Source organism: Mytilus edulis, chromosome 2 (genome assembly GCF_963676685.1).
Source record: "Mytilus edulis chromosome 2, xbMytEdul2.2, whole genome shotgun sequence".
Classification (NCBI taxonomy): domain Eukaryota; kingdom Metazoa; phylum Mollusca; class Bivalvia; order Mytilida; family Mytilidae; genus Mytilus; species Mytilus edulis.
Genome location: NC_092345.1, coordinates 8,149,936 through 8,435,065, shown reverse-complemented (window position 1 = coordinate 8,435,065; position 285,130 = coordinate 8,149,936). Strand labels below are relative to the sequence as shown.

General features: G+C 32.6%; 10 protein-coding genes across 13 annotated transcripts; 6 read left to right on the top strand and 4 right to left on the bottom strand.

Annotated features, from left to right (window-relative positions):
• Nucleotides 1-2,762: 2,762 nt before the first annotated feature.
• Nucleotides 2,763-24,526, bottom strand: LOC139511371 (uncharacterized). Its single transcript, XM_071298037.1, has 12 exons — nucleotides 24,405-24,526; nucleotides 23,734-23,760; nucleotides 19,070-19,149; nucleotides 18,240-18,311; nucleotides 17,347-17,467; nucleotides 16,710-16,798; nucleotides 12,072-12,143; nucleotides 11,254-11,398; nucleotides 9,578-10,027; nucleotides 7,965-8,053; nucleotides 4,688-4,768; nucleotides 2,763-2,989 (listed from the first exon to the last, which is right to left on the bottom strand). The coding sequence occupies exons 1-12, from the start codon at nucleotides 24,430-24,432 to the stop codon at nucleotides 2,828-2,830; spliced, it is 1,416 nt and encodes a 471-aa protein (XP_071154138.1). The 5' UTR covers nucleotides 24,433-24,526; the 3' UTR covers nucleotides 2,763-2,827.
• Nucleotides 24,527-31,051: 6,525 nt separating this feature from the next.
• On the top strand, nucleotides 31,052-47,695 carry LOC139511385 (nose resistant to fluoxetine protein 6-like). Its single transcript, XM_071298077.1, has 15 exons — nucleotides 31,052-31,582; nucleotides 33,451-33,623; nucleotides 34,622-34,700; nucleotides 35,476-35,548; nucleotides 36,133-36,293; nucleotides 36,909-37,082; nucleotides 37,755-37,851; nucleotides 40,067-40,159; nucleotides 40,770-40,938; nucleotides 41,262-41,341; nucleotides 41,709-41,816; nucleotides 43,431-43,554; nucleotides 44,015-44,201; nucleotides 45,014-45,156; nucleotides 47,538-47,695. The coding sequence occupies exons 1-15, from the start codon at nucleotides 31,099-31,101 to the stop codon at nucleotides 47,661-47,663; spliced, it is 2,271 nt and encodes a 756-aa protein (XP_071154178.1). The 5' UTR covers nucleotides 31,052-31,098; the 3' UTR covers nucleotides 47,664-47,695.
• A 60,901-nt stretch (nucleotides 47,696-108,596) lies between these two features.
• Nucleotides 108,597-133,342, top strand: LOC139511370 (dentin sialophosphoprotein-like). 2 transcript variants are annotated; one of them, XM_071298035.1, is made up of 13 exons: nucleotides 108,597-108,726; nucleotides 110,572-112,191; nucleotides 117,871-118,012; nucleotides 120,795-121,042; nucleotides 121,773-121,931; nucleotides 122,388-122,474; nucleotides 123,445-123,584; nucleotides 124,195-124,255; nucleotides 125,126-125,203; nucleotides 126,286-126,417; nucleotides 126,797-126,917; nucleotides 127,602-127,735; nucleotides 131,510-133,342. In XM_071298035.1, the coding sequence occupies exons 1-13, from the start codon at nucleotides 108,613-108,615 to the stop codon at nucleotides 131,924-131,926; spliced, it is 3,453 nt and encodes a 1,150-aa protein (XP_071154136.1). In that variant the 5' UTR covers nucleotides 108,597-108,612; the 3' UTR covers nucleotides 131,927-133,342. The 2 variants fall into 2 exon arrangements, with proteins under 2 accessions (XP_071154136.1, XP_071154137.1); XM_071298036.1 differs by lacking the exon at nucleotides 125,126-125,203.
• A 4,619-nt stretch (nucleotides 133,343-137,961) lies between these two features.
• Nucleotides 137,962-146,721, bottom strand: LOC139511369 (DNA repair protein XRCC2-like). The gene is made up of 2 exons (XM_071298034.1): nucleotides 146,573-146,721; nucleotides 137,962-138,837 (listed from the first exon to the last, which is right to left on the bottom strand). The coding sequence occupies exons 1-2, from the start codon at nucleotides 146,603-146,605 to the stop codon at nucleotides 137,998-138,000; spliced, it is 873 nt and encodes a 290-aa protein (XP_071154135.1). The 5' UTR covers nucleotides 146,606-146,721; the 3' UTR covers nucleotides 137,962-137,997.
• A 106-nt stretch (nucleotides 146,722-146,827) lies between these two features.
• On the top strand, nucleotides 146,828-169,441 carry LOC139511368 (E3 ubiquitin-protein ligase COP1-like). Its single transcript, XM_071298033.1, has 21 exons — nucleotides 146,828-147,095; nucleotides 149,883-149,942; nucleotides 152,285-152,382; nucleotides 153,801-153,862; nucleotides 155,930-156,046; nucleotides 156,500-156,568; nucleotides 158,266-158,325; nucleotides 158,687-158,728; nucleotides 158,998-159,072; nucleotides 159,729-159,979; nucleotides 160,271-160,331; nucleotides 161,150-161,232; nucleotides 161,612-161,720; nucleotides 162,519-162,600; nucleotides 163,553-163,669; nucleotides 164,863-164,980; nucleotides 165,568-165,692; nucleotides 166,156-166,244; nucleotides 166,635-166,694; nucleotides 167,188-167,232; nucleotides 167,789-169,441. The coding sequence occupies exons 1-21, from the start codon at nucleotides 146,977-146,979 to the stop codon at nucleotides 167,804-167,806; spliced, it is 1,860 nt and encodes a 619-aa protein (XP_071154134.1). The 5' UTR covers nucleotides 146,828-146,976; the 3' UTR covers nucleotides 167,807-169,441.
• A 3,813-nt stretch (nucleotides 169,442-173,254) lies between these two features.
• On the bottom strand, nucleotides 173,255-201,488 carry LOC139511366 (tRNA (34-2'-O)-methyltransferase regulator WDR6-like). Of its 3 annotated transcripts, none has more exons than XM_071298028.1 (25): nucleotides 201,423-201,488; nucleotides 199,988-200,135; nucleotides 198,066-198,164; nucleotides 197,567-197,697; nucleotides 197,122-197,228; nucleotides 196,359-196,506; nucleotides 195,451-195,690; nucleotides 195,107-195,169; nucleotides 194,207-194,254; nucleotides 192,970-193,077; nucleotides 192,487-192,548; nucleotides 191,927-192,069; nucleotides 191,322-191,440; nucleotides 184,292-184,480; nucleotides 183,714-183,872; nucleotides 182,991-183,068; nucleotides 182,434-182,613; nucleotides 181,900-181,957; nucleotides 181,394-181,462; nucleotides 180,723-181,110; nucleotides 179,687-180,198; nucleotides 179,215-179,349; nucleotides 176,088-176,182; nucleotides 173,876-173,949; nucleotides 173,255-173,326 (listed from the first exon to the last, which is right to left on the bottom strand). In XM_071298028.1, the coding sequence occupies exons 2-25, from the start codon at nucleotides 200,061-200,063 to the stop codon at nucleotides 173,260-173,262; spliced, it is 3,348 nt and encodes a 1,115-aa protein (XP_071154129.1). In that variant the 5' UTR covers nucleotides 200,064-200,135; nucleotides 201,423-201,488; the 3' UTR covers nucleotides 173,255-173,259. The 3 variants fall into 3 exon arrangements, with proteins under 3 accessions (XP_071154129.1, XP_071154130.1, XP_071154131.1); XM_071298029.1 differs by having other exon boundaries at nucleotides 201,417-201,483; XM_071298030.1 differs by lacking the exon at nucleotides 201,423-201,488 and adding an exon at nucleotides 201,211-201,229.
• A 16-nt stretch (nucleotides 201,489-201,504) lies between these two features.
• LOC139511364 (superkiller complex protein 2-like) lies at nucleotides 201,505-228,833 on the top strand. Its single transcript, XM_071298027.1, has 24 exons — nucleotides 201,505-201,688; nucleotides 204,276-204,380; nucleotides 205,037-205,154; nucleotides 205,881-205,995; nucleotides 210,609-210,680; nucleotides 211,743-211,945; nucleotides 212,437-212,493; nucleotides 213,231-213,365; nucleotides 213,701-213,846; nucleotides 214,529-214,675; nucleotides 215,373-215,457; nucleotides 216,380-216,486; nucleotides 216,852-216,998; nucleotides 217,971-218,064; nucleotides 219,033-219,245; nucleotides 219,622-219,732; nucleotides 220,334-220,564; nucleotides 222,481-222,756; nucleotides 223,614-223,987; nucleotides 224,584-224,794; nucleotides 226,210-226,320; nucleotides 226,632-226,850; nucleotides 228,091-228,228; nucleotides 228,615-228,833. The coding sequence occupies exons 2-24, from the start codon at nucleotides 204,280-204,282 to the stop codon at nucleotides 228,813-228,815; spliced, it is 3,612 nt and encodes a 1,203-aa protein (XP_071154128.1). The 5' UTR covers nucleotides 201,505-201,688; nucleotides 204,276-204,279; the 3' UTR covers nucleotides 228,816-228,833.
• Nucleotides 228,834-229,580: 747 nt separating this feature from the next.
• LOC139511367 (adenylate kinase 8-like) lies at nucleotides 229,581-241,692 on the bottom strand. Its single transcript, XM_071298032.1, has 9 exons — nucleotides 241,520-241,692; nucleotides 239,024-239,108; nucleotides 237,252-237,415; nucleotides 236,540-236,690; nucleotides 235,141-235,413; nucleotides 233,145-233,276; nucleotides 232,732-232,821; nucleotides 230,855-230,996; nucleotides 229,581-230,302 (listed from the first exon to the last, which is right to left on the bottom strand). The coding sequence occupies exons 1-9, from the start codon at nucleotides 241,601-241,603 to the stop codon at nucleotides 229,984-229,986; spliced, it is 1,440 nt and encodes a 479-aa protein (XP_071154133.1). The 5' UTR covers nucleotides 241,604-241,692; the 3' UTR covers nucleotides 229,581-229,983.
• Nucleotides 241,693-243,002: 1,310 nt separating this feature from the next.
• LOC139511349 (uncharacterized) lies at nucleotides 243,003-256,287 on the top strand. The gene is made up of 9 exons (XM_071297995.1): nucleotides 243,003-243,070; nucleotides 244,129-244,152; nucleotides 244,562-244,638; nucleotides 248,093-248,164; nucleotides 250,172-250,286; nucleotides 253,269-253,354; nucleotides 253,511-253,582; nucleotides 254,694-254,793; nucleotides 255,947-256,287. The coding sequence occupies exons 1-9, from the start codon at nucleotides 243,040-243,042 to the stop codon at nucleotides 256,216-256,218; spliced, it is 849 nt and encodes a 282-aa protein (XP_071154096.1). The 5' UTR covers nucleotides 243,003-243,039; the 3' UTR covers nucleotides 256,219-256,287.
• A 9,258-nt stretch (nucleotides 256,288-265,545) lies between these two features.
• LOC139511348 (uncharacterized) lies at nucleotides 265,546-270,641 on the top strand. Its single transcript, XM_071297994.1, has 2 exons — nucleotides 265,546-265,793; nucleotides 267,778-270,641. The coding sequence occupies exons 1-2, from the start codon at nucleotides 265,712-265,714 to the stop codon at nucleotides 270,585-270,587; spliced, it is 2,892 nt and encodes a 963-aa protein (XP_071154095.1). The 5' UTR covers nucleotides 265,546-265,711; the 3' UTR covers nucleotides 270,588-270,641.
• Nucleotides 270,642-285,130: the final 14,489 nt, after the last annotated feature.

Genomic DNA, 285,130 nt, shown 5'->3' with positions numbered 1-285,130 from the left:
GTTTGGCATGCCACAAAACCAGGTTCAACCCACCACTTTTATTCCCCTTTAAAAGTGTCCTCTACCAGGTCAGGAAGATGGCCATTGTTATATTATTGTTCGTTTCTGTGTGTGTTGCATTTTAACGTTGAGTCGTTTGTGTTTTCTCTTATTTTTGAGATATTGAGATCAGACGTGGCACGGTACTTGTCTATCCCAAATTCATGGTTTTGGTTTTCTTGTTATATTTGTTATTCTCGTGGTGTTTTGTCTGATGCTTGGTCCGTTTCTGTGTGTGTTACGTTTCGGTGTTATGTCGTTGTTCTCCTCTTATATTTAATGCGTTTCCCTCGGTTTTAGTTTGTTACCCCGATTTTGTTTTTTGTCCCTGGATTTATGAGTTTTGAACAGCGGTATACTACTGTTGCCTTTATTTACTACTTTTTTCATGCTAATAATATGATGTTATAGAGATAGATGTACAGTTTGCTTTTAGTGTTTCCGATATGTTATTCCCCTTATCATACTTCGTCAAAAAATCTCCAGCTGCTTTATCTCGCGAGTGTCCTGTATGACGGATGTATAAGATTCCAAAGTAAATGATGAACATAAAACTACTACAAAAGTATAGCTTTGAAATTCAAAGGGTCATTAAACGAAACTTTAGGCAGCAGAAAGAAAAAGTGTTTTTAATATGTTTCATAAAAATCTTTCGGACGCACTTAATTTGCAGTCTATTGAGTATTCATTTGAGTAAATGAAGACTGTATTTTGGTAACCTTAAGTTAAAACGATTCCCTATAAGCAGGAATTCTCTATGAAGAAATTCATGATAGTAAATGTAAGCTCTGACATATCATATCAGCTGGGAGTTTAGCTAAATTCTGAATTGGGCAGCTGAAATCATCGTTTTTGTAGTAAACATTTTTTTCAATCGATCGTCTTTGTCAATTTCTAAACAGAATCCACTATTTGTCTGGATGATTAAGTTTGGTAAAATAAAACAAAAATGGAAGAAACTAGCATGTTTGAAGAAATAGAGGCTTATTTTGTTTTAACAGGGTTAGACAGTGATAAGGGAATCTGGTTATGTTAAAAGAGACTGGAATCGGGATAAAAGGGGGAGTTAAAAGAAGATGTTTAACAAGTTTCATTGATTGATTCTCATCTTGGAATAAAGAAGAAAATGGGAAGTAGGTTGAAGGATTCAAGGTTAATGGGAAGTAGGTTGAAGGATTCAAGGTTAATGGGAAGTAGGTTGAAGGATTCAAGGTTAATGGGAAGTAGGTTGAAGGATTCAAGGTTAATGGGAAGTAGGTTGAAGGATTCAAGGTTAATGGAAATCAGAGAACACCTGTTTCTACTCTACTTTGAAATATGGTTAAGTAATTACTTGTTTTTCTATCGTAATTTTAGTGCAGCACTGTTTGATATAAATATTACTGGTTGCTAGTATGTGTTTATGCATACACATTATCAATTGAATAACATAGGGTTGCGCCGAGCTTACACAACTAATAGAAATAACTTATGCTTCGTCAGATGTTTAGTGTATCAATGATGGTTAAATAAGGAAACAGAACTGTTTTGTCATTTCCCCAGCGGTAGACTCTTTGTGTCTATGACATTGTTGCATTTACGTGACCAATTAATGCTCTGTTCCATGGTTATAAATTAACAAATCATGACCATAAACACATTTTTCAAAAATTTCAATGCAAAGAGAATACCGAGACGAACAGCAAAACTTATCCAAGTTTTACATCTCCTAAGGGAATTGCAACTGACCAAAAACACACAGAAATTTGATATTGAGCAACACTTAACAAACCAAAAACCATTGGTTTAAAAAAGGGCCGAAAGATACCAGAGGGACAGCCAAACTCATAGATCAAAAGTAAACTGACAACGCCAAGGCTAAAAAAAGAAAAAGACAAACAGACAAATGCTAGTACACAAACGTATATGCTCCATAAGAGGATGTGGTTTCTTTTCCTCATATTACAAACAACAACTGTATAATATGAAGGGACCTGTATTTGAATACCGTGTCCAATGAGAGATATATTTTCTATATTCAAACGATTTTTAGATTGTTAAATTATCCAAATGGAAAGGTTAATAACGGAAATGAAAATCATATCGTTTGTCAAAATAATTCAGTTCTCAGCTGACTTTAATTGTCAATTTTTCGACGTTGAAACATAAAGCACATCTTATGCTTGCTTACGGAGAATAAATCTACCAGTTTAAACCATATTCTTGAGCTTTAAATTTTTCCTTGATGGAAGATTCTTACTAACAATGAAGTTTTTAAACCAATGGTTCCGAGTGGTGAAATCGAAGACATTCCGTTGAGTTGGTTGACAACTATAAAATATCTGTATCACATATGACGACGGATATGTTCCGATAGTCGTAACCACAATCCCTTCCTCTTTTCTTCGAATGTATCATTGTCGAATTTGGATTACCACTAAATGTTGTACTTACATAAGCAACACGACGGAGCACCTGTTCACATCCCTGTCTTGTTTTTATTATGTTTTTTGGGAAGGGGAGCTTGTGTTGCTCAGTTTTAGGTTTTCTATGTTTTGTAGACTGTACGGAGTTTGTCTTTTTGTATTTTTCCGAGGGTTGTATGTCATGGCTCTGTAGGTTTGTCTTCTACTTCGGAGTTCAAATATCCATTTGGTATCTTCCGCTTTCTTTTTAATATAAGAGAATTACTTGCGAAATGAAGAGCACAATTAAAGTACCTCTTTTGCTGTTTTGATTCAAACTTATTTTCAATCAATTATCAAATTGCTTTTATTACATTCTAATTTCAAACATTTCTAGACATTGTTTATGGTTTGATGGTAGTTAATGGATTGCATCGTTGTGGATGTTTATGTATAACATGGTTATTACAATTAGAATGTGCACAACACTGAAAAAATTCTATCGTATCCGTTCCCATCACTGCTGTTCCACTCTTAATGATGTTCGAACGGTAATGGTGACAGTCCTGAAAGAGAAGCAAAAACAGACATAATTTTATACTATTTATACATCATATAAAAGCGTATGTTAATAATAAATACAAAACTTTTGGTTTATATTCTTACTTTCAACACACTTACCAGAGGTAGTTGGTTTGACTGTCATTCTATATATCTTTTTCAACTTAACCAGTAGAATAGAATTTTATATAAACACATATAAATGTATATCATTCTATTCAGTCTACTATTCTAATAATAGTGCAATGCAAGTGCATGGTGGACACTTTTCTGTAAAAATTCGATTTTTCTAAAAGGTTGGATACGAGTAGGCATTCATATTTTCCCGCAAATCAATTACAGAGTTACCGGTCCTTGTCGGTATTGTCGCAAAAAGTTCTTCGACATATTCTTTCGCATGCTTTAACACAATTTTTCGGTACGTGTGCGTTGATATTATCAATGATTTTTTACTTATATATATATATATATATATATATATATATATATATATATATATATAACTCGTCTAAACATCAACCCAACAATGTTAGATCTGTAAATTTGCTTTCGCAAATTTTTGGTTCTTCCCTCGCCGGGATTCGAACCCATGCTACTGTGATATCGTGACACCAAATCGCCTGCACTGCAGCCGTCCCGCTAGACCACACGACCACCTGGGCTCTCAAAAAAAGAGCTTTCGGTGGGCATGTGTTACCTTTCCACGTCAGTTTTAATCTAGCGGCGTACTACAGTACATGATATAGAAGGCATGAAGATGTTATTGTTACAGATCAGCTAAATTATCTATAGTAAAGGATCCTACAAATTAATGTAAGAAACAGTCACAGAAAATAATTATATTCATAAGTACGTCTGAGTCAGTGACAACCCTACAACAGATGTATCCATCGGATCGCCATCAATGATGGTGATACATGGCTGTGTACATAATGTATATACAACTCGTCTAAACATCAACCCAACAATGTTAGATCTGTAAATTTGCTTTCGCAAATTTTTGGTATATATATATATATACCTAACTACAAAACATTTTGCAGTATATTAGACCTCTGTAGAAAGTATAGTAACAATTTTGGTTTCTTTATTACTTATTTTCTACAATATGATTTGATTCGTGGGATACTTTCAAACAACGTGCGCTTCGGGGTGCATAGGTCAGCTGTGCAGAAAGTGTATCCAAATGCAGAGCTTCAAGTTTTGATATCAATGATAAAAACAACTTTAACATACTTATTTCTATAACGCAACTTTAGCCACATATCAAGTAAATGCAGAAATCTTCTTTTATTGATACAACACCTCAGGCGGCGACAGGTGTACCAAATTATTTGAATGGGTATATGTGTATTTCTTCTTTTTTTCTTAGTCCGATTTATTAGAGATTTTTTGTATAGTTTTCTAATTATATGTTGATGTTGATGTTTTTTGGGGGGCTTTTTTATGGCCTTTTTTTTTAGGGTTGGGACAGGATAGGACTATTTTGTTCATTTTGTTGTTAACAAAAAACTCTTTGTTTGATTGATATATGTTTTTTGTTTTATTTTGTTTTTATTTTTGAATGAACCTTTTTTATGAAATGAAAGGGACCAATATCAAATATTTCCAAATTTTAAAGCTATTCATATTGTAAATCGATCTTGTAGTTGGACTTATAGTTTCAGAGTTTAAAAACAAATTGATTCATAAGAGGAACTTACGGTTCTTGGCATACAACCCATCTTGTAGAAACAGAGATTATCGTTATCAGTTCCGCCATCTACTCTACTTAAATAACATTGCTGAAGTGGAAATATTTATTCATTACATTTCTCATGTTTTCTTTATACCTACAATATCATAATACCAAAAACCTCATTTCAGGCATATTAAAAAAGAGAAAGTCCATAAACTGACCAAATCAAACGCTATCAAGCAAAAGAGCAAGTGAAAAACAACTGTCTTATTAATGACTCGAGACAGCAATTTTCCGAAGAAAATGTAACGTAAAAGTAGAAGTTACACTTTTGGTGTATTTGACTTATTTAATTCGACGATGTTGAATTCATTCGACTTATTTCAGTTGTAAAATTCGACGACTATGAAACAATTTTGAACACAGTTTAACCATCTGTATGATGGCTGTAAGAAAACGTAAAAATCAATATAAAACTAATGAAATTTGATATGGTTGTTAATGAGACAAATATTCAATGGAGACTAAAAGACAAGGATGTAAAAACGTTAGAACTATATACCACTATACTGTCTTCATCACTGAGCATACCCCTTACCTATAGACAGCTAGAAAAGGTCACGGGAAAGCACAAAAACAAGTGAAACAATTTTAAAAATCAAAGAGCTGATAGCTCTGAGGTGGAAGAAGGTGAATAAAAGGTAACTTGAATTACCATAAAAGCAACCCCACTAACCCAGCCTGCTTTGTTCCATTATTGTTATGACGTATTTTTTTCCTTCAAACAAGAATGTGTCATAAGTACATGGATTTCCGATCCGTACAATCATTTTCTATGTTCAGTGGACTGTGAAAATTAGGTAAAATCTTTAATTTGGCAGTAAAATTAGAAAGATCATATCATAAGGAACACATATGTACTAAGTTTCAAGTTGATTGGATTTCAACTTCATCAAAAACTACCTCGATCATAAACTTTAACCTGAAGCAGGACGGACGGACAGACCAGAAAACATTATTGTCCATAAATGGGGCATACAAATAGTAAGACTTGTTACATACCCGCCAACTTTTTAAAGTTCCCATGGGGGTTTTTAGTGCGAGACAACAATTTTAAAGGTTACAATTTTTAGCGAGGTATCTTTCACGATCTGGATTGTCTAGAAAAGGTGTCATATTTGTATGAATAACTTATATGCCTTTTTCTTAAGTCTGTTTGCATGATTGAAGTTACTAAATCGGTAGAAAAGATGAACATGTAGCTAGCAGACCAGGTTTTTTTTTTCTTGTGTAAGAATAGTAGATGCTTGTTGTTATTTCCAATTTTGAATTATGAACAAAGATGGACCTTTAACAGGTTGGGAACAACACTCCAAATGAGGGGTAACCCTCATTAGAAGAACATTACAACCCACTGTAAAAAATAAGTACCTTTATATTCATATTATTTTATGAAACTTTTCCCCAAGAACTATGCATCTGTCAAGTATTAAATGGTCAAAACATGCCAAAAGAATTGTGATATTTCTAAACTTGTATTTTCTTTATTAATTTGACCCCTCATTAAGAAAAGTTGTTCCAAATATAATGAATTTTCCCACTTTTGAGTTAAAAATCTTAAAAATGTTCTTTCCTTTTTTTTTCAACAGTAAAATGACCCCTTGTTGTAGGGACAGTCCCTCATTTATGGGACACCACTCATAATGGAGGGGAGGGGGAATCCCAACCTGTGTGTTGGTCTTTGTGAAAAAAGAATAGTACATTGTCCTTTAAATGATTTAATTGAATACAAAAATAAAATTTGTTACTATTTATTATCTTTATGGTAGTGCTGCATCATTGAATTTTGTCGATCAGCCATGCTTTTATCCTTAAGCTTTGTAAGAACCATTCAACCTGCTTGCAGATGAAAATTCACATGCCATGTTGACGATGAAAACAACACAAGTTCAAAATCTAGCATGTTAGAATAATCTTCAGAGTAAACGTTTTTGATTGGCTTATTAATTGATCATGAGAAACACAGAATTTGATTGGCTGAACACGATTGCCTTACCTGGGGAACAAAATAAGGAACAGATGATTTTCACTAAATCGTGTTTTAGAGTTTTTTAACGATACCGTTAATATTAATATGTTTCAATAAATGCAAGGACGTATTATAAAGCGTCCTTGATAAGAGTTAAGAGAATGATCATAGGGCGAACGTACTATACGGGCGAAAGAACTCAGGACGAACAGACCAAGGGCGAACGTGTAAACAGGGCGAGTTGTCCCGATACAAAATTCACGTATGCGTACTACAAATATCTACAGTAAAAGCAACCGGTTACAAGTAAACAAATAACGTTCATGTAGATGAGATGAAATCTACTAATTTACATAAATAAAAGGGTACATATTTACGATAGTGATTGTTTTTCAATCCTAATTTACAAATTAAATGATTCAGATGCTTAATCATGTGTAAAAATCGGTGTCAGGAATCAGAAGTTGTTATGAAATTGTAATACACAAAAACGAATGCGGCATCCGGAGTTTCAATGATTTAAAAGGTGTCATACCACCAATTAAAAGTTCTTATCTGTTCAACCAAATTTTACAATTTTCACAGCTTTCTAAATATTTTACCTTAAGTTTAACTTCATAGAAACCAGGCCAGTATATCCTGAATTGTACATGTATCAGCTTTCTACATGCCAATTTTCAACAGGTGTTTAAAATCATATAAAAAAGAAAAGGTCTTCCGAATAGAGGTACCACTAAAGATAACCCCTGGTTTTCTGGAAATCTTAAATTAGTATACTATGGGGTGCATTAATCCTCAATTTTGAATGCAAAGTTATAAACAAGTAAATTTTAGCTCAAAATGGTCTTAATACATTTCTCTTTCACCAAAAGTTTCATTTCTGCCAATTTGTTGGTTAGTTTAAGTAAACAGTGACATCAAATACACTATTTTTTGTCCGAGTACGTTCTAAATTTAAGGGTGTAATTGGTGGTATGACACCTAAAGTCGGCACCATAGGCCTTCAGAAGACTTGAAGTCTTCTTCCATCAAAAAGCTATGTGAAACTTTCTGAAGTAATTTAATCGTGTGATAATTCAAGGAGTGTCGTAAGGAAAATTAGAAAATGTTTGACTATTTGGCACAAACATTGCTTAAAGAATATCAGATTATCTCAAAATACACTTCCGGTGTGGTTTTGGTTCCCGTCGATAGTAATAGACGTATATATAATTTTGATCTAATCGGATTTTCAAATTGTATATTTTCCCAATCTAACTGTATATGTACTTACATCTTCACCCGGATTACACTTTGTAGTATGATTACATTCCTTCTCATGGCTGCTATATTCACAATAATAACAACTAAGCGCTGGGGGTTCTACAACACACAATGATATAGAACGAAGTTCATTATAAATATCTCCTTATGAGTTGGCGCTTTAGTTCTGTGATTTTTTTTCATACAGAGTTCGAAATCAAAATGCTTTTATATCTGAATATTAGGAGTTTAACTAAATCTGAAATTTGTTAGATGGATAAAGATTGTTATAAAAATGCTTTTATATCAATCCACAAAAGTATAAACATATAATCAAAAGAATTATAAATGTATCACTTTCCAAATAGAATTTTCCTAAGTTATAAGACAATGATATAATGTCTTTCAGGTATTTACTATATTTATATTAAAAGGATGCCGCGAACTAAGATGTAGTTGTTATAATCAGACATTTGCACCTCTGAGTTTATCAACCTAACATAATGTTCGTTGCACCTCTGAGTTTTTCATCCTGATATAATATGTTCGTTGCACCTCTGGGAGTAGCAACCTTATAAAGTGGTTGTTGCACCTCTGATGGTATCAATCTAATATAGTGTTCGTTGTAGTTCTGGGATTATAAAGCCCAAGCAAACACTATGAGTGTCTTTCTTTATTTGTTTTTGTTTGATTTTGTCTGATTAACTTTAACATGTAGAAAAACAAATACAAATTCAAACAAAATTAAATTCAAATTTTCAATATGTGCAAAAAATCTGTTTCCTGGTAACGCATTTTGTATAGTCTGTACTACACGTATAAGGAAAGAACTTACTTGAATAAGGATTCACATTCTAGTTTAAACTTAGAAATATAGTACACTCCATAATGTAAGAAGATATGCAAGACGTAACCGATAATACACATATAAGGGTACATAATAAAAAGAAACAATTATACAATACAATAATAAGCAAATGATAACAAAAAATTTCAAATAATTCAACAAAAACATTGCTATCTGTATTTTGTTATTGTTTCATTAATTGAGTTTGAATACGTGCATACAAAATTATCGTGTAAGGAATTTGCTGCAAATGTCGCTCATTTGAAAATGTTCTATTTAAGACGTCTTTACACTGAATCCGTTTGATCTTTACTTTTTGATATTTTAGTCTGAGAGAACATGGTTTATTTATTACAACGTAGCTGTAATTGGCTTTGAACTAGCCTCAATTGTTGCAGGCACTCTTATATCGGTGTGTTTTGTATATATTGTTACTGATTTGTACAGTTTGTTCTTTGTTGTGTTGTTACACCACAGTTCAAGGTTGTGGAGATTTAAGCGCTTGCAAGCATGGTTAACCCTGCCACTTTCTTTATGTCCTTGACCTAAGTAAGTAGCTTGTAGTTCAGTGAATTTATTTCTTAATGTCAATCATCTTTTCACGACGTGGCCTTTGATGCCGACTATCTTGTATGGATTTTCGATTGTTGAAGGCCGCACGGTGACCTATAATTGCGTATATCCATTTGTTCGAACTCTGGGGGGATATTTGACACATTGGCAATATTATCACATCTCTTTATTTTTATATAGTCGGTTGAATGCAAATGTATATCAAATAACTGAGAATGACATACTAGTTGGTGTTGGTGTTGTAGTTCTTCTAGTAGTTGTCGTTGTCGTCGGTGGAGGAGTTCTTTTGGTAGTCGTTGCTGTCGTCGGTGGAGGAGTCCTTTTTGTAGTCGTTGTTGTCGTCGGTGGAGGAGTCTTTTTGGTAGTCGTTGCTGTCGTCGGTGGAGGAGTCCTTTTTGTAGTCGTTGTTGTCGTCGGTGGAGGAGTCTTTTTGGTAGTCGTTGCTGTCGTCGGTGGAGGAGTCCTTTTGGTAGTCGTTGTTGTCGTCGGTGGAGGAGTCCTTTTGGTAGTCGTTGTTGTCGTCGGTGGAGGAGTTGGTTTAGTAGTCGTTGGTGTCGTCGGTGGAGGAGTCCTTTTAGTTGTTGTCGTTGTTGGTGGTGGTTGTGTCGCTTGTGTAGTTGTCACAGTAGTTGGTATAGTACTTGTCTGTATATTATGTTGAGTACTAGGATGTCCTGTTGGGAAAAATAATACACATCTTAAAACCATATCAAAATTGTCGAATCATCATTAAATACATGTACCCTTTACAAAATGAATTACCATGCCGTTATTTTGACACAAGATAAGTAAATTCCAGATTTAGTACGATTTAAAAAAAATGTGTTTTTTACAATTGCAGACCAAGAGGATTGTTTGAGCCGAATTATTTATCTAAACTAAAAAATATAAATGGATTAAAAGGAACTGAAAACATACAAGAGCAGTACTTTATACTAAATGAATTGACATACTTGAGACACTGGAACAAAGTATATTAAATATTAGACTAATTGAAAGTTGTTTGCATAACATGGTGAATATGTCATGATATAATGTATATTCAAGACACGAATAATAAAAAAAAAAGTCGGCCAGAATCATGGATTACGAATTAATAATGCGGCTGGAAAAGAGAGACGAAAGAAACCAAAGGGTCATTCAAACTCATTTAAAGTCGAAATTAAACTAACATCTTCATGGCGAAAGAAAGACAAAAAACAGAGACAACCAACTTGTAAATCATCATAATATACTGACCCTCAAACGTGTTGTATTATAAGTTAAATTAAAATAAAGGATAGATTATTATGGGCAAAATATAAAATAAACTATACAGAATAATGGAAAAAAATATACAAAAAACAGGGGGGAAATGGTAAACAAAAAATAGAGAATAAATAAATGAAGAAGCCGAATCAAGATCCTCATATTTCTATTCAAAGATTTAATAAATACATTTCTCTAATTCTTACACGATTTATCCCTTTCCTGACATGTTGATTATTTTTATCTAATCAACGTGTGGCTAGTTTGATCTCAGTTCTTCATTGGTCAAAATTCGATTATGAGGTCGAATTTTCTTGCTTTCTTCCGAATTTCCTATCTTGAACTGTTGTGACGGCACGAAAAAAGGCAACCATGCCTTATGACGTCACATAGAAAGAACACATCTTCTTGCAGATCATTTGAAAAGAAGTATTGAATTTGTCTGCATATTCTTTAAAAATCATTAGAGAAACAAATTCCACAACTAAATCTCGTGTAATACCATATTTATCCACTCTCGACAGTTAAATTTTAAATATTTTTAAAAAACGCTCGGCGAGCCTCGCGTTTTAAATTTGAAAAGTTAAATGCGTCGAGTGGATACATATTGTATCACACTCGATGCAGTGGTAGAATCTTTATGAAGCCTTACCTTTCTCACACTCTTTCTTGTTGCAGAAATCGTCATCACAACAATAATAACAGACATCAAAGTTATCAATCCCTCCTATAATTTGTTTCTTGGCCTTTGGGTGACCAGCTAGGAGTGACTCTTTTCCCATCATCTTTTTACACATCTATAATTTTAAAGTTTTCCGATTTCATATTTTAATTTTTTACAGTTATCATAGTTTGTACATCATCGTGCAATCTGTATAGTATATTTACAGTAATATGACTTAAAAGGCAACATCATACTTTGAGTAACAAGATTTTGATTTTTCAAATTTACATTCTTTAAATGTTTAAATATAGTAAACACCAAAAAAGTAAACAGAGATTTTACAATACCTGAATATAATGGTCTGAAATCGGTTCCAATTCTCCTGATGCGTGTTTGTTCATCAGATAAAATTTCATGCTCGACAAAAATTGTTTTGCAACTTACATTGGTTGTTAGCATGAACATCCAAAGGGTCATGAATGTTAATCGTTTAGATTTTGACCCTTACTCGTTGTAAAGTTAGCAATGACACGTGCAATGGGAAATAATACAAGGCCTAGGCCTATAGAGTAAACACTTTTTTTTTCAAATTGTACGCATAAACAGTAGACGACTGCGAATATGTAGTCAGTGTTTCCAAAGCCATGAAATTGAAAAGTAATTCTTAAAATCAGATTAATTTAGATATTTTAATTTAAGTAAGGTACTAGTAATTTCAGCCTTTACTATTAGTGGCGGTACCGAACCATATCTTTTAATGATAATATAAAAAAGCAAAACAAAATTTGTAAAATAAGATTTTATACCTCCTTGTGCTCACATCCCATCTCGTATCGTGTGTTAAACATATCATTGACGAATTCTTTGGTATAGCATTCCTAGAAAACATAGATTTTTATTTAAGATTGCTTGGAATGAGAGACAAATGAAAATCGTATCATTTCACATTACTGAGTACCCAAGCGTCTGTGAAAAAAAGTAAGCAAAATGAGCAATTAATGAGCAGGTGTAGATAGTTATGTTACTCATCAAGACTTATGACGTCTTTACACTAAATCCGTTGTGTGCAGCGTACTGATTGATAGGTCTGGAAAATATTTGTTTATTTTTTAATTTGTTTAATTGTCTTTGACTAGCTCTCAGTAGTTCTTTAGTTCTTATTGTTACACTGTTAGATGGTATTTTTTGAGTGTTTTTTTATGCATTGTGCTGATTTCATTCCATTCTAAATGATCTTTAAAGATTGTTCTTATGTCATTGGTTAGGGGTCAACAACTGGTTAAACCCCGCTTCATCCTGTATCTTTCTGTTCCAAGTCAAAGGAGCCTGTGATTCACTGGTTTTGTTTATAGTTTTTTGCTTAAATGAGGTTGTTGTTTTTGTCTCCTTATTGGTTTCATATTTTGTAATGTAGCGGGTTTATAGCTAAATATACGGAATGAACTTGACCGAAGGAAGAAGGACATACGATGACCTAAAGCTGTATACATCCTCTATGTAATAGACGCTAGCTTTTAATGAATACCTCAGCAATATAATAGACGCTAGCTTTTAATGAATACCTCATCTATGTAACAGACGCTACCTTATCTATGTAACAGATGCTAGATTTAAATGAATACCTTATCTGGCTTTACTAGATACCTTTATGTAATAGACGTAAGCTTTAATGAATACCTCATCTATGTAATAGACGCTAGCTTTATTGAATACTTTTTATATGAAATAAACGCTAGCTTTACTGAATACCTTATCTATGTAATAGACGCTAGCTTTAGATGAATACCTTTATCTATGTTGCAGACGCTAGCTTTAATGAATACCTCAGCTATGTAATAGACGCTAGCTTTTAATGAATATCTCATCTATGTAACACGCTAGCTTTAATGAAACCATTATCTATGAAACAGACGCTAGCTTTATGAATACCTTATCTATGTAATAGATGCTAACTCTTAATGAATACCTTATCTATGTAATAGATGCTAACTTTAATGAATACCTAATCTTTGTGATAGACGCTAACTTTAATGATTACCTATTCTATGTAATAGGTGCTAATTTTAATGAATACCTCAGCTATGTAATAGACGCTAGCTTTTAATGAATACCTCAGCTATGTAATAGACGCTAACTTTAATGAATACCTTATCTGTGTAACAGACGCTAACTTTTATGAATACATCAGCTATGTAATAGATTAAATTGTGAAAGGAAATGGGGAATGTGTCAAGCGACAATAACCCGACCATAGAGTAGACAACAGCCGAAGGCCACCAATGGGTTTTCAATGTAGCGAGAAACTCCCGCACCCGGAGGCGTCCTTCAGCTGGCCCCTTAAAAATATGTATACTAGTTCAGTGATAATGGACGTCATACTAAACTCCGAATTATACACAAGAAACTAAAATTAAAAATCATGCAAGACTTACAAAGGCCAGAGGCTCCTGCATTGGGACAGGCGCAAAATTGCGGCGGGGTTAAACATGTTTATTAGATCTCAACCCTCCCCTATACCTCTAGCCAATGTCACTAGCTTTTAATAAATACCTCAGCTATGCAATAGACGCTAGCTTTTAATGAATATCTCAACTATGTAATAGACGCTAGCTTTTAATGAATAGCTCAGCTATGTAATAGACGCTAGCTTTGAATGAATACCTCAGCAATGTAATAGACGCTAGCTTTTAATGAATACCTCAGCTATGTAATAGACGCTAGCTTTTAATGAATACCTCAGCGATGTTATAGACGCTAGCTTTTAATGAATACCTCAACTATGTAATAGACGCTAGCTTTAAATGAATACCTCAGCGATGTTATCGGACCACAGATGAATTATCACGTTGTGATTGGTTAAACGCCGTCACGTGGTGACCCCCTATGCGACCGTATGGGGTTCATGACGCCGTAATGGCGACGTCATCTATTAATGTTGTTGTGTTTCATTGTTTATTTTTCAACAAAACGCCGCAGAAAAAGTCCAGCGTCCGATAAATTCGTTATACGGTTAACTACCGACCCCTTACGGATCCATAGAGGGTGATTAAATTCATAGGGACTCGGCCTCCGGCCTCACCCCTATGGATTTTACTAACCCTTTATGGATCCCTATGGGGTCAGTAGCGAACCATATATATAACTTATATTATAGACGCTAGCTTTTAATGAATACATTATCTATCTAACAAACGTTTGATTTAATGAATACCTCAACTATGTAATAGACGCTAGCTTTTAATAAATATCTCATTTATGTAATAGACGCTAGCTTTGAATGAATACCTCAGCAATGTAATAGACGCTAGCTTTTAATGAATACCTCAGCTATGTAATAGACGCTAGCTTTTAATGAATACCTCAGCGATGTTATAGATAAAATTGAGAAAGGAAATGGTGAATATGTCAAAGCGACAACCACCCGACCATAGAGCAAACAACAGCCGAAGGCAACCAATGGGTCTTCAATGTAGCGAGAATTCCCGCACCCGTAGGTGTCCTTCAGCTGGCCCCTAAAATATGCATAATAGTACAGTGATAATGGACGTCATACTAAACTCCGAATTATACACAAGAAACTAAAATTTAAAATCATACAAGACTAACAAAGGCCAGAGGCTCCTGACTTGGGACAGGCGCAAAATTGCGGCGGGGTTAAACATGTTTATGAGATCTCAACCCTCCCCCTATACCTCTAGCCAATGTAGAAAAGTAAAAGAATAACAATACGCACATTAAAATTCAGTTCAAGGGAAGTCCGAGTCTGATGTCAAAAGATGTAACAAAAGAAAATAAATAAAATGACAATAATACATAAATAACAACAGACTACTAGCAGTTAACTGACATGCCAGCTCCAGACCTCAATTAAACTGATTGAAAGATTATGTCTTCATCATATGAATATCAGGTACAATCCCTCCCGTTAGGGGTTTAGTATCATACTATCATAAAATATATGAGAAGAACATAACCCGTGTCATGCCAACAACTGTTTTTTTAGAAGTAAATGTGTTTAGTTCCGATGCAAAGACCCTATCAGTGAATCAATGTTAAAGCCAAAATATGCAATCTTTAATGACCTGACAACAGTATCGTAACTATATCCCCTTTTAATAAGTCTATTTAAAGGTTTTGTTAGTTTCTGAGGAGAATACTGACATTTTTGTGCTTTATAAAGAATATTTCGATAAAATTTTGGATGTGAAATACCTGAACGTATAAGATGTCTGCATGTTGAGTTATATTTACGAATTATTTCCTTATACCGGTGATAAAATTTAGTAAATGTTTTGACCAGTTTGTGATATCGAAAACCCTGGTGTAATAATTTTTCAGTAATACATAAATTTCTCTCGCTAAAATCTAATACATTGTTACATACACGAGCGAATCGTACAAGTTGAGATATATAAACACCATAAGATGGTGACAAGGGAACGTCACCATCTAAAAATGGATAATTAACAATAGGAAATGAAAAATCATCTCTTTTATCATAAATTTTTGTATTAAGCTTCCCGTTTATGATATAGATATCAAGATCGAGGAAAGGGCAGTGGTCATTGTTATCATTAGCTTTATTTAAAGTAAGTTCTACAGGATAAATTTCTTTAGTATACATACTGAAGTCGTCATTATTTAGAGCCAATATATCATCCAAATATCTAAAAGTATTGTTAAATTTTTGTATCAAATGTTGTTTTGATGGGTCTTTGCTAATTTTAGTCATAAATTGTAACTCATAACAATACAATATATATATATATAGACGCTAGCTTTTAATGAATACCTCAACTATGTAATAGACGCTAGCTTTAAATGAATACCTCAGCGATGTTATCGGACCACAGATGAATTATCACGTTGTGATTAGTTAAACGCCGTCACGTGGTGACCCCCTATGAGACCGTATGGGGTTCATGACGCCGTAATGGCGACGTCATCTATTAATGTTGTTGTGTTTCATTGTTTATTTTTCAACAAAACGCCGCAGAAAAAGTCCAGCGTCCGATAAATTCGTTATACGGTTAACTACCGACCCCTTACGGATCCATAGAGGGTGATTAAATTCATAGGGACTCGGCCTCCGGCCTCACCCCTATGGATTTTACTAACCCTTTATGGATCCCTATGGGGTCAGTAGCGAACCATATATATAACTTATATTATAGACGCTAGCTTTTAATGAATACATTATCTATCTAACAAACGTTTGATTTAATGAATACCTCAGCTATGTAATAGACGCTAGCTTTTAATAAATATCTCATTTATGCAACAGACGCTAGCTTTAATGAATAACCTATCTATGGAAATAAACTCATCATAGATACCAGGAATAAATACAGACGCTAGCTTTTAATGAATCATCATCTATGTAATAGACACTAGCTTTTAATGAATACCTCATCCATGTTATAGACGCTAGCTCTAATGAATACCTTATCTATGTCGCAAACAGAAACTGTGTCACATTTACTTGGATGCACTACATCATTACAACTGTAACAAATCGTCCGATTCAACTTATCTGAGAATAAAGAAATGTTCATTTTTATAGTCTATTAAGTTATGAAAGCATTTCTTTCTTTCAACACTTTACATAAAAAAATAAGTTTTAGTCGTAATTGACATAATTAAAAATCTAATTTGAGGTCGTTAACCAGACAATACATGGAAGATAAGAATAATGTTCGGTTTAACTATGTTTTTACTCATGGCAAGTTCAACAGGAAAAAGAAATGTTTGTTAATTGCAACGTAATACCTATAAACCCCAAACACTTCAAAACTTTGAGACGACTTATATGATTTCAGTTTAATATTCGAGGCTAAGATATATCTTAAATGAAAAATTTCAATTATATTGAAATTTGTTTCTAAGAATATATTTATTTTACTTTTATTACATTCTGAGATTATGAGGATGTTTTGTATCATATTGGTTGCTAAATTGTTCAAGTTTTTTTGCAAGCTTTGTTAAATAACTAATGTGGTTACATTTTTTGCTGCTTTTACTGACTTTGATCCCATATCAACATTTATGAAACAGTATCTCTGACATATATTGGGTACTTACTCTGGTCCCCACATCCATATTCGTTACAACGGTTTGATGTACAGCATTGCTGGCAGATGTATAAATTGTCATCTTGCCGTTTAACTTCTCTCTTCCCAAACTTATTTAAAGCATCACACACCTTGCAATAAAATTGTTACGTATTAGAAATAAGTGGGCTACCATTTGATTTTTATGGGGGTGGGGGTAGGATGAAAAAATTTGTCCTGCATATTTTTTTTAGTTGCAATCTCTGTGCTGCTTTTTCATTTTTCACTCGAATCGGTCCTGTCTTCTTATTATTAGTTTATCCTGCCTTTTTTTTACTAAAAAATCATGTCCTGCCTTTTTTCAAATTTCACCCCCTCCCCCTCTCAAAAAAATCATATGGTAGCTCCCTAATTAGATAGAAATTCTTAACGTTGATGGATAAACTTGTCATTTTATATGACGATAACTTAAGTTGGTACAAGTTCCCTATATCGCGACGAGGAATATAAGTTATAACAATTAAAAATGTACATGCAAAAAAGAAATGATCTTTTTAATGAAACTATAATAATTATTGTGAAATTTCAATATTTGTATCTGTATAATTAAATCTGGCTTCTTCTTTAAAATATAAAAAAAAAAATGCTAGGAACAAATCTTACTTTTTTAAAACTTAGTATAGGTTTTCATCTTTTTTTAACTCTTGATTTTCTGTGATACATGTAAATGTCAAGCCGAATAAAAACAGACTTCAACAGAGTTGAAAAATTCTACTCAACAAAGAGTTTTGCATCCATCCAATCGGCAGTCCTCGGGTGCATCTGCTTTCTGATAGATTGAGGAACGGACTCAGCCGAGTTTAAAAGAATGGTCAGACATCATTCTTCCGAACATTTGTTTAAAAGTTAACCTAGATTACTTACCCTATTTGATGCACATTTAAGATCATAGAACACGTGACCTTGTGGAGTAATGTAGAAATCTGTGACACATTGCTGAAAGAGCATTATACATGATGTAGCGATTAGAGAAACTCAAGTATGGAATAACGTTACCCGAGTCTTAGATCATAACTTGGTGAATTAAGAGGGATATTTTCTGTCCTAGACACTTATTTTAAGAATATATTTGACAAAGGGAAACCAAGTTTTAAATCGTCATATATTACAGCATAAATATCAAAAGAAGTTTTTTTTTGTTAATTTCAAATAATTAAATTAGATGTATATTTCATTATAATACGTTATTCTGATTGGCTAACTGCACATCACGTGTTATTCCTTCAGCAATTGCATTACTCAATAAAACTTATCGTTCATGCTAACACGTGTTCCCCCAATAAATTGCAAAGGTGGATCCTAGCTTAAAAATGTAATTATAAGTATTGAATGCTTCTTTTTATTCACAGGGTTGTAAAAGCGTTGACCGTGCGCACATTTTTAGAATGAAGCGCTTTCGCGCTTCATACAAAATGTACTTCGGTCAACGCTTTTTATACATCCCAATGAAGCTACAAAAAGAAGCATTCAATTCTTAAATAAATTGCAAAAATGCATAATGACTGCTTTTCAACATAGTTTTAAAACTATTACAAGTAAATACATCTAAAGTCATTATGGTACTTCAAAAATGGCACTTTCTTAAAAGTTTTTGTTCAAGTCCTTATTAGTGTTATTTAACATAAGTTTTCATTAAAAATGAAATACGTGTATATACACAATCAAACACATCGTATACATAAACTAAAGGTTACCTCATGTTCCGCACATGTAACCACGTTTTCACAATCATGAGGTTCAGCTACACGGTCACATGACATGCATTCTACAGCACCTATGAAAAGTGGATAAATGTTCTGTATTTACCATATAAACAACTTATTTACATTTGCAGCAAACTCTAAGCGTATTGCGCATTGATTGCAAAGTTTTTTTTGGCTTTTTGCTAATCGTGTAAATTAACGAAAAAATATTTCGGATTCGGCCCAATATGTGCATGCATGTTTGGAGTGACGTCTCGGGTCGCCATGAGAGTAACATTTTAATGACTTAAAGTACCAAGGGGCCGTATGCATAAAACATCTTAACTTAAGTATTCCTTAAACTTAGATTTCACTAAGAATTTCCTTAGTTAAGTCAAATTCTTAAATTGTATGCATAAACTAACTTAAGTATTCACTTAACTAAGGAATACTTAAATCGGAACCTTTCTCTAGTTTATACCGTATGATAAATATTAGCTCATCACATGTACTCATCCGTGTAAAAGTTTGTTATGATTATTTTAATTTATTGATTAATGCATGCTTTTATTTTAAAGAGCTTGGGTTAAATTGATATAGGCATGTACAACAATTCAATAGAATGTAACATAGTTTAATGATGGACAATTGGCGCATATAAGACAACGCTTTTTATGGTTGATGCTTTGACGGATGAGCATTGGTAATCCAAAACTTTCTTCTACTTAATCTTTAATTATCTTTCATGGGTGTAATATTTTCTGGAGACAACAATATGTTTTAAACTCTAACAAAACATGATCAAGGTTAAATCAGTGGCGTAGCACAAGACTGAGTACAGGATTGTAAGCATGCATGTGCTAACAAATAATTTTACAAAACACTTTTTTTCAATAAAATGTTCACTTATCGTTGAGCTTATTATGCGCTGCCATCTCCCTGTCCATAACCCTTGCCAACAATTGCTTATAGTTTAAAAAAATCTATTTTGATGTGAAATTAACATTTTTATCACTTCCCTTTTACAACAAAAAAAGGGGGAGGGTAGATTGTTTTCCAGAAATCCATATACAAACTAGGGTATATTTCAAAAGTCCTACAATCTTTACTAAAACAAATTATTACAGTAAGTATATTCTCCACATCTTAACGAACTTAGAAATATTTTCGAACCGCAATATATCTCTCTGCAGTGAATATATAAGGTAATATGAAAAAATAATTTAAAACGAGTAAGGTATCACAAATACCTTATATAACCGACGAATTCCATGGGGACTTCTGACTGCCGTAACAGTGATTCCAAACAATCAACCTAATTGTTTCATACATGTACCCCCCCCCCCCCCCCTTTTTATGAAAGAAATCCACCTCTGGGTATAGGTCTTAAAACTTTTCGATTTTGTCCCGGTAAGTGAACAAAAAATTAGGGTATGCCCTACATCTTTAGAATAAAACTGAATTGAAAGTTCAAATGACGCACCACCCCCACCCAACCCCATCCACCCGGCAAAACAGAAACCATCCCCACACATATATAAAGTGTGTTTTTTCATGCTCTCTCGGTTTTTAACTAACGGTTAAAATTGATACCGCGCGGTGTATTTTAATAATTAAAAAAAAACGTGCACTTACAAAGTAAACAAAAGAAAAAAAGTACCATGAATTACATGTGTGTAACACTCAGTACTTGGTATACATAACATCGAGATTAGGAAATAGTATATATAACTACCCACTGTTATCTCTTGATTTGTTGATTATACGTGATTCGAAGAAAATAACGATGATCTTTAATATTTACTTATTATTTAGCAATAAATAAACGAATAATTAGTTTATTACTGATATATATATACATATTAATCAATCAAATTGTAGGTACATTTTGTAACATAATAATGTTCTACCAAAAACGCAAACTTTCGACTAATTTTTAACTATTTTTGAAAATTTAAGGTAGCTCTATAGGTACCTTAGACTTAAGTGTTATCTTAGGCGTTTCCTTAGTATAAGGAGTTTTATGCATACCACTTAAGTTTTGTGGGCGTGACTTAAAACAACTAAGATTTTACTTAGGAAATACTTAGTTTAAGATTTTTTATGCATACCACTTAGATAAAAAGGGCGGAGTTTTCTTAACTTAAGTGTTTACTAAGGAAAATCTTAACTTAAGTAGCTTTATGCATACGGGCCCTGCAGAGATACACAATTAACCGAAAAGACACTAATTGTCAAAATACGCATCTGGTGCATTAAAATTGAAACAGTTTATATTATTTATACCACATACGGTAATGTTATTAGATTACAAATAGGTATTTTACAGCCACATATATAAATTGTTCCACATTTTGTAATGCGATGACCTTTTTTTTTTTTAAAAGTTTAATATACAGTATCGGTTTTGCTCATTGTTGAATGCCGAACTCTGATTTATAATATTGCTTGCATCCACGTTCTTCGGTATCTGATAGTTTCGCAATTGCAATGAACTTGTATCTCATGTTTTTCCAAATTTCAGTAATGTTGTCGTAAACTTATTGAATTTTGTATTGATTTCTTTTTGAATAATGTCGATTCACTTTTTGACAGTTTCATACATGATCATGATGAGTCATTCAGAACCTGACACTTATTTTACTCGAAGCTATTTAGTACTTGACAATTGTCTCGACTCTATGCAATTTAGAAATAGTTACTTGTTAAGATTCGGAGCTATTCAGAGTTTGTCTAGAATTGGCGCATAATTAACACTTGTCTAGACTAGTTGACATTAAAAGTTTGCACTTGTCTACCTATATATATATATATACACTCGGGGCCATTTATGAGGGACACTTGTCCAGAATCGAGGCCATTAAGGACTTGACACTTGTTTAGACTAGGAGAATTTAGGAGTTTGATACATGTCTAGAATTAGGGTCCTATTTGTCACTCGTCTAGACTATGTAACATTCAGAGTTTTGCACATATCAAGACAAGGGTATTTATAAAGTTTGATACTTATCTAGACTCGCGGTCTTAATTTACACTTGTCAAGACTTTGGAACAGTCCAATTTGAACACTTGTTTGGACTCGGGGCGATCATTTAGAGCTTGATACTTAAAATTGAGAATGGAAATGGGGAATGTGTCAAAGAGACAACAACCCGACCAAATAAAAAACAACAACAGCAGAGGGTCACCAACAGGTCTTCAATGTAGCGAGAAATTCCCGCACCCGGAGGCGTCCTTCAGCTGGCCCCTAAACAAATATATACTAGTCCAGTGATAATGAACGCCATACTAATTTCCAAATTGTACACAAGAAACTAAAATTAAAATAATACAAGACTAACAAAGGCCAGAGGCTCCTGACTTGGGACAGGCGCAAAAATGCGGCGGGGTTAAACATGTTTGTGAGATCTCAACCCTCCCCCTATACCTCTAACCAATGTAGTAAAGAAAACGCATAACAATACGCACATTAAAATTCAGTTCAAGAGAAATCCGAGTCTGATGTCAGAAGATGTAACCAAAGAAAATAAACAAAATGACAATAATACATAAATAACAACAGACTACTAGCAGTTAACTGACATGCCAGCTCCAGACTTCAATTAAACTGACTGAAAGATTATGATTTCATCATATGAACATCAGGCACAATCCTTCCCGTTAGGGGTTTAGTATCATACCATCATAACATATATGAGAAGAACATAACCCGTGTCATGCCAACAACTGTATTTTAGAATAAATGTGTTTAGTTCCGATGCAAAGACCTTATCAGTGACTCAATATTAACGCCAAAATATGCAATCTTTAATGACTTGACAACAGTATCGTAATTATATCCCTTCTTAATAAGTCTATTCGAAGGTTTTGTAAGTTTCTGAGGTGAATACTGACACCTTTGTGCTTTATAAAGAATATTACCATAAACAATTGGATGTGAAATACCTGAACGTATTAGAAGTCTGCATGTTGAGCTATATTTACGAATGATGTCTTTATACCGATGATAAAATTTAGTAAATGTTTTGACTAGTTTGTGATATCGAAAACCCTGGTGTAATAATTTTTCAGTAATACATAAATTTCTCTCGTTAAAATCGAAAACATTGTTACATACACGAGCGAATCGTACAAGTTGAGATATATAAACACCGTAAGATGGTGACAAGGGAACGTCACCATCTAAAAACGGATAATTAACGATAGGAAATGAAAAATCATCCCTTTTATCATAAATTTTAGTATTCTTGTCTACATTTAGAGCTTGACACTTATCTACATTTAGAGCTTGACAGTTGTCTAGAATCCAGGTCATATATACCTGCGCACTTGTGTATACTTGGGAGTCATTACAAACTTGACACTGGCAAAGATTTTGTGCCATTTAGAGGTACAAACTTGTCTAGACTTGGGGTTCGTTTAGAACATAACATTGTCCATGCTATGGTCATTTAGAGCTTGGTACTTGTTGAGACTCAATGTCATTTTGAGTTTGACACTTATCCATGATTGGAGAAAGTACGTTGATCTCTTGTTGATTTAATGTACTTATTTCTACGTTCTCTTTGACGTGTACCCCAGATCACAGTGTGTTTTTTTTTGTACATATTTCTACTTTCTCTTTGACGTATACCCCAGATCACATCGGGTTTTTTTAATAATTAAACTATTCTTACCTTCTGTATACTGTACACAAATCAGCACTAAAAATAAATTTAATTTTTGATTTTTCAAATATAAATCTATTATATGCATGGCAAAATGTTTGAATACAGTCCTGTTTCATTATCATTTTTTTCCTTTATTTGCATATACATGTATTGATATGGAGGGGTTTGATTTTTTTTAAATGGTGCAAAATATCATTTCTGATCATAACAGATATTACCATATAGATTTGAATAGATTCTGTGAACTATTGACGGTCATTTGCATTTCTTAGATTAGGTATTGGTATTTCATGACACAAGGCATTTAGAGGGTGTTTTTATGATATTTTTTATGGTTGATAATTCCTGTCTACAAGTTCGAACCTTATTGATCGAGTTACAAGTAACAAGTCGTTCGATAACTAGATACATCTTATTTTCCCATACGTTGCAATGATCTTTGAATGATCCCCTATTTGCAGCACAAGAGCTATAAGACACATGTAGTTATTGTCATTTCAATGAACCGATTAACATACTGTGCCCTTCAAATCATTATGTCACTTTGTGTACAAATATCATATATCATGACTTGGATAATGTGCGTCTACATTTCGAACACAATTGAGGTAAACTCTTAGACTATATAAATTGGATCTTCTGAAAAAAAATATACATACAAAAGAAATAAAACTTACGCCAAAAGAAAATGTGCAGATTGGCCATAATATTATGCAGTCACCAGATAAGGCCCAAGTTGCATGTAAAGGAAGCGAACTAAGTTGTGACACTTTGACCTCATTCCATAAGATAACAATAATGGCACTATATTAAGTACAGAATATAGATAATATGTCGCATGCACTGGTTCCTGTACGGAATATACAAAAGAATCCAAATGTTGATCGCATAAATCTATAAACTATGATATAACATAAAAATAGATATATTTGTCAAGGTATAAGTGCATAAACTGTACTTGGATTATTTTTGTTTCTCACTTATCAATCAGACCATACATTGATGAATCGTGTGTCAGACATTGAGTGTCAATAAGTTAAATACAAGTCATGCATCTAACAAAAAAATGTTCCTCTTAAATATAAGCTGTATCCGCTATGTTATTATGAAAATCAGTTTGAGGAAAATATATATAACATGAATACATGTATGCCCCGTCGTAGGCGAAGGAGGCATCAAGTGGAACCCTTGACCGTCCGTCCCATTTTCGTATAACTTAAGTTTGCCTCATTCAATATTTATGAAATTCATACACAATGTTAAGAAGACAACGTTCGAATTTGGGCAGCGAATCACTCACATTTTTTGAGTTATGTGCCTCTTAACTTGGAGGATTGCATTTTTTTAAATTTCAGCACTCTTGCTTCAGTTATTTTAGTCCAAATTTTATTAAACCTATACACAATACGCATTTATAGTTCGAAATTGAACAGCGAGTCCATTACTGATCTAGAATACTGCTCTTTTTAAACTTGGGGAAAATGCAAAGCTTGAGCGGGGCTTATGTGCATATCCTTATGTGTCCTCAGATAAATTCTTCTTTCATTTGGTTTTAGGATATTATATCTTTTAAACAAATATTGATGGTATATTGATATTTAAAAAATGATTTAAGTGTACACTGCTTACTTTTCAGGGTATCCGAGTTTACATTCGTTTGTGTGTTGAGGTTTGTGAGTGCTAACACTCAGTAAAAATATACTGACAAATGAAATGTCTACCAATATTAAAATGAGGACAGAGCATAGCATGGTGAAATGATTTCTTAGTATGAAAAATCTGTTTAATCCTTAAAAAAAGAAATTGGGATTGAATATACGCTAAACTGATTGAGAGAAGATGCATTGACAGGAGTATGCATTCCCTGCTTTACGTGCACTAATAGGTGCACGCTTGAAAGTCATGACCAAAGTAATGCCAGATAACTGTACAATTTTGTTTGTATAGAATTACAAACGGCTCTAGTTAGGTAAGAAAATCAGGTCGTTTAAAGATCGACCAGTCCACGATTACAACCGTAGAACTTGAAACTTGCTTTGGTAAATTGTATAAGTTAAGATCTGTTTCAAACGTTATGTAGGATCGACCATTCAAGATTTAGAAGTAGAATCAAGAAAGAATAAAAACGTCACCTATAGTCATAAATCTTAGTGATAATTTATCTAATAAGACAAATGTAAAGAAAATGATCCAGAAATGGACCAGACCACCTTGTGTCTCTGGTAGCATAACTTTCAAGATTACTTTGATTAAATCAGCTTGATTTGCTGAAAAAATGATATGGACGTTGAGCAATGATCTACCATTTATTCTCCTGTCTTCCTCTGTTTGACTAGGCATATAAACAAACGTTTTACTAGTTGCTTTAATTTTATTGTATAGATCATTTGCTTTAGTGTCATTGCATTTGTTATAATATTTAGAAGAACAATCCACTTATCTTGTCAAAGTCGGAGAAGTGATAAAATAATCCCAGATAGATCCAATGTGTTTAAGTTCGTGTTGCTTATTCTTTAGTTTTCTATGTTGTGTCATGTGTTCTATCGTTTGTCTGTTTGTCTTCTTTCATTTTTAGCCAGGCGTTGTCAGTTTATAGCTGCTTTTGATTAAACACTTTACTTTATACTTTAAAGCTTCCATACATCGGAGTTTCTTGAACTTACTATTTTTCATTACTGTACTGTAAATATGACACTGAATTATATTTCGTTATTCCAACTGTTGTCAGACCAACTGTATTTGGCTTCGCAAGTAGCTTTATGTTCGTATTAACACTGCTCCGTATGTTATGTTTATACTCTGCAATATTAAAAGTATTAAAATTGGATTTACAGAAGAAAAAAACATATTTTAAGTTATATTATAGCTTTATTTCTTGTACGAAAAATATTGATAATATAAGTAAATATCCGTCCTGATGTTTACTGATGTTTACTGAGTTTTATGAAGTCAACTAATCTAATCAATGATGTGAAGATCTAGATTTTCCTGCTTCACCCAGAACCTTTCCGCTGTCCAAATCAACGATCTGTGAAACCATTCTAACTACAGGTACCTTAACATTCACCTTTTTCATTACAACTCTCGGAATCTTCTTAAATGTAACGATAGGTATCCTTCTTGTCTCAAAAACGGTTTTAGTTAATGGGACTTGAACAATTTTATCAAGACCTCCACTAATCTGATATGAATTCTCTGAACCAGGAATTCTGACTTTTCTGTTATTGTTCCTTGCAATAAATGGTAAATAATTGCTTAAATCGGGAGACCGCTTCGGAATCGGAGACCTGACTCTTGAGCCTGTATTTGTTAATTGGCCATATTGATAGAAATCAGCATTGTGATGTATTCTTGTGTTGCGGCCTAATCCATGTTTTCTGTCCATCACCATTGGTGGAGCAGGTAATACAGGGGCGGGACCATAGGGGTCAAAGTCTAATGGTCTACCTGTAACATCAGTAATACAAAAGGTCCAAACGAAAACAAAAAGTAACATTGTATAACATTAACCTGAAAGAGAAAAAACAATCAACAATTACACTTGTAACATATTTTATCGTGATCAGATTTTTCTTTACCGTTTGATAAAAAGTAAAATCACAATAATACTGATCTCCCAAGAAAAACGGAAAGTCCCTAATCAAATGGCCGAATCAAAAGCTCAAACACATTGATATGGGACGATTCCGCAGAAATCGAACAGTGTAGGTAGTTCGTGTACTGATATTTCAAAACTAAAACTTTGAATTTCGATGGAAAAGAACAACACGCTTTTAAAACTATCAATTAACGGAAAGATGAATGAGTATTATTTCTATTTATAAACTATGTTGATGTATATTAGTACATGAAATCTATCAATCAAAATCTATCAATCAATGTACTAGTACATATCAACCTAGTAACAGTTTATTTGCGTTGGGTCAAAGACCTTCGACTTCTTGCTTCTTACTGAAAATATTAATATACAAAAGAAACGCATCACAAATGTTTCTTTAAAAATTAGTTCAGAGTCAAAAAATATATCCTGTAGATGTAATACAACCATTGATTTTCCCTATTAGTCTTTGTTAAATTTACACTTTTCAAAAAAATGTGCAGAATTTATCTTTGTTTCAAATAAAGAAATACTTGACATTTTATTGCATATATATATGAAAATATCCATCACTGAAAATTAACTAGACAAATGTTCACCCTTTTTTCCCCTGTGTATAAGCTTTAGTAACCATTTAACCTCAAGTTTCAAATAAATTCTATGGAAATACCCAATAAAAAAATGGTGCTTTGAAACACCCAAGATTATATATCAAATTCAAGAGAATTTATTTTTCTACCTTATTTGTATGCAACCGGATGTGACGTACTATGATTTTTGCAACTGTGGTGAATAGACTATTATTATGTAAAGAACCTCTAAACGGTAAAAACCATTTTAGAAATCATTAATCTTTAAATTGTAAACAAAAATTAGTTAATGACATTAGAGTACAACGGCCTGTGTTTAATCGTGTTTGGAAAGTTTTAAAAATGTGCTTAGTTAACTATAAAAAAAAATGTTGTGGTATGATTGCAAATGAGACAACTCTCCACAAGAGACCGAATGACTCCGAAATAAGCAGCTATAGGTCACCGTTTGGCCTTCAACAATGCGCAAATCCCTACCGCATAGTCAGCCCCAAAGTCACAAATAAAAAAACAATCCAAACGAGAAAACTTACTGCATAATCAATGTACCAAAAAAATGAAAGAAAAAAAAATATGTAACATAACAACAAACGAAAACCACCGAATTACAGGCTGCTGCCTTGGGACAGACACGGCATACATATAAAATATGGCGGGGTTGAACATGTTAGTAGGATTCCAACCCCCTAACCTGGGACAGTTGTTTAACAGTACATCATAAGAACGAACTATAAAAATCAGTTGAAGATGGTTTGACTCATTTAGATGAATGAAATAGAAATGCATGTAACAATAACAAAGTGCGTACGTGACCGGGTAGTTTTACATCCCAACAACAAAAAGACTATTATTTCAAGGCCAATAACAACTAACGAAAAAAAAATATGCATCTTGACTAGATTTTGAAATAAAAGTTGCAGTTAAGGAGGCTCGAGGGTATAAAAATTTCAGAAAAAAATCAAACATTTGTTTTTCATTACAAGTTTCATTTATTTCCTTTTGTAGTTGTTACTTTATCATATGGTACAAAAATCATTCAAAACAATCAATTCGTGTTGGCCCCAGATGACTTTCAAAATGTATACATCATTGAAAAAGTTCCAAATTATCTCCCTTTGGTGGAAAAATGCCATTTTTTGGCTCTAAAATTGAAATATCTTTTTCAACTCAACGGTGACCTATCTTTTTTAATATAATTTCCATATAAGCTGTACTTAAACTAAATTATTGTAAAATTTTAGCGATTTCTGTAATAAATTTCTTTTTTTTATTTCGATATTACCTTTATTTCTCCTATTACTTCAACAGAAAAAAACCCACCTTCATAAAAATGTATGCTTCTTTTGAAGGCAGATTGTGAGCGCAAATGAACGGTGACCCCACTTTTTTATTTAATTTTTCTATTAACTATAAGATAAAGTTCATTTATAGAAAAATATAGAGAAATCCTATATAAATGATTTAGACCCGCGAACCCCCTTAAAATGAAATGCGATATATGCCTGAAATTGTTTAAATTTTTATTTGGTTGGTATTCAAAATTTTATCTTGTTTGAATTTATAGGGAAAAAAATGAAATTGATGATACATTGTATTATATTTCTTCTTTCTTTCTTGCTTTCTACAGGGATTTATTATATTTGAAAATCATAGGCGTACTACATATACAAATTATGCAGAAACTACAAAAGTATTCAGTTGTTTTGAAATAGCTACATTTTTTAATAAATCTAAATAATTACTATTTTGGATCGTTTAAACTTTCGAAATAATCGATTCATGATTAATAAAAAATATCAAAAACCTACCGCACCGTTAAGTGGACACTGCAACTTGTTATGACCGGATATACAGATTGAATATTTTAAAGATATCCTGACAAAATAGATCGGTACAACACTATAATCTGTCAAACTAATTGTGCATTTCCAATAGTTGACCTTAAAATTGATCAGTTTGGTTTAGTTTATATAAAGATACAAAAACGTGACCTGATGATTTTACAAATCGGTATGTTGAGGTTTTAAGAAGCTTTTTTTTCAAGTAAATTCATTGACCTTATAGTTGGAATATTCGGTGGTTTTATTCGCATGACAGGTCAACTGAAGCATTGTAATTCGTTTTCAGACATTGTAGTTTCTTAAAATATATTTAATGGCGAGAAAAGTTTTAAGACAATTTTGTTTTCGAGGTGATATTTCAAAAGGGCTTTATAATTAAATAATTTACGTGGGTATATATAAAAGTGATTATCGCGTACTTTTTTTCCATTGCTGATATGGCATAAACGGAACTGGCATCGAGTACACTACAAAAAGTTTAAGGTTACAATACACCATTACATTTTATGGGCGCAGCCATTTTATGAGCATATTCCGTAGCCCTAAAGGCACTGAGATGACTTGTTAACGCTAGGACAAGACACGTATTTTTAAGGGCAAAATTGATAGGCATGGGAGATAAGTACAAAATACGCTAAGAAAAGCAACGCGAACCTATATTTTTGGGACCAAAAAATACTGTCCTAATAACTTTTCTTTGATTCTAGCAAGATTTCGTTAAAAAAATCAACTTTCTAAAGTCTGTATCTCGAAAAAGGCTACCATTGTCGCCTATGGGGAAATTAATTGTTTATTTCAATCTTAATGTTAACGTTCTTTTAATATGTACTGTTGTCAGAAACAGCAATTACTATCATCCTGTTTCCAAATCATAGGTAATAGAATCATATACACTATTCCCAAGTTTTAGGTGCTCACATGAAATTGTATGGAAAATTTGTACTATCAAACCAGCAGAAATTTCAAAAAAGTAAACTTTTTCACACTGTAGATGTTTTTTGGCTTATGAATTTTTTTATAAAGGATTATCGCCTTAACACATAAAGATTTAACAAAATATATCATATATAAGTGAGTTAACAGGTGAAACTTTTTTTAGAAGATGACAAAAAGAGTACATTTGCAATTGTTATCCGTACTTATTTAAACAATTTTAAATCTATGATCACACTTTTTCACACTGTGACTCCTGATAAACAAATAAAGGTAAATAACTGGAGAAAAATAAGAGATAATGTAATAATATTTGTGACACATCGTATAATTATTAGAAATATCATGTAAATTAATTTATAATCAGCTTGACGTGTGTTTTACAGTGCATGTGAAATTTTATCCAAAAATGTTTCTGAAATTTGTTTGTATTCTAATTATTGCAACTAGTGTTGTCACGTCCGAAAAACGAATCGATTATAAGAAGATGATGGAGACTATAGAGCGTCCGAAATTTTCAATAACTCCAAAAGAAGCAGACGATTTTATAGCAGGAGCTAACGATATTCTAAGCGGTATAAATTTCAAAAACTTATTTTTGCAAGCTTTTATTGAAAGTGGATTTGATCAATGGGATAGTAATCTACAAGACAATACAACAACTAATGCTAACGGACCATCAACCCCTGGTACAGATCTGAACTCTCCCATGTCGACTGGGGCATCTTTTACTACTGAAAAGACAAACAGCACGATACAAAAAACAACAGTGTCTCAAACAACTGTAAATACACAAACAACCAACCAACCACTAGTTGTATCTGAACTCTGTCGTAATCAAATAAACGCAACAGGAGAAGCTATTTCACGAAGAGAGCTATGGGCATTAGCGAGTAAGTTCTTATTACGGTAATTAAATATGAAAAAACTTTGAAATGTTAAAAGATATTTGCCATTTTGATTGCAGATAGAATTTTTTTTATAGATGAGGACTTGTTGCTGATAAAGAATAAGAATTTGGTCAAAGCAACCTTTTTTCCAATCACTTTTAAATCACCACGAAAATTCTAAAAGTGTCTTTTTTTTTGTTTGTTGCAAAACTCCAATTATACAACGACTCTTTGTGTTTTATGATTTAAGAAAATTTTAGGAAAATCTGAATGAAGAATAGATTCGGAATATTTTTTGACGTTAAATCAAATCAACATATATGGTGGTATACTCTAACAACTTTGACAAACAAGATGTGAAATTTTAGGATTTGCTGCGACTACAGAAACAAGATACAGGACAAGTTAACAATATGATCCACAATTGGCCATATTTCCATAAAGTTTTGATATTTTGTAGCAATAAAATTTCAAATGATATGTTTTTAATATTCAAGATGGAATATATGTTAAGTTGATGGCTTATTTTAACCATTAATACTTTGATATGTTGATGCATTGGACCATTGACCGACTCGTTTTTCTCATAGTGGGAAAATATATTTTAAAACTGAATCAATTGAACATAGTAGATTATGTGTACCATAACTTATATATAACGTTTTCGTTTTCTAGTCCGTGTTATCATTACATATATAATTCTATGAAATCTATGTTTAAAAGGAAAAGAATTATTGATCTTCCAATATGGTTTCCCACTGATGATGGGCTTTACTAAAGATAAATTCATTGTCAAATAACAAGAACCTTTCATGTCCTGGCAGTTGATCTCTATGCTTTTTGCGTTTTATATTAACCTTGATAGATTGATATTGACCTTGATCGACGAATATAGTATCATGATTGAAGTATACATACATTTATGATACTATTCTGTGAATGAATAAAACGTTCTACTTGTGTCGATTATTTGAACCAGAGATATAATTGTGTTGTTTGTAGTTTTAACATCATAATGATTATCAATTAGATATTGAAAAACAGGAGCGTTGACCTGACCGTCAGTGTTGAATCGGGTGCAGACATACTTTCTGTATCTTCGTTTTTGGGATTAAACATGAATGATATCTATTGAAGTGCGTAGAAACCCAGCCACAGACAATTATTTCTCTAAATAAACTTTATTTTAAGGACTTTCTCTTTTGTCTTTGCAGCCTATCTTTGTAAAAACTGAAAATGACCTCCAAATATTTGTTGTCCAAATTTTAAGTAAAAATCAAGTACTGTTAAATACATGTACCTAAATATTACAATAATTTTAAAGTAACAAAATAGTACTGAATATTAAAAGTAGATTTCCAGTGCAACAGATTTTTGGTAAAGAAATAGTACCTGTGCAAAAGTAGCTGTGTAGATGAGGTATAGGGATGCCAAATGAGACAAAAATCCACGAATTTGCTAAATCGAAAAATAAAAACCAGTGTTCCGCATACAGTTTTTAGATATAAAGTAAGACCTTATCGTTGATGTTCGCGTTCACTGCACGTTAGGGCTTATTCTGCCAAAGACTGATAACTGCTTTGTGACATGGGATAAATAAATGGGTCAAACCCATCAATAATACATGCATGGTTTTTCGCTCTGTTGAAGACCTATTGGTGGCCTTCGCCTGTTTTTTTTTTTGCTTTTTGGTCGGATTGTTGTTTCTTTGAAACATTCCCCATTTTCATTTTCAATTTTAATTCATTATATCAGCAGTACCTCCCATGTAAAGGGAACTTTTCCAACATTTTATAAATGAATCATATGTAACGCTTTTGTATATATCTTTAGAACACATTCATGCTGGTTTTTGTTTTCTTCTTTTGTAGTGGTGGATGCGTTTGGAAAACCACAATCAAATATCCTTGGATCGATCGGCAGTCCGATCATGTGGATTGGAGATTACGACGAATGTATGTCTATACAAGCTAATACAGAACGGGACCAAAAGAAGTACACATTCAAGGGACAATTCTGTGTGGCTTCTTCTAATGTTAATAATGTAAGTACAGATCCAAAAGCCAATACTGTGTTGCTTCTAATAATGTCACTGAATAAAATTTGTACATTTACAAGACATTTTGTCTACTCAATTTGTGTAATTTGCTTTTACCGTGTATTGTAACATCGTTTTTGTCAAGCTTGCATTAGCTTACTTCACGGCTCATTGCTCAATGGTAAGTGTTTGTGTTTCGGTCTGTTTTTCTTAAATTATAAGCAATAGGTCAACTATATGTAATGCAAAGATTGATTGTAAGGTGCACATGACTGTCTGGCATGGTTCATGTGACCGTGACATCATTTTCATGGTTAATTGGTCAATGTTTAGTTTTCCTGTATAAGTCTGTTTCTTAGAAACTATTTTTAACAATAAGTAGATCAACTGTATTGATTGGTTGTAAGGTGCACATGTGTTTCCTGTTTAATTTATCTGACCTTGACCTCATTTTCATGGATCATGTTAAACTTACGAAGTCTTAATTAATCACTTTTCTTATTTCATTATTGGCTTCGTGTTTAGTTTGTCTACTGTTTTTTTCCTTTTCTATATTTAGATTCTATCATAATCTCTATTTTGTATTATAGGGTTATTGCATGAATATTGGGGAATATTGTCCCGAGTAGAATTTTATATTGCACGAGCTTGCGAGTGCAATATATGTTCTTCGAGGGACAATATTCCCCAATATTCATACAATAACCCCTTTTATTGTATAGCAATATAATATTTGAAAGTAAAAATTGGTTTAAACTAAGATTTTGTCGTTGATGACGTCATGAATTTTGAAGATTTATTGCACTAGTGCAATATTTATTTCAAGCTAACTTTTGATTACTTTCTGTGGGAAGTATTATATTGCTATGCAATAATACCTTTTACAAAAGAACTGGATTATAAAAGTATTAGATCTGTATGAATAGTTTTTACCATAGAAGAATAACATACGTCCTACTTCTTGTACTTTAAAAAATTTAGAATACAATGTTTTATCCTTCCAGATTGCAGTACTAAACCTTGGTGTGTGTGTACCAAACAGTTGTAGTAAAACCGATGTTATGATTTTATTAAAAACAACAGGTACTATCATTACTGTATAATATCCATCATATCCTCGAATAAGTATGTGCTTGTCGATTTCCTCAAGTTTAGTCATTGGTGACAGATCAGGGAAATCTGTAATGTTTTGAACTGTATTTCCTCATTGTTATTTGATACAGTATGTATTCGCTTGATCAACATTTTTATTTATAAAGAGCAATGACTACGCCTCCAGATGATTTAGCATTTATATCAAGGACTTGCCTTAATTTTGAAGCTTTACAGTACATTTTTTTACAGTGATAAGTACGGAATGTGGATCATTAAAAAGCTAACGTCAAAAACTGTTTTGTTCTCTGCTTTTTATTTTTAATTATTTCTGTGATTTGTAAGGATCTTTTAACGATACAATATTAACTTAAAGTTACAATTGTTTTTTATTGTTACCAAACGTAATGAACAACAAAAGGTATGAAAATTGATGCTATTGAAATGGCTAGTTCAAACCAAGAACTAGAAGTAAAAACTATATATGCTTAATGGGGTTTAGTATATGGTATTTTAACATACTCAATTCATCGTTTACGCAGCCTGTTGATGATCAACACTTCATCAGGAGTGTTCATTAAACAGCTTTGATAGCCAAAGAAAAGATATAATAAGGGCACCACAATTCAAAGAGGGTCGAAGGAAGTAGTCAAACAACCTTATGTTTTAGCCCTGCATATGGAAATTGTAGCCTTGATATGCCCCAAATCAATACAAGTATAAAAGGACAGTTTGGAGAAACTAGAATAATGATTTTTATTTACAGTATTACCAACTGTGTATAGTGTATCATGTCCAGAACATGACCGACCCCTTGATACTAGGGCTACCATTGTATTGTGAGTATATGATTCTCAACATATTATGTATCTCTTAAGTCAGCAATACAAGAGATATCAATATGTTCTGTACATATATATACGGTATTGTTTTGTTTGTTTGTCAAACCGAAAGTTCCTAATCAAATGGCAAAATCAAAAGCTCAAACACACCAAACGAATGGATTACAACCGTCATATTCCTGACTTGTACAGGAATTTTCTGATGTAGAAAATGGTGGACTGAACCTAGTTTAACAGCTAGCTAAACCTCACACTTGTATGAACGTAGCATCAAGTTCCATTATATTGACAATGACACGTGGTCAAAACAAACAGACATAATAGGCAAAAATATCAAAAATACCGCAGTCAACATTGTGTTTTAATCTTAATCACCAAAAAACCATACAAATATGTAACAAATAAACAAAAAATATCATTATAGACCAAGCATATTAGCAAAAATTAAAGACAAGAATACACAAATGACCATAGTACAAAAACAACGGGATGTATTAGTACGTTGTCAGTTAATTTCCGACTGTCCCTCTTTTAACCTCTCTTTTATCCAATTATAAAACTATTATGTATTCTTTTTGTAGGGTAGTATGTTCAATTTTTATTGCCTTTCTGGTAATAGGAACATGTTATGACGTCATAGTGATTCAATGGCCAAGCTGGAGTAAAGACGAGGATGATTTAAACGCTTCCGAAATTGATGAAAATACCCATTTAATAAATGGACAGGCACACAATACACCAGGTATACAAAAACACTTATTTTTAAATCTTTTTCCTAAATTAAGTGAGGTGAGAGTTTTTTACTCCGTGTTGAAGGCCTCATTGTGATGATTTTGAAATAAAGAACTGCAATACAACTGGTATCCGACTAAACTGTTGGTTGCAAATTGCTTTTCAGCAGAACAAACAAATCGAAAACTCACTGTAATAATCAACATAATTATGGTCATTAAACAATAAACTCATCATAGATTTTGAATTGAAATTCTATATATACGCCAGACGTGTGTTCGTCTACAAGAGGGGCCAAAGATACCAGAGGGACAGCCAAACTAAATAGATTGAAAAAACACTGACAACGCCTTGGCTTAAAAATAAAAAGACAAACAGACAAATAATAGTACAGCAGACACAACATAGAAAACTAAAGAACAAGCAACAAAAGACTCATCAATGACGCTCGAATAAAAAAATGTTAAAAAGACCAAATAAAGAATGAAGTTGAAGAACATGAGGATCAAAAGTTATAGGTTGTTTCTATAATATATTATCCCAACGACTTTTAAATAACAAATAACAAAAACAAACATATAAATTTAACGTCTAAAACGTTACGTTTTCTTTATCATAATTATAGGTTTATTGGGAAAGATTATTTTATCCTTTTCTGTATATACTAATATTACCAAGATACTTAGTACTACACAAGGAGCTGGGAGTTTAACAGCAATAAATGGGATACGGTTTATTACCATGACTTGGGTTATACTCGGACACACCATGATATTTGCTCTACAGTTCGGTGTTGTCGGTAAGTGATAACTATATACATATAAAAGTAATAAAAAGTAAAATACCGAACCACTGGGAAAATTAATACGGAAAGTCCCAAAGCAAATGTCAAAATCAAATGCTCAAACACATTATGCAAATGTATGATGTCGTACTATGATGCTGATTTTAGTATTTACCACTTATTGAAAAAAAAATCTTGTGTTGAATAAAGGCAACAGTAGTACACCGGGTTACAAACTGAAACCGCGGGAAGCACCTCAACTATAACATGAAAATAAAGCACCATTGAAGTGAACAAAACAAACGACAAAACGTTTTTGACAACAATACACGTTTGGGAATGCAAAATATGTGATAACTCAAATTAGACATAAACATCCAAGTACAGCACTTCTAAAAAGACATTTTTATACCTGCTATGATAGTTCAGTGTTTAGTTTATATTCTGTAAATGTTCAATAACACGATAGTATTCAAATGATCTCAGGATTTTTAACAGATGAAATGCAACATAACTGGTTAAATTAACCTCAACACATCTAATGAAACCAGTTGTATATGATTATTTTTATAAAAATTAGTTCTGTTTTTGTTTATATCTTTTCTTTCAGTAATTTAACTTCAAGATTCCAAAACCGACATTATATATCTATTTATGTATGAATCTGGTTCACAAGTATATTTTTAGATAACACTTCACAGTGGTTACCGGATCATCTCAACAGAATTTCATTTGGTCCAATTTACAATGCGTTTCCTGCAGTAGACACTTTCTTCGCATTAAGGTACATCTATTTCTAATGTGTAAACAGACACAATTAATGTATGCAACATAACATAAGTTTCAGAATAGTAAATCAATCGTTTCACAGTGATGAGAACCAGCAAGTGAAATACTCTATTTAAAACCATGTTAGTAAGACAAGTTTTCCCTTGATATCCTTTCTTGTTCACGCATATGCATCATTTCTTGTTGTCCCACATGCGCATTATTTCTTGTTCCCGTACGAACTTCAATTATTGTTCCCGTTCGAGCATCATTTCTTGTTCCCGCACGAGCATAATTTCTTTTTCTCGCACGAGTATCACGTCCGGTTCTGGCATTGGCATCATTTCTTGTTCCCGTACGAGCTCATTTTTGTTCCAATTTGAGCATCATTTCTTATTTCGCATGGGCATCATTTCTTGTTCTAACATGGGTATAATGTCTTGTTTCCTAGAGAAGATGGAATAGGGAAAGCTTTAATTTTTATGCCATTTATTTGCTGTATATATGTCCTTATTTTCAGTCCTGTCAACTATGTTTGTATTACCTATAATCCGTCCCATTCATCCAAACTTTAGTATATATGTCCTTATTTTCAGTCCTGTCAACTATGTTTGTATTACCTATAATCCGTCCCATTCATCTAAACTTTAGTATATATGTCCTTATTTTCAGTCCTGTCAACTATGTTTGTATTACCTATAATCCGTCCCATTCATCCAAACTTTAGTATATATGTCCTTATTTTCAGTCCTGTCAACTATGTTTGTATTACCTATAATCCGTCCCATTCATCCACACTTTAGTATATATGTCCTTATTTTCAGTCCTGTCAACTATGTTTGTATTACCTATAATCCGTCCCATTCATCCAAACTTTAGTATATATGTCCTTATTTTCAGTCCTGTCAACTATGTTTGTATTACCTATAATCCGTCCCATTCATCCAAACTTTAGTATATATGTCCTTATTTTCAGTCCTGTCAACTATGTTTGTATTACCTATAATCCGTCCCATTCATCCACACTTTAGTATATATGTCCTTATTTTCAGTCCTGTCAACTATGTTTGTATTACCTATAATCCGTCCCATTCATCCAAACTTTAGTATATATGTCCTTATTTTCAGTCCTGTCAACTATGTTTGTATTACCTATAATCCGTCCCATTCATCCAAACTTTAGTATATATGTCCTTATTTTCAGTCCTGTCAACTATGTTTGTATTACCTATAATCCGTCCCATTCATCCACACTTTAGTATATATGTCCTTATTTTCAGTCCTGTCAACTATGTTTGTATTACCTATAATCCGTCCCATTCATCCACACTTTAGTATATATGTCCTTATTTTCAGTCCTGTCAACTATGTTTGTATTACCTATAATCCGTCCCATTCATCCACACTTTAGTATACTACCATGGAATATTTAAGTATAGTACATCGGTTGACTATGAATGTATGCGTTAGTAAGAATGAGTCCATGTGGATAAATATTTGTGTATATAAGGAAAAGATATCTGGTTCAGCATAGCCTATGATAGGGCCTACAACTCTATCCTGTAAAAAGATTTAAGTTAAGAAAAGAACCAAAAAATATCTGTTTTGTGTTTAAAAACAAAAATCTCCAAAATTCGTATAAAACGTCATTAGGAAGATGTGGTGTGAGTGCCAATGAGACAACTCTCCATACAAATAACAATTTAAAAAGTAAACCATTATAGGTTAAAGTACGGCCTTCAACACGGAGCCTTGGCTCACACCGAACAACAAGCTATAAAGGGCCCCAAAATTACTAGTGTAAAACCATTCAAACGGGAAAACCAACGGTCTAATCTTTATAAACAAAACGAGAAACGAGAAACACGTATATATTACATAAACAAACGACAACTACTGTACATCAGATTCCTGACTTAGGACAGGTGCAAACATTTGCAGCGGGATTAACCGTTTTAATGGATCCAAACCTTCTCCCTTTTTCTGAAACAATAGCATAACATCACAACAAAGAAAAACATACGATAAAATATCAATTGGCAGACTTAACTCAATCAAAAAACGTATGATTAAACAATGAACAAATAAATTTGATCTGCGATATCTGAATACAAATGCATGTTAATTTCTATTACAGTAAGTCTGTTTATTCCTGTTTGAAAAAAAAAATGATATACAACTATGTTTCCTTCGTATTTTTTTCATCACATCTTTTTTTTCTATTGTTGTAGTGGTCTATTACTGACATACTTGATGATGAAGGAATTAAAGACAAATAATGGGAAGTTAAATTGGCCGATGTTTTATTTCCATCGATTCTGGAGGTAGGAAAATTGTGTTGTACAAACACAACACAAACACGATATTTCCATCCATATAAAATGAATATGTCTTGTCATATTTTTTCTAAAAATGACAAGAGAAAAATAACACAAATAACAAAAGAAGACTATTTAAACGACATTCATACTTTCATTTATTTCCACAAATTTATGAAAATACTGATTGTTTATTATTTTATATTTCGGGATGAAAAAAATAAAGTATATGATTAAATGATAAGCGAAAGGATTGTAACGATTGCGTTAAGTTTCAAAATGAAAACGAAAGGAGAAGTTAATATACTGTCTTGAGATAGCAACAAGTCAAAAAAGCATTAAAAACTTCAATTCAATTTGTCATATTATTCCGAGTCCACTCTTGCTCTGATTTGATAAAAGTTCAGAACTATCACAAACTCGTGTGCTCGAATCATATTAACATGTGAGGATAAAAAAAGTCAGAGACCCGTATTTATATAAGATTGCTCTTTAAATTTTCTTCTTAATAAAACCAACAAAACAATGGCAAATGAAATGAATTTGACAGATGGAATTCTGACTTTTCTTGTTTTCACCAAGTAGAAGGCTTATACGTAATATTTTTCCCCTTTAGATTGACGCCTCCCTACATGTTAATATTGATGGTGTATGTATCTCTCTTCCCTTACATTGGAGAAGGTCCGGGCTGGCCTAGAGATGGACCTGAAGTCAATTACTGTGAACACTCATGGCACAGAAATTTTCTATACGTTAACAATTTATTCGTGAATGGTTACGATATGGTAAATTTCGTTTGGAAATCACATTGTTATTAGAGATGATGTTTGTTTTAAGTTTTAAATAGTATTAAATATAGTATTTGTATAAAATAACTTCTCGGTTAAATAATATTAATATTCTGTTTGTAAACTCCAAAACAGACGTCACTGGAATAAGTTATTAAAAACAGTTAAACCATTAAATATCGGGAAAATTTTGTACAATTACAACTGATTGTTTCATCAAAGCAATAAAATCTTCAGTTTTCTTATCAGTCCTGTTATTGACAAATGTTTTCAATTCGAGTAGCACACATTTAAAAAGCACTTTTCCTTTATATTAACAGTGTATGGGATGGTCTTGGTATCTTGCTAATGATATGCAATTTTATGTGATCAGTCCACTTATTCTACTTCCGTTGTTTCAGTAAGTAATACGTGTATTTTTAAAAGATCGGCAGTCGATTAGTTTTGATCATTATTATACAAAGATATTGAATTTTATTGGTCCCTTATTTCCAACACATGACTACAACACGTTTGTGAAATTTCACTTTTAAGCTTTAAGACAAATGCAAAACAATAAATATAATTCTTCTTTCGTCATTTCTAACTCTTAGTTGCAGGAACTCTTATCTCTGTCGTATGTAAATGCCTTTAACCAACAAGTTGGAGATCCTTATCAATACTTCAGTATTCCCTGACTTATAAAAGATAATTAGCTACATTCAATGTGTTAATAAAATAGTGTATGTCTTAACGAATGTGTGTGTGTGTTACCTTTTCTTTTTCAGTTACCATTTGGTTGGTGTGGGAATTTTATTGGCATTTTTAGTGGGTTCTACAATAGCATGCGGTGTACTCTCAGCACATGATGACTTACCAGCCAGTATATTTGATGGGTAAGGTTAAGACGAATACAAGCAATAAAGGGGCATTTGTCTTTGTTTCCTATGTAGTTGAATAGTTGTATTCTAGTAAAATGTTATGCTTCTTGTAGTTACATTGGTGTGTAAATGCGTTTTCCGAAGCTTATTTTAAAAGAACCGAAGCTTTACATACTTAACATGTGCACATCATTAACGCATTTCCAACTCAAAAACACTAATAAAAAAGCGTTCATTCCTTTAAAATACAGTTATCTGTTTATTGAGATATTAACATTGTGAAAAAATGAAAAATCACAAAAATACTGAACTCCAAGGAAAATTAAAAAGGAAAGTCCCTAATCAATGGCAAAATCAAACGCTCAAACAGATCAAACAAATGGATAACAACTGTCATATTCCTGACTTGGTACAGCATTTTCTTATGTAGAAAATGGTGGATTGAACCTGGTTTTATAGATAGTTAGTTAGTTAAACCTCTCACTTGTATGACAGTCGCATCAAATTCGATTATATGAGAATGTATATGTATTCACAGTTTCCATGTGAAGTTTAGAATCTCGTTGGATATGACATTATTGCAATGAAACAACTATCCACGAAAGACCAAATTACGTTGACGTAAGCAAATGAAGAGATTTTTATAAATCAATAAACGAAAAATATATAACAAACAGCAACCAATGACAACCATCGACTTTCATGTTCCTCTCCTGGAAAAAAAGGAAAGTAACAAAAATACCGAACACCGAGAAAACTTCTAAAAGGAAAGTCCGTAATCAAATAGCAAAATCAAAAGCACAAACACATCAAACAAATGGATAACAATTATCATATTCCTGACTTGGTATAGGCATTTTCGTATGTAGTAAATGTAAGATTAAACCTGGTTTAATAGCTAGCTAAGCCTCTAACTTGTATGACCGTCGCATTAAATTTAATTGTATTGACAACGACGTGTGAACAAAACAAACAGACATAATAGGTATAAATGTCAAAAATTGGGGTATCATAGTCAAATAAAGGCAACAGTTGTATACCGATGTTCAAAACTCATAAATCGATAGAAAAACAAACATGTTTTACAATAAAACAAATGATTTAATTGGAATGTATGTAGTGGGTCTCATTGGGGTCTAATCGTGACGCGGGATTGTCGATCGGAACCCCCCAATGAGACCCCCTATGTAGGATATTGACTTTACAAAACTGACTGTAAAGTTCGTATCAATCGAGTAAGTGTAAATTCAGTTTTCATTAGCATACAACATTGTATTTTAATCTTAATCGCTATAACAACAAACAAATATTTAACAAAGAAACACAAAACGTCATATAAAAGACAAGAACATTAGTACATTATGAAAGGGCTTGACTCATCAGATCGACATGAAGCACGAAAGGAACTTAAAAAAAAGCAATAGACTTAAAGTACTAGTCTTAACCTTCTTGCAGTTAAATAAAGTTACTTTACAGCAACTAATAAATAAGTTTTTCCAAGTGTATACATTTGTTTAATTGTAAAACATGTTTGTTATACAGGTCGGAACAACTTTGAATAAACAATTATATCTAACTTTTTATATTGTTGTATGTAGTTAATATCTTTTATTGCATGAATTATCACAGTGGAAATAGTCAGAACTTTTTCAATGAGTATGTAAAACCTTGGAACAGAATTACACCTTATTTGATTGGAATGTATGCAGGATATGTACTGTACAAAACCGACTGTAAAGTTCGTATTAATCGAGTAAGTGTAAATTCAGTTTTCTTTACCATGTAAAATGTTTACAATCCAATGCTGATCGATAGATTCGTGTGTTCATTTGATGTTGTATCACTAAAATACACAGACTTTCCGGACATACGAAATATTAATATATTGTAATGTAGACCGATTGAAACTGTGAATCGGTACAGACTCAAAGCAATTGTGTAGTTTTTTTTGAAATGTTTTACTATAAAAGTCGGAATTTTGAGTATCTTAGCATTCAGATCTCTTCATCTCAACTAATAAGTAAATTTCTGAAATGAAAATAAACGGCAAATAGTATAATTATTAGGGATATTAATTTTGATTATATATTACAAATATTTTTGTAAATTCTAATTCACTTCATTGAAAATTTGATTCATTCCATTTAGTAATTCGTCCTACAAGTAATTTGCACTCCTTTTTATTTATTATGAATCTATATGTTTACTTTCAGTTTGTAAACATAATTGCATGGTTAGCCTTTACTGCAGTTGCATGTACAGTGTTATATGGTTTACACAAGGATGTAACTGGGGACCGCTTATCAACGGACGTAGCAGCTCTTTATACAGCTACCCACCGGATGGTATGGGGTGCTTGCGTATGCTGGGTAATATTTGCTTGTGCTACCGGAAATGGGGGTATGTTAAGAGTTTAGTATCCTTTTGAATAGTTTAAATATATATATATATGTGTGACCTTCAGCTTAAATAACATAACAGAAGAACAATACACATCCTAGTGTCTGGTATCGACTGTAAATCTTGAAATTACACTTTACTCCCTTTTTTTCGTTTAGTTACTGTCGTAATACTTAGATTAGGAAAAATGTAGAAATTAGAGAGGTGACGTGCCACATTGAAAAAGCTTTAACGACTGTAGTATTCGTGATGTTTGAAGGTGATGGTATTAAACGCTTGAAGTTCAAACCTTATTAACCATTTTAATGTTTGTATATACGATAAACGCATTCGCCTCCCGTTTACTTGATTGGGAAGACGCAATCGGATCATCTGGGTGATTGTGGTTTTTTTTCTTCTGCAGGGATGATTAACACGATATTATCATGGAAGGCATTTGTACCACTTAGGAGACTGACATATTGTGTCTACTTGGTTCATCCTATAGTTATTTACTATTATCTCGTAAAATGACGAAAACTAACATTAGATGTAGCCAAGAAGTTTTAGTTTTGTAGTTATACAAAAGTATCATATCTTACTTACTTACATTTCTGAGCACCTGAGATAACCCCATTTTTTTGTTGGTTTCGTGTTGCTAAATCTTGTGTTTTGTTTACTGTTGTTCGACTTTTTCTTTTTTTGCCATGTTGTTGTCAGTTTATTTTCGACTTGTGAGTTTGAATATCCCTTTGGTATCTTTTGAACTCTCTTTTACTTGCTACCGAAGCGTAATCGTATCATCTGATTGATTTGTAAACTTTTTTCTGCAGGGGTAATTAACACGATACTATCATGGAAGGGATTTGTACCACTTAGCAGACTGACATATTGTGCCTACTTGGTTCATCCTATAGTTATTTACTATTATCTCGCAAGAAGACAAAGACTTATACATTTTAGTGATACTGAAGTCGTAAGTATTTTGTAAACATATCTTTTAATGAAAAAATTCAAACTATAAATAAGATGGAAACAGGGATTTAAAGGATCTGGATGTAAACAATATATCTTTTAATACAATAATTCAAAATAACCCAAAGTATAAAAAAATCAGATTGATACCCGTTGTCAAATAAAATTTACAAGATTCAAAATGGTTACAAATACTGTTGTATGTCTCTGTGCTTTTTATCGTTACAGACTCACTGGGGTAAAGCTGATGACCGTAACTGCATTCACGGTCATCCCAAGATGTCGGATGAAAAAATAGGTCAGTATCTGTATTGTCTGTTACAGTGTTTCTATATCATTTTCTTTACAAAATATACATTGATACGATGTAAATTTATAAAAGATTCACACGGAAATCACAAATTACTTCCGAGAAATGTGCATGAAACAGGAAATTCGATTTAAAAAAATCGCTAAGATGACCGTAAATCACAATCGAGATGACCGTAACAGAATCAGCAATTCATAACAAGGGTGACCGTAATTGGTTAAAAGATGACCGTAATTTGTAAAGGATGACCGTAACTTTTAAAGGATGATCGTCAATTCTAAGAAATATCCGTATTTGTATAACTACTTTTTTTGTATCAAATGATTAATGGTGTTGATATAAAACGTATTTATATGAGAGTATTATCCTATAGGTAGGAGAAAATGTGACGTGCTTTAAATATAAAGTTCACCATATATATCTTTTTTTACGGTAGAGGGTATAATTTTTTAAAATGAACATACAACAAGACATGCACATGAAAAAGTGGGGAAAACATGCAACAAAAGCGCGATTAAATGACACCTTACAAGTATAAAAAAAAAAGTGTGCTGCACAGCCTCCAACTAAAAGCCAAAAGGTTTTTTTTATTTCTGGAGTTCCTTTTAATGACATATAATAAATGCACTTTTTTAAAAATGCCAATGGATGTACACCCATTGATATTGTATCGTCTTTGATTTGTCTTCTATTTTGTCTTGCAAGTAAAATAACAGAACCTGTTTTTAAAATACTACGGCCAAACTAGTGAAGGCGAGCTCCAGCAAAATAGATCCTTAAAATAGTCTTGTGCGTATAGCGTATCACAAGGGGCAGGGGCGGATTAAGCCATTTTCAAAAAAAGGGGGGTCCCAACCCAGGGTAAAGGGGGTTCAAACTATGTGTCCCCATTCAAATGCACTGATCGGTAGTTAAAAAGGGACCCCCGGGCCGCCCCCCTTTGGATCCACCACTGAGGGCAACCTTGTCAATTTGTATATACAGCAATGTTATTCATATATAAAGACAAACTAAGATTTTAATCTGCTTCCTCTGGAACCATACACACTGGCTCGATTACCGGATATTCATATGTTTGATTAGTGTTAATTATGCTCCATTCATGAGCATTATGTTTTCTGGTCTGTGCGTCCGTTCGTTTGTTCGTCCGTTCGTCTGCTCGTTCGTCCGTCTGTCCCACCTCAGGTTTAAGTTTTTGGTCGAGGAGGTTTTTGATGACGTTGAAGTCCAATCAACTTGAAATTTAGTACACATGTTTTCTATGATATGATCTTTCTAATCATAATGCCAAGTTACAGTTTTTTTCTTCATTTTAACGATCCACTGAACATAGAAAATTATAGTGTAGATGAGGCATGCACTAGAGACACATTCTTGTTTCTTCAACTTATCTCTGTCAATTTGTATTAAATTTTAAAGTCGTTATCAATAAATATTTCATCGTTTACGAGAAATTTGCAATTTACTATCATTGTCATGAACTCAAAATACGGCAAATAGTTAAAAATAAATTGATGAAACATGTTTATATCCGCTAACTAAGCCCCTATTGAGACAAACACAACAAAAAGCTATGAATACAAATACGGATATTCTTAGAATTGTGGGTCATCATTTAAAAGTTACGATCATCCTTTAAAAATTACAGTCAATCTTTACAAATTACGGTCATCTTTTACAAGTAAAGGTCATCTGTTTATCAATCACGGTCATCCTTGTTTTATGTTACGGTCATCTTGAAAATATTTTGATAATGATTTACGGACATCATAGCGATTTTTCATATTGAATTTCGCGTTTCCTGAACATTTTTCGGAAGTTATTTGTGATTTTTGTGTGAATCTTTTATAAGTTTACATCGTATCAATGTATACTTTGTAAAGAAAATGATATAGAAACACTGTAACAGACAATACAGATACTAACCGAATTTTTCATCCGACATCTTGGGATGACCGTGAATGCAGTTACGGTCATCAGCTTTACCCCAGTGAGACTTACGAGTTCCTATACGACATGTTGTTATATGTTTTGCAGTCTGGTGTATTTTTTTATGCTTTTTGTCGTTACAGACGTATGAGTTTCTAGGACATGTTGTTTTATCATATGCAGTCGCTTTTGTTGCTTCTTTGGCATTCGAATCTCCAATGATGGGTTTAGAAAAAGCATTGCTCAAACGGAAAGAGCGAAAGAGGTGATACCTTGTATGAACAATTCACAAAGTTAAAACCATAAGTAGACCTATTTTGCATTTTAATAAAAAAAAAAAAAAAAGTTTGCATTATTAATTTTTGCAATTAGATGGAAACATACTATTTTAATTTTCATTTACATAAGACAGAGCGATGATAGTTTTTAAAAAAAACCAGAGCGATAATAATTTAAAAAGACAGAGCAACGAATGAAAATACAAAATGACACAGCAGCGATAATTTAAAAGACAAAAAAAATCACAGTTCAAAACGACAGAGCAATAATTACTCAAAATGACAAAAAAAAAATCACAAATTAAAACAACAGAGCAATAATAACTCAATAAGACAAAAAAAACACAATTCAAAACGACAGAGCAATAATAACTCCAAAAAATAGAGCAAAGATAATTAAACAAATAGAGCAATGGTTATACAAAAAGGCAACGTATTCATAAATCAAAACGACAGAGCAATACTAACTCAAAAAGACAGAACAATCATAATTCAAAAAGACAGAACAAACACAATTCAAAACGACAGAGCAAAAATAACTCGGAAAGACAGAGCAAAGATAATTAAAAAAAGACCAAGCAATCATAATTCAAAAAGACGGAGAAATCATAACGCAAAGACAGAGCGAGCACTTATTATTCAACATGACAGAACTATGAACATGAAAAAAAAACCAAAGCAGTGATAAGTATAACAAGATGGGAACTTCTTTGGTAGATGGAATTAACAAGCAGCTGATTATAGTTTTTATCTTAGAAATGAAAATCATAATATATGTCCCGTTGTTTACTTCAGTTTTGTGAGCCAAAAATATTTCCTTTTAAAAAGTTACAAAGATAGTAGGATCCGCGTGAAGGTAATAGAGACGTTGACAAAAATTATGATGAGATAGCAATTATTGACAATTTTTAAGATCAAAGTGAAAGTGATAGAAACTTTAACCAAAAATAGGATGCGATAGCAATTATTGACCATGCTTAAGGATAAAGATGTGGAATAGAAATCATGAAACAACGATCAAATATATCATAAGATTAAGACTAAACGACCAAATATATCTCAATCCTGTGATGATTTTGTATCTGTGGTTAAATTGTTTACATTGGTTACAGTTCGGCAGAAGCCTTATTTTATGCATTGTGTATATACTTTAATAAAACATAAAACAGAGTAAGATGTTTCGCGGGTAAACTTTGGGTCAGGTCAAATGTAAAGGGGTGTTCCTTAGGAAACTCAGATACGAGTAACGAGACACTTTGGTAAAACACCCCTCCTTCAATAATGGTACGGCTACCATTGGGGTATAAAAGCAGAAGAGATTCCTAGCTCATGGTCGATTGTCATAAAGTCTTCGGAGACATAAGACCAAGGTACGTTACGTTTATATTCGAGATCGCTGTCTCTTAAATATTAGATATTGTGTTATTATTACTAAGTGTAATAAAGAACAGGTCGGTGCCTGTTATAAAATACGGACTTGTACATTTACAAGCTGAACCGTATTATACCGTATAGGACAAGTGTGAGTATGTGTGACCTTGTAAAGTACATAACTGTACCAACAGAACAAAGACAAGTGTGTAAACTTGTAGGGTACATTATTGTACCAGGAAGACAAGTTGGTTCCTGACCTAGGACAAATTTGTAATAGTACAAATTTGTACCAGTTGTATATATATATTAAAGTAGACTTGTTTATAGCTAGTTTATTAGAGATTGCAAAGAGCAGTTGTACATATTTTGGTTCATTGACGTTAATTTATGAATAAAGATTGTTTGTTATATATTTTGTAAATAGAACAATTTTGGATCCAGTATCAAATTGGTAACGAACACATTCTAAATAGAAATAGACACGCTTACCCTGTGTACACGTTACAATCCTAAAGGATTGAAACTTGCTTTTAAAAAAAGAAAAAAGATATATACGAAATAAAAAAATCGATCATTTCATTCAACTCTTTCTTTACTGCAAGACCTCTAAGACCATAAAGCGCAGTATTTTTGGTAGGATCTGCTTAATTACATCTTCTATGAACTTGAGATCACTTCCAATGAATACTGAGGTTTGTCATGCAAAATGTGTATACAGTGTGTTATTGACTGCTGTTTGTCTTTAGTTGTTTTTCGTTTTATTGTCATGCCTTTGTAGTTCTATTTTCGATTTAAATAGTATAGTTATGATTATCTCTTTGTGATACTCCGCCTCTTGTTTTCAAGAATAAGCGATATGTATTATTCGAACATTCATTTAAAGCAAACATAAGTTTGTTAAGAACTGCTGTAGTATTAAATCTAATTGTAATAGCTTGAATTAATAATCTAGTATGAATAACACCTCCACACAGTGTAGATATAAAATATGTGTCTCTTATTGAGAAAATATGTCTCTGTATATTTGTTGTTTTTTTTTGTCATTCCTGTATTGGATTTTACACCAATAAAATTATTTGATTGATTTGATTTGGTTTTCAATAATCAAGTCTCAATGAAAGTAATATTATGTGGCATGCAATTTCTCAATAACGGGTTTTAGAATTTACTAGAATTATCTATTTGAATCAGACCAAATTGAAGCGATATGTAGTGATAAGATCGCTAATACAGATTTTTTAGTAATCTTTACGTTTTAAAATTTAAATATCATTCAAGTTTATTATATGTTTAAATATTAACATGATTAATTGTTTTGCTTTTTGGTCAATCGTTCTTATGTTTAAAGCATGTCGTCTACGATTGGTAGTCAATATCGGGGACAGTGAAAGCACGGTAGGCAAAGTGTCCGGCTAGGATCGTGGTTTTTCGAGTGATTCGGTCCATTTTTTTCGAGTGAAGAACGGGCTTTTTTGAGTGATAAAACATGCGATAAGTTCAATTAACTGCTATTTCGTAATTATAATAGTTTTTTTACAGTATTACCCATCATATATTGAATACTATATATGTTTTGATCAACAAAGAAGCACAATTACCTTGTATTTACCCAAACAATTCAGTGTTTATTATTGTTCGGGCTTTTTCGAGAGCAACTGTGAAATCTTCCGGGTTTTCAGACAAATGATCCGGGTTTTTTACAGAAAATTTTAATAAGAATATAGATATTCTAGACTTTAAACAATGACTTTTCTAGTTTACACTTGTAATTTAATCAATGAAAATATCATATATTCTCAATAAATCACAAAAACATATTACTACATTGATCAAAATTAACGTTTTTGAATTAAATGCAAATTTTCGTTTTGGAAAACGTTTTGCCACAACTTTCCAGTATTAAATTAGAAATCAGTATTGGATCCTTTAAAATGTCTTTAGAACATAGTAAAAAGTAAAATCACAAAAATACTGAACTCAGAGGAAAATCAATTCGGAAAGTCCATAATCACATGGCAAAATCAAATAACAAAACGCATCAAAAACGAATGGACAAGAACTGTCATATTCTTGACTTGGTACAGGATAATCATAATCTTTTCAACTTCATTTCTTGGTCCTTTTTTTGTCAAAGTAAATACAATTTTTCGCGGTGAACCATGGAGTTTTTATACGGAACGTATTATGGTACCCCGTTGTTCGTCCGTCCATTGTCTGTCTATTGAGGTATCTCCCCTATCGAATTTTATAAATTTTAGATTTTACGTTTCCGAGTTTCTAGAGTATCTAAAGCCTTTGTCACTTACCTTGGTATATTTGCTGCAGTGTATTTTAAACAAATGACATTCTTCAACATTAAAGACAAGAATAGAAATCATGACACAATGTGATGGACACTGTTTGTAGATTTTACTTTACTGAAAATTCTTGCTGTTTACAGTTATCTCTATCTATAATGAACTTGGTTATTATAATAATTAGTTTCAGAGGAGAAGATTTTTGTAAAAGATAATGGACGACGACAGAAAACGACGAACACCAAGTGATGAGAAAATCTCAGTTGACCCTTGTACGACAGTTGAGCTAAATGTATATTTCAATATAATGATAAACGAAAGTTGATATCAAGCGATATCCCATTCTTAAACCTAGTTGACTTAAGATGGTCAACACTCTCCCATGAATCGTTGTTCTAGTATTTTGCACACGCAATGTACATTGTCGTAACCTAACGAATAGCCAGTGGAAATGCCGTAGTATCGTCTTATGATGAAGTATAAACAGATCAAATTAACGCAGATTTTCGTATCACTTTTTCATTTCAAACTTCTTGTAATGTGATACGAGAAATTTCTATTTATGCAAAAAATAGATAAAAATACACTACCACGCATAAGATAAATGAACTTTGAAAACGTGGCAAGTGTATCATGCGTCCATGGCGCAGCTGTTTATTAAGAAACTGCAGTACTAGGCAGCAAAGAAAAATCAGAAAAATGCTATGTGATAAAACACATTCTACTAAAGGAGACCTGCAAGTGTTATCTAACACTGACACACCAAGTCCGAATGGGATAACTATTTTACATCCCAGCTGTTTTAGATAAGACGACAAACCATTTTACAATTAATCTAGTTCAGAACGCCACACAACCATTTTAATATACTTTATATATTACTATATAATGTATGCCCTTTATGACCCCCGAACACGATGATTAAATAATATGAAATCATATCAACTCGCCCCACTGACCAATCGGCCCAAACTAGATCGCCATTGAACAATCAGTCTGACAACTCACTTATTTACGAAAAGGGTTAAAACCCCACTGAATAAAGGTCTGCCAACTCTTATAAAGATAGCTTGCCTCCTTTAAGTATCTTAAATTAATGATAGTTGGTATCCAGTCGTCCTGGTTCAGGGGTATGTGTCGTGGCTTGATATGATGGGGGTCTTGAGTTCGAATCCCAGCATAGACACTGGATTTTTTCTACATAAATTTTGATAGATAGTCTTTTCCGAATAATAGTTCTAAGTTTTATAGTGGATTTGATATTCCCGCCAAAATGTTACAGAACAAAGGAAAGCATGCAAAACAAAGAAACTCAAGCTGGTGTGGTCAGGTAGGGGTGATCCGGCTCAGATTACCCCTGGTAGAACAAAGGAGCTGGGCCCGTATGCATAAGGCTACTTAAGTTAAGATTTTCCTTTGTACACACTTAAGTTAAGGAAACTCCGCCCTTTTTATCTAAGTGGTATGCATAAAAAATCTCAAACTAAGTATTTCCTAAGTAAAATCTTAGTTGTTTTAAGTCACGCCCACAAAACTTAAGTGGTATGAATAAAACTCCTTATACTAAGGAAACGCCTATGATAACACTTAAGTCTGAGGTACCTATAGAGCTACCTTAAATTTTCAAAAAAAGTTAAAAATCAGTCGAAAGTATGAGTTTTTTGCAGAACATAAATAGGTTATCTACAATTTAATTGATTAATAACTACAGGTATATTAGTAATAAAATACTAATTATTCGTTTATTTATTACTAAATATTAACGATCATCGTGATTTTCTTCAAATCACGTATAATCAACAAATCAAGAGATAACAGTGGGTAGTTATATATACTATTTCCCAATCTCGTTGTTATGTATACCGGAAAGTACTCAGTTTTTACACTCATGTAATTCATGGTATACTATTTTTCTTTTGTTTACTCTGAACGTGCACGGTTTTTTTAAATTGTTAAAATACACCGCGCGGTATCAATTGTAACCGTTAGTTTAATCCGAATTAAGGAATGAAGAGAGAGCATGCAAAACCACATTTTCTATATGTGTGTAGGTTTTTTATCGTTTTTCTTCATAATAAGTTAAACGATTAGTAAACATTTTATTGAAAAAAGTGTCTTTTTTTAAATTATTTGTTAGCACATGCTAACAATGCTACACTAAGTCTTGTGTTACGCCACTGAAACCTTGATCATGTTTTGTTAGAGTTGAAAACATATTGTTGTCTCCAGAAAATATTACACCAATGAAAGATAATCAAAGATTAATTAGAGGAAAGTTTTGGATTACCGACATATTTTTCTTCCAATGCTCATCCGTCAAAACATCAACCTTAAAAAGCGTTGTGTTAGGCCTTATATGCGCCAATTGTTCATCATAATACTATGTTACGTTCTATTGAATTGTTTTACATACCTATATCAATTTAACCCCAGCTCTTTAAAATAAAAGCATGCAATGATCAATAAATTTAAATAATCATTACAAACTTTTACACGGATGAGTACATGTGATGAGCTAATACATAGCATACGGTAACTAGAGAAAGGTTCCGATTTAAGTATTCCTTAGTTAAGTGAAGACTTAAGTAAGTTTATGCATACTACTTAAGAATTTAACTTAACTAAGGAAATTCTTAGTGAAATCTATGTTTAAGGAATACTTAAGTTAAGATGTTTTATGCATACGGCCCCTGGAATGTAATATTTGTTTTGCGCTGTTTACACTCACAATAAATACTATCGTTTTAAAGGTTGTTCGTGATGTCAAAAACTTCAAAGTTTGTAAATAAATGTTTCGCTCTCATATCTGCCGATGACAAACGTGATAATTACAAGTCCATTAAAATCTTTAAAAAAACTATGTGTTGAAATTGATTTGTATCAGCGGTGAAACTACAGTACTAGTAATTTAAAAATCGTTGAATATCTCTGTTCATCAAGTCATTTTACAAATAGGCAGGGAGCTAAGCAAATTATCCAAATGACAACAATACCAGTATTTTATGTTAGTTTCACTATTACAATATTCAATTCTTCATTTCTGTATGTCTTTTTTGTGGGATATGAATCATTTCTTATACGTATATGCATTTTAGATGGTTTTTGCTCTTTAATGAAAATTTTGGAAAGTGTTTTAGTAATAGATGCGTTATTCTCGTACAGTGGCAAATACTTCTTGTAGAAGTACGACCAGCGCAAGGTTGTGATTTTTTTAATATCAATAGGAAGATGATTTATATATTCAAGAAATTACAATTGACTAGTTTATTTAACGCCTTAACAACAAATTAATCTTATCGATTTGCTAATACAATAAAAGTGACTGATTCATTTAAATACAAATAAATACCTAAGAAGTCAAAACACTGGTAATTTATCACTTAAAATGAAATTGGAAAACCCAAACGGTTTCCTTCAAAATATTTAAGTAGGTTTTTTCCATGAATAAAGATCATTTTAGACATCTTCATTCAAAATGACTTTCAAATATTTTGTTGTGTCCATGCTGGTATCTTCATGTTGCACTCATGGTATTGGATTGGATATGTTTAAGGCTTGGAGTCCTGATGGAATAAAAAACTTATTTTGTCCAAATCGTGAGGATTGTTTTTCCGAACCAACAACAATTAAAACTGACCATTGTTGCGCCTGTACAGCTGTTCCCGAATGGGAATTGCCACATAAAACTCACCAAAATATCGATGTCGAGATAACCTCTGTAGATGGTTCTAGAAGCAAACTGGTTTCAAGACAAACCGTATCCAATAACTCAAATGTGTATTTTATATACACACATGGTAAACTGAAGACATTCCCGGAAAATTCCTGTAGTTATAATCTACTTCATATCGATGTTACTGGTAATTTGTTCCCGAATGTAGGAAATATTTCCTGTTTCATCGACCTAGATACCCTGATTATGAAAAATAACAAACTGACATTTATTTCAAACGAAACATTCAAAGGATTATATAAACTTAGGTCAGTGGACTTTTCATATAATTTGATAACGAAAATAGACTGTAATGTGTTTGGGGATATTCACATTTTGAAATTCAATTTCGAAGGAAATTATATACACAAACTAGACGTTACCAATATTTTAATTCCTAATAAAACCACCTGTGGTGGTAACTACAGTAAAAACAAACATCCTATTGAGATCACTAACCTGGCAAATCTTGTCCTTGGAAAGGATAATACTTTTGTTTGCTCTGATTACGATTTTTCTTATTCGTCATTGTCGATCCATCCCTTATTGGCAATATGTGAGATGGTTGTTCCACAAATCATTGATAAATACGCACCATGTGGTGAGGGAAAGTACAATGGAATGGCTTTTGACTGTGATTGTCAGATTGCTGAGTTGATGCATCTAGATTTTTTAGAATTGAATCGTGTGTATTCAAAACGAGTTCAAGAGAGCTATTGTCGGAGCCCTGGTAACCTTTTAAATATCAGTATTTATGATGTTTACATCAATCAAACTCTTCGAGATCAAATGACTTGTGATATCATAGACTTCTGTCCAATGAATGGAGCATGTAAATGTCGATGCATATCCCAACCCAATAGATATGTGATGATCATTGACTGTTCGAATCAATCGTGCACGGATTTTCCAACAATTATACCGCACAAATCAGACAGTTCTTTGTTGAATAATTTCAAGAAAAATTTTGAAGTTTCAAGTATTGCTGATTTTAGTATAAAACATGATGTTATATTAAACATGACTAATAACAAAATTGAACAGGTAAATACTAGTCATCCTTACTTTTCCCGTGTCCGGACATTAGATTTGACGGCTAATCCAATCAAAATGATGAGTGAGGAAATTTCAAAATTGAATAAAGCAAATGATATCATTATACCTGATCATCTATTGAACAATTTACCGAAAAGTGTTGAGCTTCTGAATCCTAATGTATTCCATTTCGGTCATAATGGAATTCCATGCACCTGTGATAATCGCTGGATTGGGGAGTGGAGACTGTACAAACAGGCATTTAAACGATATCCCTACGCTTTGAAATGCTCAAATTATGACAACAAAACAATTGAGGAAATGCTAGACGTCTTTTCCGATTGTGATGTTACGTCATCTTATATTTGGATATTTTATATAATTTTCCCAATAACTCTTCTTCTTTCATTCATAACAATAAATCAGTGCTTACATTATGAGATAATTATTCTCAAAAAGAGATTATTCAAGTCGAAAAAAAATATCAATAAGTGGGAAACTGACATTTATGTGTCTTTTGACGAAGAAAATAATGAACTACGCAATTACATTAAAGAGGACCTTGAAAAATTCTTTAAAAAAATGAAAATGACAACTTATATTCCGAGTCGTGATTCCTGGCCAGGATACACAGAAGAAGAAAATATAAACAATAACCTTATAAAATGTAAATATTGTCTTGTTGTTCAGTCCAGTGGAATGTATGATTCCAACAACCTTTATTCATGTTCTAGACGCATGGAATATAAATTAGCATGGACTTTGTTCATAAAAAATCAAATCAAGAAAATACTCATCTTAAACTTTGATAGTGGAAAACCAGAAAAATTCATGTATTCTCAATCACGGGCTTTACATCGAATCGGGATGGGTTTTATTATTACTGTAAGGAGAAAGAAATGGGAAAATAAACTTTTAGAGGTCTTTGACGTTCCTCTAGTTGTGAATTCAAAACATGATGTACAACGTAGAAAGCGGATTCAAAATTATCTGTGGAAAAAATAGCATGCCAGAAAAAAAGCAATATATTTTCTCTGTAAATATTGACACACGCGTTGTATAGTGAATTTCTAATGAGAAAAATAAGTAAAACAGCAAAATGAGTTATTGTTTATATACCCTTTTTCTGCAGGTCAATCAAATAGCAGGTGTCATACTTACAAATTGATATATAAAAAGAGGAAAGCCAAATAAAAATACCGATCTTATAGTGCCCACATGAGTAGTAACGTTTGTAGACGTTAAAGGGTCAATTTTTAAGTAGTTCCTGTTTCAGAATTATCATGAGGCAATGATATGTACAGTTTAAGATAATACTGTTTTCGCACTCAAACTAAGGTAACAAACCCCTTCTTTAGTTTTCTAAATACTAGTAATGTATTGTAGACTGCTCGCCATTATGAGTCATCCACAAGATAGAGGGACCCGCTTGTATCCTTATATCATTTAAATTCATCAAGCATCCTCGTGATCATTGTGCAAGATAAACTAGAAATAATGGTTCTTTTGAAGGTACCTAATCACATTTCCCTGGTGACAGCAGTGGTGATTATAAATTATAAGAATTTAATGTGTCGATTAATTCGTGCAATAGAACATCATATTATTAAAACCGCTCGCTCAACATCATAGGTACTTTGGGGACAGAACAAATTGTGTTTGCCCTCCCCCTTTTTCCAAAATCGGTATTTTTTTTTAAACTAATTTTCATTATTTTTGTGTTATACAGTATGATATAAACATAAATGTTATAGAAATAACTTGTATTTGCTATCTACTATCAATTCCAAGTTTACTTTTCACAGCAATTAATGTTGAAATTAATGGAAAACAAAGTATAACGGATTTTGGGGGAAAAAAAGAGGGCAAAAAAAATATTGTCCTGTCTCAAAGTACCTATGCTCAACATGGGAAGGAGCGATGCACCTAAAAGCACGATTTATGTTCACTAAAACCGAAGTTTTTGACGAGAATACATCTTGATCATCGGAGTTCACGTAGAATACTTAGTTGACATACCTTAAATAAATTTTATTGTCAACACAAGAATTATTCATTAGCAAAATATTTTATCAGAAGTATTGTTACGTAATTTCAGATATCAATTGCTACACAACTAATAACACCTTCTATGATTTTGCAAATCCATTTAAGCGATTTCTGTACATGTTATATTGTTCCTTTTCCCATGTATAATTAAATTCATTTCAAAAGTTGATTCAGTTTCACGTTGAAAGGTCGATAGAAATCATGCAGGACATCATAACTCGATTCATTCATTGGTGTGTATCGAAACTGCGGACTTTTATTTTTCCATTTGTTTTGTATGATGAGTCTTGCTTTCATTTCCTTTTGACTCAAAGGTCCTGTTTAATAAAAGAAATACTTTGTTAAATAGTTACCATTCAATTTACAAAAATATTAGTCTTGGAAAAGTTTAAAAAAAAAAAAAAAATAGGCTTTTAAAGTTTTAAGATAATCTACATATTTCGAGAAAGTATAGCCGCCTTAAACGTTTTTTTCCCATTGCGAGTTGGTTGATCGTACTGGAATACTAGAATCTGTTTCAGAGATGACGACGGGTATGTTCCAATCGTCATTACCACGATCCCGTCCTCCTTTTCCACAAATGTTATATATAACGAATTGGAAATATCAACAGGTGTATTTGTACTTATATGACATGGCGGGAGTCACATGTTGAGCACATGAGATTATTCCCGGGTTGTGGTGGGGTTCGTGTAGCTCATTCTTTTTTCTCCTATGTTGTGTTACGTATACAGTTGTTTGTCGTTTTGTCTTTTTCTTTTAATGCCATAATGTTGTCAGTTTATTTTAGACTTATGAGTCTAAATGTCCCTTTGGTATTTATCTTTTGTTTAAAAAAATTCACACTTCTCAAAGAATTGATAAATTACAATGTTCTAATGTTTTAGTTATATCGACTCATACAGAGTCAAATGTATCGATAATAAACATTACAATCTAATAATACGAGTATTGCAATTTTATAAGTGCCTAAACATTAAGGATACCAGGTTTGAAATATAGTACACCTGACGCGTTTTGGTATTTTTTGCTGTTGTTTCATTTAGACGTAATAGCGCTAGTATTAAAATAGTTTCAAGGTCAAATCAGTTCTGAAATTGAAGAGGATTGATGACCAAAAATGTCCAAAACGTGTTACCAAATATTGATAAGGTACATATACATGTTTTTGTTACAAAGACAACTTGCCAGTTTGAATGATTATTAAAATTTCAGAAATAGAAAATTAACCATAAATGACTGTATCAATGATATATTATGTCTCTGCTTGTGTACCTAACGGGAAATAAACGTTTACAATATCAAGAGCATATCCATTGGTTGTAAAATGTCATGAAAGATACAAGGTTTATGGTACGTCAAAAGTATGATTCGCCAAAATGAAACTCATCAATAGACTTATAATCAAAATAGTTTGGAGGCCAATAAATCACGAATTTTAACAGGAATTCCAAATTTTAAATTTGTAAAAAAAGTGTTATCAATCAAAACTCATCAGTGATTTTCTTTCAATTATTTTACCACATGAATGGAATTGTCATTTAAAATAGACATAATAAAATTAATGATTACTTAATTCGAGGAAAGAGAATATCTTATTCATCATTTCATGTTTGTTATTGGTGTATTCCTCAAAATGTACAAATAAAAACTGGTTTCTAGGAAATACTTCCATCCACACCTTAATATAGTAATAATACAATACAATGAGAAAATCATTTACCTACAAAATATTAAATTATCATGAAATATTGTATAAATCAATAAATAAAACATGTATTAAATAAAGGCAACATTAGTATACTACTGTTCAATAGTCATAATTCCTGTAAGCAAATAGTTGATTCTATGTTAATAGGGAATAACTGTATTGATTCCACTTCTTGTAATTTCTCATTAGTGAAATTTCGTTTATGAAAATAGTAAATGTTATTAAAAAAATAACACATTTCCGTGGGAAAGTCTTAGAATGTTTTGCAACTAGTTTTTTTTTTGTAGTAGTAGAACTGACAATTTCTATTTAAGAACTAGTAGGCATAAGAATTCTATACTTAAAAATCTTTTTTTTACAATTTATAAAATCTGTTAAAAACAAGTTTTTTACAATTTATAAAATCTGTTAAAAACAAGTTTTTTACAACTTATGACATCTTTAAATTTACTAAAGACTGGCATTACTTCCTTGTGTGTGTGTCACTGTGTGTGCGTTTGACAAGAAATGTTAACTGATGTAATGTTATTACCATTTCTTACATTCAATCTAAACGATTTACGTAATGCTATATCCATAATACAATCGGTTGGGTTCCTCCTCTTGAAACATTGTTCTATTCTATGTATACAAGGTTTCACAAATTTGTCAAAATTTACACGTTTGTGCTTCCTATGCCGACACAAAAATGCTGATTGACTCCTGAAATAGTGTTTGATTAATTATCAAAGGCTATGTTAATATTAACAAAAGTTTCATTTCGCTATGTATAAGTTTTCACCCTAAAATAAGTCTCTGATTTTTTTTACAATTATTTAGTTATCAAAGGTACCAGTATTATAATTTAGTACGCCAGACGCGCGTTTCATCTACATAAGACTCATCAGTGACGCTCATATCAAAATATTTATAAAGCCAAACAAGTACAAAGTTGAAGAGCATTGCGGATCCAAAATTCCAAAAAGTTGTGCCAAATAATGCTAAGGTAATCTATGCCTGGGATACGATTATCCTTAGTTTATAATAATTTAGTTATGATAACTTAACCGTGCATAGCTTCATTCTATGCAATTTGTTTTAATAGTGAGCCAAATGGAAGTCTGAAAATACGTTCAAAGTCGAAGTAAGTATATTAAATATGTGTATGACCATATTTGACGGGGCTTTTTTTTATAACATAGATGAAATCATATAGAATGTTTAATTAACTGGTCCGGAAATGGAAGATACTTTATTTTATTCGTGTTGAAATTGTGAAAAAATTCGTTCGAATATAATCGACAATCACTGGTTAAAATCGTCAATATAAATTTAAAAAAATAGAGATGTGATATTAGATAACTTACTAAAACAAAGATAATAGTAAACCAGATATGGCATAATATATAATGTCAATATATAAATCAACAGGACATTCAAACGAATAAGTCGCGAAAACAAAAATAGCAACGCCATGGCAAAAATTAAAGACCAAACAAAACAACAGCACACAAAACATAACATATAAACAAACGTGTTTAAACCCGCCGAATGTTTTGCGCCTGTGCCAAGTCAGGAGCCTCTGGACTGGCTTTTGTTTGTCTTGTATGATTTTCATTTTTAGTTTCTTGTGTATAATTCGGAGTTTAGTATGACGTTTATTATCACTGAACTAGTATACATACATGTATTTGTTTAGGGGCCAGCCGAAGGACGCCCCTGAGTGCGGGAGTTTCTCGCTGCATTGAAGACCCATTGGTGGCCTTCGGCTGTTGTCTCTTTGACAAATTTCCCCATTTCCGTTCTCAATGTTATTTAAACATAAAGGTAAAAATGTCAAAAATCGAGGTACAGCAGTCAACATTGTGTTATAAACTTTATCATAATGAAAACGAAAAAATTCATCAACGAAAAAACCCAAAAAGGCATATATAGATAAAGCACATTAGCAAAAACGAAAGACAAGAATACAAAAATTTACCGAGTCCTGTCAAATGTATACTAAATATAGACTAAACAATAAACGTAATAATTTAAAGACAAATAGAAGAATACTATAACACGTTATTAAGATGATCATCGTATATTATTTGTGGAGTTGATACGGAAAATGTATATCAAGGTCTTGGTATATCTTCCAATGATTTTTTTTAGAAAAAGGACCAGACGTTATTTGACATATCCTTGTCTCCCTGTTATTGTTCATGTGTTTACCTCGGTTTTAGTTTGTAACCCGGATCTGTTTTCTCTCAATCTATTTATTACTTTTGAACAGCAGTATACTACTGTTGCCTTTATTCATTTTTTTCTGCTCAGGTACTGGTGACGTTTTTTCAAAGTCTGAGTAGCAGCTGCAAGCTCTTGAATGTTAAATGAGCTGGGATATGTTTATCCCATATGCAGGTGAAGTTGGTATATTGCTACTAGGGTAGGGGAGATTCATAATTTCAAAATCAAAATAATCATTTGTTATAGATTCTGGTACTGAGATGTGCTTATTTCAAATTCGAGGTGTAAGTCTAAAATGAGGTAGAGGAAGCTGTGTCTGATTTTTCTTTCATTTCTCGGTAAATAAAACTAAGGGACTCGAATGGACTTCCGGTGCGGCGACAGGGTAATAACATCACGGTGCAAATTTTACTGCAACATATGCACATCTCATATAAACTTGCAAAGTAAGGATACTATTGACACTAGTGGGCAAGACGGGCTGCCTAATACATGTTTATAGATAATTTATAATGAGAAGAGCATGATAGAAAATTACATCTTTAAACTAGGATCAGTAATGAAAGTTTACAAGATGACAACCTTCCATTCTAAAGAAGTAATGTATATCATTGGTACAACCTATGTCAAATATGTCAGTTGATAAGACATTATCGAGCGTCACTGATGAGTCTTGTGTAGACGAAAAGCGCGTCTGGCGTATATACAAAATTTAGTCCTGGTATAAATGATGAGTTTATTTTATGTCAGTTGATAAGACATTAAGGTGTGATTGTTCTTTTTATAGTGCTTTGTTGAATATAAGTAACAGTATGTTACCAATTTTGAAATCTCATAGGTCGATGGAACCTTAGAATCAAAATAATTTCAAGATCTATTGAAGTAGTATTTTAAGAAAGTATTTCAAAAGTCATTACAGTCGATAAACACTAAAATACTGGGCCCGTATGCATAAAGCTACTTAAGTTAAGATTTTCCTTAGTAAACACTTAAGTTAAGGAAACTCCGCCCTTTTTATCTAAGTGGTATGCATAAAAAATCTTAAACTAAGTATTTCCTAAGTAAAATCTTAGTTGTTTGAAGTCACGCCCACAAAACTTAAGTGGTATGCATAAAACTCCTTATACTAAGGAAACGCCTAAGATAACACTTAAGTCTAAGGTACCTATAGAGCTTCCTTAAATTTTCAAAAATAGTTAAAAATCAATCGAAAGTATGCGTTTTTTGCAGAACATTTATAGGTTACCTACAATTAAATTGATTAATAACTATATCAGTAATAAAATACTAATTATTCGTTCATGTATTGCTAAATATTAACGATCATTGTAATTTTCTTCAAATTACGTATAATCAACAAATCAAGAGATAACAGTGGGTAGTTATATACAATTTCCCATATCTCGTGTGTATACCGCAAAGTACTCAGTTTTTATACTCATGTAATTCATGGTTCTATTTTTCTTTTGTTTACTCTGTACGTGCACGTTTTAAATTTTTTTAAATACACCGCTGGGGGATCATTTTTAACCGTAAGTTAAAACAGAATTAAAGAATGAAGAGAGGGCATGCAAAGCCACATTTTTTAGCTCACCTGGCCCGAAGGGCCAAGTGAGCTTTTCCCATCACTTGGCGTCCGGCGTCCGGCGTCGTCGTCCTGCGTCCGGCGTCCGTCGTCGTCGTCCGTCGTCGTTAGCTTTTACAAAAATCTTCTCCTCTGAAACTATTGGGCCAAATTTAACCAAACTTGGCCACAATCATAATTAGGGTATCTAGTTTAAAAAATATGTGGCGTGACCCGGTCAACCAACCAAGATGGCCGCCACGGCTAAAAATAGAACATAGGGGTAAAATGCAGTTTTTGGCTTATAACTCAAAAACCAAAGCATATAGAGCAAATCTGACATGTTGTATAATTGTTGATCAGGTTAAGATCTATCTGCCCTGAAATTTTCAGACGAATCGGACAACCCTTTGTTGGGTTGCTGCCCCTGAATTGGTAATTTTAAGGAAATTTTGCTTTTTTTGTTATTATCTTGAATATAATTATAGATAGAGATAAACTGTAAACAGCAATTATGTTCAGCAAAGTAAGATTAACAAATAAGTCAACATGACCGGAATGGTCAGTTGACCCCTTTAGGAGTTATTGCCCTTTATAGTCAATTTTTAACCATTTTTCGTAAATCTTAGTTATCTTTTACAAAAATCTTCTCCTCTGAAACTACTGGGCCAAATTTAACCAAACTTGGCCACAATCATAATTAGGGTATCTAGTTTTAAAAATGTGTGGCATGACCCGTTCAACTAACCAAGATGGCCGCCACGGCTTAAAATAGAACATAGGGGTAAAATGCAGTTTTGGCTTATAACTCAAAAACCAAAGCATTTAGAGCAAATCTGACATGAGGTATAATTGTTGATCAGGTCAAGATCTATCGGCCCTGAAATTTTCAGACGAATCGGACAACCCTTTGTTGGATTGCTGCCCCTGAATTGGTAATTTTAAGGAAATTTTGCTGTTTTTGGTTATTATCTTGAATATTATTATAGATAGAGATAAACTGTAAACAGCAATTATGTTCAGCAAAGTAAGATTAACAAATAAGTCAACATTACCGGAATGGTCAGTTGACCCCTTTAGGAGTTATTGCCCTTTATAGTCAATTTTTAACCATTTTCGTAAATCTTAGTTATCTTTTACAAAAATCTTCTCCTCTGAAACTACTGGGCCAAATTAATCCAAACTTGGCAACAATCATCTTTGGGGTATCTAGTTTTAAAAATGTGTCCGGAGACCCGGCCATCAAATCAAGATGGCCGCCACAGCTAAAAATAGAACATAGGGGTAAAATGCAGTTTTTGGCTTATAATTCAAAAACCAAAACATTTAGAGCAAATCTGACATGGGATAAAATTGTTTATCAGATCAAGATCTATCTGCCCTCTAATTTTCAGATGAATCTGACAACCCATTGTTGGGTTGCTGCCCCTAAATTGGTAATTTTAAGGAAATTTTGCTGTTTTTGGTTATTATCTTGAATATTATTATAGATAGAGATAAACTGTAAACGGCAATTATGTTCAGCAAAGTAAGATTTACAAATAAGCCAACATGACCGAAACGGTCAATTGACCCCCTAAGGAGTTATTGTCCTTTATAGTCAATTTTTAACCTTTTTTCATAAAATTTGTAAATTTTTATTAACATTTTCCACTGAAACTACTGGGCCAAGTTCATTATAGATAGAGATAAATTTAAGCAGCAAGACTGTTTAGTAAGATAAGATTTACAAACACATTACCATCACCAAAACACAATTTTGTCATGAATCCATCTGCTTCCTTTGTTTAATATTCACATAGACCAAGGTGAGCGACACAGGCTCTTTAGAGCCTCTAGTTATATCATGTGTTTGTGGGGCGTTTTTTTTTTGGGGGGGGATGGGGGTCATTAGAATTTTCAATTTAGTTTTATTTTAAAGATGTAGGGCATACCCTATTTTTTTCACTTTACAGGGACAAAATCAAAAAGTTTTAAGACCTACCCAGGGGTGGATTTTCTTTCATAAAAAGGGGGTGTGTGGGCATGGACCTCCATTTTGTTTAAACAATAAGTTGATTGTTTATGGAACCACTGTTACGGCAGTCAGAAGTCCACACTCCTACACCCCCATGGAATTCGAAATTTATATAAGATCATATAAGTTATTTATGATACCCGGCTTACTCGTATAAAATTATCTTTTTTATATTTCCTTATATATATTCAATGAGATATATAGCGGTATCGAAAATATTTCTAAGTACGTTAATATGTTGAGAATAATACTTACTGTAATAATTTGGTTTAGTAAAAATTGTAGGACTTTTGAAAAATGCCCTAGTTTGTATATGGATTCCTGGGGGAAAAATCTATCCTCCCCCTTTTTTGTTGTAAAAGGGAAGTGATAAAAATGTTAATTTCACATCAAAATAGATTTTTTCAAACCATAAGCAAATGTAAGCAAGGGGTCTGGAAAGGGAGATGTCAGCACATAATAAGCTGAACTATTAGTAAACATTTTATTGAAAAAAGTGTATAATGATTTGTTTTGTAAAATGATTTGCTTACAGTGCTACTCTTAGTCTTGTGCTACGCCACTGAAAACTTGATCATGTATTGTTAGATTTTAAAACATATTGTTGTATCCAGAAAATATTACACCTATTAAAAGATGATTAAAGATTAAGAAGAGGAAAGTCTTGGATTACCGAAATATTTTCTTCCAATGCTCATCCGTCAAAACATTAACCTTAAAAAGCGTCGTCTTATATGCGCCAATTGTTCATCATTATACTATGTTACGTTCTATTGAATTGTTTTACATGTATACCAATATCAATTTAACCCCAGCTCTTTAAAATAAAAGCATGCATTGATCAACAAATTTAAATAATCATAACAAACTTTTACACGGATGAGTACATGTAATGAGCTATTATATATCATACGGTAATTAGAGAAAGGTTCCGATATAAGTATTCCTTAGTTAAGTGAAGACTTAAGTAAGTTTATGCATACCACTTAAGAATTTTACTTAACTAAGGAAATTCTTAGTGAAATCTAAGTTTAAGGAATACTTAAGTTAAGATGTTTTATGCATACGGCCCCTGAGCTAAACATACCACAGAATATTACCGTTCAACTGGATCCCTGAGAGTAATTATCAATTTTACACGTGGTAGAATATGAAGAATAGTATGTGGTATTGAAACTATTGGGAAAGATAGATTTTCATTCTGTGGAATATATATCCAGTTGTAAAGCCTTTGAAAATAACCTGGAGTTGCCTATGGCGCGGAATCAGGGTCAAAAATACTTATTTATGTATAAACATAATTATTTCTGTATATACGGAATTCGATTTATGTATATACGTAAATCGAATTCCGTATATACGTTAATCGAATTCTGTATATACATAAATAATTACGTATATACGTAAATCGAATTCTGTATATACATAAATCGAATTCCGTATATACAGAAATAATTATGTATATACGTAAATAATTATGTATATACAGAAATAATTATGTATATACAAAATTCGATTTACGTATATACGAAATTCAATTTACGTATATACAGAATTTGATTTACGTATATACAGAATTCGATTTACGTATATACGTAATTATTTCTGTATATACAGAATTCGATTTACGTATATACGTAAATCGAATTCCGTATATACAGAAATACTATCTTTCTGTCTTTACATAAATATTTCTGTATATACGGAATTATTTCTGTATATACGTAATTCAATTTCTGTATATACGTTATTCGATTTCTGTGTATACGGAATTAATTTTGTATATACGTAATTCTATTTCTGTGTATACGGAATTATTTCTGTATATACATAATTGGATTAACGTATATACGTAATTATTTTTGTATATACGTAAATCGAATTATGTATATACACAAAGAAGTATTTTTGACCCTGATTCCGCGCCATAGTTGCCTCACCTGCAAACAAAAGCATAATCATTTAAAAAAAAAATTATAATTGTGAATAAAAAAGTGAAATATAATCAGGATAAATGAAATTACAATGTGTTTTCTGTGTGTGTTTGTGTGAGTATGTTTGTGTATTTAATCTATTATTTTAATTCTTTTAAGAAGTTTCCGGCGCGGGACGTTTGCGCTTTTTCATAGGACATTTCGCTCTTTTTTAATGGACATTTCCGCTTCAATTCAGAGGACATTTTTCCTGTACTAGTCTATATAATTTTATACTGTCATGTTTTAGACTGTGGCGAATTTTTTTATTTATACCCGGTATATACATTTTTATTATTTATGCTATTATAAAGCATTCACCTGTTATTACATCACTCCGCATGCTTATAACTGATGCTGCACGGCGGAAAGCCTACATACGTAATGTCCAAACCTCATTACATGTGAAGTAGGTTCTTAATTACCACCGTAGCCAAGGTCTTGACAAAAGAAAAACATGCATAGAAGGTTAATATAGATTCTTACATTGGTACCCGTAGTTCTATCCAATCGAAATAGTTAAATTGTTGAATTTTAAAGTCCAAGACTTGGCGAGGACTTTAAAAATTGATAATTAAACTATCAAGATGGGGTAAAGCTGATAATACACCAGTAACTCTGTACGCATCTGTGTCTCTAATGATTATCAAATTAATTTTCATTTTTTAATAACGAAAATACCTTCAGGTGCCTTCCAGATTCCACAAGGGTTTCAATGTCATTAAATAAAGGCAACAGTAGTATACTACTGTTCAAAATTCATAATTCGATTAAGAAAAAAACAAATCCGGGTTTCAAATTAAAACTGACGGAAACACATCAAATATAAGAGGAGAACTACGACACATCAGAAATACAACACTAAAATGAATCACACGCAGAAACGAACTATACTATAACAATGGCCATTTTCCTGACTTTGTACAGGACATTCTAAGAAAATAATGTTGGGTTGAACCTGGTTTTACGGCTAGCCAAACCTTGCGCTTTTATGGCAATGTTAAATATAACATTAAAATGACAACATTACTTGACAGGATTACAGTACAAATAAATGCAAGAACATTCAGGACAAAGAAATACACACATAAACATTATAGTAGGACATTTCGACATGCTTATAGTTACCAGGCTTATAATTTATTACACTATACATGCGTTTCGTCTACATAAGACTCACCAGTGACGCTCAGATCAAAATAGTAAAGAAAGCCAGACAGGTACAAAGCTGAAGATCATTGCTGACCCAAAATTCTAAAAGTGGTGTTACATACGGCTAAGGTTATCTATGCCTGTGATAAGAAAATCCTTAGTATTTAGAATAATTCTTACTTTTCTAACAGTAAATTTTTAAAAATGACCATATAATTGATGTTCATGTCAACACCGAAGTTGTGACTTACCACAGAATAAAAATAAACACGTAAAACAAAAAACGAAAGCACATAAAACAGTATAAGATAACCTTGCATTTAGCACCTATTACCACAATTTTGATTCATACAGTGTGCTGACATCATCGGCAACCACACGGAAAGGATTAAATTGCAAAAGAATAAGAGAAATGGGTATATACATTGAAATCAATGATAGTGTGAGGATTTTCTATCAAGTAAGAAAGCTATAGTGTTTTGTTGTATTTTGTCGGCTCTTTTGTGTTTAACCTACATCTATAGATACTCCTATTTTCGTCAATATTCCGTTACTGCTTCATCAATTATGGTAATTTATTTATTATAAGAGCACCAAAGCATCCTCTTAAAGATTTTTTTAGGACACGATAGTCCGACACTTTCGACAAAGTTAACATTGCTTCGTGTGTCGTGGTTTCATCCTATTTTTATCTAGGAACCAATAGCGTGTTCCTATGCTATTTTATAAATATGTGTATAAAATTGAGAATGGAAATGGGGAACGTGCCAAAGAGACAACAACCCGACCATAGAAAAAAACAACAGCAGAAGGTCACCAACAGGTCTTCAATGTAGCGAGAAATTCCCGCACCCGGAGACGTCCTTCAACTGGCCCCTAAACAAATATATACTAGTTCAGTGATAATAAACGCCATACTAATTTCTAAATTGTACACAAGACATTAAAATTAAAATAATACAAGACTAACAAAGGCCAGAGGCTCCTGACTTGGGACAGGCACAAAAATGCGGCGGGGTTAAACATGTCATACCATAGCGAAGAGCGTCGAAGAAGTGAGTTTCTTTCAAGAGCTTGTCAGATTTATTTACAGGGTATTCCACATCAGGATGTTGTACTATTGAGTAGAAGATATCGGTGGTACCTCACTTAGGCATTCCTATTAGCATGAAGTGTGGTAGGCATAAGAGTTCTCTGGAATCTGGAATTATTTACTTGCAAGTGAATAATTCACAACAATTTTTTTTGTTAGCTTAATTTGACGAAATTGAACCATACTTGCTTCTAAAAGCGAATGATTATTTCCCGATTTGCATTTCAGTCATGATTCAGCTAAAAACAATAATAAATTAGATTTTTTTTATACTGGTAGCTAGCTAGTGCCTCTTTAATGTTTACATGTTTCGATCATCTCAGTCTGTACTCTTTTCTCGTTGTGTATCTTTTCTCACTATGTATTATTCCCCAATACAATATGGTCGTATTGTTACGGGTGATAATTTTACTCAATGATATCAGATACCAAAGAAGTATTGTACCCGATAGATGCTTCACCTTACACATCAGGTCTTTTGTATTTTCACTAAATCCAAGGGGACATAATCCCAGTGCATTCCTCGAATCTTGGTCATGTCTCTCAGTTGCAGTAGATGTTTTGTTTTGTGAATATACTATAATTTGACGTAAACTCAAAATATACAAAACAACTTATCATGTATCAAAATAAATAAATGTCTCTAAACAAAATACAGGAATAAAGATAATAAGCCGTGCTTAATGGCTTTCTAATATTCAAATACCCAACATCTGTACATTCTGTCATTGTCAATTTTTTTTAAAACTTTTTATGTCCCATTTATGGACATTTTGTTTTCTGGTATGTGCGTCCGTCCTTCTGTTCGTCCGTCCGTCCTTCCGTTCGTCGTACCGTCCGTCTTTTTGTCCGTCGTACCGTCCGTTCGTTCGTTCGTCCGTCTGTCCCGTTTCAGGTTAAAGTTTTGGTCAAAGTTTTTGGTCGAGGTAGTTTTTGATGAAGTCGAAGTCCGATCAACTTGAAACTTAGTAAACATGTTCCCTATGATATAATCTTTCTAATGTTAATGCCAAATTAGAGATTTTATCCCATTTTCACGGTCCACTGAACATAGAAAATGATAGTGCTTATGGGACATCCGTGTACTTGAGACACATCCTTGTTAAGTTATCAAATAATTTGGACTTCTTAAGTTTTCACATTTTCTCAAAGAGGATCGAAAGATACCAGTGAGATAGTCAAACTCACTGACAAACTGACAACGTCATAGCTAAAAAATTTAAAAAAAAAACAGACAAATAATAGTACAGAAGACACAACACGAACCCCACCAAAAACTGGGGGTGATCTCTCAGATCCTGCTCCACATGTACGTGGCACCCGTCGTGTTGCTTATTTGATTACAAATCCGGTAAATAGTCTAATTTGGTAGGTCACATTCGTGAAAAGGGAAGAGTATTGTAGTTACGACATAAGGGAGCTACCATTTGATTTTTATGGGGGGCTAGGATGAAATTTGAAAAAAATAGGCAGGACAGGAGTTTTGAGTAAAAAAAAAGGCAGGATGAGACACTTTGCAAAAAAAAAAGGCAGGATGGCAATTTAGGTAAAAAAAGTCAGGATAAACTAATAAAAAAAAAGGCAGGACCGAATAGAGTGAAAAATAAAAAGGCAGGACAGAGATTACAACTAAAAAAAAATGCAGGACAAAATTTTTCATCCTAGCCCCCCCCCCATAAAAATCAAATGGTAGCTCCCTAAGGAACATATCCGATAATATCTGTGAAACGGTTATTCAATAACGGTCAACGAACTCGTAATGGCGTCCGTAAAATTTATGAAGGGGTGATTTCAACTTCACAATTTGGAACTCTTGGTTTATTGATCAGTGCTACATGTACATTTGCTTCACTATATTGTTTTGAAGTACTATAAAACTAGGCTTAATCCATCATTTTCTAAATATTCAGAAAATGCCTGTACAAAGTCAGCATTGTGACAGTTGTTATCATTCGTTTGGTGGGTTTGAGCTTTTGATTTTCCCATTTGATCATCCGTTTTGAATTTTTCTCGGAGTTTGGTATTTTTTTTATTTTACTTTTTGAAGCAAATTGGTTTGACGTTATTGACCATAGTTGATGGTTTTGGTGTTGGTAGTATCTCATCAATTGTAAAAGCTTCATTACACATTTGCGTTATAAAGTCCGTCCATCAACTAAGTATTCAGTTAGTACTGATATACATAATATATAGTGTTTTTCAATTTTATTTATCTAATATTCTTGTTTTTCAATATCAATCTTTTGTTAAACTTTTCAGATATAATTTCAAAAGGAAATATTTTGCAAATATAAATAGTGATTTATCTTCAAGTTCATTTATGAAAAAAACTTACAAATCTGATTTAAAGATGTGTCTTTACCATATTCGAGTGTTCTTAAAATTTAACTGGCACGTAAATAATTTAATAAACATAAAACGACGACTATCAAAGCTATTTTAATGTCCTTTCTTATTGACATCGTTTCTAGTCAACGAACTTCGAGGTAAACATGTGATTAAAGCATGCGTGGAAAAACATCGTCTTTTAGAAGAAACGTGTTTCAAATGATCCAAGATTAATGAGTTGTTTTAGATCTATAATAATATCTATTAATTTCGTGTCTAAGTGCAACTGCATTCTTCAATCAAATAAACGTGTTGCCATTTTACGCTTATTGGTGGATAATTGATTCTCAGTCTGGTTGAGGGATAAGCATGAGAACATAGTTTTTAAATGCGCTTTCAGAAAATAGAATAGACCACTTTCGAGTTCATCCGTCACCGGAAAAAACTCGTCAATTATACGCGCTTTTATCACCGTCATTTGTGCGTTTGGGGGCGTCGTCACTTCCCTTCCAATGTTGAGCGAGTGGTTGGAAAACTATAATTCTATATTATACGAATTATTCGGCAAATTGAATTCTCAAAATTGACAATCAACACTGCTGTCATTAGGGAATTGTCAGTAAGTACCTACAGAGCAACCCTTATTTCTAGTTTATCCTGCACAAAGACGATCACTAAGACGCTTGATGAACGTAAATAGTGCAGGGATACAGGCGACCCCCTCTATCTGGTAAATGACGTCATAAAGGCGTGCATAATTGACGAGTTTTTGCCGGTGACGGATGAACTCGAAAGTGGTCTATTAAATAGTATGGCCACGGAACGCCTCTTTTCTGCTGTAGATTTTCAATGCATTTTTACTGTTAAAATTTGATCATCTGAGTTTTTTCCCCTAATATAGCATGTATAACTTTTTTTTTAATCGATTTTTTTTATTCTGTCCTTTATTAAAAGACAGTTACTTGTGCATAATAACACAACACACATAATTTTCTTCATGCATGTCAACAATTGAATTGCATTTCTCTCTGTCAAAATGTGCACATTTCATTAAAGGCTTCTCTCTGTGGCTATTTTACCATCAAATATAGTGGTAAACACTAAAACAGTCTGGCTTAACCCAGATCATATATACATTTTTATTATTTAAAGCTAAAAAGATAGGATAAAGATATATAAAAAAAAAGCTTAAAAGATAGAGATAATGTTTAGTTCCAAGACAAAGACAAGAGTGATGCTTACAGTTGTAAAATTTATTTAGATATTTTTCCAAATTTATAAAAATAGGTTAGCTACATTGAAAACTGAGCTTCGAATACTTATAAATATCAAGTGGTGTTTTGTTCGGTTTTAAGGAACTTTTGTCTTAAACTTGGATCATCAAAGTAAAGGAACATATCTGCTATCAGTAGACAACTTATTCACCTTTAAATTATTGTTTCATAATTTGACTTTCATTAATGATTGAAAAAAATCATGTTTTAAAATTTTGTATTTCTCCTAGCAGAAGTCCATTACATAAGGCTAACAATCATCAATAATTGAATGAAATATATTAAGTCGATAATACGAAATAGAGATTCGTTATAAATTAAATGCATGTCTAAATTGTTTTGACTCTTTCCAAAAAGTATCTGGGTTAAAAATTAATTCTTCTAAAACTAAAGCTGTGTGGGTTGGGAATAAAAAGTATTCAGATCTGATTCTTTGTCCTGATTTAAAACTTCAGTGGTGCTCTTCAAATTTTAAGCTTTTGGGAATTGAATTCTCTTTAGATCTTGACAGTATGCCAGAAATTAATTTCTCCAAAAAGATAAAGGAAGTGTCAGGCATTCTTAAGAGTTGGCAACATAGAAAATTAACCCTAATGGGAAAGATTACTGTTATTAAGACTTTGGCACTTCCAAAATTAATTCACCTGTTGACTGCACTACCCAACTTGCCAGAGTCAAAATTAAATGAATTGAATACTTTATTCTTTCAATTCATATGGAATGGAAAACCTGATCGAATTAGACGAAGTACTTTAATTGGAGATATTCCACAAGGAGGTTTAAATATGATTAATATCCATTATTTTAATATATACCTTAAGATTGGCTGGATAAAGAGGTTTTCATCCAATTTATATGGTAGTTGGCAATCATTGTTATTAAAAAGCCTTGAACAGTATGGTGGAGAAAGAGTATTGCATTTTGAAAAGGAGAAACTCAGAGAAATCTCTGATAGTCTTAGTAATCCTTTTTGGAAGGATGTATTTTTTAGCTTTCATGTAGCAAGGCCTGCTACCAATATCTCTGTTCAAGATATTTTGTCATTAGATATTTTAAATTTTGCACCTCTAGTAGATTTTCCGTACTTTATTCAGTGGCAGAGAAGGGGAGTGCAGTCTTTGTTTGACCTTATTAACTTAGAGACTAAGGACTTTTGTAATTTTGATCAGATAGGACCAAGACTTCAAACAAATAATTTTTTAAAATATTATGGTCTCATTGCAAATATTCCGAAGTATATGAGAGAACATATTAAAGAAAACATTGCTCATGTAAATTTTGAAACTTTTAACTGTATTGATAATTTTGTGGAAAGATTATTGTGTAATAAAAAGGCAAAGTTTGTATACAAAGATCTTGTTGACAGAAATGTGCAACTGCCAACAGAAAAGTTCTTACAATGGGAGCAATTACTAGGTATTGAAATTGCAGATTGGTCAAAATATTATATTATTTTAAGAAAATCATGTAAAGACACTTATTTAGGGACTTTTCAATACAATTTTTTACACAGAATAATTGCAACAAATACTTTCTTGTATAAAGTTAAACTTAAAGATTCAAAGCTTTGTACTTTTTGTAAGATTTCTGATGAAACCATGGAGCATTTATTCTATGAATGTCCAATAACACATTTTATATGGCAATCTTTTTCACAAAAATTGAAAAGATATTTTGTGAATTTTACATTATCTAAGAAGCATATTTTTCTTGGTCTTCAAAATGAGAGTTTACTGTTGAATTTAATCATTATTATTGCAAAGAACTATATATACAAATGTAAGTTGTATGAAAAGAAACCAAGTATTATAGGACTTTTAGCAAAAATAAGAAAATATCAGGAAAATGAACATTATATAGCAAAGAAAAATGGTACCACACCTTATTTTCAAAAATTCTGGGCCCCAGTAGATTACATTTTTACTGATTAGTAATAATTACTTTTGATTCAAATCATATAAAATAAAAAAAAAAAAATGAAACTTAATTTATAAAGAGCAGATCTTTACAAGGATAACATTTTTCTTTGCAATACACAAGTTGATATATATGTTTTGTTAATGCAATTGCGAGAATGTGTGTGTGTATGTGTGTGTGTTTTCTTTTCCCCTTTTTATTATAATGTTAATATTCAAATAATATATATTCACAGTAGAAGAAAAAAAAAATGTAGTCAGTTTTTTGTTGTATATATTAAACCCCTTAACACCATAGTCAGGTGGTGATGTAAAGGGATTGTAAAAGCCTGACTACTGAAAAAAAAAAAAAAAAAAAAAAAAAAAAATGTCTAAACATTGCGTTCATACAGGATCTATAGTTTTAATTTTATATAATGCATGCATAGGTTCGATAATTTCGATAGCATTGACCCTGAGGCTAGTATAGTCCAAAATTAAACTAACAAGAAACTCGAATATATATATATATATAAAAAAAAGATGTGGTATGATTGCCAATGAGACAACTGTCCACAAGAGACCAACATGACACAGACATTAACAACTATAGGTCACCGTACGGCCTACAACAATGAACAAAGCCTATATCGCATAGTCAGCTATAAAAGGCCCCGATATGACAATGTAAGACAATTCAAAAGAGAAAACTAACGGCCTTATTTATATAAAAAAAATGAACGAAAAACAAATATGTAACACATAAACAAACGACAACCACTGAATTACAGGCTTCTGCCTTGGGACCACGCTTGGATAGGCAAATATGATAAATAATGTGGCGGGGTTAAACATGAAGTTCATATATTGATACAAGAAGATGTGGTATGAGTGCCAATGAGACAACCCTCCATCCAAGTCACAATTTTTAAAAGAAAAAACATTCGAGCTTCTGCAGAGCCTTGGATCAACTTGTGTGACGTGACTGGTCGTCTAATCTATATATAAACAAAACGAGAAACACGAAAAGATATATTAACACAATTGAAAACACACTGAACGGATAAATTTGATCTAATACACAATGTAAATACAAAATCAATAAAATAAGGGGCTGTGAGATGTTAAATAATTTCAGCCTGAAAGTCAACCATTACATGTCGTTACAAACCTTGACTATGACTTTTAGTGGTACGCACTGAAACCCGGACTGGACCGGACTCCGGACCCGGACTTGGGTATGAAACCCGGACCCGGACCCGGACTGAACGCCGGACCCGGACTGAATGCCGGACCCGGACTGTGGGTTTTTTACCACTTTCAGAAATATTTTTTTAAGCTTTATACTGTCATATAATAAGTAATAGTATAGTTTTAAAAAATCCACATTCCGAGCGCAAAATTTACCAAAAAGATTAAAGTAAAGTAAGGAAGAGATAAAATAATTCCCTTGTCGTTATTGTTTTATGGAAATTAATAAAATCTTTTTATTATCAATGAAAGCAAATTAAATTTTGATTCAAAGGAAGAGTGAAGCGCAACAGTTTGAAACATTCGAGGATTATATTTCTTTGTTTGTTTTCTTCTTCTAGACATAAAGGATCATAAAGAGAAAAATAGAATTCCTGCTTTTCTAATTAATGCGCCCGTCAGGCGTGTGTTTATATTTCTCTAAGAAACTGTATAAATAAATTTTGAGTTATTATGTCACTGTGTAATGAAAGTCTCGTGTTTTATTGGGTGTTTGACATTTACGCCGATTTTTAAAAGTTTCGATCTTTCATTTGCGCCGATTGTGCACAGGTAAATTGCAGGTGAATATCACTTTCTATTCATCAATATAAACCTCTTTCGTTAGCGAGTTGTACATATCATAATTGTCAACTAGTATCATAAGAATTCCTATGATCTCTTATTGTTCCTCCGTATGTTTATGATATCTTATTGTTCTTCCAAATTCTGATAATATCTTATTGTTCCTCATAATTCTTATGACTTTTTATTGTTCCTCCGAATTCTTATGACTTGATTTTTCCTCCGAATTCTTATGACCTCTTGCTGTTCCTCAGAAGCCTTGTGACTTTTTATTGTTCATCCGAGTTATTATAATCTCTAAGACTTATCGTTCCTACGAATTTGTATGTCTTTTAATTGTTCCTCTTAATTCTTATGATCTTTTACTGTTCCTCATATTGTATTATTGACAAAGTTTTACACAGACTCGCTTTAGGATATTGGGTTAATTGAAAGAAAACGAAAAAAGAAGACACAACCAGGAATTACTTACAAGATACGTTAAGGCTGTTGGTAATTCAGTGTTTAAATAACCAAAATATAAACCATGATGGATTGCTTTTTACCTTTAGTTGTTGGCCATGTACTAGCTGTGATCAGTAACTGCGAGCATTCTCATATTTGTAGTTGGTGTCGTTATGTTGTGTGGCTGTATAAGTTGTATAAGTACCCATCCAAGTATAAGTACCAACCCAAGTATACTCTGTTTTTGTAAATCTATTTGTATCCATCTGATGAGTTAATATTTTTTTTCAACTGATTTTAATAGTTTGTTCTTATTTTACAGCACTGCCCCAAGTTAAGGGGGGGGGGGGTGTCGCCTTCAAACGACTTAAATCTGGCAACATTAAGTATGTGCCTGTCCCAAGTCAGGAGCCTGCAATTTAGAGGTTGTCGTTTGTTGATTTGTAATACATTTGTATATCTTTCATTATAGCGATTTCTTTTCCTTTTGTCATTATTAGGGCCTTCTATAGCTGACTTTCCGGTATGTAATTTGCTCAGTTTTGAAGGTCGTACTGTGACCTATAGTTGTATATGTCTGTGTCATTTGGTCTTCTTTGTCAGCTCTCATTTGCAATCACATCACATCACAGCATTCTTATTCTTATATCAACATATCAAATAACGCTTCACTGGTCAATAACATAGTATTTTAATTACTCCATTTTTTTTCTACAGTAAAATTAAAAAAAAAAGATATACTTGCTTATTTCGGATTGTCATCACAAAGTCTATAAAAATAATTAAACAATCAGATGTGAAAAGGTGTCAAAGACTACACTATCAATCATAATCAAGCATGTATAGAAGTTAGATTTAAAGGGGCATTAGCTACGAGATATAATGAAATAATAAATAATGTTCAATATAGTGAAATAATTTTATTTGAGCATCCATTGTCAAAATGAACTAAGACACCTCGCTTAAGAATTATTCACTCGTAATCTCCGTATCAGTAGTATTCCTTTGGTAAGAAATACAGAAATAATCTTGTGTTACATACAATGAGTGGCATATTACAAAGGCCGTATCCATTAACCGGGATATTTTTTACCCCAAGATGGTACTCTGAATAAAATATTATGCAGCTCCTGATTGGATGATACAAAGTTGAAATTGCTCCAATAAAATTTAAGCAACGATCGATCATCCATGTAATACACAATGTTGAACAGGTGAGTCCGGACTGTGACCTGACATAACCCCGGACTAGTTTGAATTTTACTATACCTGCGTGTATTGCATTACGACGACTAACTGTATGGGTACACTGTTTATTGTCGTAAAGTACATTGACGGGACCTTTGATCAAGCATGTAATACAGAAAACAATTATAAGATATTTATCCGACATTTAACGAAACAATTACATGTACTAGCCGAGTCCGGATGGTGACCTGAAGTAACCCCGGACTAGGTGTATTCGCAAACTGTAGACATCGATAGAGATATAAAACTTCACAAATTATTCGATGAAACGAACTTTATTATCATTTTTATTCATTCATTTTTATGCTTACTGGATTATCGTCTGAAACATTAATAAAAGACGTTTACCCGAGAATCAACAAAATAATACTAGGCGAGTCCGGACCGTGACCTTAAATAACCCCGGACTGGGAGTATACGGATTGTATATAAATATACCGAATTATTTGTTAAATTGAAAGATTTTTTTTTCCCGTTTTGCTTTTGGCTTTTCCTTTATTCCTTTTTCTATTTCTTAAATTATTCGATAGTCATCGGAAAAAACAATAAACGACATTTAAGCAGCGATCACCCATGTAATACACAATGTTGAACAGGTGAGTCCGGACTGTGACCTGACATAACCCCGGACTAGTTTGAATTTTACTATACCTGCGTGTATTGCATTACGACGACTAACTGTATGGGTACACTGTTTATTGTCGTAAAGTACATTGACGGGACCTTTGATCAAGCATGTAATACAGAAAACAATTATAAGATATTTATCCGACATTTAACGAAACAATTACATGTACTAGCCGAGTCCGGATGGTGACCTGAAGTAACCCCGGACTAGGTGTATTCGCAAACTGTAGACATCGATAGAGATATAAAACTTCACAAATTATTCGATGAAACGAACTTTATTATCATTTTTATTCATTCATTTTTATGCTTACTGGATTATCGTCTGAAACATTAATAAAAGACGTTTACCCGAGAATCAACAAAATAATACTAGGCGAGTCCGGACCGTGACCTTAAATAACCCCGGACTGGGAGTATACGGATTGTATATAAATATACCGAATTATTTGTTAAATTGAAAGATTTTTTTTTCCCGTTTTGCTTTTGGCTTTTCCTTTATTCCTTTTTCTATTTCTTAAATTATTCGATAGTCATCGGAAAAAACAATAAACGACATTTAAGCAGCGATCACCCATGTAATACACAATGTTGAACAGGTGAGTCCGGACTGTGACCTGACATAACCCCGGACTAGTTTGAATTTTACTATACCTGCGTGTATTGCATTACGACGACTAACTGTATGGGTACACTGTTTATTGTCGTAAAGTACATTGACGGGACCTTTGATCAAGCATGTAATACAGAAAACAATTATAAGATATTTATCCGACATTTAACGAAACAATTACATGTACTAGCCGAGTCCGGATGGTGACCTGAAGTAACCCCGGACTAGGTGTATTCGCAAACTGTAGACATCGATAGAGATATAAAACTTCACAAATTATTCGATGAAACGAACTTTATTATCATTTTTATTCATTCATTTTTATGCTTACTGGATTATCGTCTGAAACATTAATAAAAGACGTTTACCCGAGAATCAACAAAATAATACTAGGCGAGTCCGGACCGTGACCTTAAATAACCCCGGACTGGGAGTATACGGATTGTATATAAATATACCGAATTATTTGTTAAATTGAAAGATTTTTTTTTCCCGTTTTGCTTTTGGCTTTTCCTTTATTCCTTTTTCTATTTCTTAAATTATTCGATAGTCATCGGAAAAAACAATAAACGACATTTAAGCAGCGATCACCCATGTAATACACAATGTTGAACAGGTGAGTCCGGACTGTGACCTGACATAACCCCGGACTAGTTTGAATTTTACTATACCTGCGTGTATTGCATTACGACGACTAACTGTATGGGTACACTGTTTATTGTCGTAAAGTACATTGACGGGACCTTTGATCAAGCATGTAATACAGAAAACAATTATAAGATATTTATCCGACATTTAACGAAACAATTACATGTACTAGCCGAGTCCGGATGGTGACCTGAAGTAACCCCGGACTAGGTGTATTCGCAAACTGTAGACATCGATAGAGATATAAAACTTCACAAATTATTCGATGAAACGAACTTTATTATCATTTTTATTCATTCATTTTTATGCTTACTGGATTATCGTCTGAAACATTAATAAAAGACGTTTACCCGAGAATCAACAAAATAATACTAGGCGAGTCCGGACCGTGACCTTAAATAACCCCGGACTGGGAGTATACGGATTGTATATAAATATACCGAATTATTTGTTAAATTGAAAGATTTTTTTTTCCCGTTTTGCTTTTGGCTTTTCCTTTATTCCTTTTTCTATTTCTTAAATTATTCGATAGTCATCGGAAAAAACAATAAACGACATTTAAGCAGCGATCACCCATGTAATACACAATGTTGAACAGGTGAGTCCGGACTGTGACCTGACATAACCCCGGACTAGTTTGAATTTTACTATACCTGCGTGTATTGCATTACGACGACTAACTGTATGGGTACACTGTTTATTGTCGTAAAGTACATTGACGGGACCTTTGATCAAGCATGTAATACAGAAAACAATTATAAGATATTTATCCGACATTTAACGAAACAATTACATGTACTAGCCGAGTCCGGATGGTGACCTGAAGTAACCCCGGACTAGGTGTATTCGCAAACTGTAGACATCGATAGAGATATAAAACTTCACAAATTATTCGATGAAACGAACTTTATTATCATTTTTATTCATTCATTTTTATGCTTACTGGATTATCGTCTGAAACATTAATAAAAGACGTTTACCCGAGAATCAACAAAATAATACTAGGCGAGTCCGGACCGTGACCTTAAATAACCCCGGACTGGGAGTATACGGATTGTATATAAATATACCGAATTATTTGTTAAATTGAAAGATTTTTTTTTCCCGTTTTGCTTTTGGCTTTTCCTTTATTCCTTTTTCTATTTCTTAAATTATTCGATAGTCATCGGAAAAAACAATAAACGACATTTAAGCAGCGATCACCCATGTAATACACAATGTTGAACAGGTGAGTCCGGACTGTGACCTGACATAACCCCGGACTAGTTTGAATTTTACTATACCTGCGTGTATTGCATTACGACGACTAACTGTATGGGTACACTGTTTATTGTCGTAAAGTACATTGACGGGACCTTTGATCAAGCATGTAATACAGAAAACAATTATAAGATATTTATCCGACATTTAACGAAACAATTACATGTACTAGCCGAGTCCGGATGGTGACCTGAAGTAACCCCGGACTAGGTGTATTCGCAAACTGTAGACATCGATAGAGATATAAAACTTCACAAATTATTCGATGAAACGAACTTTATTATCATTTTTATTCATTCATTTTTATGCTTACTGGATTATCGTCTGAAACATTAATAAAAGACGTTTACCCGAGAATCAACAAAATAATACTAGGCGAGTCCGGACCGTGACCTTAAATAACCCCGGACTGGGAGTATACGGATTGTATATAAATATACCGAATTATTTGTTAAATTGAAAGATTTTTTTTTCCCGTTTTGCTTTTGGCTTTTCCTTTATTCCTTTTTCTATTTCTTAAATTATTCGATAGTCATCGGAAAAAACAATAAACGACATTTAAGCAGCGATCACCCATGTAATACACAATGTTGAACAGGTGAGTCCGGACTGTGACCTGACATAACCCCGGACTAGTTTGAATTTTACTATACCTGCGTGTATTGCATTACGACGACTAACTGTATGGGTACACTGTTTATTGTCGTAAAGTACATTGACGGGACCTTTGATCAAGCATGTAATACAGAAAACAATTATAAGATATTTATCCGACATTTAACGAAACAATTACATGTACTAGCCGAGTCCGGATGGTGACCTGAAGTAACCCCGGACTAGGTGTATTCGCAAACTGTAGACATCGATAGAGATATAAAACTTCACAAATTATTCGATGAAACGAACTTTATTATCATTTTTATTCATTCATTTTTATGCTTACTGGATTATCGTCTGAAACATTAATAAAAGACGTTTACCCGAGAATCAACAAAATAATACTAGGCGAGTCCGGACCGTGACCTTAAATAACCCCGGACTGGGAGTATACGGATTGTATATAAATATACCGAATTATTTGTTAAATTGAAAGATTTTTTTTTCCCGTTTTGCTTTTGGCTTTTCCTTTATTCCTTTTTCTATTTCTTAAATTATTCGATAGTCATCGGAAAAAACAATAAACGACATTTAAGCAGCGATCACCCATGTAATACACAATGTTGAACAGGTGAGTCCGGACTGTGACCTGACATAACCCCGGACTAGTTTGAATTTTACTATACCTGCGTGTATTGCATTACGACGACTAACTGTATGGGTACACTGTTTATTGTCGTAAAGTACATTGACGGGACCTTTGATCAAGCATGTAATACAGAAAACAATTATAAGATATTTATCCGACATTTAACGAAACAATTACATGTACTAGCCGAGTCCGGATGGTGACCTGAAGTAACCCCGGACTAGGTGTATTCGCAAACTGTAGACATCGATAGAGATATAAAACTTCACAAATTATTCGATGAAACGAACTTTATTATCATTTTTATTCATTCATTTTTATGCTTACTGGATTATCGTCTGAAACATTAATAAAAGACGTTTACCCGAGAATCAACAAAATAATACTAGGCGAGTCCGGACCGTGACCTTAAATAACCCCGGACTGGGAGTATACGGATTGTATATAAATATACCGAATTATTTGTTAAATTGAAAGATTTTTTTTTCCCGTTTTGCTTTTGGCTTTTCCTTTATTCCTTTTTCTATTTCTTAAATTATTCGATAGTCATCGGAAAAAACAATAAACGACATTTAAGCAGCGATCACCCATGTAATACACAATGTTGAACAGGTGAGTCCGGACTGTGACCTGACATAACCCCGGACTAGTTTGAATTTTACTATACCTGCGTGTATTGCATTACGACGACTAACTGTATGGGTACACTGTTTATTGTCGTAAAGTACATTGACGGGACCTTTGATCAAGCATGTAATACAGAAAACAATTATAAGATATTTATCCGACATTTAACGAAACAATTACATGTACTAGCCGAGTCCGGATGGTGACCTGAAGTAACCCCGGACTAGGTGTATTCGCAAACTGTAGACATCGATAGAGATATAAAACTTCACAAATTATTCGATGAAACGAACTTTATTATCATTTTTATTCATTCATTTTTATGCTTACTGGATTATCGTCTGAAACATTAATAAAAGACGTTTACCCGAGAATCAACAAAATAATACTAGGCGAGTCCGGACCGTGACCTTAAATAACCCCGGACTGGGAGTATACGGATTGTATATAAATATACCGAATTATTTGTTAAATTGAAAGATTTTTTTTTCCCGTTTTGCTTTTGGCTTTTCCTTTATTCCTTTTTCTATTTCTTAAATTATTCGATAGTCATCGGAAAAAACAATAAACGACATTTAAGCAGCGATCACCCATGTAATACACAATGTTGAACAGGTGAGTCCGGACTGTGACCTGACATAACCCCGGACTAGTTTGAATTTTACTATACCTGCGTGTATTGCATTACGACGACTAACTGTATGGGTACACTGTTTATTGTCGTAAAGTACATTGACGGGACCTTTGATCAAGCATGTAATACAGAAAACAATTATAAGATATTTATCCGACATTTAACGAAACAATTACATGTACTAGCCGAGTCCGGATGGTGACCTGAAGTAACCCCGGACTAGGTGTATTCGCAAACTGTAGACATCGATAGAGATATAAAACTTCACAAATTATTCGATGAAACGAACTTTATTATCATTTTTATTCATTCATTTTTATGCTTACTGGATTATCGTCTGAAACATTAATAAAAGACGTTTACCCGAGAATCAACAAAATAATACTAGGCGAGTCCGGACCGTGACCTTAAATAACCCCGGACTGGGAGTATACGGATTGTATATAAATATACCGAATTATTTGTTAAATTGAAAGATTTTTTTTTCCCGTTTTGCTTTTGGCTTTTCCTTTATTCCTTTTTCTATTTCTTAAATTATTCGATAGTCATCGGAAAAAACAATAAACGACATTTAAGCAGCGATCACCCATGTAATACACAATGTTGAACAGGTGAGTCCGGACTGTGACCTGACATAACCCCGGACTAGTTTGAATTTTACTATACCTGCGTGTATTGCATTACGACGACTAACTGTATGGGTACACTGTTTATTGTCGTAAAGTACATTGACGGGACCTTTGATCAAGCATGTAATACAGAAAACAATTATAAGATATTTATCCGACATTTAACGAAACAATTACATGTACTAGCCGAGTCCGGATGGTGACCTGAAGTAACCCCGGACTAGGTGTATTCGCAAACTGTAGACATCGATAGAGATATAAAACTTCACAAATTATTCGATGAAACGAACTTTATTATCATTTTTATTCATTCATTTTTATGCTTACTGGATTATCGTCTGAAACATTAATAAAAGACGTTTACCCGAGAATCAACAAAATAATACTAGGCGAGTCCGGACCGTGACCTTAAATAACCCCGGACTGGGAGTATACGGATTGTATATAAATATACCGAATTATTTGTTAAATTGAAAGATTTTTTTTTCCCGTTTTGCTTTTGGCTTTTCCTTTATTCCTTTTTCTATTTCTTAAATTATTCGATAGTCATCGGAAAAAACAATAAACGACATTTAAGCAGCGATCACCCATGTAATACACAATGTTGAACAGGTGAGTCCGGACTGTGACCTGACATAACCCCGGACTAGTTTGAATTTTACTATACCTGCGTGTATTGCATTACGACGACTAACTGTATGGGTACACTGTTTATTGTCGTAAAGTACATTGACGGGACCTTTGATCAAGCATGTAATACAGAAAACAATTATAAGATATTTATCCGACATTTAACGAAACAATTACATGTACTAGCCGAGTCCGGATGGTGACCTGAAGTAACCCCGGACTAGGTGTATTCGCAAACTGTAGACATCGATAGAGATATAAAACTTCACAAATTATTCGATGAAACGAACTTTATTATCATTTTTATTCATTCATTTTTATGCTTACTGGATTATCGTCTGAAACATTAATAAAAGACGTTTACCCGAGAATCAACAAAATAATACTAGGCGAGTCCGGACCGTGACCTTAAATAACCCCGGACTGGGAGTATACGGATTGTATATAAATATACCGAATTATTTGTTAAATTGAAAGATTTTTTTTTCCCGTTTTGCTTTTGGCTTTTCCTTTATTCCTTTTTCTATTTCTTAAATTATTCGATAGTCATCGGAAAAAACAATAAACGACATTTAAGCAGCGATCACCCATGTAATACACAATGTTGAACAGGTGAGTCCGGACTGTGACCTGACATAACCCCGGACTAGTTTGAATTTTACTATACCTGCGTGTATTGCATTACGACGACTAACTGTATGGGTACACTGTTTATTGTCGTAAAGTACATTGACGGGACCTTTGATCAAGCATGTAATACAGAAAACAATTATAAGATATTTATCCGACATTTAACGAAACAATTACATGTACTAGCCGAGTCCGGATGGTGACCTGAAGTAACCCCGGACTAGGTGTATTCGCAAACTGTAGACATCGATAGAGATATAAAACTTCACAAATTATTCGATGAAACGAACTTTATTATCATTTTTATTCATTCATTTTTATGCTTACTGGATTATCGTCTGAAACATTAATAAAAGACGTTTACCCGAGAATCAACAAAATAATACTAGGCGAGTCCGGACCGTGACCTTAAATAACCCCGGACTGGGAGTATACGGATTGTATATAAATATACCGAATTATTTGTTAAATTGAAAGATTTTTTTTTCCCGTTTTGCTTTTGGCTTTTCCTTTATTCCTTTTTCTATTTCTTAAATTATTCGATAGTCATCGGAAAAAACAATAAACGACATTTAAGCAGCGATCACCCATGTAATACACAATGTTGAACAGGTGAGTCCGGACTGTGACCTGACATAACCCCGGACTAGTTTGAATTTTACTATACCTGCGTGTATTGCATTACGACGACTAACTGTATGGGTACACTGTTTATTGTCGTAAAGTACATTGACGGGACCTTTGATCAAGCATGTAATACAGAAAACAATTATAAGATATTTATCCGACATTTAACGAAACAATTACATGTACTAGCCGAGTCCGGATGGTGACCTGAAGTAACCCCGGACTAGGTGTATTCGCAAACTGTAGACATCGATAGAGATATAAAACTTCACAAATTATTCGATGAAACGAACTTTATTATCATTTTTATTCATTCATTTTTATGCTTACTGGATTATCGTCTGAAACATTAATAAAAGACGTTTACCCGAGAATCAACAAAATAATACTAGGCGAGTCCGGACCGTGACCTTAAATAACCCCGGACTGGGAGTATACGGATTGTATATAAATATACCGAATTATTTGTTAAATTGAAAGATTTTTTTTTCCCGTTTTGCTTTTGGCTTTTCCTTTATTCCTTTTTCTATTTCTTAAATTATTCGATAGTCATCGGAAAAAACAATAAACGACATTTAAGCAGCGATCACCCATGTAATACACAATGTTGAACAGGTGAGTCCGGACTGTGACCTGACATAACCCCGGACTAGTTTGAATTTTACTATACCTGCGTGTATTGCATTACGACGACTAACTGTATGGGTACACTGTTTATTGTCGTAAAGTACATTGACGGGACCTTTGATCAAGCATGTAATACAGAAAACAATTATAAGATATTTATCCGACATTTAACGAAACAATTACATGTACTAGCCGAGTCCGGATGGTGACCTGAAGTAACCCCGGACTAGGTGTATTCGCAAACTGTAGACATCGATAGAGATATAAAACTTCACAAATTATTCGATGAAACGAACTTTATTATCATTTTTATTCATTCATTTTTATGCTTACTGGATTATCGTCTGAAACATTAATAAAAGACGTTTACCCGAGAATCAACAAAATAATACTAGGCGAGTCCGGACCGTGACCTTAAATAACCCCGGACTGGGAGTATACGGATTGTATATAAATATACCGAATTATTTGTTAAATTGAAAGATTTTTTTTTCCCGTTTTGCTTTTGGCTTTTCCTTTATTCCTTTTTCTATTTCTTAAATTATTCGATAGTCATCGGAAAAAACAATAAACGACATTTAAGCAGCGATCACCCATGTAATACACAATGTTGAACAGGTGAGTCCGGACTGTGACCTGACATAACCCCGGACTAGTTTGAATTTTACTATACCTGCGTGTATTGCATTACGACGACTAACTGTATGGGTACACTGTTTATTGTCGTAAAGTACATTGACGGGACCTTTGATCAAGCATGTAATACAGAAAACAATTATAAGATATTTATCCGACATTTAACGAAACAATTACATGTACTAGCCGAGTCCGGATGGTGACCTGAAGTAACCCCGGACTAGGTGTATTCGCAAACTGTAGACATCGATAGAGATATAAAACTTCACAAATTATTCGATGAAACGAACTTTATTATCATTTTTATTCATTCATTTTTATGCTTACTGGATTATCGTCTGAAACATTAATAAAAGACGTTTACCCGAGAATCAACAAAATAATACTAGGCGAGTCCGGACCGTGACCTTAAATAACCCCGGACTGGGAGTATACGGATTGTATATAAATATACCGAATTATTTGTTAAATTGAAAGATTTTTTTTTCCCGTTTTGCTTTTGGCTTTTCCTTTATTCCTTTTTCTATTTCTTAAATTATTCGATAGTCATCGGAAAAAACAATAAACGACATTTAAGCAGCGATCACCCATGTAATACACAATGTTGAACAGGTGAGTCCGGACTGTGACCTGACATAACCCCGGACTAGTTTGAATTTTACTATACCTGCGTGTATTGCATTACGACGACTAACTGTATGGGTACACTGTTTATTGTCGTAAAGTACATTGACGGGACCTTTGATCAAGCATGTAATACAGAAAACAATTATAAGATATTTATCCGACATTTAACGAAACAATTACATGTACTAGCCGAGTCCGGATGGTGACCTGAAGTAACCCCGGACTAGGTGTATTCGCAAACTGTAGACATCGATAGAGATATAAAACTTCACAAATTATTCGATGAAACGAACTTTATTATCATTTTTATTCATTCATTTTTATGCTTACTGGATTATCGTCTGAAACATTAATAAAAGACGTTTACCCGAGAATCAACAAAATAATACTAGGCGAGTCCGGACCGTGACCTTAAATAACCCCGGACTGGGAGTATACGGATTGTATATAAATATACCGAATTATTTGTTAAATTGAAAGATTTTTTTTTCCCGTTTTGCTTTTGGCTTTTCCTTTATTCCTTTTTCTATTTCTTAAATTATTCGATAGTCATCGGAAAAAACAATAAACGACATTTAAGCAGCGATCACCCATGTAATACACAATGTTGAACAGGTGAGTCCGGACTGTGACCTGACATAACCCCGGACTAGTTTGAATTTTACTATACCTGCGTGTATTGCATTACGACGACTAACTGTATGGGTACACTGTTTATTGTCGTAAAGTACATTGACGGGACCTTTGATCAAGCATGTAATACAGAAAACAATTATAAGATATTTATCCGACATTTAACGAAACAATTACATGTACTAGTTGACTGAACATTTGATTACACATGTAATACATTGGAAATTCCATTAGAAGTTATAGCTTATAATACATAGATATACCATTTGAAATTATACCACATCTTTCTTTTTGGTTAGTGTTTATTGGCCTAGACGTTTTTTTGTTGTTTTGTGAATAGCTTCCACCATTCAACATTCAAATTCCTTAATCAAGTTAAAATATCCCGATCAAGCTGCATGTGATAACACATATTTTGTTGTATTGTTCAAATACGTAAATATATATTTTTTTTGAATTGATGGAAAATAATAAATTAAGTAAACTTCACTATGCTTATCCTTCAAGAGCATACAGCCACCTTTCGGTATATATAAATATTTTTTTTATTTTGTACGAGGATTATTTACATTTTAGTAATTTCTTTACATTTGCACTGTACCTTTATTTTGTCTTGTATACTTATTGTACGAGTTTTGTCTCTGATATAGACACCTGAAACAGGTTCCTTGATATAATCGTAATTGGCAAATTGAGTGATTTTGAGTTCATTTTCATTTCAAATACCATAGATGAATATTTAAGGACAGACAAGGAACAACCAATGAAATGTATATGCGATGTTTTTGATAAAACTCGGTCGATCGATTGTGTATGAATGCTCCAAGTGATTGTACAGTAGATTTGCAAGCGATTGTACTGTCAATAAAAATATCTGACATAGAGAAAATGAATAAATTTGGAATTCTCCTTGAACAATGGCTTTGAAACTTTCAGACAGGTGAAACTATATATCAGAAAAGGTACACGTGAAAATGCTGGTAGAAACGATTGGTTTTTCGATGTTTATTTGACAGTTTTGATCGCTGATGTGAGACAGCTTTAATCGTTCTACTCGGATCTCCACCATTCTAAGAAACACGTTTTTTTATTATTTAATTAGTTCATAGTTACATAGAAAATTATTAAGCTATCAAAATTTGAAGCAGAAACGTCATAAAGTTATATTAGAGTTCATCAAAGTTTCCATCAAGCAACTTGTAATTTTCAAAATGTCGGATCTATGCTTGACAGTCTCCAGAATGACAAAAATATTAGAAAACCGTACAGTTCTGTTCCCACACTGTGTATACACAATTCTTAATAATATTACCACAAAACACAGATCAAGTTTAATTTTTTTAAGTGTCATTTAAACCACTCTAAAGTAAGATTCCTTTACAAATGGAAAAAAATGCTGAAATTTTCGTTTCCGTTCTCTAACATACACGAAGGTTTGACTTTACCAAATGTTAGGAAACTTATACACAACAAAGAGATCAAGTTCGAATGTTGGTAATGTCAATGAAACCTTTCTGGAGTTGTTATACTACGTAAAAAATAAAAATAAAATGATATATGATATGCAAGCGGGTACATCGTCTGTGTCTCATGGACACATTCCCCATTTACTCTGAAACATGTTATCTTCATACTGCTGCTGAGTTTCACAATTTAATATATGTAGTAGTTTGTCGCTTGCCTATTTTGTAAACGGAACCTACAAATATTGAAGGATGGGATCCATAAACAGTTCAACGTTTTTATTGAAAAATGCCTCTACTCCATTTATAGTTGTACATCTTGCGGTAAGGATACCCTTGAAAAACATTAACTGGCACAAAAGGACTCCTGCCAACTATAGTCGTTTTTAAAATATTTTTCCTACGTTTATGAAACAAATAAATGTCTGAGAATATAAATAAGATTATTGCTTAAATCATTTCATAGTTCAAAGTCAAACTAGCGGTGTTCCGTGTAAAAACAGTTTTCAAAATATCATTTTGGTCATAACACTTTTTACATTTGTTTATAATTCGGTCCTTCCCTAATTTACCAGCATGACTAATGGTATTATTGCCAGAGTTATTGTGAGGTGACATGACTAGGTATTCTTGCCATTTTCTATCGGACTTTTATACACTTATTACACATTTACGTAATGCAGGTTCATGCATCGCGTCACTAATGCCCATATAAACTACTGTCACGGTATGTATCAGGTCTGGTTATACAGGTCTGATTCATTTTCATAATTATTATAGATGTAATGCATCTTGTATATTTCTGCCAAAATAAACTTCCTTCTGGATAGTTTCAGAAACATAATAATTTAATCTATGTCTCTGACAGATGAACAAAAAAAAGGAAAAAATAATTTTAAGAAAATCCACTTTCTCCATATAATTTATAAAAAAAATAATGGAATAGTTTTAAAGTCATTTGTAAACATTGATACATATATGTATATATTTTTAAAGTCATTCGTAAACATTGATACATATATATATTTTTTAAAGTAGTTGCACAACTGTAAATTGAAGATTCAGAATCATTGCAAGTCTAACTTGCATGCTGGACTATACAAGAGTAAGAGCAATCTTTAAATTGCAATAAACTGGCTGTATAATCATGATAATGCAAAAAAAACCTACAATGTATCACCGCTGATTTCCAATCAAAAGTCCATGCAAGGGAAATAACCCTGTATACATGAAAAGGAGGGTTATTTATAAAAATTAATTTTGATATGAACACAGCTATCTAGATTTATTTATTGAACCTAATTATTTAATTAATACATTAAACTTAATAAAAAAGTACATTTATGGCTGTATAATGTTCCCTTGTATTTTTTTGAAACGAATGTAACTTTCAAACCCTTGTTTGTACCTCAAATATTTCATCGTATTCCCGAAAATTATAATATACAGAATCATGAATATTCATATAATATCTATCTAAAGCAATCAGAACCTTCTGAGACTTAACAAGTTGATAGAAGGCCGTAATCGGAGGTCACCCAAAGATTTTATTTTGTATCTGAGAAATATGAAAATGTTTGAAAATAAAGTAACATTAAATCAAAGTTTCAACATCTAAGGCAGCAACCATTTGATTTTCTGGGGGGGGGGGGGGGGGGGGCTATGGTTTTTTTTTTCTGTGCAAACTTTTTTTTTCGCCTTTGGCGAAGAACAATCTATTTTTTTAGCGACAAACCGAAAACAATTTTTTTCTTTCAATTTTAGCATCACATATAGTGGCAGCTGAGGGTGAAACAAACAATTTTTTTTTCTCAGGGTCCAAAACAAATTATTTTTTTCACCAAAACCTGGAAACAAACTTGTTTTTCCAAAAAAAACCATAGCCCCCCCAGAAAATCAAATGGTTGCTGCCTAAATCGACATCGACATAAAGATAATTGTTATGGACCAACTCTCCCTGTTTCTAAAATAAATCTTTGTACAACTTTCAAAATATTTTCGTTTTCCTCATCACTGATGAGTTCACTACCTGATACTAATGTTTGTACATTATATATTGGTAGTGTACAAATGTAGAAATGGTTTGTGTCCTGATGAGTCTATAATTATGACATTCTATATAGCTAGCAGATAGTGTTTGCTGCTCTCAACTTGCCCACATTTACATAGGCTGTTGAGCTGCTCAGATGTATAAATTTGCAGCCTCGTTTAGTCGAAATTAATATGATGCATCTCTGATGCATAGTGCAGTAAGAGTTTTGCGCTATCTATACGTTAAAAAACCAAATGGTTGAAGGGATATAAGAACTTCTAATAAAATCTCTAAACAACAACAAAGGTCACATGAATCTTCAAATAAATAACATGGCTGATTTTAAAACATCTGTTGCGCCTTTTGTAGTTGTAGATGAAAAACTTTATTTAACAAAACAGATCAGTAAGTCAATAACTTGAGAATAAACAAAAGGGCCAAAAAACGAGCCTTACTGCCGTTGTTTTACGCTTCAATATATGAGTTATATGAGTTATTGCATACATTGTATACACAATGGAGATTGTTCTCTGTTCTACTGCCCTCTACCTAGTTTGGCTGCATACAATGTAACCACTGATGTAGACTACTATACATGTATATTATTATTGTTATTCAAACAAATGAATTCAAAGAGAAAGATGCGGAAAGAAATTTTAAAATTTTTGTTTAAAAATAAAATATAAATAAAAATAAAATACCAAAACTGGAAAAACTGTTTGAGACAATTATCAGTTGAAAACTAATGATTATGCATCACTATAGACATTAGACATTAGACATTATTTTATTTTTCCAATCATGGGCCCTTGTCAGGCAAGATACAAAAACATCATAATACAATGATTATATAAACAGTGGTCTCGTTAGCCCAAAATAGAAGGGCGCCGCGCCCTGGGTGCCCTCAGCCGCGCCCTGTGTACCCTCAGTCGCGCCCTTCTGCCCTGACGCTGTTTCCAAAAAAAACCTTGTGCCGTTTTGGTAAAATTGCCTTTGTTTCATCGATTTCTTATCAGAAGTTGAATTACAAATATGACACCTGGTGATTGCCCCCAGGTAATGAGGTTTATCATGTTATTACAATCAATTATTGTGGATAAGACTTCAATTAAAGGTGTTAATTACTAGGTAATTTAATTAAGACAATGTACCTTTTTTTCATAAATATGATGAATGTGTCGGCATTTTCTTTCGATCTTCAAGTCACAATGAAAGTGTGTGCGAATGAAGACTTTCATGAATTTAGAATTGAATTGAAGTAATCAAAATAAAACTATGCCTTCTGACACAGAAAAATCGTACATCTCAACTTGTGAGCGACAAGCAGACGTAAACATGGAAATTAATTTTGGAGTTATTTCCCCTGAAAATGCTTATTACAAAATTGTGCCCCTAAAATATTGTCTAGTACTAAAAATAGGAAATAATAACCAATTGAATACAAAATTATATATTAACTGTCTTTGAACATATATTGCAATTTATTTTTGATAATCATACTTTTGGCAATCCATGTTTTATTTATTCTCAATAAAGAATATGAACTATAAATTTGTTTGAATGATGTCCAACCTGTCATGTTACTAAAATGGAAGTGTGCAGTAATACTCTCATCACAAATCAACTTGATGAAGCTATACTAAATAATATATTCTTATACACGAACAATAAAAACAGGTTTTGAGGGCTAAGCTCTAGATGACATTTTGAAATACAACTTCTCTGTCATGTACATGTATGGTAAACTATGAGATGTTTAGTTTATGTTCTTTCTTTTGGAAGCAGAGGGGGTGGGGAGAATAGTAAGTTTATTTTGCCTCTTTTGGTTAATAGTATGAATGTGTATTGCCATGTTGTATGAACATGTAGTATGAATGACTTTTCTTATGCAAATTTTATAGAATAAATAATCAAAACAACAACTTTATAAATGCATCTTTATTAAGAATATATACAGTAAAAAAATATGTGAACTCGTGATACACGCAGGGACGTAGAAAAAAAAATGAGCAGTGCCTTCTATCATAAAAAAGTGCCCTGCCCTCCCCTGGCACCCTGCCCCTTTTGAATTCTAGCTAGAGCACTGATAAACATTAGTGAAATACACAATAAGTAATACACAAATAATAAATTGATAATATGAGTAATGTAGGATATAATTATAGTAAGAGACATTGAGTGCAATGAGGCCGATTTAATATTAAAAGGATATGATATTAAGTTTATTTTAAAATACGGAAACTAAAAAATAGCAAAAATAGAACCGGGAATATAGTTGAAACTGATAAATTGATTGCTCCGGTGCTCCAGTGGCAAATATATCACGCATATTTACGATGAGGCGAAAGTGGATCTGAAGTAAATCATTGATAAATTATTACAATAAAGAGTTTGCTAGCGGTAAAACGTATGCCGTACTAGAATAAAGTTGAATAAAATCAAAATCTTACGTTTAGCAATTAGCCCCCCCCCTCCCCAATTTTGAATTATGGTATTTCGATGGCTGTTTTTTTCTATCCTATTATGAACATGCTGATTTATGATGGCGTGTCTAATTAGTCAAGACCTACACCAATTTGTTTTGCTAAATCATATTTGTTTCCTCATACATAAGTAAACACCAAAATCATCAGATATTTTCTACTTGTTTGCATTTGGTAAAGAATTAATTGCAATTTGCATTCTAATGCAATAATAAATCATTACATATTTGTTCTTGTTGTTCTCTACTGTATTGAAGATAATTTCAATAAAACAGAAACTTAAGTGAGTATGGTCTATAATGATCAAGATAATTGCAGTTCAAGGGTCCGGAAACGGTCATATTTGCCAGTCATGTCCTAAACTGAAACTATTATGTCCTAAACTTTTAATTGGGATTTAGGTCAAATTTTATTTTTCAACCGTAATAATTTCGGTCATTTCGTTGAGATCGACTGTCAAAATCGCCATTTTGAACATATTTTTGTTTTGTTATCGACTTCCTGTAATTAAACTGCCACTTCATTGAAGTGTTATAATCCTGAGGGCCCTCCTAATAACTATATTAATGCTTCGGGGAGCTATTGGCTAATGATTGCTAATCTCTTTACCTGTGTTTTTAATTCACACCTGGCAATTAATCACAAGCTCCAAACTATTATTATAAAGAAATAAAAATTCCATACCAACTGGCTTCATTATTTAATTACTCAACAGGTCAGACAATTGTCAATTATGATTTAAAATTAAATTAAAACTTGGTTTAATTTACGTAGAAAAAAATATTTTTTTACTTCTAACACACGTGCTTTGTTTACTATGTAATACGCATGTTTGAAATTCTCTTCCACAGATTTAGACAATTAATTGTAAATATAAAATAATTTCATCCTAAATAAAGCTAGTGCACCTATTTTAATTAATATTCTTACACTGTTAAAGGTAAAATATTAAAAAGCCGATGATTTCCTGTGATTTGGATAAACAAAACTAATCCCGGAAATGAGTCCGGAATTGTTCGTTTTAGTATTGTCGCAGTACATCCGGTTTGAATTTTGACTTCAGAATCAAAGGAAACGTAAGCAATAACTGAGAATATTATCGTTTTGAGTCATTAAAATCATTTTATTTATAAACTGTTGCCTTCCCTTAATTGCTCTTCAACGATTTTTGGAAAATGGTAGGACAAATCATGAAGTAAATGCGATGCAACAGTGAAACAAGTTTGTTGATGCTACGAACATGACGATCGAGTATGAGCATACTCATAATGAGTCTCATGCAGTAATGTGATTTTGACAATCATTTTTTGAAAAGGGGCATCAACTTTTAAGTTGTATGAAAATGACCGAAATTAGGTGAAAAAATTTCCGGATCCTGTAATGCAGTTATTTATATAAGACCAAGAGGACAAAGATATCTTTAAAGATTTGAGTTCTGCAGATATTTCTGTTAATATTCTGTATGAGTTTTTTTGCCGATCCCCGCCGTGCCCTTTCCAGATGGCCATAGCAATTTCAATGGTGATTCCGTTATGACGTTGTTGAAACAACATTAAATTACAGGAAACAATAGATGATGTTTACGTTTGTTATTATCTCCCCTGAAACTGTTGGATATGCCTTTAAGTGAAAACTTTGGTCACTATCCAAATTCAGACAGTATCAAGCTTGAATATTGTGTCCAAATTTGCCCCAACTGTTCAGGGTTCAACCTCTGCGGTCGTATCAGGCTGCACTCAGCGAAGCATTTTATTGTGTTTTGGACTGTTTTTCTCTATGTATAAGCAATAGGTCAACTATATTTGTGGAATGGAAGAATTGTCAGCTGTACATGTGTGCCTGGCATGGTTCATCTGACCTTGACCTCATTTTCATGGTTCATAGGTCAATGTTTAGTTTTCTTTGTTAATGTTAAATTTATTTGACAAGTGTTACAATGTGTAATAAAGCTTTATATTTAGCACTATCAACATAATATCAATGATTAGTAAAGAAGGCGAGACATTTCAGCGTTTGACAAGAATAATGTTGATGATCGTATACAAATGACCATCTAAACGTTTAATTAGGTCTTTCCACTTTTCTGTGGAAAGACCTATTGGTTTTCTTCTTCTGATTATTATTTTTTTCTTCCGCCTAATTTTTTTCCTTCACTGTTTTTTTTGTTTCGCAAGATGTCGCTTAGATATTTGAAATATGATATCGAACAGTTTATACGCTTTTGAAACTGACCCTGCTTAACCGAACACTTTCTCATACAGAGCTCCAGATAAGAATTCAACTATTGGGGTTTTTAACCCTTGTTTTTTTTAAATAATTGAGTGAAATACTTTTCCAATTGCATTATATATTTCAATTCACCCCTCAGGCTATTGTCTTATTGGGTTTTTCACCACCAAGCTCATGGATGCATTGGGTTTTTTTCCAACTCCAAGATTGTTATGATGTTATATATATAATTATGATTTCATACATAAATGTGACCTCCACTGTTATCTTATTCTTAAATATGTTTCTTTTATTATATCAGGTTTGATTCAACCGTTCTGTCAGTTTTGTATTTTCTGTCAATTTTTTAAACCTGGTGCCCCTAGTGGGAAAATAACTTATTGCCTTTCTAGAGCATATATATATAAATATATATATTATAAATAAGAAGTAGAAGAAATAAACCATATATGAAGTTTTTAGATGTTAGTACAAATGTAGTATTTGGGGACTATATTCATTTGGTTGTCTTGCATTTCTTGCCATGGTGTTGTCAGTTTATATTATACTTAAGTTTTAAATGAGGTCAATTAGGTAAATTCCACTTTTTTATACTTTATTGGAAAACAAAGATATCAAGAAAGTAAGAAAAAAAACCACTTAGTAACCGAGACTATGTGGTATTTGGTTTTGGTCATCGTTGAAAACAGTACAGTGACCTGCCTCTGCTATAGGTGTTAACATTTATGTCATTTGGTCTCGGATAGAGATTTTTAGCATTGCTAATTATACCACATGGATCTTATTTTATATTACAAGTACAGCAAATTTTTCTATGGACTATGATGGGCTTAATCGACAACTTTTCTATATACCAAGTCACTGCAGTTCAGTACCAATTGTTACTACTTATAACAGGTATAAGATTTATTCACTATGATTCAAGCACAAAATAAATGCTAATTGAATTTAATAAAATTCTTGGTAACACAAATATTTATTTTTATTTCCATATGTTTCTACCTGAAACAAAATTTTGGTTAATTATGTATTGTGATCATTGTCTCAGATTGTCAATTAAGAGGACAACTTTGGTATTTTCAACGGTCTTGGTTTGTACTGAGCATACAGTCTCCCTCGACGTCGCTTCTTCTTGGTCATCCATAAACGAATAGATTGATAGGGATTGAATGATGTCGAAACTGGACCTAACATACTAATTTTCATCATAATGTTAAGTTGTATTTCTTTGAGAGATGCCCGATATTTACATTTAAGACGGTTTTGTGTACTAAAGTTTCTTTCACATTCTACGCTTGTCAGATTCAAGCATAGAGCTATCATTGCGAGCTTTGAAAATGCTGGCAAGATGTCTTTGTGTAACAGTATAAGTCTTCTACAAAGTTGATAAGTGTCACATTTCGAGTATGCACCATTTATCATTCCTTTCAGTCTGATCCATTCCTCCTTCAGTTTTACTCCATCTATTAATGGTTCTACAATCTTTTCTTGAACTTCTGTTCCTTCAATAAGATTTCCTTCAACAATTTTGGTTTTCTTTTCCTGACCATAAAATTCAGAAAGTCTTTCAACAGCATTGTCAGTGTCTGTGACATCTGCGGTGATAACGCTCAGAGGTTCCAAAACCAAACTAAAATCTGTCAACAGATCTCCGTCCTTCCTGTGCAGTCTTTTCTTAATATTCTTAGACAAACATAGTCATCTCTGATTGTTTGAAATTCTTTATCCATGGTTACTGAAAATGAAAGTTTCTCTCCCTTAAGCATTTTCTTATCTCCTGAAGTTTCAATCATTTTTCGCATAAATTTCTAGTAGAGCTTCACCATCCGACTCTTTCATGGTTTCAATTTTTGCAATTGTTCCTTCAATCAGGGGACGAATTTCACTAAATGACAAATTTTTCTTTTGGAAGCTACAGCTAAGTATTCTTAGCTCTGTATGAACGTCTAACATAAAGGCTGTTACTAGTACAACTTTGTAGGAACTGAAGTATTTATGCAATCTCTTAGCGACAGGTGATTTTTCAGCAGCAAATTTTGATAACGTTGCTACTATCGAAGAGTAAGATTCAAATACAGCTTCCACTGCATTTTTTAGGCCAAGCCACCTTACAGAATGAGGATCCTTAACTGACAGTTCTGGTTCATTTAATAATGATTGAATATTTTTTAAAGCAAAAACTCGATTTGCTGAGGCAGTTATGAAATTGAATAAATTTGTGAATTTGTCTCTAAATTTAACCAAAAAGTCTTTCTCCTTAATGGAGTCAACACAAGCCAGGTTCAGTCGGTGGGCCACACAATGCGTTTGTAGACAATATGGTGAATATTTGCTTTTAATCTGCACACCTAGCCCTGTTTTATGCCCTAGCATAACTGCTGCACCATCAGTTGCTAATGAAACACAATTTTCTAAAGAAATTCCTAAATTTGAAAATTCATCAACAACACAATTTACTATTGTAATAGCACAACCATCATTTAAATGTATATTACTTAGAAACGTTGTGACAGGTTCAGCATTTTAAACGTATCGAACACAAATAGACAATCTTTTTTCTACCCCTATGTCAGTGCTCTCATCCAATAAAACTGTGTATATAGGTGATGATTTAATATCATTTACTATAACATTGGTGAGTGTTTTGGCAATACAAGACTGAATTTCTGAAATAGTGTCCCAGCTTAAATTTGAAAATTGACATTCAAGTCCGTTTTTCTTTTGTAATTCTAACAATCCATTGACATTGGTTGTTGGCATTTCATTTTTAGATGCATGGTAAATTGTGTTGAATAAAATTTTATCATCATTTATAAGGGTGAACTGCGGTTCAGAATCTGTTTCAATCACATCACATTCAATATCGGAGTCAGTTTTAGTAATTGGGAAATTTTTATTGATAATATCCAAGTGCTCGGCACTCTCGTTATGTCTTATAACTGCTGAGAGTTGAATATTTGAGGTCCCTTCATGGCCCCAAATGCTCGTTATGTTTTTGTCTCTTGTGGCAGATTTACATTCATTGCAATATATATATGCAACCCCCGATTTATCGACTTTTTCAATTTTTGTAGCCAAGTATACTTTTTTTTCCAGGAGAAGAAGGTCTTATCTGACACTGTGTGTCTTTGTTTTTTGCTAGTATTTTCATTTGATGAAGAAACGGCATCGTTGATTATCTCGTTTATTATGTCATATGTAAATGGAGTTGTAGCCTCCTCTACTATAGTATTAATAATTTGGCGTGCAAACTTCTGTGCCTCCGCATGGCGGTCTGTTGTCATATAATTCAAAAGACTGTAAGAATTTGCAACTAGCGGTGCTTTTTTTCTGCCTCGCCGACTCATGTTTGCTGAAATAAATTTTATCAACTGGTCCCTTATGTTTACTGGGGATACAGTATCGAGCAACAGACACTTCATACAGGGACCCAGATCAAGTATAATCTGTGATCGTAGTTCTGCCAATCAAGATGCAGATGCTACACTCTATTTATAGAACGGAAGTAGAATTCCCTCAGAGAATTCCTGTTATAAATATTACAAAAATAGATTTACGCATCAACATTTCATTGATAAGGGTAAATAACGCACTCAACAGCGACTAAAAGGGTTGAAAACGCATAGCTTTGACATATAATTGGGTTTTTCTCTGCATGAATTGGGTTTTTGAACGCAGCAATGGTCATTTGTATTGGGTTTTCCATTTTTTTATTGCGTAATCACGCAAATACGCAACTTATCTGGAGCTCTGTCATATGAGAGTTATCTCCCCGAAAACACTGTTTTCCTTGTTATCGCTTAATATTCACAACCGTATAAGAAACTGACAAATTTATTTTACCAAATTGCTTATATCCTCAGGATGATTTGATCAATTTTGACTGAAGCTATCCAGAGACTCCATATGAAAGTTATTTCCCCTTTTTTATTTGATATAAGTGAAATGTATTTTTAACTGGAAAACCATAAGTGATAGAGGCCTAGGGTCTTTTGATTTGAGGTCCTTGATTCAAAACAATGAAAATAAGGTCAAAGGTCAAGGTCAGGTTCAAAATTTGGATTTGTTATCTCTCATTTTCAGAAAGCTGATAAGATATCGACAATAAAATTTCACACAATTGTTAGTTGCAAGATGTCGTAACACGTAAATTTTAGTCGTAAGGGTAGGTAAACATTTGATGCGAGTTTTCCCCCCTTTTATATCTAATATCAGTCGTATGGTTATATAACTCATTAACAATATAAAGTAGAGCTTGATTTGAGGTCCTTGGTTTATGACCTTGATATTGTGCTCAAGGTCATATGTTAATTTAACGTTCTAGATTTTGACCTTTGCTTTTACCTCATGTACACATGATAAAGCCATGGGACTTTTTGCATTAGGTTGTAAGCAATGTGACCTTAAAAAATACAACCGGAAGTGACCTTTTGTAAACCGGAAGTAGCTATTTTTTGTACTAAATCAATGTAAAAGTACATTTATATAGAACCATACATTTTTGGAATCAGTGTCAAGTAAACTATCAAACAATACCTGAAGTAACAACTTTTAAACCGGAAGTGAAAGATAAACTTCCTTATTTATATCTTTTTATATAGAAACCATATATTTATGGAATAAGCATACAATAAGCTGTCATTTGACGCTGGAACTTACATTTAAAATCCAATTTTAATATTTTCAGTTTTAAATAGATTCTTACTGGTGGAAAGACCTTCAATTGTTCTCTGAACAATTGGTTTTAATACGACCGCAAAAATTGAAATTTTTTTGATCGTATATTGGTATCACGCTGGCGTCGTCGTCTGCTTTGTAGTAGTCCGAATACTTTTAGTTTTCGCACTCTAACTTTAGTAAAAGTGAATAGAAATCTATGAAATTTTAACACAAGGTTTATGACCTCAAAAGGAAGGTTGGGATTGATTTTGGGAGTTTTGGTCCCAACATTTTAGGAATTAGGGGCCAAAAAGGGCCCAAATAAGCATTTTCTTGGTTTTCGCACTATAACTTTAGTTAAAGTAAATAGAAATCTATGAAATTTTGACACAAGGTTTATGACCACAAAAGGAAGGTTGGGATTGATTTTGGGAGTTTTATAATTAGTTCAAACAGTTTAGGAATTATGGGTCAAAAAAGGGCCCAAATAAGCATTATTCTTGGTTTTCGCACAATAACTTAAGTATAAGTCAATAGAAATCAATGAAATTTTGACACAAGGTGTATGACCACAAAAGGAAGGTTGGGATTGATTTTGGGAGTTGAGGTCTGAACAGTTTAGGAATTAGGGGCCAAAAAGGGGCCCAAGTAAGCATTATTCTTGGTTTTCGCACCATAACTATAGTATAAGTAAATAGAAATCTATGAAATTTAAACGCAAGGTTTATGACTACTAAAGGAAGGTTGGGTTTGATTTTGGGAGTTTTTGTCCGAACAGTTTAGGAATAAGGGGCCCAAAGGGTCCAACATTGAACTTTGTTTGATTTCATCAAAAATTGTATAATTGGGGTTCTTTGATATGCCAAATCTAACTGTGTATGTAGATTCTTAATTTTTGGTCCCGTTTTCAAATTGGTCTACATTAAGGTCCAAAGGGTCCAAAATTAAACTTAGTTTGATTTTAACAAAAATTGAATTCTTGGGCTTTTTTGATATGCTGAATCTAAACATGTACTTAGATTTTTGATTATGGGCCCAGTCTGATTTAACAGGGGTCACCACACCAGGCGAAGTGAGCGACAAAGTCGCTCTAGGTCTCCCCACTTCGCTCTAGAGAAGCTCCAGGGAGAAGTTTATGTCGCCCTCGATTTTCAGTAAAATTCCCCAATGTCGCCTCATGATTTTTGAGAAATTCTCGATTCAAACGTAAACGACCAATAAGGTATTGAAATACAAAGCATGTTTCCCCCAATTCAGAACTGATTTCTCCGCGATAGTATCATACATCAACGTAAAAATTGCATGCCCGAGTGTACTATAAGCAAGAAAAAAGAAAAATCTCGATTTTGTTATGATTGTTTATTGTCCGCCATCTTTGTTATTGAAAATTGTAGATGGCGCCATTTCATCTTTTCATCTCTCATCATTTACCTTATCCATATTGAAATGCACTATTAATTTTTATGTTCTTATATTTACTGACAAAATGTGATGTCCCATAAAAAAATTCAGATTTCTTTTCAAAAACGGAATATTATCAACTGGTATTCGCTTGTATTTTTACTACGTATGTAGTTTAGTACACTGCCGGGAACCAGCACAACAATTATAAACTACAATACGCAGTCGGTTTTTTGTTCAGGATTTTGTTTTACAGACTGATACATGTGCTTTATTTCCATAAAAATACCGCAAATGTGTGCGATTACATGTACACGATTTGAAATTAACAGTTTTACTTTACGTTTTCAACACATGTCAAACAGTTTTCTCTCTGAATTCTTATTAAATATTATTTTAAGAACAAATGCATTTTGAATCATGATCTTAGCTATGAAAGACAGTGAAACCGTATTTTAACTTTTCTTAATTGATTATCATTTTTGTTTTAAAAGGTTCTTGGACTTGGTTTAATTTTAAAATCTTTGAAATGCAGCATAATTTGATCCAGGTCAAATCTTCAATTCATTCAGACCTACCAGAATAAACATAGCTCTTGTGTTACTAACTTATGGTCCTTATGTCATGATATTTTTTGACAATTTGCATAGGACCACATGTAAATAAAAAAGTATTGCAGACTACAAGCATGGCAAGACAAGGACTTACAAAATGTACTTCCTTAGCAATTGTCATGAAAAAATGATTTAGAAAAGTAACAAAAAATTTTATTCATAAAAAGTATAAACGCGATCTGTCGATTTTCCCTGAAGTCTCCCTGTTGGGCCTTCACTTCTCCCTGAAGTCTCCCTGTTGGGTCTTCACTTCTCCCTGTTTGGCTGCCAGGGAGAAGTGACTTCTCCCTATAATTTTGAAGTGTGGTGACCCCTGGGCCCAGTTTTCAAGTTGGTTCAACTCAGGATCTAAAATTATTATATTAAGTAATGTGCAATAGCAAGAAATTTTCAATTGCACAGTATTCAGCAATAGCAAGAAATCTTCAATTGCACAGTATTGTGCAATAGCAAGAAATCTTCAATTGCACAGTGTTGTGCAATAGCCAATATTTTCAATTACACAGTATTGTGCAATAGCAAGAAATATCTAATTGCAAAATATTGTGCAATAGCAAGAAATTTTCAATTGATTGGAGTTATCTTTCTTTGTCCAGAATAGTAGTTGAATCAACTTAAATCATTGTTTTATACAATATACAATGTATATTCACTTTTACTACCAACTGATAAATTAAAACAATCTTTACCATTCAGTGATAACAAGCACCTTATGTTACATTTTAATATTTTATGATGTATTTAAATGAGTAGTTATTGTTACAAACTTCATTAGAAATTTGAATTGAGATCAGTTTTGGAAAAAGGGAAAGGGGGATGTGAAAAAAATGGGGGGGGGGGGGGGGGGGGTTAAATTTTTCTCATTTCAGATTTCCTAAATAAAAAGAAAATTTCTTCAAACATTTATTTGAGAGGATTTATATTCAACAGCATAGTGAATTGCTCAAAGGCAAAAAAAATATTTTAAGTTCATTAGAGTAAGACCAGAGGCGGATTTAGGGGGGGCCAGGGGGCCCGGGCCCTCCCCTTTTGAGAAAAAAATTTGGTTGCTTATATAGGGAATCACTGAGGCGTGAAGAAATCGGGGCCCCCTCTAAGGCAGCCAGTGGGCCCCCACTTCTGGATCCGCCACTGAAGACCACATTCATTCTGTGTCCGAAATCTACATGTATGCTGTGTCAACTATTTAATCACAATCCAAATTTAGAGCTGAATCCAGCGTGAATGTTGTGTCCATACTTGCCCCAACTGTTCAGGGTTCAACCTCTGTGGTCGTATAAAGCTGCGCCCTGCGGAGCATCTGGTTAATTTATCTTTGCATTGCTTCCCTCACGACTTACTGATGGACTTATAAAAATATTTGTGTATCCGATAAAAACTGAAAATAAACAAAACCACCAAATGAGTTTTAATGAATGTCCATTGCAAAATCAGTTCTAAAAATATCCCGGGAATTAGCAGTTCATTATAGGGTAAAATATTATATTCCAGTTAATTGTTTATGCATGACTGTGGATAATTGATAATATATATATATTTGTAAGAGAAATATGCATACTGTGTGCAGACTCCTCCCTTCTCTAGGTTTAATTTCTAGAGATTAAAATATAGACAGCTATTCTGGTACACATTTTACATGTATGTGTATTATTTTATTTGTGACTAGCAAGTCAAAAGGGCTGTATATTTGCTGCTTGAATAATCTGAATCTGATATATACATGTACATGTATTACAGATGAACCCCTGCCATCAGTCATTAGGAACCCTAATCTATACATTTCTAGATATTCCATTTTTAACCATTTAAAATAAAACATTGTCATGTCAGTCCATAATTTTCTACATTGATTTTTGAATTAGCATTTTACAATTATATTTATTTCATAAACCACATTCTGTCTGGATTCCTAGCTATATATATGTTACAGTAAATAGGTGAAATTAGGAATTACATGTAATTACTAAAATTTAGGAATTACAGGTAATTCCCGATGCACTTAGTTAATACAAGTAATTCCTTAAACGGCCCAGTTATTACCAGTAATTACTAAATTTAAAATGAATTTCTACACCTATTTACTGACTGCTAAAACAACCATAACTTTTGATCACCTGACCATAATACAACATTGTTTTAGCTGTGTAATACTAACTAGAAGATCAGTTAGTACTCTTAAAATTTTGAATGGTTGATATGTATAAAAAATATCTTGAATAAATATGGACTTTCAAATATTTGGTTAAGTCAGAGTAACTTTAGTTTTAATCCAAAATGGTTTAAGTTGAGCATTATACAGATAATTTTTGACCAACTTCAGCAGACATGGAAATCAGAAATGGAAAATTCTCCCAAAGCATTATGTCTTAACTTTTTAAAGAACTCTTTGAATTTGAAGAATATTTAGACTTATTACCTTATAAAGATAAGATAACGTTATGTAGGTTAAGAACTGGAATGAACTGTTATGTGCATTAGCTTCGTGATATATAAAAAAATATCTTTTTTTTGTTGTTAAATCATTTATAAAAATGATATAGTAAAATTATAATTCACTGTTAGCAGCCATTCTGGTTTTATTTTGTTAAATTAGCTGAGAAACAAGGTTGATGAGTTGTGCACTTGCAAGTGAATATTTGGACCTCATTGAATACGTATTCATGTGATCTTCAAATCAACCCCTAGCTGGAGATGAGTTATCGATGTATTAAGCTATCAAAATTGTAAGGGTTTTGCAGAACAAATAGTCTCGGCTACTTTTGCTGTTAATCGCAGGCTCAACAAAAATGATGAAAAAATATTTCTCTAGATACTATCTTTTGACTAGTACTGTAAGAAGCTTCAGTCAAAATTGGGTAAAAATCCAGGATGGTTTATAAAATCTAATGTTTTAAAAACTTTAACTACAGAGTGTATGTAATGTTAACTGGGAAAAAACTAGTCCATTTATAAGTAATATACGAAAAAAAGGATTTTTTTTTTCAAACTTTACTTTTGGATATTATTTTATGATCATAAACATTTAGCTTCTGTCCAAGTTTGGTAGAAATCCAGGATATTTGGAGCAAGTTTGGTAGAAATCCAGGATATTTGGAGAAAGTTTTTTTTTAAGTTTTGAACCACAGTGCATGATGGAGATTTTAGTTTGATTTTGGATAGATATCATTGTCTTGCATACATATATTTACGGAGTTTCAAAACCTATAAAACAACCATTTTCCAGTTTCAATTCACAAACACTAAAGAGTATGCACTTTGGATGTGCATTATATTCCTACATCCTTAAGTTAGCGCCCTTAAAATCCCTACCCCTTTACTTTCTTATTTGGTATCTTGAATTATGTTTTTAATTTTAAAACAAAAACATCAAGTTAGTAAATAGCTGTAAAAATGACAAAAAAAATCAGTGATTACCAGTAATCCCTGAAACAACTAGTAAATACATGTAATTACTAAATTGGCTAGTAATTACAGGTATTTACTGAAGTGTTTAGTAATTACGTGTAATTCCTAATTTCACCTATTTACTGTAACATATATATAGCATAATTGGAATAACATCATTTAATACATTATATGCAAATACATTTACCTTTGGATTGTAAATAATTGCAATGATCAATTACAGTAAATTCAGCCTGGTCTAATTAGGTGAAAATAAAAGGATTGAAATAATTAATGACATTGCATGATGTTAGTTATCTACATGTAACTTTTAACAGATTTAATGAAAAAGTGTAAATATCAACACTTTACAAGTCAAGCCTAAAGGGCGTTCCAACAAATTGTTCATTTGTAACTTTTCTAATTAATATTAATTATTCATGGCAGGATCATTATGTGTTTTAATTAAACTTGTTTATTGTTTATTATGAGATGGTAAGGAAAACAGTATGAATTTTGGGGGTCAGAAATAAAATTAAATATTTTACTTTTTACATTTTACATCTACATGTACTTAAGCTTTTTTGAAGCTCAAGGATATATATAATTACATTAAGGGTTAATTAATAGATTTTATGTATGTTTAAATGAGTTGAAAAAATGAAAGGTACTTCCATTAAAATACATTGTACCCCATCAGTGCCTCACTCATACACAATGTAAGTAAAGAAAAGCATACTAATTAAAAGGAATCCCAGCTAAAGTTAACATTTGGATTCAACCTCCTCTGCCATGCAGACTAATACTGTAACTGTTTCATCTGTACCAAAAGTGGCTCCTATTGTGGCACCGATGCCAGTCGGTGCCACACCGCCAGTCTACTTATTTAATATTAATCATCTTTTGGTAAGTACAAATGCAGCTACAATTGAATATAGAATTTATTTTTAAGTTCTTTTGTACTAAGTCTAGTACTTTTTAAAATCTTTACAGAGGATATATATATAGTGTGTACTATCATGAACATTTTTGTGTTCAAGACCAAATAGGTAACTATGTATATTATATTTCATATATACATCAGAGCTAGTTTTTAAAGTTGAGGATATTTTTTATAATCCTGTTTGCTTAATTTTTCTCTTTTTATTTTACAATATTTTGTAATTTATGAATTATAAACTTTGAATACATGTATTTGTAAAAGAGATGTAGATGATACGTGGAAGAGACAGCAACAAAATAACATCTTAAACCAAAGACTTGTTTGCTCCCTTAAAATAATCCACCTTATTCATGTTATTGTTATTTGTCCCCATAGGAAAAGTGATAACTGTATGAAGTAAACTGTTCAAGGGGTGCAGATTCTTGGGTCATTTGGCACAGATTCCCAAATAGCGATAATGTCTTTTCAAATCACATTGTTTCAGTCGATTGAGTACAGCTGTACCAAACAGCTAACTTTTTATTATAAATACATTTCTTGCAACACCATATTTATGAGACTTATCATGTACAGCACATTTTAGTTTCAGTAATACATGTAATATATTCATGACATTCCTCAGTTTAATTATCATGGACAGTGCACAGGTAGGTATAGGTACAAACAAATTATAATGTTTTTTTAATGTTTTACTGTATGCATAATCACAACTAAAAGTATACATAATATGTATGTATTAAAAAAAAAACACTGTGTACTGTCTTCAAATGTTTCTAGAGTCAACCACATATCATGCCTACTTCTTAGACTAAGTCAACGGGATATTATGTTACTTAGGCTAAATTTTAAATTTGCTATCAAGGATTTTTATATTTTCTGTAAGGATGTTGAATTGTAATAAAAAAAAATCCTTTTTGGCATAGACTGTCAATAGATTATTTTGTGAAAAGTGTTCCTTTGCCTGAAAGTCGGTATATTTCAACTTTCAATATTATGAAATCATCCTTTCAATCAATAGTCTGTTCCGGAGTGTAGCACTGGGTGGGCAAAATTTCTAGCTTGTCCACTCTGTACACCATAAGGTATAAAACCACTAATTCATAGCCTCATTGCTTTCTATGTTAAATTCTGCAATATCAAGCATTAATGCATATGGCTACTTTATCTTAAGTTCAAATAAAGTGGCAGTTATTTCACGTCAAAACTGTACCTTATCCTGACTTGTGCTGAAAATAATCAACATACATTTAATTGCATATTAGAGCATACTGATTCCTGGAAGTTTGATAGTACAAAAATAGGAACTTCTGATCTGAACAACAGGCCAAATGTGCCCTCCTATCAAAATTTCATATACATCTTTATCATTCAAATAAATCTTTAACCAAGGGTTCTACAGAGATCCCAAGTCCTCAAGCTTTCATTTGATACCAAAACAACCCAAATATACCAGCTATTGACAAAGATACAGCTATGCGTAGGAACTATTTTGTTGAAAATATGTACTATAATACTGTACTTTCTTGTATGTTCTTTCTGACCGTGCCTGAATTAGTGGTTCTATACCATAAGGGGAGGGCCTACAATTTCTTTTGTTTTATCTAAAGACTTTCAAGCACAATTAATTGCAAAAAAACAGATAAGTATTTGTAATCAATACTCTTTCAAACAAAAAAGAGAATATAGCTAGAGTGGGTGCAGAAACCTGTGTACCAACAGACAAAATTAATGTATTAATATTCAAGATTGGGTAGGATTTAGTTACTCTGATACTATGATAGATAAAAAGAATTTTAATTTCATTGTAGGCTTTAAATTCAGTTATGAACAGAAATCGAGGCAGAGGTAGAGGTGGCTCTCAAGGGAGACAAGGTGGTATGGGAGGTGGTAACTTAGGGCGACAAAGACAACAGCAACTAAATGCCGGGCCTGGTATTCTAGGAACTGGACCTATGATGGCAATGGGAGGAAATGGTGGTCAATTTAAACAGCCTATGTCCCCTCCAGCAGGGAGAATGCGTAATGTGTCACCAGGGATGCAGGGATCGATGAGGCCTAATCAGAATCAGATGAAGGGAGATAACCAAAATAATCAAGTTAGGGAATCACAGTTACAGCTGATGAACAGCTTATTAATGAAACAACAGCAGCAACAACAACAAATTAATTCTAGTAGAGCAAGCCTCCTTAACAATCTAGAAAGTTCCAGTCTAATGGGTAACAGATCAAATATACTTGGTGGTGGTTTGGATAGGAATGACATAGATGATGGTAGGAGAAATAGTTTACCTGGAGATCTTATGCAGGATCGCAGTTATAATGAAAACAGAAGGGGCATGCCCAGTGATGTTACATCAGCAAGTGGGAGTGGTTATATGGCTCAAAAAGTAAGTCGTAGCTTGATGGATGATAATTTTAGTCAAAATGACAGGAGAAATAATAGGAGAATGTTTGATGATCAAGACTTTGGTGGCAGGGGTTCCAATCTTGGTGGCAGGAGCTCTCATCTTAGTGACAGTCAAAGTTCAATGATGAGTGACAGCAGAGGAAAATCTAACCTTAGACAAGATATGGGAAGAAGTTCTCTTTTTGGGGATGATATGACTAGATCATCTGTTAGTGTCTCCAGTGGAAACCTCTTGGATGCTGGAAGTAGTCTGCTCAGTAACATGCAGCAAGCTGTATTTGGACAAGAAGGTCAGAGAGTTGAAACACAAGGAGGGAATGTACAGAGCATTATTGGACAAGGAAATATGCAAAGCATTATGGGACAACAAGGAGGAAATGTTCAAAGTTTGATGAGTCAACAAGGTGGTAGCATGAGGGGAATAACGGGACAGCAAGCTGGAAATGTGCAAAGCATTATGGGACAGCAAGTAGGAAATATGCAAAGCATGATGGGACAGCAAGGTGGAAATATGCAAAGCATGATGGGACAAGGAGGAAATGTGCAAGGCATGATGGGACAGCAGGGAGGTAATGCACAAGGAATGATGGGACAGCAAGAAAGAAGTATGCAAAGTCTGATGGGACAACAAGGAGGCAATATGTCAGGCATGATGGGTCAGCAAGGTGGTAACTTACAAGGCATGATGGGACAGCAAGGAGGAAATATGCAAAATATGATGGGTCAGGCAGGTGGCAACATGAGAGGGTCTCAGGGAGGCCGTTTGCAGAATATGACAGGTCAGGGACGACAAAGTCAGAATCAGGGTATGATAGGAGCAGATGTTGGTAATATGCAAGGTCTACTAGGACAAGGTCCACCTGCTGGTGGCAAGTCAAACATTCCTTCTCTCTTTGATGTCAGGACAAATAGACAAGGTCTTCTGGGTAAAAGGGCAGGACGTGGCGGAAGGGATCAAGGTGGAGGACGTGGTGGTAGAGGGGATCAAGGTGGACCCAAAAAATTCAGGAGGAACAGTGGGGTAAGTTGACATTTTTGTTAAATCAAAGTTGTAGAAGATTAGACTCTTAATAACTTATATTAAAGTAGAAATTAAGTTCATTTAAAATTCATATGCAAAAGATAGTAAAAGAAGGGTAATCATGGTAATAGACAAGCTCTAAATAAAATCTATGACATTTAAAAAGGCAAAGGCATAATACATAATACACGTTTGAATTGTTTTACATTGTCTTATCGGGACCTTTTATAGCTGACTATGCGGTATGGGCTTTGCTCATTGTTCAAGGCCGTACGGTGACCTATAGTTGTTAATTTCTGTGTCATTTTGGTCTTTTGTGGATAGTTGTCTCATTGGCAATCATACTACATCTTCTTTTTTTATATTACTTGACTTATAGGTGAGTCAATCTGTGAATAACAGGTGCATTTCCTTTGTGCAACCAGTTGTCTGAAATTAGGCTTGCTATGAATAAGATTTCCTGTATTATATATATTTTATCTCAAGGGTCATACATTTAGTATCCCTGATTTATAGGAAGTACATTTAGACTGAGACTTGGATAAACTCTAGGGTATGAAGCAGTGAGTATAATCAACATTTGATTGATAACTGGGACATGGATACCTAAAGAAGGAGAAGACTACCGTAATGCCCATTTGTTACCTGATTTGTTGAAGTATAGACAGATAAATGAATGCATTGCACCTTATAAATGTACATGCATGTTTTTTTATAAGAACCATATATAGTATTATTAATATTTTTGTATTTTTAACTCTCTGTAGCTTAAACATTACTTTTGTATTATATTTTGTTTTTGCAATATGTAACAACAACAAAACTGTTGCTGTTCGTTTCCATTGTTAGAACAATGAAATATTTCTGCCCAGGCAACCATTGTTGATAGCTTGACAGTCACAAACACCATCCTTCAATACCAGAAGTGTTAAGATTAGTCTGAGAAGATCATGGATATATCATTTATATGGGAGCCATGCAAATTTGTGCAATTGGTTTGAAAAGTATATTCTAACTGACAGTCATTCTGACAGTAAAGAGAGTATTTATGTAAAGGAATGGTTTGTACTTCTTGTCATTGACAGGAGAAGAAATAAGATTCTAGGATTGAGAAAACTTTTTTTTAACCTATCTTACACATTTAAATAGCTCACAATTAAATTGATCAGAATCTAGGAAGTTCTTCATGTTCATATATGTACACACATGTTCTAAACTGTTTATTTAAATCATATAGATTTTGATGACATTATCAAAAGTGGAAGAATAAATGTGGGTATTGAGTTCATGGTTTAGTTCTGTGTCACTCTATTGGTGCATTAATTACTAAAGGAAATGATTGACTTAGTCTTTCAAAATTCTAACTACATACTAATAAACACTAGGCCTTTTTCCTACAAGTCAGCAGACCTTCTGTAAGTAATCACTTGCAGCAGGCCTTTTTCCTACAAGTCAGCAGACCTTCTGTAAGTAATCACTTGCAGCAGGCCTTTTTCCTACAAGTCAACAGACCTTCTGTAAGTAATCACTTGCAGCCTGCAGACCTTCTGTAAGTAATCACTTGCAGCCTGCAGATAGGTCAGGTTTGTAGTATTGTACAGTAATTGTCATACTCAAGAAATGGAGTGGAAACCTGCACATGTCAGCTATCTACAAATGATCTACAGTTTTTGATTAAATTGCATGATGAAAAAAATATCTGTTTTCACTTTCGACTGAATTTTGAATTTAATTGAACTTTTAACTTTTAAGTTTATGGGAGTATCGATCCATCAGTATCGTTTCAATTCTAATTTCTTTGTCTTTATAGCAAATGCTACAGGTAGGGAGCACACTTTTTTGCAATAGGCAAACTTAAGTCTTCATAAAACTGAAACACATACAAAAGTTGAAACAATTGTTTATAATATGCCAGTTCCTATATAGGGTCATGAGGGTAGCTAGTTATATCTGGGAGGTCACTTTCATCACAAAATGACCAAAATGTAGGCATCTTCACTTCCAACACATGTTGAGCGAATGAGTGAACAATATTCTATACTACATGGAATATCGGATTATCCCGTAATTAAAAAAAATATTAGTTGGTAACCCTCCTTTCAGCAATGTTGAGTCATATGGGACATTGAGATTATGAACGTACAAAACATAAACTATGTCTAGACTATCCTAAAGAATGACAATTCTAAAGATACTTGAAACTTAATTAGTTGATACAGGCACGAAAGACATCAGAAGGGAGTGTGTAGTTTACAACAATGTTTTCCCTTGATAGATGTGATTTGAGAAATAAACTTCACAGCTCCGCAATGTATTTAATCAGTGAAACCAAAAACTTTCTTAATTATAATTCACTATTGATTTGGTACATCTTGCTCATTTTGTCATTGCACACTGCCAGAGACATGTAGCTATATATAGAGTACACATTATTATTAGATGTCTACAGTAAACTATAGAAATTGTAACAAACCTGTATTTGATTTTTCAGGTCTACATACACACAAATATATATATATATATGCTTCGAAATTCCCCATCTAGAATACATGCATGACATGTTCTTTGGTATTCAGTTGTATTAGCATTGAATTGGCACATTTACTTACGACAGAGATATTTTTGCCCTATCCCATTATTCATGGTCTATTGACTGAGAGTTTTAGTTTCAATGTTAAGTGAATAGGTCGGTTGAATGGAAACTAATGGTTAGCCAATGGTTTTAGGTCTGCACAATTGATTCTCCATAGGTGGTAATGGTAACATTGTCTTCTGTATCTCAGTCCATATTGTAAACTTGGATATGTATGATGGCTTGTTTTGAAGGTGAGACATTTTCACATATGTGGTTAAAATTTAGAGTACGAGGTGTGATTCATTTTTCCATAACTAACATACATGTACCCTGAAAATCCTTTCGTGATGCAACTCTTATTGGTAAAAAATCCCTTTTTTCACACAATAATTGCTTTGAAAATTCAATACTTTCAATACATTTAATAGCTCAATAGTTTTTACACATTTATTCTATAGTCCTCTACTTTCCCAATCAACACAAATGTTTAAATATCAGCTCAGTATCTTGTTAAAAATGAAAACATGTCCAATATCATAACACAGAGATTTTGGGGGTAAAGATTGCATCATATATATGCAATCAAAACCCTATGTTAATACTGACTTGATATCTAAATCTTCCAAGGCTTATCACTACCTTTTTGATACACTATATATAGTACATTGATCATAACGATCTATACATCCTATCCATGAACATTTCCAGAAACATGCTCTCCAGTTACATTTGGCGCCCAATTAAAAAATCCACGATGGTTATCTGGAGTATAGCCAGGGTTAGTGTTGTTTAGAGTCATATATAAAGATATGATGACTCTTGTGGTGGGGGAATAGTGTAGCGGGATTGCCTCCCCTCCTTAGTACAGGTGGAACATATAAAGCCGGTCTTAATCAACTGAGCTAGGGAATCCATTCTTTGGCTCAGTGGGTTAACGCACTGACTGTCACGCAGGCAACCGGGGTTCGAATCCTGGTGGTGACGATATAAATTTGTAGAGTAGATACATGCTCTCCGGTTACAAATTATAAATGATGTCATTGTTGCAGTCACATCTTTAAAATTGGAGCTATCTTCCATTGCCCAGAATTGTAGTTGAATCAACTACAACCAATGCTTTATTGAAAATACAATATTTAATTTTACTTCCCACTGATAGATGAATGCAATCCCTTCAGACTTACAAGCACTTTGAATTTTGTTTACACAAAACTTTTGTGTTCCTCAATTGGAGGCGCATTAGGGATATTGGCCCAGTTGTTTTTGCTTTGGCACATGGTCTATTAACGTTTAAATTTTTGCATTGTTTATATGTTAATATTTATTATTATATCAGTTTAAGATGAACTATTTATGGTTAGTCAATGGAATTTGGTATGCAGTTGTAATAGCATTATAAAGCACATCATGTCCATGTAGATAATAATATGGTTCTTCCCAGTCAGTCATTGTTCATTTGCTTCAAGATCACGTTACATATTTTTTTATCTATGGAAGTGTGTTCACCCTTCATTAATCCTGGTTTTTGAATGGGTTTGTTTGGTCTAATTTAGAATTTTTCAGTATTCTCTTCTTTTTAGTTTACCACATGATACAGATTGTAAGACAGTCTTTGTGTTTTAAGATATTTTATTTGTTAGTTGAGTCTTAATTTGTCCGTAAGACAAGTATTTGAACATGTAGATATCTCCTTAATACACAGTTGCCTAAATTTTATAAGAGATTCTTTTTGGTTGGAAATTTCTTTTTGGGGGCAAAATTAATGTTGCTGAATACATACATTTTAATGCTTTACAATCAAATTAGTGTTAACATTGTTAGTTGTAATCCCCATTGTGATAAGGGAAAATTTCAAACTCCTGATTTAAGATTAGTTTTGGTGTAACGAAGTAAAATATTTCCCAAGCTATACAGTTACCATCATAAATGTATTACTGCAGACATGCTAGTTCATTTCACAGATAGTAATTGTCAATACAATAGTATCCAGCTTAGAAGGAGAGTCTATCTGGGATCTGTAGTGGTCCTTTGGGGCTTCATGTGATGTACGAAGTTTTGGCACAAACTTTTTGTCATTTACATGAATGCCACATACATAGATTGATCTGCTTACCCTTTTTCATCACCTGAGGTCACCCCTGCTTTTTGGTGGGGTTCGTGTTGCTTAGTCTTTAGTTTTCTATTTGTGATTTGTAATTGGTGTGTGTATTTTGTCTTTTTCTTTTTTTTTGCCACAACATTGTCAGTTTGTTTTCAATTTGTGAGTTATCCCTTTGTTATCTCCCTTTGTTATCTGTTGCCTCTGTTTGACAAAATAAGTGTCATCAAATTTCTTCATATATTATTTTCCGAAAACAGTCAATTTACTGAACTGTGGTTCTATGGTAATGCATTTGGTCTCAATCATGCATTTTACTCAGACTCAACTCAAGAATTTTCATTGTTATCCTTCATGACATTTGCAGCATGTTTTATGTTTTCTGATGGTTAATTAGTTGTTCAATTAATGTGTTCAGAATGCTGTCACTTACTTAAAATATATTTCTTTTTTTTAATTCATCATATAGTTTGAAGAACAGCTTTATATTTTGATGTCCTGTTTTGATGTATTCCTTCACATACATTGGTCTGTCTCAAAATTAAGCTATACAATACAATCATTGATCAACCTAAGACTGTGTCTTGTAAAGGTTTTCATTTCAGATCCCTCAATGTCTCAGTTTCGTCTTGTGTTTGATTGTGGTTCTTTTCAAGTAAAAGTTTACATTTTTACAGTTGGATATATATCATTATTAGTTATGGGTGTATTTTCTCATAATAATTTGATGCAGTAAACTTTTTGAGATTACAGAATTTAATATGATATTTATCAGTATTATAAATAATGCACATCTGTAGTATGTTAATATTACTTTCATTTTGTTAGACATAACTGTTCATTTCTTCCCTTCATACAAGAAAATACCTTTAAACAATCATCTATAACCATGCAGTCATTACAAGTCTTCTCATATTCATTTATTTATGGCGTGTATACACATATACCCATATTATATTGTATTGATTTATGTATCTTATATCTTTAGCCCCTTTACAAATTTCAGCCTTCACCACAAGATTTCCGTCGGCAGGGCAACAGAAATGACCGAGGCTCAGAAGGCCGAGGTCGATCCAGAGGTAATGATCGCAGGAATAACAGACCAGATCGTACATCTACTAATGACCGAAGAAATCCTCGTGACTCAGGTAACTTCCTCTCAAGGGAGGTAATTCAGTGCAGGTCATCTGAATCTTTTCTGTCTTCTGCTCTGTTTGTCTTTTACATACAGTTACATTATTGAATGATATACTGGTCACGCCCTGGACTTTATGGCCACTGTTCATACACTGAATACAAATATACTTTTTAGTAAACAATGAATTTAACATCTTTTACATTTTCCCTCAAATCTGTGTCTTTAACAATTATCCCCAAAAAATGTGGTATATTCCAAATGCCAGAACTTGCTTCTCATATTTTGTTTTGCCTGGTGTGCCTTGCTATATTCATTTGGCACTGTCTGGTATATAACATTCAGTTTGTTTTACATATACATGTACTAGTTTTGAATGTGAAATATCGACCAAGATTGAGGTCAATTGTACAGAGCAGAGTCTGTCCAGTACTGCTTGAACGTGTATACATAAAACACTACTCATATAGACTTCAAGACATCTACATGTTATCACACATGGATAATGAAACACCATATACCATTTAATTTTATAATTTGCACCAGCAGCCAACCAGAATTTGAAGCTTCAACATGCTGACAAAGTTGCTATCATTTTTCCAATTGATTGTAAAATTTTCTCATATAGGATTGGCCATTCTATGTTTGAATAAATCAATCTAATCCTTATCACAGCCAGCACTGTAGTTAACTTGTTTTTAACATTCGGTATCTGGTAGAAGGAGGATGTTCTTTAACAGATTTATTTCACACACCATCTTGAAAGACTGAAATAAAAACTGCCATTATAATTTCTGTTATTTTTGGGGTTGAGATTGCATGATTACTGAGTTGTTTCTAAATTTTTCAAGGTTTATCACTATTACAAAATATAGTGCATCGATCATAACATTCTACACTCCCTATCCATGAACATTTCCAGAAATTTATCAATAACATATATGCTCAGATATTCAAGTTACAAAATATGTTATACTTGTCCAGAAAATGACACAAGGTGCAGGAATCTAAAATTTGTTGTAGAAATATCAATGATGTCCTTGTAAAGTAATCTTTAAAATTGGAGTTATCTCCCCTTGTCGATTTTAGTTGTTGAATTTACTTAAACCAAGGCTTTATACATTGCTATGTTTAATTTTACTTCCCACTGATAAGTTTAAGCAATCTTTACTGTTCAGTGCTTACAAGTACTTTGATTGTTATATTGGTGTAACAGGATAAATCCAGACATGTGATTTCACATATTGTGAACATGAAGTACAGTCAAACCTGGTATGAATGTCACTTCAATGAAGTTAAAACCTATGGTGTCAGGTCACTCTCCTCTTGTATAGCTGAAGTAACATCAATGCATTTTGAGTTTCAATTCAAAGTTCACCTCTCTTATAAGATTAGTTTTCTCCGGTCATGAGGATGACTTATATACAGGTTTGACTGTATGACCAATTCCTCACACTTAATGTTAAACACTAGTTTGATGTAAATTGTCTACCGAAAGGTTTAAGTTTATGGCGATATTGCAGAATTGATGATGGCTGATTGTTTTATGCACAAAAATTGTGTGGATCCATAGATAATCTTGATCTATTAATCTTTCTGGGTCCTTTCTTCAATGAGTATAGATAGTCTCAATGAAATAATGGATGTTTGTGAAATATAAATCCTTCAGATAGTATAATCTAATTCCTTTTATAACACAAAAATGGCTTTGTTACATGCAATCTAACCTTGAGTTTGGTCTTACCTAAAACCAGTCCATTTGTTGTTAGTCTTTCATATTACATGTAGGACAGTTGGATTTTTACGATTCGGACAGATGGATTTTTATGAAGACCAAATTAGGTTTAAGATTTTAGTGTCTTAATGATATGAGGACCTAAGGAAAAGTGTTTGTGTTTCCCATGAAACCTCTACCAATTTTTTATAATTTTTTAACTTCTTCATGCACACAATATTGATTGTCAGTTCTACATGGATGGATTTGGCATTGATGTCCTTCGCTGTTATTAAATATACTTATTTATTCCTAAAACATACTTTGTTCTTCAATTAAAAATCATCAGAAGGAAGCATTTCAAGTTGCATTTTGGGGTGGAAAAAATTGTGGGAATAACATGCTATTATTCCACACATAGACATTTCTTGACAAAATTCCACAACAAATCTAAAATTCTGACTCATAAAATTTTGTATGCTGTTTAGATGACTGAATGATGAAAATATTCTAATAATTTGACAAGGCGGAGCAGCTGAGGTGACACACAAGAAGACCAAAAGTAACTGTTTCCTATGCAACTTTCAAGTTTGCAAACATTAACACAGGTTGTACTTGTTTAACTGATGTGACATTGATGTATTTATATAACTAGGTTACTGTTTTCTCGGTCTTGTATCTCCAGATGCCAGCACATTTTCTGTTCCAGAGATTTAAGTGAATGCTATAAATACAATGCATATTCCTGTAACACATTGTTATCTTCATACTGTTACACAAGTTTGTCAGTTATTCCAGCTTCCATATTATATTCATGTTGTATCCATTTGATTGCTTGAAAAATCCACATCTTCAATCTTTATAAACAATTAGGCAGAGGAGAACCCAACCTTCCTGTTATTTGATACCATCATGAGAAATCTTATAACCTGTATCATGTATGGTCAGATTTTCTGTCTTTCTCTGATTTTCTGTCTAGCAGGTACAGAACCTAGGTAGGTAATACAATTATTTAGTTTTTTCTTAAGTTTAAATGGATTAACATAGATAATTCATTATCAATTTGTGGAATTTTATGTAGATTCTTCAAGATCAAGGGATTCTGATAGAAAATCACACAGCTCAGATAGAAGGTCTCGTGACAAAGGCAAGGCATCTAATGTAGACAGAAAATCACAATCACATGATAGGTCAGCTGACAAGTCACGTGATAAGACAGCTGATAAGTCACATGATAAATCAAGTGACAAAAAAGAGATAAAGAAAGAACAGTATGATCCAGCAGAACCTACAGAAGATGAAGAAAATGCAGCAACTGAACTTGCATGGGTAAGTTAATTCACTTATTTAAAATGAAAGTTTCATAGTGATGAAACTGATACTTATAGATAATTGTTGATCATCTCAATGAGATTGATTTTCTCGCTTGAGCCGGTACGTTGAAAGTGTGAAAAGCAATCGAGTTGAAATGACCAATGATAATTTGTTTATTGCTATTTTACCTATGAAGGCTATTGACAACGTCATGTGCCCCTTAGTTTTTATGCCCCACCTAGGATAGTAGAAGGGCATTATGTTTTCTGGTCTGTGCATCCGTTCGTCCGTCCGTCCCTCCGTTCGTTCGTTTGTCCCGCTTCAGGTTAAAGTTTTTGGTCAAGGTAGTTTTTGATGAAGTTGAAGTCCAATCAACTTGAAACTTAGTACACATGTTCCCTATGATATTATCTTTCTAATTTTAATGCCAAATTAAAGTATTGACCCCAATTTCACGGTCCACTGAAAATATAAAATGATAATGCGAGTGGGGCATCCATGTACTATGGACACATTCTTGTTAGTGATAATTTTTCATATCACTCTACTGTGCTGAGAAAGGAAATTATCGGTCAGTAAGATCAACAGAAATTTTCATAAAATAGTGATTAACTGCTTTATTTGTACACCAACAACATTGTCAAGTGAAATTTTGATAGAAACAACAATAATATCAAAACCTGAATCAGGAATATGCATGATAAATCTTTAAATTGCAATGTTTGTTTTTTTTTCTTCTAATTAGGTTGAGAAGAAAGATAAGGATGTTGAAATGGTAGACGTGACAGCCAAGGCTGTTACAGAGACAAAAACCAACACACCAAACAAAGACAAGGATGTACCAGATAAAACAATGACTGTCACTGTGGATAGTAAGGGGAGGAGTGTAGATGATTCTGCTTTGGTAATTGACATTAGTTAGATTAATCTTAATGGTGGGAAAGTCTACCTTTAGTCTGAACATGATAACTTTTCAACGTTACATACTCATAGAACACAAAATGAAGTTTTGTATATAAAAAAAAAGAAGATGTGGTATGTTTGTCAATGAGACAGCTCTCAATCAGAGACTTAATGATGTAGTAGTATGGCCCTCAACCATGAGCTAAACCATTACCACAAAGAAAGCTACAACAGCCCATAAAAACTTACAGCCTGATTCATGTTTGAGATGATGTGTTATATTTTACAGTAATGAACTTTGGAAGATTTAAAAAAAAATGTAGTACCTCATACTAAGTGCTTCAACAGTACTGGTATATATTTGATCTATACAACTCTTTGAGAAAATGACGATTTCTATTTAAAATTTAGATACATTCCTGATGTACAATTTGAATGATTTGATTTTATATGTTAGATAAAGAAAGAAGCCAAAGATGAAGGTTCCTCAGACAAGAAGAGTTTCTTTTGTCATGCCTGTATGGTAGAATGCCAGGATTTTGAAGTAGGTATCATTTTGTTAATTGTATAATTATGGATGAAGGTGCTTGAAATAGACTTTGCCTGAGAAAAATAGATGCAGTTTTATATATTTTTTTAAAGAAGTCAATGGTTTGGTTTGCTGTGAGTTAGTTACCATTAAATCTGGGTGACTGTCGGTTAGTTTCCTCAAAGAATGGGTGGCTGTGTTTTATTTCCCTTTAAATCTGTGTGGTTGTGGGTTATTTCCCATAAAATCATGGTGGCTGTGGGTTCAAATTAAGTCTGGTGGTTGTGGATTATTTCCCTATTAATCTGGATGGCTACGGGTTAGTTCCCTTTGATTCTAATCGGATGTGGGTCACGTGATGTGGGTAAACCATTAGCTCACATTAAGTCTGGGTGGCTGATGATGAGTTCCCTCATTATTCTGTGAAATTTGAATTACCTTCTTCTGTGATCAGCATACTTTATAATAATAAGGAAGACATTTGTCCTAGGGTCTCAGTTTGTACTTTTTGACTACTATAAGCAAAAAGCATGTGGAATAATTTATCAAGCATTTATTAGTAAGTTAAGAATTTTGACCAAACGTTTCACATTAACAGCCTTTTACCGAAGCAATTAGCTAAACTGTTTTACCAGCTGATCAGTTTGTTAAAGTGAAACATACTGCAATTGGGTTAAACTTTTGATCAATATGTATAGATATAGGCCAAAGCTTTCTTGATAGCATTGTGAGTCTTATATTTTCTAACACATGATGGCCATGTATGAAATACATCACAATTTTCACAGGAAATTTTAAATGATGCCTATGAACAATTATAGGCCACCTGTCTGCCTTCAGCAATGAGAAAACCACATAACGTATAGTCGGCTATTAAGTGACTTGAAAACTATGAAACTATTCAAATGAGGAAAGAAAACAGTCTAATTTATAACAAAACAATTTTTTTTTAAAATATGACAAACTTGCTGTTATCTTATTACAGGGGTTTGGTCGACACATGAAAGGTAAAAAGCATTTGAGTAGAATGGAAAATCTTGGAAGTGCCCATAATCAGGCATCTGAACAAGAAGCATCAAGGTTGAAAGCACAGGAACATCTACGTTCAGTTGAAAAGAAACCAAGGTAATAGTCAGAATATGTATGTACTTTTCTATAGAAATAAAACTGGGAATTCCTGGAAAGATATAGAAATGTTTATGTATTTTACTGAATTTTTTTTTAAAGAAAATATCCTTCTAAGATATTATGCATCCATACCTAATGTATTATGTCAGCAGGAATGATATATATTTTAATGTTTAGATACAACAACATCATTTCACACCAAAGAAAATGTAACTTTCAACAGAAAATCTGTGTAAAAATTCATGATCCATTTTTAACTGGATTTCCAAAGGAAGATATCAGTTATTAATTTGGAGATGCATGGCGAGTGGATAGATGACGAACTGTTTCTATGCAATAACTTAAAAAGACTTTGACAAAATCTTTTCAAATTTTGATATGTTGTTTCCTGTGACTAAATGAAGGTCAAGTTTGAATTTAATTTTGGCCATTTCATTTCTGAACCCTACCAAATTATTTTTTTTAAAATTGATCCTGTTTCAGGCTGCAGATTTGCCAATATCATATTCATGCAGTTAAATTGACAGCATCTATATATATCTTTATTTCTAAAGCTTGTGTAATTGATTGTTTTCATTCATCACAATTTATTTATTTTATTTATTAGAAGTGAAGACAGAAAAAGGAGAGATGACATTTCACCTAGACGAGGATCTTCTGATAGAAGGGTATGCATAGCTAAAGAAGTGTCAAATTTTCAATTCCTTCCACACATTCAAAACACAAAGTTACAATTATCATTGCACATCATGCCTCTAATCAATTAGTGTGAAAATAATGGTTGAAAATCGCATGCCTAAAAAACATAAACATGAAGGATAAATAGGATGTTTAAGTGTAAAGTGGGTTTTCTTTTTGTCTTTTAAGACAAAACCTACCTGACATCTTTCAATCTGATCTTCTTTTCACCAATCAATTACTTTTCATTTACTTTATCAAATATGTGATTTAGTTTCTAATGAAATGTTTGTCATCTACTTGAAGGAAATATCAACAACTTTTGTGTTCGTTGATACTGTAACTCAGAGTAACAAATGCTTGTTAATTTGGAAACTATTTGAAACCATTTTTCAAATGAATTTCTTCCAAAAAGGATAAATTCTTTCTTAATGGTTCTTTGGTTTAATGTTTATGTGGATGTACTGTAATTAAGTCATTGATTCAATTATTTCATACTTACTGTTAATAAACTATTACCTCACAGAGTTATCGCAAAATCTGTCTTTCAAATTAAATTGAAAGTTACTCTTCTACTTGAAAATGTTATCTTCTTTAAAGTTCTTTGCAATACTTGTGAGTTTTCTATCAACTCTAACTGAACTGTAAATTAACTTGAACATTCACAGACAATTTATTTTTGAAGTTTTCAAGAAAGGAAATATCAAGCAAAATATTAAACTTGTATCTTCTCTCATTTGTATATATATAGTTCTACAATAATCTGTACTCTGGGAATCATTTCTTCCTCAATGTTCTCTCTAGACTCTAAAGATACTATTAACTTCTATAACTCACTTACTATCTCTCTTTCTATCAAGTTTTATGGCAGAGGAAGATTTCAAACACCTCATCAGCCTCCTCTAGGGCGGAATACTTTCCATGCCTCACAGACTCAGGTACTAACTTTTCTGTGTTCTTTGTTTATATTCTTGTGAGCATGTGATATTGACAGTGTGGGATCTTTCTTACAATGATAATCTGAAATAAGAGAAAAATTTGAATAAAAACTTCAGCTTTTTTTTTTTTATTTAATTTCATATAATTTTTTTATTAAACAGCTGGATTTTTTTCTTCATTTTTTGGCAGATATAATTTCAGTTAATGAAATACAGTTTAAAGTCAAGTACATCTCTGAAACATCTCTTTTTGACATCCTGCAATTTATTTGTGCTGTGCTAAGAAGTAATTTATTTAAATATACTACAATTTTTTTAATTTTTTTTTAAATTGCACTTTAGATTAATAATGAAATTGATTGAGACCAACTTGATAGAAGGGTCATGCCTAGTGTATTTCTTTTACAATTGTGTACTTTAATAACACTATTATGTACTGTCTGTTATTAACATAGAGGCTAGTTTTGTTGGTTTTGTGCAATAATATTGCTTTTGTTCAAAGTTTGTCATTTTCACAGTTGTTTCTACATTTTTTGTTAGAGTTTAAACCATTGAAAATCTGATATTATCAGAGAATACCTAAAATGTTGTCTTGTTAAAAAAAGGTAAGTATCATAACATTGCTATGTTTGCTGTAGAAACATATTTGGTTCAGTAATTCATTAAAGGTTTTGTACCATTATTGGAAGATAATTACTTATACACATGATTGGAAAACATTGATGGTCTTAAAATTGAATCAGAAATATAATTTTCCCTTGCAACCTAATTTGCAGTAAAAATTTGTGCTGTAAAAAAAAATGTATTTCCTTTTCTTTAAAGATATTTTGCGTTTTTTAATTACTAATTTCTGCAATGATTTTAAAGAAAAATGTACCTACCTACCTTAACTATGATAGTAGGAGCAAAATGTGGAACCAAGCTTATTTTAACGTCCGTTCAAAAATACATTCTACATTTGCTTTTTTATAGATTTTCAGTAAACACAAGATTACATACAAAATAGTAAGTTCATATTTTTAGAATAAAGTACAGAAGTTTATATATATTATTGATGAGACATTTTATTTCTAATTTTAAAGAGTGATAGAGACAGACGTCGTCGTAGAGATAGAGATATTGATGAATCCTCTAATGCTAGTTTCCCTGGTGATTTGGGTGACATGGTTACTGTTGATGAAATCGGCTTTGAAGAACATGAGGATGCATCTATGGTAAATATATTGTTACAGTCCTGAGAGAGTTATATTTCAGCATGTGCACTCTGGTTTATTTTTCATGCCGTATTTTTTGGTCAATGCTACTAAAGATTTTAGAGATGCTTAATTGGACAAACTTGATTAGATGTATTTAAACAAGACAAATGTACATTTTTTTGTCACATAATTTTGACGTATCAATACATAATGAAAAAGTTCATTGAGTTTGCTTGAAGTTCAGTAGAAAACATCCTTGAAGAAATATTTCATTGTTTTATTAAGTTGTAGCAATTCATTCTTTTTGCATATTTGGTCAGTTATGTAAATCAGAAAAAAATTTAAAGTTTTATTTCTCAACATTGAAAGTAATTTAAATGTCAACATTCCATCACAGGACACAGATGATAATAGTCGACATGGTAAAGAAGCAAAGAAGGGAGGAGGGAAAAAAGAAAGTCTTCCTGAAGATGCTGATGACTATGTTATCCCAGATTATGATCCTACAAAAGCTGTTGGTAAGAAATGTTAAAAAAATTTAGAAATAAATGTTTTCATATCGCAATATTAGTACCTTTGATTTTACCATTAAGAAGTAGAGGTTAAAGAAAAGTTTTAACATTTTTATACACTCTTGAATTGACTCCCATGATAGAAAACATGGTGTTTTGTGTTTGGTGCATAACTTTTGTACTGTACCACTTAAATTAACAAAACCTTTTATGTAGAAACATCATGGGGTAAAGATGTGTCAATTATCAAAATAAGATCGCTCTGACCTTGACCATTGACTTTTATGATGAAAGCCAAAAATCTCACAAATTGTCATTGTTTCAAAACTGATTTTTACAGCAGCAACTAAAATGCCTGTACATGGGGTTCTATTCTAGCTTTATGAACAACTCTATTTTAACTTGTCTCTCTGTTAATCATGACCAGTTTTAGTGTAAAAATGGTTAAACTGAAAAGAAGTTATTGTCTGAATAATGAAAACATATTTACATAACATTTTTGGTGAAGATTTCAAATTACGTTATCAACAAATATCTTAAATATGAAGATGTGGTATGAGTGCAAATGAGACTAACTCTCCAAGTTAAAACATTAAAACGTGTTAGCTAAATTGGGCAATTTGACAAGACAATAGTAGTACATGTTCCTGAATATATATTTATATTAATTAGCGATTCTATGTTTTACAGGTCAGAAATATGTGGTGCCAGTATCAGGATATTTCTGTAAATTATGTCACAAGTTTTATACAACAGAAGCTTCAGCTAAGACCAATCATTGTCAGAGTAAACAACATTATGATAAATTCAATGCAGTCATGATGGTAATAACTTGTTAAAGTTAAGGTGGTACAAAACACTACAGGGAGATAACTCTGGAAAAATAGTTTTAATCAGATTCTAATGTTAGGGAACTATTAGGATTCTCAATGATCAATATTTGTGTTTGTCAAACGGCTATATATCCAATGAAAATTTTCCGATAAAGTGTGAGGTTCAAGTTTTTTGAAATTTTTATATTTTTATTAAAGTTCCAAAGCAAATATTTTGTCAAAATTTTATGAAAATTAAATGAGTCAAATTAATTTTAGTCAAGGTGTTTGGTACCACCTTAAATAGTAAAAATGAATGAAATAAAAATATGAGATATACATCAATGAAAAAGTACCTTAACATTACAACATTACAACCTTGAATGATGTCTAGATACTAACATTTAGTTTTCAATGATAGAAAAGTCTCAACACCATAGGTTAATAAAATGTCCTATAGTATAGATTCTGCAAGTTTTGGATGAATGATAGCACCAAAAATTTTAAACATAAACAATTACCACTGCTGACAAGGCTCCAGCTAGGGAAAGTCATGTTGAGAGGTTGAAATATTTGCATATAATGTTATAAAGGGACATAACTAGAGAACTGTATAAGTGACTCAATAGTATGGGTATTTCTGAATGCAAAAAAAAACTAACTGGAGGTAAATACCACACTTAACAATACTCCAAGTTCTTAATCTACTGATAAAGAAATGATGCCTTCTTACACTGTATCATGGCTTTAAATCTTTCTTCCACATTTTGTTCAATTGATATTAACAAGGAAGTATTCACAGCCATTTTCTCTCTCTCTCTCTTGCTGTATTAAAGGGAAACTTCGCAAAAAAATCAAAAATTGATATTATGTCCATTCTGTATAAAAATGCTCAAATTTATAGATATTTAAGTTTTATTCCGCTAAATAAGAGATCACCATCGATTTTAAATTTTGAGTATCAGTTCTCTGCTCTCCGCCATCTTGTCACCTTCTCCGATGAAAAATCCTGATATGTCTATAAACCACAAAGGAACAAAACTACAGTAAACGATGTAGTCGTAATTGCGTGTCGATATCTTGTCAATCGTATGGTTGTTTTATCTGACTGACTAACTTGATACGGAAAATGGTCTTATATTTTTAAATAACCATATAGTCTGTTATTTTTAAACTGATAATATTGTAATTAGTTAAAAAGTCAAAGTTCAAATCATAAATAAGTGTTCCGTGGCAATTGTTTTCGAAAATCTAATTCGTTCATAATTCTTTCAAGTAATAAACTTTATTTAAATAAATTCGGATCTTCCCTCATCTGATCACCAGCATGGCTAAAGGTATTACTCCCAAAGGTATTGGAAGGGGTGTAAGGTGACACGTCCAGGTATTCAATCGATTTCCTGTCCGGCTGGCTTGCAAGTTCATGCATCGTTTCACTTCTGTAGGTATTGATCAGTGTACACGACCGTTACTTATAACTTTCCATTTTGAACTATCAGGTGCATGTATAATATACATTTTTGTCTTGCGTGTCCGAAAGTTATATTTATACTAGTCATTACTGAACTCATACGCTTGTTTATAAATAAGATTTCTGGTGTAAAGAATATTATTTATAAAAAAAAATTAATACAAAAAAAAAAATTGAAGAAATACAAATCTATTTACATATTTTTCCAAGGGTTAATTTGGGAAAATGTAATATATACTCATTGTCAATAGTTTAGGACAGATTGGAACATACCAGAATTATTGATTTAAAAAAATGTGCGCACTTGTCGACGATTCGTGTATACATACGCCTGGGTAGAAAGTTACGGAACTATAGTCAGTAGCGCAATTTAAAATATGTATACATGTATACATTGAACATAAGAAAGAAACATACATTTTGTGTAAATTGTGGTAAAAGTTTTGTAAATTATTATAGACTAGTCCACGTATGCCAACAGTATGTAATCAACGAATTCGATAGACTATTGTATACCAAAAGAAGAAGAAGAAAAAAAAAGAAACAATTTGATTTAAATACAGGTCAATTTATAACTTGCTTTGGTTCATCGAAGTTAAGAACATAGTAAACTCACAGATTTATATATCAATTAGATTGTTCTCGAATAAAGGACGAAATTTGTCATCATCACAATTGTTCCAACATTCATGTAAAATATATGCAACTGGACGTACACTAATAATCCCCAAGGGATGTGAATATTTTCTAGGAAAACTATTGAGTATCAATTTCGGGATTTATTTTCTTTCTTGATATTCAATGACAGCAATTTAAAGAATAAACTGCTTGTCGGATATTTGTCCGCTTTAGGGGTATTCTTGCAAGTTGAACAGACTTATAATAACATTCAAAAATAGGGAATGATAACATTAAATTCGTTGTCTTTTAATTTTAAACATCGTTGGTCAAATAGTTATTTAAGTATATATATACGTTGGGAGACGACGATTATTATAGTAGTCTCAGATTTTAATAAGGACGTTCCCGATTATGAATAAATTTGGTTGACGTTTTTCACACTTGAAAAGAATATCTATTCGTAATTTTTCGATTCCATTCCAATACAAAAGTATTTTTTCTTTATTCGTACATATTATATTCCGCTTCGGTAGAGTTATCTTCAGATAGTTTCATATATTAATTAATACATGGCTTTCAAAAGTCTAAATGTAAGTGTTCTCGTACATTTTTTCGCCCAATAAAGACAAATAAAAATGATTTAGTAAAGCTATTTCTAATTTCTAAGTCCCCCTTTTTTATGAGACATAAATCAAGGACAAGACTTGTATATCATTTCATTCTGACATATGAATTAAGTTTCCCGTCTTTAACCGAAAATTGTGTATTTCTTAGTAAATTAACTTATTTGAATTCAAATAAATAATAGCACCAAATATAATTAAATAATTCCACGGCGACCAATTTTTATTTGTCACCAACTTGAATATGTATTTTTAATGTGTGTATTAAATGCTCCCACTGATCCGAATAGACAGTCACACCTGGCAAGGTGTGCCCTAGAGGCGTGGTTAAATACCGAAGTGCAAATAACAATTTACCTTTCAACAAGCCATCTACGAGTATTGCCACAGAACCGTGAATACACACATCGTATAAACCTAGTCATAGCAGAGATAGTAAAAGGTCAATAATCATGAGTACACCAACATATTGTCTTTACAGATTATTGTACTATAATTTGTTCACCTTATCAGTCCGAAAATGCATTTATTAAAAATAAATTTATAACTTTTTGTGTTGTCTACAAACATAATTCGAATATATACGTTTAACATAGATAATTTATCTCACGAATGAGTACAATTGAACGTCTGTGCGTTTTATCTTCTTATTATCGGATGGTTATTAGATAAAGCATAAGTCATCGGCGCGCTTACGATTACGTAAAATATGATTAAAAACCAAGACTTTTAATGATTGTATTTTAAATCCCGGCATGCAAAAATCAGGAGAAAACGTCACGACCTACAGGAAGTAGTTGATATTTTTTCATTAATTATTGAATTTCTCCTTTATTACTGCACATATAGCGATAAAACTTTGTGAATATATATATTATGTCATAATGAACATATTTAAACCATAAGTAAAAAATCGTGAATTTTCCCTTTAAAATCAGAAACTTTTCAATATTTTGGTCCTAGGAAATATAATTTTTGGTAGATATTTTGTTTAATTAGATTGTTTCTCAATGGTGTATACTCCATATTTTCTTTTATTCATATATATTAATATATATTGAATATTTGCAGGACAAACTCATTACCAAAGCTTTGGCTAAAGAAGAAGAGGAAGAAAAACGAACAGAAGATGCAAGTCCCAAGGAGGAAAAGAAAGAAGATGAAACCAAAGTTATGGAAGAAATTGTATCTACTGAACCAGTGAAAGGAAAAAGTGTGGAGAAAGAAAATGTTTCTTCGGATGATCCAGTAAATGGTAAAAAGGAGGAGGAAAATACTGAAGAGAAGATGGAGGAAGATTCGTCAGAAAATCCTATAGACAGCACTCCAACAACAGAAAATGAGACTGTCAATGGTAGCTCGGAAAATAAAGTAGAGGCTAAAAGTGAAACAGCTGAAATTTCAGATGTAATTGTGACAGTACCCAATCAAAAAGCCAAAGCTGTTAAGAAAGTAGCTCAGAAAGCTAAACGTGGAAAAAAGACTTAAATTGTGTTGTCGTGTATTGAGAATAACTGATATCAATTGAAGTATTTCATATATATGCTGATTTTAATTCAGCACAAACATTGTTGTACACATGTATTAACAGTTTCTGATTTAAACATTTGGAGTATGTTGACAGGAACAATTGAGGTGGCACTGAGAAAATGGATTTTAGAAGCAGTATACACTGATACAATAGGACAGTTGTTACAGTTGTGAAATTTTGATTTTGTTTGATTATTAAGACATTAATGTTATTTTTCACACAAATTATATAGTTTCTTGAAAACACTGAATTGTTCAGTTTGCAAATGAAGAAAAAGAGATTTCAATGAAACAGCAAACTTAAATCATCAATTTAAAAATACTACTTCATGATAAACCATAGACTTAAGGTAATAAATGCATCTGCATTATGTAAATCTCCTTATGAGTCCTGACTTTTTGTATGAAACTTCTAGAATTGCATTTTCAGTGTTGAATTTTCTAATAATAATACACAGAAATTACACTGTTCATCAAATAAATACTTAAATTCCCCAAAAGTTGACAGGACATACATACATATAAACATGATAATAATTTTACTTTTATTTGCATGTCTGAATGTGTATGAAAATGTATATTTGCAATAACTGGCATTTTAAGATTCTGTTATTAATTGTGTATTTTTTCCATTGAGAGCTCATATTCATATTTTTTTTTTCAGTTACATTTCATACAGTTTTGTAAATCGCTAAAAAAAAGTATTTGACAGTAGTTGTTTATTATAATATTATAAAAGATGTTTAATGTAACTAAAATAATCTTCCAAACGTAAACAAAATTAAGATTTTATTGAATATTGAGATTACCAGTAGTCAAAACTTGATTATCTTGAAAGCAATATAAATATTGTTTACTATACAGCATCCTTGTTTATGGAAAATAAGCAACTTAATATTGTTGTAAATCTAAGAATTCATAACTTTTGATTGGAAAAACTGCTGTCTCAATAATCTTCGTTGTCAGAAAATATACAAACAATATATATTTTTTGTCAGAACTGATCATTAATAGTGTGAATAACCTGAATTCCACATGAATACTGTGTATCATTTATTATTTTTGGGATACCAATTTTAGTTGATTCAGTTGGTATGAGTGAACCACAAATTTAAATGTTCAATGTTCAACAAAATACATATTGTCTATAGGCTAATATCAAAATTTGGTAAAACTTCAATATCAAATTATTAATACCTCCATCCACGAGAATTGGTACCGACAAAACTAATTGAGTTCACATTAGTACATTTTTCTATAATAATTAGAAAAGATGTAACTTTTTTAGAATGACCACACAAACATTTTGTACTATGTCATGGTGTACACTTATTACAACATTTATCATTAAATAAATTTAAATACCAGTAACAATTTTTATTGCCAAATGATAGAACCCTATAACAGTGAGCAAGCTCACATACCTCATGTGAGCAAGGTTTGGATATTCCATTGTCGTGGCACCATATAAGCACAGCTTGGAGATTCCATTTTTATTGACCATGTGAGCAAAAAGTTCCTTTGTTAAAATTCAAGTGTTTCCATTGTTGAAATTCAAGTCAGTTATTAGATGGAAAACATATTATCATAAGTGAAAATATGCCAAGGTACCCAAATTGCTTTATGTATTTTCAATGTAACTCTGTTAAGATCCTTAAGCAACATAAAGTTTTAGAATTTTGTTCAAAAAGCTTCAATTGACCATCAGGTTATTTGGTTTCTTTGGTTCATTTTATTTGGTTACACAAGAAACAAGCATAACGTATTTGGTAACCGCTGGACTCTGCTGCTCAAAAGAAACTTTTGTCAAAATATTCTTGGCTTCTATGAAATAGAATGATTTAATATTTGGTCTGCAGCTTTTTAAAGTAGGCAATTTCTACATTTACCATGAATTAATATTTGGTTGATATTTTTGAGCTGAAGCTAGTAAGTGATTTTTACATCTACCATTTAGCTACTACCTGTACTGTTTGAAATTTTACAACACTCATTGTACATAATGTACAAAGAACATTTTTATCACAGTTTTCTTAGCTTTAGTTTAATGTTATCAGCTGCATGCAGCAAAGCAGGCCAAGACACCAGTATTGGTCTTGTTTTAAAGGAAGATAATCCTTAGATCTACATGTACATACAAAAATATGTTCCTATTTTTTAAGCGCTCTCAGAAATCTGTTGTTCAATGATAAATAAAACCATGTTTGACATTCATTATAAATGTGGTATCAGTGCAATTGAAACAATTTTCAATCCAAGTCACAATGTGATAAAAAAAAAAAAAACAATTATAGCTCAAGGTACGACTTTCACCACAGAGCCTTTGCTTACATGGAACAGCAATCTTATAAGTGCTTAGTGACTAGCCCAAATGACTAGTTTTAAACCATTGGTCGAACTATATAAAAACAAGAAACACCTATCAACCACATCAACAAACAACAGGCACCTGGCTAAAGACGGATGCATACAAATGCAGCAGGTTTAAACGTTTTAACATGTGCCAACCTTAACCCTAACAGGAGACAGTAGGGTATTATTACAACATAAAAAAACAACTATAAAACATCAATTGAAATGGCTCAATGTAGACATTCCAATTAAAAGCACTGAATCATGGAATAAAAGATGAGGACAGTTGACAAATCAGAGAGAAGCTTGTAACATATGGCATCTCTACAATAAAATTAACGGTATCAATTTTCTTGCACCAGATGCGCATTTCGACAATACATGTCTCTTCAGTGATGCTCGTGGCCAAAATATTTGAAATCCAAAGCTTATATAAAAGATGAAGAGCTATAATCCAAAAGGTCCAAAAAGTATAGCCAAATCCGTGAAAGGAATCAGAGCTTTGCATGAGGGAGATACATTCCTTAATTTATAATAATTTCTATCATTTTGTAACAGCAAATTTTAATAACACAAAAAAAATCCGTATTTTCATGCCAGTACCGAAGTACTGGCTACTGGGCTGGTGATACCCTCGGGGACTAATAGTCCACCAGCAGAGGCATAGACCCAGTGATAGTAATAAAATTAACGGTATCAATTTTCTTGCACCAGATGCGCATTTCGACAATACATGTCTCTTCAGTGATGCTCGTGGCCAAAATATTTGAAATCCAAAGCTTATATAAAAGATGAAGAGCTATAATCCAAAAGGTCCAAAAAGTATAGCCAAATCCGTGAAAGGAATCAGAGCTTTGCATGAGGGAGATACATTCCTTAATTTATAATAATTTCTATCATTTTGTAACAGCAAATTTTAATAACACAAAAAAAATCCGTATTTTCATGCCAGTACCGAAGTACTGGCTACTGGGCTGGTGATACCCTCGGGGACTAATAGTCCACCAGCAGAGGCATCGACCCAGTGATAGTAATAAAATTAACGGTATCAATTTTCTTGCACCAGATGCGCATTTCGACAATACATGTCTCTTCAGTGATGCTCGTGGCCAAAATATTTGAAATCCAAAGCTTATATAAAAGATGAAGAGCTATAATCCAAAAGGTCCAAAAAGTATAGCCAAATCCGTGAAAGGAATCAGAGCTTTGCATGAGGGAGATACATTCCTTAATTTATAATAATTTCTATCATTTTGTAACAGCAAATTTTAATAACACAAAAAAAATCCGTATTTTCATGCCAGTACCGAAGTACTGGCTACTGGGCTGGTGATACCCTCGGGGACTAATAGTCCACCAGCAGAGGCATCGACCCAGTGATAGTAATAAAATTAACGGTATCAATTTTCTTGCACCAGATGCGCATTTCGACAATACATGTCTCTTCAGTGATGCTCGTGGCCAAAATATTTGAAATCCAAAGCTTATATAAAAGATGAAGAGCTATAATCCAAAAGGTCCAAAAAGTATAGCCAAATCCGTGAAAGGAATCAGAGCTTTGCATGAGGGAGATACATTCCTTAATTTATAATAATTTCTATCATTTTGTAACAGCAAATTTTAATAACACAAAAAAAATCCGTATTTTCATGCCAGTACCGAAGTACTGGCTACTGGGCTGGTGATACCCTCGGGGACTAATAGTCCACCAGCAGAGGCATCGACCCAGTGATAGTAATAAAATTAACGGTATCAAGTTAGGAATAAATCCAGGTGTTCTACATTTTGAAATAAAAAGATTTATATGCAGAAGGGCACAGTATTGGCATCCCTACATTTGTATGTATCATATTCTGAGAATTTCTTTCGGAGGCAAGATAGTGAATAATTTAGCCTTTACATATGATGACAACAGCTCATACATGTACATGTATGGTTGAGTATCCAGGTAAGGTAACCAGTTTGGTATAGTCAGCATATGCAGATGATAAACTTGCATGATAACACTAAATTACCACGGTTTTCTACGATGCAAATACTTGTAGATAAACTAAAACAAATTACTAATAGGCAGTTGTTTAAAATAATTGGAGTTAGGAAAAGTTTACAATTACAAATTGGTAAAAACTGGTCACTCATGTCAAAAACTATTTATTCGTGTTATTAACAACAATCAGGAAATATTTTATTGGCTTGTGCATAATGAAGAAAAATCCCTATTTACTTAGTTTAAATTTCATAAAAACAAACTATGGAATTGAAAAAAAGAAAATCCTTAAAAGTCCTGGTCCTTTACTCTCAGCTTTATTAAGTTCCTCCATCTTGGATTTTGAAATTCCAGAAAAACAAGGTCTAGATCTTTGATAAAATGTGCAAATTTTGAGATTAGTAGGTAATTTATGTGTAAGAATTTTCATTCTAATATAGAAAAATGCCATGTTTTCTCATATTTATTGTTGTATTTTACAAAAAATGAAAACTGTTGTTTCAATCAACTTTTTCCAACTTTGCCAAATAAGGGGAGGCAACTCAAATGCAAGGGCAGATAATTCAGATAGTGTAATCTTTAACAATAGAATGTGTTAGGAATTGGAGCTATCTTCTTATATTTTATCTCAAAATTCTATGGTGTAGTTTTCGTTTTATGGCGGAAAATTGGGTTTTCCATGCATAATCTATACAACCTGTAGTGTAAAAAAAGTCGTGTGACACATTCTTCTTATTAATGTTTTTAAACAAGCAGGATATAAACTAGATTTTGGCAAATCATTAAAAAATTCTATGGATTATAATTTAGACACCCCATCTACCTTAAGTAAGTGAAGATGCTTTGTGCCATAGGTTGATACAATATATCCCTTCTTATTCATTACATTGATACAACGGTAACTGAAATATTAATTAAGTTAGTCTTGTCCTCAAAGGATCTATTATACCTATTATAGTACAACTCTTTACTTTTAAAAAGAATAAGATGCAGTTTTAAGTATTGTCAGAATTTTTTATAAATCTCAAACGTTCCCATTTAAGATTGGTTCTTTTATATATTCAGTGGTTGTTACTGGTTGCGGTCTTCCATTATTGTTTTGAGCATAAATAAGGCCCCTTTTGAATTGTTCACATTTTGTCATACTGGTACCTCTTATACTTTTTAGCTTTCCAGTACTATATGGTATTGGTTTAGCTCATATTAAAGTGGAAAGGTGAACTAGAGTAGATCACTTTCTTGTCCTCTGGTTTCCGGTTGACAATTGCCCCATTGGCCATCATACCCCATCTAGTTTTATCAAATATTGATTGGCGCTACAACTTACTGTGTGCAGCAAAATAACCTGTTTTTTTCTACTAAATATGCCTATAGCAGAGGCAGATTTAGGGGGGGGGGGGGGTGCCCAGGGGCCCCCCCTTTTTGGGAAAACATTTGGTTGCTTATATAGGGAATCACTGAAGCGTGACTGGAGCGGGCCCCCACTTATGAAAATTTCTGGATCTGCCACTGTATAGCATTTAATCTGAATGGGAAAGAAATCTTCTGACTTCCTGAATTCAACATTGTAATGTTCCTCTCTATGTTACATTTGCATGTTTCTTGCATTTTTAGCCATTCGTGTTAACATAAATATCTTTGCAATGTTAAAGAATTAAAGAATTTCTAATTTCTTGTTTGTTTATTTATTTCATTTAAAACATATACCACCTTCATTTATTGTGAACTGAATGTCAACTTTTAAGGAATTACAATAAACACTGAAAGATTTCTCCTTGTGAAATATAAGTCTATGTTTTACAAACTTATACCATGATTTACATAAAAATTCAGCATGGTTGTCTTTTAATACTTTCTTCTCTGATGGAGATGCACAGTTGTCCCCCTTAGATTCATTCTCTTTATTAGTCTTTTTAAAGTTTAATGCTTTTGTAGCAAACAATACTAAGTTATAATTTTTCACAAGATTTGACAATTGTTGTACAATATGTTTCATATTTGTTTCTTGTGCACCAATATTTTCACCGCCATTACATCTATCAATCCAGTAAAATGCGGAAATGGAGTCAATCATAATAACAGCTATATCAGGATTGTTTGAAATTGTTGATTCTAAACTATGCAGGGTAACAAGTAACTGAAAACTACTTGTACACCTAACAATCATTATTTTCTTTAAACACTCTTTCACAAGAACTTCAATATCATTTGAGGATGTCTTTTTACTTGTGTCTAGTTTGTCATGTTCGGTCTTTCCCATGATCCTTTTCTCCATAATATTTACAAGACGCAATATTTGAAATTTATAATCTGTATCAATGAATATAACTCCAGCATTTGCTCCATTTAAATTATATCCATTCCAATCTTTGGGTAAGATGATTGACGTTACAATTGATAATAACAACTCGGTCTTTCCTGACCCTTCAACACCATATAATTCATACACATCTTTCACATTAGGCCCATCTATGAACAATGTATCTTCTATTCCTTGAATACTTGGCCTGCTCCCAAGACGAGCTAATAACTGTAACAAAAGAAAAATTCACTTAGTTCACAGATAAGCCTAATAATTTTCATGATTTTAGGTATAAAAAATTGCCTATATACATGATATAAATATGCACAGTGTGCTGCAAAAACCTAATAAATCTTTTCTGCCACGGAACAAAGATATTAAAAAATATTTTTATTCTAATTTTATTCTACATTATTCTAGTTACAGATGAGAAGGAGAGATAAAAAGCTTATAAAAGATAATCAAATCATCATTAAGTAATTGTTCCTGAGTTATTTCTTAACATATAACAGAGGCGGATTTAGGGGGGGGGGGGCAGTGGCCTAGGTCCCCCTTTTTTGGGAAAAAATTTGGTTGCTTATACCTAGATGTTTGTTTCCCCAATCCCGACCCTGCCGCGCCAGGTGTGGGTAGGTAGGTAGGGAAATAATTTTATTTTTCGAAAAAGCTTGAACATTATCGGAAGATCCAGCAAGACTGAAAATCAGAAATGAATAAAATAATATTTGACTTAGTTTTGACAATAAAATTTCATGAGTAGCACCATTTTTGCAGGGTCAGTCAGGTTTGGGGAAACAAACAATATTTTATTTTAGGCCTTATATAGGGAATCACTGAAGTGTGACTGGAGCGGGTCCCCTCTTAGGTCAGTCAGTGGTCCCCCACTTATGAAAATTTCTGGATCCGCAACTGTATAAAGTAATTTTACATTAAGTATACACGTGATTCTAAATGATGAATATTCCAATTATACGTAAAATGTTCACAACGAACAGGAAAAATACTACTCAAAATTGACAACAACACTTCGAATGGTCTGCAATTTTATTTTATTTTGACAACCCTGCATACCAAGGTATCCACTTCAGGGACTCTAACGAAATGATTCACACAGGCGTTGGTTCACCACATGGAGTTGAACAGGAAAAATGTATTACTCAAAAATGAAGTAAATTGCTCCTGAACAAACTTCAGTGTTCAGGTGAGCAGACTTTGGAAATGCAATCCTAATAAATTGTTATGAAAAATATCTAACAAAAAGGTTTTAAATTAATACAACAAATAACTGACAATGAAGAGGCAGAACAAATCTGCCACCAAACCTTCATAATTCGGTTTTACAACACAATCATAGGAAATAAAGCTTACTTTGTGAAGGACCACTAGATTTCTAATACCTCTTTAGTTTCTTAGGGTACCATAATCTTTTGTTCAGTGGCAATATAATTTAGTGGAGTGTAATATTAAGCGAAAAAAACAAATTCAACTATGCATGGTACCTACATGTATAGGACACAAAGGCATGATGATTAATTTATTATGGATGGAAGAGAAGCAACACACAAGTGACAAAATGAGGTCTTCTCAGTTAATAGATTTAGAAATTTAACAAGAAAATTTTAACATTTTTAGAACAGTTTGTATTAGAAAAGCAGAGCAAAACACAAACACTTTAAATCGATCAATGAAACAATACATGTAAATGAGGTCAAGGTCAGATTATACCTGCCAGATTGACAAATAAAAAAAAGAAGATGTGGTTTGATTGCCAATGAGACAACTATTCGCAAGAGACCAAAATGACACAGAAATTAACAACTATAGGTGACCGTACATCCGTACAGCCTTCAACAATGAGCAAAGCCCATACTACAAAGTCAGCTATAAAAGTCCCCAAAATGACAATGTAAAACAATTCAAATGAGAAAACTAACAGCCTTATTTATGAACAAAAAAATGAATGAAAAACAAATATGTCTCACATAAACAAACGACAACCACTGAATCACAGGTTCCTGACTTGGGATAGGCATTACATTCATTACATACAGTCATGACAGTTGATCTGATCTATTGCTGTTAATATTTTTTTTTTTTAAACGACCAACACACAAAAAACTTGACATTGACCATTGAACCATTAGGTAAAGAGTTCAAGATCAGATGACAACAGCATTAAAGGCAATGTACAACTTGTAATCATTCCATAAAAAAAATATAGTTAACCTCGATTACATGTATTTCCAAAAAAGACCAAACACAAAAACTTCACATTGACCAATGAACCATGAAATTGAGGTCAAGGTCAGATAAAACCTGCCAGACTGACAAGTACAAAATGTATCCTCACAATCATTAAATACACCACATATACATTTTTACCACTTATATATATATTACTAGACCTAATCATGTAACTTTAACTTTGATCACTGATCCATGAAAAGAGATGAGGTTAGAACAGTGTCTGATGGATATGTAGACTTTAAGGAACTTACATGTAGATACCAAATGAAGTTATCATTTTACTCATTTATATGTGAGAAATTAACATGACAGAAAACTGTAATGTTAATTATTTTTCAAGCAGTTGCTGAACCATGGAAATGAGGTCAAGGATAATCAACATATAACACCCTGTAACTGGGTAATATAAGCTACATGTATCTAAGCATCGAGGTCTGCTACCCTTTGAAATATTTATGTGGTACATGTACATATAATAAGTATTGGACTATCCAAAGTTATAGTTTACAGTACACACTGATGTTGCCAGCTATTAATCCCTACAGTGTATGTAACTTTATACAAAATGTACTAAAACTCATTTTTAATAATTGTTTGATATGAAAAAAATGTTACCTGATAACAGCGTTTCTTTGTTTACATTGAATATGACGTCATTACTTAAATAACGTCACAATTAAATCCCTAACAACAGAACCAATATCGGAAAGTTACGGTATTTCTGTTTATCAACATGTTTGACTAAAAAAAAAATTAATACAGACTTCGTCCCCATTCACAGGTAATGCCTGCCTCATATTATAATAAAAATATTATTTTAAAAGTATGGGACTCCAAAATATCTAAATAAATAAATTTGGTGTATTTGCTGTCTTCTGATTAGTTAAATTTATTAGTTTTATTTTCAATGTTGTCCATTTTTATGGCGACACGCCCACTCTGACGTTGTGTATTCATACGCCAGCATGTGTGTACATTGTTATTGTTAATATAAATAATATAAAAAGTTCTTTGAGCTTTATTTTTGATCGAAATTTATTTATAATGAATGGCAATAGTGGATTATTCAATGGGAAGAGTCAAAAATTAATTTTATGGTTCAATAAATTCAAAATAAATAATAACCATTCATTACAGCTTTTACATTAATGCTAGCAAGACAAATCTTTGTTTGGCTTGCTTGCTTTGTTTGTATCAGTGTTTGCTCAAGCATGGCAATTAAGATAGGCGGGGCTTCAGCTTGTATGCATCATACTTAAATTTTATTGGACGTTATGTTGGAGGTTATAAGGACACTAAATTTTAAAACATCCCATGACTCATATTCTCAAATGTTTCCTTATCTGTAAATATACAATACAGACAGGATTTTACTTCGTCGAAATTATCTCCCCATTACGCCAGTTTATTTTCACAATCGTAGAAATGGAAGACAATTTTTTTTTCTTCAAATATCCAACTTAAAGACTGTCGTCAAGCACTTTTAGTAAAATAGCTATTCGAACACACCTACTCTGATTTTGTGATCCATTGGATAGGTATTTCACTTCACCCCTATATTTCATCTTTTAGTACTGTGTCTGTGATTTTTTTTTTATGTTATAAAGTCAACCTGTAGCTTTGCTATATTAAAATTATACAATCTGAAGCGAGATGATGTATCAAATACTCTTGCTTTGTACGTTTTCAAGACAAAATATTCATCTCAAACACACCCTAACATAAAAAATTTACACTCGATTTCGGCAGGAAACAATTGTATCGAGAAGACCCCCCCCCCAGAAAATCAAATGGTTGCTGCCTGACTGAACTAATAGATTGATATGTTATAAAAAAAACAATATTAGGTCAATGCCTCATACAAGAAAAAAGTTTATATTTTTCTTTCATTGACAAATTATTGTATTTTTACAGGTGAGGAAACAGGGGAGAATATTTGTCATGTGATTAGGTGTCCTTTTAAACCTCAAACATAACGTCCAATAAAATATAAGTATGATGTATACAAGCTGAAGCCCCGCCTATCTTAATTGCCATGCTTGAGCAAACATTGATACAAACAAAGCAAGCAAGCCAAACAAAGATTTGTCTTGCTAGCATTAATGTAAAAGCTGTAAATATATTTTATCTGGGAACAGCTAGTATATATATATTTATATGTTCCTTCCTGATTTTATTTCAAACAATAAAATCTATAAATGAATTGAACATAGTTTAAAATGGTTTTACAGTTACTGAATTAAGAGATAACTGTATTGTATTTGAAGCTTTAAGGACGTCCATCGGTAGTTTTACTGTCGCAAATTTAGTTTACCTGGTCCCTACACTAGGTGACGTCATAGGTATGCTTCCGGCGTCAAACATAAACACCGGGCGTCTTCTGGCTTCTGTGCCGCTTCAGAATGTAATAAAATTTGATAAAAAGAAGATTTTTAGGCGCAACAAGTGAGTTTTTTGTTTATTATTGTAGAAATAACATGTCAATACATTCCGAAATTCAAAATGTCGGCTTCCTTAGTTACAGACAAGGAGATAGAGAATTTTACGCTTGCTGTTATCCAATCAGAACAATTGTTGCAAAATAATTGCATTAGAATAATTAATGACACGTTTCAAACGAATGTAGGACAGAAAGTCACAGGACAAAAAGTCACAGACAAAAAGTCACAGGACAAAAAGTCACAATTCATTTTTTCTGATTATTTTCTTTGAATAAAAAACCCTTATTTCTACAAAAATATTTTTGTATTTTTCTTGAACTATTGTATATAAACCAACTTTGTAAACAAAATTTATCAAAAAAATATTTAAGATGATCAAATAATTATTAAAAAAACATAGTGTCAAAGTTGCTTTGCACTTAAATGGCTTCATGGTGCCAAGAAATATATCTTTTGCATGATTAAAATTAAATAAATCTTCATTTTTCAAGTATAATGACACATTTCCTCAACTTTAGTATGAATATATGTATTAAAAAGTAAATATTTCAAGATATTCTCTTATACAGTTGGAAAGCAGGTCACGGTTTGACCCCAAGTTTATCAGCAACAATAGAGTCACGTGACCGTGAAAATTCAGTAAAAAAACGGTTGAGACAAACCTCATTTTAACTCACTAAATACTATTGTCGTAATAAAAACTTATTGACCTAACTAATCTTGAGTATCCATAGTTTATTCTCGTCAAAGCTCACACATCAAATCAAAGTCCTTTATTCTTTATTTTATCTGCAAACTTGGAGTTTGGGTGAAAATTGTCAAGTCTCCTGAACGAAAAATCTAAATATTTACGAGGAAACTAAAAATGATGGGCTGAATTTAAATTTAATAAAGCATCTCATTAAGACAAACACTCGATATGAATATCTCGGCAATAGAATGTTGGATACGCAAACGTCAAATTGATTTCAAACCGAAGCGGTGGTTTTTATGCCGATTTGTGCAAGTGGTTATCTCCCCTTAATATCACCAGTCAAAAATAAAAACCCATCAAAATGCATAAAAAATAAAAAAAAAAGTTTACTTTACAAAAATTAGAAAGAAAATAAACTAAACTCGATTTATAACTATGTTATGATAATATAAAGAAGAGATACTTCCCCCTATTTTTCAGAGAAGGACTAATTAAATGTAAAATTTATATTAAATTTATATTAAAAGGCAAAATATTACTGCAGTAAAAAAAATAACAATTCAGAAATGTGGATAATGACACCTACATGTAAAATTAAAAACCTAGCTATACTGAAAGAAATTAGATCTGGCGGATGAAAATATATACTTCATGATGCAGAATTTTTTGATTATATTTAATGCAATAAAACATAGTTTATACAATTTCAATAATCTTTGTGAAAATTGATATAATTATCAAATAAATAGTATTGATCATATATATTTTATATTCTATAAAGTGTGACCAAGAGTCTCAACAAATTTCTTCAAATTAAGAGAGCCTTTAAACTCAAGCCTATGTTTCTTAGTTGAACAATAAAATACAAAAAAGGGATTTATAAGTTTCATACCAAAAATATTGACAGAAGTTCTGTAAAAAAAATATATGCTTTAAATTATACAGTAAGTGAAAGTGACACAATTTTGAATTTCAGAATCATTATTATTGTAAAATTAAACTATTAGATTAGCTTGCACAGTAGCCCTTTGTCTTATTTCTCAGGGTATTTTATAGATTATGAAAGTAAACTTTTTGGAAAAAATGGGGCTTCTTCTCTTGAACAGGTTGCTGTATCAGCTTCTTTAAATAATTACATATTTATAAACAAAGTATTGTATATATACTTTACCTGAATACTAGTAATAGGAAATGAAATGAAACTGGTGGGACAGATTTTGTGCATTTTACTTCAATAATGATCAAAGATGCTTAAATTTGACAAGAATTTGCCATTTGAATAAATTCAATTTTGTAACAACACATCTCTATGAATAAACTTCTTGTTTGGCTGACTTGGCTTGATAAGCTAGTTTTTGCTCTTATTACTATAAAATTGAGAATGGAAATATAGCTTACTAAGTAAAGAGATAATAATATAAGCAAGATTTTATTAACTGACCTTCATTTTCTTTTTTCATATGTTTTTTTCCCACAAAATTTTCTTTGCAATGCATTTTCTATTGCTATTTTTGTGCTTTTGTCCATCCATAGAGTAGGCTATCAATAATTTGTCAGATCTGTCAGAATTTTCCAAGACGTTTAGCTTTAAACGCAATAAAGAAGATCTTTGTTTGTTGTTTCACTTTTCCAATGTGTAAATTTTTACTATGCACATGACCCTGACACATATTTTGTTATAAACGTTATGTGACGTATGTTGAAAAAAGAAAACAATGTCACCGTCAATTTATGTAGGGGATCAAAAGGGGTTTTAGTTACTTTAAAATACAAGTATCGTATGGAATTGTGAAAATCCACAACTTTTAATCAAAATTTCATTCATGTCTTTAATAAAATCAGTATTTTAGAGCACTTTGAAACAGGTACAATGAAAAGAAGCTAAACTTTACTGTTTTGAAGTAGAAACGTAGCTAAAACCAGATAAAAATTGACATGGCTGGTGGTCACTAAAATTGATGTATAAAAGTAAAAAATGATGGCTTCAAAACAGTGTATAAATTTGAAATAGGTTTCCCGGTTTCATTTAAGATTATAACCGTTCTTTTCTGTATTTGGATATGCAAACGTCAAATTAGGAAAAATCATTTTTTTTTGGCGAACAAAAAGATGGCTAATTTTTTTTAGAACTGACAGGATAAAGGAATAGCAATAACAAGCTATTTTTTGTAATGTTTGTATGTCGTAAAGAAATTATATTGGTCACAAAACCTACAAATTTTAAAATTTAATTGTAATAAAAGCATGACAAGTTGCAAAAAATACTTTAAACGTCAATCTTTTAGCCGATTGATTTGGCGGACTTTTTGACGTTACGGACGACTGTAGCGCCACCTAATTAATTCCCCCTGCTATTGTTGCTGATAGAGCTTGACGACAACGGCCGTATCGAAGGACTTGCTTTCCAACTGATATAGGCCTATTTAAACAATTGTCAACAAATTATTTGTGACTTTTTGTCCTGTGACTTTTTGTCCTATCAAATTTGTGACTTTATGTCCTGTGACTTTTTGTCCTGTGACTTTCTGTCCGTTTACCGTTTCAAACATGCACTGTGAAACACAATTAAACTTATTAAGACCTGTGCTCCAGTTTCCACTTTTGACAGATTCATATTTCCCACATGTCGCTACAATCAATAACAAAAAGTGTTAACTGCAGTGTTTCTGTATTCGCTTTGATGATACTTTAATAGAATATCTTATTCAAAATATTTAAAAGTAATGATTATTGACAAAAAATATCCGTTCAGTGCTGCTTTTCGTAATATTTTTTGGGGATGTAAGGACTTCGGAATTTGGGATTCACCGACATGCGCACAAAATCAAAACAGTCTGTTAATTTCCGTTTGATGTTCCTTTGATGTTTTTGGCGATACACATTTTGTACTATGCTTGTCCAATGTTTAATGCAAAGATTAGGAAACAAAAATGAATGCAGCATTTGATTTTATATTTTGGCATGTGACATTTTGATTCCTCAATAATGGCTGGAAGAACTCAGCAGCAAGCTGATCGTACAAGACGAAAAAGAAGTCGAACTCTGCCACCCGTGTATACCGGAATAAGTGGGTCATTTGAGGACAAAGACAATGATTTTGTTTGGTAAGACAGTGATCGCATTTATTATTTGCTCTGCATTGTTTCTTTATCGACAGCTTATTTTTTTCGCCGCGTGTTCAAAAGTTATAATGTACAGCGGAGAAATTATGGATTTGTCGTCTGCACTCCCACGCATTTTCAAATAGAAATCACCAATGCAGCAATTTGACTTTATGCAATGTATCATCTTTTTTGAATCTATCTGTCATGTTGAAATTTTAAATACAACTGGCAATACAATACAAAAATGATAGCCTGACATGTTATGAATTCCAAAATTTTGCAAATCACTTAAAAGTGGACTGCTGATCTTTGGAACAGTTAACATGTTTTAACATTACACCATGTACAACATGTACAATGACATCTTTAATTTCCAATTTTGAGTCCCTGTTGGACATATAGTAAAATAATATTAAAGAATGGAACAAAGGCAAAAAGATAATATATATATTATAAACCAAAAATATATATTTTTAATCATTAACAATATTGTTAAACCAGGCATGCGCCGGAAAGTAATCATCAACCAGTTGATGTTTTTCTGTATATAAAGAAGAAGTATATAAAATGAAAAAGTAGCAATACTGTATATATCAAAGGAATTGAAAGTCATCTGATGCCACCAAATTGAATGTCACAAAATTTGCATATTGAAGCTTCAATATTCCAGTATCATTAAGTGATTACAGGAAATATTATTTTTTTCCAATGCATTATTTGGATTGTAATGTTTTTCTTTTAAGTCTTATTTCTTGTGTTGTACTAACACCTTACATGCCTTAAGCATGATATAAAGAATGATAAGCAAAAGGCTTTCCAGGCATTCAGTAACAAAACTTATAGTAATTGTTGCCCTTTACTAACATTTTGTATGACAAGAATAGTTTTTAGATAATACACTTGTAAATACTTATTTTCTTTGTGAAAGGTTGGCTCACAACAATATGTTCAGTCAAATAAATCTTATCATGTTGAAGCATTTAAAATCTTCATCACAAAACAACTAAATTCAAACATAATGGAGGAGAGGTTAGGGCCTGTATGCACATCAAAGGCATGGCAGGATTATCAGGTTGTTGACTGGTCATTATCTTATATTGTTATCAGTGGCGGATGCAGAAATTTTCATAAGTGGGGCCCACTGACTGCCTAAGTGGGGGTCCGCTTCGGTCAAGCTTCAGTGATTTCCTTTATAATCAACCAATTTTTTTCCAGAAAAGGAGGGCCTGGGCAAGGGATTATTGTACCTGTGAAAGGGGAAAAATAAGTCTAAGTTGTTTCCTTGCAATAATTGAAAACAGTTTGATAAATGCTTTTTAAACTACTAGTACTGGTACATGTACATTGTATCTTTGATAGGATGACGGTCAAGGGTATCAGGTCCGTTCGCGCCCAATATAGTTTCGCACCCCACACGTTCGCACCTCACATTTTCGCCCCCCACGTCCGTTCGCACCCTACATGTTCGCGCCCAATTTTTAATAAAATTTAAGTGAAATTGTTCGAAATTATTCATATGAATATAATTTGAGAATTTATTGAATAATTTTTTTTTTTTATCGATCTGATGATTAATTATTAAATGTTGATTATGTATGATTATTGCTAATTGGTATTTATAAACAGCCCAATTTGGTGTTATTGTTTACTGTTGTTTATAAAAAATCATGATTGTTGTTTTAAATTGCTTTGATGTAAATACTAATAAAATAAATATTAATCATAGCAATACACTTACCATGCATACCAGTTGTTCAACATGTTGTCAGATTCGCACTTAATTGACTAGAAACAGTGAAAAACAAATTATTTCAATACACTAACCAAAACACGATTAAGTATTATTCAATACACAAATGAAATAGTTGTTGCCAGAATAACATAATCAGACTTAAAAACAAGGACTTTTTTTTTATAAACTTGTCATGACACAAAAAAACTTGTCAGTATCTCGAATTATTTAGAAACAATGGCATATATATTTATACCAATACACTTCCAAAAAATCGGTAAAATTGGGTGCGAACGTGTGGGGTGCGAACGAACTTTTCGCAAAATTTGGGTGCGAACATGTGGGGTGCGAAAGTGAATGGGGGCGAATGTGGAAGGGTGCGAACGTGATTGGGCGCGAACAGACCCGGATTCAGGGTCAAGTTTGATATTTATGATTTTCTCTTGTGCTGTACGTACTGAAGTAATTATATACATGTATATGGTCCTTAATTCAATGATTGTTTGTCAATAACTTGAGAATGGTTCAACCAATGCTTACCAAAATTTAAAATGTTTTTTATTAATACACAATGTTTGATACTTGGTTGGTCGTTGATTGGTTGGGAAATGTCACTTTTTGTTTAATTTTATGCAATAAATTGCGAATGTTTGATCCATCATCTTTGTCAAATTTCAATATAGTGTTTCTTTTATTAACATAATGGAGATCAGGATTTATTTTGAAATTTTTTACTATTCAGTATTGCAGTTTATGATCAGGAGTTATTGCTCCTTATAACCATTCTAAATTTCAATATGTTATTTCTTTTAACAGAATTCAGATTCAAATTTATTTAGAAATTTTTCACTATTCAATATTGCAGTTCATGATCATGAGTTATTTCTCCTTCATTGTGTCCTTATAGCCATGTTAACCATTTAATTTTAATGCAGTTAAAAAATGGAAAAATGTAAGAAAAACCCTGTTTGCTGTTATTTGTATCAAACTGGTGAAAATAATTGTCTAAAAGTTATAAACTTTGTGGACCAATACATTTTCCTTTTCTTTTTCAGTCCAATATGTTTTGATATCATAGAAGAAGCTCACATGACCAAGTGTGGTCATACTTTTTGGTAAGTTAAAATTAATATTTGAAAAAAAACCAGTACAACCAAGTGTTGTAAATTAAATATATCTCTTCAAATAGTAACTATGGAGTTTATTTTGTTATTGATGAGATTTTTTTTTAAAATTTATTATAACTGCTGCTATATTACAATTGAACTATACATGTATATTATTTTATCACATATTTGTTACGAATACATTAGGTTTTGCATATGCAATAAACACAAAATTGCTTAGGGCAAAAAAGAGTGTATTGGTTATTGTGTCCTGATTCCAAATGACGTGATGTCATTGCATCATTAAAGACAATTGATAACACATTTGTGATAAAATGTTTAATATTTTACCTGTTATGTTTCATTAAATTGTTATAATTGATTTTTTTCTCTTATCTGTAGAACATAAATATGTGATAAATAGATTATAACATGTCTTTTCCAAATTGGCCCTGGTATCATCCCTCGACCCATATCAGCCCTCAGCTTAAGGCTCGGGCAGAAATGGGAGTCTCGGGATGGTACTAGGGCCATTTAGGAAAAGGTCATGTTATATATAATCCAATCCAATTAAAATTAAATCCTTTAATTGCTCCTGTTCTGATATGTCGCGCATCAGAACAGGAGCAATTAAAGGATTTAATTTTAATTAGATTGGTTATAATCTATATGAATAATAAATGTTGGGGTGGATATCTAAGTGGTACATGTATTTGATAGTTTTCTTTTTTCCTGTAAATACAGCTGTTGTCTGCTCTATGGTCGGGTTATTGTCTCTTTGGACACATTCCCCATTTCCATTTTAAATTTTAATCATAGAAAACAAAGACAACAACACCCTAGTAATACTACATGAATAAAGATTCATTTGTCTACATGTTACACCACATGAGTGGCTACATCAGAAGGTAATAATAGGGTAAAATGTACCTAAAGAACTGTATGTGCGGACTTTTGTCTAATAGCAGAAGAGATTTAACAGTTACAAAAATGTATATATATATATATATTTACTTTCATTTCTATATAGAAATAGAAATGAAAGTAGAAACAGATATATATTGAATCTTAGAATAAAAAAGAACTGTGTTAGTCTCAATCATGTTAATGTTTGTCTTTTTGTATCAATTCTGCAGTACTAGTGTTCAACATTGTTTTGTATCAATTCTGCAGTACTAGTGTTCAACATTGTTTCGTATCAATTCTGCAGTACTAGTGTTCAACATTGTTTCGTATCAATTCTGCAGTACTAGTGTTCAACATTGTTTCGTATCAATTCTGCAGTACTAGTGTTCAACATTGTTTCGTATCAATTCTGCAGTACTAGTGTTCAACATTGTTTTGTATCAATTCTGCAGTACTAGTCACTAGTGTTCAACATTGTTTTGTATCAATTCTGCAGTACTAGTCACTAGTGTTCAACATTGTTTTGTATCAATTCTGCAGTACTAGTGTTCAACATTGTTTTTTGTATCAATTCTGCAGTACTAGTGTTCAACATTGTTTTGTATCAATTCTGCAGTACTAGTGTTCAACATTGTTTTGTATCAATTCTGCAGTAATTCTGCAGTACTAGTGTTCAACATTGTTTTGTATCAATTCTGCAGTACTAGTGTTCAACATTGTTTTGTATCAATTCTGCAGTACTAGTGTTCAACATTGTTTCGTATCAATTCTGCAGTACTAGTGTTCAACATTGTTTCGTATCAATTCTGCAGTACTAGTGTTCAACATTGTTTTGTATCAATTCTGCAGTACTAGTGTTCAACATTGTTTTGTATCAATTCTGCAGTACTAGTGTTCAACATTGTTTTGTATCAATTCTGCAGTACTAGTGTTCAACATTGTTTTGTATCAATTCTGCAGTACTAGTGTTCAACATTGTTTTTTGTATCAATTCTGCAGTACTAGTGTTCAACATTGTTTTGTATCAATTCTGCAGTACTAGTCACTAGTGTTCAACATTGTTTTGCATACATATGGTGGTTAGTCTAGTAAATTTTGATATTTCACAATTCTTCTATGAGGTTCATGTCAGGGTACAGGGACAAAGTTCTGGGAAAATATTCTTGTTAAAGGTTTCTTGTCTTTTGTATAGAAAAGACTTTTGGTTTTCCTGTTTATATTGTTTTACACTAGACTGTGACAAGTTATTCTGGGCCCATTTATAGCTTGGTTGCTGTTCTGTGTAAGTCAAGGCTCTGTGTTGAACACCATTCTTGACTTATAAAAATTGTTTACTTTTGACACATTGTGTCTCATTAACACACATACCACATCTTCTTATTTCTTTCTACCACCAATTATTATTATGTTGGCATTGGAACTAACTGGAGAAAATATATTTTCAGCTACAAATGTATCAAACAAAGTTTAGAGAACAGTAATAGATGTCCCAAGTGTAACTATTTAATAGAGAGTTCAGATCAGATCTTTCCAAACTTCACATGTAAGTAATTAATTCCTTAGCTGTGTAGAGTTATTGCATGTTTATGTTGTTGGCTTATTTTTCAAAATGTTGTATATAAATTACTGTGAAAGTACTTTAAATCGTGGGTATCAATTTTCGTGGTTTGAGCAATATTTAAATAAAACGTCTTGAAAAATTGGTTTATTTATACAATTATAAAAAGTATGTTCCCTATTTGAATTTTAAAAACAACATTTAAATGTTCCTGGGTTTTTAAATTCGTGGATTTTAGTTTTCACTCCCCTCCCCCCTTTTTTATCCAAAAAAGATGAAATCAGATATTAAATGGACAGTTTGTTGTATGTAAACATTCATTTAGCCTTATTCATGCTTTTAATAATGTCTTTTATAGAAGATATATATGAAATGCACTGATCCATACTACTTGAATGTTTTATATTATGTGCATGCAAATGATTTGAAAGAATTTTAAAGCTGACACCAGATATTTGTGAGAAGATAGGATATTATATTTGATACAGGACAGGATGTTTACAAGACAGTGTCCTATAAACTTACTAGACCCAGTAACCTACACCTGCTAGGCATCCTGTTAGCTTTAAACATTTAAATGTCAGGTCATAGGGTGCAAATTGATAAAATAAACCTAAAAACAACTGTTGGAATGATTGAATATGTAGTTTAAATGATGCATGTGCTACTTAAGTAACATGTTTAGAAAGATTTAAGAATATAAACAATGATATAACATCCTATGTACATGTAGAGAGAATTTAAATTGTGTTGAGAAACTTGTCTCTATATTTAAACCAGTTTCAAAAACTCAAATTTTATTTAAAAAAAAGAACCAATCCATTTTATCATGTTTATAATCACATCAAAGATTATGTATTTGAATACAATCTTTAAATATTTTTTATTTTTATACTTTGTTTCAAATGCTAGGAAATTGCAATTTTTATTGTTTATTTTTATATATAATTTTGTAATTATTTAACAAAGGCTGATCATCATGATCATAGAATATCTTTACGGTATTAAAATACATGTATCAGGCAGTTGTTAACATTGATATATTATGAACTGATAATACAGGATGAAGTCACTATAATTTCTTTATGAATTGCATATATCCATTTGAATTGATTAAATTGTGTTTAACACCACTATTGTGCTATATCAAGTTAGTTGTTTTTTATTTGATGGAGGAAGCCAAATTGCCTTGAACATGCTGAAAGAACCACCGTCCTTTGGTAGGAAATCTGACAGAATAAAAAGTATAAGATTATAAAGAAAACACAATGATCCTTACATCTAGATCTGATCAAAGAAAAGGTCTTTTTATTTTGATTTGCATAATTATACTTTGGAAAGATGCATGTATATTTGTTTGATATACCTTTGTGTACATTGTACATGTATGATATTTTTTGTAGTGAATGAATTAATAATGAAACACAGAGGAAAACTAGAAGAGAAAAAGATAAAGGTAGAAAATGTGAGTTGTACAATTGTAAATGTATCTAATATTAGAATAGAGAAAACAATCTCTTTTTCTATATGTATTATCTACTATGTAATCATTGAAATACTTTTTAGCTCACCTGGCCTAAAAGGCCATGTGAGCTTTTCTCATCACTTGGCGTCCATCGTCGTCGTTAACAATTTTTCAAACATCTTCTCCTCTGAAACTACTGAATGGATTTGAATGAAACTTAAAATGATTGTTCCTTAGATTATCCTGCACAAAGTGTGTGCTTCGATTTTTCATCCGTCAAAAAACATGGCCGCCGTTACTTAAAATAGAACATAGGGGTCAAATGCAGTTTTTGGCTTATATCTCAAAAACGGAAGCATTTAGAGCAAATCTGACATGGGGTAAAAATGTTCATTAGGTCAAGATCTATCAGCCCAGAAATTTTCAGATGAATCAAACAAACCATTGTTGGGTTGCTGCCACTTAATTGGTCATTATCTTGAATATTATTATAGATGAAGATAAACTGTAAACAGCAAAAATGATCAGCAAAGTAAGATCTACAAATAGGTTAATATGACCAAAATTGTCAATTGACCCCTTAAGGGGTAAATGTCCTTTTATGACAATTTTTCACAATTTGTTTATCATATTTGCTAACTTTAAAAAATCTTCTCCTCTGAAACTACTGAATGGATTTGGATGAAACTTAGCATGATAGTTCCTTAGATTATCCTGCACAAAGTGTGTGCTTCGATTTTTGATCCGTCAAAAAACATAGCCGCCCTTACTTTAAATAGAACATAGGGGTCAAATGCAGTTTTTGGCTTATATCTCAAAAACGAAAGCATTTAGAGCAAATCTGACATGGGGTAAAAATGTTCATTAGGTCAAGATCTATCAGCCCTGAAATTTTCAGACTATTCAAACAAACCATTGTTGGGTTGCTGCCACTTTTAATTGGTAATTTTAAGGAAATTTTGCAGTTTTTGGTCATTATCTTGAATATCATTATAGATAAAGATAAACTTTTTCTTATACTATATGCAATAGGTCTACTAAAATTGGTGTATAGAATGATTGTAAGGTGTACATGTCTAGCTGACAGGTGTCATCTAACCTTGACCTCATTTTCATAATTCAGTGGTCAAAGTTAACTTTTTTAGTTTTGGTCTATTTTTTTAATACTTTATGCATTAGGTCAACTATATTTGGTGTATGAAAATATTTTATGATCTATATGTCGGTTACGCAGGTTTTATTTGAACTTGACCTCATTTTCACAGTCCATTGCTAAGTTTTAAGTGTTTGTGTTTTGGTCTCATTTTCTTTATTTATAAACAGTAAGTCATATATATTTGTAATATTGAAGAATTGTTAGCTGTACATGTTTGCCTGGGATGGTTCAATATGTTCAATAAGGCATTGTTTACCAGGTGAGCGATTCAGGCTCTTGAGAGCCTCTTGTTTTTATTAGATAGAATACAAAAGAAATGTTCCTTAATCCTACAGAACAAAATGATAAGAAAACAAGTTTTTCATATGGAAAAATGAACTTTTAAATGAAAAGTTATTTGGTAATTAAGTTCTTATTCCATACACTAGATAGTTGTATGTTATTTAAACCGCCTTACATGTCAAAAACAGACAACAATTATTACAGTCACTCATGATCAGGTCAGTAGCAGTGGTCATCATCAAATCTAACATTAGACTGGCCAGTAGGACCAGTTGAAATGAATATATTTTTGCATTTTGAAATAACCTGTTCTACTTAAAGCTAAACTTCAAAATGTCATCTTAAATTTACTGGACCAACTAGTATACCTTTTACTCGGCCACCTCAAAATTCACTGACCAAGGCAGAGGTCAATGCCCAAGTCAACTCCTGCAACAAAATAATATTATATCATTTACATATAGGCTATTTCTGATTAGTTTTAAATTAACATAATTATTAATCAATTAAGACTGTTCATTAAACAATTCTTGACTAACTAGTTTGATTACTACGAGAGTTTAAATGCAATAAAATGGAGATTCGAGCACAGAATGCATATATGATTTGATTTTAATATTTTTATTTAGAATATACATGGAGGAAGTACAAATTGGTATGACATGATCACAGAGGATAGTTTAGATCTTCCCAATGTCAATAACCTACTAGAGATTTTACAGACAAAGAAACAAAAACTTGAAGCGGTTAGCTTATTATATTAAGTCATCTAATGTCTTTTCATTTCAAAAGCAGAATAAAACATACTATTATACATATTAATCTGGTGTTATCAAAATAAATATTGTTGATTCATTCATTTTCATGGATTCAGGAAAGATTGCATTTTTGCTGATATGAGATTTCATGGTTTTGCCTGCATTTAATTTGTACTTTGTTAAACATTTTAATTTGTTGTAAATCTATTCCCATAAAATACATGAAAAGTTGTATCCCACAATTGATAATGAATCCACTGTTATACATAGACACTTTTTTATGTTGAAATATCATCTAAAATACAAAGACATAAATGCTGATGGAATATCATATAAAAGTCCTATACTGCAAACATTTGACATATATGTATATAAATTATTCTGAAAAAACTTAAAAACATCTCATATGATTAATAATAAAATATATTTGTGATATTACAGGACAATCAGCTATCCCAGCACATGATATTGAAAGATTTTTTACATAATGTCAGACAGAAAAAACAAGAGGTAAGAAATGATTGACCATTATCATTTGTATTATCATTTATATTCAACTCAACCATATATTGGTACACACCAATAACTTCTAAACAAAATGTGCTACTTTATGACAAACAAGTTATAGCAGAAAAATGTAAATTTTAATATTCGTAATATTAATATTATTTATAAAAATAAGAAGATATGGTATAATTGCCAATGAGACAATTCTCCACCAGGGACCAAATGAAGCAGAAGTAAGAAACTATAGATCACTGTACAGCCTTTAACAATGAGTAAAACCCATACCACATAGTAAGCTATATAAGACGCTGAAATGACAGATGTAAAACCCATACCACATAGTAAGCTATATAAGACGCTGAAATGACAGATGTAAAACCCATACCACATAGTAAGCTATATAAGACGCTGAAATGACAGATGTAAAACCCATACCACATAGTAAGCTATATAAGACACTGAAATGACAGATGTAAAACCCATACCACATAGTAAGCTATATAAGACGCTGAAATGACAGATGTAAAACCCATACCACATAGTAAGCTATATAAGACGCTGAAATGACAGATGTAAAACCCATACCACATAGTAAGCTATATAAGACACTGAAATGACAGATGTAAAACCCATACCACATAGTAAGCTATATAAGACGCTGAAATGACAGATGTAAAACCCATACCACATAGTAAGCTATATAAGACCCTGAAATGACAGATGTAAAACCCATACCACATAGTAAGCTATATAAGACCCTGAAATGACAGATGTAAAACCCATACCACATAGTAAGCTATATAAGACCCTGAAATGACAAATGTAAAACCCATACCACATAGTAAGCTATATAAGACACTGAAATGACAGATGTAAAACCCATACCACATAGTAAGCTATATAAGACACTGAAATGACAGATGTAAAACCCATACCACATAGTAAGCTATATAAGACGCTGAAATGACAGATGTAAAACCCATACCACATAGTAAGCTATATAAGACACTGAAATGACAGATGTAAAACCCATACCACATAGTAAGCTATATAAGACGCTGAAATGACAGATGTAAAACCCATACCACATAGTAAGCTATATAAGACACTGAAATGACAGATGTAAAACCCATACCACATAGTAAGCTATATAAGACGCTGAAATGACAGATGTAAAACCCATACCACATAGTAAGCTATATAAGACCCTGAAATGACAAATGTAAAACAATTCAAACAAGAAACTTATAATGGTGTGATTAATGTACTATACCATTATGAAAACAAATATGATATACATGATATACAGCAACAAAGAACAACAACACAATTACAGGCTCTTGACTTTGGACAGGCTCATATCAAATATGGCTTGGTTAAACATGTTTGTGTATGCCGAACCAACCGTGAACCTTGGACAGTCGTATCACAGCACAACATAAGAACAACTATAAATATCAGTTGAAAATGGTTTAACTCTTCAGATCTATACAAATAAATAAAAAAAACTAACAAAAACAGGAAAAATACAAGGTAGAGATTGAGAATACTCAAAACTAGTTTAATAAAAAAAATCGTGCATCAATAGCAAATAAATGTAAATGAACTGATTTCAAATTTCAAGTTTTGTTTTTATGTATAATTTAAAAAAATTCTACATGGGAGTCTCTTTTATAAAGATCCTTTACTGTATCTTCTAGCAATTGGATCAACTTCAGAAGGAATTATCATTGATAGATGAAGATTTATCTAAAGTAGAGGTAAGATTTATAGACTGTGTGCTGTAATTAATCATGTGTCCATTGGAAAGTTGTCATTAGATAAATATAAGGTCGCTTAATTTAGTTTCTTTTAAAAGTAAATTTACAATGCAGAATATGATTAGAAATAAGTAACCATAGTAGGATTTGTATGTATATATTTTTATATAAAAATAGAAAATAGTCAATGTACAAAAATATTTAGATTACATAAATTTTAATCTTGAATAGATATGCATGCTCTGTCAGAATAAAACAAAACTTTAAAGTTTGTTGTTATAATATAAGATAAATAAAAATATTGGTTTTTAGCATTGTACGGGATAATGTATGGTTACATCATATATAATGTATCTTGTAGGTGATGATTTCTGAAACAAAGAGAAAATTTTCATCCTTTTCAGTAAGTTACAATTTACTCAAGTAAATAGCAGTATTGGGAAGATTTCTTGAAAAGCTCCTCTTTTAATGATTCAGCTTCTTCATAATTAAAGAATTATTTGGTATTTGGTCAGTTTATAAAGATTATTTATCTTCTAGCATTTTCTATTTTATGAGAAGAGATGACTTGTTCTGGGTCTTGATAATATTGTGTTGTACCATGTTAGCAATTTTTTTTCAGCCTGATGAATGTGTCAATCCTGACTTTGATGATTATTCTTTCATTTCTAGGATCATCTTGTGCCTAATGGGTTTGATGTGGCCACAGATAATGGTAGTCAAGATGGATTTAATGGTAGTAAAAATGTAAGCTATGGGAGTGTTTATTGACTTTTTGAAAAAACTGAGGCCAAATCTATGGGAGTCATGCATTTGTAACATGTTATAGCTTATTCCATTATTCTTGTCATAGCATAAAAAGTTATTGATCCATAACTTGGAAAAGAAGAAAATGCTTATATATGCTATCATAGGTCAACTAGCATATGTTTTATCACAGAATTATATCTGAGGAATCATTTGTCCCATCTGTGTTAATATTTTTCTATAAAATAAAGAAAACTTTGATATAGATTTTTGACGACAATAATCAAGTTTTAAATTTTGGTAACTAAGATATAAAGACAGACTCTAAAATTTGAAGAACATATTTGGAAAACGAGCAAGTACTTATTGATTTAAAAGGAATAGTTCCAAACAAATCAAGCTAATTATTTTAGCATGAGTTGTGTATTTTAATAATTTTTATGAGCATGCTATTTTCGCTTGTCATAAATATTGTTTTTCAACAATGCACAAGCACAGACTAATAATTGTTTCCTCTTATTAACTTACTGACTGCCCTTGAAAGCCATTGGTGTGTAGGGCAGTAACAAAGTATGTTAGCTCTAAATCTGCAAAATGAGGAAAAGTTTTGAAATAATTCGATGGAGAAGAACTAATTTATTTAAACCTTGTTTTAGGCTGGAAAACCTTTCTTTAACACAACTCATGCAGCAAGACGGAAGAAAGTAGACCAGCATTATGAAGATTTAGAACAATGTTATTTCAATATACGACAGAAAAAACTCTTTGAATTTGAGGACAAAAGCAATGGTTTAGATGAATTTACTGAAAGTCTTTCCAAATTTACACGATTTAGTTCATTCCGACCATTAGCTACACTTAGTTATGCTAGTGATATGTATAATGGATCTAGTAATATTGTATCCAGGTAAGATCTGATGATAATAGATTCAAATATTGAAACACAGAAAAGTAACTGACAGCAAAAAACATATATATATATTCATAAAATAATTAGTAAAATAAGTAACAAGTTAACAGTTCATTCATACCCTTCCATGTCCATTTTAATGGAATAACTATAAATAGGATTTGATTGGGTCAATGGTCAAAATAAGATAGAAAATTATACAACAGTCAACGCTGAACATATAGTTAAGATTGAAGAAAGATACAGTTGTGTTGTGATATATTTTAATTATGTTTTATTTTATTACAGTATAGAATTTGATAGAGATTGTGATTATTTTGCTATAGCTGGAGTTACAAGAAAAATTAAAGTAAGTTTACAAATAAAACACCAGGGTATGGAGTGATGATTTATGGATTTGTAAATAAAAAGTAAGTTCAATAATTTTAAAATGTTGTTACTAATAAAATGGAGGTCAAGTATGATATTGACTATTTCATATGCTTGTATAATTCTTATATGATTTGCATATAAGGGAATACATTCCGGTAGTTGATCTTGATGTTGGTTATTTTTCGATAGACGACGTTGAACAAACTTCTTTTCGTAACCAATGTAAACAAAATGACCGCGATAATAGCACTTTCCTCACCACATTTATTTTCACAGCCCATTGAAAATCGTTAAACCAATTAATAAACAAAAACGTTCTTTTGAATGATAATGAGAGTTTTTGCAGTTAACTTTTTATCAGATGGCAAATTTCATTGAGTGCATATTTTTGCGTTAACGAACAAATATATTCATGCTCCAGAACTATTCAATGACACAAATATGTAATTTACGTGTGATAGAGGTAACGAGTGTGGAAAAATATATTCCATATCTCCAATTTTTAAGAATTGTAAGGATTAAACGCCTCTTTAAATGAATTTATTGGTGTATAAACTGGACCAAGTCACTCACAAACATATCATTTGTCAGTGAATTGGTCGAGTTTATACACCAATAAATTACTTTAAAGAGGCGTTTAATCCTATTATATTATGTGATAAGGGATGCTATAGACATATGGGAGTCACTTTACTAACATTTTCTATTTCAGGTATATGAATATGATACTGTGATAAAGGATGCTGTAGATACATAGTCACATGATAGTCACATGACTTACATTTTCTATTTCAGATATATGAATATGATACTGTGATAAAGGATGCTGTAGATATACATTATCCTGTACATGAAATGGTGTGCAATTCTAAAATCAGGTCAGTATTTCATGACGTTGTTCATCTCAAAGCTCATACATGACTGGTCTGCAAGGAACTTATTAATGCATGTACTGGGAACCTGATCTCATTATGCTTTCAATGCCAAGTAAGATGAAAAATACAAGAGCCACATTTCAATGATTCCAGGTTTATTGTACATAATATTGATATTATAATATGGAAATGGAAATTGGTATCTGCTCAAGAGAATTGTTCTAGAGAAATATAATCACAGGTCTTCATTAATGTGAACTATAAACTGTTAAAATGTTTGCAGTGTCTGTAAGCATTGTATAAAAAACTTCTTCATTTATTATAAGTGTAGTAAATTTTCTTGTTGGGTTCATTTAATCATGGTGTATTTGATGTTTTACAGTTGTGTGACTTGGAGTTCATACCATAAAAATCTGCTAGCTAGCTCAGACTATGAAGGGACAATCACCTTATGGGATGCTTTTACGGGTCAAACTTCTAAAATATTTCAGGTAAGACTGACAGATAGGAGGTAGTTATATTTTCTTTTTCCTGTTGTCACATCAAGACATAAGTGACAGTAATGCTCCATACACTTAATAGAGGAGATCTTTATCCTTAATTTTACTCATTGGAAATGTGGATTGAGTTGTGTGTTAAAGTCAAAATCTAAAAAACTACAAGAATAAAAAATTGTTAAAGTTTCTGGAACCCTGTGTCTCCTGAGATTGCTGCTGTCAAGTGTAAAAGTGCAATGCTCTTTTTTTATTATGAAGAAGCTTCTGTCCAAGTTTCATAAAATCCCAAATAAATATATTTTCAAAATTCTCCAGATAATATATATCTTATTTATAAAAAAAGCTCTCGTGTAAAGTTTGTCATAAATTTTATGAAGGTTTAACAAAGTTAATAAATCGCCAAAAAAATCAGGCCTTACAAAGTGAAAAAGAGTAAATGAAAAAAAATACAGAATTCAAAGTTGTTTTTAGATGCCACCTCTTGGTAATAAAAGTTTTATAAAATTCCATGAAAGTTACAAAGCTTTTAACCTGAGACTGTATCTGTATGCTGATGACACAAACAACATTAATAGATCTCTTTGTCTCACATCTGTGACTTTTGATGTAGGAAAGACAAAAAGGATTTATCTTCTGTTAGTTAATGCATAATAAATAATCACAGAAGACAACAGAAAAAAATTACTTGACATGCCCATTATGCTAGGTTGCTTATTAACATAACTTTTGTGAGTCTGTTGATGCCATTTTTTTACAAGTTCTTCAGAGTATGTAATGTTATTATATTTACAGGAACATGAAAAACGATGTTGGAGTGTAGATTTCAATAGAATGGATCCTAAACTATTAGCTTCAGGTTCTGATGATGCCAAAGGTTTGTTTTGCATTGTATAATTTGTGCTATTTAGAAAGTATATTGATGTAATTAACAGATTGTTTGATAATAGCATTTAAAACATGAACAAATATATTTTTTAGAACTTACTTTGTCATAAAAAATACTTTGTGTCTTGAATAATGTAGGAATCTGTCTCTACTAACTTCACAAACTTAGTTCAACTGTAAATAACATGCACATATTGGATCACACAAAGTTGTATCAGAACTTTTGAATGCCTAGAAAGATAATAATGATGCTTGATTGTTTTCTGTTATTGCACACACAAGTACTGCGTCAATAATTGGTATAATAAAATATTTGATTTCATTTTGGTATCCCATTGTAAGTTTACCTCACAGCACCTCTAGTTCATATTGATTTCAATAACATTGTCCACAAACTTTCAAACCAGACAGTTAGAAATATTTATTTTGTTAACCGGATTTTTCTGTCAAAAATGTCGGTTATTGATTTGGGGATGTACGGAGGGTGGCCGGGCGGGCGGCAACCAAATGTTGTGTCTGGTCATTTACTCATGAACCGTTCAACCAAACCTTTTAAAATTTAAATATGTTGTTACTGACAACAAAATGGAGGTCAAGTTCAATAATGACGATTTTGACTTTTACCGTTCAGGAGTTACGGTTCTTGAAAGTTTAAAAAATGTCATGTCCGTACATTTGCTCATGAAGTCAAGTTTGATATTGATAATCATAAATTTTACCTATTAGGAGTTTTGGTCCTTGTTATATTGATAAATGCCAGAACACAAATAAATGTTAAAGAATCCGGTTTACTGTCATTTTGACAGCTCTTGTTTTTATAATATTTTGAAGTTGACTACAAAAAAAGGGGATTTGAATCACAGATATTGTAATCAACATTAATCATGTTTGGGAACTAAGTAGAATTTTAAGTAACATGTTGAAATTATTGTCTTTTACAGTAAAATTATGGTCCACAAATACAGATCATTCTATAGCATGTTTAGAAGCCAAGGCTAATGTATGTTGTGTATACTTCAATCCAGAAAGTCGTTATCATTTAGCATTTGGTTCTGCAGGTTTGTACAAATTATTATTCCCCTACTGACCAAGTCAAAGGGGACTATTTATTTGCACTCTGTCTGTCTGTCTGTCCATCTGTCAGTTCAGCAAATCAGTTTTCCACACTTTTTTCTTCATGCTTGAAGATATTGATTTGATATTTAGTGTTTTGTTTATATGACCAGTTACATAACAAACAAGATTAAATATGTTTTCGGTCTGATGATTTTTTGCAGAACTATTGTCCTTTGACCTAGAAAATTATAAAAATTAAGGTATAACAGTACTGTAGTTGAAGAGTTGCCACCATCAATTGTAGATTTGACGGTCGCAAATGCAGTTTTACTTTCAACGCGCAGGGGAGACAGTAAAACAGAGATTTGCAACCGTCAAATCAAAATTGACGGTGGCAACTCTTCAACTTCAGTACTGTTATTCCGATTCTAATGCATTACAAAAAAGGAAAATACGTGAAAAAATGTATAAATTTGACAAATAGAAAAAATCTGGGAAACTTCATGAATGATTTTGGCACAAAGACATCATGGCTAAAGGTGACGTCATACAAATGAAAACTTACAAACTGGAGGTTATTACGTTACCTGTACGCTTTAAATTCAGATAAAATTACATTAAAACGGAGAATTCGAGGTAGGTGTTGTTTTATTTTTGATTATATAGTAGTAATCAAACATTTGTTGATTCAATCAATTCAAAATGGCGGGTCCCTCCTTAGTTTCGCCTGGTCAACTGTGGATTTGATGGCAAATTTTAGCCAATGTAAAAAAAATTGTTACATCCAAATTGCATTAGAATAGTCAGTTTACTACACTATTTTATCTTTCTTGAAGATATTGATTTGATAATTGGTATATAGAGTTATCATGACAAGTTACAAATAAAATTTGAATTTTGTTCAGGTCTGATGATTCTGTGCAAAGTTATGGTCCTTGGACTTAAAAGAATCACATAAATAATCAGTTTTCAACACTTTTTTTGTCTTTGATTTTAAAGGTCTTACATGTCTTAGAATATGCAATTTTGCAGGGGAGACAACTCTCTGTGGTTAGTATGGTTTGTTCGAAATATTTGTGTTTCCTGTTTTCCATTTTGTACATATATTATTAAGAAGTAGCACCTTTTAACTGAGTATATATGAACATTAATATTGTTATTACCATTAACACTGTAATTCATTTTACTGTTACAGATCATTGTGTTCATTATTATGATTTACGGAATACAAAACAAGCTGTGATGGTTTTCAAAGGGCATCGGAAGGCAGTATCTTACTGTAAATTCTTAAATTCTCAGGAAATAGTTTCTGCGTAAGTATTGATTTTAAAGTAAGGGTAAGTATAAAAAGCATTAATGACTCGTTAACACGTAGGTTTAATTCGAATTGTATTCGAATCGAATTCGCTAACCACGTACACACACTCTTCTTTTTTTAATTCGAATTGAATTATCCAATTCGCATTAGAAATATGCTTTTGTTAATACAAATTAAAAGTTAACGTCGTTTGGACAGTTAAGCGAAGTTGACACGCATTAATTTGAATTAGAATTGACGTTAGGACGTTAAACGTTTCAAATTCGAATTAAACTAATTTGAATTAGTTAATGCGAACCGAATTCAATTTACGTGTGAACTCAGCATTAAGAAATTCCAAAGTAAATATAAACACAGTCTCTTTGCTATTTCAATGAAAAGAATAGAGCTTCCGAGAATTTTAAAGTCTGATGGTCATGTTTATAATTCCTTGTATGTTTCAAATATATAGTGTTAATTTATGTTGAAGAATTTTGCCATCTTGTTTTTTTTTTTTAATGACTTGAAGATAAAAAAAGATATGTTAAAACAACGATATTTCAATATCTTAATATCACGTAATGCTTTGATGTATTTGAACAGGTCAACAGATAGCCAGTTAAAGTTATGGGAGGTCAGTAAACCATCCTGTCTACGGACATTTAAAGGACATACCAATGAGAAAAACTTTGTTGGTCTAGCAACAGATGGTGATTATATAGCTTGTGGTAAGTATGGCAATACAGTGTCCTTATTTTATTTCTTTACCTTATATAATTGACAGTCTGTATTTGTCAATATATGATAATATAAATACAAAATTATTTATAGGATATACGAGTTGAAATACATTATTGCAAAAATTAGAATTGTGTTTTAGTCTTAAATGACAAAATTGCAATAATAAATGCATGCAATCATTTGTGAATTTACAGAAAAACAATCCTGATTAACAATGTTAGGTATATTTAACAATGTAATAATTTAGATTTTAGAGAATGTTGATATAACAGTGTATGGCAGGCTATAAACTGTTTGAATATGGCTAAGTCTAGTTTATGAATACACAAATAAACATGCATACATTTTTTTTACTGAAGGTCAAAAATGGCCTCTAACCCTGTCAAAAGAAGGACCTACATGGTAAAGCTTAAGGTTAATGTTTCATCTATATTTCTTTCTTCTTTTCAGGTAGTGAGAATAATTCCTTGTTTGTTTATTATAAAGGATTATCAAAACAACTGTTGACATTTAAGTTTGAGACTGTTAAAAGTGTGCTGGTGAGTACAGTAGACTGTCAGACTACATTTAGAGCCAGCCATCCATTAGATCATTGTGTGAAATTTGTAGTACCCAGTATTTGGCCTAAATAGAAAACATTAAAGTCTGAGGATCAATTTCAACTCTTTAAGAACCTTTTCCTTTTCGTTTCATTTTCTAAAGATTCACAGCATTCTTGAATTTGATATTGTGTCATGTGGGCATGTTTTAATGTTGGATGTGTTTTCCCTTCCATTGCTCATCAACTCCCGGTTAACCAAATACTTAAAGCAAGGGTATATTAGTGACTATTGCTCACTGTACATCTGGTTTCATTCATCAAAAGAAAAAAATATTATATGATTAATACTTTAACAAATAGTATAGTGTTTCTATTTTCTGGTTTCTAGGAAAAGAATAAGAAAGAGGAAGAAGTGAATGAGTTTGTTAGTGCTGTTTCCTGGAGACCTGTGAGTATTCTTCTATAGTATGTCAATACAGTTCACACATGTGTATAAAGATATCAAGGCTTGCAAACTATTTAGATTTTATACAGTAGAAAGTTGAGAAATATCTGTTGAATCTGTTTTAATGATTTTTGGGGAAATATGTAAGCAAATGTGTTTTTCACCAACCTGCAAAAAAAATTTGTATTGTCTGTGAAACATTACCATGAATATGGTCGTCTTTTTTAAGGTCACTTAACAAAAGCAAAAAAAAATTTATGTTTGTAATTGAATTATATTGACATCATAAACCATCTCACAAAAACAATCTTGCCGCCACAAGAACATATTCTATATAAATGAATTTTACAGATGGTAATTTTTGTAGAGCTTTTTCATGTCTTGTGAAAGCTGTTTTACAAAGTTGTTGAGAGTAAACTCCTACAAACATGAATTAATAATTTTGCATGAAACGTTGTAAATGTCGTAGTTTTATTTTTGGTACTATCATTTATAGGGCTCCAATGTTATGGTTGCTGCTAATAGTCAAGGGACAGTAAAAGTGAGTTTAAATTTCTGTAACAAGATTCATAGATTGCATTTATGAAATTAACATTACATTTTGTAAAATACACCACAAGTTATAAATGAAATTATGGATCAAGCAATAACTTTGATGTTGTTACAAGTGGAAGCAGTCCTTTATAGTCACTGGCATATCATCTATGTTAAGCTGTGTTGACAGCCTGACCTCACATAGTGCAGGGAGATGAATATTTTTTATCCTATCCATGCCCATGTCAAGCAATTACCTATAAAAAGGGGGGCTTACATACCTGTTCTAATATTACTCTCTTCATTTCCTGTTAACACAAAGCAATGTTATAATATTCCAATATAAATGGGGTGCACATGCCTGACATCACAAAATAATGCTTGGTTTAAAGATATTGACAAATATTATGCATACTAAAATAAGCATAAAGGTTTGCATGAAAGAACTATTTCTTAAATGAACTGTATCATATACAAATTTACAACTAGAATGATTTTTATTTTTAAGACATGGATCTAGATACATGTACATACAGTGATATTTTCTTTGTTTATGTTTGCAGGTGCTTGAAATGGTATAGCAGCCAACATGATGCTTTTTGTGCTAGAGATATAAACTAGAACATTATTTTGATAAATTTCGATTTTTAATACAATAACAGAAAAGGTTGTTTAAAAATAAAGTTGCATAACACATTTACTATTCCCACTGTAACTCAGTGGCAAAATAAATGTGTATTCTCTTTTCCCACATTTACTCAGGTTGTTTTCATGTGCCATTTAAAAGTTTGGTTTTCAGAAAGATGAAGGTTGTATACTTACAAAAGTCATGATCAAACCTACATAATTAACTTAAGGGGATACTGTAAATCTATATTTAGGGTATATTCTCCCAGTAGAGAGGGCTAGGATAAGCTAGGTTACAATAGAACAACATATAGTGGACATGGTCTATATTAAGACTACAAACTCATTCAATTATCAAGGCCAGTAACCCTGCTGTTGATTCATTATAACTAGCCATTCATAATTATACATTGTTCTGTAGGTAATATTTACTTACCTGTTTTTGTAGATCATTTCTATAGTCTTTCCACTTGTCTGTTTTTGGTACCATCATTTAAGATCATTTAAGTAAATTATGTGAAGTTGTTTAATGTTTTGTCCCTTTCTAATCTATCAGATATTTTAATTTTAAATCTAATATTTAACTTTCAATCAAAGATTACAGATGTTGAAAAATTAGGATTGACATGAAGTACTTTCAAATAATCTAAAAGTAAAGTCAGCCTTCGACAGTAATTGTGACTTTGTCATGAAATTTCTATAAGCAAAAACTGCCATTTGAAATTTTTTGCGTAGAATTTATCAAATATGGAAGTTAAAAAAAAAACTTTTAAAGTTGTATTGCCAATAAGTACAACAGCTCAAGGACTGTTTATAATAGTTATTTTAAAGAAAATATTATATCAAAAAGATGGCCAACTATTGACTTCAGACTTCCCTTTTCTATTCAGTGAAAATTTAACACCATGCCAGAAAGTGGAATATTTGATATGTCTTATTAATCCTTCAGAAAGCTTTTAAGGAGTGATTTATTGCATATTGTTTACCACTGTTAATGTATAATTGTATTTGTCTACCTCTTACTAGCTATAGTGACCACCATCTTTACAGGAATATATTGTATTGTTAATGTACCTCAATTAAGAGATCACAGTTACTCAGTAATGATGTACACAGGTGTGTTTTTACCTGTTGTGGTTTCTTAGTACAGGTACATTTTACCTGTTATGGTTCCAGTATACAGGCTTTACTGTATTGTTGTTCATTTCATGTGCCACAAGTCATTTTAAATGAATTTTGTATATTTTTTGTATGTTAAGTTTCTTATTTATTATAATTGTTAAACTATTTATAACTTATTTCACTCTGAATAACTTCTGAAAGCTTATATAAGTGGTATTTATGTAATGTATTGTATATGAATTGAACCAGTTAGAAATCTGCTTTATGGAAGCCAACGACTGTTAAATTTTATTAATGGTTTAAATTTGTTTTGAATAATATTTAGCACCAGATAGCCAGACACAAGATAGAAAATTAACTAAATTAGCTATTTTGATGTATTCTCTCATTTCCATATAACTACAGAAATGCTTTGAAAAGATAAGGTTGATTGATGTCATTTTAAACGGTTTTTAAAGAAGAAAAAATGATTTAACTGCATAATTTATGAATTTAACATCAATTTGTTAGGCCAGAATTTTTTAATTTGTTGGTTTACGGATCCGCCGATCCGATTTTGCAGATTTCCAGAATAGAAATAAAATTCACTTTTCATGCTTTTTTATTCCCGCCAACCGTAACAAATGCATTATCCCTAAAAAATAATTAAAATACTCGTTTTTTTATGAAATGAAATGCATTAATCACTATCAAAATTGATAACACTTTCTGTAGTGAAAAAAATAAAACTTCCAGTTTACGTTTCTAAAAATAGACAAATCAATTATAACTGACCTTGAAATGTGGTTTGTGCAAATAATTTTGCGAAACGAAACCTGTGTTTAAAACCAATTACAAAATCAATTCGTTTACCGTATTTGTCATCAGTCCATAAGATGTATCATCTGATAGAAATAGACTTGTCCAAATGTGGACAGGTAGCAGACGTCAAGTTAAAGTACTAAATATTAACAAATCATTTGAAATTTTCTTGCTTCATAGATCATAAAACAATATCGTCCATTTGGCCAAAAAAACGGGAATGCATGACAACAGATTAATCCGATATTCTCGTTTTTCCAGTGGACGAGTCCATTACGTTTGTTGACATGTGTGTTGCAACTTATTTTCGTACGACGTTTTTACATTTTTCTTCTTTATCAGTTTTCGTGTTTGAAGATCGTAATTCACCAAGCCCACCAAGTTATCGGGAATTGATTAAGAGCTACGCGAATCTGTTTTTCATGTTTGTGAAATGACGATATCCGTGCAGTCCCCGTCCACTTTTTGTTTACGGGAAATTATTAGAATGTCATGCGATGTTTATGACAGCTGATTTCATCGAACTAAAATCTAAGAAATGATGACAAAATAGCATATTTTTTTTATTTTTTTTGCCGACCGACCGACCCGACTTTTTCATTGGTAAAATCCGTAAACCAACAAATTAAAAAACCCTGGCCTTAATGTACATTTGTACATTTTCTGATATTTCCTTATCTTTGAAATTCATATTTTAATATGGTTTTCAGATTTGCTTTAAGAAATTATACATGAAATGAATTTCACCTAAAATGAATTTTGATAAAATTCAAGAATTGACATTGATGTGTGAGCTTGTTTCACATGAACTTGTAAAAAAATTTCAATTAACAAAGACAAATTGATATGAGCAATATTATACAATTACTGTCTTTTGATGAGGTAAATGTGTGGTTTTATTGACTTTTGAAAAACTGATATTCACTAAGGCCAACGGCCGAAGTGAATATCAGTTTTTCAAAAGTCAATTAAACCACATATTTACCGAAACAAAAGACAGTAAATGTTTTATTCCATATTCCGAGAGAAATGAATGTAATGGAAAATATTTACCAAAACCAATTGTACATCAAACGTTTTTTACCAAAATTTTACATGTAAAAGCATGCGACGTTTTACGTGGTGAATATCCTTTTCCGCAGGTGAATATGCTTATTTATTCAAAATCCCATTCATATAGAAAAACCTACAAATATTATATCAATATGGAATAATTTCTTTTATTCATATGTTAAATTTATTAAATGGAAAAACAGTGCTACTATGAGTGTACGAGTTACATATCTTTATATATCTTTAATCAATATGCTAGTGTTTGGTTTTATTGTGTACAAGTCAATAAACTTCAGTTCATATGATGATGTACAAGTTAATTAAATAAACGTGTGTCAGTGTTAAAATGTACAAGTTTTAAAAATAAATTTAAGGATCATATCTTAGTGTTATAAAGTTCAAGTTCATTGAATTTTATCTATGTCAGAGCAAAGTAGTTCATGAACTTAGGTTTGTGTCAGTGTTCTAATGTACTAGTTAATAAACTTTAGTGCACATGTCAGTGTTTGAGTGTATAAGTTGTTTCACTTATCAGTGTTAAGTTGTGCAAGTTGTTTTACTTTACTGCACATGTTAGTAGTGTTGGAGAGTACAAGTTGATTTACTGTAGTGCACATGTCAGTGTTGGAGTGTATAAGTTGCTTTTATGTAGTGTACATGTCAGTGTTGGAGTGTACAAGTTGTTTTACTTAAGTGTACATGTTGATGAATGCAAGTCTATCAGTGCTAGATTGACAAGTTGATTGATTTTAGTCCATATGTTGTAAGTGTGAATAAATTTACTAATTTGAAATGATAGTTCCTGAATGTAAAAATATCTTTGGTTTAAATTTGAAATAAGAGTTGCAATATTTGGTGTAGACATGTTATGTAGTTGTTTACATTTCACTTTATCCTCTGTAAACAAGGTTTATAAAAATAAGAGAAGAATGTATTAATTATTGTTATCAATATAAAGAGTAACCAAAGGACAAGCTGTGAACTTATATGCAATATATATAGAGTGCAGCTTATGATAATTGAAAAACAAATACACAAAAAAATAAAAATAGACCAAAACAAGAAAAACTTTAACATTGACCAATGTACCATGAAAATGAGGTCAAGGTCAGATGTTGCCAGACAGAAATATACATCTTAGTCATTCCAGACATGATATATAGTTTACCTATTGCTTGTAGTACTGGAAAAATATACCAAAACACAAAAACTTGAAATTGACCAATGAACCATGAAAATTAGGCTAAGGTCAGATGATACCTGCCAGACAGACATGTACACCTATAGTCATTCCATACACCAAATACAGTTGACATATTGCTTGTAGTACTTGAAAAACCTACCCAAACACAAAAACATTACATTGATCAATGAACCAAGAAATTGAGGTTAAGGTCAGATGAAACCTGCCAGACTGATATGAACCCATAACATTCATTCCATACACCACATATAGTAAACCTACTCCATTAGGATGGTTTAAAATAATAAAGGAAGCCAAATGATGGCAACAGTTCATAAGGCCTACTGGGCCAAGGAAGCCAAAAATTAAAGTAACAAGTGGATGCATGAAGATGTTGGAGATTCTCAATTACATTTCTATCTAAGTTAAAAAATGCTCTTATAATTATTGGTAAATCATGCAAATTCACTAAAAACTGAATTGTTTTTGCTTGCAAGTTAATTTATATTGTCTTCTTTTTCAGACTATTAAGCTGACATTTTAAGAAAAATATGACTTCTATCATTAATCCAATATTTCTACATTCAAAAGCTCCTCAAAAGCAAATTTGTGCTTTATATTCAGAAACAACAGAAATTCTTTCGATTTATAATTGGGATGTAAAGAAAGGATATTGCTCTGACCTACAGTTGATATTTCAATAGCAATTTTACATGTATTCACTTAATCATGAAAACCTTGAAGACATTTAAATGAACATTTTCAACCAAGACATGCTATATAACCTTGAAGAAACAAAGCAACATTTCTTCAAAGAACAAAATTGTTTTGAACATATAGATTTCTTACATTAACATCACTATTTAGGAATCTGGGACACTTGAATTATTGAAGTCGTACAACAATCACTGTTACTTTTGTAGACAATTTCTATTGTGACATCAATTTCTTTACAGGAACGGGTGTCATATAAAAAAGAGATGTGGTATGATTGCCAATGAGACAACTCTCCACAAGAGACCAAATGACACAGAAACTAAACAGCCATAGGTCACTGTAAGACCGTCAAAAATGAGCAAAGCCCATACCCATGTAATGGTGGACAAAATGCAATAAGGTTGATTGTTTAACTTAAAATTGCTCAAAACTGTACTAGTGACCCCAACATCATTAAAAATATTATTTTAATGTGTATCTTTGTGGGTGTTTTTATAAATTGTAATGTAAGAATTGAATTAATACATGTCTTTAAGATAATTTATTTTTCTCAACTTCAAATATTGATAGTCCTTCACCAGACAGTCCAATTGTTAATCTGAAAGTAGAAAAATAAATATTTAAATATGCACATACATTTTGTATTTGATTTGTCTATATAAAATAATAAAGCAAATTGGGTTTGGTGAAAGATAAATAGTACATTTTCTTCTGGGAAATCTTACATAGTACACACAACATGTAACTGATTTGACACAAATAAGCAAATTCTGTAAGAATAATGCTGTGTTTACTTTTTAATTTAACACTCATAACATCACTGTAATATTAACACTGAACAGAACATTTGACAAAAACAAATAATTTAACAAGCCTAGGAAGACCTATTTTTCACATAATATGTAATAAAGTGTGTCATTCAAATTGAATATTAAAGATGATTGCGTGATATCGGTTTTGCTCATTGTTGAAGGACGTATGGTGACCTATAGTTGCTATCTTTGTCGTTATTTGGTCTGTTGGAGAGTTGTCTCATTGGCAATAATACCACAATCTTTTCATTTTTAAATGTGAAATTCAAACTGAACATTATTTAATCATTGATTTTTTCTACTGATTTTAATCTTCAAATTTATATTTTTCCAACCTATTTTCATTCTGCCATAACTCCATATGTAATATATCAGGTACATTGACAAATCTGCACCATACCATTGACATCTAAAATAATAAATAATAGCATGTAACTACATATTGAGATCAATTCATAATACCATATATCTATAGACATCCATGAAGCAAAGTCAGTAGTTCATCTATAATGATCATAATTGTAACACGAAGGACAAGCGCAATTGTGTGTGCACTGTCCTGTTTTAATATGCGTACAATAAATTTACTAAAATACAAAACAACATGATAATTACAGACAAACCTGCAATAAAGGTTATCTCTTTTAAAGCAAAGACTTGTTTGGTTGGGTCACTCTTCTCTTGTCCAGCTATAGCATTGTATAGTAATATGATGCATGAACTCCTGAAGATTATTAGTGCATGTTTGTTTTACCATGGAAGTAATATTGAAAGGAATAACATCGTCGTCATTTCAAAGGTTTCATCTGCGTTACCGCCCATCTTTCAATAACTTGTTAATTGGTTAAATATCTGGCATGGAAGTTGATTCTCCGCATGTGATCGATCAAATCACTGACACTTATCGGTCATTTTCGTGTTCACGGAGAACTACGAACAGACATGTTTTGTCGTTTATACGTGCGAAGTAACCCAAATAGTCCATTTGTTACATTCTGTTGATGTACGCTGCCGAAAAGAGTCATTCGTTCAATTTTTATTTTAGTCCAATTTTTCCCTATTTTTGGGTAGTTTGATCATAATAGTTTAAACCGACAGTATCACATACGAAATTGGAGAACAAGATTGTGTCATTTCAATTTTAATATTTACAGACAGTTAAAAAAACATTTCCGTAAGTTAAGAAGATGATTGTAAAAAAAAATATGTTTGGACCCCCTTTATTAAATACGAAAAATCTAAATCCTTCGTGTATTTATAGTCAATTAAAATATTCACAATTCTAAACGGTTCTATCCTTCAATTTAAGTTCTTGATACATAAACTAATTTGTGTAAAAAGGAATTTACCGTAAGACAGATAGATTCCAGCCCATTTCGTCGGTTTGTTATAATTTTTGCTGTATAGCTTATTATATTAATACAAGCATTCCACAATAATATATATTTACGAAAATATTATCCCCATTTTAGTTGTCCAGTTTCAATAATGCAATCAATAACATTTATGACATATACATAAATTTAGAATACTTGAAGGTAAATATTCTTTTATTCAATCTCGATTAACTTTGCACATTTCAACAGTAAAAAAATCTATGCCTACATTTGCCTACATTATTTTGTTAAACATCATGTGAAACCTGATCGATTCATCGGTATTTATCTGTTTAACTTGGGATCCGCTTTTCACCGGAAAATACTTTTAGGACAGTTTAAAACAAACGGTAAAAAGCAAAAATATGCTAAATTAAATACAATTTTCCATGTTAAACTGCTGTAGTTTGAACAATTTTCGTCCGTTTTTCAAGTTTTTTTTACATCATACGACTTCATCTGAAGGCAGAGGTTTTATATGATACAGCTCCACCTTCTTATTAATAAACCTCGGATTTCACACAGGTACTTTAAAATTACCTGACTCGATAAAATCATGTGACTGATAAGAAATTGCAGATGCCATTTTACAACCGCTGTATCACAGATAGTAACCAAAGGGGTCTTACCGCTGAGACTATAATTGGATAAAATCATATGACTTTAGTACAGGGCTCTACAGGCCGTTAATACATGCTAATTACTCGATGTTATTCCTTTTAAATATTACTTCCATGGTTTTACCAATCATACTTTTGGAAATCTGGTTTACAGATTTGCATGAAATTTTATTGTCTTTTTAATGTAGTGATTTACAAATTTGCAGAAAATCTTAGACTTATATGTTGATTTTAGGGAAATGTCCTTAAAAAAACGCCATGTTGTAGCTTATTTAGCAACATTTGCTTTTTCACTCCAGCCGTATTCAAATACTGCTAGCAACTGCCACATTATATGATGTTTGCTACACTCCAATAAGATGTCTTATGTTCATGCATGGTTCACTGCAAGGTGCTCTTTTCAAAACTAATAAATTTGAAAATTTCTTGGAACAATTATGATAAAATAAATTATCTAAATAGTACATCTATTTCTATATTTTTGTATGTTATTGTGTTATCTATAAGTGTACTTTTGTGGGTTTTAATTAAGAGCACTATAAAATTCTTACCTCAGGTTCAGAATCTTGAAAACATACATCCCATAAACACAATCTCTGGTCCACTGATGCTGTTAGAACCTTTGTCTCATTAATTATCTCTACACCTGTAAATAGTTATATAGAAATATGTTTTTTACTAAAGGGACCTTTTTGTGGATTAAAATTGACATTGAATACGGAAACACCATTTGTATGTGAATTTAAATTTGTGGTTTGTTACATTTAACACAACAAAATCACTATAAACCATGTCTTGCAATTGGCATAAAATTTTGTGTTTGCAACCAAATTTGTATCCTAAAAAAATATTGACCCAGTTAAATCAAAGTGATGGAAATCACTCATGGAAAGATTAGAAGAGTAGTTTGAATTATTTCATATTAAGGTATGGTGGGGAAAAATGAACATTTATAAAGCACTATTGCTGAAAATTGCATTTACAGCAGGTCTTTAGAAGGAAACTTGCTTTTCCAGTATGAGGATAAAATGAGCTCAAATTAAATAATATGGGTCTCTTAATTTGCACAATTTCATTTAAATTGCAGTTTATATCTTATTGAAATTGTGTTTCAAAAAAACAAAAAAAATGCAAAAATTCTTCTAGTAAATGTTACCAACTATCCTTGTAAGACATAAATCTGGACCAACAGCTTAAAACTTTAAAGTGTCAACAAAAAAAATTGAAAAATGTTGTTATGGGGCATTTTGTAAGTTGAAACAGGTTATAGGGCATTGAAGATTAAAAGTTTTAGAGTGCCATTTGATCAATTTTTAAAGTATTTTTCAACACAGGGCATTGAAAAAATGTACTTTTTCAACATAAACCAATTAAAAAACTTATCTTATTGAAATGTGGATTCTTTCTTGATTGCAAAAATATATATTCACTTCTAATAAAAATTCAAATGACTAAAATAGACATAATGATTGATGGGAAATAAACTAATAAACAATGGTTTGTTATAATTAAAAGTTTTAAAATTTTTAAACTGTTTCAAGCCAATTCCTGATAAAAAAAAAAGTGTACTAATTTAATTGTTGATTAACTACAGATGATTATTGGAAATTCATCAAGTAAATTATAGGCCTTACTTGAATACCTTTTTTTTATTCACATTTATATTCATATTTCATTTTTTTTTTAAGATCTTGTTAATCCATTAATCATTTATCTTTCAGATATAATTTACAGAATCACTTTATGTAATGTAGATCAAAAGTAATTAACAATAAATAAATCTATTATCCTTATAAATATCAAACATCTAATATACACATTTGTGTATTCAATTATGAGGTCAAATACTTGTGTATTAAGAATTATATTGAGTGGTCTGTATAATTACGTAAGACTGAGGTTGATAGGTAATGTGGTCAATTTGATTGGCAGTTTAGGAGGTGGGGCATTGTAATTAAAGGTTCACTTTGTCTATGATTGTTTAGTGATAATGACAGTTGTCAGTCATACTAGTTGAATCAATACCCAGTTACCTAATCAAAATGTTTTTTAAAAGCCTGTACATCAACACACCTTAATGACATACATTCTTGAATGAACTGCTCCAATAATATACCCAGTTTTTTTCAGTTTATATGTGTATTATGTGCACATACATCAGAATCATAGGGAACTATATTTTAGTGTGAATACATTTAGTAACAGTAGCTAACCTGTCCTGTTGTTAGGGAGGCTGGTGTCTAAGTAAAGATTTAGAACAAGTTCTAATCTTTCCAAAAACTAGATGTGATAAAGCGATATGAATGGCCCCGTCTAAAAAATTGAAAAATCTGCAATTTCAATAGCACATGTGGACACAAACATGATGGTAGTCTCTCACATATCAAGAATCAGCTCAAAATCTTGAGGTGTATAGAAAAAAGTCTGTATAACTGGTGATTTCAAAAATTTATCATAGTCCAAAGCCCAAAATTACAGCAAAAATTAGCTGAGCGAAACGAAACTTACACTTGATATGTAACTCATCATGGGTGACTCACATACCAAAAATCAGCCCAATATCTTAAAGCGTTTAGAAAAAAAGTCTGTATAACCATGATTTTCAACAATTTATCGATGTCCTAAGCCCATAATTTCGGCAAAAATTAGAGAGGCGGAACGAAACTTAAACTTCATCTGTAACTCATCATGGTTAACTCACATACCAAAAATCAGCCCAATATCTGAAGGCATTTAGAAACATGAATGTGTCCATAGTACACGGATGGCCCACTCACACTATCATTTTCTATGTTTAGAGGACCATGAAATTGGGGTAAAACTCTAATTTGGCATTAAAATTGATAGATCATACCATAGGGAACATGTATACTAAGTTTCAAGTTTATTGGACTTCAACTTCATCCAAGACTACATTGAACCAAAAACTTTAACCTGAAACTTGCACTATCATTTTCTATGTTCAGTGGACCATCAAATTGGGATAAAAACTAATTTGGCATTAAAATTAGAAAGATCATATCATAGGGAATACTGACAACTTCGTTGCAGGGCCATAAAAAAGCTTAACTAAGAGATTTAACTTTCTATACAGATTGAATCCTTATGTGGACTAGTTACTGTGCATATCCTAAAGCCTTTATCCCTTTTTCCTTGATTGTGACCTAATGAATTATTACATGCCTGATGGTTTGTATTTATATGAGCTACACGACAAGTGCCACATCTGAAGCAGGATCTGCTTACCCTTCCAGAGCACTGGATATCACCCCAGGTGCCACATCTGGAGCAGGATCTGCTTACCCTTCCAGAGCACTGGATATCACCCCAGGTGCCACATCTGAAGCAGGATCTGCTTACCCTTCCAGAGCACTGGATATCACCCCAGGTGCCACATCTGGAGCAGGATCTGCTTACCATTCCAGAGTACTGGATATCACCCCAGGTTTTTTGCAAAATTCCCACTGCTTATTCTTTAGTTTTCTATGGTGTGTTATGTGAACTCTTGTTTTGAGTTTTTTGCCATGGCATTGTAGTTTGTTTTGAATTATGAGTTTGGATATCCTTTTGGTATCTCTAGCCTCTTTTTCACAATACCCTAAAATGTTTTAACAAAATGCAGTTTGATTTCATCTCTACAAATTGATCATGTGGCATACAAACAATTATGATCTTCACCTGTAATTTGAGCAGCATGAGCAGACAGCTGTTGACATTTTCCTTCAAGTTTTATACTGTTGTTGTCTTGTAATGATATCACAGATATGACCAAGACATTGTCATCTCCTCCACTCGCTATCATCAACCTACCATCTGTAATTATATCAAATATATTTTGTATATCAATCTACTATCTATATATCAATTTTGGTTCTAAGCATTGTGTATGAGTTACATAAACTTTGGATGAGGCAATTTTAAGTTAGAGTGTGGAAACAAAAATGGAAAGATGGACAGAAAGGCGGGAGAACAGACAGAAATAATAATAATATACCATCTGACTACTTCCTGTTGAGAAAACTATCCAAATTTAAAGTGAACATAATCAATTCAGTTGCACTTTGCTTTCTGAAGATGCAAATATTTTAAATACATTCTTATCATTAAAGTTGAGAAAAGAATTAAAATAAAAACTATGAATATAACTCACCTTGTAACTGTAAAGAACTTAATCCATTAACTCCAGACTGATGACTAGGTATCACAAATACTGGTTCACAAGACTTGTCCTCTACACTATTGTCTCTATTGCTACTAATAGGGTCTTTATCAAAACATTTCTCTCCTTCAGAGCTAGTACTGAATATAACTTTATTCTCACTGTTAGTTAATGTATCCACTTTATCCACATTAGTTATGCTTGTGCATTTTGAATCTAATGTAGAGGCATCTTTGAAATTTGATAAATGTGTACCATTAAATTGATTGTTTTCTACATTTTCTTCTACCATTATTGTATTTGATATTATAAATGACATAAGTAATTTAGAAATATCCCACAATGCAATTCTTCCATCAGTTCCTGCTGATAAGAATAATAACTGCCGGCTTCCATTTGTTGAGGAAACAAATGTATGAGTTATCCTGAGTACACAATGATCATGAAAAGAAGAGTAGTATAATGGTATCAAATCCTTAGATGTCTCGCTGAATATGAAAAACCTAATAAAAATGAAAAAAACTATATATCTTATGGAAAATAACATCTACCTTCATGTAAATTAGGACATATAGAGTAGACATCAATGAGCAGCAACTCAATGATTAAAGCATTAAGAGATCAACAGCTATAATGTCTTCAATCAATATCTAAACAATACATCAGACGCCACCTTTTACATTATTTGTATGAAGTATTCACATATCAAATGAACGTATCTTACAATTTTGTCCATTTATTAATAATTCCATTTACAAATGAACATAATAATTTGTAAATATAGCAAGTATAATGATATTTTGATGGTACTGAAAATTCATAAACTTTTGCCTGCTTTTAGTATAACAATTGTCGCAAAATTGACAAAAAAATGTGTGAGATTACCCATTATTATTGTAATTTCTAGAAATGCTGCAATGCTGCATAAAATTAATGTTGTGAAATTCAAAATGTGAGTTTCATTTTAGTAACACCTATGAAATTTAACAATGATTAAACAAAATTCCTAATTTAAAATAGATTTTACCTGACATAGCCATCAGAACATGCAGCTCCTACAACATAGAGATGACCAGGAGCGTCTGCAACAATATCCTGTAAAGACAGTACACACAAGTCCATAATCCTCGTCTCTGGATTTGAACGGAAAGATTTGGCTTTCTTCTGTTTTCTTGTTAACCATTCCTCATTCAAATGACATGACTTTAAAGTTTGAACTGAAGTTTTGATATCACAAATGTCAGCCTCTTTCTGGATTAAAATCCTAGAAACCACAAGTTGTGCCCTAGCACCTCCAGTAAAAACAAGATGGCCTCCATGAATGTTTGAAACACAGCTTGCCATACACTTTACATTTGAAATATGATCCCTGAGAGTATGAAGACTTGAAAGCTTTAAAATTCCTTTTTCATTATCTGCATCACAATTAAGGAAAACAAAAATTTATAATCTTAATAATATTTTCATATATTTTGAATTTTTCAAATTTTAACCTGCAGTTGTTGGCACTGATTTAATTAATATTTAGATAGTTTATACAGACACAAAGAGATCATGTATGAATAAACCCTGCAATTTTAATCTACTTCCAGACCCCTCGCTAACATATTTGTTAAGTCAATTCTACTGACATACAATTTCGGCAAACATTTATAAATGTTGAGAAAACAATATCTCATTAAATCATAGGAAGGATACAAGTCAAACTAGAGATAAGAACTGTTGTATCTTCACTGCAGGTTATAATAATATCACATGGTTTGCAGTCTGAAAATATAAAATAAAATTAATCAATCAGTGTAATCCTCAATAACAAGGAACATCTAAGAGCCTGAATAACTCACTTAGTAAAGATATCATATTTTTATATTTATTCAGTTTCAATTTTGCATTGCACAGTTGGAAGAAAAATTTGGTGTGAAAATTAGGTAACTGCTGAAGAGACTGAAATTATACTGAGCAAACGTTTGGGATAGTCTGAATGAGACAGAGACAGATGACCACTGAAACAAGGTGCCCATTCAGGCAAGTTTTACTGTACCATAAATAAGTTTCCACATACATATTCCAACATATTTTCATATTTTGGACCTTTGAGGGTTAATTTAGCATATATTACATTCAATGTGTTTTTAAATTATCAACAACCTGATCTGACTCACACAAACAAAATTGTCTTAATGATTTAAAAAAATTCTGCTTACCAAATTCAGTTGAATATAAATGTTTTATACAAGTAGTCTCCCTTCCATGTAAACTTTCCTAGAAAGAAAAGAAAGAGATATAAATCTTTTTATGCCCCATTTATAGGCATTATATTTTCTGGTCTGTGCCTCCTTTCGTACGTCTGTTTGTCTGTATGTTTGTTCCTCTCCAGCTTAAAGTTTTTGGTCAAGGTAGTTTTTGATGAAGTTGAAGTTCATTCAACTTGAAACTTTGTACACATGTTCCCTATGATATGATAATGTAAAATTAGAGATTTTACCCCTTTTTTGAGTTCTTCTGAACATAGAAAGTGATAGTGCGGATAGGGCATCCGTGTACCAAGGGACACATTCTTGTTAATTAAATATTTTGACCAATAAAAGAAATGCAAAATATCATTTCAAGTCATATACGTTTTTCCCAAACAAACTAGGCCCAATAATTGATTCCTAAATCTAAATAGTGTTTGTCTTGAATCTATAGATATTTATACATATATAATCTGAACAGAGAATTTAAATAATCTATCCTACCTTCAATATAAATTGATTTGTGTGAAGATCTGTATTACACAGAACAACATCCCTCACTTTCAGGTATACAAAAGATATTTTGTCTTGATTGATCTGACAATCCCATGTCCTATGTCCTCCACCACATGGTATCTTGACCAGTTTCTGGTTGTTGTTCACACTAAACAATATAAAACTGTCCTGAAGTAAACAAATAAAAATATAGCTGAAAAGATGTGGGGTATACATCAAGGTTACATCAACCTAACAACACAAACATCAACAACAATCTTTTGAGTTTGAGCTAGAACTGCTTAAATTCAGAAACTCAATATTAATTATTTTGTAGATATATCTGATGTCCAAGAGTATGAATGTTGTCTTATATCATTTATGCAAATAATTTTCAATATGGAATAGATATATTGCAAATACTGCTCAACAATTAAAGAGAAACTTATTTCAATGAACAGTTTTTATGATGAAACATGAAGTTCCTATATTATACTGTACTATAGTGAATAACCAACAGACAGTTTCTAGGAAAATATGAATAAACATCGTTTTTTTCTACTTACTGATTGAAAGCCATAGATATAAATATCTCCATCAGATCGTAGTTCAAGTTTATCTAACCAATCAAATCCTTTGAATACCTAAACAAACAAATTCATAAGGAATAATAAATATTTATACTGCATCTATCACGTACAACGGGCTGTCGACAAGTTGAATTTTGCATTTGAGTTTATTTCTTTCTGCCATGTGTACAAAGAAGGTGTTGTTGGTGTGCTGTCAATGGTAGATAAATGGTGTCATTTGTATTTCTGTCGTCTGTAGTATAGAGAATACGCCAATTTATATTGGTTTATATATATGGCTCAGTGGGAAACAATTCGCTTTATCTTAATTTTGTTTCATAGTATCTAATCATGTCCTTTTACTATGTTTTTCCTCAGGGTAACAATCAGCTCTATCATTCTCTCATGTGTTTTATATACAATATGTGCTAAAGACCTTTGAAACCTCTAAATATCTTAATTTATTGGTCAAATATTTTGATTTTTGATCAACAGACTATTTTTTTTTCAATAAAAACAGCTTTCTCCATTTGTTTTCATAATGAAGTCCTTAGAATTGATAAATACATAAGCAGTTGCTCAGTATGTTGACTTTCATGCATATGTTTTCATTTCAAACTTTTTTTCTTTAAACAGGGTCTGTTATTTTGTTTTTTAATGTTTTATACGATTTAACAAATAAAAGATAAAGATTTAATTAGATATATTCCAACTTTATACCCTGTTGCTGTTGAGCAGCTGTAGTTGCCCATTATCTATTGTGAATTGCCTGTAATGGCCATCACGTCCTGCTGTGTAAATACTGTCGTCTGCAGAACAAATATCTGTTACCCCAGTTTTTCCATGTATCTTCCAAAAACTCTGTACTGGATCCAAATACTGTAAAAATAACTTCAAAGTTAGCCAGTTTGTATTGATATTACAAAGAATGATTACTAACCATGTATGTAATCCCTGCTTCACATATGAGTAAAACGGCATGGGCAAGTCTATTTAATGAGAGAATCTATACTCTAAAAAGTTTATTCGAGGCAAAACAGGTTAAATCCTTCATGTGTTGTCACATTTGAATATGTTTTTCATGTATGGTATCAAACCTTAGATCATTCAATACTGGACATCATTGAAAGATTAACTTACCTACTCAACTGAGAAAATATAGCAACAGAATTGTTTCAATTATTTCTCAGAGAACAGTTTTTTTTCAAAATGACAGGATTGAAAAATAAAACTCATACATTTATTTCATATGAATAATCTGCAATGATAATTTGAAAGTAGTATTGCAGATAGACTACCTGTTTAACTTGTTCTCCCCATTTGTAAACATGGATTGTTCCAGCTCTATCTCCACAGATTAGACTCTTTCTATCAGTGCTGAGTGTCACAGCAGACACCCATCTTTGTTTACAAGATGGCAAGGTAAATGTCTGTATCAAATTCATCGTAGCAACACCATTTTCTACGGATGACAATTCATAACAATGCTGTAATGATATATAGGTATTATTTAACATTTGCCTCTCTTCTTAAGAAAATATATGAAGCATTGTTAAATACTGTAGACAGATTATTTTACTTTTGTCATGAAACTGTAGAGAATGAAACTAGATCTTTTATAACCAGTACATGAACAAGGTGACCATTAAGGCAGGTTTTACTGTACTTACAATAAGTCCGTCTGGTCCAGTGGTTAACAAAAGATCTTCTGACAGTCAGTGGATAGAGAGTACTTTCCCTTTATAGATATCAACATACTTACAATAAGTCCGTCTGGTCCAGTGGTTAACAAAAGATCTTCTGACAGCCAGTGGATAGTGAGTACTTTCCCTTTATAGATATCAACATACTTACAATAAGTCCGTCTGGTCCAGTGGTTAACAAAAGATCTTCTGACAGCCAGTGGATAGAGAGTACTTTCCCTTTATAGATATCCACATACTTACAATAAGTCCGTCTGGTCCAGTGGTTAACAAAAGATCTTCTGACAGCCAGTGGATAGTGAGTACTTTCCCTTTATAGATATCCACATACTTACAATAAGTCCGTCTGGTCCAGTGGTTAACAAAAGATCTTCTGACAGCCAGTGGATAGAGAGTACTTTCCCTTTATAGATATCAACATACTTACAATAAGTCCGTCTGGTCCAGTGGTTAACAAAAGATCTTCTGACAGCCAGTGGATAGTGAGTACTTTCCCTTTATAGATATCAACATACTTACAATAAGTCCGTCTGGTCCAGTGGTTAACAAGAGATCTTCTGACAGCCAGTGGATAGAGAGTACTTTCCCTTTAAAGATATCAACATACTTACAATAAGTCCGTCTGGTCCAGTGGTTAACAAAAGATCTTCTGACAGCCAGTGGATAGAGAGTACTTTCCCTTTATAGATATCAACATACTTACAATAAGTCCGTCTGGTCCAGTGGTTAACAAAAGATCTTCTGACAGCCAGTGGATAGAGAGTACTTTCCCTTTATAGATATCAACATACTTACAATAAGTCCGTCTGGTCCAGTGGTTAACAAAAGATCTTCTGACAGCCAGTGGATAGTGAGTACTTTCCCTTTATAGATATCAACATACTTACAATAAGTCCGTCTGGTCCAGTGGTTAACAAGAGATCTTCTGATAGCCAGTGGATAGAGAGTACTTTCCCTTTATAGATATCAACATACTTACAATAAGTCCGTCTGGTCCAGTGGTTAACAAAAGATCTTCTGACAGCCAGTGGATAGAGAGTACTTTCCCTTTATAGATATCAACATACTTACAAATGTACAATAAGTCCGTCTGGTCCAGTGGTTAACAAAAGATCTTCTGATAGCCAGTGGATAGAGAGTACTTTCCCTTTATAGATATCAACATACTTACAAATGTACAATAAGTCCGTCTGGTCCAGTGGTTAACAAAAGATCTTCTGACAGCCAGTGGATAGAGAGTACTTTCCCTTTATAGATATCAACATACTTACAATAAGTCCGTCTGGTCCAGTGGTTAACAAGAGATCTTCTGATAGCCAGTGGATAGAGAGTACTTTCCCTTTATAGATATCAACATACTTACAAATGTACAATAAGTCCGTCTGGTCCAGTGGTTAACAAAAGATCTTCTGACAGCCAGTGGATAGAGAGTACTTTCCCTTTATAGATATCAACATACTTACAATAAGTCCGTCTGGTCCAGTGGTTAACAAAAGATCTTCTGATAGCCAGTGGATAGAGAGTACTTTCCCTTTATAGATATCAACATACTTACAATAAGTCCGTCTGGTCCAGTGGTTAACAAAAGACCTTCTGACAGCCAGTGGATAGTGAGTACTTTCCCTTTATAGATATCAACATACTTACAATAAGTCCGTCTGGTCCAGTGGTTAACAAAAGATCTTCTGACAGCCAGTGGATAGAGAGTACTTTCCCTTTATAGATATCAACATACTTACAATAAGTCCGTCTGGTCCAGTGGTTAACAAAAGATCTTCTGATAGCCAGTGGATAGAGAGTACTTTCCCTTTATAGATATCAACATACTTACAATAAGTCCATCTGGTCCAGTGGTTAACAAAAGATCTTCTGATAGCCAGTGGATAGAGAGTACTTTCCCTTTATAGATATCAACATACTTACAATAAGTCCGTCTGGTCCAGTGGTTAACAAGAGATCTTCTGACAGCCAGTGGATAGAGAGTACTTTCCCTTTATAGATATCAACATACTTACAATAAGTCCGTCTGGTCCAGTGGTTAACAAAAGATCTTCTGACAGCCAGTGGATAGTGAGTACTTTCCCTTTATAGATATCAACATACTTACAATAAGTCCGTCTGGTCCAGTGGTTAACAAAAGATCTTCTGATAGCCAGTGGATAGAGAGTACTTTCCCTTTATAGATATCAACATACTTACAATAAGTCCGTCTGGTCCAGTGGTTAACAAGAGATCTTCTGACAGCCAGTGGATAGAGAGTACTTTCCCTTTATAGATATCAACATACTTACAATAAGTCCGTCTGGTCCAGTGGTTAACATAAGATCTTCTGACAGCCAGTGGATAGAGAGTACTTTCCCTTTATAGATATCAACATACTTACAATAAGTCCGTCTGGTCCAGTGGTTAACAAAAGATCTTCTGATAGCCAGTGGATAGAGAGTACTTTCCCTTTATAGATATCAACATACTTACAATAAGTCCGTCTGGTCCAGTGGTTAACAAAAGATCTTCTGACAGTTAGTGGATAGAGAGTACTTTCCCTTTATAGATATCAACATATACTAACAATAAGTCCGTCTGGTCCAGTGGTTAACAAAAGATCTTCTGACAGCCAGTGGATAGAGAGTACTTTCCCTTTATAGATATCCACATACTTACAATAAGTCCGTCTGGTCCAGTGGTTAACAAAAGATCTTCTGATAGCCAGTGGATAGAGAGTACTTTCCCTTTATAGATATCAACATACTTACAATGAGTCCGTCTGGTCCAGTGGTTAACAAAAGATCTTCTGACAGCCAGTGGATAGAGAGTACTTTCTCTTTATAGATATCAACTTACTTACAATATGTCCGTCTGGTCCAGTGGTTAATAAAAGATCTTCTGACAGCCAGTGGATAGAGAGTACTTTCCCTTTATAGATATCAACATACTTACAATAAGTCCGTCTGGTCCAGTGGTTAACAAAAGATCTTCTGACAGCCAGTGGATAGAGAGTACTTTCCCTTTATAGATATCAACATACTTACAATAAGTCCGTCTGGTCCAGTGGTTAACAAAAGATCTACTGATAGCCAGTGGATAGTGAGTACTTTCCCTTTATAGATATCAACATACTTACAATAAGTCCGTCTGGTCCAGTGGTTAACAAAAGATCTTCTGACAGCCAGTGGATAGAGAGTACTTTCCCTTTATAGATATCAACATACTTACAATAAGTCCGTCTGGTCCAGTGGTTAACAAAAGATCTTCTGATAGCCAGTGGATAGAGAGTACTTTCCCTTTATAGATATCAACATACTTACAATAAGTCCGTCTGGTCCAGAGGTTAACAAAAGATCTTCTGACAGCCAGTGGATAGAGAGTACTTTTCCTTTATAGATATCAACATACTTACAATAAGTCCGTCTGGTCCAGTGGTTAACAAAAGATCTTCTGATAGCCAGTGGATAGAGAGTACTTTCCCTTTATAGATATCAACATACTTACAATAAGTCTGTCTGGTCCAGTGGTTAACAAAAGATCTTCTGAAAGCCAGTGGATAGAGAGTACTTTCCCTTTATAGATATCAACATACTTACAATAAGTCCGTCTGGTCCAGTGGTTAACAAAAGATCTTCTGACAGCCAGTGGATAGAGAGTACTTTTCCTTTATAGATATCAACATACTTACAATAAGTCCGTCTGGTCCAGTGGTTAACAAAAGATCTTCTGACAGCCAGTGGATAGAGAGTACTTTCCCTTTATAGATATCCACATACTTACAATAAGTCCGTCTGGTCCAGTGGTTAACAAAAGATCTTCTGATAGCCAGTGGATAGAGAGTACTTTCCCTTTATAGATATCCACATACTTACAATAAGTCCGTCTGGTCCAGTGGTTAACAAAAGATCTTCTGACAGCCAGTGGATAGAGAGTACTTTCCCTTTATAGATATCAACATACTTACAATAAGTCCGTCTGGTCCAGTGGTTAACAAAAGATCTACTGATAGCCAGTGGATAGTGAGTACTTTCCCTTTATAGATATCAACATACTTACAATAAGTCCGTCTGGTCCAGTGGTTAACAAAAGATCTTCTGACAGCCAGTGGATAGTGAGTACTTTCCCTTTGTATATATCAACATACTTACAATAAGTCCGTCTGGTCCAGTGGTTAACAAAAGATCTTCTGACAGCCAGTGGATAGAGAGTACTTTCCCTTTGTATATATCAACATACTTACAATAAGTCCGTCTGGTCCAGTGGTTAACAAAAGATCTTCTGACAGCCAGTGGATAGTGAGTACTTTCCCTTTATAGATATCCACATACTTACAATAAGTCCGTCTGGTCCAGTGGTTAACAAGAGATCTTCTGATAGCCAGTGGATAGAGAGTACTTTCCCTTTATAGATATCAACATACTTACAATAAGTCCGTCTGGTCCAGTGGTTAACAAAAGATCTTCTGACAGCCAGTGGATAGAGAGTACTTTCCCTTTATAGATATCAACATACTTACAATAAGTCCGTCTGGTCCAGTGGTTAACAAAAGATCTTCTGATAGCCAATGGATAGAGAGTACTTTTCCTTTATAGATATCAACATACTTACAATAAGTCTGTCTGGTCCAGTGGTTAACAAAAGATCTTCTGACAGCCAGTGGATAGAGAGTACTTTCCCTTTATAGATATCAACATACTTACAATAAGTCTGTCTGGTCCAGTGGTTAACAAAAGATCTACTGATAGCCAGTGGATAGTGAGTACTTTCCCTTTATAGATATCAACATACTTACAATAAGTCCGTCTGGTCCAGTGGTTAACAAAAGATCTTCTGATAGCCAGTGGATAGAGAGTACTTTTCCTTTATAGATATCAACATACTTACAATAAGTCCGTCTGGTCCAGTGGTTAACAAAAGATCTTCTGACAGCCAGTGGATAGAGAGTACTTTCCCTTTATAGATATCAACATACTTACAATATGTCCGTCTGGTCCTGAGGTTAACAAAAGATCTTCTGATAGCCAGTGGATAGAGAGTACTTTCTCTTTATAGATATCAACTTACTTACAATATGTCCGTCTGGTCCAGTGGTTAACAAAAGATCTTCTGATAGCCAGTGGATAGAGAGTACTTTCCCTTTATAGATATCAACATACTTACAATAAGTCCGTCTGGTCCAGTGGTTAACAAAAGATCTTCTGACAGCCAGTGGATAGAGAGTACTTTCCCTTTATAGATATCAACATACTTACAATAAGTCCGTCTGGTCCAGTGGTTAACAAAAGATCTTCTGACAGCCAGTGGATAGTGAGTACTTTCCCTTTATAGATATCAACATACTTACAATAAGTCCGTCTGGTCCAGTGGTTAACAAAAGATCTTCTGACAGCCAGTGGATAGAGAGTACTTTCCCTTTATAGATATCCACATACTTACAATAAGTCCGTCTGGTCCAGTGGTTAACAAAAGATCTTCTGATAGCCAGTGGATAGAGAGTACTTTCCCTTTATAGATATCAACATACTTACAAATGTACAATAAGTCCGTCTGGTCCAGTGGTTAACAAAAGATCTTCTGATAGCCAGTGGATAGAGAGTACTTTCCCTTTATAGATATCAACATACTTACAATAAGTCCGTCTGGTCCAGTGGTTAACAAAAGATCTTCTGACAGCCAGTGGATAGTGAGTACTTTCCCTTTATAGATATCCACATACTTACAATAAGTCCGTCTGGTCCAGTGGTTAACAAGAGATCTTCTGACAGCCAGTGGATAGTGAGTACTTTCCCTTTATAGATATCCACATACTTACAATAAGTCCGTCTGGTCCAGTGGTTAACAAAAGATCTTCTGACAGCCAGTGGATAGAGAGTACTTTCCCTTTATAGATATCAACATACTTACAATAAGTCCGTCTGGTCCAGTGGTTAACAAAAGATCTTCTGACAGCCAGTGGATAGAGAGTACTTTCCCTTTATAGATATCCACATACTTACAATAAGTCCGTCTGGTCCAGTGGTTAACAAAAGATCTTCTGACAGCCAGTGGATAGTGAGTACTTTCCCTTTATAGATATCCACATACTTACAATAAGTCCGTCTGGTCCAGTGGTTAACAAAAGATCTTCTGACAGCCAGTGGATAGAGAGTACTTTCCCTTTATAGATATCAACATACTTACAATAAGTCCGTCTGGTCCAGTGGTTAACAAAAGATCTTCTGACAGCCAGTGGATAGAGAGTACTTTCCCTTTATAGATATCAACATACTTACAATAAGTCCGTCTGGTCCAGTGGTTAACAAGAGATCTTCTGATAGCCAGTGGATAGAGAGTACTTTCCCTTTATAGATATCAACATACTTACAATAAGTCCGTCTGGTCCAGTGGTTAACAAAAGATCTTCTGACAGCCAGTGGATAGAGAGTACTTTCCCTTTATAGATATCAACATACTTACAATAAGTCCGTCTGGTCCAGTGGTTAACAAAAGATCTTCTGACAGCCAGTGGATAGAGAGTACTTTCCCTTTATAGATATCAACATACTTACAATAAGTCCGTCTGGTCCAGTGGTTAACAAAAGATCTTCTGACAGCCAGTGGATAGTGAGTACTTTCCCTTTATAGATATCAACATACTTACAATAAGTCCGTCTGGTCCAGTGGTTAACAAAAGATCTTCTGACAGCCAGTGGATAGAGAGTACTTTCCCTTTATAGATATCATAATCAGTCCATCTAAACTTCATGTCGGTCAGATTCTCTGAAAATCACAAAATTCTAAACATGATCAATTTACTTAAATGTATGTGTAATACTAGCAACACTAAACAGGTTTGTTCACTTAAATAAACAAATTTTAAAATTGGCACTTGAAGACAATAGTTAAGGCAGAGTTTGGTCTATTGAAAAAATACTGGGAATTGATAGATCAAATAATATTTTTATTGTGTCAATTGCAATGCATGATAAAACTTCATAACAAACTTTATTTATAAGCAAGATTCCTAAACTTTTTTTGTCAATTTTATAAAGCTTTAAAAGAAAATCAGTCTGCTCATTACAAAATAAGTATATGAGGTGTGATTGCAAATGTGCAGATTTAAGCAACTTTAGGTCATTGTATGTCCTTTCAACAACAAGCAATATTTATACTGTATAGTCAGCATTATAAAAGGCCTATAGAATTCCTCTGATGTTCCTCAAAATTAAAAGCTGGAATATTGTTACTGCTCTATATAATATTTACCTGAATATACAAGACGTATAGTCCCTTTGATATTCCCTAGAGCTATCACATGGGATACTGCTATCACGGTATACGATTTAAAGTTAGGATCTTTAAATATCACTGAGGTTTTATTATCTATTAAGCTATGGATCAAAAGTGACCTGCAAAATAAAACATTGAATTAAAACAACAAATTTTAACATGAATTTGGCCACTAAAATTTATTATTTGTATACCATTCTACCCTTCAAAAAGAACATGGTGCTTTCAGAACCATTTTTGGCAACACTATCTAAACTGTTCTACTTAGTCTGAACAGATGTATTTCCTTATCTTGGTTACAAACCTATCAGTTACTGTGATGTTGAAATTCTAAAAGCTCTGAACTAATGAAAAGTTGTTTTTCTAACTGTTCTTGACATTCCTTTAGAAAATCTATTCAGAGGTATGACAGCTGGTATTAGTGTGTGAGAAGGCATAATAATGTTCTATGAAAGAAGTATATATTTGCCATCCACATACTTTCAGTATTTTCTTATTAAGATATTGCCAGTTCAAGGTCACATGTTTATAATTACCCTTCATCTGTAATTCCTATAACATAATCTGATTTCCAAAGGGACACAACTCTAACAAAATCCTGTAAAACAAAAATAGGAATTAGCAAGTGTTATCTATTTGTAAAACTCCTCATCTGTTTTGAATATACTCAATGTTGTGTTCTTCTGTTTGTTTAAAGTTATGTCAAGCAGTGAGGGACAAAATGGAGACATGGGACACAGATGATGCCCGTCTTGCATATAATGTTATTAAGGGGCATAACCCCAGAATGGTGAAAGTGATGTCACCAAGAAGAGAATGGCAATGAGAGCATAATTATATCTTTTAAATACAATGGCTCATTGTGGGTTTTATCTGTTGTCTCATATACATCCAACCCATATATTTTTTACACAATTAACATTGACATCCATTTGAGATAAAAATTTCGGAATTGGATTTTTTTCAATGAAGTATGCACTGAGATAATTTACCTATAGCTGTTCAAGTCAGGTACTTACATTTTCATTCTGGAATGGTAGACTTTGACTATGTAACTTATTCACTGATTGGTTTTCTGCAACATTAAGTTTCCACAATCTGATACTGGTATCACCACCACCAGTGACCTACAGAAAAGAAAAATAATCATAGTTGTCCATTTTTCACAAGGCTGTCATTTTTCCTACATCTCCATGTAAAGATCACAGAGTCATTTCCATTAACCAAGTTACAAGTTTTGATAGCAAAAATACATTTTTGTTTAGGAGCCAGCAGAGGTCCTCCTCCAGTTGCAGGATTATCTTGCTGTGGCCTTCATCTGCATTTTTTACTCTTTAGTCAGTTTGTTGTCGACACATTCCCCATTTCCATTCGCAAATCTATAAGGTATTTCTTTTTTGTGAAGAAAATTAGAAGATTGATATGGAAAAAACAGTACTTTAAACTCCACATAGTTTATTCAGAATTACAAAAAATAGAAACTGACTATTACAACTATACCATAAAATTGAGAATGGAAATGGGGAATGTGTCAAAGAGACAACAACCCGACCAAATAAAAAACAACAGCAGAGGGTAACCAACAGGTCTTCAATGTAGCGAGAAATTCCCGCACCCGGAGGCGTCCTTCAGCTGGTATACTGGTCATGTATACTGGTCATGTTCTTTTTAAAAATATGAGTGTCCTTCAGTTATCAAAAACATTAAACATTTTTCTCCAGTCTTTTATCATCCATTGGTATGCATCTAAAACCAATATACACAAGTGAAACTGCGAGCTACTGCTCACTGATGATACCCCCGCCGCAAGTGGATAATATTAATAGTGTAAAAATATGCAAGTGTTCGGTAAACAGGAAGTTGTCAAGTGATGAATCTGAAAACGCATCACACGGTATAGCTGACTTATATAAATCCTGAAACCAAATTTCAGAAATCCTTGTATTGTAGTTGCTGAGAAAAATGTGACGAAAATTTTCAACTTGGCTATCATGTGTAAAATCATACAAGTGTTCGGTAAACAGGAAGTTGTCAAGTGATGAATCTGAAAACGCATCACACGGTATGGCTAACATATATAAATGTTGATACCAAATTACAGAAAGGGTGGATGTGTAGTTCCTGAGAAAAATGTGACGAAAGTTTCATGGGACGGACTGACTGACGGACTGACGGACGGACTGACAGACAGAGGTAAAACAGTATACCCCCCTTTTTTAAAGCGGGGGTATAATAACAATACATTTTTATACTTACAAAAAACTGTTCCTTTTTATCTGCAGCTAAACTCCATATACTTTTTCCCTGCAAATAAAAATTATGAACTCATTAGATCATATAATTTTTATCCCAGTGCCAAAAGAATGTCATTTGAGACAACATTGAAATCAAACAGCAATTTTATCATCAGGAACAAGGACAGCAACATGGCTCAATATCTAATCATTACTGGTAATTCTTTAATGTTTAACAAAAGAGCAGGAAAATGTTGTATATTGCCTGTCTGATGGTGATTGAAAAATGAAACTTTTATTAACAACTCATGTAAATTATGCAAAACTGATCAGTATAATTCTGTTGCTTCAATTCACAACTGTTAATTAAAAGTTCTTTCTATTGCAGACCGGTTATAATGTACCGGTACAGTTTAAATGATCTCTACTGTAGTACATACATACAGTAGATAATTGAAAACATCACTAATTAGTGGCATCTTCATGTACAGTATAAAATATAATGCTCTGATCAAAATTGCAATGTCTATATTATAATTTCCTTTTAATAAGAAATAAACTTACTCTACTGTAAGATTCAAGCTTTTCTTTAAAAATTTAAATTAAAGTTCGAAATCAATTTTAATGAGATGGCTGAGTAGCATGAAAACAAGTAAAATTGCTAATTCTCACAGAAAGATAAAATCCTCTCAAGGTGGACACCCAGGCATCTTTGTTGGACTGCATTACACATTTAAAAATTTATTTATCCAATTGGTCAGAAAATATTTACTGCACGTTTAAAGCAGATTTAATTGGTTGCTCAATGTAGGCATGGGTTGCTATGAAATGACTAGGTAGCAAGTACAACAATGTTTAATTACTTATCACACAAAACTGTATATAAGGAAATTAACAAGATAAATTTACGAAGAACAACTACCTTGTGACCTTTAAATTTTTGAATGACCTCTCCATTGTAGTTCCATACACAGCATAAACTGTCCTGAAAAAAATCACATTTATTGGTTTAAATGTACTTTATATAATATTCATTTTCACTTTAATATTATGTGCTTAGTATCACACTAAACTACATGTATATCATAATAAAAAGATTTTAAGTTGACTTTTAATATCTGATTGTATTCTGATTTCCATAAGTGGTATTTAGAAATTTTTCTACTTATAAAAAGATAAAAATTCTATTTGTTCATTAATTCCTGTTAGGTGATATGAGGTATCATACAACAAAATCATAGAATGTATAAATTATTTAGTAATTACCTCGCCAATACTGATCATAACGTTACTCAGTAAATTGATGTCCCAGACTCTGGCTGAATGTCCATATAAAACATGTAGTGGAGTGCTCTGACACCCAGTCCAATCTTCTATGTCAAGGTCATCTGTTACCATAGTAATCCTACCAGGAAAGGTCATTTGCCATATTCTAATGCTCCTGTCATCAGAAACAGAACAAATTTGCTGTCTTTGTGTGTTGTATCGCACCGAGAAAATAACACCCTGAAATAATATTGATAAAGAAGTTTTACTATTAAAAATTGAAAAGAATAAAAATCAATACTAGATTTTATTACAGTAAGACACTTTGTCCATGCATTTAACTTTTTAGAGTTTGAGAGCTAAATCACTAATTTAATCCTGTTACCATAAGGTTGCATGTCCAAAGACAGGCACCTCAGTATTTGAATTTAGTTGTAATTAAATATTCTTGTTGTAGCCAGGTGTAAGTTAAGGCTGATAGAAGTGACATAGTTGATGATTGATCTTTATTTTACTAATTAACAAAATGTGGCAGGTATTCCTACAGATGTTATTAAAAGGGCCTAGGTACAACAATTTACTTCTACGTTCATTTTCAAATCTTCATTTCTGCATTATCATGATATGTTCTTTCCAGTGTTTCCATGTCACAATAAAAATATAACTTAACCAGTTATACATTGAATAAACTCCGGAATTATAAGTGACTTGCTCACATAGGCATGCAGCCAATTTGCAGATTTGTAACAATCTAAGTTAAATTAAAACTTTACATCTTTTGAATATGTATTCATGTGTTTATAATGCATTTTGTTTTTAATATTTTTTTCTACTAAACAAAATCTTCAATTGTGGAATTCTTAATTTTTCTACACCAATAAAGAAATATAAACAACATTAATACCTACCTGGTGACCTTTGAACCTGTGAATTATTGTGCAAAGTCCCAAACTATTTCTTGTAGTATTAGGTGACCACAACAAAACTTGATTTGTTACTGTTCCAGCAGCTAAAATCAAATTCTCCCAACTTGATGTAATAAAACGTGCACAGTATCTGAAAATCTACTATTAAAGAAAGCTTTTTAAATAACTGCAATATAACAATGAGATAAAAGAATTCATTAAACTATATAAATAGTTCGTGTTACACAAATATAGAATTAAGATAAAATTAAGCACAGTAAATAATGCTTGTCCTGAAAATGCAATTCCTTATTTAATAAATAAGAATTAAATGCTTCTTTTATGCTGTTATTCTGTATAAAAGCTTTGGCCATTGCACATTTTGTATGCGGTGCAGAATGGCTTCCTTCTAAACGTTTGTGCATGCTTTTAATTCTTATAATTCGCTTTTATGCTAAAACCATGAAATAATAGTTGTATCAAACTTTTCATTTGTTTTTCTATCTTAGACGACAAATAGCCGCTCCGAAGAAAGTTGAAAAGAAACTGCACCCCACCCCATCCCACCCCAATATTTGAAATATCTGAATGCTTAGTTCATGACATGAATCCTCAGCAGATTTTTTCCAAGAATTAAGAAACCAAAAAACAACACTCATTCAAATATCAGTTAAAATATAATATATCATCAATCCTCGATAATACTCGATATTAATAAAATTCACGGTGTGTGTGATGCTTGATTATCATCTTAGAGTAAGGATACAGAATACTGTTTTCTTCACACTGTACAATGTCCAGAATCTTATCATTACCGCTGTCCCATCTAACAATGGTGTTGTGTGCCAAAGCAAAAACAACCTGACCTTTAATCTGTGTAAATAGAACAAAATCAAGTTTAAAATACTGTTCAAATTCTGTTTGTACGTAAGAATGGTCATGTTTGATGAATATGGAAAAACATAAAGAAAATTTTATGTGAGTTCATACATGTATTGTTTCCCCAAACACATGAAACATGCTAAAGCTAGAAAACCAATTCCCATGCGCAACCTTTTAAATAACTTTTCCAAATTAAATTAATAAATTCAACATAAATTCTGAATTCACAGTGGTTAAAATTGATAAAACTGTTCACCTGTTCCCTTTCAGACAATGAAACCAACATACTACACAATTATTAACTGTTCTGAAGATCATATAATACAAACCTTTAAGAACTGTGAATCCCAGATTAAATCCTGAAGTAGAGTCTTCCTATCTGTGTGTGACAATGTATCTGTATCTATGGTTACAATACAGGCTCTCTTCTCACCAAAAGCACACAACTGGCCATTGTTGTCTAAAATATTACAAATATGATTGCCATTGAAATAAATGCTATACATCATTTTATGTTGGATATTTCACAAACTTTGAATTCTCAAAGAATTGATCAAATGATAGTCTTGCCATCAATGTAAAATGTCAATATAAAGTTGTATTTGGTCAATATAAAGTTGTGGCATACATATTTTAAAAAAGGAATTTTAAAAAACAGAAAAGGATGATCCAATTAAAATTAGGAAATACAAAACAGTATCATTCAAAATCCTAAGTTTTACTTCTTTAGATAGATTATCACATTATTTCAGGTAAAGTCTAGTCTAAAATGGATACTGCAGACATTGGTTGTGTGAATGTGGGTGATTATGTGGGTTGATCACATACCTGATCTTATCCCATGAATTCTTGTACAAGTTAATGCTGAGAGCCTTTGCCAACATTGGGTAGTTTTACTGTCATACAAGTACAAGTAATCACCACTACCTGAAACAAACATTGCATAGTTTTATCATCATACATTTTGTCATACAACCTGAAACAATGTCAAAATTAATAATTAGCTTCAAATATAATCTCTGATATTATCTAACATTACCTGTCTCCATTAACTGAATTAAATTTACTTCATATCATACCCAGTTCAGAATGCAAAGTAAAAAAGGGCAAACAATCTCAACAAATATTTTATAGTACAATGAAGCGGTGCATTACGTTTGCGCGCATTACCATTACATTTGTGCGCAAAAATCATTACGTTTGCGCGCAGCTTTTGATTACAATTGCGCGCATTTTTTTGACAGGTAAATACAGGTGATAACACTTACTTATTTATAATTTGTTCAATTATTAATAAGTATAAGTACTCAATTCGCGCCCTATGCGACACATGGCGCTAACGGGAGTTGTAAGTTGTAAGTAATAAGTACTCAATCCTGTTAATCATGGTCTACTGCTCACCAACGATGAGATGGAAGTGGGATTTCGAGCAAGATAAGTCCGTTTTATTATGCACAAGCACTAAATCCTAGAAATATATCCATATGAAAATGTTAAAATTTTAAAATGTTAAAACATAGCTGTTTAATAAAGTTAAAAGTATGGATAAATTCATTACTTTACATGTCGGTACGTGCCGAAACTCCAAGTTTGTACCTTGGTGTAACTTCACAAACTAATTTGAATTATTTACTAATTTTAAAAACGAACACTATAAGTTGAAACACTTTTCATCCTGAAATACTCACAATGAACAATATATAATTTGACTTAGGAAATGTTTTCAAAATTAATAATTGATAGTCATATTTATTATGAAAATAAAAATAATATATAGTCAATTACAATTTGATTTAATTTTGATTTATATTTTTACCTCAGTTTACCTGTAAAATGAATGCGTGCAAATGTAATCGAAAGCTGCGCACAAACGTAAAACATTTTAATCCCCAAATGCGCGCAAACATAGTGTGCCCCAATGAAGTGTATAAATCATTTATGAAATAAATGGGTAATGTGTCCATGTGACACATATGATGCCCCTGCTTGCATGTACATTTTGTAACATTATTAAGGGACATTTCTTAAGAACAGTAAAAGTGACACTAGCCACATTTGATTTGAGTTTTGTTGTAATAAACATTGTGTATAACTTTCATAGAATTTGCTTGAAGCAAACTTTAGTTAGAAAACAAAAATGTAAAACTTTATTTTCAATTTGTAAAGGGGCATAACTCAATAGAAGGAAAAGTGATGCCACCAAATTTTCATTTGTAAAAAGGAATAACTCTAGAATGGTAAAAGGGATGCTATCCAAATTCAAACTTGATCTGTGTATTGTGGTAATAGGCATTGTGTATAAGTTTGGTTGAGGCAAACTAAAGTAAGAGAAGGGGAAACAAAACTTTAGCAATTATTTCCATTTGTTAAGGGCCATAATTCTAGAACAGTAAAAGTAACACCACAAAAATTAAAACTTGACCTGTGTGATGTGGTAATAAGCATTGTGTATAAATTTCATAACATTTGGTTGAGGCAAACTAAAGTTAGAGAACGGAAACCAATTATAGGACGTATGTACGGACGGACAAGGGTAAAACTTAATGCCCCCACTGCTACAGCGGGGGGATAAAAAATAGAATCATAGATTGCAAGTTCTTTGAAATTATAAACAAGATATTGTGATTATAAATGTCTTCAAATTCACCATTAGTTTCCATTTAACTGACAGGATTTGATTGAGATTTTCTAAGTTGATATATAAGATATACCAGTATCTAATACATGTGTTATCTATTCACCATACAAACCTGCAATAATGTAGGTGCCTTCTACATGAAGTGCTGTAACTGGGCCAGTATGGTATATACATTCAGCATTCTCCATTGCAGACAAAATTTTGTATATTTATATCAGGAAACACCTATATGAGGCAAACAGATTCTAAACAGCATTATACTGCAAAAGAAAATAAAAAACAATAAAAATTATTTTTTAGAATTAATGCAATGCATGAATGCAATATGTCAAATCAACCAAATAGTAGATGAGATATCACCAAAGAGTCTACTTTCAACCAAACCCTTTCTTTAACATCCTTTAAAAATATCCTATTAACCAGTTTAATTTTTTCCAATTTCCAGAAATTCCCATGAGCCAACATAACTATACCAGATATGTATACTATAGATTGTATCAATCAACAGTTAATTTATAGTTTGTTCAACATATTTGTTTTATGTTGTGTTGTTACACCCCTGTCCCAGGTTATGGAGGATTGTACATAAATCACACCATTAGTTTTCTGGTTTGAATTGTTTTACATATTTAAATTCATGGCCTATTTCTATCTTGGTAGGCAGTATGGGTTTTCCACATTGTTTAAGGCAATACTGTGACTCTACAGCTGGAGAGTTATCATTAGCAATCGTACCATATCTTCTTATTCATTTCAGGGTGCTTATTTTGACAGGTGCCTTTATTTAATTGTTACTATATTGACTAGTTAAGGAACATCAGCATTCAAGGAACTGGTTTTTTTTGGGGGGGGATCTTGCCCAAGACATCACTTTTCTGATATAAACCTATGATATGAGTTCAATAAAAAATCAGGCAAGAATTGTACAAGAGCACTACCCTTTTCAAGTGACGACATAGGGAAATGTAGATGAAGATGTAGTCCAAATAATTATGACGTCTTGAAAGGCTATTATATTTTTTTTCTGACCGAAGTAAGGCATCAAAGAAAAAAAATATAATGGCATTTCAAGACGTCATAATTATTTGGACTAATGTAGATGTAGACTACCAAGATGAAATATAGACTGCTGCACACAGGCACTTGTTTGTCAATGTGGGGTTTACTATCCATACCAGTGTTTTTTTTGTACTGGTATGGATAGTAAACCCCACATTGACAGAAACAAGTGCCTGTGCTGCTGCACAGAGGACAGAAGAACACTGGGTATTTAAAATCTACTATCCCCCTATACTATATGATTCCTATGCCAGTGGGACAATTTTTTGCACTTACTTTGTGGATTTAACTCAGCATTCATATGTGCAAAGAGTTGACAGTTGTTGGCAATGTTGGCCTGCTTTTTAAATTTTACACGTGTGAGGTGGTTTTATCTTTGTATGGAGCCTATTTAAAAAAAATGTCACAAGTTGAAATTGGGCAATTGTATTGGTAAGAATGGGTGTTTATTTCTGTCTATGATTTCACTTTATGTTGCTTCCATCTACCTCTCTTTTAGTCTTAGCTTTTGCAGGCTGGCTGAACTTCAACTTTCTATTTAACCGGAAGTACAAAATTAACTATACTTTTAGAGTCGGAACCGGTGTAATTTTCAAAGTGAAAGTTGACACAACACCCGGTGCCACAGACACAGACAGTGTCGACTGAGAAGGCTTCAGAATGGTTTCGTTTAGTTAAAGATGTGACAGTAGCTTTTCTGATTGCATTTCTTACTTGAAATGCACGTACTTAATACATAAGTTAGAACAGCTTTGTAAGTTTGATATCATATTCAATTCAAGTCCTAAATTTTCAGATTACAGATACTCAGATAGGCACACAATCAGCAATAAGTATATTTCACTACTCTAAGGCAGATACAAAAAAAAACCATCCCAGAATCTTTTGTCTATTTATATAATTTTGTATCTCGTTATGTGTTTTCTTCAAGGATTTTTTTCTAGAAAATCCTTAGTCAAATTTATTAAAAAATAAAATTAATTTTCATGATTTTAGAATACAAACTTTTAGTCATAATAACTATATGATTTTTGTGAAACAAAATCAGGCCTAAAGCTAGTCCAAATAATATGACGTCTCTGGAGGGTAATTTGTTTATTTGTTTAAAAACACAAATACTTGCCAAATGATGTTCATGGTATTTTTACAGTAGTGCATAACAATAAATGCACTTTCTTTTAAAAAATCAATTCATTTTGATGAATCACATTAATTTATTTCCAAAATGACCGTGACAACAATTATTTGAGAACTTTAACGAATCACGGTAAAATTATTACCAGTTTGACACTAACAGTAGCCGAAAATGACCTTTCGACACCTGACAGTAAAGACCATTATTGCCCTCTTCTATATCACATCTTCTTATTTACATAGCCCAGGGCTAGACAATATTTTACAGAGGATGGATTTTATTTATTACATTACAGAAGTCACTGAATCCTTTACTTTGACAACCTCCATTTGATAGTAAGAAAGAAAACATGTGTGTTCTCTTGATTATGCAGGATACACAAATATCCAATGCAGTGGCAGATCCAGAAATGGGGCTCACTGACTGCCTTAGAGCATGTTTTTTTCAATGCAAAAGTTCAATTTTTCAAAGAGAAGCAATTTGTTTAATGATATTGTATATAGATATAGGAAGATGTGGTATGCGTGCCAATGAGACAACTCTCCATCCAAGTCACAATTAATATAAGTAAACCATTATTTATAGGTCAAGGTATGGTCTTCAACAGGGAGCCTTGGCTCACACTAAACAGCAAGCTATAAAGGGCCCAAAATTTTACTAGTGTAAAACCATTCAAACAGGAAAACCATATGAACAAACGGTATCTGGATGATTCGTTCCAACTCTGATTCGTACCAACAAATTCGTCCCAAATTGCTTGGTCAGTTCGTTCCAACTTTTCCAAAAACTGGACAGTTCGTTCCAACTTATTCAAGAACAGTATTATAGGGTTATTGCATGAATATTGGGGAATATTGTCCCGAGTAGAATTTTAAATTGCACGAGCTTGCGAGTGCAATATATGTTCTACGAGGGACAATATTCCCCAATATTCATGCAATAACCCTTTTATTGTATAGCAATATAATATTTGAAAGTAAAAAATTGGTTTAAACTAAGATTTAAACGTTGATGACGTCATGAATTTTGAAGATTTATTGCACTAGTGCAATATTAGAATTTATTGCACGCTAACTTTTGGTTACGTTCTGTGAGAAATATTATATTGCTATACAATAATAAACAATATTAACCATTTAAATAAAACTGACTCTGAATTAATACATGAAATTGATGTAGAACCCATAAACTGAAAATGGTCAGAATTAAGAAGGTTTTTTGTTCGAGTCGGATATTTTCCACCAAACCCTTCAGCGCTATCAATTTAAATTACTTAGTTATCATTATAATTGATTTTTGTATTTCTATGATGTGCGCATAACAGTTGTTAATGCATTCAAAGTATGAAAAATGATCTTTTATATGAAATCAGAGACATATTATATGTCTCTGATGAAATATACAGAAAAAAATGGACAAGGAATGGCCGATTTTTGCCGTGCACTGTAGGTTGATTTACACATATACAGTGAGTGATATACGGACATATACATTATAAAAAAGTTGGAACAAATTGTTAAGTCTGATTTAATAATGAACTTAATCAGGTGGAACACATTGTTAAGTCTGATCTGATAAATAATGAAATAAATCAGTTGGAACGAATTGACAATTGACTTGGTACGAATTGTCCAAATCTGGAACGAACTGGCTTGGAACGAATCGGACTTGGAACGAATTGACTAGCATTCGAAAAAACAAGAAACAAAAAACACTTATGAACCACATCAACAAACATCAAACATCAACTACTGAACATCAGATTCCTGATTTATAGGACAGTTGCAATCAATTGCAGTGGGATTAATCGTTTTAATGGCAGGAAACCTTCTCCCTTATCTGAAACAATAGTGTTACGTACTATAATAACATTTAATGAGTTTTAATTCTAACTTAAGAAACAAGTAGGCAACTGTATTATGATTTAACATCGAAGTACACAAACTCAATGCACAGAATATTCAGAGAAGGACTATTTATTCTATGGTTATCATGGTGGACAGTTTTCTCATTGGCTATCATACCCCTTATACTGAATTTGACGTATTCAATACAGTAAGATTAATTATAGAGGTATAATTTTGCAACTAAGTACAATTTTATAAAAACTTAATTTTTAGGAGAATTTTAGTGGAGCAAATGATTGAAATAAAAGAAAGTATCAATACCTTCATCATAAGACTAATTTTTTTTTAACCTTTTATAGACAGATGACAGAAAAGACAGCTATGGAAGAATGGAAAGAAGAATTAGAAGAATATCTGACATGTATTGATGACTTACCTATTAATAGTATCAACAGAAGTCAAAAGTAAGCTGGTGAATTATCTGTAAATAATATTTATAAGTATCTATAAGTCTTATGTGAATCTACTTACTAGAAGTTTGAATTAAGAAAGTATGAACTCACGGAACAGAAATCAATAGAAAGTGAGTAAATTACTATATTTATAGAGAGATAGATATAGGAAGATGTGGTGTGAGTGCCAATGAGACAATTCTCCATCCAAATAACAATTTATTAAAGTAAACCATTATAGGTCAATGTACGGCCTTCAACACGGAGCCTTGGATCACACCGAACAACAAGCTATAAAGGGCCCCAAAATTACTAGTTTAAAACCATTCAAACGGGAAAACCAACGGTCTAATCCTTATAAAAAATGAGAAACCTTTATATATTTTTCAATTTTAGCTGTTTCAGTGTTTGTTATTATTTTGTTGGTCTGGTATTTATTCTCAATTTGGTATCTTTCCCTTTATAATATTAACATATTTTGGTAAATTAACAATTTACTGTAGCAACAGTGTAAACATGCAGAAATTAAAAAGAACTTGGGAAATCATATACATGTATTTTCAGTTTCATCATATTTATCACGATGTAAAAGATATTGTGTAATTTGTTTCCTGTAAGATATTTTTATAAAAAAAAACAACATTTAAATTTGAAATTTTATTTTTTAGATTCTGGAAGAGAGAACCTTGCCCAGAGAATTTGTACTCTTCAGATGTTTGTCCTTGTCAAACCAAAATAGATGTAGTGAGAAATCCTACTACTGGTGTATTGTTAGGTTATAAAGAGGTAATTTTTCTACATAAAATTGAGAATGGAAATGAGGTATGTGACAAAGAGACAACAACCTGACCAAAGAGCAGATAACAGCTGAAGGCCACCAATGGGTATTCAATTTAGGGAGAAAATCCCTCACCATGTGGCATGCTTCAGCTGGCCCCCAAACAAAAATGTGTACTCCTTCAATGAAATGGATGTCACACTTAACTCTGAAACATTATTATAAATGAACTAACATACAAGACTAACAAAGCCCAGAGGCTCCTGACTTGGGACAGGTGCAAAATATGGAGGGGTTAAACATGTTTTGTGAGATCTCTACCCTCCTCTATACCTCTAGCCAATGTAGAATAAACAAACACACAGCAATCTGCACAGTTAAACTCAAAATAGGTAACAAAAGAAACTAAGCTACTTGCATCACTTAATGATTTCATTATTGAATTCCTAATTAAAGTATGGATAATTTATGTTTCATAGCCCAATATACATGTAGTTAAAATTTAAAAACAAACATATATATGTTGGCGTCACAGCAAAATGTCCCCAGAAAATTTTCAAACAAATAGTAAGGAATTAAGTGAAAGTTCTTATTGAAAGTTTTAATCCTAGGCTAAAGTTAGCTATTGTGCACAGTTACACATTAAACAAGTATCCAATGAAAGCTGTGTACTTTTACAGGCAGGTAACTTATAGTAAAACATAGGTGTAGGTTATTATATGGTTTTTTTTCAGGAATATCTTGCTAATATCAGTGAAAATGCCAGAAATTCATTATCACTTAAACGACAACCTGGACCAGTTATGTTGGATGTTAGGGGATACAGCACACATAATCCTTTCTGGCCAGGTAAGACAACTTTATATTAGGAGATCAAGAACACAATAATCCTTTCTGGCCAGGTAAGACAACTATATATTAGGAGATACAGCACACATAATCTTTTCTGGCCTGGTAAGACAACTATATATTAGGAGATCCAGAACACATTAATCCTTTCTGGCCAGTAAGACAACTGTATATTAAGAGATACAGCACACATAATCCTTTCTGGCCTGGTAAGACAATTATATATTAGGAGATCCAGAACACATAATCTTTTCTGGCCAGGTAAGACAACTATATATTAGGAGATACAGCACACATAATCCTTTCTGGCCTGGTAAGACAACTGTATATTAGGAGATCCAGAACACATAATCTTTTCTGGCCAGGTAAGACAACTATATATTAGGAGATCCAGAACACAATAATCCTTTCTGGCCAGGTAAGACAACTATATATTAGGAGATACAGCACACATAATCCTTTCTGGCCTGGTAAGACAATTATGTATTAGGAGATCCAGAACACATAATCTTTTCTGGCCAGGTAAGACAACTATATATTAGGAGATACAGCACACATAATCCTTTCTGGCCTGGTAAGACAACTGTATATTAGGAGATACAGCACACATAATCTTTTCTGGCCAGGTAAGACAACTATATATTAGGAGATCCAGAACACAATAATCTTTTCTGGCCAGGTAAGACAACTGTATATTAGGAGATCCAGAACACATAATCTTTTCTGGCCAGGTAAGACAACTATATATTAGGAGATCCAGAACACATAATCTTTTCTGGCCAGGTAAGACAACTATATACATGTATTAGGAGATCCAGAACACAATAATCCTTTCGGGCCAGGTAAGACAACTGTATATTAGGAGATACAGCACACATAATCCTTTCTGGCCTGGTAAGACAATTATGTATTAGGAGATCCAAAACACATAATCTTTTCTGGCCTGGTAAGACAACTATATATTAGGAGATACAGCACACATAATCTTTTCTGGCCAGGTAAGACAATTATGTATTAGGAGATCCAGAACACATAATCTTTTCTGGCCAGGTAAGACAACTATATATTAGGAGATACAGCACACATAATCCTTTCTGGCCTGGTAAGACAACTATATATTAGGAGATATAGCACACATAATCTTTTCTGGCCAGGTAAGACAATCATGTATTAGGAGATCCAGAACACATAATCTTTTCTGGCCAGGTAAGACAACTATATATTAAGGGATCCAGAACACATTATCCTTTCTGGCCAGGTAAGACAATTATGTATTAGGAGATCCAGAACACATAATCTTTTCTGGCCAGGTAAGACAATTATGTATTAGGAGATCCAGAACACATAATCCTTTCTGGCCAGGTAAGACAATTATGTATTAGGAGATCCAGAACACATAATCTTTTCTGGCCAGGTAAGACAACTATATATTAGGAGATACAGCACACATAATCCTTTCTGGCCTGGTAAGACAATTATGTATTAGGAGATCCAGAACACATAATCCTTTCTGGCCTGGTAAGACAATTATGTATTAGGAGATCCAGAACACATAATCTTTTCTGGCCAGGTAAGACAACTATATATTAGGAGATACAGCACACATAATCCTTTCTTGCCTGGTAAGACAACTGTATATTAGGAGATACAGCACACATAATCTTTTCTGGCCAGGTAAGACAACTATATATTAGGAGATCCAGAACACAATAATCTTTTCTTGCCAGGTAAGACAACTGTATATTAGGAGATCCAGAACACATAATCTTTTCTGGCCAGGTAAGACAACTATATATTAGGAGATCCAGAACACATAATCTTTTCTGGCCAGGTAAGACAACTATATATTAGGAGATCCAGAACACAATAATCCTTTCTGGCCAGGTAAGACAACTGTATATTAGGAGATACAGCACACATAATCCTTTCTGGCCTGGTAAGACAATTATGTATTAGGAGATCCAAAACACATAATCTTTTCTGGCCTGGTAAGACAACTATATATTAGGAGATACAGCACACATAATCTTTTCTGGCCAGGTAAGACAATTATGTATTAGGAGATCCAGAACACATAATCTTTTCTGGCCAGGTAAGACAGCTATATATTAGGAGATACAGCACACATAATCCTTTCTGGCCTGGTAAGACAACTATATATTAGGAGATACAGCACACATAATCTTTTCTGGCCAGGTAAGACAATCATGTATTAGGAGATCCAGAACACATAATCTTTTCTGGCCAGGTAAGACAATTATGTATTAGGAGATCCAGAACACATAATCTTTTCTGGCCAGGTAAGACAACTATATATTAGGAGATACAGCACACATAATCCTTTCTGGCCTGGTAAGACAACTGTATATTAGGAGATACAGCACACATAATCTTTTCTGGCCAGGTAAGACAACTATATATTAGGAGATCCAGAACACAATAATCTTTTCTGGCCAGGTAAGACAACTGTATATTAGGAGATCCAGAACACATAATCTTTTCTGGCCAGGTAAGACAACTATATATTAGGAGATCCAGAACACATAATCTTTTCTGGCCAGGTAAGACAACTATATATTAGGAGATCCAGAACACAATAATCCTTTCTGGCCAGGTAAGACAACTGTATATTAGGAGATACAGCACACATAATCCTTTCTGGCCTGGTAAGACAATTATGTATTAGGAGATCCAAAACACATAATCTTTTCTGGCCTGGTAAGACAACTATATATTAGGAGATACAGCACACATAATCTTTTCTGGCCAGGTAAGACAATTATGTATTAGGAGATCCAGAACACATAATCTTTTCTGGCCAGGTAAGACAGCTATATATTAGGAGATACAGCACACATAATCCTTTCTGGCCTGGTAAGACAACTATATATTAGGAGATACAGCACACATAATCTTTTCTGGCCAGGTAAGACAATCATGTATTAGGAGATCCAGAACACATAATCTTTTCTGGCCAGGTAAGACAACTATATATTAAGGGATCCAGAACACATTATCCTTTCTGGCCTGGTAAGACAACTATATATTAGGAGATCCAGAACACATAATCCTTTCTGGCCAGGTAAGACAATTATGTATTAGGAGATCCAGAACACATAATCTTTTCTGGCCAGGTAAGACAATTATGTATTAGGAGATCCAGAACACATAATCCTTTCTGGCCAGGTAAGACAATTATGTATTAGGAGATCCAGAACACATAATCTTTTCTGGCCAGGTAAGACAACTATATATTAGGAGATCCAGAACACATAATCCTTTCTGGCCAGGTAAGACAATTATGTATTAGGAGATCCTGTACACTCTTCAATATGGGCTTGCTTAGGTATGCATAAAAGGTTTATGACCACAAAAGGAAGGTTGGGATTGATTTGTGGAGTTTTGGTCCCAACAGTTTAGGAATTAGGGGCCTAAAGGGTCCAACATTAAACTTTGTTTGATTTCATCAAAAATTGAATTAATGGGGGTCTTTTATATGCCAAATCTAACCATGTATTTAGATTCTTAAATTTTGGTCCCGTTTTCAAATTGGTCTACATTACGGTCCAAAGGGACCAAAATTAAACTTAGTTTGATTTTAACAAAATTTGAATTGTTGGGGTTCTTTGATATGTTGAATCTAAACATGTACATACCTGCCAACTGTCACTAATTTTGGGGGATTTCCCTCATGAAAGCACCCTAATGAAAATTTTGTAACAGCAATTTTGTGTAAAATTTTAAACAAAACAGTTAATTTTACAATTGCTATAGGCTTTTAATAGTATGAAGAAGCCAAAAAACAACATTAATACACATTTGAAGGTTTTTTTAGAATTATAAGAGCCACCTTGCACGCAAAACCCCCATGGGCATTTTAAAAAGTTGGCAGGTATGCATGTACTTAGATTTTTGATTATGGGCCCAATTTTCAAGTTGGTCCAAATCGGGGTCCCAAATTAAACTTTGTTTGATTTCAACAAAAATTGAATATATGGGGTTCTTCAATATGCTGAGTCTTACCATGTATTTAGATTTTTAATATTTGGGCCCAGATATCAAATTGGTCCACCTTGAGGTCTAAAGTGTCCAAAAGTGAACATTATTTGATTTCATCAAAAATTGAATTCTTGGGGTTCTTTGATATGCTCAATCTAACCATGTATTTAGATTTTGGATATTGAGAACCATAATAGGTAAATGACCAATTTAAAATTTTATAATTTTTTAAGTTTAAGTTCTTAGACCACATTTATTCTGTGTCAGAAACCTATTTTGTGTCAACTGTATAATCACAATCCAAATTCAAAGCTGTATCAAGCTTGAATGTTGTGTCCATACTTGCCCCAACTGTTCAGGATTCAACCTCTGTGGTCGTATAAAACTGCGCCCTGCGGAGCATCTGGTTTAGAGTTCGTATCTTTTTCTGAAAGCTGAAGGTTATAAAAATATGAATAAAGTAATTGTGTAATACATAAATATTTGAAAATTGAATGACAATAACCTTTAAAACCAAAGGACATATAGGTCAATATGCTGTACTAAAAAATCTGATATGTCAAGCTCTAAATTTTACTGATTATTCTAATGATAATGTATTTTGTCTTTTTCAGGAGGTCTGGATGAACCAGATATAGATAATTTAAATGAAAATTCTTCATTTGATAATTTACTTCGGGAAAAAGGTAGGAACATTAATTATATATAGATTACAGACATATCTATATCATCTTCACATTTGTACATATAAACTAGTGTTGTCAACGATTAAACGGTTAACAGTTTGAACGACCGAATACCGAAAACTTGTTGTAGTGGTAATCAATTTGACAGATCAATTATCCAGTATATTGATTGCTATTGTTAATTCAAAAATATAAAATTAATTAGAACTTGTATGTTGGGGGAAATATCTTAAGGAAACATAATTAGTATACATGTTTTTCTAACATTTACTTTAAATCATTAATACGATTAAATTTTATGATTTTATTTATTTGTTCTTATATTGTGTAGACTCACATCTGAATGTACAATCTCCTTCATTCAAGTGTTTGTCATACTTTAAACGAAATGCTAACTCAAAAATTGCGAAATGCAAACCAATGTGAATGTTTGATAGTACGAGTAACAAGCTTTGGCTTATCATTTCAAATCGAAACACTCCGCATTATGTTTGGCGAGTAAAATGAAAGAATTATCAGTTTCAGACATATTAAATTATACAAGTTCAAAAAGGTTTTTTCTTATTTTTTAATCTGAAGTTAGTACAAATGCTAAATATTTAATACTGTGTATTTGATTATCAAAAGTCAAACTTCATCAGGAATCTTCACAGACAAGCCTTATAATACCAAAGGACAAAATTCAATTCATCGTATTATAAAATCGTAAATGTATGACTTGGATGGAAGGTTGTGTCATTGACACTCATACCACATCTTCTTATATCTATGTGTAGGGTACTATGAATAAGGCCTTCAAACATCAACTTAAACTACCGTTAATTGGTTGAACGATTATCCGAGTAACCTGTGAGGCAAAAGTGTACGAACACTAATATAAAAGATTAGAATTTTTTTATTTCAATTGTGCAGATTTGAATTTTTTATTTTCACTTTTCAATTCTGCTGTTAGTAAGCCCTGTTTATCTTTTTAATAAGATGTCATTTTAGATTTTAAGATTAGTCCATGTTATGATTTTAATGATGAATATATCATTTTTAATGAAAATATTTCTGTTTTAGATTTTCTAACAGTAGCCCCTGGTATGAGTTCAGGGATGACATTCAAGACTACAAATTCCAAAGAAGAGTCTATTCCAGAAATGCCAACCTCAGAAGAGACCACACCCACTGTTATAAATCTAACAGATATCCTGACCCAGGACTTTGATGATTTAGGTGACTGGGGAAAAGATGAAGAAGAGGTTAAGCAGGATTCCAAAGAGGTAAGAATCACAAGAGAGGTGATAGATACCATTAGGACATTCAAACTCATAAATAGAAAATATACTGACATCATGGAAAAAAAGAAAAAGACCATTTTAAGAAATGAAAAACAACTTCACATAACAAAATATAGAAAACTGAAGACTAAATAGTTAATTAGCTAAGACCAGACTTGTAAAAATGAAGTCTCTCATTCAACTCTACATGACTTTTGAATTCTTGCACTTTCCTGTAAATATTCTATGTCACATTGCTTATGTTGTAACCCACATTCAGAACAGATTGTAAGTTTATGACGTTTACACCAGTTGACCTAGGTGCAACTCATTCATAAAAATAAAATTGGCATTGTTTTTATGTATTCCCATATAGATAAATGTGTTTACAGCTCACCTTGTGTTAGAATATTAATTGTAATATTATTATATTTGAAATTAAAAGTATACAAATTTGCATAAAGAGCGTGTAAAATATATATCTTTGTTTATAGGAGACAAGTGAACCAATCACAGTATCTGGAAGTGAAAGTATGGATGAAATTGTCTCTGTAAGTTATAGCATTTTCTAATTGTTTAATATTTGAGGGAATATCACTATAGTGCAAAGTGTGAATTGATTTATTTTTACAGCAGATTTCATTGAGTGTGTATCCAAAGGTAGTCTCGTTGGTTAGCTTGCTTGTTAGCTGAACCGTGAGGTCATTGTTAGGTAAGGTAAACTACCCTCCTTTAAGAGTAGACTAGTCCAGCAGATAACCAATCTATCTGTCTGTTGGACTAGGCTACTTCGAAAGAAGGGTAGTATACCTGACCTGATAATGAATTCACAGTTCAGCTAACAAGCAAGCTAACCAAAGATACTACCTTTGGCTACATACTCAGTGAAATCTGCTGTAAGAGTACCATTTTTTGTTGGATTGAGGTAAACCTTCATTTGTGTGACTATTTGATTTTATAGTTTTGTCAAAGTCTACATACAAGCCTATAGGAAATTTGTAAATTGTTGAAGATGTAGTTTTAAATATATATTCATATGTTAGACAAAAAAGACAATTACCAAACACACTACAAAAAAGACCATACAAATGATACTATATTAAGACAAAAATGAACCTAATATTATTTGGTCCCATACCTTTTTAATACATCTAAAAAATATCTTCATATGCCTCCTTAGATAACCATTACAATACAAACGTTCAAGGACCTTTTAAAGAGAAAATTAAAAAGAACTGGGTTAACATTGGCTTTATCATTTTGATTGATAATGGAAATTATATTATAGGCGACAATTACTACTAGCACTGCAGATGAAACTAAACCAGTACCAGCTCCAGTCAAGGAGGAATGGGCCATTAATGTGGATATAGATCACCCAGTGGATGACTTCTACAAGAGGATTCCTGATATGGCATACAAGGTAAGATAGTATTTCCAATAAATGAGCAGTGAGAATGTAGAACTGATGCTGACCTTTCTTTTGATAATTTAATGTGGTTTTATAATTGGCCATTGAAGATATGAACCATCTTGATTATGATTATAATAAAACTGTTCCTTATAAGGCCTGTTACATAGGATAATGTCTGTGCCGGAGAGGAAGGAGAATGTAGTGTTTAAGCAGAACTTTGATTTCATGAAAGATCTCTTTGAATAACCAAAAAAGTGGAATTATAGTAGATGATATTACGGACGATTTTTGATAAATTAAGTTATTAAAAGGATAAAGACAAAAACTTTTTGATTTTATTTCAGTGGCCCTTTGAATTGGATGTCTTCCAGAAGCAAGCTATACTTCACCTAGAGAATCATGATAGTGTCTTTATAGCAGCACACACATCAGCTGGGAAGACTGTTATAGCTGAATATGCTATAGCCCTGTCACTCAAGCACATGACAAGGTATGTCACTAAAAACTCAGCAGGGTGATATCAAATGTAAATTCTGCTATACACCTTATTGCTATTTGTCCACAATTACTAAAAATTCAAGAATTTCCTGCAAAATTTTGGCATGCAAGGATAATGTATGATGCCACAAAGGAACAGTAATTGTTATTTGAGGTCAATAGTTCAAATTCTAAGGTCATATGTCACAGATTCACAAAGAGCGATAAGGTCTATTGGCCTGCCACTGAAGCAGGTAGCAAGGTATGTCAATATAACATCAATCCTTTCACTTCAGAAGGGAGGAAAATATCTGAATATGTTATTACTGTTGCTTGTACCATGACACTATTTTTAAGCAGTTAAGCTGCTTTATGCGAGCACCCTAGATTTATGTTCAACCCAATAAATGCTGAAATATGTGCCACTTTTATTATCTGGTTTACTATGGTGCTATATGAATAGACTTTATAAGAATGTCTCTGTACATTTGCTATGTTGCTATGATTTTAGGACAGCAGTGTTATTTAAATCCATTGGTCCTATTTGAAAATACCGGGGGAAAAACTAACAAAAGCACATAATGACAATGAAGATGATATCTTTGGTGAATCTCTAGTGTTGGGTTGCTGTTTCTTTTATTATCCTTTTATTATATATCTTGATAGTATCTACAAACAACCATTTTATATTGCAGAACAATTTACACATCTCCAATCAAAGCTTTGTCAAACCAGAAATACAGAGACTTTAAACAGACCTTTGTTGATGTGGGATTGATTACAGGAGATGTCCAGATCCATCAAGAAAGTGCATGTCTTATAATGACCACTGAAATTCTCAGGTGGGTAGTATTTACATGTTATCTCAGGACTGCAATTAAGCATATGACCAGATTCACTATTGAAGTGTTTATCCTACAATGTGTGCTGACTTTACCTAGTAAAAGTATGAGTAAAGGAAAAGACAGGATTTGGTGTATTAATTCATATCACTAATTCCCTTTACATACTTGACAAAACAAAAAGCAATGGAACAGCACTTGTATGGCTCAGTCGTTCAAGTGTTGATAATACTGAATTTTGTAATACAGAATTAGTCCAGATGCAGTATAAAATCATCTTTTTATGAACTTTGAAATAGAAATTTAAAAAAAATATACACCTGAACAAAACATGTTTATTGTTGACTAGCAGCAGTCTTAGTGTTCATACAGGCATCAGCAGCAGTGACATTATCTCATTATTTACAGCTTAAAATGTATAATGTATGTCTTGTAGCATTTACTTTCAATACAAATACATGACAGGCAAGACATTTCTGTGTGTCCACTCTTGTTTTTGGTAATTGCTTTCAATTAGAATAAAGGTTAACTTATACCGAAACCTGGATCAGTTAAGTTTACCAGAAAATCTGATGTAGAGAATATTTAGAATGAAGAGGAATTTCTATATTTTCTATATTGTTAATGTAGGGTTTGTTGGTAAGTGAGCTTGCTCAGTAAGACTTTTACATTGTGTAAGATATTTTATCTATTTTAGGTCAATGTTATACAATGGATCAGATGTGATCAGAGATTTAGAATGGGTCATCTTTGATGAAGTACATTACATAAATGATGCTGAGGTAAGAAGCATTGTAGCTGTAGGGTGTAGGAATATATTATTGTTGTATAGTGAGATAGATCAATTTGGATTTAACAAATTTTTATATAACTTTATCACAGTATTGCTGGATAGACAGTAATAAAGTAATTGTCCGATAAGTTAATTGCACCCCTCTTACATACATTCAGCCAATTAGAGATGTGTTATAAACACTTGATGTGATAAGTCTTTAACACAAGATATAAGTGTAAATTTTTTATGAGACAGCTATCCACCAAAAACCAAAGTATAAGGATGAGAACCGCTTTAGTTTTCAGTGTGGCCTTCATTAATGAGCAAAATTCATACCTTAGAGAAGCTACTACTTTCCAACAGAATATCATAATGTGAAATAATCCAACAGAATATCATGTAAATGTGAAACAGTTCAACAGAATATAATAATGTAAAACAATCCAACAAAATATCATATAAATGTGAAACAATCCAACAAAATATCATATAAATGTGAAACAATCCAACAAAATATCATATAAATGTGAAACAATCCAACAAAATATCATATAAATGTGAAACAATCCAACAAAATATCATATAAATGTGAAACAATCCAACAAAATATCATATAAATGTGAAACAATTCAACAGAATATAATAATGTGAAACAATCCAACAGAATATCATATAAATGTGAACCAATCCAACAGAATATAATGTGAAACAATCCAACAACAAAAAATAACAGCCTGAATTAAGGGTATAACATTTAACATTACACAAACAAAACATCAGATATGACATCTGACAGACATCAACCAAGGACAACAATTATACTTCATTGATATTATTTTTGTTAGAACAGCTGAAGGGAGATAACCTTATTGTTACCTAAGTCTCTAAGTGAATTTAAAACATAATATTACTGATGTTTATTTGAACAGAGAGGAGTTGTATGGGAGGAAGTCCTCATTATGTTACCTCAGCATGTAAACATAATTTTACTGAGTGCAACTGTACCCAATACTTTGGAGTTTGCAGATTGGATTGGGTAAGACATTAATAGTACATATATGTTTGTGAACATTTTTTAAAGATTTTCTAACCCAAGAATAGATTTGGCTGTATTTGACTAAATCTTTCAGTATTTTGTGTTCTCAATCCTTTTCAGCTTTATACTTTATTTGTCCTGTTTAACTTTTTTTATTCGAGCTTCACTGATGAGTCTTTTGTAGGCATGATAATCATCTGGCATTAAAAATTTTAATCTTGGTATCTATGAAGAGTTGTATCTCATTTTGTCAGATAATTTGTATTCCTATTGATCATCTTCTTTAGACCTTCAAACCAACTGTTCTTCTTTGTATATTTGCCTTATCACGACATAACATTGTGCGTATGTGTTTATATTGCTAGGAGGACAAAAAGGAAGAAAATATATGTGATTAGTACCCTTAAGAGACCAGTACCTTTGGAACACTATCTATACACAGGGAACAGTAATAAAACTAGCAGTCAATTGTTTCTTATACTGGATCACAAGAAACAATTCCAGATTGGAGGGTATGTATATTAAAGGAATCCTTTGCAGACTTTCTAAATACTGAGAACAATTATTGAACTAGTTATCAATTGCCTCTCATAGGGTGCAATCAACAGTTTTTTACGTGACGTCATTCTGTAACAGGGCATGTAATAGTGGACCCATCATGCAGAAGTCAGATATTCATAGTTATATAGATATCTATACATCAATGGAAAGATAATTCTATGAACTTTCTGAATAAATAAAAAAAAATCCAACATCTCTTGTTTAAACATGCAAATTGGTACAAGTTATCAGCTGGAAATTAGGCATTTTCCCCCTAAAAAACCTTAAAAACAGACCACCTTTGGACACACAGATCAGTAACCTGTGCATATATTTGAGATTTCTTATAATATGCATTTCGAAGAGCTTATCCGGCTGATTTAAGAAAATGTAGTTTCAGCCTACGTTCGCCTGCTCCGAAAGGAGCTATCTTACCTGACAAATCAAAGTGCTTTTTGCAACAGGTGAAAATCAGCTGTTTATGGAGTTGCCTCCCATATAGTAGGAAGTCACAAAAACATTTTTTTTTTTAAATCTTGACAAAAGTGGCATTTTAATTGAACTTCAATATATGTTTTTCACATAAAAAACAATCAACTTTTTCATTTAGTGGTATATAAATAGCAGGGAATTCCATCAGTATGTAAATCTCACTGGGGAAATACCCCTAGTTTTTAGTACGAAACTGTTTATAGCACCCGTTGATCATGAGAAACAGTTTTAGATTGGGGGATACATGTATTTATATTTAAAGATTAAACAAACAAACAGGAACACTGAAGTGAACTTAAAAAATAACACCCAAAACAGCTAACTTACATAGAAATGAACTATTTGATAACAACTGCTATACTCCTGACTTGATACAAGACATTTTAAGAAAAATCTTGGGTTGCTATTAATAGATATTATTCTGATATTTACTTGTCATAACTTTTACACAGGTATAACAAGGCAGTGGATGCCAAGAAAGAAAGAACTAGTAAGGCATCACAGAATTTTGGAGCAAAAGGTCAAAGGGGAGGTCATCCAAACCAGGTAAAAAGTTTATAGCAGTCATAAAGGAGTTCAGCGTAATGCAGTACTTTTTGTCCAAATTTTTGAAAAAAATTAACTAAATAAAATAATTTGCTGATTTGTAAGTTTTGCAACTTTTGAAGTAATTTAATTTGCTTAGGTCAATTTGATAGTTTGATAGAAAACTACTGGTTAAAATGTTAATTAACTTCTGTTTCTAAACATACCAAACTTCTGTTTCTAAACATACCAAACTTCTGTTTCTAAACATACCAAACTTCTGTTTCTAAACATACCAAACTTCTGTTTCTGAACATACCAAACCAATGGAAACCTGTCTGTTTGTTACATATAAAAATCAAAGTTTAATTTAACTACAAAATATACTAACATTGATGCCCTATGAATACTAAACTTTGGCAATATCTTAAAACAAAAGTGATGAACAATTGATGTATGTAGTTGATGGCACTAAATATGTAAGGGGTTGGTAATTGTGTTTGCTCATACTGTTATCTGTCCCCATCTTATACAAACATGTTGAGTCCATGGAGAATTTTTATACATTTGTTGTTTGTATCAATGAAAATGTTAACACATTCTTACTATACAGGGAAAATTATATATGCAGAAAAGACATTTTTTTATAAATTTGATCTTGAATAAAAAGCAGGAGAATTTTAACTGCAACATTATAAGTCAAAGGTATCAATGATTTGTGAATTGTGGAGTGTGGATTCATTATTATTTATGGGATACCAATTCTTCTGAAATTCTTTGATATAGGTGAACTACAAATTTTAATATTCAAATACCGGTAGGCGTAAATTTTCTATAAGAGTGTACTCAGAAAGTTGCAAAAATACGAAAAATGATCTGCAATAAAAAAACAATTCTACTCAAAACACAAACATTTTTACCAAGGAAAATAAATGAATTCACATGCATAAGTCGTTAACAGATGAAATCTGTTTTTTTTTAATTTTCAGGACAAAAATATCTGGATATCCCTGATTGATATGTTGAAAAAGAAGGACAAGCTACCTGTTGTATCTTTTATATTTTCTAAAAAGAGAATAGAGGAAACAGCCAATAATCTAGGAAGTTTGGACCTTACTGACCAGAAGGAAAAAAGTGAAATACATATTTTCTTTCATAAATCTATTAATAGATTGAAGGGAACTGATCAGAAACTACCTCAGGTAAATATTTAATTGAAGGTATTATCTAAAATATATTTTATTGTGTAAGCATTGAATTCTGCCTTATTAAATCACTACAGTTGAAAAAGATAGGGACAGTGTCCGTGTCCATGTTTGCATTATTGGTTCTCGAAACTGATAGGCATACAGCCATATAACTTCATTATTTGGTGTTCATATCTGATGATTCATAAGTTTGATTAAAGTTAAAAGCTTCAGGAAATAAAAAATTTCCACAGAATCAGTTGTTGTCTACTTGCCTATTTGAATTTTTGTAAAAATGAACTTTGATATTATATACAGTTAAAGGAAAATCATACATCTTTAAAGTTGCCTATCATTTTTAAGCTACAGATGTTTTATGTGTTTTTAACAGATAACACAGATGGAAGATATACTTAAGAGAGGACTTGGTGTTCATCACAGTGGTATATTACCAATACTGAAAGAAGTGGTAGAAATGTTGTTCCAGAAAGGTCTTGTCAAAGTAGGTCAAAATGTTATTCTGGAAAAGGCCTTTCAAAATTCTATCATATCCTTTCCTCAATAAATTCCACATGGGTACTTAACTCTTGAACTGCATAATTCCAGAATATAGTTAAATACAACAGAAAAAACAAAAAAGAAGAAGTAGATTCTCCTAATAGCTTAATATGATGGATTCATTATAAATAAATAATAATGGAGTTCCATACATAAAAGAGACATTTGAAAGAACTAATATCTCAACCAAACATACTGTAATCCAACTTATTTTTGCAAGCAATTTATTTTGACTACTTTCGCGAGTAGAAAAATATCACAAAAGTGTCAAAAAAATGTAAAACGTTGATCTTTCATTATCAAACTAAATCAAGTCAATTAGAAAATGCGAAATTAAATAGCCGTGAAGTACACAAGAAAGGGTAAAACGCAAAATAAAGAATCCACAAGAATACCGTAAGTTGGTTTTCAGTAAATTACTGATGCTTAGATATGACAAGTGTTTAAACAATCTACTATCTAGAAAGTGGCATTTTTCCTCTTACTATTAGCTTTTAAATTAATTTAAATTTATGGGTTGATAGCTTGTATCAATTTATTGACAGGTTCTATTTGCGACTGAGACATTTGCTATGGGGTTAAATATGCCAGCCAGAACAGTTGTGTTTGATACAGCACGTAAACATGATGGCACAGGGTTCCGTGACCTACTTCCTGGAGAGTATATACAAATGGCAGGACGTGCTGGAAGACGTGGACTTGATACAACAGGAACTGTTATAATGCTCTGTAAAGGAGATATTCCAGTGGTGTCAGATCTACAGAAGATGATGTTGGTGAGTTAATCTGTTATAATGCTCTGTAAAGGAGATATTCCAGTGTTGTCAGATCTACAGAAGATGATGTTGGTGAGTTAATCTGTTTTAATGCTCTGTAAAGGAGATATTCCAGTGTTGTCAGATCTACAGAAGATGATGTTGGTGAGTTAATCTGTTTTAATGCTCTGTAAAGGAGATATTCCAGTGTAGTCAGATCTACAGAAGATGATGTTGGTGAGTTAATCTGTTATAATGCTCTGTAAAGGAGATATTCCAGTGGTTTCAGATCTACAGAAGATGATGTTGGTGAGTTAATCTGTTTTAATGCTCTGTAAAGGAGATATTCCAGAGTTGTAGGATCTACAGAAAATGATGCTAGTGAGTTAATATGAGACCTTAAGCTTGCTTTATTACACAATCATAATGGATGTATATTGGCTATTTATCCCATGTTTTTCTATGCATTAGTCTGTCCACCAATTATCTATAACTCCTCCACATTCAGAGAGGGAACTTTATATAGAGATTAATACATGGCCTTTTCCATATCAGCCTGGGTATCATCCCTCGACCCATATCAGCACCTCGACCCTGTCTCGGGCTGATATGGGGGTCTCGGGATGATACCCAGGCTGATATGGAAAAGGCCATGTATTAATCGCTTTATCATATACTTCCGACAATAGTTTTATGTAAGGCAAATAAACTAATGCAATAGCTAAAACAGTCAAACATTTTATAAAGAAAATTAAAACTATGAATCAAATATACTATAGTTGTCCAACAACAGCATCATTAACTCCTTATATATTTATGGTAACATTTCCTATAGAGGCATTTTGAAACATTGAAAATTTGGAAGAGTTTTACGATCATTACTACTCCATGTTTGCTGTACTATAAAATGATTCATTATTGTCAATGGCATTTTGTTAGCAAGTATTAAACTATCCCAACAAAAGTTCCCGAAAATTTTGACGTCATAAAAACATCTGACGTCACAATGGAAAAGTAAACAACCTATACCGGAAACACCGGAAGTAACTTGCACGAGAGGCACTATTATGGGTTTGGTGCACGAGATGCACCTGATATGGGTTATCAGCCCGGGTGGGAAATTATGGCTTGTGTACTTCCGCTCATTACACATATGCAAAAGTTATCATATCAATGCTAAGTATATGATAATAACATTTAATAATTTCTTTGAATATGAAAGATATTGTTTCCTTTGTTTATTGGTTCATTAGTACAACATGTTTTGTGTTTCTGTAGCAAAACACGAGGACATATGGTGACCTATAAGTATAATGGCTTTTATCTTGGTGACCTATAAGTATAATGGATTTTATTATATACTTAGTAGTAAATACAGATAAATTGTATGTGTAATACAATCAATGGTAAGCGTGCTGTATCAGCCACCCGTGATGATATCTATATCAACATGGTTGCAAAAGCTTTATCACACCTTTAATCTGTATGACGTCACGTCATCGAATGCAGTCACTGTTGCAAAGGCTTTCATCAAGTGATGTCAAACCTATAATCTGTATGACGTCATTTCAAACCTCCTTATCTGTATGACGTCGTGTCACATAAAAAACATCTACTTGAGGTATATGTATATAATAAAGTGTATATGATATGGCTTTTTCAATATCACACACCGTATCAACCCTCAACCAATATAATCCCTTGAGCAGAGCTCTTGGTATTATATTGGTGTCTCCGGTTGATACAGATGTGAGATTGAAAAAGCCATATGGTATTCTCTATTTATCTTTCTTTTTTTTAATCTTGTTTTATTTCCAATCATACCACATCTCCTTATTTTCTATGGTCACAATTATCTACTCAAAATCTCTGAAAATTAATACCCAAAGAACGATTAAAAAATCCACAGTAAACTTCCTTATTATGATTTATTTTAGGGAAAACCAACCAAACTAGAATCTCAGTTCCGACTGACATATTCTATGATACTAAATCTACTTAGAGTTGAACAGCTGAAAGTTGAGGACATGATTAAAAGAAGTTTTTCTGAGTTTCATTCACAGAAGGATAAAGTCAAACATAAAGAGGACATGGATAAACTGTATAAAGAAATAGCTAAAGTAAAGGATATAGAGTGTTATATGTGTTCTATAGACTTGGAAATGTATTACCAAACTTGTAAAGATTATCACCAGCTCAAGAAAAAAATACAGGTAAGGCAGGGGAAAGTTATTTGTATATAGTTCCTATGATATTGTGATATACACGAGGAAGCCTGCACTTCCATTTTGCATTTTAAAAGTATACTACAGTGTTATTTAGCATAAAAAGTAAATGGATCTTAGCATTTAAAAAATAATTTTAGTTTAAAATATTATTTCAATCTCTATGACATTCCTTTATACCAACTTAATGATTTACCACAGTATTGCTTGTTTATTTTTAATACTTTTCACTGAAAATTATTTAAGAAATTGTTTTTATGCCCCATTTATGGGCATTATATTTTCTGGTCTGTACTTCAGTCATTTTGTTCGTCTGTCTGTCCATCCATCTGTCCGTCCCGCTTCAGGTTAAAGTTTTGGGTCTAGGTAGTTTTTTTATGAAGTTAAAGTCCAATCAACTTGAAACTTAGTAAACATGTTCCCTATGAAATGACCGTCCTACAAATTAGAGATTTTATCCCAATTTCATGGTCCAATGAACATAGAAAATGATAATGCGGATGCGGCATCTGTGTACATGGGACACATTCTTGTTTGCCTTCTAAAAAATTACATGTATTAGATCATGCCAATTTTTAAATCCTTTAAAAATAGCAGAAATTTTTACAATAATTGAAAGACATGATATTTAAAACCATTCACATACGACAAAAAAACAACAACAGGATTTTGTAAAAATTCAGTCTAAATATGACCCTTTGCACACCTCCTGTGAAAAAAAATTTTTTTTTAATAATAACTTATATAAAAAATAAAAAGTAGTATTTAACACTGTATAATACTGTAACCTTACTTTATTTACTCTCTTTTATTGTACAATTCATATTTGATTGTTTATTTTGTAGGCTGTTGTTTTGTCTCATCCAGCGGCCATTAAATCACTTACAGCTGGACGTGTTATTGTAATAAATGACAACCTACGCAAAAATGTTGTCGCTGTTGTATTGAACTCATCTGTAGGTACAAACAATGAAAGGGCATTTACTTGCTTAGCAATATGTGAAAAAAGGGGAGTAACTCTATCTAAAGAAGATCTAACTAAATATGATAAGATTTCTCCGGTATTAGGAAATACACTATTTATACCTGAAAGTCCATGCTGGCATGAGTTAGTACAAGTGAAAGCTGCTAATGTTAGCATTGTTACTACCAAGACCATAAGAGTTGATGCAGATAAAATAATTAATGATTTAAAGAAAAGACAACAGCCTAGATTTAAGTAAGTTTAACACTGCTTGACTATATGAGTTTATTTGCCTGTCATCGAATACTGTGGATTCTTTTGTATATTATATATTAGTGGATACACTGGATAGTGGATTTGCTTTGTTTTGTCAAATTTTGCTTACAAGCCTTTAAAAATATAACCTTTGTTAGACATTCAAATTAATTGTTTACCTATACATTTGTACCACGAAATACATGAAAATTATTTGTTTGCCATGAATAATACTAAATTTGGGTTTTTATGGTCCACAAAAAAATAAAAACTAGACAGAAGTTATATACAGTATAGAATATTGATAACCAATAAATTTTAACACTCCTGAAGTGTTTTAGAATTATTTACAAGCATTTTCAACTTTAACTTGAAGCCAGAAGTCTGGATTTACCATGAAAAAACTACAAACAATCACTCAAATTTTGAAATTATCAGAGTTTCATTAGATGTTTTTTTTGTAATTATTTCTTGATTACCTTCAATAGGAGTGATTATATTACTATTTAGATGTTGTATTCTATATCCTGGTATCCTTTCTGTTTATAATTGAAATTTTTTCATTGTTCTGTAACTTTTTTTTTTTTATTTTTTAGAGATGATCCTCCTGGCCAATCAGTTTCTATAGCAACACAAGAATTATTACGTTTAACAGAAACTAATTCTGACGGCCTACCAGGACTGGACCCTGTTAAAGATTTACATATCAGAGACATTGAATTAGTAGAACAGTTTAGATCTATACAGGCTATGGAGCAGACATTTACATCATTTCAATGTATAAACTGTCTTAGATTTCAAGAACATGTAAGTGTCATTCAAATCTTTTTCTACTCTACTACCTCAGATATATATATATTAACATCAATCAATTGATTTGTATTATACTTATGTATACAAGTCACATTACCTGAAGATCTGTGAAAGCAGTGAAAGTACTAGTAAAAGTGATGTATTGAAACCGTTTTTATCTTTTATTAATCTTCTTATGTATATAAAAATATATGTGTCCTAGTGGTCTAGAGTGCTGGACACAGTGCATGTGTTGTTGTCTTGATTTCCAATTAGCATGAGTTCAAATCCAGGGGAGGGAAGAACAAAAAATTGACTGTAATGATATTCAAGTAGCTATGAATATAAAATGTTTTTTCAGCTGTGGCCCATGTATCACTTCACTGGTGATCCAATGGATGGATCTGACAAAAAGTTGCCACTTGTTCAGACATATTTAAAAAATATATACATATATATGCTACAGAGTAGACACTTAAATACTTTAGATGTGTAGATTTGTTATTGCAAAAATTGTTTCAGGATAAGTTTTAAAAAATAAAATTTTACATTTTGACAGCTTAACTTGTAGGCAGCATTTTTTTAAGTTTTAAAAATTGATTTTTCATTCATGTCTGTTGGGCAGATATCACAAAAATAAATGCAATCAAAATTACTTTATTTACTGTATCAGTATCAGAATCCAGTGTTACCAAACTTCTTCTCAAGATAGACTATAGAGTACACATTGGATAATTTATGATCTTATAGAATACCAAACATCTTCCATCATCAGCAAATTTATTCATTTAAGCACAAAATCACTATTATATAAACTAAAACAACTTAAAATTTTGGTCTGGCATATGTCTGGGCTCATTCATGCTTTAAACTTTGCAAATTTAGCATTGAACCTCCTGCCATTGATGTTGTACAGGCACATCTGGTTTTAAATGCAATCGCCAGGAGCTTGATATACATAGAAGTAACATAGAATTAGGGTTTTATTGTGTGGGGATACAAATAAGTAATTTCCATTATCAATTTTAAGTGTTTGGTGGAAGTCAAAATTATATTTACTTGAGGATTCTTCATTATTTGTAATGTTGGGTACAAATGTAAAATTGAGAATGGAAATGAGGAATGTGACAAAAAGAGAATGTTCATAGGTTCTGTGGATGTTGAGGAACATATTAAATGTGTGAAAAAAATCAATATTCCTTATAGGCAAACTTTGGCCAAATCACAAAATCAAGTATCCAAAAATATACAATTTTCTTCCATTCATCACAAAAATTGGAACCTACTGAAAAAATTAACCACAGTTCTCTGATTTACCCTAAGTTTTGATAGGGTAACTTGTGACTGAATCAAATAGAATGAGTGAAAATTTAACATCTACACACAGAGTTTAAAAACATTGAAAGTTACAAATTCCATCTATGTTTTAGTTTGATGAACACAGCAGTAACATGGAATTAAGGACTAAATACAGACATCTGAAATATTTACTGTCAGATGAAAGTTTGATGCTGCTTCCAGAATATCAACAAAGAATTGAGGTATGTTATAACTACTTACCTGTAAAATTATAAATTAAAAATAGAACTTAGAAATGGTAAACTATTGAACTCAATAGTTGTATATCTTAACGAGTTGGGCAGAATTGTTCATGATGGCCAGTCTTAGTTTCCCCATGCTTGTAACCCTTGTACTTCTTCTTGAAAATTACATTACTTTCCTACATGCAAAAAAGCCTAACACACTAATTATAAACCAGGAAACTGGTTGCATAAAAAGAATCTTTTGCCAAGTTCAACTAAGGTAATCTATTAAAATATATTTGAATTTGAATTGAGATTTTTGTTTTCAGGTGCTAAAATCTTTGAACTACATAGATGAACATAATGCAGTCCAGTTGAAAGGTCGTGTGGCTTGTGAGATCAGTACACATGAACTGATGATAACAGAATTAGTGTTTGAGAATGCATTGACTGAGTTACATCCAACGGAGATTGCTGCATTAATGTCATGTGTTGTGTTTGAACAGAAGAGAGCCTCTGAACCAAAACTTATTGATACCCTTGTACAGGTGAGATTAGTTTTATACCGGATTATGAACTGAAAATATCATTTAATAAATAATCGGTTATAAATTTGACAATGTACAGTGAGCAGGCAGGTAGCAGGGGCTTTGACGAGATTTTATTATTGTTTAGTCATTGACCTTCATGTAGCAAAAAGTGATACTTAGATTGACTTCAGCTTTATTATTTCTGAACCCTACAAAAAATCCTTTATTTTTACTTGATCCTGATAGGGGGTCCAAAGGAGTAGGTCCGGTAAGGACTCATTTTGGCCTCAAATTTCAGTTTCATCTGACGAAAGATTTTGACCACTTTTTAAAGACTTAAGTGTCTATTTCACTTGATTTAATTAGTATAAGTGAAAGATTTTAACTGGTTTAGTCATTAAAAACGATCTGATTCAAGCTCAAATATCAAAAATCTCTCAAATATGCCATAAAACGTCACTTTTCAGATGGTTTTTGTCAAAAATGAAAGTGGCCGCATCCGTGTACATGTTCATCCACAACCTTTATATATGTTATGTATTATCATAAAATACAACTTACATTTCAATATTAAGGATGAACACGAATGCGGCCACTTTCGTTTTACAAGGAAACCGTCTAAAATTTAACTAAAATGATAGAATTTTGAAGATTTCAGTAATTTAGCATGACTTAATGGTGCTACAACCCGATATATGTGCATTGTATTGTCAAAAACAGCCCATATTTATGTAGCAGAAGCATTCAACTGTCCAATAAATAACTAAAAGTTTACATTTTAACAATTTTGTAAAACTGTTATATTTTGGGGCCAAAAAGGGGTCTTACCTTTGCAATATTATTTTCATGCTGGAAAATTCAGTTTGCTTTCAATCTGACTGTGTCTTGTTAATATAAGTATTATCTAATTGACATCTATTGTACCAAGAACTCAATTGTAGCAGTTAACCTTTAGAAAATTAAAATAAGTTGAACATTTAAATTCATGGTTCACCTGTATCAACAAAATTCAAGAAAATTGGTATCTAACGAATATTAATGAATCCACAGTACTCAATGTGTCCTTTAGAATATAGAACACTGTGATTTACATATATATCAATAAATTTAAAAGTATTTCAGTTTATGAATGAGATTTGTCTCTCACTTCTGTTGGTCATGTAAATTCCTTTTAATGACAATTTTGCTTTCCATATGGACATCTAGTATAAATAATAAAACTTTCTGGACATGCTTAATATAATAAGATTGTTTGTAGGGAAAAGAGAAGATCCTTGGTATAGCCAGGAAGATTGACCTTCTACAGAGACAGTTTGGAATACAAGCTCCTATAGATTATGAGGAAGAATTCAAATTTAATTTGATGGAAGTTGTATTTGAGTGGGCAAGAGGATTGGTAAATAATTTCCACAGCATTAATGTCTGTTTATAAATTTAACTGTTGTTTGATAGGAAAAAAACCATCAAAGAACACACAACTGTATGTACTTTATTTGTGTTCTTTGACCTGTTGAATTGCTATTCATTATCTACCAAATTGAAAAATAATAAGTGAAATCTGACTTTTGAAGGATGTAAATTATTAATGTAAACAATTGCTGATTGTATTATTTTAGAGTAAAAAAGATAAATTTTTATTGTAGTAACACACTTCATTAGAACACCACCAAAAGTATGTTTTCATATAATGTATCATAGACATGAACAATAGAATACAGACTGATTTCAGTGATGCACTATCACTTCATACATTTTGTTGAAACAATTAATATTATTTTGCAGCCCTTTTCTGAAATAACAAACTTAACAGATGTACAAGAAGGAATAATTGTGAGATGTATACAGAGACTAAATGAAACATTACGAGATGTCAGAAATGCTGCCAGAATTATAGGAGATCCTGTTCTTTATCAGAAAATGGAGGAAGCCTCATCTATGGTGAAAAGGGATATTGTTTTTGCTGCTTCATTATATACTCAATAAAATATTGCATAGTGATAACACCTCTTGGATCAGTCATTTGTAGTTATACTTGGAGTAGTTAAAATGATTTACATCCTTCCATCCTTTAGTGTTTTTGTCGGTATATCTTTTCCATAAAATATGGTAGCATTTTTCACAGGAGCAACTAATCAGAGCTTCATGAAATTTGGAAAAGTTGAACTTCTACTATATCTAGAAGTGTGACATTTGTCAAAAATATTATCTTCCTATACAGTTATTTAAACAAGCGGGCTATATTTGGCATATTACCTTTGATTTGAACCTTTTCCGAGAGAAATATAAAAGTGTCATTCAGGAGGTTGAAATAAATGAAGCCATTTTGTCAATTATAAAGTTCCACCGTTACATTTTACCTTAAGATAATAAACATGTTCATGGCATATCTTAAATTTTGATTTGGAATAAATTTCTGTTGTTTTGAATGGATTTAAACAGATTATTGCTAGCTCACTAGGTTATGATGCAATCATAAAACAGACATATCATTTTAAGGGACATAATAATGTTTCTTGGCAACCAGTCATTGTTCTTAATCTGTTGAGTGCATGGCAGAGAAGCAGCAAATACCAATTAAAAAGATTTTGGTTTGCCACAAGGTGAGCACTCTTCCACAAGACAAAGGAGGTGGTGTGGATGATATTGAGAAACATCATCTTAATTCATGGATGCATACAATTTTTGGAATTTTATAAGAAACCACCTTTTGGATTTTAAACGGCATATAAATGAATCCTCAACTCAAAATACCATAATAAAATATATTGATTAAATAGTTGTTGAGATAAATGCAATATTTACCACTGCATACTTTATGGTTTCTTCATACATAATAAAGCTTTAAATATAAAGGACACTTGTAAGCAAGATCAATCATCATCACAAAGGCAGTCATACACAAAGTTTTGATGTCACATTGTCTAATATTGTATCAACAATGTTGTCATTTGTAAATTTTGCTTAAAAAATATTTTAAGTATTGTTCTTGCATTTAAAACATTTTTCTGTACTATTTCATGCTGTATAAAGTATGACAATGCATCATTTTAAAATTCAAGTCTAGATGACACTCTTATTAATTAATAAACATAAGTTGTAAGATAACTGGTCCAACGAAATAAATATCACAGAATTGCTTGATTGTTCATTTTCACATAAACTTCTTCGGCAGTGGATTAACGATCATACTTTCAATACATTCAAACACTGTATGTGGATCTTGGTCAGCATTAATTTGTTGTCCTTGTATATATAAGTCTGCTAACTCCTCTACATAGGCATGATATTGTGATAACCTTGCCTTCACCTTGCTTTCCTCGTCTTTGGTATGTTTAGAGAGACGATCTTTAACTTCCTGTGTCCGTGGAGGATTGTATAGACTGTGATATCTGTCTCCTGTGATTGGGTCAGTGGACCGTAATGTTAATCTCTCTATCACTGAATCATTGGGCACATTGAGGAAAAACACTCTGAAAAAAAAATTATATCACAATTAACTTTAATTTACTGAGACCTTTTCTACCCTACAAATTTATTGTTGTTGCTTTGGTTTTTTTTTTAAATCATTTAAATATAAGATAGGATTGGATTTGTATAGTGATGTAGAAAAAATAGCTAATGTATAATAAATTATTATGTGTATTAGAAATTTTATCTGTGTAAATTGTTTTTGTTTCATTCTGTATAACTTTAGAAATTTGACTTGAATATTGTCAAGCTTATTTAATATCTGTTGTTCTACAACCTGTTGAGATGATGTCCTTTAAAGTAAGCATCTCTAATGGATTTCTGGGGCATGAGATAACATGTTTCAGAGTTTAGTTTGATATTCATATTTGCTGAACTTGTACACATTTTTGTTGAGTGGACAGCCGAACCCCACCATTGGGTGCTCAATTCCTCACTGTGTTGAAGACCCATTGATATCTATGGTCAGGTTGTCTCTTTGACACATTCCCCATTTCTATTCTCAATTTAATTTGCATGTACAACTTACAGTTCCTTTAGTATTAGGTACTTACCTGTTAGGAAGAAATCCTTCTTTAGCCAGCATTTCTCCCTGTTCTCTGGTCCTTGGGTAACCATGTAGCACCCATCCCCTACTGACACAGTCCAGCTGGGACAATCTGTTGCTCACTATTTTCTGTACAATTGTATCTGGCACTAAAAGAATAAAGTTTTTCTTTAATACATAAAGTTACAAGATAACTTAAAGAAAAAGATGCATACAGTCATACAATGTTTATATCATGTATATTAGAATGTACACAGAAACACATTAAATTGTATTTAATCTTGTGGTATGAATTAGCTATTCTAGAAATTCATTGGGGAGACAACTCAATTGTATTGGTATGGTAATTTATAATATTTTAAAATCACAATATTTATGCCTCAACAGCCTATTATTTCTAAGAATTAATTTTGACACAGAATTTTTGTTATCAAAATGTTTTTCTCTTTCTGTTACATTTGTTGAGTTTGTATTCAATTCAGTGTAGTAATGTTCATGTTTTTATAATATTCCAGTCAAACTAAGTTTGAACCTCAAACTAATTGCAACAGAAAATGTTTTAGTTATAACCTATAGCATTAAGCCCCCAACGTACACAGGAAAAAGTCCCATAATTTTTAGTGTGGAAAACTCAAAATCAGCATTCTCAATTTCTTATGGAAATTAACATTGGGAAGGGAGATAACTCTGCATAAATGAATATTTTTTTGGTCAGTTTTTGGTCGATTTCCCCAAAATTCATCTAAAGTATGATACTTTGATGGGGTTATAAGTTTGTATTTGACTATATTATACAATCTTCTGCTCATGAAATGTATAAATCCGAAGTGTTATGAGTATATTTTTTTTTTTGGCACATTATTCATTAAAAAAATGCAGATTTATGGCTTTGTGACCAATTTGAAAAATTAATGTGAATATTTGGTATTGTTTATATCTGTAAATTATATTTGTTCGGCATCTACCTTGTTCAAAGAGATTTTAAACCACAAAAAGAAGAATATATGCTTAATCAGTTTTATTCAATTTGAGATTCTTTAACCTTGACATGCTGAAAAATTTAATTGTCAACTAATGAATTATGAAATATAGATTGTAGCAGCTTAATAAAAGATATGAAAACACCTTTAGAGTTGTTTGTTATACTCTATAGACGGTTAAAATATCAAGAATCAATACACTCTGTTGAAAATATCAAGAATCAATACACTCTGTTGAAAATATCAAGAATCAATACACTCTGTTGAAAATATCAAGAATCAATACATTTTGTTGAATACAAGCGGTAAAGTTATAATTTTGTATCAATTTTTAATGATATTTCTGCCTTTTTTGCAGAGTTATCTCCCATATCAATGTAAATCTCTATATGAATTTTAAAATCGTGACTTTTTTAGTTTTCCTCAAGTAAGATTTTATAGGACTTTTTCTGTGTATACTTTGGGTATAATGCTAATGATTAAAGCTTTAAAATCTTCTGTTGCAATTACTTCAGGGTTAGGGTCAAATTTATGCAAGATTGGCTGGACTAAAGTTCATCAAATGGTATAACTAGGCAAAGCTCTTAAGATAGCTATAGGTATCTTTGTCTGTTGTAAATTTACAAGGGAAAATAGCTTGTTTTTTAAGGCAAGTAAAGAAGCTGAATATTTAGGTGCAAAATATGCATTCTGATGGAGTTTCTTACAATTATTGACTTTTCATAATGATGATCAGCTTACAGTAAGCCTTTTTTTTTATTCATTTTTTATCATTTTGACAATGTGTTCAAATATGTTTAACACAGATTTTTTGTTATTTTATCGAGTTGAGATTTTTTCCATAAAATTAGACATTTAGAGGTAAAAAAAATATACAAGATTCCAAAAAAAGTTTGTTTCTTACCCATCATATCTTTGTCCACATAAGGTATTGAAGCTTTTCCTTGGTCAGTTTCATCTGCTATGGATTGTTTCACCAACTGTCCACATGATACTGAAAAATGAAAAAGGTGTGTTCAAATATAACAAAGGCTTTTTACACAGTAAATTGTTTGTCTGGCAACATTTTTTATCTATCATGGTTTGTTTCATTAACAAGAAGAAATTAATAGGATAAAAGGAAATATGTGATATGATTTAATTTATCTTTTTATTTACAAGATACATGGGAAAGTTTAAGTAAGTACCCTTTACATCTGAATTGACTCTGATGTTCTAAGACACACAAACATGTATACATCTATTAATTATATTAATAGGCCAATCTTGTTAGTCATACTAATACTGTTGTTCGAGTTCAACCTGTCTAATACATACCATTAACAATGTTATATTTATTGGCCAGGAGAGCTGCTTGGACACCTTTCCCTGAACCTGTAGGTCCCAGTAACACAATTCTTGGGGTGTGTGGTGCATTAGATCTTGGGTTTCTACATAGGTATGTGTATACTGAAAATATAAAGTAAAATAATCAAGCCATTTAAAATAAAATACATAACCATTGGACATAGGTTACAGCTGCAATGTACATGTACTATCAATGTACTGTAATCAAAATTTAAAAATCAATTGCATATGCTATTATGTTGGATAAGAATTTTGATCATGAATTAATAATTTACAAACTGTTATAGTTTAGTGTTATGCTGGCAATGTAATATAATAAATAGATCACTTTTGGACAAAAATTGAAAGGAATATAGCAAAAGATATAGCTCAAAATCCTGCAGTGTTCTCCCCAGGCTGTTTTAGCGTCGCGGTACCGCGACGCTATATTTTTTCACCGTGATGCTATAATAATTCCCGCGACGCTATAATTATTCCCGCGATGCTATAATTATTTTGAAGATGCTATTTTACTTGTCCTCAATTTTGAACTTTCATTTATTATCGATTATGATCATAAAAATTATATCACCTTTAATTGTAATCCCTTTAAGTCGGACACTAAAGGCAAATAAGAGATTAAATAGCTAGGTGTTAATTGCCCTCAGGGTGATAACTGTTTGGATGCGAATATCCCAAGCCAAGCTGACACTTGTGACATGACTAATACCACGTGTCTTCAATCACCAATTTCGACATGGAAAAATGCAATCACAAAACATTTCGAAATTTACGTTTTGTAATACGAAATTTCACAGATTGAAACGATTTTTATTTTTTTTTAAAAAAGGTCCTTTATTTGTGCATCTTTCCAAAAATTACTTTCTTTCTCTTCCGGTAATACGAGAGCGAGAATTTTGGTTTAGAGCTAAACTAAGTTTAATACTTCTTTAAAAAGTTATCATAATTGGCTTAAGTCTATGTTTAATTCATTTATTGCATTAAAAGCGTCTTATTCATTCACAATCTCTTGTCAAACAATGTTTATTCTCGGACTCATTTTCGTAAATTTTTCTACGGCCGCCATTGCACATACTTGTGTAAACCGGACCAGATATGACAAAAATCCGCATTTTCATGATAATGACAACAGATGGACAGTAGACAGAAAAAATATACCAAGAGAGAAAACTACGCATTAACAGACTATTTGTTAGATAACTTTGTTAAAAATACATATCATTTTGATGTAAAGATAAGAAACAACTGGGACTAATTTATTGAGTGCCATGAAACAATGAATTTCATAAACATGATAAAAAAAGTTTTTAAATAGATTTTTTTTTGCTACTTTTGCTACTTTATCTTTACTTGATATAATATAAAAATAGTTAATTTTGTGTACTAGATATTTAGTTTTGTATATAAACAGGTTGATCTATAATGAACCATTCATTCATTTGACTCATTGTTGGGTAACTGAAACCACATATTTATTTTTATTTGGCACAAGAGGAAAAAAATAATTCTGTAACAATAAATGAATAAAGAAAACATAAACTGAAACAACTGTTTTTGTGGTTATAGTTTAATTGTATTCTCAGTTATGAATTGAACAATATAAACTCAAACATATAAAGGAAATAGAGTATCAACGCGACGCGACAAACGACATTAAAAAAAATACAGTTATTTTTTTTACGCAAAATGTGATGCTATCCAAAATTTCTGGGGAGAACACTGTCCTGAGTGAAAAACTTTTTATGTAAACCATAAAAGATCAATAGAAATGTGAAACATTCATCAATGTAAATATTAGGTTTAACAATATTACCAATCAGGATCTTATAAACCAAACCTGTGGGTTTTCATTATTTTTTGCCATGGCATTGCCAGCTCCTTCTCTACTTATGAGTTTGATTATCTCTTTAATTTGGTATCTTTCACCAATCTTGTATACCATACAAACAATTTTTAAATATTTTACCTTGTGAGAAGACATCAGCTTTAGGCTGATCAGCATTGATAGTTTTAACTGTCTTCTGGTAACAATCTAGCACTCCATCAATATGGCGATGATATTCTATCAGTTTTTGTACCATTTCTTCCTCTTTGTAACCTGGAACTTCTTCTAGACGTCCCTGGATCTCAGGATTTGTAGGTAAATCAAATGTAGTATGGTAAATGTCTCCTGTCTTTGGATCAATCCTTTTACCTTGGGCTCTCTCAATCAACACAGTGTCTGGTGCATCTAATATAACTGAAATATAAACAAAATTTTCATTATACAAACATGTACAAGTTGTTTGGAATTTATTAAGTAATGCATGTAATCAAGATACGTGTTTTTTTTTACATATATATTTCTAAGATACCATCTACTAGAACATTTTTTGTTATTTCATAATAATTTAGTTTTAGATGTAACGCGTCTTCTGATTGGCTGACATTGTTTTGTTTATCATATCTTAGACACAATTTTGCCATGTGACCATCATCAAAGTTTTTTAATGATTTACGTTTGTTTAAAATGGAATTTAGAATTGAATTATAAGAAATAACTGTAATATTTTGTCAGTCTACTCGAAATAACATAAAAATGTGGTGCACACTGTAAATAACCCTTGACGCGTGTTATTCAGTGTGCACCACATTTTTTGTTATTTCATAATAATTTAGTTTTAGATGTAACGCGTCTTCTGATTGGCTGACATTGTTTTGTTTATCATATCTTAGACACAATTTTGCCATGTGACCATCATCAAAGTTTTTTAATGATTTACGTTTGTTTAAAATGGAATTTAGAATTGAATTATAAGAAATAACTGTAATATTTTGTCAGTCTACTCGAAATAACATAAAAATGTGGTGCACACTGTAAATAACCCTTAACGCGTGTTATTCAGTGTGCACCACATTTTTAAAGTTATTTCTTCATAGACAGAAAAAATATTAGTCATTCCTTAAATAATTTGCCATTTTAAGAGAAAATGTTAATCTTCAATCTTATTACAGTTCATATGGTATTTCATATCAGATCTTTTTTATACAAATTTACTTGTATATATATATACAAGTTAGTGCTTTGATATTCCAATACTAATGAATATTTGCCAAGTAAAGTACATATGTAATTAAGAATCTGGCTTTTACATAAATTTCATTAATGGATTTGAGAACTGCATTGGATATCAAACAGACCAGCAACCACAGAAGAATTAAGTCCTGATCAAATAAACCTACTAATATGAACATGCTCAGATTTTTTTTACAAAGTTGGAACACATTCCCCACACGGGCCACACCCCCAACCTACCATATCAAGTACACATGAGGAACAGTTATAGTGTTCCACTTGCAGATTTTTTCTTCTATATTTGACATACCTGTGTGTTTTGCATAAACACCAGCAGTTTGTAGTGCTAAAGCTTGTTCTCTAGTCTGAGGAAATCCTTCCATGACCCAGCCTTTCTTTATACAGTCAGCCAGTTTCATCCTGTCAGTCAATATCTTAACCCATACTTCTGTTGGAACAACCTGTGAAAATAAGTAGGAATCTAAGGATCTAAAGTATTATGGTGGTTAAATGTTTGACTGCTTATGATTTATTGATAACTATATCTTGAGATTACAGAATTGAAAGAGTTCACAAAATAATGATTCAGGGAAAAGTATCTGATAATTTTCCATCAACAAGTTACTACTATGAACTGAGAAACAAATGTGATAAACAGTGCAAAAATGAATTTGAACAATTTCATGTCATTACAAGAATTGTTTCAAACTCTCACAGATACATGTTCTGTAAAGACAGTCTTACTATGGTGCATCAATATAAACTATCTATGAACTTCATGTTAATAAAAGACCAAGCACCTAGGCTTTTAAAATGCTTTCAGGCCTGTAAAAATGATCTCTAAATGCCAGCATAATCTAAGTTAACTCAAATTTTCCAAAGATTGAGAGCTCTGGGCATGTGGTTTTAAAATTTATTCTGAAAGCTGAAAGAGGTGTCTATTTTTTTAGTTTTGTGATTGTACTTTTTTCAGTGAGTGTACACTCCTTTTGTTTATACACAGCTGGTCTGTGATGCAATACCTGTCTCTTTTTTATCATCTCCTGTACTTTAACTTTGGTGTCTGTTTCAGCTTCAGCAACCATATTGTCTTCTGTCAGGTGTGCAGTTCTTAGTTTATTGGAACAAAGTTTGGCTATTGTCTTCTTACCAGAGGCTGGAGGTCCTAGAATTATTACTTGAGGAACTGAAAGTAGAAAACAAAATTATTTTTTAATAAAGCTTTTCTATTTAAGAGCTGTATATGTATATATGTTCCGGACCATATGAGTATTTGGACCATACGCGTATGGTCATGACCATATGCGTATACTCATATGGTCCGACCATACGCGTATGGTCCGACCGTACGCGTATGGTCGGACCATATGAGTATAATACTCGTTTGGTTATTAACGGGCCGGACCATATGAGTATTTGGACCATATATAGGTATATTTATTTTTCCAAATTACATTATAAACGTTTCAATAATACAAGAACTTTATCTAAAAAAACAGTGATGGTTTAAAACATGACAATTTTTTAATTTTATAATAAAAAAAACTACGTAAAAATTTAATATTGATGCCATAGTTAGTTTTCATCGCTAGTTACATTAGTGCATGTAGGCTTGGATGACATTCACTTCCACACGGTATCATAGCTTTTGCAAGTTTTGTGCACGATCTTTTTCATTTACACATTTTGTTTGCGAGTGAAAAACAAGCCTTTTTTGCAGCTGCGTACAGTGATACCGAGGTCTTTGGCAATTCTGATGTCTACAGTGTTTTTAAGAAGCTCTAGATCTCAAATATCGTAAAATGGTTGACTGCAATACACCATCTTCACAACACAACTTAAATAAACTAATAGTATGCTACTTTCCAGTGACTTCTTATGTAACAGTTCATTAAGAAATTTTTGGAATTTAATTTTTTAGTCAACATATTGCCATTTACTCGTAATAACAAATCGGTTATGACCATCGGTAATGACCATCGGTATAAAATGTGTTTACTTTAAATTTGACAATTAAGTAAAATTAACAATGTGAAACTTCTTATTTTTATTTAGCTTATCTTTTTATTATAATATAACGATAAAATTACCTATATGATAGCGTCTTTTGAATGAACGGTCATACCATATGAAGAGTTTAGAAGTATTAAAAGTAAACTGTAACAGAGTGTTAATTACCCCGACCATACGCGTATGTCATGACCATACGCGTATGGTCCAAATACTCATATGGTCCGGAACATATATATATATCTCTCCATAAAACAAATTGAAGAAAAAAAGGTTTGTAATGCCCAATGAACATCACAATAATTACAACCTAAGTTTAATTCAAGTCACACCATTAATTTTACAAATTGATAGGAATTTAGAATTTTTTTTATTGCTGAAGATTTAAACATACATTCAGAATTTGACAATTATTGAATTAAGAGCAGGTCTCTTTTTGTATGGTCATTTAATTATTACCTCAAACATATATGATATTTTATAATTTTTTTATCTTGTTTAAGAAAAAGAAGACTTATCTGTAACTATGTGTGTTTGAATTTAAATAATATAGGTTGTAAAAGCTGTATCACATCATCAATTGAACAAATGTATTTTTTATAAAATAAAATGCCAAATATCTTTTGTTTAAGCCATGTCATGTTTTGGAAAAATTTCAACATTTGAACAAACAAGAATTTACATTTACAGCAAATAAAGTGATTAGACAATTATTTTTCTTAAAAAAAATAGCAGTAAACCACTGCTTAAAGTGCCAGTAAATCGTTGATCAAACAATCCATACCATCATTGTTGTCCCTCTTCAGTAATTCCACCAGAAATACTAATGGATCTGAGGGTTTGTTGATTAATAACTGTTCCATTAGTCTCTGAAAGTATAATTAACTACATTATAACATTGTAACTCCCAATTAAAGTCATTACATATCTCCATTTTTTTCTAAAGTTATGATCATTGATTCATTTTAAATAAAGCATAGATGAATAAATTAATGTTAAAAAAAAAGTTTATATTTTTAAAGTCCATATTTCACTTAAATGATATATCTATTTTCTATAATTGCAGTCCATATTTTACTAATAATAGTAATTAGTATCTTTTTTTCAATATTTACAGTCCATATTTTACTAATAATAGTAATTAGTATCTTTTTTTCAATATTTATAGTCCATATTTTACTAATAATAGTAATTAGTATCTTTTTTACAATATTTACAGTCCACATTTCACTTAAGATATATATATCATCTTAAATGATACTACTGTACACAACACTAGTCTCTACATGTACATCTATATGTAGTAGGTGCTCTCTAGTTTCTGATCAACATATTGCTTCATCCTGCAGGTGCAACGTGTAACAATGACATTGTTGAGAATATAATGCAAATGTTAACGTTATGTTTACCGTATTTATGTCTTTAATATGTTTATGACGTTTACCTTTGTTTGGGGCCTTCGATATAGATTTTGATCATAAAAGTAACACAACACAAAGTGTAGAGTTTTATTTCTTTATTACAATACAGGCATATACATGTAATTAGTCTGTAACACTATTGTATATATATATATATATATATTTATGTGTATTTGGTTAAGTAATAGTATGCATCCTTGAGCTGATTTTTTTAACACATTGATTCAAGAGAGGTAATGTGATGATCTTCCTAGATATGACAGACTTATCTCATCTAGAATCTTGGTCAAATACTTGGTTGCTAAGATTTCACCCAGATAAATGTAAAGTCCTAACAACAGGGAAACAACATGCTAACAACCATAAATACAACCTGTGTAACACCACACTAGAACATGTTGACAAAGAAAAAGACATAGGAGTAACCATTGATAACAAACTAAATTTCGAACAACATATATGAATGAAAAAATAAATAAAGCCAATAGTATTATGGGACTAATTAGAAGGACATTTACCTGCCTCAATGAGGAAATGTTCTTATTACTTTATAAAGCATTAGCAAGACCAAACCTCGAATATGCCAATGCTATATGGAGCCCATTCAAAGTTAAAGATATAACAGCACTTGAAAATGTTCAAAGGCGAGCAACAAAATTGATACCAACATTGAAAGATCTGAGTATGAACAACGGTTGAAGAAGCTTAAATTACCAACACTTAAATACAGACGAATGAGAGGTGATATGATAGAAGCTTACAAATTAACATCGGGAATATATGACGAAGCGTTACCTAACCTACTCACATATAACACCACTTCTGCTACTAGAGGACACAACAAAAAACTGACTATCCAAAGATGCAACAAAAACATAAGATCTAACTTCTTCACACAACGAATTGCACCAATATGGAACAGCTTACCCAGCAACGTTGTAAATGCACCAACTATTCAGACATTTGAAAGCCGCCTAGATAAATATTGGACAAATAGTGAAATGAAATATAACTATAGAGCAAAAGCTGACACAGGAACCGGAACCGAAACAAGTCAGCAAATAACTAAAGATTTGAGCATAGTGGAGTGATCCAGCGCTGAGTTACAGACTATGTAAGACTATGTAAGTAAGATATTAATTTTAAGTTCTTATACACCGTATCGCTAATCCCAGCCGCTTGAACTTTTGACGCATACAACAATCACTTTTCCATTGTGGTGTCAGATATTTTGTTTTATGACATCAAAATCTTACGGGAACCTATGTGATCTCCAGTAATGGCGGTCAAATAGCAATAAGGTGTATTGAATAGTTCTTGTGAAAAGATACATGTATGTAGTGTAACCGGAGAGCTGAGCATGATTTTACTTGCAAAATCGCATGTCTCCACCGGGACCTCTGTGTTACAAGGCAGCGCGTTAACCGACTGAGCTAAAGAAGTTCTTCCTTAGCTCAACCGCTTACGGTTGACTAAGTATCTACTAAGTTTTTCTAAGGGAAGCGATCCTGTCCACAGGCACTTGTTTCTATCCATTGGAAGACCCACTATCAACGTATATTTACGAAATATACATTGATAGTGGGTCTTCCAAAGTGGGTCTTCCATTGGATAGAAACAAGTGCCTGTGATCCTGTCACAGTAGTATGGCAATTCAATAGTCTAGTCATTAAGAACCTGTCCTGAAAGAACAAATTTACTAGTGAATTATCATTCAGCTTAAAAGTGACATTCATCATTTCATAATTATTGCTATAAGTAGACAAAATAGTAACATGGTTATCATTTACTTTACGTGCTTGTGGCTGTGGAAATAAAATATAACTTATATATAAGAAATCTACGTTTTATATTCAAACCTTATATAAATCGAATATTCCATGTTTCTCGGCATATGTTCCGAACTCTGGGGGAATAAGGAGGGGTCTTTTTGTTTGATCCATAACGGAAATTTGATAAATTAATCGGTTTTTTAAATTAAAAATATTATGCAGCAGTTGATGGCGTCGTGTTGCTAAGCGTATGTGTCGAACGATTTCATTGGATGAATTTTATATATATATTTTTTACAAACACGGTAATGGCGATGTATATATCCGGAATATTTTTTTTGTAGTCAAAGTAATTAGGTTAGAATGTTTTCTGGGGAAAGCAGTTTCGCAAAGAAAAACACAACTGAACTCATACAAAAATCGGATTACGTTAAAGCAGAAAACAACCAGGCTTTCCCATCTGTCTTAAATCGGTTGAAAACAGCTATACTTATTTAAAAATCGAATTTGACTGATGTATAAATGACTTGTAAATTCTAAAAAGAAGAGAAAACCATGCAATCTAAGTGACAGATCCTTGCCTTGATATTACACATTATTCGTATTCTTTTTCATATATGGAAAAAGGAACGATTTTGGCACATCATGTACACTGCTTCCTCCCTCGATAAATGGGTAAAACTTGGTATTTCACATCAATCCTTTGACACAGCAACACTCATTAATATAGTGAAAGCTTGAAGTTTGGGCAAAGTCATTTAAGTCTGTCCATTTGGGACATCAAACAGGTTGATAGAGAATATTGTTATACTATTGTTGAACAATTCAGTGCTTCGGATATTTTTGGTGACAAATGATTGATTGATTGATTGATTGTTGGTTGCTTTACGTGACAAATGTAGTTTGAAACACTGAACGTGAAAAGTAAGAGATCCTAAGACGTTTCTTTCATTTTTCGGTATTGAAACTGAGATTACTATGACACAATTTAGTACATTTACTGTAAGCAATACCTAAACAAAACATTTCTTCTTATACTGTGTATGGCGATGCTGCATGAAATGTACTAAATATAATGCAGCTTCCTATGTACTAGACATTTTTATTAAAGGACCAGCAACGGCTTGATTTCTATTACACGTACTGGTAACATTGTTTAATACGGTATCAGTGTTATTATTTTATCTGTACTTTTCCACGGACTTCATCAGAATTTTGTTCTGTTAGTGGTCGGGTTTGAAGGGTTGAAAAACGCATGAACATGCAATACGTTCGCTTGCCTGTTCTGTTCAAATCAAGAATATCATCAATGGTTGTCCTGTCAATTTCAAGATAGACTGTTAAATATACATGTAAGTTGTTGAATTTGTCGAAAAAAGTTAGTACCAATTAATTTATGTCGATGTCATTAAATACGAAGACGACTCTTCATTTCATTATTTTCGAAAGCCATGATTAGTCAAACAATTGTTTTTATGTATATCTGAAGTTGAAATGCCAAATTTCAGGTATTTTATCGTGGAATTTACCTGACATTAATTCTTGATTAAAATTGTACAGATAGTATTGTCCTAGTTCAACTTCTCTTATCACTTTCGCTCAGAGACATGGAATTGAAATACGTGCTTCTCTTTCTCGGTAAGTGACTTTCTTACGTTTATTTACACCTAACAAACTTAAGCAAAACAATCGAAGAAACTATAACTAGATAGACTAACAACTGACAAATTTTAAAATAAAAAACGAAGCTACAGGATCATGAAAGAAAGAAGGCACTGCTGGATAAGATGTACCAAATGAACAAAATTGTCATCTTTACTAGGAATAAATCAAAATCAGGATGCATACTGAAAATATTCATACAATGTGATGAGTTGGAACAATTCCATAACCCGGGGCACCTTGTCGATTAACAACGAATACATACAAACACACATACTGAAGTGGAAATACATTTAAGGGTCGGTATATATACCGTCAAAATCGAAGAACTTTCTTTTGTCTATTCCATATGTAACGTTATAAAAGCCATGAACATCCTGGCATGGAAGCCACATTAGTAATTGGAAAGATTAAACTATTAGTTTTCCAAGTACTAAGAATATGAATAAGATTATTTATTGATCCCATAATTCCTTGAGGGTAAACTTCACGTTGACATAACAAGATTCTAAATAATGATTTGATAACGCATTTACACAATGAAATTTAAAACTGTTAGGCAAGCAACGACCAATTAATATAAACCAATTAGACAACTCTCCATCCAAGTCACATTTTGTACACATCTTATATAATTAATGTAAGTTGTATATACTACAAGATAGAACCAGAACAATAAAACGAACGTATTGTTACCAACTCTGCATACCACTTTTTTGCGAACAATTTAATAGTAAATACACTAGTTAGGTCCTGCAATTTGGGTTCGACGGGGAAGATAGGCGGGATATTAGGAATGTCAGTGAAAAATTAGGGTTCAACGGATTGGAACAGCAAGCTATAAAGGGCCCCAGATATCTCAAGTATTAAAACAAGTTAAAATTAAGAACAATCACACCTTCTTATTTTACATTACTTTTTATGCTATAAGCCTATAACCATATTTTCTAGCTCTGTAAACATTCTATTGTTTGTTTATAATGATTTGAACTTGTCGGTATAATGTAATGTTGGAAAGTATTTTTGTTTTACAGCGGCTGTATACCCCGAAGCAATTGGTAAGTTTTTGTGATAGGAAAATTATAATAAGGAGCCCATTTCATAATTGGGAAATTCCGAATGCACCAACACAAGTTTGTCTGCTGAAAGGGTATTACATTAAAGTACACGATTCAACATGTACACCATGTGTAATTTTTTTTTCCTTCTTACATTTTTTTTATGTGGACTTCTGAATGCCTTAATATTTTTTTTATCTTAATTAACATTTTTTTTATCTGAGAATTAATTAATGTATTTCAAGTACAAAATTCTCAATATTTTATTTTAATTCTGTCAATTTGATAATGTGTTTGCTAAGGGGGCTGTGACGTGCATCTGTCGACACCCTGGATCCGCCTCTCGCGATCGTATTATATTTTTTTTTCGTTTGATTTAAAAGTAACATATATTTTTCTGTATGTTAAGGTTTACGATGTCTTTCGTGTCAAGGAGTGTTTGAACCAAGGTACTGTATCCAGACCACTCAATGTTCACCAGGAGAGGTATGTAGTCTTTGATGGTTTGTCTACATTGGAATCAGTTAGTGTAGTTCATGTTTACAATCATAGAGTATGAGTGGTGTAATCGGTGTGGTTCATGCGTTCAATCATGGAGTATGAGTGGTGTAACCGATTTGTGTGGTTCATGTGTTCAATCATGGAGTATGAGTGGTGTAACCGGTTTGTGTGGTTCATGTATTCAATCATTGAGTATGAGTGGTGTAACCGGTTTGTGTTGTTCGTGTATTCAATCATTGAGTATGAGTGGTGTAACCGGTTTGGTTCATGTATTCAATCATTGAGTATGAGTGGTGTAACCAGTTTGGTTCATGTATACAATCACTGAGTATGAGTGGTGTAACCGGTTTGTGTGGTTCATGTATTCAATCACTGAGTATGAGTGGTGTAACCGGTTTGTGTGGTTCATGTATTCAATCACTGAGTATGAGTGGTGTAACCGGTTTGTGTGGTTCATGTATTCAATCATTGAGTATGAGTGGTGTTACTGGTTTTTGTGGTTCATGTATTCAATAATTGAGTATGAGTGGTGTAACTGGTTTGTGTGGTTCATGTATTCAATAATTGAGTATGAGTGGTGTAACTGGTTTGCATGCACGTGGTTCATGTATACAATCAATGTATATGAGTGGTGTAACTGGTTTGTGTGGTTCCTGGATTCAATCATTGAGTATGAATGGTGTAACCGGTTTGTGTGGTTCATGTATTCAATCATTGAGTATGAGTGTTGTAACCGGTTTATGTGATTGATGTATTCAATTACTGATTATTAGTGGTGTAACTGGTTTGTGTGGTTCTTGTATTCAATCATTAATTATGAGTGGTGTAACTGGTTTATGTGGTTCATGTATTCAATCATTTATTATGAGTGGTGTAACTGGTTTGTGTGGTTCATGTATTCAATTATTGAGTATGAGTGGTGTTACTGGTTTGTGTGGTTCATGTATTCAATTATTGAGCATGCGTGTTGTAACCGGTTTATGTGGTTCATGTATTCAATCATTATGTATGAGTGGTATAACTGGTTTGTGTGATTCATGTACTCAATTATTGAGTATGAGTGGTGTAACTGGTTTGTGTGATTCATGTATTCAATTATTGAGTATGAGTGGTGTAACTGGTTTGTGTGGTTCATGTATTCAATTATTGAGTATGAATGGTGTTACTGGTTTGTGTGGTTCATGTATTCAATAATTGAGTATGAGTGGTGTAACTGGTTTGTGTGGTTCGTGTATACACTCATTGAGTATGAGTGGTGTAACCGGTTTGTGTGGTTCATGTATTCAATCATTGAGTATGAGTTGTGTAACTGGTTTGTGTGGTTCATGTATACACTCATTGAGTATGGGTGGTGTAACCAGTTTGGTTCATGTATACAATCACTGAGTATGAGTGGTGTAACCGGTTTGTGTGGTTCATGTATTCAATCATTGAGTATGAGTAGTGTAACTGGTTTGTGTGGTTCATGTATTCAATCACTGAGTATGAGTGGTGTAACCGGTTTGTGTGGTTCATGTATTCAATCATTGAGTATGAGTGGTGTCACTGGTTTGTGTGGTTCATGTATTCAATAATTGGGTATGAGTGGTGAAACCGGTTTGTGTGGTCGATGTATTCAATTATTGAGTATGAGTGGTGTAACCGATTTGTGTGGTCCATGTGTTCAATCGTGGAGTATAAATGGTGTAACCGGTTTGTGTGGTCCATGTGTTCAATCATGGAGTATGAGTGATGTAACCGGTTTGTGTGGTTCACGTGTTCAATCATTGAGTATGAGTAGTGCAGCCGGTTTGTGTAGTTGATGTATTCAATCATTGAGTATGAGTGGTGTAACTGGTTTGTGTGGTTCATGTATTCAATTATTGATTATGAGTGGTGTAACTGGTTTGTGTGGTTCATGTATTTAATCATTAATTATGAGTTGTGTAACTGGTTTGTGTGGTTCATGTATTCAATTATTGAGTATGAGTGGTGTTACTGGTTAGTGTGGTTCATGTATTCAATTATTGAGTATGAGTGGTGTAACTGGTTTGTGTGATTCATGTGTTCAATCCTTAATTATGAGTTGTGTAACTGGTTTGTGTGGTTCATGTATTCAATTATTGAGTATGAGTGGTGTTACTGGTTTGTGTGGTTCAGGTATTCAATTATTGAGTATGAGTGGTGTAACTGGTTTGTGTGATTCATGTATTCAGTCATTGAGTATGAGTGTTGTAACCGGTTTGTGTGGTTCATGTATTCAGTCATTAATTATGAGTGGTGTAACTGGTTTGTGTGGTTCATGTATACAATCACTGAGTATGAGTGGTGTAACTGGTTTAGTTCATGTACTCAATTATTGAGTATGAGTGGTGTAACTGATTTGTGTGGTTCGTGTATTCAATTATTGAGTATGAGTGGTGTAACTGATTTGTGTGGTTCATGAATTCAGTTATTGAGTATGAGTGGTGTTACTGGTTTGAGTGGTTCATGGATTCTATCATTGATTATGAGTGGTGTTACCGGTTTGTGTGGTTCATGTACTCAATCATTGAGTATGAGTGGTGTAACTGGTTTGGTTTATGTATACAATCATTGAGTATGAGTGGTGTAACTTGTTTGGTTCATGTATATAATCACTGAGTATGATAGGTGTAACTGGTTTGGTTCATGTTTACAATCACTGAGTATGATAGGTGTAGCTGGTTTGGTTCATGTACTCAATCACTGAGTATGAGTGGTGTAACTGGTTTGGTTCATGCATACAATCACTGAGTATGAGTGGTGTAACTGGTTTGGTTCATGTAGACAATCACTGAGTATGAGTGGTGTAACTGGTTCGGTTCATGTACTCAATTATTGAGTATGAGTAGTGTAACTGGTTTGGTTTATGTATACAATCATTGAGTATGAGTGGTGTAACTTGTTTGGTTCATGTATACAATCACTGAGTATGAGTGGTGTAACTGGTTTGGTTCATGTTTACAATCACTGAGTATGATAGGTGTAACTGGTTTGGTTCATGTATACAATCACTGAGTATGATAGGTGTAACTGGTTTGGTTCATGTATACAATCACTGAGTATGATAGGTGTAACTGGTTTGGTTCATGTTTACAATCACTGAGTATGATAGGTGTAACTGGTTTGGTTCATGTATACAATCACTGAGTATGATAGGTGTAACTGGTTTGGTTCATGTATACAATCACTGAGTATGAGTGGTATAACTGGTTTGGTTCATGTACTCAATCACTGAGTATGAATGGTGTGACTGGTTTGGTTCATGTACTCAATCATTGAGTATGAGTGGTGTAACTGGTTTGGTGCATGTTTACAATCACTGAGAACGAAGGATGTAGCCGATTTGTGTTGTTCGTTTGCAAATCTTTACAGTTTCACTTTGTGTATAAACTAGACTAAGAACTACTTCATTTTATTCATATTTTTCCTCTTCTAGCAATGCTATACAGAACAAGTGATAGATGATAATTTATACGTTTTTTATAACGTTGGATGTAAATCTAGCCAGGTCAGTATAAATATTTTATTAAAATGGTTTTATCTTTTTTTTCCCCCTCTTTATTCTTTCTTCATCTACTGTGTTTTCATTTCATAAATTCAGGGAACACGCACACAATAAAATTTAAAAACTCTAATGTTAAGGAAAACAACAAGTAAATGAATCGGTTAGCCTTACATTCTTAAAACTGTATCGGATTGACTAACAGATTTGTTGATTGATCGACTGATTTATTTATTGGTCGACTTATTTATTTATTGATTGACCAAATGATTTATTGATTGATCATTTAATTTATTGATTGATCAAATGATTTATTAGTTAATCGATTGATCTGTTGATTTATCGAATGCTTTATAGATTGATAGATTGATTGGTTGATTGCTCGGATGATTTATAGATTGCTCGGATGATTCATTGATTGCTCGGATGATTAATTGATTGCACGGATGATTCATTGATTGCTCGGATGATTCATTGATTGCTCGGATGATTTGTAGATTGCACGGATGATTTGTAGATTGCACGGGTGATTAATTGATTGTACGGGTGATTCATTGATTGCTCTGGTGATTCATAGATTACACGGGTGATTAATTGATTGCACGGGTGATTCATTAATTGCACGGATGATTTATTGATTGATGGGATGATTTATTGATTGCACGGATGATTTATTAATTGATGGGATGATTTATTGATTGATGGGATGATGTATTGATTGATGAGATAATTTGTCTCCTTGACTTTATGTTGCATTATGTATAATGACGGTAGACCATATGATAATGGAATTCGAGAGTGTCTGGTATTATCAGAAAATAGCTTCTTTGTGTCGTATCTGCTTCCTCGTGTTGTGTTGTAGGAAATATAACCCACGAATAATTCTCAACATTGTATGAGACATACAAAATGACCTGGCATGTATTTTGACAATTTCAATCGGGAGGTCGCTCGACAGAGAATACGTACGCTGGTTTATAACATCTCGCGAGTGCCACCATGCAGATCTATCAATGTATTAAGTCTGTAGTCTAAAGTCTGGGAGAAGTTCGTTTCTGCTTAGACCCGAAGAGCAGATTTTGGTCAATGTTGAGTAAATTCTGTAATTCAAAAATGTGTTGTTTATGTATTAAATTAACCATGATTTACTCTATTCAGAAGATTCAAGTATTATTAGTTATACATTCATAAAGTGTTTATAAGTCCTATCTACATGTAGCTCCTCTTTAAACCGTCCTATGACCGAAAACCGAAAAAAAAAACATTTTTTCTGCATTAAAGGGTCCAAAAATTGGGTAGTTGCTTGCCCATCGTTTTCTTCTAGCTACGCCCCTGTCTACGTGTGTGGACGCAAACTATAACGAGACTTTCCAATGCTGTTTTGGCGTGTTTTCAGGGTGATTGGCTCTGTTAGTCTGTCGAAAACATCGCCTCGGCATATTTTCAATACTATCAAAGGGTTTCGATAAATCTAATGTCGATTGGTACATAGCATCGCAAACAGATAAGCCGTACTCTGTAAAATGTGCTCCAAAACTACACGTCTTAGACTGAGTATAATAAATTCAAATCTGGTAAAAGATACAAGTTACTGTCCGATTTTTACATGATCTCCAATAAAACGTTTAATTTGGAATGCCGTTATTTAATGACAGTTCATCAATTAAAAAAGTGACAACATATGTGTTTTCTTTAACCATAATTAATTCATAAATTTTTATTTTGGCAATTTTTTGTTTGCTTGCCGAATCGATGTGCACGCAAATGTGTTTATTGAACAAACTAGGGTGAAATATACACGAATAAAGATGGCTGCCTTTCTCAGATCTTGAAAAATCAAACACAGACAAAATCTACATATTTTTTTTTTATTCTTCTATAATACCAGGTATTACCATTTTAGCTGTGTATACATACGTTAAGTTATGTCTGGTTAAGTTATCCCTTTAACATGGACACATTATCTATATTCTAATCAGTTTGACTGGTTATTATCAAGTTGTCGTTTTATAGTTGTGTAAAGTAGCAGATCAAGAAGGTTTTGGGAAGAGAACTGGACAGTTACACGTTTGTGAGAAGTGTTGCACTACAGACAAATGTAATAATCAATCGTGTACACACCCGAACGGTAAGTATAAAACCTAACCACAAACACTCAAACGGTAAGTAAGTCTAAAACCTATCTACACACACCTGAACGGTAAGTCTAAAACCTAACCACACACACCCGAACGGTAAGTCTACAACCTAACCACACACACCCGAACGGTAAGTCTAAAACCTTATCACAAACACTCAAACGGTAAGTCTTAAGCCTAACCACACACACCCGAACGGTAATTCTTAACCCTAACCACACACACCTGAATGGTAAGTCTAAACATTATCACACACACACTCAAAGGGTAAGACTAAAACCTTACAACACACACCCGAACAGTAAGTCTTAAACCTAACCACCACACCCGAATGGCAAGTTATAAAACCTAACCACACACATCCGAACGGTAAATATAAAACCTTACTACACACACCCGAACGATAAGTATTAAGCATAACCAAACAAATCTGAACAGTAAGTCTTAAGCCTAAACACACACACCCGAACGGTTAGTCTAAAGCCTAACCATACATACTCAAACGGTAAGTCTAAAACCTAACCATACACACCCGAACGGTTAGTCTTAAACTTAACCACAACACTCAAACAGTAAGTCTAAAACTTACCACACACCTGAACGGTAAGTCTAAAACCTAACCACACACACCCGAACGGTAAGTCTAATACCTAACCACACACCCGAACGGTAAGTCTAAAACTTAACCACAAACACCTAAACAGTAAGTCTAAAACTTTACCACAAACACCTAACAGTAAGTCTAAAACCTAACCACACACACCTGAACGGTAAGTCTTGAACCTTATCACACACACTCTAACGGTAAAACTAAAACCTTACCACACACACCCGAACGGTAAGTCTAAAACCTTATCACACACACTCAAACGGTTAGTCTAAAACTTAATTACACACACCCAAACGGTAAGTATAAAACCTTACCACACACACCAGAACCGGTTAGTCTAGAACCTACCCACACACACCCGAATGGTAAGTTATAAAACCTAACCACACACACCTGAACGGTAAGTCTAAAGCCTAAACACACACACCCGAACGATCAGTCTAAAGCCTAACCATACACACCCGAATGGTTAGTCTAAAACCTAACCATAAACACTCAAACGGTAATTCTTAAAACTAACCACACACACCCGAACGGTAAGTCTAAAACCTAGCCATACACACCCGAACGGTAAGTCTAAAACTTAACCACAAACACTCAAACAGTAAGTCTAAACCTAACCACACACACCTTAACGGTAAGTCTAAAACCTAACCACACACACCCGAACGGCAAGTTTAAAACCTAACCACACACACCTGAAAGGTAAGTCTAAAACCTTATCACACACACTCAAACGGTAAGTCTCAAACCTTACCACACACGCCCAAACGGTAAGTCTAAAACCTTATCACACACACCCGAACGGTAAGTCTAAAACATAATCAAACAATGGTGGATTTTTTTGTTTGTTTTATTATTGTAAAAAATATTTTTTCAACACAAAAATGACTATGTCTATGTAAATTAATATAACGTTTGATATCTTTGTCGTATATATGTTTTTAAATATTGGTAACAAGAGGTCACATTTCAAATATATGGCCTATACGTTGTAGTCTTTCTTCTCCTTGCACAACAATGTAAACAAGAACGTGTCCAAAGTACACGGATGTCCCACTCGCACTATCATTTTCCATGTTCAATGGACCGTGAAATTGGATAAAAATATAATTAGGCATTAAAATTAGAAAGATAATATCATAGGGAACATGTGTACTAAGTTTCAAGTTGATTGGACTTCAACTTCATCAAAAACTACCTTTACCAAAAACTTTAACCTGAAACATGCACTTTCATTTTCTATGTTCAGTGGACCGTGAAATTGGGTCAAAAGTTTAATTTGGCTTTAAAATTAGAAAGATCATATCATAAGGAACATGTGTACTAAGTTTCAAGTTGATTGGACTTCAACTTCATCAAAAACTAACTTGACCAAAAACTTTAACTTCTATCGTAGGTGGGGCATAAAAATATCATCGCTTTAATATCTCACTGTTATTAGCTCACCGGGTCCAAAAGGCCCCATGTAAGCTTATACCATCACTTGGCGTCCGTCGTCGTCGTCTGTCGTCGTCGACTCAAACTTTTCAAGGATCATCTCCTCTGGAACTACTGGGTCAAATGTCTTCAAACTTTAACTGAATTTTCCCTAGGGTATCTAGTTTATAAATTGTACCAAAAGTTTTGATCCATCAACAAACATGGAGTAACATTGTTCAATAGGTCAAGATCTATCAGCCATTTTCAGACAAACCCAACAACCCATTTTTAGTTTGCTGACACTAAATTGGTAATTTTAAGGAAATTTTGAAGTTTTTGGTGAATATCTTGAATATTATTGAAGATAAAGATAAAATGTTATCAGCAAAATTTTTTAGCGAAGTAAGATCTACAAACAACTTTAATTTGACCAAAATTGTCAATTGACCTCTTAAGGATTTATTGGCCTTTACAGACAATTTTTAACACTTTGTTCATCTTGCCTTATTCAAGAAAGTTTTCTGGGTTGAAACTGCTGAATTCTTTTTCGCGAAACTTTCACTGAATGAGTAACAGAATATCTGTATAAATTTTGAATTTTATTTCCTTGCACGTCAAAAAAACATAGCCACTGTGGCTATAATGGAACTTACGGGTAAAATGTATTTTATTTTTTTTGCTTTTGAAAAACACCTGACAGATACAAAGAACATATAAATGGCATTTTAAGCCACCTATTAATAAATATTAATAGCAAAAATAAGCGTTGTGGAAAGATTTTCATCAAAAAGTTACAGGTTAGCGATTCAGGCTCTTGAGAGCCTCTTGTCTTAACACGCCATGCTAAAGTTTTGATCCACAATTTGAGTATAGTTTCGAAAAAAAAAAATTCTTCGAAAGAAGTGGTATTTTTTAACGTGTTGTTTATCTTCTCTTCCAGGTGGCCCTTCACATATCTGCTTAAAATGTCCAGATGTCGCTAGCCCTCTAGATTGTAAAACTTCGGGAGTATGTTCAACGGATGAGGTATTTTTTTTATTTTTTGGCAAATCTTAAGTTTGTAACTCTTTAAGATTATACATACATAATTTGTGTAAAAATACTTTGATATGAAATTAACTGTTCTGTGGTTTTATTTACCGAAAAGTTACCATAAAATTAACTTTTTCCTCATTTTAACAGATGTGTTTTACACAAGAATTTGTGAATGCCAAGCTTGAAAGAAGATACAGTTTGGGATGTGAAAAGACAAAGGTTTGTAAATAGACTTTTGCTTTGTTTTCCTTTCAAAGGCCCAGTTATGTTTCATCTGCCGGCGTTCATATGCAACTTTCTAATTAACAATATTTTAATTGCGAGTCATATGATAGTACTATTTCTGCGAAAGTGGAAGTGGTTTACATTCAATCAACCAATACAACCAAATGTCTTATAAATATTTTAATACGCGAGGTAATTCCCTGTCCTATAAGTGCTACTGCTCAATTTATCATTTTTTAAGAAATGAATGTTTTGTAAGAGGGTTTGAATTGGGTTGGCAGAGTAGAGAATACTGGGAAAATACAGCAGAAAATGGGCCTGGAAAATAAATAATAGAGGAAACGAGAACATGTCGAATCAGACTTCAAAATTGGTACTTGCTAAGTAAGAGCAAAGACTGGTTGGCTCGGAGTCAGAATAATGTGTACGTGTAGGGCATGTCTTCCTGCTGTACCTTGTAACTAGCCTGGTTTGTTTTACAATAAACTTGTTTGATTTGATTGTAAGTAGCACGTTAAAATTCGATTCTGTGTGTCGGTCTAATATAAAGCAAGGTTAGTATGCATATAACATTATAATTGTCTCGTCTGAATGGGCATTTTTAAAGTCTTAAACAGTCTAACATCATCATCTTTGAAAGAGTGGTTCTTGTTGTACCTTAAAGGTCCAGATCGAAGTCATGGCACTTTCATTCTAACGCCCCAGTCATCATTTCTTGTAATGTTTTAATTCTTGATCGCCATTAAAAAGCCTGACCATTCCATTCTGTATATGTAACATACACTTGTACATTGACAAATTACATCGATCTATATGCATCATTGTGTTCAATAAAAGTTAAGTTTAATTCAAGATTTTCACTCAGAAGAAGATAAACAAACAAATAATAATATATCATGGCTTTTAAACGAAACAGACTTCAGTGAATACCTTCCTTGAGTTCTTCAGTGGTTTTCTATGTCATTTGGTCTCTTGTGGAGAGTTTTTTTTATTGGCAATCATACCACATCTTTTTCATATTATCAAATGAAGTATACCTATTATATTGTTGTATAACGTGTATAAAAAGTTTCAATACTATGGTAACATCAGAATATACTTTCAGAGATGTGAACTACTTGATCAGTTTGTGCCGCATCAAAGAAGTACACAGTTGTGCAATCAATGCTGTCTGAATGCAAACTGTAACAAATATTTATGTACAGGTAAGTATTTCTTCTTTATAAACTACATTAGGGAATCTCTTAATAGAGACATCTACAAAGACATACTCTTAGGGTGAGCAAAGTGATCATAACCGCATATTCAAGCCAAGGGTTACGACCCAGTCTCATCCTCCCTTGGAGAAGAGATAAGGGGGTTGTTAGTTAACCAAGGGTTACGATCCAGTCCCATCCTCTCTTGGAGAAGAGATAAGGGGTTGTTAGTCAACCAAGGGTTACGATCCAGTCCCATCCTCTCTTGGAGAGGAGAAAAGGGGGTTGTTTTTTAGCCAAGGGTTACGACCCAGTCTCGGGGGTTGTTAGTTAACCAAGGGTTACGATCCAGTCCCATCCTCTCTTGGAGAGGAGATAAGGGGGTTGTTTGTTAGCCAAGGGTTACGATCCAGTCCCATCCTCTCTTGGAGAGGAGAGGAGGATAGTGTTCGCTAGACAAGGGTTACGATCCAGTCCCATCCTCTCTTGGAGAGGAGAGGAGGAGAGTGTTCGCTAGGAAAGGGTTACGATCCAGTCCCATCCTCTCTTGGAGAGGAGATAAGGGGGTTGTTTGTTAGCCAAGGGTTACGATCCAGTCCCATCCTCTCTTGGAGAGGAGAGGAGGATAGTGTTCGCTAGACAAGGGTTACGAACCAGTCCCATCCTCTCTTGGAGAGGAGAGGAGGATAGTGTTCGCTAGACAAGGGTTACGATCCAGTCCCATCCTCTCTTGGAGAGGAGAGGAGGAGAGTGTTCGCTAGGAAAGGGTTACGATCCAGTCCCATCCTCTCTTGGAGAGAGATAAGGGGGTTGTTCGCTAGCCAAGGGTTACGATCAAGTCACTTTCTCTCTTGGGGAGGAGAGGAGGGGTCTGTTCGCTAGCCAAGGGTTACGATCCAGTTCGCTAACCAAGAGGGACTAGGTAAATAAATCTACACTTGCATATCATGTAAGACTGTCCGGTGGACTTTTATTGCTTGTTTGCTGTCTATTTTTGTAGGAACGTATAGATTTACTAATGATTCTTCGTTTGCTCCGTTAAAATTTGGTGTTCTGATATTGCTTAGGGTAGGGGTCTATTTCGCTCTTTGAAATTCTATGTTTCTGTGGTTATTAGGAGCACTCCATTTTTGTTTCAGATTCTTTTTCTATTTAATTTCAGACAGTAATATAAATGGAGGTCAAACGATTAATCCAGAAAAGACCATAGCAACAACTGTACGAGCAATACAAGTTCCTTTAACTCCATCATTTATTTTTACCAAGGCACCACCGACTACGACTACGGTACCACCGGCTTCGACTACGGTCGGAAAACCATGCGAAGATTCAATTATCATCAATTGTAGGGACCTGAATGCTACTGGAACATTGTGTACCCCGAATTCTCCGGCTGCAGCTACATACTGTCCGAAATTTTGTAAAATCTGCTAATGTATCAAGTTAAACATCAGTGAGCAGGAAGGAATGAAAAATTAATAAAATGACAATTTGGTCGTTTCATCTTCTCGTTGTGTTTATAAATATGAAAAGTCAACTTTTATTATCGATGTCAATGTTGTTCGTGTGTTGCATGTACAGGGGCGGATCCAGGAATTCCGATTAGAGGGGGCGCGAATTATATATTCTTTTTTGTGTAGATTTATTTACCTAGTCCCTCTTGGCTAGCGAACTGGATCGTAACCCTTGGCTAGCGAACAGACCCCTCCTCTCCTCCCCAAGAGAGAAAGTGACTTGATCTTTAAAATTTTTGAGGTAAAATTATTGAAATATTCTTCTAAAGGGGTGCAATGTAGGTATTTCGAACTATTCTGAGGTAAATTTAGCGAGAAATTAAAGTTTCTAGCAGAAACCGCCTAAATCCACCCTGTCAACAATATACAATCACTATAGTGACTGACTACCGGATGGACGGACAGATGTAAAACAATATATATGTATATGTATATATGTTCCTTTTCCGCGTAGAACTTCAAGTTATGATGGCAAGGTCTCCTACAAATTAGAAAAATTTACAACAATCTTCTAACACCTCTTACTTACGCACTAAGAGATTCATATTGCATACTATGAGTTTATAAGCTACAGTTATAAAGCTGTAGCCCTAAAAACAGAATCTGAAGACCATGCGAACATTTTATTTTGATTCTGTGTTCCTATGCAAACCATTCTACAATCAAGACACCAGCACTTTTTGTAAGATGATCTATAAAGCAATATCAGGTAATAAATATCTCAACTAATCCTTGAAAGACATGGTGCTGGTAGTTGTGACAAACAGAAATACAGAAACATCACAAAAAGAAATTAACCTTGTTTGCACATCGCCGGTCAATGTGTCAAAGCCGATTGTACATGCTTTCAATAATGTGAAATGAAATCGGTTCACATTAGAATTATTTTACCACTCCATAACACCATGAACACCAGCCCCGACAAACTTGGTTAAGACGATGGAAATGTGAAGAGTTGACAGATAGACGGGCGGACCGACGGAAGCAAGGTGAGACGAGACAGATCAAAACAGCTAACCTGACCAATACTTGTTTTAGATTTGGCAAACGAAAATTTCTACTTTTCTCCGTGAATTTGAATTGTCCTCTCATAATATCTGTTTTTTCTTTTTTGATTTTCGGAGGTCGTGCCAGACTTTATATATACATAAAATCAGAATGAGATGCATTTACGTAGTTATGTTTTTTTTCTGAGGATCCCATGCATGTAATAATGCGGTACATAATTCGGAAAAATTTTCAGGTTACAAGTAAGAAATATATAAAGACACAGAGATACAAATTATAAACTAACCTTTCGCTCGAAACAGTATTTCTACATTAAGAAAGAATGTCACCATGACTGTTTTCTTGGCCCGTGCCATGATGAAATTGTGAAAGTGATTAAGTCCGTTAGGAATGCTTTGGAAATTCGATTATCAAAGAAATTGATTATAAAAACCGCAAATACAATGTAACAATTGTTTGTACTTTAACTACTAAAACCCTATTACATTTGTCATCAAACGCAGCTCCGTGTTTGACACCTTCCTTTAAGGTATATATATATATATTACAGAACTTGAATAAATCGTAGGTCAGTTAAATGATAATAACGTTGACTCTGTTAAGGAGGTATACCTAGATTAAGGGAAATAACTCTTAAAATCATCAGTACGTTTTTGTCAGCCATTTTCATAAATATGTTCTAAGCTTCTTGGATACATAGATTATTTCCAATCTGTTTCAGGTAAATGCTTAAAATTCATTGACAAAACTTGACTTTTAAAAACGCATAACTGATTTAAAGAGTTATCTCCCTGAACGAAGGTCTACCCCCTTAAACAACTTCCGAAGCAAGGTTGTCGGCTCTCCGGACATTCCCGAAGTCCTGCGTTTTTGGCTTATTTTCTCTTATTTTCAACAACCGTGAAAGATATTGACAAATTATTTTTACTAAATTGTTAGTTGCGACATGTTGTAACTTATAAATTTTGATTGGAAGGGTGCGTAAACAATAAATGAGAGTTTTCGCCCATCTTATATTTAAAATCATGCCTAAAGTGATATAACTCATTAACCATACATAATACAGACCTAGGGTCTTTTTATTTGAGATCCTTGGTTGGTGACCTTGAAATTGAGGTCAAGGTCAAAGGTTAATAGGACATTCTAGATTTTGACCTTTGCTTTAAATTCATATTTATACATTATAAAGTCATAGGAACTGACATTTTAGATTGTTTTTTAATATTTTGATAATAAAATAGATCTTTACTTGTGGAAAGACCTTCAATTGTTCTTTGAACAATTGGTTTTTAATTTTACTTGTTTTTTTAAGTCAATCTTAAAAATCAATCTATGGAGAAGGGTCATAGTCAAAAACTAGTAAATTTTGATGTAAGCCATTACAGACATCCATATGGCCTTAACTAATGAGAAATAGTTCAAAGCCTAACATATGTTAATGCACCAGAATACATTTTAAGAATACATGGAAATCTCTACTGAGTTTTAGGTGTTTTAGGTCAAAAATGAAGAGATTATGAAATTGCATGGTCAATCTTTTTTTGATGATGTGCCATTAATTTATTATTACGATGATAAAGAGTTGAGTCACTTTTTAGCTCACCTGGCCCACAGGACCAAGTGAGCTTTTCTCATCACTTGGCGTCCTTAGTCTTCCGTCATCTGTCGTCCATTAACTTTTACAAAAAATCTTCTCCTCTGAAACTACTGGGCCAATTTAACCAAACTTGGCCACAATCATCATTTGTGTATCTAACTTAAAAGAATGTGTCAAGTGACCCGGCCAACCAACAAAGATGGCGGCCATGGCTAAAAATTGAACATAGGGGTAAAATGTAGATTTTGGCTTACAACTCTGAAACCAAAGCATGTAGAGTAAATCTGACGCCCGATCATATTGTTAATCAGGTCAAGATGTACCTGTTCTGAAATTTTCCGATGAATGGGACAACCCAGATCTATTTGCCCTGAATTTTTTAGGCCAATCAGGCAATTTGTTGTTGGGTTGCTGCCTCTGAATAGATAATTTTAAGAAATGTTTGCAGCTTTTGGTTATTATCTTGAATGTTATTATAGATAATACAAATACTACAAATAAGTCAACATGACCAAAATGGTCAAGTGACCCCTTATTAAGGAGTTATTGCTCTTTATAGTAAATTTTTAACAATTTTCTCTTCTGAGCCAAATAAAGGCAACAGTAGTATATTGCTGTTCGAAACTCACAAATTGACTGAGAAAGTAAACAAATCCTGGTTACAAAATAAAACTGAGGGAAACGCATCAAATATAAGAGAACACATTGTGTAACACACACAGAAACGAACTATAATATAACAAAGGCCATTTTCCTGATTTGGTACAGGACATTTTAAGAAAAGAAATGGTGGGTTGAACCTGGTTTTGTGGCATGCCAAACAACCCTGCTTTAATGACAATGTTCATTATAGATAGAGATAATTGTAAGCAGCAAGAATTTTCATTAACGTAAGATCTACAAACACATCACCAAAACACAATTTTTGTCATGAATCCATTTGTGTCCTTTGTTTAATATGCACATAGACCAAGGTGAGCGACACAGGCTCGTTAGAGTCTTTTATTTAGATGCTACAAGCAACTGGCTAACTATATTTGGATAGTTTAAATTTGACATTTCGGTGCTTTAATAGCTACTTAGGCGGTATGGGTTTTGGTGATTGTTGAAGGCCGTACTGTGACAAATAGCTGTTACTCTGTGTCATTTGGTCTCTTTAAGAGTAGACAAATTAAGTTGCAAGCATAAAACATCTTCCTACTAAGCAATATTGCCGTAAGATATCAACAATCATATAAATTGTTCCATATAAATTTTAAGTAATGCAGGTATGCAGCTTGTTTATAAATTCACCATATGTAGACACTTATTTCATGATAACGAAACACCGTATCGGTGGTCACTTGGTAGCGTGTTTGTCTAGGGATCGTGTGTTCAAATCATGGCTGTCAAAGACTGTGAAATAGATGTTTGAGGCTTCTCAACTTAGCACGTAGCATTAAGGGAAAAGAGCAAAGACTGTTCTGCTTGGAGTCAGATTGAACTAGCACGTTGATAATTAGCCTCAGTATAAGTGTCTAGTACAAATCAAGGTAAATAATCATTTCACATTATTATGTTCTCGTCTTGAATGTTGGACGTTGAGTAACCATACTTTTTTTTTTATCATTGAACAAAACATATGGGACGAGAACTGTCATTTGAGACAGATAATTTGAGATTTTTTGGTTGAACTAGTTTTGATTGATTGACAATAAGTGTTTAACGTCCAGCGATGAATATTACACATATATATCTATATATATAAATATGTTCCGGATCATACGAGTATGGTCGTGACCGTATGGTTATATACTGATATAGTCGGGATCATTAACAAGTTTACAGTAAATACTTTTAAAATTTTGATAAGGTATAACATTTTAGTTGCCATGTTATTATAAAAGATGGTATCAAAGGTCATTTTATTATATAATAATGATAAAAGATAAATTGAATAAAAATAAGCAGTTTCAAGATATTCTTGTATGACATTATTAAGATTGCATCTTTTAATATGTTGTTCTATAAGTATTGTTTGTTTTGATTTGCTTATGTAAAGGGTTGTTTGAATTCTAAAGTAACTTTTAATGAATTTTTCAATTTCAAAATTCCACATTTTTTTTTTAAATGACCCATAAGTATAGCTTTGAAATAAAAGTAAAATTGAGAATGGAAATGGGGAATGTGTCAAAGAGACAACAACTCGACAGGTCTTCAATGCAGCGAGAAATTCGATCCCACACCCGGAGGCGTCCCTCAGCTGGCCCCCATACAAATAATAATTATATATACTAGTTCAGTGATAATGAATGTCATACTTAACTCCAAATTATACACAAGAATACTAAAATTAAAAATGATACAAGACTAACAAAGGCCAGAAGCTCCTGACTTCGGACAGGTGCAAAAATGCAGCGGGGTTTAACATGTTTATGAGATCTCAGCCCTCCCCCTTACCTGTAGCCAATGTAGAAAAGTAAACGACGAGACGCCAATTTCAATTCTGGCAAATATTGACAATAAATTTTCAATATCTTAACCTGGGGAAAAAAGCAATTAAATAATTTGAATAAGTCTTATGGTAGATTTTTTTTTGAAGCAGTCTTTTCGTTTCCACTTGCAGTTTCGACTTTATAAAGTGAATGTTTTTCTTTTCATTTTAATAATTTATTTAACTCTACATTTAATAAAATGCAAACTTGAAGAAAACCTATCGAAAAGTTACAAAAGGTAACTGAAATTTGATTAACTTGAATCGTATATTAATTGGCGTCAATTCATTTCTATTTTCTTTTTGGGTCTTTGGTGTAAACCCCCAAAAAGTAGTTCCGACAACAAAGAGTAGTGTCCCTTTGAACGCTTGTAGATTACGATAGAAACTGGCAGTTTCTATATCGTGACGTCACAATACAAAATAGCAAGTCCGCATAAACGATCAGTGACGCAGAAAATAAAAAATACCGGTGACGGCAAGGATTGATTGCCGAGTTTATGAGCTTCAGTCCTTGCTTGGAAGTTGCCCCCTTAAACTGACTGTTTTATATACTTTCAATAATATGAGGCAGGCATTACCTGTGAATGGGGACGAAGTTTGTTTAAATTAATTTTTTTGTAACTTAAATATTTGTTAAAAAAAGAAACGGAAATACTGTTACGTTTCCGATTTTGGTTCTGTTGTTAGGGATTTTACTTGTGACGTTATTTAAGTTATGACGTCATGTTCGATGTGAACAAAGAAACGCAATGCATCAGGTAACGTTTATTCATACCAAAGACGAAGAATGATTAAAAATGAAATATTGGTATTGTGTTCCTTGAGTTCCTATATTTTACTAGACTAATGAAAGTCTCACGACAACAAGACCGGAAGAAGGAAGTAGAGTTATGTTCTGCGCAGATCCGGAAATTAAAAAACATGACAAAAAAAAAAATTGAACGATTTTGAGTTCATTAGTACAATGAAAAATTCGGGAAATTTTCCCGATTTTTTTTTTAATTTTTTTATTGAATTTTCTACTGTAATAGGGGACTTCGTCCCCATAATATGAGGCAGGCATTACCTGTAAATGGGGACGAAGTCTGTATGAATTATTTTTTTGTAACTTAAATATTTGTTAAAAAAAAAAGAAACGGAAATACCGTAACGTTTCCGATTTTGGTTCTGTTGTTAGGGATTTTAGTTGTGACGTTATTTAAATTATGACGTCATATGCAATGTAAACAAAGAAACGCTATCATCAGGTAACGTTTTTTCATATCAAGGAATTATTAAAAATGAAATTGGTATTGTGCGTTCCTTCCTATTTTATACTAGACTGATAAATATATATTTTACTCAAAGTTTCATACAAACGAGACCGGAAAAAGGAAGTACATTGTACATTTCTGCGCAGGTCCGGGATTTCAAAACACGACAAAAAAAAATTGAACGATTTTGAGTTCATTAGTACAATGAAAAATTCGGGAAATTTTCCCGAATTTTTTTTTTATTGAATTTTCTACTGTTATTGGGGACTTCGTCCCCATAATATGAGGCAGGCATAACCTGTGAATGGGGACGAAGTCTGTATGTATTATTTTTTTTTACCTCAAACATGTAAAATAAAGGAAACGGAAATACCGTAACGTTCCCGATTTCGGTTCTGTGGACAGGGATTTAGCTGTGACGTTGTTTAAGTTATGACGTCATATTCAATGTAAACAAAAGAAACGCTTCCGTCAGGTAACGTTTTTTTCAAATCAAACAATTATTAAAAATGAAATTGTATTGAGTTCCAATCTTATATTTTACTAGACTGATACATATAATTTTCTTTTCAAAGTCTCATGCAAACAAGACAGATTTCTGCGCAAATGCGGGGAAAACCGGAACAGGAACTAGATCTGAAAAAAAAGTTAACGATTTTGAGTTCATTAGTAGAATGAAAAATTCGGGAAATTTTCCCGATTTTTTTTTTTTTTTTTTTTATTGATTTTTCTACCGTAATTGGGGACTTTGTCCCCATATTAAAAAAGATGGAATGGTCTCTTCTGATACTTAAATAAGTTAGAAGACAACCCATGCTTTGCAAATTTTAGGGGGGCGCACGCCCGCCACGCCCCCGCCTAAATCCGCCCCTGCATGTACTTGTTTCATTTGTCTCTGCCCAAACCAAACTGAGGTTTCGTAAAAGACGTCACATTGAAAATTCAAGTTAGAATCTCATTTCGAGTTAGGGTAGGAGTACGATTAAAGAGCTAGGGCCATTTTCCCCGAAGTTATTTTCATTTGATTAAATAGGTAAATCATGTTTTAAATAGCCCGATAGATGCTTCTTTTAGTACATGAACAGACGTCACATCATCTATTTACATACCTAGAACCTACAAAAACAAGGACTGTTTTATAACTTTAAATCTTCGAATTATAGTATACGAATAAAACGTGATGTCGGGTATTCGTTAACGAAACAGCAACCAAACAACGCAGAAACATACAGATCCCATGCTGTCTTCGTCATTAGACATGTGTCTGTCTATCATGTCTATATAATATCTCTAAATGACTGCGAAAAAATATATCAGAAAAAAACCAAGATCTGCGATAAACACCATTCAAGAATGAGCACAAATACGAATTATAAAATTACTTCTAGACTTTATTTTACATTTGTTAGTATTCGCTCATTTTCATTTTTGGACTTTTTTAGTCTAACATGGTTGGCGCCCTTAAACATATTTAAGGAAGCTGGCTTGTCATGTTTTTGATTTTTTGTCAGATTTTCGGAATCCTCTGGCTTTATCCATTTAAATGCCTTGAAAAAATTTACCCGGTGACCCCCATTTTTCTTTTTGAAAATCTTTAACATGTATAATGATAAGCCATCTGTAAAAGTCTTATAAAATTTTAATTACTTTTTAACAGTTTTTGAGAACTTTAACTTGTCAATGATAAAGCTATGAAAAATCAAGAGAGAATATTTTCCCGCAAAAAATTTCAATGGCTCATATCTCGAAAACAAGCACGGTGACCTATATATTTTTTTTTGCTTTTTGGATTCCTTTATGAATTCCTTATCAATATAAACTAGTGTTTTGAAAAGTTAATTACTTTGAAACTGAGAAGCGAGCTCCCTTAATATATCTAAATCTAAGCTTACCAAGTCTAACTCGGCCTATTTCTCGACTGATAAACCAACAATGATATATGATAAGTTTTATGCAGTTTTTCAGTGTGTATTTGGTAGGTTGAATGACCATAAAAATATGTTTAGTAGAGTTTCATTATTTTGCAACTGATAACTGTCTGGATATAAATATAGGAAGATGTGGTATGAGTGCCAATGAGACAACTCTCCATCCAAGTCATAATTAATAAAAGTAAACTATTATAGATCAAAGTACAGTTATAAACACCCTATGCTATAGCAAAAGGAACATCGTCGTTTAAAAAGTAAAATTAATCATACGGAATGAAAAATCGTCTTTTTGTCGTAAATTTTAGTATAGAGTTTTCGTTTAGAAATTGAAATGTCTAAATCTAGAAAAGGACAACTACTGCTGTTTATGTTAGATTTATTTAAAGTAAGTTCTTTTGTGTTAATTTCGGAAGTATATTTAGAGAACTCTGGATTATTTAACGAAAACATATTAACCAGATAACGGTAGGTATTGTCTAGCCTTTATTTTTGCTATATTGCTATAAAAAGTCGTATCCAATCTGCAGCTTTTACGATACAAATTTTATAACCAATTCAAAACTTCAGTTGTTCAAGGTTGTATATATAAATATAAGTTTTTTTGTACTTTTGTGTAATATACAGTTGTTATCCATTCGTTTGATGTGTTTGAGCTTTTGATTTAGTCATTTAATTGCGTAGGGACTTTCCGTTTAGAATTTCCTCGAAATTCGATATTATTGTTTTTAGTACATTATTTACTTTAGACAAAATGACTATCACTATAATAACAATAATACCGAATTTCGAGGAAATTCTAAACGGAAATTATATAAATTCGGCAACTTATTTGACACAAAATTGTCATGTCCCAAAGGCATAAAAATACTTCAATACTAATTGAATTAAGTAATTATAATTAGCTAATTAAAAATTAAATTAGCGCCAGACGGTGTTCTCGTTAAATTGTTCCTTCAGGCTGTGACACTTGAATCGGGTTTTCCGGTGAGTTCAAAAATATTGGATGAAAGTGTCAACTCACATACTAGTCAATTGAATTTATAACAGAGCACTATTCTCTCATTCTGCACGAACTACATATAAACAAAGGCCGTTAACCGGTTGTCTAACATACAACACCAGACTGCAGACAAGAAGCTACGTACTGTATGACTGCAATGTTTAGGAAATGTCTACTGCTAGTGTCCTGTTTTATCAGTATCCAAACTTCGATTGCTGTAAATTATTCAGGTAAATGATCTTAGTTTTATATGTTCTTTGAGTTTTTCACAGCGACATATTTTTATTTAGTATAAAACAGTACAGCTAACAATGGTAGCAAAACAAATGCAAATGTTGAGTCATTCATGGAAGTCAGTCACATTGATAATAACGTCAAGAACAAGTATCATGAACAAAAACGTCCATGTCAGGTCGCTTATACCGAGAAAAAAAAATCAATATTTGACATTACTAGTTTTAAGGTAACATAACCATTGAATAAAGTTGGTCTTTACACCTCGATTATTATACTGACCAGGATATCCACCAAAATCGCTGAAAAATACCTGTTTTTCACTATATATATATTTGTGGACAAAACCGTCTTCACCGGCTCACATCTGTAATTATCTAAAAGTATGCGGATGCCCCCTTAGCTACATTTGAAAATATGTGTTTTTTGTTTAGAACATAAATTAATTATATGAAAATGATTTGTCGTGAGATATATATAAATATTATAAGTAAAAACTCATTGATAATATCTATGCACACTTCTTTTTCTCTGGATCTTTACACCCTTTAAAGGGTAACCATACTTTCCTATGTTGAACAGTTTCACCACCAAAAAAAATAAATGAAAAATAGATTAACAATCATAACACAACATCATTATATACACATTTACATTTTTTTTTAAACTTTTAAGTCTTTATGTGCTTTTACAAGGGAAGTATACAGGTGGTTGGTTTTTTTTAAACTTCTACATGGGAAGTTTACAGTTTTTTAAGACTTATTAAGTTAGAATTTTTTATAATTTTTACTTTGAGAAGTTTAGAATTTTTTTTGGTCTACTGATATTAAATGTGATAACATTTTTAAGGTTAAGTCATATATTTACCGAAAAATTGTGTCAAAGCATGCGGAAGAATATCTCAAAGAACGTTTTGCGATAATCCCGACAAGAACCGGTAACTCTGCACAGAAGATTGTTTTTGCGGGAAAATAATGAATGCCTACTCATATCCAATCTTTTAGAAAAATCGATTTTTTACAGAAGTGTGTCCACAATGCACTTGCACTGCACTATTATTACAAAAGTAGAATAGAATGATATACAACTGGATTAAAATTATATTTTGGCTAATTATTATATATTTAATTGATCCAACTTTTTGTGTACTATACATATGTGGATATCTATTTTTCTTCTTTTTTTTTTCTTTTTGGGCTGCTTGTTTGTTATCTATATCAACCACACTTGTAATAAAATGCATTAGTATTAAAAAAAACCAACATACTATAGATTCTTTATCTACGTATTCTTTAAGAACTTAAATAGTTCTCGTTTAACTTTTTTTTCTTTTTTTTTTTTTATCTCATTGTTTGTATTGTATTATGAAAAAATTATTGATGTTGTAATGTTTATGCCCTTTGGGGCCCATAATTGGAAATAAAAATATCTTATATACATGTAACTGTTGTATGAATATAATATATAACAACAAACGTTTAACCAGTATATATATATACTGATTTGTATCACTACAATATAATAGTTATTAAGGTGAGGTTGAATTTCCTGTCATTTATTCTTCATCCACGCACAAAATTGTCTCAGAAAAAATCTCGGTACATTAACCTCAGTTTGAAGTATAGAGGTGTGATTTTTTTCTGTGACAAGTGCTTTTGGCCATCCACAAGAACTTGCGGTCATCCGATGTTCAGTACTTCAGTACTTTGATTATCTCTGTAAAAATACATGCCCTCAGTCACACTGACTGATACAGAGGATTTTCAAACCCAGGACTAGCACATATAAATCATTAAATGTCTATCAAATTCACGAAAAGAGTAACCTTATATATATCTATCATCGTCATGCCCTGGCAAAATTACGTGATAAACCAATAGTTCGACAGTATTTACATCTTATTCACCTACATTTAACGTTGAAACTGCTTCTGGTTTTGGGGATTTAAAAAAAGTATTTTTGTATTTTGTTTCTTTTTAGTGTCTACATCCGAAGAGCCATGTCAACTTGCATTTGAAGAAGACGTGAAAAATGGGGCAAAGAAAATGGAACGAATCGACCAGGTCCTGTACATTACAATCAAGTTGACAAATTCATCACATATGCCTGATTCATTGGATCAGAACAGTGATTTATTCCACGCACGTGAATGGATACGTGTATCAGGAACACATGGAAAGGGAATCCTTCAACTACGACCAAACTACAAGATCATGTCTCTTAATATGCTGAGTCATAATACATATCACGTAGAACTAAGATTACAAACTATTCCACAGGGTTGTATGAAACAGTTTAATGTTACAGAATACGAGTTATTTCTTCGCCAATTTTTACTAAATCACACGAAAGACGACGACGAAATATGTAATGTCCACGTTGGAAATAATTCTGGTTACGCCGAATTTTATCCCGAATGTTGCGGTTATGATGAAAGAAATGAGATGAAGTGCCACCGAGTGGAAAAGAACCCATGGATGGCAGCTATAGATTACTGTACTTACCTAGTTATCGTTCTGGTTTACTTATACTGTCCATATATGATTCCGTCCTCATTGTATAATCCGGAATTAGCGGACAAGGCGTATGAACATAGTCCAGATGAACAGTTTACATTTACAGTAAAGAAAACAACATCTAAACAGTGGAACCAAAATAGTGGAAAAAATAAAAGTCTTAAAAGTGAATATATCGAAACGTCTGATCGTACGAATACACCCGTGTCATTTCAGAAGTTTCGAAAAATGAGAAAGTTTAAGAAAACATTACGTAGTCTTGACAATGACAAAGTTTATAACATCAAAGTCTCAAAGATACAGTTCAGAGTTGGCTCTGATGAACTTGTTTCTGCAAATGATGTGCCGACCGGATTCTTTAAAGCATGTTATGATGCAATAATACAGGGTGGATTGAGGGGTCAAAAAGAAATGAAAACTTGCTGTTATGCGAATATTTTCGGCTCTTTTCAAACTGTTTATCCGTGGTACAAATGCTGGCGAACATTCATGGGAATCCTTTTATCACTTGCTGTTTGCACACCATGGATAATAAGGGTAGCCTTGTTTTATGGATACGAAAATGGAATACGGGAAACAAGACAAGTAGCGGCCGAGTCTAGAAATCTGAAGATAGAATTGGAGAACAATTTAGCCTATTACGTAACTCCGTTCCATGTCTTTTTCATTGTATGCTACACACTTGTACTAGGTGTTTATTTTTTACTGGGAGTTTTAAGCATGGTACTGTTCAGGGATATTACTGCACTAGTCCAGGAAATGATGCAACGTTGTCTTGTAGATATGTTTGACGATTCTAGACGTAAAGTATTTCGTTGGTCATTGGTGGTTTTGTTGAAACCCTTGACAAAATGTGGAATTTTCGGTCTGGTGTTTGGAATTTTTTACTGGGTTCTAATTGTCCCAGTAGTGGCATTAGTATTTGCTTATTACTTATTTCCGACTGTTTATTTGACAGTGTCGTTTGTATCGTTATTTTTCAACTTTTCCACACACTTTGATTTCAAATGTGAAGCATTGCGAAAAAGATTTTGGAGAATGAATACATTTTTTGGAGATCCGTTCAGCTTTGAATTGCTTAAACCACAAGAAACAAACGAAGACGACGAAACCAACATCCACTCAAACAACAAGAAGAATATGAATAATTATCGTACTATACAATTATTATGGATATGTTTGACTGTTACCTTTCTTATAATGGTAATGTCATTTTTTATAATAAGCATTGAATGCATTATTTTTCTCATAGAGGTAGCTGTGTATACTATGATCGGACTGATTTTGAATTCTTCCCATGCTATGCAGTATATTTCAACTTTTTCATTAGCCTATTTGTATTACAATACGTGTTTTGGTGGAATAAGCAAAATCTTTCTAAAATACAACAAAGCCGTACATTCCATTTTATATAAGGAAAACAAAAAACAAGTAGATGGAGTGGCACGAGAACACTGCAAGGACCAGAAAAACACAGCATTTAAGACTGCGCTTAAATCTGGGGATCAACATGACGTTACACAATATCGTAGTAACCAGAAAACTGAAATGAGAACGGACTTCGGAATGCCAAAACTGAAAACAAACAAGATCATATTACTTTTAGACCGGCATGATAAACAATATATAACCAAGAAATTTTTCTTCGAAATTTGCAAAACTACCGATGGTCCTGGACCTCTGGTTGATCATATTATAAAAGCAGTGAGACGTTTTCTGACCATTGGAATATTCTTGGTGTTCGTAACGATTGTAGTTTTAGCCTTTGGTGAATCGTACAGTATATCTTTCTCCAATCAGCTGTTGGCCTCACTTGCCGGTGGAGTTGTACCGTTGATTTTAATCAAGGCAAATGTTCTCTTCTCGGAATCAGAAGTAATTGACGAAAAAGAACTTGTCAAAAAATATTTTTACGATGAAGATAATTCTTCATATAGTGGAGACACGAGTCTAGAAGGTGCCCATGTAACGAGGCTTGATTATTTTAAGAAAAATTTTCATGAAATTATAGAAAAGGATGAAAAATGGTGGAATATAGAGGACTTGGAAGTTGAACAGGAAGTAAATGCTGTAGAATGCATCGGAGAAATAAATACAGCAGAAATTGACTTAATAGTTTTGGAAAACGGCAACACTGGTCAAAAGACTATAGAAAAAAGTGAAGAACATCTCTTAAATGAAAATAAGATAGAGATACCCGAAAACAATGAAAAGGATAACCTTGCCAGTGGGTTACATGTTAATGATATTTGTGTAAACATGAAAGGATTGTGATCACTGTTTTGATATCTTTGTTTTATCTTTTAAACTGATATTTTATAGTTGATAGATCATTCTTACCATATACGTTTATAACTTTTACACAATTTACAAGCAATGTTTGTTTTCATAGAGAATGTTTTTTAGACTCCGTGCACATATACCGTCTCAACATAGTTTTATATATATATTTTTTAAATACAATAAGATTTAAACGTTGTGAAATAAAAAAAAATGTGTTTTATAATTTTCCGTTTAGTTATACTATTCATTGTCTTTGTTTTGACCATTGATTTTAGTATTGTGCAATAGAAATGATGAATTTAATATAAGATAAGGAGATGGTGTATGATATCCAATGAGCTAATTATCTAACAGAGTCCAAATGAAGCGGATTTAAGCAACTTAAGGTGATATTAATACACATACTTTGACCATGAGAAAACTCTATACCGTCTAGTCAGCTGTTATAGGCTTCGACATGTCAGAATGTGAAACAGTCCAAACGAAAAATAAACCATAAAAAAACAACAATGGCCTGATTAATTACAATTAACTGCAAAACAATAAGAACAACATATGTATGACGGACAACAACCCACGACAACCACTGAATGACATGCTACTGAATTGTGACGTAAAGCAAACAACAGTCAATCAATCAATTTATCACACAACTCCTGAAATAATTTATAAAATGAAGATTGAATTACAGCGATTTGTCATCCAACACTAAAATACATAGATTACTCACTAAATGATCTCCAATATTAGATTCACAAAATTGCATACTAGTATATGCCAAGCGATTATATCAGTTAAGACCATTAAATGATGATTTTAACCTTTTAAAAGAGTTACATGTACTAGTTTAACCCTGTAATAGGGACTTTTTTTGAATGACGATCATCTTTTTCTGAGCCAGGGAAATGTAAGTCGAATAATTTTGACAGTTCAGACAAGAATTTGATGCCATTGGCTTTACACTCAACATTTTCTCAGCAGTTGCAAGCAAGCACTTTTCTAAATCAATTTAGTTTTGAATCAGGATGACACCACCACAACAGTTTAGTTAACAGGGGCGGATCCAGGACTTTGGAAAGGGGGGGCGAAGTAATAAATTTTTGGGGACCTTTTTTTTTGGCCAAAAACACAACAATGGAAGCGAGGGTACAAATCAACCAAAAGGCTACGAATGAATCGGAAACGAAAATGAAGGTGTGAATAATGTTCGACACATGGAGTCATATAGGCCACACCCAGCAGGCCGGTTGCAGTCGGGCTTTGAAAAAATATTCAGCATATCAGTTCGGCGGAACAGACCTTCCGTTCAGATATGGGATTCACATGCAATCCTTCCCCCCTAAAAAAAAAAGAAAAATAAAAAAATCGCCGGTTTTTTTTACAGCGTAATAGAGTATAATTTTCTGTTGGGTGGAATTGTGACAAAGAAGTCAATACGTCCTTGCTCAATACTTTGAAGGCGTCATCCTTAGCCTAAACATGTGTTACTGTAACACCATTGTTTCCATTCTATACTGTTTATAAAAGGAAAAGAATTTTTTTCCCCATCTTTATGTTATATGATAAATCATAAAAAGAAAGAAACTTCTATTAACCATTTATAGTAAAAATACAAAATGGATCATTTAATTCATTGTAATTTTGAAATTATCAATTCCTTGACAAAGGATCATCCAAAATCAACTCCAATTTTGTCCTTTTAACTTATACTTTAAACCATTTTACTAAAATAATGCAAAAACTTAGTTCTACTGAATATAACCTTAACATTGGCATGTGGAATATTCAAGGTTTAAATTCAGAAAAAATTTCTGATCATGCATTTGTAAATTTTGTATCAAAAATGCATAATATTAGTCTTGTTGAAACTTGGAGTGACAGTGGTAAACCTGTTGATAATATTCCTGGATTTGATTTTATATGTAATAGTACCAGGAAAAAACATAAAAGAGCCAGACCTGGTTCTGGTGGTATTTCTCTGTATGTCAGAAGTTCTATAGATAAAGGTATATCCAAACTAACTTGTACTCATAATAATGCTGTATGGGTTAAACTAGATAAACATTTTTTTAATCTTAAGAATGATATTTTTATGGCTACAGTATATTTTTCACCAGAATATTCTTCTGGTTGTACAGAAGATATAAATGAAGTTTATTCAAAGTTGCTAAGAAATATTGAGCACTATAGTCAACTCGGAGATATTGTAATTCAAGGTGATTTTAATGCATATACCAATACTATTCCAGATTTTGTTATCTCTGATGAAGCAAAATTCCCAAAATCAAAAGACAATGATTATTCAATTGACTCACATAATTTAAGAAATAATCTTGATTCAAAATCTGCAAATAAGAGTGGAAAGTTATTAATTGATTTATGTAAAGAATCCGGACTCAGAATACTGAACGGAAGAACTATTGGAGACCCTTTGGGCAAATGTACATGTATAACATATAATGGTTCCAGTCTTGTAGACTATACACTTGTGTCTTCTAATTTATTACAATGCATAGGAAACTTTAAAGTTAGTGATTTTACTCCAATATCAGATCACTGTCCTATCAGTTGCTCTTTACTTACTTACTTTCAAAAATGTAAAACTATAGAGACAAAATTAGATCCTCTCCCTGGTAAATTTTTTTGGGATAACAAAGCAATTGATTGTTATACTACAAACATTCAAAACTCACATGTAAAACAAAGACTAGATGAATTTGTAAATGATAAACAGATTGATTCTAATTCAGCTGTTGAAAAATTCAACACTATTTTGTGTGATACAGCACTTTTATCCACTAAATTTGTTCAAAAGAAAATCATGAATAGGCCTATTAAGAAAAATAAAAAACCATGGTTCTCAGACTCTTGTCATGACCTCCATACTACAGTTAAAAAGTACTGTTTACTTGTAAATAAGTTTCCAGACAATGGATCCTATAGAAAATCATTTTACTCATTCAAATCTAAATTAAGAAGAAGGTGTAAACAAGAAGAAAGAAGTTACAAGAGTCAAATCTGTGACCAAATTTCACTTAATATGAAAAAAGACCCAAAGACATTTTGGAATTTACTTAACAAATTAAGTTCTCTTCCAGAAATAAAAGAGGAAAACCATTTTGATCAAGAATTATTTATAAACTACTTTAAAAAAAATGAACAGTACTTCTAATATCCAAAACAATAAATTCCATGACATAATTATTGAAAAATTAACAGCCTTAAAAAAGACACTAAATACTTGCAACTCTGACAACGAATTTAATAAACAAATTCAGCCAGCTGAAATTTTAAATGCAGTTAAAACACTTAAAAATGGTAAATCACCAGCTGAAGACTTAATTTCTAACGAAATGATTAAATGCGGTATGCCAGTATTATTAGAACCCCTATTAAAACTTTTTAACCTAGTATTTATGAAAGGCAGCTTCCCAAAATTATGGAACAAAAGTCTGATTACTTTAATTCATAAAAAGGGGAACAAATCGGACCCTTCTAATTATAGAGGTATCTCATTGACTTCTAATTTGGGAAAATTATTCAATAAAATTATACACACTAGACTTATGAAGTTTATTAACACCAATAATTTGATAAGTGAAAATCAGATTGGCTTCAAAGAAAAAGCTAGAACAGCAGATCATATCTTCTCATTAAAGTCTATTGTAGACAAATATAAAACTAAAAAAAAGAAAATTTTTGCAGCATTTATAGATCTGCGAAAAGCCTTTGATACTGTCTGGAGGGAGGGTTTATTCTACATTCTACTCCAAAACAGACTTCCAGGCAAACTTTTTAACGTCATCCAATCAATGTATAATGACAACAAATGCAGAATTAAATTTCAAAATGGTATTAGCCATGAATTTATATCAAATTGCGGAGTAAAACAAGGGGATGTACTTAGCCCCACTTTGTTTAATATTTATATAAATGGCCTTGTAAATGACCTTAATCATGCAAACACTCAACCAATTATTATAGGAGATGTTAAACTAACATCATTATTATATGCAGATGACATTATTTTATTGTCTGAAACCCAAGAAGGGCTACAAAATGCACTAAATGAGTTAACTAAATTTTGTTCCCTATGGAAACTTGATGTTAAACAAACAAAAATCAAAAATTATAATATTCAATTCTAATGGAAAATCTCATTGTAATTATTTTAAAGTAGAAAAAGAACATCTTGAGACTGTTAAATCTATTTGTTACCTTGGAATAACTATAAATTGTTCAGGAAGTTTAAATCATTCAAAAAAAAAATCTTATGGAAAAAGGAAGAAAAGCTTGGTTTAAAATTAAAAAAACAGTCTCTTTAGATAATTCCTGCAGTATGCTTGAAAAATTATTTGATACTTTAGTTGTTCCAATAACTCTTTATGGAAGTGAAGTTTGGGGTGTAAGCCAAGTGTTTAAAGATTCAGATCCATTTGAACATTTACATATTAAATTTATTAAAGAAATTTAGGAGTACAGTGCAAAACAACAAATGTAGCCTGTTTAACTGAGACAAACAGAATCCGGCCCTTTGTACTTTAACTAACACTTTATATTAGTCCATAAAATATATAATAATGTAGAGAAAACAAGTAAATGGGTTAACATTGTAAAAGACTGGTTAAATAAATTAGGTTTTGGTCATCTCACTTTTAATACTTTTAATTTAAAATATCACATAAATAGTATCCAACAAAGAATCTATGACCAGGCTTATCAAATTATGAATTGTTCTATCAATAAATGTGAAAAATTAAATTTCTTTTGTCATACTAAAAGAGTTAGAAAAAGACCCCCATATATTGATATATGTAAATTCAAAACCGACCGATCAGTTTTCAGTAAATTTAAACTAAGTGCGCATTCCCTAGCAATTGAAAGAGGGCGTTATACCAACATTGAAAGAAGTAAACGCATTTGCTTATCCTGTAACAGACAAGAAATTGAGGATGAATACCATTTCTTCTCAATCTGTCCATGCTATAAATCATTAAGGGATACCTATATACAAAATATTAATAAAAATCTTAATTTCAATTTTATTAAATTGCAGTCCACTATAACCAGGGGCGGATTTAGGCGGGGGCGTGGCGGGCGTGCGGCCCCTCCCCCCCCCCCCCACTAAAATTTGCAAAGCATGGGTTGTCTTCTAACTTATTTAAGTATCAGAAGAGACCATTCCATCTTTTTTAATATTGAAAGTATATAAAACAGTCAGTTTAAGGGGGGTAGACCTTCGTTCAGGGAGATAACTCTTTAAATCAGTTATGCGTTTTTAAAAGTCAAGTTTTGTCAATGAATTTTAAGCATTTACCTGAAACAGATTAGAAATAATCTATGTATCCAAGAAGCTTAGAACATATTTATGAAAATGGCTGACAAAAACGTACTGATGATTTTAAGAGTTATTTCCCTTAATCTAGGTATACCTCCTTAACAGAGTCAACGTTATTATCATTTAACTGACCTACGATTTATTTAAGTTCTGTAATATATATATATACCTTAAAGGAAGGTGTCAAACACGGAGCTGCGTTTGATGACAAATGTAATAGGGTTTTAGTAGTTAAAGTACAAACAATTGTTACATTGTATTTGCGGTTTTTATAATCAATTTCTTTGATAATCGAATTTCCAAAGCATTCCTAACGGACTTAATCACTTTCACAATTTCATCATGGCACGGGCCAAGAAAACAGTCATGGTGACATTCTTTCTTAATGTAGAAATACTGTTTCGAGCGAAAGGTTAGTTTATAATTTGTATCTCTGTGTCTTTATATATTTCTTACTTGTAACCTGAAAATTTTTCCGAATTATGTACCGCATTATTACATGCATGGGATCCTCAGAAAAAAAACATAACTACGTAAATGCATCTCATTCTGATTTTATGTATATATAAAGTCTGGCACGACCTCCGAAAATCAAAAAAGAAAAAACAGATATTATGAGAGGACAATTCAAATTCACGGAGAAAAGTAGAAACTTTCGTTTGCCAAATCTAAAACAAGTATTGGTCAGGTGAGCTGTTTTGATCTGTCTCGTCTCACCTTGCTTCCGTCGGTCCGCCCGTCTATCTGTCAACTCTTCACATTTCCATCGTCTTAACCAAGTTTGTCGGGGCTGGTGTTCATGGTGTTATGGAGTGGTAAAATAATTCTAATGTGAACCGATTTCATTTCACATTATTGAAAGCATGTACAATCGGCTTTGACACATTGACCGGCGATGTGCAAACAAGGTTAATTTCTTTTTGTGATGTTTCTGTATTTCTGTTTGTCACAACTACCAGCACCATGTCTTTCAAGGATTAGTTGAGATATTTATTACCTGATATTGCTTTATAGATCATCTTACAAAAAGTGCTGGTGTCTTGATTGTAGAATGGTTTGCATAGGAACACAGAATCAAAATAAAATGTTCGCATGGTCTTCAGATTCTGTTTTTAGGGCTACAGCTTTATAACTGTAGCTTATAAACTCATAGTATGCAATATGAATCTCTTAGTGCGTAAGTAAGGGGTGTTAGAAGATTGTTGTAAATTTTTCTAATTTGTAGGAGACCTTGCCATCATAACTTGAAGTTCTACGCGGAAAAGGAACATATATATATATACATATATATTGTTTTACATCTGTCCCGTCCATCCGGTAGTCAGTCACTATAGTATATAACAACCTAATTTTTGTTTGTGTTCTTTTTTTAATTGTTCATGAACATTAACAATGTGTTAACTGTTGATATTTATAGCCTCTTTCTTCTTTGCTGTGAATACCACTGTCACTCTAATATAATTATAATCAATTTAACTATTGTCAGTTTATTGTCTTAATTTTGTATGCCATAACCATTTAATGTAAATGTGTTTGTGCGAATAAAATATTGTCTATTGTCTATTGTAATCTGAATTTCAAAATGACTGAGTGACGGGTTTTTTTCGACGTACTCGTCAACTCCACCGTAGCGAATCACATAACTTTGACATAATCAATAATATATTTCAGTGAATACGAGCGAAAAATATCTTTATAAGTGGAGAACTGTCGCATTAAAATTAAATACACAGCAAAATTCACGAAGTCTAGTCTGATTATTAATCATTTTATAGGGAAAAATGTGCCAGCAAAGGGGGGCGTACGCCCTTTACGCCCCCCACCCCCCCCCCCCCCCCCCCCCCCCCCCTCTGAATCCGCCACTGGTTAATTGTCTTTTTGTGTTCTAAGCCAGACAATATATAATACTGTTTAAGCAGCACCGGACGTCAAACTTTGTACTCTAATTAAAATATAGATATCTGTTGTAGTATAACGAAATCAGAGATCAATATTGTAATTAGATTGAACAGAAATTTGGTTGCACATTTCTGACAAATTGTCACGTCCTCAATCACATACCTCCAGAAAACTTTTATGAGCAACACGACGGGATCCACATATGGAGCAGGATCTGCTTACCCTTCTGGATCACCTGAGATCACCCCAAGTTTTGATGGGGTTCGTGTTGCTAAGTCTTTAGTTTTCTATGTTATGTCTTGTGTACTATAATTTGTCTGTCTTTTTTTTTTAGCCATGGCGTTTTCAGTTTATTTTCTATCTATGAGTTTGACTGTCCCTCTGGCATCTTTCGCCCCACTTTCATTAAAATTCTTTTACACTCAAGAAACTAGTTTCTAAACATAACAAAAAATACCAATTCAACTTTTTTTGCATAAAACTTATCATGAGATCACGGATTTTTAACCTTCAATTAATTTCACGAAAATGGTTCACTAACGGTTGATAAAATGTAGAAAGTCTGAAAAGAAAAAAAAATATAACCATGTAGTGTGCGTTTATGAACCGGCTCTATTCGGAGATGTTTCAGTGGTGTACTTTTTTTTCAAAGAATTTTAAAGGTTAGCATAACTGTTAATCAGATGGATTTTCAGACAATTTTAATCAAAGATGTGTCGGGTTTTAAAATTCATATCATGATTTTATGATATTTCCCATTATATTCTGAAATGTTTTGAAGAGCAATGATTCAACATTTTTATACCAAACATTTGAAATTTTAATCTGCGTGTATAAATAGCGTTGAAAGTACAACATCTAACAAAAGATAAAAATTGCTATAGGAAAATGAGTTCTCCTGTTGAGATAGAATATGTCCGTTATTTGATTTTCTGAGGTTAACTGTATAAATATCTTCTCATAACAAGCACGAATAATGGCTAAGTGAACTTCCAACAGCGAGCGACGATTTTTCAGTGATCATACAATATTCTTGCAATAGGCTTTTTAAATGCAAGGTGAAATTTATCAAATTAGACATTTCTTAACCATTTAAATCTACGATGCACTATTTCACGGTACCCGATCGGGAGAAGTAAAATGAAATATGGCAATTGTTTCGTGATCATATATTTTGGCCATTATTTTTGATTTTCAGCATCCCCTGTTGACCGCTTAATATTTTCCTATACGTGTAGAAAGTGTATCTTCTATGTTGTTTCGGATAAGGATTAAGGTTTAGTACCATTAAAACGTTTTAACCCGCTACAATTGTTTGCACTTGTCCTAAGTCAGGAATCTGATGTTCAGTAGTTGTCGTTTGAAGATGTGAATCGTAAGTGTTTCTCATTTCTAGTTTTTTTATGCCCCATGTATGGGCATTATGTTTTCTGGTCTGTACGTCCGTCCGTCCGTCCGCTCGCCCGTCTCGCTTCAGGTCAAAGTTTTTGGTCGAGGTAGTTTTTGATGAAGTTGAGGTCCAATCAACTTGAAACGTAGTAAACATGTTTCCGATGATATGATCTTTCTAATGTTAATGCCAAAATTAGATATTTGACCCCATTTTCACGATCCACTGAACATAGAAAATGATAGTGTGGATGGGGCATCCGTGTACTTGGGACACAGTCTTGTTTTTCTTTAGATTAGATCGTTGGTTTTCCCGTATGAATGGTTTTACACTAGTAATTTTTTGGGGCCCTTTATAGCTTGCTGTTCGATGTGAGCACGGGCTACGTGAAGATCGTACCATGACCTATAATGGTTTACTTTTATAAATTGTGACTTGAGAGTTGTCTCATTGGCACTCAAACTACATCTTCCTATATGTATTAAGAATAATCGCATTATAATGGATTAATTTCATGTTTTTTTCTGTCCACCTTTATTAATCGATTGGCATTCCACTCCCTTTTGAAGTAACTTAATCGAATTTACATGGAGTGTTAGTCGTTAATAAAACTGATATAAGAAAATTAATGTCTGTGTCCCTTGCTAAATCTTTTGGATGGTTAATGAAATTGTCTTTTGATTTTAATCAAAAACCTGAAATTTAATTAGAAGACTAGAACTACTGTAAAATAATAAGATGTGGTAGCCAATGAGACAACTTTCCACCAGAGACCAAAAGACATATATGTTAGCAACTGTAGGTCTCCGTAAGGCCTTCGGCATTGAGCAAAATCAATGAATACCGCATAGCAAGTTTAAAAGACCACGACATGAATAATATGAAACAATTTAATTGAGAAAACTAACGGCCTGGGGCCGTATGCATAAAACATCTTAACTTAAGTATTCCTTAAACTTAGATTTCACTAAGAACTTCCTTAGTTAAGTAAAATTTTTAAGTGGTATGCATAAACTTACTTAAGTCTTCACTTAACTAAGGAATACTTAAATCGGAACCTTTCTCTAATTACCGTATGATATATACTAGCTCGTCACATGTACTCATCCGTGTAAAAGTTTGTTATGATTATTAAATTTATTGATCAATGCATGCTATTATTTTTAAGAGCTGCAGGGGCCGTATGCATAAAACATCTTAACATAAGTATTCCTTAAACTTAGATTTCACTAAGAATTTCCTTAGTTAAGTCAAATTTTTATATGGTATGCATAAACTTACTTAAGTCTTCACTTAACTAAGGAATACTTAAATCGGAACCTTTCGCTAATTACCGTATGATATATACTAGGTCATCACATGTACTCACCCGTGTAAAAGTTTGTTATGATTATTTAAATTTATTGATCAATGCATGCTTTTTTTTAAAGAGCTGGGGTTAAATTAATATAGGTATGTAAAACAATTCAATAGAAAGTAACATAGTATAATGATGAACAATTTGCGCATATTTAAGACAACGCTTTTTATGGTTGATGTTTTGACGGATGAGCATTGGAAGAAAAATATTTCGGTAATCCAAACCTTTCCTCTTTAATTATCTTTAATGGGTGAAATATTTTCTGGAGACAACAAAATGTTTTAAAACTCTTAACAAAATATGACCAAGGTTCCAGTGGCATAGCACAAGTCAAGACTGGGTGTAGCATTGTAAGTATGTGCTAACAAATAAATTTACAAAACACTTTTTTCAATAAAATATTCACTTATCGTTCAGCCTATTATGCGCTGCCATCTCCCTTTCCATCTTCCTTGCTTACATTTGCTTAAGGTTTAAAAAAAATCTATTTGAATGTGAAATTAACATTTTTATCGCTTCCCTTTCACAACAAAAGAAGAGGGAGGGTAGATTTTTTTCTCCAGAAATCCATATACAAACTAGGATATTTTTCAAAAGTCCTACAATCTTTACTAAAACAAATTATTACAGGAAGTATATTATCCACATCTTAACGTACTTGGCAATATTTTCGAAATCGCAATATATCTCACTGAATATATGAGGTAATATGAAAAAAATAATTTAATACGAGTAAGGCATCATAAATACCTTACAAAACCGACGAATTCCATGGAGGTGTAGCAGTGGGGTCTTCTGACTGCCGTAACAGTGATTCTAAACAATCAACCTAATTATTTAAAAAAAATGTAGGTCCATGCCCCCCCCCCCCCCCCCCCTTTATGAAAGAAATCCACCTCTGGGTAGGCCTTAAAACTTTTCGATTTTGTCCCTGCAAGTGATTTTTTTAGGCTACATCTTTAGAATAAAACTGAATTGAAAATTCAAATGACGCACAGCCCCCCCCCCCCCCTTCCCCACCCCCAAAAAAAACAAAAAACCCACACACATATATAAAATGTGGCTTTGCATGCTCTCTCTTCATTCCTTAATTCTGTTTTAACTAACGGTTACAATTGATACAGCGCGGTGTATTTTAACAATTTGAAAAAAAAAACGTGCACGTACAGAGTAAACGAAAGAAAAATATTACCATGAATTACATGTGTGTAAAAACTGAGTACTTTTCGGTATACATAACAACGAGAAATTGGGAAATAGTATATATAACTACCTACTGTTATCTCTTGATTTGTTGATTATACGTGATTTGAAGAAAATAACAAAATAACGATGATCTTTAATATTTACTTATTATTTAGCAATAAATAAACGAATAATTAGTATTTTATTACTGATATATATATGTTACAGTGAATTTGTATAATCAGTGATAATGTAGAATCCCTGAAATTTTCAGGGATTATGTAGAATCACTGGCTAGTTTAGGAATTATATATAATCACTAAAATTTTCAGGGATTGTGTAGAATCACTAGAAAAAATGTTAGGGATTATACATAATAACTGAAATGAAGAAATAGTTTTATTAAAGAAAATGAATAAAAGCCAAATAATTTATTCTATAAAATCATATTAAAACATCAATATAAACATAAATTGTAAAATGTTAAGAAAAATATATCAAAATGATAACCCCATTTAAAAAAAATGTTAGGCACAATATATTAAAATGTTAAACCCAATATATTAAAATAATATGCTTCACATCTGTTTCTATCACAATATCCACATTTAAAAAAACCTTTTCCTTCACATATCGAATCAAATTTTTCGACACGCCTAAGAAAAATGAAGTGTTCAGTAAAACCATCTAATTGTATCCCGAAAAAAGGGAATGAGCAATCTTGAACCTGTTCAAGCAAAATACCATGTTTTGTGGCCAGGCAATATTCTTTTTCAGACTTTTTGTGAACAATTGCCAATGATTATGTTTTTGGGTTTCCCTTTTCTTTTTTCCCTGCGGAATTGCTATGAGAATATTACACCAAATACTAGCTTCCTCTAAAATATTGTTTTATTTATCAATCCTTAGTTCTGCCTGTTTTATCATCATGACATTTAGATGCGTTAGTTCTCTCAGTTTGAATTTTCTTGTTCATTTGACAAAAAAAATTAATAAAAAAAAAAAAAAAAAAAAAACACCACAAAACAGATGTTTCATAATCTTCTGTACCACAAATAACAAGCTCTGTGGATTTACAAATAGCAACAAACAATATATACATGTAAAGTTATCGCTATAAAGGGAATGTTGATTATTATTAATTTTGAAGTCTTCAACTTTATCTCGAAACCCTGTGTTGGTTATATAAGTTAAGATTATCCTCTGTGTTTAAAAGCAAAATTATTTCATCTGGCAAGGAATATGAAAGAAAAAAATGTTAATTTGTCTATATTATTTATTTTTTAACAAACAAAGGATCCTTACATTATTGATAATCCCTGAAATCATATTAGGGAATATGTAGAATAATTATTAAAATGTTCAGTGATTATGTAAAATCACTGGTCATATTCAGGGATTATATATAATTACTAATGATTTCAGTGATTCTACATATTCCCTGAAAAATCAGGGATTCTACATAATCCCTGATTATACAAATTCACTGTAACATATATAATAATCAATCAAATTGTAGGTAACATATTAATGTTCTACCAAAATGCAAACTTTCGACTGATTTTTAACTATTTTTGAAAATTTAAGGTAGCTCTATAGGTACCTTAGACTTAAGTATTATCTTAGGCGTTTCCTTAGTATAAGGAGTTTTATGCATACCACTTAAGTTTTGTGGGCGTGACTTAAAACAACTAAGATTTTACTTAGGAAATACTTAGTTTACGATTTTTTATGCATACCACTCAGATAAAAAGGGCGGAGTTTCCTCAACTTAAGTGTTTGCTAAGGAAAATCTTAACTTAAGTAGCTTTATGCATACGGGCCCTGGGGTTAAATTGATATTGATATAGATGTAAAACAATTCAATAGAACGTAACATGTAGTACAATGATGAACAATTGCCGCATATAAGACAACGCTTTTTAAGGTTGATGTTTTGACGGATTGGAAGAAAAATATTTCGGTAATCCAAGATTTTCCTCTACTTAATCTCCAATCATCTTTTAATGGGTGTAATATTTTCTGGATAAAACAATATGTTTTAAACTCTTAACAAAACATGATCAAGGTTTCAGTGGCGTAGCAGACTAAGGGTAGCATTGTAAGCAAATCATTTTACAAAACACATTTTTCAATGAAATGTTTAATAATAGTTCAGCTTATGCGCTGACGTCTACCTTTCCAGACCTCTTGCTTGCATTTGCTTATGGTTTGAAAAAATCTATTTTGATGTGAAATTAACATTTTTATAACTTCCCTTTTACAACAACAAAAAAGGGGGAGGGTAGAATTTTTTCCAGGAATCCATATACAAACTAGGGCATTTTTCAAAAGTCCTACAATCTTTCCTAAAACAAAATTATTACAGTAAGTATATTCTCAACATCTTAACGTACTTAGCAATATTTTCGAAACCGCAATATATCTCATTGAATATATAAGGAAAATTAAAAAAAAATTATTTGATACGAGTAAGGTATCATAAATACCTTATATGATCTTACATAAATTTCGAATTCCATGGGGTGTAGCAGTGGGGACTTCTGACTGCCGTAACAGTGATTCCATAAACAATCAACTTATTGTTTCAACAAAATGGAGGTCCATGTCCACACCCACCCCCTTTTATGAAAGAAATCCACCTCTGGGTAGGTCTTAAAACTTTTTGATTTTGTTCCTGTAAGTGAAAAAAATGTAGGGTATGCCCCACATCTTAAAAATAAAAAAAAAAACTAAATTGAAAATTCAAATGCCCCCAACCACCCCCCAAAAAAACCCCAAAAAACCAAGAAAAAAACCCAACCCACACACATGAGATAAAAAATGTGGCTTTGCATGCCCTCTCTTCATTCCTAAATTCTGTTTTAACTAACGGTTACAAATGATACCCGCTCGGTGTATTTTAAACATTTATAAAACGTGCACGTACAGAGTAAACAAAAGAAAAATAGAACCATGAATTACCGTGATGAGTTTAAAAACTGAGTACTTTTCGGTATACACACGAGATATGGGATATAACTACCCACTGTTATATATATCTTGATTTGTTGATTATACGTGATTTGAAGAAAATAACGTTCATCGTTAACATTTAGAAATAAATAAACGAATAATTAGTATTTTATTACTGATATAGTTATTAATCAATTTAATTGAAGATAACCTATTAATGTTCTGCAAAAAACGCATACTTTCGATTGATTTTTAACTATTTTTGAAAATTTAAGGAAGCTCTATAGGTACCTTAGACTTAAGTGTTATCTTAGGCGTTTCCTTAGTATAAGGAGTTTTATACATACCACTTAAGTTTTGTGGGCGTGACTTAAAACAACTAAGATTTTACTTAGGAAACACTAAGT

Excerpts from the sequence above, each read along its gene's own strand:
- LOC139511371 (XM_071298037.1), bottom strand. The coding sequence starts at position 24,432 with ATGGCCAATCTGCACATTTTCTTTTGGC. Across the intron at positions 18,312-19,069 it reads TTACATGTGCGGAACATGAG|CAATGTGTCACAGATTTCTA; the intron begins GTAACCTTTAGT and ends ATGCTCTTTCAG. Across the intron at positions 4,769-7,964 it reads AGTGTAATCCGGGTGAAGAT|CAATGTTATTTAAGTAGAGT; the intron begins GTAAGTACATAT and ends TTTCCACTTCAG.
- LOC139511385 (XM_071298077.1), top strand. The coding sequence starts at position 31,099 with ATGTTTCTGAAATTTGTTTGTATTCTAATTATTGCAACTAGTGTTGTC. Across the intron at positions 43,555-44,014 it reads GTAAAGTTCGTATTAATCGA|TTTGTAAACATAATTGCATG; the intron begins GTAAGTGTAAAT and ends GTTTACTTTCAG. Across the intron at positions 44,202-45,013 it reads TTGTGCTACCGGAAATGGGG|GGGTAATTAACACGATACTA; the intron begins GTATGTTAAGAG and ends TTTTTTCTGCAG.
- LOC139511370 (XM_071298035.1), top strand. The coding sequence starts at position 108,613 with ATGCAGACTAATACTGTAACTGTTTCATCTGTACCAAAAGTGGCTCCT. Across the intron at positions 122,475-123,444 it reads TAGAATGCCAGGATTTTGAA|GGGTTTGGTCGACACATGAA; the intron begins GTAGGTATCATT and ends ATCTTATTACAG. Across the intron at positions 124,256-125,125 it reads GAGGATCTTCTGATAGAAGG|TTTTATGGCAGAGGAAGATT; the intron begins GTATGCATAGCT and ends CTTTCTATCAAG.
- LOC139511369 (XM_071298034.1), bottom strand. The coding sequence starts at position 146,605 with ATGAATCTGTCAAAAGTGGAAACTGGAGCACAG. Across the intron at positions 138,838-146,572 it reads AAGTGGAAACTGGAGCACAG|TTATTAGCTCGTCTTGGGAG; the intron begins GTCTTAATAAGT and ends CTTTTGTTACAG.
- LOC139511368 (XM_071298033.1), top strand. The coding sequence starts at position 146,977 with ATGGCTGGAAGAACTCAGCAGCAAGCTGATCGTACAAGACGAAAAAGA. Across the intron at positions 149,943-152,284 it reads AAGTGTGGTCATACTTTTTG|CTACAAATGTATCAAACAAA; the intron begins GTAAGTTAAAAT and ends ATATATTTTCAG. Across the intron at positions 163,670-164,862 it reads TTTAGCATTTGGTTCTGCAG|ATCATTGTGTTCATTATTAT; the intron begins GTTTGTACAAAT and ends TTACTGTTACAG.
- LOC139511366 (XM_071298028.1), bottom strand. The coding sequence starts at position 200,063 with ATGGAGAATGCTGAATGTATATACCATACTGGCCCAGTTACAGCACTT. Across the intron at positions 193,078-194,206 it reads ATAAAAAGGAACAGTTTTTT|GTCACTGGTGGTGGTGATAC; the intron begins GTAAGTATAAAA and ends TCTTTTCTGTAG. Across the intron at positions 176,183-179,214 it reads TCATGCTGCTCAAATTACAG|GTGTAGAGATAATTAATGAG; the intron begins GTGAAGATCATA and ends AACTATTTACAG.
- LOC139511364 (XM_071298027.1), top strand. The coding sequence starts at position 204,280 with ATGACAGAAAAGACAGCTATGGAAGAATGGAAAGAAGAATTAGAAGAA. Across the intron at positions 218,065-219,032 it reads GGGGAGGTCATCCAAACCAG|GACAAAAATATCTGGATATC; the intron begins GTAAAAAGTTTA and ends TTTAATTTTCAG. Across the intron at positions 222,757-223,613 it reads AGCTCAAGAAAAAAATACAG|GCTGTTGTTTTGTCTCATCC; the intron begins GTAAGGCAGGGG and ends TTTATTTTGTAG.
- LOC139511367 (XM_071298032.1), bottom strand. The coding sequence starts at position 241,603 with ATGGATCAAACAAAAAGACCCCTCCTTATTCCCCCAGAGTTCGGAACA. Across the intron at positions 236,691-237,251 it reads AGATGATAAAAAAGAGACAG|GTTGTTCCAACAGAAGTATG; the intron begins GTATTGCATCAC and ends TTATTTTCACAG. Across the intron at positions 232,822-233,144 it reads TAAATATAACATTGTTAATG|TATCATGTGGACAGTTGGTG; the intron begins GTATGTATTAGA and ends TTCATTTTTCAG.
- LOC139511349 (XM_071297995.1), top strand. The coding sequence starts at position 243,040 with ATGGAATTGAAATACGTGCTTCTCTTTCTCG. Across the intron at positions 243,071-244,128 it reads ATACGTGCTTCTCTTTCTCG|CGGCTGTATACCCCGAAGCA; the intron begins GTAAGTGACTTT and ends TTTGTTTTACAG. Across the intron at positions 253,583-254,693 it reads TGGGATGTGAAAAGACAAAG|AGATGTGAACTACTTGATCA; the intron begins GTTTGTAAATAG and ends ATATACTTTCAG.
- LOC139511348 (XM_071297994.1), top strand. The coding sequence starts at position 265,712 with ATGACTGCAATGTTTAGGAAATGTCTACTGCTAGTGTCCTGTTTTATC. Across the intron at positions 265,794-267,777 it reads GATTGCTGTAAATTATTCAG|TGTCTACATCCGAAGAGCCA; the intron begins GTAAATGATCTT and ends GTTTCTTTTTAG.